This window comes from Orcinus orca, chromosome 1 (genome assembly GCF_937001465.1).
Source record: "Orcinus orca chromosome 1, mOrcOrc1.1, whole genome shotgun sequence".
Classification (NCBI taxonomy): domain Eukaryota; kingdom Metazoa; phylum Chordata; class Mammalia; order Artiodactyla; family Delphinidae; genus Orcinus; species Orcinus orca.
The window spans coordinates 100682925-100934530 of record NC_064559.1 but is presented as its reverse complement, the minus strand read 5'-3'; the positions used below and the strand labels follow the sequence as shown (position 1 = coordinate 100934530).

The 251606-nt window shown below is 46.0% G+C and overlaps 5 protein-coding genes and 1 pseudogene across 24 annotated transcripts; 2 read left to right on the top strand and 4 right to left on the bottom strand.

Annotated features, from left to right (window-relative positions):
* Positions 1 to 32265: 32265 nt before the first annotated feature.
* On the top strand, positions 32266 to 168538 carry IL6R (interleukin 6 receptor). 14 transcript variants are annotated; one of them, XR_007471561.1, is made up of 22 exons: positions 32266 to 32579; positions 51142 to 51390; positions 52531 to 52654; positions 54630 to 54686; positions 55249 to 55421; positions 56056 to 56222; positions 56765 to 56906; positions 68150 to 68196; positions 69336 to 69405; positions 73167 to 73260; positions 116861 to 116940; positions 117892 to 117950; positions 128698 to 128768; positions 129422 to 129575; positions 160175 to 160217; positions 160884 to 160974; positions 161799 to 161946; positions 162196 to 162341; positions 162571 to 162725; positions 165951 to 166021; positions 166217 to 166607; positions 166695 to 168538. XR_007471561.1 is itself a non-coding variant. In XM_049697651.1 (21 exons), exons 1-21 carry the CDS (start codon positions 32495 to 32497, stop codon positions 166247 to 166249), a joined length of 2154 nt encoding a protein of 717 aa, XP_049553608.1. In that variant the 5' UTR covers positions 32266 to 32494; the 3' UTR covers positions 166250 to 168538. The 14 variants fall into 14 exon arrangements, 13 of the variants coding, with proteins under 13 accessions (XP_049553608.1, XP_049553598.1, XP_049553604.1 ...); XM_049697651.1 differs by having other exon boundaries at positions 129527 to 129575; positions 166217 to 168538; XM_049697641.1 differs by having other exon boundaries at positions 166217 to 168538.
* Positions 87202 to 89431, bottom strand: LOC125961206 (tigger transposable element-derived protein 1-like; annotated as a pseudogene).
* Positions 91064 to 112315, bottom strand: SHE (Src homology 2 domain containing E). Its single transcript, XM_004284655.4, has 6 exons — positions 111383 to 112315; positions 108565 to 108691; positions 99577 to 99879; positions 97123 to 97279; positions 96556 to 96675; positions 91064 to 95136 (listed from the first exon to the last, which is right to left on the bottom strand). The coding sequence occupies exons 1-6, from the start codon at positions 111986 to 111988 to the stop codon at positions 94950 to 94952; spliced, it is 1500 nt and encodes a 499-aa protein (XP_004284703.1). The 5' UTR covers positions 111989 to 112315; the 3' UTR covers positions 91064 to 94949.
* UBE2Q1 (ubiquitin conjugating enzyme E2 Q1) lies at positions 168422 to 177070 on the bottom strand. The gene is made up of 13 exons (XM_004284654.4): positions 176605 to 177070; positions 174240 to 174344; positions 173801 to 173905; positions 173134 to 173184; positions 171405 to 171545; positions 171097 to 171181; positions 170771 to 170831; positions 170489 to 170579; positions 170320 to 170378; positions 170190 to 170238; positions 169813 to 169908; positions 169381 to 169447; positions 168422 to 168909 (listed from the first exon to the last, which is right to left on the bottom strand). The coding sequence occupies exons 1-13, from the start codon at positions 176929 to 176931 to the stop codon at positions 168878 to 168880; spliced, it is 1269 nt and encodes a 422-aa protein (XP_004284702.1). The 5' UTR covers positions 176932 to 177070; the 3' UTR covers positions 168422 to 168877.
* An 8469-nt stretch (positions 177071 to 185539) lies between these two features.
* CHRNB2 (cholinergic receptor nicotinic beta 2 subunit) lies at positions 185540 to 201397 on the top strand. The gene is made up of 6 exons (XM_004284653.3): positions 185540 to 186088; positions 187297 to 187442; positions 187618 to 187662; positions 188082 to 188191; positions 188967 to 189942; positions 193267 to 201397. Exons 1-6 carry the CDS (start codon positions 186025 to 186027, stop codon positions 193435 to 193437), a joined length of 1512 nt encoding a protein of 503 aa, XP_004284701.1. The 5' UTR covers positions 185540 to 186024; the 3' UTR covers positions 193438 to 201397.
* ADAR (adenosine deaminase RNA specific) lies at positions 199153 to 239446 on the bottom strand. 7 transcript variants are annotated; one of them, XM_049697628.1, is made up of 16 exons: positions 239249 to 239340; positions 221080 to 221191; positions 215939 to 217368; positions 213902 to 214085; positions 213258 to 213406; positions 212531 to 212675; positions 212210 to 212400; positions 206703 to 206928; positions 206267 to 206438; positions 205872 to 205965; positions 205126 to 205248; positions 204700 to 204833; positions 202983 to 203165; positions 202375 to 202487; positions 201903 to 202030; positions 199153 to 201721 (listed from the first exon to the last, which is right to left on the bottom strand). In XM_049697628.1, the coding sequence occupies exons 2-16, from the start codon at positions 221104 to 221106 to the stop codon at positions 201484 to 201486; spliced, it is 3537 nt and encodes a 1178-aa protein (XP_049553585.1). In that variant the 5' UTR covers positions 221107 to 221191; positions 239249 to 239340; the 3' UTR covers positions 199153 to 201483. The 7 variants fall into 7 exon arrangements, with proteins under 7 accessions (XP_049553585.1, XP_049553591.1, XP_049553584.1 ...); XM_049697634.1 differs by lacking the exons at positions 221080 to 221191; positions 239249 to 239340 and adding an exon at positions 239346 to 239446 and having other exon boundaries at positions 213330 to 213406; XM_049697627.1 differs by lacking the exons at positions 221080 to 221191; positions 239249 to 239340 and adding an exon at positions 239346 to 239445.
* Between the last annotated feature and the right edge of the window lie 12160 nt (positions 239447 to 251606).

The following is a 251606-nucleotide window of genomic DNA, read 5'->3' as shown; positions in this document are numbered from 1 at the left end:
TTATTAGGAGATTCCCTGCACCAGCAGCTGGAGCTCTAGGGCTGAAGGGAGGAGCTGAATTCTCCCTCTTATCTCATTTCTCAGAACAAAGTTGGGAAGACTGCACCCAAGTTTTTACATTGTGTGGGGGAGAGTTTGGGTTTGGAGGGCTACCTCCTAAGGTCAGGGATGGGGGAGGCGATGGTGGCTCTGACTGTGTCCAGTGGAAGACACGGTGTCTGTTCCAGGCTTCAATGCAGACGCTTCTCTGGGGCTTCATCCTCCTATCTTGAAGAACTGTGTCCTGACCCCAGTTAGAGACGCTGACCTCCTCTCTGACTCTCCCAAGACTTCTGGAAGCTTTCCAGTTCTCAGTGAGTTGCTGGGAGCTGTGCTGCAGAGGCAGCAGCTGAGCCAGCCAGGGAGGGTGTAGCCTTCATCTTGCCGAGTTGCAACAGGGAAGTCTTTCCCAAACATTTCCTAGGGCCTAGAATCCACCTTAAATTAAAAAAAAAAAAAGTTATGGGGTGTTTTCCCTTAAGAAACGAGTGTTTCTGGACAAGAGCATGAGATTCCCCCTTGGCTAGGACAGCTTGAGGCTTGAAGTCTGTCTGGGCCGGAGGTTCCGCAGAAATTTTCCATCTGCCCATGATTGCAGGATCCAGAGGCCCCAGCCACCCTGGGAAAGGTCAGTCCTCTGTGCCCCAGGGCCCAGCGGGGACTAGTGTGGGTCCAAGTACCAGGAAGAGGCGGAGAGGGTGCCCAGGTTTACTCAGGGCCTTCAGGAGGTGAGGAGGGGGTGCGGGTGGAAGGAAAAGACCATGTCCTGCCCCACTCCCTGCGCAAGCCACTCTCTTGGCCCTGCTCGCCTCGTGGAGCCAGCCCGGGTGCCTCTCTTCCCTGGTCACCCTTGGATGTGGTGCTTCTGCGGGAAACGCCCGGGTGGAGGGCTGCTGTGACAGGGCTCCAGGTTAGGAACCTGCTCCCATCACGGGGGAGAGATGCTGGAGGCATCTCACAGAGCGTGCCTCTGTTCCTCATAGCGGCCCCAGGCTCCCCTGCCAGCACAGCGGGAGGAAGGCCAGCGGTTGCCCCTGCAGAGAAAGTGGCTTCTCCAACGCCTGGTGACCCTCGGGGCCAGAGCGGGGGAAAACGCGAGAGCTTGGATCTTGGGGTTGGGTCTTTACTGGAGAGGAAGGGACGACTCCTAGAAACCCAGCAAGTCTGATCTGTGGGAGTGTTAATCCAAATTTTAGAAACAGACTGACTGAAATAAACAGGTGTTTATTTGGGGCTTGTTAGGACTGCAGCCAGCCCCAGCGGTGCACCCTGAAGGGAATTCAGGATGGAAAAAAAAACAGGATGCTGGCCCTAGAGAGTTAAGATGCATATCAAAGGAATAATTTCAGTGATCCCAGACTCTTGCACCTTTCCATACACAGAAAAGCACTAAAATCATTAAGTTGAGATGTCTCTTTTTTTGTGATTAGCAATAATCTTTTGACGTTTGACTACTGTTTTTTGTTTGTTTGTTTTTCCCCAGCAAAAACTCCTATATATCCTGGCTCCTCCTTTGCCTCAGAGCTATATGAGAGGCTGTCTCCTGGTCTATAGTTCTCAGTAAAACACAACTCGCAGCTTTTAGGTTGTGCAGTTTTTGTTTTTGTTGTTTTTTCAGTCGATACTCCTTTATAATTTTGATTTGTCATCGGGAGAAACAGAGGATACAGGAAGCATGCAGGAGACCTTCATGGCCACCAGTGATGGCTGTTCTCTAGGTTTGCCCCAAGAAGAGGAAGAGACAGTCCTTGACTCTGTCTCTGGAACTAGCATAGTGGAACAGGCCGACTTGTCCCAGCAGATTTTCTGCAATATCTCGGCCAGTAGTTCTTAATCTTATTGGCTCAGGGTCTGCTTAAAAGTTATGCAAGGGGGCTTCCCTGGTGGCACAGTGGTTGAGAGTCCGCCTGCCGATGCAGGGGACGCGGGTTCGTGCCCCGGTCTGGGAAGATCCCACATGCCGCGGAGCAGCTGGGCCCGTGAGCCATGGCCTCTGAGCCTGCGCGTCCGGAGCCTGTGCTCCACAACAGGAGAGGCCACAACAGTGAGAGGCCTGCATACCGCAAAAAAAAAAAAAAAAAAAAAAAAGTTATGCAAGGGCTTCCCTGGTGGCGCAGTGGTTGAGAGTCCGCCTGCCGATGCAGGGGAAATGGGTTCGTGCCCCGGTCCGGGAGGATCCCACGTGCCGCGGAGCGGCTGGGCCCGTGAGCCATGGCCGCTGAGCGTGCGCGTCCGGAGCCTGTGCTCCGCAGCGGGAGAGGCCACAACAGTGAGAGGCCCGCGTACCGAAAAAAAAAAAAATTTTATTTTTTTTCTTATATAAATTCCTATATTTAGTGTGTGTTGTGGACCAGTAACAAGAAGTTTGCTGACTGGTAGTGGTTAGAGAACCATTTTGAGTAGCCCTGGTCTAGAAGTCAATGTGGGCTCCAAAAAAGCCAGCCCCTAGGGTGGGGAGGCCAGAGGAAGGCCCATGGTGGTGATGAGAGGGTGCTCTAGATGAACCCAGAACAGTAGCCTTTCTTGCCTGAGTCTAAGAGTGGTATAAGGAGAATACCTGCTTTGGGGATATAGACGCTTGAACTGTGTGGAATTCTAGCATAATTTATCCAGAAGTCCAAAACTCCTTATGCTGTATCATGGCGCTAGGCTTCTACTTGGCCAGTGGCCAAGGATAGATGAGAATCAAAGTCAGATTACATATTCATAAATAAGAAAATCTGTTCTATAACAGAAGAGCTTGACTATTAAAAATAGCTCTCCATATAATAAATACTACGAAGGCATGAAGGGCTTGCTGACCTTTTTTTTTTTTGCCTTGTCCTAGCTGGAGTTGCTATGGTGTCACCTGGCAGCCACAGCTGATTACTCATTCTGTATCCATCAATCCATCATTCCTTTTTCTTTCTTTCTTTTCTTTTCTTTTTTTTGTATCCATAATTTCTTGACTCTTTGGTTGTGCAAACATGGGCTCTAATCACTGTGTGCTGGTTTTCTTCATTCTTTCCTCCTAGCATTACTGTCGTCTGTAATACAATTTTTACTTGATCTACTGAAATCATCACACAGTGACATAAGCAGAACCCAGAGAGAAGAGGGGAGGGCAGAAAAGGCTGGTGGGATGAGATGTGAGGTGGAATGAGATGGGATGAGATATGAGGTGGAATGGCCACCATCATGAATGATTGGGACTTTCCTATTGATGGACCAGGGCAATGATTGAGGCTCTGCAGGGCTTCCAGAGGCAGTAAGAGGAATGCTGAAAAGAAGGTTCCTGCAGCTGCAGGTTGGCCTCTGCTCACAGAGTCTGCATTGTCACCAACTGGGTCAACTAGGGAGAAGAGCTGCTGCATGCATTGCAGAGTAAAAAGAGATAAAAATATCCTCACCCTGGGCAGATCAAGAGTCTTCATTTGTAGGTGTGCCCATTGAGAAGAGAAAGGGGATGGAGATAGGCTTGCAGATACAGGGTTATTTTCCTTTGGAACAAACAGCCACTCCTGGATCTTGCAAGCCACATAGTGCGACAAATAAATAAATTAATAAATAAATAAATTAAAAATAATAATTTATTTTTATTTTTTTAAACATCTTTAGTGGAGTATAATTGCTTTACAATGGTGTGTTAGTTTCTGCTTTATAACAAAGTGAATCAGCTATACATATACATATATCCCCGTATCTCCTCCCTCTTGCATCTCCCTGCCATCCTTCCTATCCCACTCCTCTAGGTGGTCACAAAGCACAAAGCTGATCTCCCTGTGCTATGTGGCTGCTTCCCACTAGCTATCTAAAAAATAATAATTTAAATTAATTATTTAAATGTGCTATCCCTTTAAGAAAATTTTAGACATTTGCTGAAGGTAAAACTGAAGGGGAAATTGCTCAGCTTTGAATTAAGTAAATGGCTGGCTGCTAGATTACAAGATAAGAAGAAAAGAATTCAAACTGATGTCAGGTTAGCAAATAAAAAGAGAGAGAGAGAGGACTGAAATAAATAAAATTATAAATGAAAGAAGAGGCATTACAACTGATACCACAGAAATACAAAGGATCATAAGGGGCTACTATGAACAAATACATACCAACAAATAGGACAACTTAGAAGCAATGCATAAATTCCTAGAATTATACAAGCTATCAAGACTGAATCATGAAGAAATGGAAAGTCTGAACAGACTAATCACAAATAAGGAGATTGAATCAGTAATCGAAATTTCCCAACAAGAAATGGCCAGATAGTTTCACTGGTGAATTCTACCAAACATTTAAAGAAGTAATGCCAGTCCTTCTCAAAGTTCCAAAAAATTGAAGAGGAGGAAACACTCCCAAACTCATTTGATGAGGCCAGAATTACCCTGATACCAAAGCCAGATAAGGACATCACAAGAAAAGAAAACTATAGGCAAATATTCCTGATGAATATAGATGCAAAAATTTGCAACCAAATACTAGCAAAATGAATTCAATAGCACACTAAAAGGATCATACACCATGACCAATGCACAGTGTTATAAAAATTTGCATGATTAAAAAGCCCATTAAAAACGCAAGATAGGGACTTCCCTGGCCAGCCAGTGGTTAAGACTACGCTTCGACTGCAGGGGGCGTGGGTTCAATCCCTGGTCAGGGAACTAAGATCTTGCCTGAGTCTAAGATAAATATTTAAAAATAAAGCACAAGATAGACCAATGTTTTGTTTTGTTTTGTTTTGGGGTTTTTTGACCAACGTATTTTAATGTACAAAAAGAACGTGAACATTTTGGGGTTCCCTGGTGGCACAGTGGTTAAGAATCCACCTGCCAATGCAGGGGACACAGGTTCGAGCCCTGGTCTAGGAAGATCCCTCATGCCGCGGAGCAGCTAACCCGCGAGCCACAACTACTGAGCACGTGTGCCACAACTGAAGCTCGCGTGCCTAGAGCCCATGCTCCGAAACAAGACAAGCCACCACAATGAGAAGCCTGCTCACTGCAACCAAGAGCAGCTCCTGCTCGCCACAACTAGAGAAAGCCCGCACCCAGCAATGAAGACCCAACACAGCCAAAAATAAACAAATAAATAAATAAATTTTTTTAAAAAAGAGAATATCCACAATTATCTGGAAAGGCTATTAAAATACTCTATTTTCCAATTCCATACCTGTAAACGCCAAACTTTCTTTTTCACAGGCACACCTTGTTTTATTGTGCTTCACTTTATTGTGCTTCGCAGATATTACATTTTTTTTTGCAAATTGAAGGTTTGTGGCAACGCTGCATTGTCAGATAATGGTTAACACTTCTTTTTTTAGCAATGAAGTTTTTTTTTTTTTTTTTTTTTCGGTACGCGGGCCTCTCACTGCTGCGGCCCCTCCCGCCGCGGAGCACAGGCTCCGGACACGTAGGCTCAGTGGCCATGGCTCACGGGCCCAGCCGCTCCGCGGCATGTGGGATCCTCCCGGACCGGGGCACGAACCCGTGTCCCCCGCATCGGCAGGCGGACTCAACCACTGCGCCACCAGGGAAGCCCCGCAATAAAGTATTTTTAAACTAAGGTATGTATATTTTTTTCAGACAATGCTATTGCACGCTTACTAGACTACAGTATAGTGTAAACACATAACTTTTTATATGTACTGGGAAACCGAAAAATTTTGTGTGACTTGCTTTATTCTGATGTTCACTGTATTGCAGTCTGGACTGAACCCACAATATCTCCGAGGTCTGCCTGTACTTATTAAATCACAATATCCCATTTCCCTCTCCTTCTATCCCCTGGCAACCATCATTCTACTCTCTGTTTCTATGAATTTCACTACTTTAGATACCTCATGTAAATGCAATTTTACAATATTTATCTTTTTTATGACTGACACTTCATTTAGCATAATGTCCTCAAGGTTCATTTGCATTGTGGCTTGTATCAGTATTTCCCTGTTTAAAGGCCAAATAATAGTCCACTGTATGTATATGCCATATTTTGTTTATCTAGTTATCCATTGATGGACATTTGGGTTGTTTCCACCTCTTGTCTATTATAAGTAGTGCTACAGTGAACATGGGTGTGCAAATATCTCTTCAATGTCCTGCTTTCAGTTCTTTTGGGTATATACCCAGAGGCGGAATTGATTTTTCTGAGAAACCTTCATAATGTTTCCCAGAGTGGCTGCACCATTTTACATTCTCACCTACAGTGCACAAGGGCTCCAATTCTCCATATCCTCAACAAAACTTATTTTGTGAGGTTTGGGTTTTGTTTGTTTGTTTTTGGCAGCAGCCATCCAATGGGTGTGCAAATTTTCTTTATATACTTCAACTAAAATATCATGTAACAGATTGGAGACAGAAGCTGACATGAGAATCAAGCTGTCTTTTATAAGACAGAATTGAAATAAAAGTAAAAAATGTAAAACAATGCCACTCTTATTTCTGTTTCTTTTTTTTAAACAAACAAACAACAACAAAAAACCCAAATAAAATATATGTTATTTGTAATGGTCTAATTTGTTATTATTTTAGAATGAGTTAAAGTATACATAATTTTAAATAACCAATTTTAATTTCTAATATGGTAAATATTGTTACATATTATCCACATAAAGAAAAGCTCTTTGAGGTCCTCAATTACTTTGTAAATTGTGGTAAAATAGATTAGCATAAAACTTACTGTTGTAACCACTTAAAAACGTACAATTCAGTGGTGTTAAGTACGTTCATAATGTTGTTCAACCATTACCACTATCTAGTTCCAGAACTTATTCATCACCCCAAATGGAAACTTTGCGCCATTAAGCAGTCGCTCTTATTTCCCCACCTGCCACAGCCCTTGACAGCCACTAATCTGCTTTCTATTTTTGATGAATTTGCATATTCTGTGTATTTCATATAAATGGAAACATATAATACATAGCCTTTTGCGTCTCTGACTTCTTTCACGCAGCATTACGTTTTCAAGTTTCATCCATGTTGTAGCATGTATTATTACTTGATTCCTTTTTTTTGCCAAATAATATGTCATTGTGTGAATATACCACATTTTGTTTATCCATTCATCTGTTGATAAACATTTGGGCTGTTTCCACCTTTTGGCTATTGTGAATAGGGCTGCTGTGAACCTTTGTGTGCAAGTTTTTTGTTTGAACACGAAGAATGGTGTTTTCCATTCTTTTGCATATATACTGAGTGAAACTGCTGGTCATACTGGCAATTCAATGTTTAACTTATCAAGGAACTGCCAAACTATTTTCCACGGTGGCTGTACCATTTTACATTCAGCAGTGTATGAGTGTATACATTTCTTCACATTTTTTCCAATACTTATTTTCCCCTTTAAAATTCTTTCTTATTAAGGCCATTCATTTTGAGGGTATTGTGGCTTTGTTTTGTTTTGCTTTTTTAAATATTTATTTATTTGGCTGCATTGAGTCATATTTGCAGATCTTCGTTGAGGCATGCAGGATCTTTTTTGCAGCATGCGGGATCTTTATTAGCGGTTCATGGGCTTCTCTAGCTGTGTCGCGCAGTCTCATTAGTTACAGCGTGCAGGCTTAATTGCCTCACAGCATATGGGATCTTAGTTCCCCAACCAGGGATTGAACCCATATCCCCTGCATTGAAAGGCAGATTACTAACCACTGGACCACCAGGGAAGTCCCTCATTGTGATTTTGATTTGCATTTTCCTACTGACTAATGACATTGAGCACCTTTTCATGTGCTTCTTGGCTATTTGTATAGCTCTTCTGGGGAACTATCTATTCAAATCTTTGCCTTTTTTTTTTGCTTTGTTTTGTTTTGTGTTTTTGAGTTTTAAGAGTTCTTTATGTATTCTGGACCCTTATCACATATATGATTTACAAATATTTTCTCCCATTCTGTGGATTATTTTTTCACTCTTTTGATAGTATCCTTTGAAACATAAAAGCTTTTAATTAAGTTTTTTTCATTAATTAATTTATTTTTGGCTGCGTTGGGTCTTTGTTGCTGCGTGTGGGCTTTCTCTAGTTGCGATGAGTGGGGGCTACTCTTCATTGTGGTGCGCGGGCTTCTCATTGCAGTGGCTTCTCTTGTTGTGGAGCACGGGCTCTAGGCATGCGGGCTTCAGTAGCTGTGGCTCACGGGCTCAGTATTTGTGGCTTGTGGGCTCTAGAGGGCAGGCTCTGTAGTTGTGGCACACGGGCTTAGTTACTACGTGGCATGTGGGATCTTCCTGGACCACGGCTCGAACCCATGTCCCCTGCATTGGTAGGCAGATTCTTAACCACTGCGCCACCAGGGAAGCCCAAAGCTTTTAATTTTGATGAAGTCCAGCTTGCCTATTTTTTCTTTTGTTGCTTGAACTTTTGGTAACATAATTTATAAACCATCACCAAATCCAAGGTCATGAATATTTACCCCTATGCTTTCTCCTAAGAGTTTTTTTAAAAAAAAATTTTATAGTTTTACCTCTTAAATTTAGGTCTGTGATCCATTTTGAGTTATCTTTGCTATGCAGTGTGAGATAAGAGTCCAACTTCATTCTTTTACATGTGGATGTCCAGTTGTGTTCTTAATAATTTTTGAGAGTATAAAGGGATCTTTCAACCAAAAATTTTAAGAATTTCTGGTCTAAGGTATCCAACAAAAATAGTAAAAGAATGTATAACTAAGAATTGAACAGAAGGGAAAATAGAATAATAAAAATAATTAATTCATCCAAAGAAGTCAGAGTGACAGGAAAAGAAAAATAGAAAAGATGAAATTAATATAAAACAAATGATAAGATGGTAAGATTTAAATCCAAATATATCAGTAATTCAATTACTGTAAAGAACAAAATTCCCTAATTAAAAGACAAAGACTGTTGAATTGCATAAAAAAAAAAACTCAACTGTATGCTGCTTACAGGAGACACACGTTAATTATAAGGATACAGAAAGGTTAAAAGTAAAAGGAAGCGGCTTCCCTGGTGGCGCAGTGGTTGAGAGTCCACCTGCCGATGCAGGGGACGCGGGTTTGTGCCCTGGTCCAGGAAGATCTCACATGCGCGGAGCGGCTAGGCCCATGAGCCATCGCCACAGAGCCTGTGCGTCCGGAGCCTGTGCTCCGCAACGGGAGAGGCCACAGCAGTGAGAGGCCCGCGTACCGCAAAACAAAACAAAAAACTATAACATACCAAAATTTGGGGAATGCAGCTATACCCAGTCTCAGAGAGAAATTTATATCTTTAAGTGCATATATTAGAAAAGAGGAAAGGCTGCAAATCAATGATATAATAATCAATTTTCAAGATCAGGAAAAAAACCCCAGCACATTAAACCCAAAGAGAGTAGGAGGAAGGAAATAAATCTAAGAACAGAAATTAATGAAATAGAAAACAAACATATAATAGTATGAATCAACAAAGCGAAAGCTGTTTTTTTGAAAGAACTAATACAATTGATGACCCCCCTGGCAAGACTGATAAACTTTTTTTTTAAAAAAGGCACAAATTGGGACTTCCCTGGTGGCGCAGTGAATAAGACTCTGTGCTCCCAATGCAGGGGGCCTGGGGTCAGGGAACTACATCCCACATGCATGCTGCAAGTAAGAGTTCGCATGCCACAACTAAGGAGCCGGTGAGCCGTAACTAAGGAGCCCACCTGCTGCAACTAAGGTCTTGAGCCCGCTTGCTGCAACTAAGACCCAGCGCAACAAAATTAAAAAAAATAAATTAAAAAAATATATATAAAAGGCAGGGCTTCCCTGGTGGCACAGTGGTTGAGAGTCCACCTGCCGATGCAGGGGACGTGGATTCGTGCCCGCGGTCCGGGAAGATCTCGCATGCCGCGGAACGGCTGGGCCTGTGAGCCATGGCCGCTGAGCCTGCGCGTCCGGAGCCTGTGCTCCAGAGGCCACAACAGTGAGAGGCCCGCGTACCGCAAAAAAAAAAAAAAAAAAAAAAAAAAAAAAATATATATATATATATATATATATATATATATAAAAGGCACAAATTACCACTATCAATAATGAAAAGAGAGGGCTTCCCTGGTGGCGCAGTGGTTGAGAGTCCGCCTGCCGATGCAGGGGACGTGGGTTCGTGCCCCAGTCCGGGAAGATCCCACATGCTGCGGAGCGGCTGGGCCCGTGAGCCATGGCCGCTGAGCCTGTGCGTCTGGAGCCTGTTGCTCTGCAACGGGAGAGGCCACAACAGTGAGAGGCCCACGTACCGAAAAAAAAAAAAAGAAAAGAGAGATATCACAATAGACATTAAAAAGGTAATAAGGGGATAATTCCCTCTAGGTCCAGTGGTTAGGGCTCCGTGCTTTCACTGCCGAGGGCCTGGGTTTGATCCCTGGTAGGGGAACTAGGATCCCACAAACTGTGAGGCCAAAAAAAAAACAAAAAAGATAATAAGAGGATACTGTGAACAATTCTACATAAATAAACATGAAATTTCCAATGAAATAGTCAAATTCCATGAAGAATACTTTTCAAAACAGAAACAAGTAGAAAATCTGAGTCTGAAGATTCTGTATGTGTTAAAGAATTTGTATCTAAAAATTAAAGATCTTTCAACAAAGAGAACTCCAGGTCCAGGTGGTTTCACTGGTGAATTCCAATAAACACCAAAGCAAGAAGTAAAAACATTCTTCCAATTCATTTTGTGAGATCACCATAACCTTGATAACAAAAACTGATAAGAACATTAATAAAAAATATGTAGGCTTGGGGCTTCCCTGGTGGCGCAGTGGTTGAGAGTCCGCCTGCCGATGCAGGGGACGTGTGTTCGTGCCCTGGTCTGGGAGGATCCCGCGTGCCGCGGAGCGGCTGGGCCCGTAAGCCGTGGCCGCTGGGCCTGCACTTCCGGAGCCTGTGCTCCGCAACGGGAGAGGCCACGGCAGTGGGAGGCCCGCGTACCGCAAAAAAAAAAAAAAAAAAAAAAAAAAAAAAAATATATATATATATATATATGTAGGCTAATCTTTCTTATGAATATAAATACAAAAAATCCTAAATAATACATTAGCAAATTGATTCTAACTATATATAAAAAAACTTACTACATCACAAAAAATTTGGACTTATTCTAGGAAAGCAAGACTGGTGTAAGAGTTGACAATTTATCAATGTAATTAATCATATTAACAGAATAAGTGAGAAAAATACATGGCTATCTCAATAGATACAGAAGAAATGCCTGATAAAATTCTATACAATTCATAATAAAACCTCTTAGAAAACTAGACATAGAAGGAAACTTCCTTACTCTGATGAAGAGTATAGTAAAATACCTACATCTTACATCATGACTTGATAGTGAAATATTGAAAGCTTTCCTCCTGAGACTGAGAATGAGACAAAGTTATCCAATATCATCACTTCCAGTCAATGTTGTTCTGAAGTCTCCTGTCAATGTAATAGGCAAGAAAAAGAAATAAAAATGGCAAGTATTGGAAAGAAAGAAAGAAAGAAAGAAAAAAGAAAGAAAGAAATAAAGGAAGAAATCATTGTTGCAGATAACATGATTGTGTACATAGAAAACCCAAAAGAATCTATAGATAAATTATTACCATTAATAAATGAATTAGGAAGATTATGGATACAAGGTCAAATAAAAATTGATTGCATTTCTATATAAATCAACAATAACATGTTCTTTTAAATAAATAGTGCTGGAACAATTGAATGTATATGGAAAAAGTAAATATTGACCCTTACACTCATACACAAAAAAATTAATTCAAAATGAATCATAGGCCAAAGTATAAAAGGTAAGACAATAAAGCTTCTAGAAGAAAACAAAGAAGGCTATTTTTATGACCTTGAAGTAGAGAGAAAGTTAAGACATAAAACATACTAACTTAATCCTTAAATACTAAAGTATTAACTAAAGCTAAATGTATGCCTACTCTGTGACTAGAAAATTCACTCCTAGGTGAGAGAAATATGGGCATATGTTTATCAAAAGACATGTACAAGAATGTCCACAGCAACTTTATTCACAATAGCCAAAAAGTCAAAACAGTCTAAGTGTCTAACAGCAGAATGGGTAAACAAATTGTACATTCATACAATGAGATACTACATGGCAATAGAAAGAATGAACTAGGGATACACACAACAACATGGATTAATCTCAGAGACATTATGTTGAGTAAAATAAGCCAGACACAAAGGATAACATTATATATGACTTCATTTATGCCCAAATCAAGAAGAAGCAGAACCAGCAACAGTCATTCTCACAATAGTGGTTACTCTTGTGGTGCTGGGGTTGGGGAAGAACCTTCTGGGATGCTAGGAATATTCTATATCTTGGTCTGGGTGGAGTTTTCATGAATGTATACATATGCAAAAATTCATTGAACTATGCACTTAAGGTCTACACTTAGTGTACCTCATGGCTATGTATAATGTTTCCATTTGAAAAGTATTTTAAAAAAAGAAAAATGCCATTTATAATAAGCTTCCAAAACAAATATCTAGAAATAACTCTAATAAGTGAACTATCCATATAATCACATCTGAAACCTCCCTGGTGCTCTGCTCCAGACACCTGCCCCCACTTCCCCAAAATAACCTCTATCCTGACCCCCAACACCATAGATCAGTTTTGCCGGTTTTTACACTTTATATAAATTGAATCAGGCAGCCTGATATTTTGTGTCTTTTACATTCATGAGATTCATCCGTCCCGCGCTGTACAAAAACAATCAGTGGGCCTGATGTGACCCAAAGGCTAGGGTTTGCTGACCCTGAGCTGGAGTATAAGAAGGGTCTAAATAGCCATGAATGGGCTTCAGCTCAGCTGTCCTGCCATCCTTTGGGTGATGGTGGTGCCAGGGGGCAATGCTCCAAGGATTGCTCTGGCACTATCTTTTCCCAGGTCTCATATCTGCACTCAGCATGACCCAGAGCAAGAGGGAGGAAGTGTCTCCTTTGCCATCCATCATGTCTGTCCTCAAACTGAACCCGGGGAGTGCTGTGCCGTGTGTGTGTGTGTGTGTGTGTGTGTGTGTGTGTGTGTGTGTGTGTAAAGTGGGGTGTTCTAAGTGTGAGGCCCAGGGCAGGAGCCCCACTTACTCATGTCAAGTCAATGTTCTTGAATGCAAGAGCACTGTTTCTTGAGGCTGTAGCCCAGACAGCAAGGAGAAAGAGGCCAGAGATGAGGCAAGACATAAAAGCAGAGGTGGCTTCTGGAGAACCCTTTCCTTGGCGGAGGTGTTTCAGCCTGATATTGGGAATTAGCCGTAGCCCATGAGGGGTGTAAAGTGGAGGAGAGCCTGCCCCACTCCAACTCAGTTGGAGTGAGGCTTTTTGGGTCCTTCTCACACTGCCCTTTCCTATGGTTCAAAGATAACAATAGGACTAACTTCCAATGTATTCATTTCTCATGTTATTCATTGAATTTAGAGTTCCTCCCCTCTAATCCCCTCCTCTCCATCACCTTGGGAAGGGTGGAGATCCAGGAAAGGGATGGGGTGTGGTGCCTGGAGGCTGAAGTGTACATCTTGATTGTTTAACTTGGGGACCCTGAGGGCAGAGGGCTGGAGGGTGGGGAGGGGAAAGGAAGGCACTGGAAAGTCCCGGGGGCCTGGCAGGTCACAGATCACAAAGCCATCTAGAGGAGAGAGCCTGATTCTAAAAGCAAGGAGGAAACGATTGGCAGTTCCTCACTCGTTTGTCTGTAGCAGCAGAGCTGCAGGCATTTCTGTACATGGGTAGGTGTAGACCTCTTCTTCCAGATGGAGCAGTCATCTCCCCATGCTCCAAATCTACACTGCTGCTTTCTCCCTCCTGCAGATCCCACAGGCCTGTTCTGTTTTTAGCCACATTTTTGTGTGCAGCTCCAAACTCTGACAGCTTTATTTAAAACACCCTTATTTTACCCCCCCCCCATTTGATTTGTATTTTGGCTGGGTATAGAATTCTAGGTTGGAGATACTTTCCCATCACAATTTTGAAAGCACTGCTCCATTGCCTTCTTTCTTCTAGTGTTGCTATGGAGACCAAGCCATTCTGATTCCTGTTTCTATCAGTCTGGATTCAATCAGGAGACAGGAACACACAGTGATTTACACAGGGAAGTTTACTATAAAAAAGTATTAAAGTGGTAATCCCCTGGTGATCCAGTGGTTAGGACTTGGTTTTCACTGCTGAGGGCACGGGTTCAATCCCTAATCTCACAAGCCGTGCAGTGTGGCCAAAAAAAAAGAAAAAAAAAGTGTTAAAGTATGACAAAAGAATGATTATAAGATGTAAGAGAACTCTATGGTATCTGAGGGCTGAGGGAGATATCCAAGGAAGAATACATTTGGAAGGAATCTCTCCCTGAGGCAGGGGTTCAGACCTAACTGGAGAAGGTGTAGTTGCAGCCCAGTGGATAGCAGAGAAGGGTGTTGGTTTGCTGGGCATGCAGGAAGCAACCCTTCAGGGCATAGGTGAGCCACAGCTGGTAGTCCGGCATACAAAGAGTGTGGGAGCACTGGTGCAGAAGGCCTGCAGTGCACAGAGTCCATATGTGAAGGGTCACAGCATTGGGAGGACAGTGGGGCATGTGGCTGGGGCAGAGCAACCCAGGATGTCCTTCCCTCCCACCTCTGACCAGTGGTGCAGCTGCTGGACCCAGCAGGAAAAGCCCCTTCCTCCTGCAATGTCCCTCCAGCACCTTCTACCTAGAAAGCTTAATAGCGAGCAACAGCTTGTTTGCTGTGAAAGAGAGATGCTTAAAAGAATCCCCCCAACGCAGCCATAAATAAATAAATAAATAAATAAATTGATTAATTGATTGAAAAAAAAAGAATCCCATTCATCATCACTGAGAAGGTATTAAAAGGCAGATTTGGAGCTGAGAAACAGTACATTGGTAACTGGCACATTGATTCTTTGTGGTGATTATTTTTTCTCTCTTGCTGAAAGTTTGTAAAAGTCTTGCTTTGTCTTCAGTGTTTCCTTGGTGCGGGTCTAGTTTCATTCCTTGTGTTAGACACTCAGCTGGCTCTTTCAGTCCAAGAACTCATGTCTTTTAGTTCTGAGAAATCTTGAATTATTCAAATTATTTTTTCCTCTCTATTTTCTCTTTTCTCTCTTATTATTCAAATAGTGTACTTCTTGGACTGTTTTTCTCATTTTCTTATCTTTTCCTTTTATACTCTATTGCTTTGGTTTTTTTTGGCTATAGTTTCTAGAACATTTTTTAACATTTTCTTTCAACTCTTCTACTGAGTTTTTAATTTCTGCTGTCATGTTTTTAATTTTCAAAGAGCTCTTTTCTGATCCTTGAGCGTTCTTCCTCTTTTTAAATAACATTTTGTTTTTGTTTCATGAACATAATATCTTTTAGTGTCTCTCTGAGAATATCAGTGATACTTTTTAAAAAGTCTTCTTCCTGCACAGACTCTGTGTCAACAAGTTGCTTTTCATTCTGTTTTTTTGCTTGTTGGTATCTTCTATGCTGAATGTTTTTACTCAGGTATCTGTTAATCCTAGATTATTTCTGAGAGGCAAACTGTATCAGTCAGGTCCCAACAGTAAACATAGTTTCACTCAAACTAGGGTAATTTCAGGAGGGTTTATTTACAAAATGCCTGTTTACAAAGGCAGAGTGGAGAAGCTGCATCTGTGGTGGAGAGACACAGGGAGGCCCAGGTGACATCAGAGAGGAACAGAAGGGTAAACGGCCCAACCTCGCCTTCCTCCCTCCCTCCTGTTTACTTCCTGGCTTCCACGTTGGTCAAACCAACCAGAAGTTGGAGGGTGCGGGAGCCTGCTCATCCTCCATACCTGGGAGCGTCCCCCAGCAGAGGGCAGGGCGGGGGAGCAGATGGAAATATCTGACACAGGAACCGAAATGCTGACCAGGAAGGAGCTCTGTGGGGCGGGTGGGGGGGGGGGTATCTGAGTGGGACTGTTTGCTGGGAAAATTCCCAAATATCTGAATCTTTAGGTCTTTCCTCTCAGGCTCGTCAGATTTCCCGGAAAAGAATCTAGTAGTTGCCTTCCAGGGGGGAACACTGGTCTGGCCCCCTCGTATTCTGGTTGCTGAAAGGAGCAGAGGGCCGTGGGCCTCGGCATGTAGCACTCCACATACACACAGCCAATCCTCTTCTTCTAGAAACCTCGCCTATGCTCTCAAATGTGCCTGGTGTCCCCCAGTTCAGAGGTCCTGTTTTGTCCTGTTTAGAGAATAAACCTGCATATTTCAGTGGGAGTGAAAGGGAGACAGTTACCCCATAATAGAAGGTAGAAGAGGGAGATTGAGAGAGCTGCCTCTTAAATAGCTTTCAACCACCCCTCACTATTCACACACACACACACACACACACACACACACGCACACTCAGTTTCAGAGGTCCTTGGAACTGTCAGCTCATGAGTCTTTTGAGGAGTTAGTGGAATAAATTGTCTTTCCCCGCTGGAAGTTTAGGATTTGGCTTTCTCAAGTTGGCTAAGTCAGTTACCACTGACACACGGGTGACTTTCCGGTTCCTGGCCTCTGTCTGGAAGTCTCAAGTCTTCTTTGGCTGAAACACAGTATATCTGGAGAGGGCTTATGGGAAAGGGGAAGAAAAGGCATCCTGGGGCCAGAGTGTGAAGTGTTTTGAGGAGATTGTACTTTTCTCTAGAGGCTGTGGGTTTGGGGATGGAGCTAACAACTTGGGTCTAGCTATGTGGGCCCTTTGGTAAATTTATCTGGGTCCCAATTTTCTATTGGCTCCTGTGTGATGACTCAGTAGGGTGTGTGGAAGGAAGCAATGAACTATAAAGTGCTTTACCGTGATATATTATTTTTCAAATGCAGACAGAATTTTCCTGTCTTTATGTCTTCGCTAATACTGTTGCTTTTGCTTGGAATTTTCTGTCTTTTCCCTCACCTCTCCATCTCCATTTACAGACATGGTACATTTAAGTCCAGCTCAGTGTCAACTCCACTATGAAATTGATGCCCTCAAACTGAATAGGAACTCCCAAACTCCCAAACCTTTAATGACGGCCACTTTTTTCTCACCTCCATTCCTGTCTGTATTAGCCAGAGAAATGGAACCATTAGGATATATATCCTGTATAAGTGTCTGTATATGGATGGATGCATATATCCTGTGTGTGTGATCTCTCTGTATATCCTATATAAATCTCTTTTAATAAAGAGATTTATTATACAGAATTGGTTCATGTGATTTGAAGGCTAGCAAGTCCCAAGATCTGCAGGGTCAGCTGACAAGCTAGAGCCCCAGGAGAGCTGATGGTGTAGTAGTTCTGCCCAAATCTCACTTCCGCGTTTTGCTCTTCCAGCCCTCCCAATACCTTTGTAACTAATTCCTTATATTTCATTCCATCAATTGAAAAACATGTGGAGGGAATTCCCTGGCTGTCCTGGGGTTAAGACTTCGCCTTCCAATGCAGGGGGTGTGGGTTCAATCCTTGGTCAGGGAGCTAAGATCCCACATGCCTCACGGCCAAAAAACCAAAACATAAACAGAAGCAATATTGTAACAAATTCAATCAAGACTTTAAAAATGATCCACATCAAAAAATCTTAAAAAAAAAAATGTGGAGTGGCTTTTGCTTTCTTGACCATACTCTGATTTATAAAAAGCAGACTTATCTATTTTATGGATATTATGATATCCTTCCTGGAAGTATAGTAAGTTTGAATTGTTCTTTCTCCCTTCCACATATTTTATTATTTTTACTTTTTTAATATAAATTTATTTTATTTATTTATTTTTGGCTGTGATGCGCCTTCTCTAGTTGCAGTGAGCGGGGGCTACTCTTCTTTGTGGTGCGCGGGCTTCTCATTGTGGTGGCTTTTGTTGCGGAGCACGGGCTCTAGGCGCGCGGGCTTCAGTAGTTGCAGCACGCGGGCTCAATAGTTGTGGCTCGCGGGGTCTAGAGCACAGGCTCAGTAGTTGTGGCGCATGGGCTTAGTTGCTCCGTGGCATGTGGGATCTTCCCGGACCAGGGCTTGAACCCATGTCCCCTGCATTGGCAGGCGGATTCTTAACCACTGCGCCACCAAGGAAACCCCTACATATTTTATTATTGTGGTTAAATGTACATAACATAAAATTTACCATTTTCACTATTTTTAAGTTCACAATTTAGTGGCGTTAAGTATATTCACAGTGTTGTGTAAACATTACCACTATCTATTTCTACAACTTTTTCATCATCCCAAACAGAAACCCTTTACCTTTTAAACAATAACTCGGGACTTCCCTGGTGGTCCAATGGTTAAGAATCCGCTTTCCAATGCAGGAGACGGGGGTTCGATCCCTGGTCGGGGAACTAAGATCCCACATGCCCAGGGGCAACTAAGCCCGTGCGTGCGCTCTGGAACCTGTTCACCACAACTAGAAAGAATCCCATGTACCACAACGAAAGATCCCTCACCACAACGAAGATCCTGCATGCCGCAACTAAGACCTGACGCAGCCAAATAAATAAATAAATATTAAAAAAAAAAAGAACTGAAAGCAGGAACTAGAACAGCTATATATACACCAGATATATAATATACACCCATGTTCATAGATGTGTGATCCATGTTCATTGATGTGTGATTCACAAAAGCCAAAAGGTGGAAACAACCCATGTCTATCAACTGATGAATGGACAAACAAAATGTTACAACATAGATGAACCTTGACAACATTATGCTAAGTGAAAAAAGCCATACAGGAAAAGATAAATATTATGATTCCACTTATGTGAAGTACATAAAATAGGCAAATTCATAGAGATAGAAAGTAGAATAGTGGTTACCAGAGTCTAGGGGGCTGGAGGAATGAAGAGTTATTGGTGGTTTTTTTAAAAATATATTTTTATTTATTTATTTATTGGATGTGTCGGATCTTAGTTGCAACACGCAGGATCTTTCGTTGTGGTGTGTGGGCTCATTAGTTGCGGCACACCCTTAGTTGCCCCAGGGCATGGGCGGATCTTAGTTGCCCGATCAGGGATCGCACCAGCGTCCCCTGCATTGCAAGACCAATTCTTAACCACTGGACCACCAAGGAAGTCCCATCCCTGCTTTCAGTTCTTTTGGGTATATAATAGGGGAGTGGAATTGCTAGATCAGTTGGTAATTCTATGTTTAGTTTTTGAAGAACTGCCAAACTTTTCCACAGAGGCTGCATCATTTTATATTCCCACCAGCAACGCTCAACAATTCTAATTTCTCCACATCTTCACCCGCACTTGTTATTTTCTATTTTTTGGTAATAGTTACTTTAATGGATGTGAAGTGGTATCTCATAGTGGTTTTTTTTTCTTTTTTAAATAAATTTATTTATGGCTGCATTGGGTCTTCGTTGCTGCACGCTGGCTTTCTCTAGTTGTGGCATGCAGGGGCCACTCTTCCTTGAGGTGCACGGGCTTCTCATTGTGGTGGCTTCTCTTGTTGCAGAGCATGGGCTCTAGGTGCACAGGCTTCAGTAGTTGTGGCACTTGGGCTCAGCAGTTGTGGCACACAGGCTCAGTAGTTGTGGTGCACAGGCTTATTTGCTCCACAGCATGTGCGATCTTCTCAGACCTCGAACCCGTGTCCCCTGTATTGGCAGGTAGACTCCCAACCACTGCACTGCCAGGGAAGTCCCTCTCATAGCAGTTTTGATTTGGATTCCCCTTATGACCAGTGATCTTGAACGTCTTTTCATGTGCTTGTTGGCCATTTGCATATCTTTTTTGGAGAATGTATATACAAGCCCTTTGCCCATTTTTGAATTGGATTGTTTCATTTTGTTGTTGAGTTGTAGGAGTTTCTTTACATATTCTGAATATTAATCCCTTATCAAGTACATGATTTGCAAATATTTTCTCCCATTCTGTGGGTTATCTTTTCATTCTTTTTTTTTTTTGTGGTACGCGGGCCTCTCACTTTTGTGGCCTCTCCCATTGCAGAGCACAGGCTCCGGACGTGCAGGCTTAGTGGCCATGGCTCACGGGCCCAGATGCTCCGCGGCATGTGGGATCTTCCCGGACCGGGGCACGAACCTGTGTCCCCTGCATCTGCAGGCGGACTCTCAACTACTGCACCACCAGGGAATCCCTCTTTTCATTCTTTTAATAGTGCCCTTTGATGCACAAAAGTTTGTAATTTTGATGAAGTCCAATTTATCTATTTTTTTGTTTTGTTGGCTTTTTTTTTTTTTTTTGGCTGTGTTGGGTCTTTGTTGCTGCGCGCGTGCTTTCTCTAGTAGTGGTGAGCGGGGGCTACTCTTGGTTGCGGTGTGCGGGTTTCTCATTGTGGTGGCTTCTCTTGTTGCAGAGCATGGGCTCTAGGCACGTGGGCTTCAGTAGTTGTGGTACATGGGCTCAGTAGTTGTGGTGCCGGGCTTAGTTGCTCTGCGGCATGTGGGATCTTCCTGGACCAGGGCTCGAACCCGTGTCCCCTGCATTGGTAGGCGGATTCTTAACCACTGCACCACTAGGGAAGTCCCTTGTTGGCTTATTTTTTAAATGTCATATCCAAATACAATATCCTGAAGATTTTTCTATATATTTTTTTGTTTGTTTTTTGGCTGTGCTGTGCAGAATGTGGGATCTTAGTTCCCCAACCAGGGATCAAACCCGTGCCTCCTGCATTGGGAGTGTGGCGTCTTGAACACTGGACTGCCAGGAAGTCCTTTCTGTATGTTTTCTTCATTTTGAGTTAATTTTTGTATATGGTGTTAGGTAAGAACCCGACTTCCTTTTTTTTTTTTTTTGGCCGCACCCGGAGGCTTGTGGGATCTTAGTTTCCCAACCAGGGATTGAACCTGGGCTAAGGCAGTGAAAGTGCTGAGTCCTAACCTCTTGACTGCCAGGGAATTCCCCCTACTTCTTTCTTTTGCAGGTGGATATCCAGTATTCCCAGCACCATTTTTTGAAAAGACTGTCCTTTCCCTGTTGAATGGTCTTGGCACCCTTGTCAGAAAATCAGTTGGCCATATCAATTACAGATTCCTCAATAGCACTGAAAAAAATCAATTAACCATATGTATAAAGATTTATTTGGGAGCTCTCTAGTCTATCTCATTGATCTCTATGTCTGTCCTTATGCCAGTACCACACTGTTTTGTTTTTTAAAAATAAATTTATTTATTTATTTTTGGCCTCGCGAGTTCCTCACTGCTATGCGAGGTCGCGGCGAGCAGGGGCTAGTCTTCGTTGAGGTGCGCAGGCTTCTCTTGTTGTGGAGCACAGGCTCTAGTCGCACTGGTTTCAGTAGTTGTGGCACACGGGCTCAATAGTTGTGGCACTAGGGCTTAGTTGCTCCTTGGTATGTGGGATCTTCCTGGAGCAGGGCTTGAACCCATGTCCCCTGCATTGGCAGGTGGATTCTTAGCCACTGTGCCACCAGGGAAGTCCCACCACAGTGTTGTAATTACTGTAGCTTTGTAGTTAAGTTTTGAAATAAAAAAGTGTAAGTCTTCCAATATTATTCTATTTTTTCAAGACTGTTTTGAGTATTCAGGATCCTTTGAGATTTCATATAAATTTTGGAATAAGTTTTTCTATATCTTCAAAAACTGACATTGGAATTTTGATAAGAATTGCCTCGAAACAGTAGATCACTTTTGATAGTATCATCATCTTAACAGTATTAAGTCTTCCAATCCATGAACACAGGATGTCTTTCCATTTATTTAGGTCTCTTTTAATTTCTTTCAGCAATGTTTTGTAGTTTTCAGCATACAAGTCTTTTGCCTTATTGGTTAAATTTCTTCCTAAATATTTTACTTTGTTGATGCTATTGTAAATAAAATTGTTTTTTAAAATTCCCTTTTCTGATTATTCGTTGCTAGTGTATAGAAATGCAACTGATTTGTGTCTGTTTAGTTTGTACCTTGCAACTTTGCTGAATTCATTTATTAGCTCTAACAAGTTTGTATGTGTGTGTGTGTGTGTGTGATCTTTAGAATTTTCTTAAAAAATAAGATCATGTAGTCTGTGAGCAGAGATAAGTTTACTTACTCCTTTCCAATTTGGATGTCTTTAATTTCTTTTCCTTGCCTAATTGCTCTGGCTAGCACTTATAGTACTATGTTGAAAAGAAGTGGCAAAAGTGAGCACCCTCGTTTTGTCCCTGATCTTAGGGAAAAGCTTTCATTCTTTCACCATTGAGTATGATGTTAGCTGTGGGTTTTTCATATATGGCCTTCATTCCCTCTTCCACTTTGATTAAAACAAAGACTCCTTGAATAAGGTTGTGAACATTCTTTGGTTATTCATGCAATAAATATTTATTAAGTGTCTACTCTGTGCCAGGAACTTGTTTTATGCACTGAGGATAGAGTGATGACCAGACAGACACAGTGCCTACGAGAAGGCAATAAGGGTTCTAAGTGGGACTTCCTTGGTGGCGCAGTGGTTAAAAATCCGCCTGCCAATGCAGGAGACAGGGGTGCGAGTCCTGGTCCGGGAAGATCCCACATGCCGCGGAGGAACTAAGCCCGTGCGCCACAACTACTGAGTCTGTACGCCACAACTACTGAAGCACACGTGCCTAGAGCCCGTGCTCCGCAACAAGAGAAGCCACTGCAATGAGAAGCCCGCGCACCGCAACGAAGAGTAGCCCCCGCTCGCCGCAACTTGAGAAAAGCCCGCGCGCAGTAACGAAGACCCAATGCAGCCAAAAATAAATATAAAATAATAAATAAATTTAAAAAAAGAAGAGTTCTAGGCAAAAAAAGAGAGATATGATAGGTGTGGACTAGTGCAGTGAATATAGAGAGATGCCGATGGACTTGAGATCTGTTCTGGATTGCAGTGCTGTAACGAACTGGATGACAGAGAAAAGGAGAAGGAGGAGTTAAGGATGACTCTTAGGTTTCCGACATGGGCAGAGGGTTGGGCAAGTCCCCGAGGTAGAGAGCACAGGAGGGACATCAAGTCGTGAGAGGAAGAGGATGGCTCAGTTTTGGACACATTGAGTTTGAGCAGCACATAAGACCTCAAAGTGGAGATGTCAGGTATGCAGTTGTATGTGCTGATCACAAGTGCAAACGAAATATTTGGGCTGAAGATAAACATTTGCGAGTCAGTGCAAGTGGATGAAATAGACTAGAGAGAGACTGTTTGGGAGGAGAAGGTGGCCTAGAGAGTAATTTCAACATCAGATTGAAGAGGAAGAGTTTATAAAAGAGACTGAGAGGAGTGGCCAGGGAGGTGGGAGGAAAGTGTGATAGTAAGGAAGACAAATGAGTGAATTAAGAAGGAAGGAATGAAAAAAAAAAAAAAAAAAAAAGAAGGAAGGAATGTAAACCTGTCCAAGTCTGCTCAAAGGTCACATTAGTAACCCTAGAGTATGTTTCTGTATTTCTTAATCTGGATGGCAGTACATGGATGTCTATTGTATGATTCTTTTTACCTTTATATGTAATTAATATAGTATTATATATAAGAGTAATCAATTATAGGTATAATTAACATGAACAATTATTAATATATTAGGTATTAGCTTAAGATAAGAAGGGCATAATCTGTCCTTCTTATCTTTGAATTTGTTGTAGTGTCAAGCTCCAAGTTTGACACATGGCTGACATCCAATAAATATTTGTTAGAAACATAATGCTATTTCCTAGCAACATGCTGAGTTAATACTATGTGCCTGGCACTGTGCTAAGTGATTCATGTGTACTATCTCATGTAATCCTCATGTCCACCCTATGATTTTGGTCCTACTCTTGGTCCTATTTTACTGGTAAGGAAATCAAGACTGGGAAAGATTAAATAACTAATACAAAGATGTCAAACTGAGTCTGTCTGACTCAAAAGCTTCAAAAATTTATTTCATTTTATTTATTTATTCTTTTAAATAGGCTTATTGAAATATAATTAACATGACATATAATTCTCCTACTTAAAGTGTACAATTTGGGGCTTCCCGGGTGGTCCAGTGGTTACGACTCCAAGCTCCCAATGTAGGGGGCCCGGGTTCGATCCCTGGTCTGGGAACTAGATCCCACATGCATTCCGCAACTAAGAATCCGCATGCCACAACTAAAAAGATCCCACATGCCGCAGCGAGTATCCCACACACGGCAACTAAGATCCCACGTACGTCAACTAAGACCCGGCGCAGCCAAATAAAATAAATCACTAAATAAATATTTTAAAAAATGAAGTGTACAATTCAATGTTTTTTTTAGTATATTCATAGATATGTGCAGCCATCACCACAGTCTATTTTAGAACATATTTATCACCTCAAAAAGAAACACAATAACCTTTAGCTATCACTCCTCTATTTCTTCATCCATCCCCTACGCTCCCAGCCCTAAGCAACCACTAATCTACTTTCTGTTTCTATAGATTTCCCTATTCTGGACTTTCATATAAGTGAAATCTTATAATATGTGGATTTTTGTGACTGCCTTCTTTCATTAGCATTGTTTTCAAGGTTCATTCATGCTATAGTATGTATCACTACTTTATTCCTTTTTATAGCTGAATTATATTCCATTGTACGGAGATACTGAATTTTGTTTATCCATTCATCCACTGATAGACATTTGGGTTCTTTCTGCCTTTTAGCTATTATAAATGATGCCTCTTTAATATTTGTGTACAAGCATTTGTGTGGACAAATATTTTTATTTCTCTTGGGTATATACTCGGGAGTGGAATTGCTGGGTCTTATGGTAACTCTATGTTTAATTGTTTGAGGAACTTCCAGAATGTTTTCCAAAGTGACTGTATCATTTTACATTCCCACCGGAAGTAGATGAGGGACTTTCCTGGCAGTCCAGTGGTTAAGACTCTGTGCTTCCACTGCAGGGGGCACGGTTTCGATCCCTGGTCTGGGGAACTAAGATCCCACATGTCGTGTGGCCAAAAAAACCCCCCAAAACCAAAAATCAAACAATGCTGTTCTTCAATTAAAATTGAATCTTAAAAAAAAAACTGTATGAGGTTCTGATTTGCTCACATCCTTGTCAACACTTGTTATTATCTGACTTTTAAATTCTAGCTGACTGAAAAGCTTTTAATCTCTATGCTATATTGCTTGAAATTTAAGAAAATTATGTTCAGCATGATCCAGAAAAGTGTATAATATATTTAGCAAAGAGACTCATGAAAACGGTCGGTATAAATAAGGTTTTTTCCTTAGAGGAAAATTTCAGTTAGCAGAAAAAAAAAAAAAAGATATAAGTAACACCTTCCTTCTCCCATAAGTAACACCCATCTCCACGGGGTGGGCGAGGTTACCACATGTAGATTATTATCATTATCAGGCTAACAGTTCCTGAGCACTTCCTGGGTGCCGGGACTGAGCTAAGTACATCGGATAGTTTTCTCAGTTAATCCTCACAATAGCCCTGTGCAGTAGAAACTCTTACTATTCCCATTTTACAGATAAAGAAAAATGAGGTTGGAGAAATGGGGTTTAGAAATTATCCAAGATCCTCAGCTGGTCAATGGCAGAGCTGGATTTGAATTCGGGCAATTTGGCTCAGAAATCTGCTTACACATGTATGTCTGCACGTATGTATACAGCTACACATCCAGGAATGATTGCTAAAGAGCCAGCTAATGGACACAAATGGAGTAAGCGATCAGCGATGGGAAGGGTAATTATTACTCAACCCTTATTCTGTGAAAATCCAGAGTGTAATGCAGCTTCTGCTGGGAAGTGAAAGAACAAACAGCTCACGTGTACTTGTGAAATCCAAGTTTAGACTATCTTCCAGGAAAGGTAAAATGACAGACAGAGGTAGAAACTGCAGAGGCCCCAGCCCTGAGAAAGAATACTGTTGACGGGCAGAAGCAAACTGGTCTGGAGTGTTAAGTCTGCTGGTAAATTGTTCTCTATTCTAGAACACTTTAACCCATGAAGCTAGAAGGGGTCTAAGAGAGTGTCTAATAACCAAATTCTATTGCAACCTGTTCACTGTATGGGTGATATAATGAGCTATAATTAAAAAACATATTCAGATGGACTCTTCTGTCTTGAAAAAAATGTGCTCTGGGAAAATTTACTTTTACATTTTTGAAACAAACACTCATATAGGACCTACCACGTGTGGGGCATTGTTATAAACATTTTACATATGTAATTAACTTAATTCTCATAAAAATCCTATGCGGCTACTTTTATTTCCCCTATTTTACAGATAGAGACATTGAAACGTAGCGACATTAAGTAATTTGTCTAAGGACACAGAGCTAATAAGCAGCAGAGCTGGAAACTGAGCCCAGGCAATCTGGCTCCAGAGTCTGTGTACATAGAATCATATTGTATACTGCATTTTAAAAAGTCCACACTCTGAAGGAGTTTCAAGTAAATCCTTTAATAACATGGGTCATCTCCCTTCCCCACCTACTCAATAGTGCATCTATTTTATATATCTGAATTTTCAAGCCCCTAGTTTGTTTAATTTTATAATTGTGATGCTTTTTTTAAAATGTGGTAAAATGTACATGATATAAAATTTACCATTTTAATCATAATTAAGTCTGCAGTTCAGTGGCATTAAGTACATTCACATTAGGTACAACCATCACCACCATCCGTCTCCAGAACTCTTTTCATCTTGCAGAACTGAAACTCCATCCCCATTAAACAATAATGCCCAGTTCTGTCTCCCCTCAACCCCTGGCAACCACCATTCTACTTTATGTCTCTATGAGCTTGACTACTCTGTGTTCTTCGTATAAGTGGAATCATACAGTTTTTGTCCTTTTGTGTCTGGCTTATTTTACTTGGCATAATGTCTTCAAGGTTCATTCATGTTGCAGCATGTGTCAGAACTGCCTCTCTTCTTAAGACTGAATAGTATCTCATTGTATAGAGATACCATATTTTGTTTATCCATTCATTCAAAGATGGACACTTGGGTTGCTTCCACCTTTTGCTATTATGAATGATGCTGCTGTGAACATGGGTATACAAATATCTGTGTGAGTCCCTGTTTTCAATTCTTTTGTATATATACCCCAAAATGGCATTGCTAGATCATATTTTAATTGTGCTGCTTTTTAGCAGTTACGTTATAACATTCTATAAACATTACAAAAAGGGGAGATTTTATAAACCTTTTGGAGAATGGTGCTAAAAATCCCTTCTCCAAGATGTGAGATACACACACACACACAATGGATATAGTGGAATACTACTCAGCCATAAAAAGAATGAAATTTTGCCATTTGCAACAACATGGATGGACCTAGACGATATTATGCTTAGTGAATAAGTCAGACAAATACTGTATATTATCACTTATAGGTAGAACCTAAAAAATAAAACAAATGAATATAACAAAACAGAAAGAGACTCACAGATCTAGAGAACAAACTAGTGGGTTACCAGTGGGGCAGGGGAGAGGGGGTAGGGGATTAAGAGGTACAAAATACTATGCATAAAATAAATAAACTACAGGGATATATTGTACAGCACAGGGAATACAGCCAATGTTTTATAACTTTAAATGGAGTATAATATATAAAAATATTGAATCACTATGTTGTACACCTGCAACTAATATAATATTGCAAATCAACTATACTTCAGTTAAAAAAAATCCCTTTTCTGAGGGCCAACTCAGCTGGTGATGTGATGAAAAAGGGAATGGAAAATGTATTAAGCTCTGCTGTAGATGGTGAATGGAGAGAGCCTGAGTGTTTTGTGGAGCTGGGGTTCACCTCCACTGTGAAAGTGGAGAAGTCTTCCCAGGCAGGATGAGGGTGCCGGGCCCTGGCTGCAGCTTGATCTTTGGGGGTGCTGCTGGCCTAAGACACTGAGTTCTGCTGATTAGAGGGGTCCCCATGTTATACCTCAGCTGGCCGCATGCTGTCAACCTCCTCCCAGATGAGGAGAAAGGGAGGGAACGTTGCAGGGAATAATGAGCACCTTCCGGTAATTACTGATTAGTCAGGGCAGGAGGCCAGGGGAGGGGTCTGCAGGTCAGCCCAATCCCACTCCCCAACCCTGCTGCATTTCTTAGGATCATGTTTGCCCCTAAAAGAGAATAGAAAACAAAGGGTATTGTTTTAAACTCTCCCAGGTGAGAATAGCCCTAACACAGCAGCCCAAGCCTGGAGGGCATGGCGGCAGGGAGAGAATTAAAAAAAAAAAAAAAAAAAAGACTCGTTTGAGTCAGTATATCTGGGATCTTGACCAGCGGTCACTGCCTGTTTCATCTTTGGCAAACCAGTCTCCCTCAGGAGGTCTGAGGGCGGAGGAGCAGATGATGAATAATACGTTTTGGATTCAAAACAATTTGTGTATTTATTCTATGGGGCCTCCAACAGACTTCTGTCTGTGGCAGACTTTAAGAGGCTTAATCTCTTCAGGTCAAAGGTGAGAGAGGACTTGCTGGTTAGGAAGGAGTCTGATAAAAGCAGTACCACAAGGACCTACTGTACAGCACAGGGAGCTATACTCAATATTTTGTAATAACCTATAAGGGGAAAGAATCTGAAAAGAAAGTAGATATTTATATGTATAACTGAATCACTTTGCTGTACACCTGAAACTAACAGAACATTTTAAATCAACTGTACTTCAATTTAAAAAAAAAAAAAAGTGGCACCAGCCCAGAGCTTCTTCATCTAGGGGAGACCAGGGTAACTGCAGGGACACACACAGTGGAAGGAGAGTGTCTGGGAGGCCCAAGAAGGGGGTGTCCCAAGTGCCAGGGACCCCCAGCCTACTCTCCCCTCTCAGCCTACCTATCCCTGAGTGCCTGCTGTGATGGGATCGACAGATGTCCTGCAGTGTCCTTGGTCCTGTGCTCACTGCACCATCCCTCAGTGAGAGTTCTGGGTCAAGAGCCAGACTTCACTCCAGAGCTGCCAGGTACCAGCTGTGCGGTCTTGATCAAGTCACCTCACTTCTCTGAGCCTCAGTGTACTCTTCTGAAAACTGGGGACACTATCTTCTAGTTCTCGGGGTTAAGAAATTCAAAGGAGATCAAGTTGTGAAAGCATTTTGTAAGCAGCACAGTTACCCAAGAGGGGTGCCCTGGTTAAAGTCCTAGCTGTCTCTTCTACTGCAGGATCACTGCAGTGAGTCTGACAGTCGGGGTCCCCAGGGTGCTTCAGCCCTGTCTGGTCTTTTTTTTCTTTTTTAAATAAGTTTATTTATTTATTTTTTTAGTATTGGCTGTGTTGAGTCCTTGTTGCTGCGCGCGGGCTTTCTCTAGTTGTGGCGAGTAGGGGCTACTCTTCATTGCGATGCGTGGGCTTCTCATTGCGGTGGCTTCTCTTGTTGCGGTGCATGGGCTCTAGGCACGCAGGCTTCAGTAGTTGTGGCTCGCGAGCTCTAGAGCAGTAGTTGTGGTGCACGGTCTTAGTTGCTTCGCAGCATGTGGGATCTTCCTGGGCCAGGGCTCGAGCCCGTGTCTCCTGCATTGGCAGGTGGATTCTTAACCACTGCGCCACCAGGGAAGTCCTTTGTCTGGTCTTTATTTCTGATTTCTGGTGACCAGATAGCCCCATCCTCACTCTGCAATTCACCCCAGAGCTCTTGCCAAGTCTATATCCCTCACAGGCCTGAGTCTTCTCCTCTTCCTGGGGGCAATAAGCCTGGCCTGAGACACTGGTGACCCCCGTGGGTGCCGGCATCAAGAACCAGGCCTGGGAGAGGGCAGGTCAGGCTGAACTGAATATGTTTGTTTTCTTCTCTTCCTTATCAGTGTTTTTCATAACAAAGCCTGGAATGTTGGCCCATGAATTTTGAACCTTCACTTAGTGCAGAACTCAGGTGGGGCTTGAAGGAGTTCAGAGAGTCTGCTCAGACTGTACCCCAGGGGAGGCCACATCTCCCCGACAAAGGCCCTCCACATGCCAGGCCCTGCTCAGCCGTGTGAATACAATGATGAGCTTTACGGTGTGGCAGAGAAGATGGGGTGGTGAACAAAGTCAGGAGGGGGTTTTGAGGCAGCACAGAGACAGACCACCTAATCCAACCTCGTGGATGATAGGATTCCAGGGAAGCAGTCAACCTTCCTGGAGAAGACATCATGAGTCTTAAGGGTTAGTAGGGTGTAGGACAAAGGAGGGTGTCAACTGAAAAAAAAAAGTTGAGAGTTCTATTTAATTTAGCAGACATTCTTAGGACTTCAAGACAGCATCTCAAATAAATCTGAGAGACTGCTCCGAAGAGGCAAGAAGGAAACCAGGATATACGGGAGTTTTTGCATCAAAAGACCAGGTAGTCAGGACATCAAAAGATTACTGTTAATAAAAGAAAACCAAACATCTGAAGTTAAGGAATTTAGTGCTTTTCTACGTACGGGAAGATGCAAGAGTCTGGGCTCACTGAAATCATTCCTTTGAAATGCACCTCAGCTACCTGGGGCCAGTATCCTGTGTTTCCTCATCCTGAGTTTCCTCAGGGGGCACCATGGGGGTAGCAGGGTGGCGGCTTGATGGCTGCAACATCCTTTGTTTACTAATATGGCAGGCAACAATTTAGTTCTCTAGGGGGATTTCTGGCAGAGGGAATAACTTGAACAAAGGTGTGGAGTTGAGAAGACATAAATAATATTGTAGAAACAGAATTATATTCAAGCTTGGAGATGCAGAAAATGAGGCTGAGAAGATAAAGATAGGCCAGATATTTTCATATGAACCACAATGCCAGTAACTTGCGTATTGTTACTCTCGTCATACAAATCATGAAATAGAGGCTCTGAGACGTTAAGTAGTTTGCCCTAGTCTCACAGCCAGCAAATGGCAGAGCTGAGATGGGAACTCAATCTGTCTGACTCCAGAACACAAGCTCCGGCTGGTGGTTTGGACAGGGCAGTCCACTTCAGTGCAGAAGAAGGGTGCGGTCTGAGACACCTGTTCTTGGGCTTGAACATCCCTCTTTCAGACTCTCCTCTCTGAGCAGAGGGCTTTCTGCAGCCTTCTGGTTTCAGTCCCCCTTTGATCTTTTTCAGGTCTGTATCTGCAACAAATAGAGGGGAAGGGGGCAACCACAGTGGGAACCACCTTCCAGGCCGCCTGCAACCCCATTTAAAATACCAGGAGAGAGGGCCAGGGGCCAAAAGGTCTACCTTTCAACATGCCTTTTTTCCCCCCCTGTCTATGGGTGTGGCCAGAGCAAGCCCACACAAACCAGCCTCCGTCAGGAGGTGGGTCAGGGCATGTGCCTAGTTCTGCCAGGCACCGCCGATGGGTGGTTCCCACAGAGAAAGCCAGATGCACCGGGTCTGAGGGCTGCCTTTCAGAAGCTCTGTTTCTTCAGACCAGGTCCCATCCACTGGGGGCTTCCGTCAGGCCACACCCATTCCTGCTGTCCCAGGAACCTGGATCCTGGTTAGGATCAGTCTGAAGCCCAAAGTGGAAAAGCACATTCTAATTAGCAGTTGCTGGGCCAGAAACTTTTTAGCTAAGACCTTATTTCCGCACTTTGCGCTCCCTCCAAACTCGGCTCTGAGGCCACCCTGTCGGCTTCAGGCTCCTTGGGGAATCTTGGTGAGCCCTTTCAAGAGCTGGTTGTGGTTGCTTCTGAAAGCCAAGCACCAGTTTCTGTCTGTCAGATCAGGAGGGCGGACATGCACGTTTTGACATCGATTGAGCACCTGTGGTCTGGACCCTGTGTCATGTGTATAGAGCTTCACAGCCACGGTATCTTCATAAACATCCCGACCACTATAGACTTTCTTATATCTGACAGATGAGGAAACTCGAGGGATTTCAACAGAAGTCACAGACACAGCAGGTGGAGGTCTGGATGGGAACCCAGGTCTTTATCTGCTTCCAAAGTCCAAACCTTCTCCCTGCCCGTGCTGCAAGGAACAGACAGGCACGGAGAGAGAAGGTACCTTTACAGTAGTGAGTCCCCTGATGCCCAAGCCTCATCCCAGATCCATTAAATCAGAATGTCTGGGGGTGGGACCCAGGCATCGATGGTTTTCAAGGCTCCCAGGTGATTCCAAGGGTCAGAAAGGGCTGCCCAGCACCGCTTTACTGTAACGGTAAAAGGCACATCGCCTCCTCCAGGGCTCGCCAGGTGCTCCTTTCACAGAGTAATCCTGGTCACGAAACCAAAAATCAAAACCGAGCCAGTGGTGTTTGATTCCCCTGCTCTGATCAACAGAAATCGGGAGGAGGGCCGCCGGCTGAGCTCGCCCCCGTCGGGTTCGGGGATCCTGCCCTCGCGGCTCAGGTGCGGCGCTGCGGCAGGAAGCCACCCCTCCGCTCGGCCGGTGCGCGGGGCTGTTGCGCCATCCGCTTCGGCTTTCGTAACAGCACCCTGGAACGGCCGAGAGACAGCTCCAGTGCGAGTTCCTCAAATGTTTTCTTGCTTTGCCAGGACCGTCCGCTGCTCTGAGTCATGTGTAAGTGGGAAGTCGCACTGACACGGAGCCTGGCCAGAGGGAGCCGAGCTGAGAGCGGCGCGGGGATCGGGGACTCGCCGTGCGTGCAGATCGCGGGCCCCCAGGGGATGGGGGCTGCCCTCGGGGCATAAGCCCGCCCGCCGCCCCGCCCCGCCCCGGCCGCCCGCTCCCGACCCGCGCGTCCGCCCGCCCGCCCGCCTCTCTGGGACCATGGGGCATTAGCCGAGGAGGAAGCATGCTGGCCGTCCGCTGCGCGCTGCTGACCGCCCTGCTTGCGACGCCCGGGACGGCGCTGGCCCCGGGGGGCTGCCCCGCGCTGGGTAAGGGCTTCGGGCGCATCTGGAGGGCTGGAGCAGCTGGCGGGTGAGGGAACCGCTGTGGGCGCCGCAGACGCGGGGCGGCGGAGGGAGGCCGGAGCGGTGACGGCTCCCCTTGTCCGAGGCTAGCTTGGGTTCCCGCGGCACGAGGTGAGGCACCGGGCTGACCCAGCTGTCCGGTGGCGGGCGCTCGCTCGCGCGCCCCCTGCTGCGTCCTGCGCCTTTGGCCGGGCGCGCTTTCCCCGTGACTGCCCTGCGGCCGGGTAGCTCCCTGCGGTCTGCGTACAGGACTTGGTGTGTTCTCAGAAACCTGATTCTCTTGTCTCCTTCCCAGTGCCCCAGGAGTCCTTACACAACTGCGGCCCGGCTTGCTTTAAAAGGAGATGCCCTCGCGGGGTGGAGTTCCTGCCCGGGGCGTCCTTTGTACCAGCGCCCCCTTTGCCCCTCAGCTTTGGGGAAGGCATCCCGCCTGGCTCTCCCCTCAGCCCCCTGGGTTTATGTGTGGATGACAGTGCCTTGACTGTGAAGGGAGTGACATCATGGGCGCTGAGTCACGGACCCTCCCGCTGCCCGCTGCCCGCACTCCCTTAGGCAGACACCAGCTCTAGCAAGCTGTGTGCCTCAGCCCTGGGAATTTAAGCCAAGTGGGGAGGTTGGCCAGGGATTGGGACGTCTTGAGGCTGGCACGCACTGGACTCCACTTCCAGACGAGAGAAGGAGGGGTGAGGCAGAGGGCACGGGGCACTTGTTGCTCCTGTGGACTGTAGTGTGCCTTTGGCCGCTAGTCCTTTCTCTGGACTCTGGCGGCATGCCCAGCTGCGCGTCTAGGCTCTCCTCTAGAGGAGCTGGGCAACTGCTTCTCCAGAGGTTTATTTTAGGGTCTGAGGGCTTCTTTGAGGACGCAGTGGAAAACCAAGGGGGCAGCCGGCAGGCTTCTGGGAACAGATGGCTGGGGAGACGGTGGCTCTGGCTTTCACTGCGAGACCGCACGGCGCTCCTACCCTGGGTGAACACCCTCAGCCTGACCCCTCCCTGCTGGAGAGAGCCAGGGGCTGGTGTGCCTGCAGGTCCCTTTGCCTTCTGAATGGTTGTGTTCCTCGTGCTTGGGAGAGGAAAGTAAAGGGATTCTTTTTCTCAGCACGCATTTATAACCCCTGCCAGTAACAGCCATTGTTGATTGAGGCCACCTAGGCTTTACACACGTTTTCTAATTCTCCACTGGATCTAAATAATACTTTGTTCCAAAGAGGAGGCTGAGGTTCAGAGAGGTTGGGATGGGAAGTTGTCAGGCCTAGTTGGTGGAGGCCCACCCCTCCATGGCCCTGTGCTCGGGGGTGGTAGATCCTTAGCCCAGCAGGCAGAGCTGGGGGTGTTTGGGGGCCAAGATGAGAGTCACCCCTGGCTGGCTGAGTGCTGGGCAGAAGAGGCCAAGGGAAGGGAAAGCCTGGGTTTGCCCACTGTTTTATCAGAGGGAGGCAAGGCAGGGGTGAGGCCCGGGTCGCCCAGGAGGGCACAAGGCTTCCCTGCCTGCCTGTGTTGCTATTCACACCACACCCCAGGGCACCTGCCGCAGGGAGGTTACTGCTGTAGCTGCTGCTTTCTTTTGCTCCTAAGTGGCTGCAAGGTACTGCGAGGGCAGCCGGTTGCAGCCAGTTCTCCATTTTCCTGGTGCTCAGGTGGGACGAGCCAAGGGGTCTCAAGGCGTGGACAGGCTGTGAAAGGCAGAACTGAGAGTTTGGGGAGGAAGTGAAAGCCCTCGCAGTTCAGAAGGAAAATGCAGAAAAGTAGAAAATACCCATCTCCCCTCCCACACCCACAGAGACTCAGCCCACAAACTTGAGAGCAAAAATAAAGACATTGTACAGGAAGCATGGAGCAAATGACTGTGAGATGCCTTGCTTTGGAGAAGTAAGGGGCTGAGAGGGGTAGCAGAGGCTGGAGTTAGTTTAGAGGGGAAATCCGCTGGCCCTCCGGGCTGTGGGCCCACTTTCCTTGGGATCAGCCTCTGCCCACACGTCCGAGAGCTGGCAGGGCCACTCAGGTGAATCGCCGTCTAGGGGCCTGGATTAGCTGGGACGTAGGTGTTGGGTGTGGAAGGCCTGGACCTCGGTGACTCAGGTTCCTTCCATGATCTGCAATGCAAGACGGTGTGCAAAACAAACACGTACACCTTTAAATCTCTCAGAGTCCTGTCTCAGCCTCTGAACTTCCCTTTACAGCAACCTCTTTCTGCCCCCAATGTCTACCTGCATTCCTAGTCTCACCCTAAACCAGTATTTCTTAAAAGGGTAGTTCTGGATCTGTTTGAATCAGAATTGGTGTGTGTGTGTGCAGGTGCGCCACATGCACTGGGGGTGGGGGTTGGGTGGTTGACAAAAATGCTGATTCTTGGCCCCCACCCCAGATTTACTGAAGAGAAATGTCTGGAAGTGAGGCTCAGGAAATGTCCTTTTCGACAAGCACCCCTTGTGATTCGCAAGTTTGAGGATGACTGGCTAAGTGGTGTGATTGAGGAACTGAAGGAGGGCCCTCCCCCACTGGGCTTCTAGTTGCCAGAAATCTCTCCCCACTTTAGCTCTGCCTCTTGTTTACTCATTGCAGCAAACATTTATTGAGTCCTGTGAAGCCCTGGGATCAGCCACCCTGAGTCTACCTTAAAAGGAGCTTGAAAATGGTCAAGGTTAAATCCCTAAGAGGGACTGAGAAACCCTCTGACCTGTCCCGCTGGGTACCAGCTACCCAAGGACAAGGTGTCGGAGAAGGGGGCATGGACCAAGACCCTGAGACAGCGGCACGTGGACCCTCACTGCATATCTCATCTCTGACCCTCCGCGTCTCCCTCTGCGGACTGGGTTAACAAATCCTCCCCTTAAAGGGTGTTTGTAAGGATGACACAAAGCCACCCCGGTGCTCACTGCTGTCAATTCCCCTCCGCTTCTCCTGTCCCACCAGGCCTGCGTGCCACCGGCCCACCTGTGAGCCAGAGCGTGCCCGTCACCAAATCTGGGCTTTTCCAGGTCAGTCTTAAAGGCCTAGAGCTGTTCTCTCGAATATGGCAGCCATTTACTAAGTATGGCTATTTGAATTTAAATTAATTAAAATGAAATCAAATTTAAAATGTAGTGCCTTAGTTGCGCTAGTCACACTTGGCTACCGTATTTGACAGCGCAGGTATAGAGCATTTCGCGATCATTGCAGAAAGGTCTACTGGACAGCGCTGGTCTCGAGTGCTAAACAGTTTCTTCCAGAGGTTTTCTGTTGCTTCTTCCTTTATCTCTCTCTGGACCTTCTCTCCACCTGAACACAGCTCATCCCGCACAGGTAATGGTTAAGGTTTTGGAGCCAGACAGATCTCTGCCTGGCCCTGCCTTGGAGAAATAACGTGAGCTTGGGTGAGGGATTTTACTGCTCAGAGACTCACTGTTCTCATCTGGAAAATAGAAATAATTCATATACTACCTTGCAGAGTTGTTATGACGAGGAAATGCCCTAAGTAAGGTACTACAGAGTGTATAGGGAGGTCTCTAGCACAGAGCAAATGCTTAAATGCGCGTAGCTAATAACTTACTCATTTGAAAAAAATATTTTGAGCTCCTCCGATGTTCCAAGCACTATTCTAAGAGCTGAGGATACAGCAGTGAACCAAAGAGCCAAAAATCCCCGGCTCACTGGGGCTTCGTTTTACTGGGGATGTTAATTAAATATATAGTATGATAGTGACTAAGGAGGAAAAATAAAGCAAGGGCGGGAGCTGGGAACTGCGTACATGTTGAGGAGGATGTAGAATTGATCTTTTCGAGGGGAGGCCAGGGAAGTTCTCACCAAGAAGATGATGCTTGCATGAAGGCCTGAAGAAATATAAAAATATTTAGGGATTCCTTATACTCCCATCTTGCGCAGGAAAATTCCTGCCTCCTCTTTAACAATCTGGTCCTACCTGAGGGCCTGTTGGGTTCTGGAGCGGAGGGCTCTGTGGGGACACACGGGTGCCCTCTGCCCTGGTGAAGCTTGGGGTTGTCTCTGGGGAGACCAGGCCTCAGCCATGGGGCCCCTTAGACTCCAGCTGGACAGGGAAATGCTAAATGTCCTGTTGCTAACTGTCATTGAGGTATCAGTCTTTGGAAGAGAGTCCTTGAGGACTGGAGTGGCAAGAGGAAGACGGCAAAAAAGAGGCTTTTAACTCTTAGACTCTGTTTGGTGAAGCCCTGGGGAGTTTCTTTTGGGTCATCTGTGTGCTTTACTCTCTTATGCACTTGAGATCCAAAAAGGTCCAAAGTCTCTGGCATAGTCAGGGGCTTTTCTGGCACGGTCCTGGGTTTGGCCTGACTTCTAGCTGCACCTCACTCCTACCTGCCCCCGCCAGCTCTGCCCTCTGGCTCCGCTCTTAGGAGTGTGCCCCCTGAGGCCCTGCATCCAGGTTGTCTCCCAGCACCTGTGCTCAGTTTCCCTCCACCTCCCAACTTCCTTCCCCGAAAAGCATCCTCTGGTTTTCTCTCTCTACGTGATGGTTACAACGACCGTTACCATACTGAGTGACGACTGTACACAGAACCGTGCTGGGCTCTTTGCATCTGTGACCTCATTTACTCTTCACAGCAGCCGTGTGTGAGAGGAGTCTGAGGGCAGTGCATCGATGCGGTAGACTGTAGGACAGCAGGTCTTGCTGGGGGGAGATCAGGAGGTCAGTTCAGACACGTTGAAACTGAGCTTTCTATTGGACAAGGCGAGAAGATGCTGACGAGCTGGGTACGGAGTCCAGAGTTTGGGAATGAGGACTGAGTTGAGGTATGAATTTGGGAGTCGACTGATGGCAGATATTATTTCAAGCCTTGAGAGTGGCTGAGATCACCGAGGGCGAAAGTGTAGATGGAGAAGAGACGAGGCCCCGGGCTGAGCCCTGGGACACTCCAACCTTCTCAGGCTGGAAAAGGAGGAGGAGACTGAGAAGGTGAGACCAATGAAGCAGGAGGAGAACCAGGAGAGTTGTTGTCCAGAAAATCCAGTGAGGACAGTGCGTCAAGAGGCAGAAGCAGTCAGTGGTGTCAAACGCTGCTGAGAGGCAAGAGGACAACCTAACCAGTGGACTTAGCTACACGCAGGCCACTGGTGACCCTGACTTGATGTGAGGAGTTTCGGCGAAATGGTGAAGGCCTAAGGCTGACAGGAGTGGTTTGCAGAGAGAGCAGGAGGAGGGAAACTGGAGCCGGCTGGTAGAGGCTACTCTTCGGAGGATTTTAGCCGTAAAGGGGAGAAAAGAAATGGACTGTTCGTTGGCTGGAGAAGTGGGGTCATGAAAAGAATTTTTAAAAAAATGACTGAAAGGGCTTCCCTGGTGGCGCAGTGGTTGAGAGTCCGCCTGCCGATGCAGGGGACACGGGTTCGTGCCCCGGTCCGGGAAGATCCCACATGTCGCGGGGCGGCTGGGCCCGTGAGCCATGGCCGCTGAGCCTGCGCATCCGGAGCCTGTGCTCCGCAACGGGAGAGGCCACAACAGTGAGAGGCCTGTGTACCGCAAAAAACAAAAAAAACAAAAAAAACTGAAATCTCAGCATGTTTGCTTGCTGATGGAAATGATCTAGTAGAGATCAAAAATTGACAGAGAGGTGAGAATCGCTGAAGCTGTGTCCTTGAGTAGGTGAGAGGAAACCGAGGCTCAGAGAGATTAAGTAACTTGCTCAACATCGCACAGCAAGGAAGTGACAGACCTTGCTCTGAACCTTGCTCTTTCCACTGTATCACGTGTGTCACCCACAACTCCCACCCTTCCCAAAGCATGGTGACTTCGAGGATGTCGTCTCTGTTCTCAGTGTCCTCAGACTCACCAGCTCCATATGCACTGGTGTGGCAAAGACAGCCCTACTTTTGCCCCAGGAAGTGTCCTTCTTCAGTACTTCTCTTAAGAAGAATAGTTAAGGCCACAGTGTATGTTTAAGCCATTGCACTGTAACCTCCTCCTCCCCCATATCCATTCATATCACTTTGGGTCAGGGGAATGTTTTGCAACCACATGTCACTGTAAGTGATCTTTCTCTGTCTCTTAACAAGGCAGCTGGGACAGCAAAGAGAGAAAACAGCTCAGGGGTCAGACAGTCCAGGCCTGTCTCTTGACTACCCACTTAACAAGCCAGCAGACCTTGGGCCAAGTCACTCCAAGCCCAGGCAGAGCAACACGTCTTGAGGCTGAAACAAACAAAAGCAGGTGCTTGATAGCTGCTATTGATCTGAAGACCCCATTTTGATGGAAGAAGAGGGGGAGGCTATAGCATGAAGACTTTCTCACAGAAAAGGGGAAAGACCCACTACTGCAGTGGGAATAATAATTACAATTGTTCACATTTTTTGAGAGATTAGGTATGTCCTGAAAATAGTGCTAAGTTTTTTTTTTTTTTTTGCGGTACGCGGGCCCCTCACTGTTGTGGCCTCTCCCGTTGCGGAGCACAGGCTCCAGACGCGCAGGCTCAGCGGCCATGGCTCACGGGCCTAGCCGCCCAGCGGCATGTGGGATCTTCCCGGACCGGGGCACGAACCCGTGTCCCCTGCATCGGCAGGCGGACTCTCAACCACTGCGCCACCAGGGAAGCCCAGTGCTAAGTTTTTAGTTTTTTTTTTTTTTAATATATTTAAATCTTTATTTATTTGGCTGCGCGGGATCTTAGTTGCGGCACGTGGGATCTTCCTTGCTGCGTGTGGGATCTTTAGTTGCAGCATGTGGGATCTAGTTCCCTGACCAGGGATCAAGCCCGGGGCTCCTGCATTGGGAGTACGGAGTCTTAGCCACTGGACCACAAGGGAAGTCCCTACACAGTCTCCTTTTGATGGACGTTGGCTTTGGGCTTGTTTCCTGTCTTGCCATTACAGACAGTGCTTTGGGGAGTAACTTTGCATATCCATCATGTTGCCTGAGCTCAAGAACATCCGCAGGATAAATTCCTTGAAGGTGAACCTGTGGGTCGAAGGCCATGTGCATTTGTACTTTTGAGTGAGAGTGGAAGTTGCACCAGTTCATACTCCCCGCAGCAATGAGAGAATGCCTGTGTCCCCACAGTTCTGATGAAAATGTGTTATTAAACTGCTATTTACACAGAGATGGCATCTGTGTGGAATTAATTTGCATTTATCTTATCTGAGTGTGAATATACCGGTTTTCCCATGTTTAAGAGACTATTGCATAACCTGTTTCTATGAAGTGCCTGTTCATATTCATTGCTCATTTTTAAAAACTGGGTTGTTGGGTTTTTTCCTCTTAATATATTAAAGAATTTAGTCCTCTGTGATATGAGTTGTGAAGATTTTTCTCTAGTTTGTCGTTTGTCTTTTTTGGGTGGGGGTTGGTTTTTGTGTATTAAAAAAAATTGTAGTTGGGTTTATCAGTTTCTTTTATGACTTGTACGTTTTGTATCATACTTAATAAGATCTTCCCTATGCCAAGATTGTCTTGAAAGATTCTTTTTGGGAGGGAGTAAAGAAAAGATTTTTTTTTTCCGGTGTCTTTAAGAATTTTTTGTATTTAAATGTTTGATCCATTTTGAATTTATCATGGACTGAGGTATGGCTCTAACTTTTCTTCCCCCAGTTATCACCTGATGTCCTTTTTTATAGTTTATGGAATAATCCATCTTTCCACCACTGATTTTAAAAGCCACCTTTAAAATCTACCAAATTACTGTATATACTTGGGTTTATACTTCTTGTCGGCAGATTTAGTAGTTAAAAAGCACAAATTCTGAGGCCTGATTGCTTGGGTTTGAATCTAGGCTTACCCCTAATTAGCTATGTAACCAGCCTCCTCTTCTGTAAGATAAGCTGTTGGGAAGATCAAGTTAGGTCATCCATGTGCAAGCTTACAATAGCACCTCTATATAGCCAACACTCAAACCAAGCTATTTTAAAATAATTGTAGTAAGATACAAAAGCATAACATTTATCATCTTAGCCATTTTATTTTATTAAAATAAAATTTATTTATTTATTTATTTATGGCTGCATTGGGTCTTCCTTGCTGCGCACGGGCTTTCTCTAGTTGTGGAGAGCGGGGGCTACTCTTTGTGGCGGTGCATGGGCTTCTCACTGTGGTGGCTTCTCTTGTTTCGGAGCACGGGCTCTAGGTGCACAGGCTTCAGTAGTTGTGGCACACGGGCTCAGTAGTTGTGGCTCATGGGCTCTGGAGCGCAGGCTCAGTAGTTGTGGCACACGGGCTTAGTTGCCCCATGGCATGTGGGATCTTCCTGGACCAGGGCTCGAACCCGTGTCTCCTGCATTGGCAGGCAGATTCTTAACCACTGCGCCACCAGGGAGGTCAGTCATCTTAGCCATTTTAAAGGGTACAGTTCAATAGTGCAGACAAAGCTATTTTTGGTTACTATTACTTCTGAACTTTCTAGTCTCCTCCATAGTTTTGTCTGTCTACTCATGTGTCAGTACCACACACTGTTTTAATAACTATAGCTTTATAATATGCTTTAGAGTTTGGTAAGGCTAATCCTCCTCTCAGTTCTCTGCTTTTTCAGAATTTTCCTGGCTATCCTTGCTTGTTTACTTTTCTGTTTGAACTTTAGAATCAGCTTGCCTACTTCCAAGAAAAAAAAGTCCTGTTGGTATATTTATTAGGATCAAGTAAAATTTAGAGATAACTTAGGTAGCACTGACATAGTTATAATGCTGAGTCTCCCTAGCTCAAAACATGGTAGGCCTGGCCTGGCTTATTTATGAGGGGAACAGGCTGGGGGCAGGAAAGCTGGAAACCAGGTTTCACAGTTTCACTGAGGGTAGATATGCCTGCTCTTCCATTCTGAGCTGCTTTCTTCATGGTGACATGAAGCTAGACCAGTGTGTGCGTGTGTGTGTGTCTGCTCATGGTACATGGGAGTAAGGAGAAGAATGTAGGCTTGAACTCAGGCAGGAGGACTTAGGGGCTTTATAAAATGTGTATGGCAGTGTGACATACATACGGGAGAGTGCACTCAGCATAAATTTAACAGCCTGATGAATTTTCACAAACTGAGCATAGCCGTGTAACCACCACTCAGCTACATGACCAGCCCCAGCAGGCTCTCCTGTGTCCCTTCTAGTCACTCCCTACCACACCTCAACTCTGTGACTTCTCAAATCTTTAGCTTTGCTTCCTCATATCTAAAGGGGTGGAGGAGTGGAAGCTGGGGCAGGTGGTGGGAGTGGATATGGTTTGGGATGGGGAAGGGGGAACAGATATCAGGTGTGTGCTGCACCCTGCCCCCCTTTGCTTCCACAAACACAGGAAAGACCCTGATGTGGGTCAGGCTCCTGGTTAGACTCCAAGGCCAAGTTCAGAGACAGGAAGACAGGACCCTTTGTGCTGTGCTCCTGGGAAGGCACTGGGCTGTGGGGCAAGCATGACCCAGAGTCCCAAGGCCCAGGGCTCCAGTCCTGGCTACACCACACACTGGCTGTGAGACTTCTGGGCCTTGGTTCTCCTCATCTATAAAAATGGGCAGGTTGGCTGAATCATCTTGAAGGGCCTTTATAGCCCTAGAAGAGCAACTCTTAGATCAGCACCCACTCCGTGGCTGTAGCCCCAACCTAGCCCCTTTCTGGACCCAAGTCCCATCTGTGTCCACCTGTGGCCATGCGCCCTTCTTACCGGCCTGCTTAGTCTTGCCTTTACTCTTTTTATTTCTCAATCTGCTGCTTGGGGTTTGGTGGGGGTGGGGGAATTGAATTGTTTGCCCTCCTTTGATATCTTTTCCTCTAATTAGTTTATAATCTCTGAGAGGTGACCCAGGCCAGACCTTCCGGCCCGGGACCAGCTGATTATCTGTGATGCTGCCAGGGGAGGATTGAATGTTTTTCTTGTGAGGAGTTGGTCACACGCGCTGGTCTCTGAGTCAGCAGCCAGCGTTACCTTTTTATGGTCCAAAGGAGCCTCCCAGACCCTCCGTCCAAGCAGTAAGTATACAGTCCCTGGTGCGGATGGAGGGGAAGGCCATGCCAAGATAAATACTGACTCCACCAAATACAAGACAAATACGAGCAGGTACAGAAGTACAAACACATTAGACGGAGAGGAGGGCAGGAGTCAGCAACCTGAGGAGCGGGCTGTGGAAGAGGTGGGGCTGGGAGCTGAGTTAGAGAAGGTGGCAGGGGCCACAGAGGCCCAGCCCTAAATGGCAGAGGGGAGGGCGTTCTGGGGATTTTAGGAAAGTGAGTGGACAATCTGGTGAGTGTGTGAGATCGGGAGTCCGACGGGGAGGGGGGCGCTTTTAAACTATAACTCATCACAGGGGTGCTGTCGCTGTAGCGTAGAAGGAGAAGAATAGAGGGTACTTGGCCCCTGGTTTCCTGGGAGAGCCCCTGAGGGGCTAGCTGGCGTGGCAGGGCTGCGTGGGAAAAGGCTCGCTCCCCCTTCACACAGACCCCTCAACCCCAGGACTCCCCTCCCTGAGCCTCTGTGATGGGTAGAAAGGCCTGAGGAGAGCAGGGAGGAAGAGGGGAAATTGGGAGAGAAGGGGAGACGCAGGGTGGTGGGCAGCCCAGAGAAGTGGGGCTGGGCTGGAACACGGGGATGCGCCTGGACCCCCAGAGAGAGGGGGGCTTTGGCCAGACTCACCCGGAGCCGATGCAGACTCCCTCCCTCACTAACTGTGTGAATTCGGGCCAGTTCCTTAACTTCTCTGAACTTCCACGGAAACGGGGACCAGCCTCCCCCATAGCAGGGTTGTTGTAGGAGCGGAGGGCTCTGAGGTAAAGCGCTGACACCTGCTAAATGCTGTAGGTGGTGCTGAGTGTTACGTTTATTATTACTCGGGAAGTCAGGACATTGGTTTCAGTCCTTAGATGGGGATGCAGGGAGAGGGGACAGAGCACACTGGGGACTCGTTCTAGGCCCCATGGGGTCAAATTCTGCATGTGTTTCCCTGTGAACATGAGGTTCCCACGTTCTTCTCCTGGAGACTTCTCAGCAGCTCCCTCCTTCCAGATCAGGGTCTTTACCGCTGACAGGGGCCCCTGCGGTTCCTCTGTGACCCCCTTCTGAGATCCTGTGTCTCTGCAGCCCCAGAGGCTGGAGGCCATCCTGTGCTGCTAGCTGGCCCAGCTGCTAGCCCAGACGACTGTCCCTGCTCAGAAACCGGGGCGGTGGGATTAGCAGGCGTGAGCTAAACCCGTGTTGCGGTGGCACTGGGCAGCTGCTTCACTGCTTACATAAACGGGTCCAGGAAGCTGAACTTGTTTTTGCTGGCAAGAACAACAACAAGCTGCAAGAGAGTTGAGAAATATGTGTCTCCGTGTGCGTGTTTTTCTCTGGTTATTGACATTTGCAAGTTTACTTGAAGAAGGAAAAAAGTAGAAAAACAAGAAAGCTGTCTGGGTTTCTGGCACCCAACCTTAGGTCTGGAAGGGGGAAGAGCCTCACTACCCAGGGCTGTACTGCAAAGTTCCCAGGCTCGAGAGGTGTCGGCCATGGTGGGGGGCCCAGCGGCCCAGGGAGTGGGATTGCGTGAGCATTGGGCCGGGAGGTGTGGATTTGGTTGCCAGAGGTTACTAGGACCTAAACCCTCTTCCCCTTGAGGAGTGAGAGGCGAGGGAGGTTATGGGAATTTCCCTCTCCTGGGGCTCTCTAGGGATAAGGAGATGCGTCTGTCTGAGGGCACTGGGATGCCCTGGCCATCATCCTTCTCCAAAAGTCATTGACTATTAGAATAATAAGTCCATAGATTAATTGTATTTTCAAGCTGGGCTGTTGTCTGAGATAAACAGACACAGACACGCTTCCTGCCCTCTGTGAGCTAGTGATTCAGAGTGATAAGATGCTAGACGGCAGGAACAGGGGCAGCAGGGAGCTTCAGCCTGTAGTCTGACCGCTCACCTCATAGAGAAGGTGAGTGGGGCTCTGTCAGGGGCTGTGAAGTGCCCAAGGCTCATTGCAAGTCAGTGGCAAGACCAGGAATAGAACTCGGGTCTTCTGATAACACAGGGCTGATTCCCCTTTGTCAGGCTGCCTGCCACTCTTAGAGATGTGTTTTATGTTAAAGGACAAATCAAGACAAGAGTGTATCTTGGTGTCAGTCCAGCCCCACCCAGTTAGTTGTCAGTGACTAAACAAGACCAGACAGTTGAGGAGGAGATTTGGGGAGGTTTGTTTTCAGGAGGGGATACTTTGCTGCTCTCAGTCCCAAGTGAGGTGCTTTGGTCCTCTGCACAATCCCTTTTCGTAGGCAGCTGGGATGTAGGGTGCTGCCACCCTGCATCTGACATTGACCTTGGTAAGAACAAAGGAGGCTCAACAGTCCTTTGCTGCCTCCTCCTCTCTGCTGCCTCTGGGATGCTTTGTGATGCACTAGGAGGCCAGGAAGGGCTGGGAGGCGGGGTGGGGGGGGGGCAGGCACTGGTGATTGGAAGATTAACAGAAGGAGGAAGCACTGTTGGCTCCTGTCCTGGAGGCTGGGGTTGGAGGTGAGTGGGCACTGAGCCTGCACGTACCTCTGCCTGCAGAGTCAGGTTTCTGATCCCCTTGGAGGACACCAGATACCTGCCCTCCCCGGGCCCTCACTTCTCAATGCCTTTCCATGCTGTTCCCTCTTTATACAATGCCATTCCCTGTAGTTCCACTTATCAAACTCCTACTCATGTCTCAAGGCTCAACCCAAATATCTCTTCCATTGAATCCCTCCGTTTTTGAATGTTCTACCCCTCCTCTTGGCTCCCTCAACATGTCAGGGACATTTATCTTAGGGCGGCCTGTGTTATAGGTAGCTTTAAGTTTTCCATGGGGTTTTGTGGAGAGGAGTGTCAGTGCATAGTAGGTGTTCACCACTAACTGTCAGTTCTCTCTCCAGGATTAAGGTTTCTGGCCTTTTGCACTTGATGGTACACAAAAAAATTCTTGAGTCTTAAGGAGGGGACAGGCATGGGCTTGCAATGCTGGCCTCAAATGGCTGAGCAATTGCTCAAGGGCAGATGCTAAACTGCATGCTGTGCTGAATGTCAGGGTGTGCAGGGCCAACCCCTCCCTCCCCACCTGGTCCCCTCACCTCCCAGAGTGGGAGTGTGAGAATGGCTGGGGCACATCTCTGGGGAACAGGATGTTCTCAGGAGCTCCCCCCTCGCCTGTTCCCCACTGTGTCTCTTCCCTTTGGCTCTTCCCCATAAGGGAGGCCTTCAGGAGGGCCCTGGCAGACTCCAGGGAGTAGACAAACAGGGCAGATAGGGAGGGACGGTGACCTTGTGTCCACCAGGAGATGAGGCCAGCATGGCTGAGGGCTAAGCGTGCAGCGTGCAGCGAAAGTGACAAAACAGAGAGCTGCAAGGGTTGGAGGGCAGAGCTGCAAGCGTGGGGGGTGAACGTTCTTTGACCTGGAAGGTGCCGTCAGAAGCTGCTTGTCCTGAAAACTCCACTCTCACCCCACCCCCATTTCCTGGTGTCCACTGCATTCTGCCCCACCTCCTCCCTCCCTAGGCATGATAACCTGGACAGATCCAGGCTATGTAGCTTCTTTGTCTTAAATATATATATATACATATGTATGTGTGTCTGTGTGTGTTCATTATAAGAGTAATACAAACAACTTATAGAAAATTGAAAAAAATACAGAAAGATGAAAGGAAGAGAAAGAAATTGCCTCTAGTCCCATCATTTGGAGAGGTGGGTGGAAGTACCAGGAGGGCATTCTGTGAACATCACCTCTTCCTTTTCAAAGAGTTACTCGGGCGGGGGTTCCCTGGTGGCCTAGTGGTTAGGATGCCCGGCTTTCACTGCCTTGGCCCAGGTTCAGTCCCTGGTTGGGGAACTGAGATCCCGCAAGCCGCGAGGTGCAGCCAAAAAAAAAGAGAGAGAGATGCCCAGGGCCTCCTACGCAGCCCCACGGTGTCACGGGCACTGACTCAGAGATTCGGGTCGGGAGGCAGAAGGGTGGGCGGCTGGGTAGGGGCAGCACTGCCCACTCTGACTGTAGCAAGGGTATTTTCTTGTGGTCTTTCCTCTCTGAGTGTTTGACTGTGATCATCCTGCATAGAATGCTTTTAAAAGCATAGTTAACACAGCATTGTTCACAGGTTCTAGAAGAAATGTATTTTGAAGAAGGGCAGGGACAGGCAATACTTGCCAATGGGTGTTTTATAATTAATCATTCCCCATTAAAAAAAAAATAGTGACTCAGTTTTAAAGATTCAGAGAACCATTACTCAAGTTCTTTGGCAGAGGAAGTGGCCATTATGTTGCTCCTGAAGCTCTGCTTTAGTAGAAGAGAAAAAAAGTCTTTTTATTTGTGATTTCTCTGAGCTGCCCAAATCCTCTGGCCATTGTGGGTGAATTCAGGAACAGAACAGCCCCTGCTATTGTTCAAGCTGGTCACTAGCCACGGCAAGAGCTTCCATCTGAACTGGGGGTTAGGGAAGCGACCAGAGAAACATATTTCCTGGAACTGGCAAAGGCAGAAGCAGAAAAGAGAGTCCCTTCTGGCTCCAGGCTTAGAGTCTCTTTCCTCAGCTGTGACAAACTGGCTCTTCTGGTCTCTAGCGTAGGGCTTGCCCACTGCACCACACGAGGGGCACCACGTAGACCGCTGTGTCCTGTGTGACAGGGGCTCCTGGGAGTGTGCACTGTGGAGGCCCTGACCTTGTGGGTACCTCTTAGGCACCCTCCATTAAACATTAATTAAGCACCTACTGAGTTCTCTGAGGAGTGCTAGTGGGAGTTCACAGCCTCATAGTCATGACTGGGGAGGGGGATGTATATATAGTTAAGGATGGTGCCATGTGGAAAGTGCCAAGGAAAGGATGAGCCTGCCATGGTCCTTGACCCCTGCTTGGACTTTCAGGCAACGCTGAGAATCTATTGTGTATTGGTGCCTTGTGAATTCCGACTTCCGCTCGTCAGCTGATGGAGGGATGTTGTAAGCACTGCACAGCGGGGCCACCCACCAGAAGACTGTCCTACTCTGACAGCTTCTCCATCTTTTTTTTTTTTTGGCCTCGCCATGCGGCTTGCGGGATCTTAGTTCACCGACCAGGGATCAAACCCGTGCTCCCTGCACTGGAAGCTCGGAGTCCTAACTACTGGACCACCAGGGAATTCCCGACGGTGTCTCCGTCTTTGCTCCTACAGTGTTGGTAATTTGTGCATGAACTTGACATCCATGTTAGGTTTTGTACTTATAGCTGCTTTATTAAGTGGAAAATGGAAAAGTGAAAGTATCGATATACTGATTCAAAGTGTCGGTGTGTCTTCTAGACCTAACCTGATTCAGGCACAGATGTAATTCAGTATGTGGACTGGACATGGCAAGCCATACCCACTGTCAGGTGCACATAAGACTTAAAAGGTTTGGACAGTGTGTCAATTATGAAGGAAAAGGACATGTGTGACATGCACACACACCAGGACCAGCAATTCTACTCAGGAAAATTCTTGGGCAAATGCGCCAAGAGCCACCTTCGAGAAAGTTAATAGCACACTCTTTGATATAGCAAAACACTGGAAATGACCCAAAACCTCCCTCAGCAAGAGAATGATATAGTTGTCCAATGGAATATTACAAAGCAGTGAAAATGAATAACTATAGCTACATGAATCATGGAAACAATGAATGACAAAAACATGTCACAGAAGACTGTAATCTATTTACATAATTCTCAAATATCACACAAAGTTAAGAAAAATTTAGGGATCCATGAGTAGCGAAACTGAACCCATTTACAACAGAAACTAACACAGTGTTGTGAAGCAATTATACTCCAATAAAGACCTATTAAAAAAAAAAAGTGAGGGAGCGATAAGTCCAAAATGTAACGCTGTGTAAGCAGGGAGGCTGGGGGATGCAGAACACAGAGGGAGCTTCAGAGACAATGATTGTGCTAGTGGTTTGGTTGGTAGGAGTTCGGGCGTGTTTCATGCTTTCATGTACATTACATATATTAATTTGCGTGTGTTCAATATCATATAGTACATTTAAAAATGATACTTGAAATGCTGGAAATACATTACTGAAGATTATGTATGAAAGGTGTCCTGTAGTTAGGGCTTTTCATACCTCTTTTAAGCCCTCTGGGCGTGGAGGTACCCTCAGTGGACTTGGTCTCCTAGGGACTGGGATTTTGCTGGTGTTCAGGGGCGCCCTGTGTCCTCTGTCCCAGTTCTGCAGCAGTGAATGCGTCTTACATGTCTTGTCCTCGAGGGCAGGGTCTCTCTGCCACCTGACTCTGTCCTCTTCACTGGTGCCTGGCTCTGGGGACCTCCTCGAGATGCATGGACTCATGCATCTTGGCCCATGGTGGGGGAGAGTGAGGCAGAGGGGTCTAAGGCACCTGGCCACACTCGCTTCGCTGCAAGGTGAGATTCAGCCATTTTTCTCACCCAAAGTCGAAGGCTCTGATAGTGAAGAGAAAGAAACCCTAGGTGACCGGCTGCTATGCTGCCCTTGCACCTGTCCCTTACCTGCCAACCTCAGGGCAGAGGTTGCCAGGGTGGAGGACTCTGACTCCAAGTGATAAGGTGAGAAGGAAGATTGAAGGGAGTCTGTGTAGCCAGACAGCAGCTGTCGCTGTCCCTTTGATGCTCATGTCCCTGATCTCTGGACTGTGGCTGGCAGTTGATCTGGACAACCAGCCCCGCTGGCTTTGAGTGTTATCCTCCTGGGAGTCACTGAGCCTTATTCTTTCCTCTCCAACAGCTACCTTGGCGGGAGGAGGGACAGTCGGTTAAGCGTGAGATTAAAAACTCCTCCCAAGCAAGAAGGCTTTGCAGGTCGGGAGGACACTAGTGCTGGTCCTCCCAGCCCAGGAGCACAGGTGGGAGGTGAGGTCAGGTGCCCAGGCTGTTGCTGGGCCTTTCGGAAATCTTTGACCAGACTTATCGCTGCTGTTTGCTAATAAATGGCTACACATTTGGTTAGAAGGACCAAGTGTGCTTAACATGAAAACTTGCTGTTTTCCCTGGCTTCAGTTTCCTCAGCTGGCTAGACTGATTTAAATCTTAGATTCTGGGCTTCCCTGGTGGTGCAGTGGTTAAGAATCCATCTGCTGATGCAGGGGACATGGGTTCGTGCCCCGGTCTGGGAAGATCCCATATGCCGCGGAGCAGCTAGGCCCGTGAGCCATGGCCGCTGAGCCTGCACGTCTGGAGCCTGTGCTCTGCAAAGGGAGAGGCCACAACAGTGAGAGGCCCGCGTACCGCAAAAAAAAAAGAAAAAAAAAGAATCCGTCTGCCAATGCAGGCGGCACGGGTTCAAGCCCTGGCCCGGGAAGATCCCACATGGTGCGGAGCAACTAAGCCCGTGCACCACAACTATTGAGCCTGCGCTCTAGAGCCCGCGAGCCACAACTACTGAAGCCCGCGCGCCTAGAGCTCGTGCCCTGCAACAAGAGAAGCCATCGCAATGAGGAACCCGCGCAACGCAATGAAGAGTTAGCTCCCGATCGCCACAACTAGAGAAAGCCCGGGTGCAGCAACGAAGACCCAATGCAGCCAAAGATAAATAAATAAATAAATTTATTAAAAAACCAAAATCTTAGATTCTATGAATCTATTTAACCTATACTAAAAGAAAGTTTACTTGTATCTTTAATATCCTTTCCTTGAGTAGCATAATATTTTTCAGGGCTGGGGACTGCATTTGTTCTCTTTTACTTTCCAATTTGGTCCCTAGAATAAACATAGCATTACCCTAAGTGGTTTAATAGATAGGTGTAGGGTTCTGGAGGGAGCACCGAACAGAGTTGGAAGACCTGGTTCGCCTCTCAGCTGTGTAGCTAAGTTATTGGTGATCTTGGGCAAGTCTCCTGATTCCTCTGTGCCTCAGTTATTACCTGTGAAATGGAGACCCCGGGATTCTGAGACTTCCTGTGTACTCATGCATCTTGTGAGTCCCACTGGGTACCTGGCATTCATTCCTGTGTGTATACGTTCATTTATACATTCATCAAGTGCTCAGTGGGCCACCGCCGTGTGCCAGGCAATGATCTAGGCACTGAAATATGACAGAGAACAAAACAGGGTGCCTACTCTTGTGGCACTTGGGGTCCTGAAGTGAAGATGGATATGGAATTGGTAATTATACGGCAGTGTGTGATGGGTGACATGGTGGGGGAGGTAGAATGGGGGCCTAATGCAGCTGAGGAGATAGGGAAGGCCTCTGGGGAAGGGACATTTAGGCTGAGACCTGCAACAGGAGGAAGTTGTGTGGGGATGGGGTGGGGGGACTGTGCCTCCTCTAAGGCTGATCGGGGAGAGAAGAGGCCTCAGAGGTCAGCAGGGGGCAAGTGGTGGAAAGCCCTGTGGGCCAGGCCTCTGAACTTGGACTTTGTGCTGTGGACAGCGGTAGGCCCTTGAAGGGGTTTCTATTCAAAGGAGTGGGGTGGCCAGAGAGCCGCTTTGGAAGGCTCCCGGGGGCAGCTGGGTGGAGAGGGCCAAGACTGGGGCTGGGAGGCCACAGGGAGGCCATTGCCGTAACCCAGGAAGAGGTGATGTGATGGTGGCCCGGGCCAATGGATGGACTTGAGAGATGTTTAGCACTAGAGCCTTTTGTGGCTTCCCGAATCTGATGAAGTCCCTTTGTCAGGTTGCTGTGGGCTTACCCAGTGTCTTCTCCCCCTGCAGAGGTGGCAACCGATGTGCTGACCAGCCTGCCAGGGGCCAGCGTTACCCTGACCTGCCCAGGTGGGGAAGCGGGGGACAATGCCACCGTTCACTGGGTGCTCAGGAATCAGGTCACAGGTTCACGCCAAGGCAGATGGGCTGGCGTGGGAAGGAGGCTGCTTCTGAGGTCTGTGCTGCTCAGCGACTCTGGAAACTATTCGTGCTACGAGGACGGCCGCCCAGCTGGAAGTGTGCATTTGCTGGTGGATGGTGAGTTGTGTCCTCAGAGCTCCCAGAGACGGCTCCCAGCACTGCTCTGCGCATTCCAGAGAGAGATTCCCTGCTTGACCCTTTGAATTCCTGTTATTTCCCTGGCCCAAGCATTTCGGGGAAAGGCCCAGTGACATTTGCCAGCGAGATTGGTAGAGCTTCCAGCTGGGTGGGGGCATCTGGCTGATGGAGATGCCGTCCAGCTGGCCTTGCTGTGTGGTTAGGGCTTGGGGGGTCGAGGGCAAGGGGCCTGGGTTCGAATCCTCCTCCTTCACGGCTTAACTTCTCTGCCCTTCAGTTCCCTTGTTAGTAAAATAAGGTTGATGTTATTAACTTACTTCAGGGTTGTTGTAAAGATTAAATATGGTGTTAAAAGCTCTGCATAGCACATAGTAAGCTCTCAAATGAACTATTCTTATTGTTAGAGTTAGTAGGTTCCTAACTCCTTTGCATCTCATAAGACATCCTATAGTCAGATGCCCTGTGTGCCAGGCCCTGTGCTGAGGGACGTTCTTCCTTGATGTCTCATACCATCTTCCCAATGTCCCAGTGAGAGGCAGCAGTATTATGGTGACTATTTTATCATCATTTAACTTTATTGTAGAAAACTGAAGAGAGGTTGGGACTTGCCCAAGGCCACACCACCAGGCCTGTGGGACCCCATAGCCCCAACTTTTTTTTTTTTTTTCCGGTACACGGGCCTCTCACTGCTGTGGCCTCTCCCGTTGCGGAGCACAGGCTCCGGACGCGCAGGCCCAGCGGCCATGGCTCACGGGCCCAGCCGCTCCGCGGCATGTGGGATCCTCCCGGACCGGGGCACGAACCCGTGTCCCCTGCATTGGCAGGCGGACTCTCAACCACTGCGCCACCAGGGAAGCCCCATAGCCCCAACTTTTGGTGCCAGTCTTGCTCCCCTTTAGGCAAGTTGGCCCCCAGGCACCTCCCCTCACTTGCCCCACCTCCTAGCCTGACATGAGGACTTTGGCATCCTTTGATTTCCCGAGCACAGTTAGATCTGTGCGTGGCTGTCTGGCTGTGGTACGGGCTGGTGCCAGGGTCGGGGGAGGGCGCTGAGTCAAGGGCTCCCCCGGACGGGCGGTGAGGTGTGCTGCCTCCTCAGCCTCTGTGCTCTCCTTCCAGTTCCCCCCGAGGAGCCCCAGCTTTCCTGCTTCCGGAGGAGCCCCCTCAGCAACGTGGGTTGTGAGTGGAGTCCTCGGAGTCCCCCGTCCCCGACCACAAAGGCCGTGTTATTGGTGAGGAAGTTGTAAGTATCTTGGGCTGGGCTGTGTGTCTGTCTTCTCCATCCTTCCTGACTGAGGCCCTGGGAGTGGTGGCGGCTCTCAGAGGAGCCCAATGGGACTGGCTGGCCAGTGATTCCAAAATGTTATTGGAAAGTAAGTAAGTACTTTGGACCGAGGAGAAGGGAATGAAGGAGGGAGCTGAGACTTCGCCACCAGTGCTCAGTGCTGGTCACTGTGCTACAATATTTGTCCTATTAACCCACACAATAGCGAGGGTGGGGTGGGGGGGTGGGTGTTGTTTTTCTCGTTAACAGATGGAGAAACTGCACCACAGAGATTGGTTGACTTGTTTAAGGTCATCTAGCTAGTAAGTAGCTCTGCCCGGAATCAAACCCCAGCCTGATTTCATTCAAAATACAAAGGTTTTGGGCGTTGCTCTTAAGAAGATGCAGATGTCCTGGGAGGGGAAGGGCAGCTGTGATCAGTGTCCTGATTGTGAGCTTATCAGGCTTTTCCCATTTTAATGGCAGCTGAGAGGAAGTGGTGATAGAGTGGGGAGAGGGAGCTGGGGGCAGTGGGGCAGGAAGTCACACCTGCCTGGGGGTCCCTGTGGCACAAAGTGAGGGGACCTGGGATGAGTTCAGGCACAGATGGAAGGGGGAAGGTTACATCTCTGCAGTTTTCTGTCTCCATCCCAGAGCCAAGGTCTCCGTAGTCCAGATGTTTGTTTACCACTGAGTTTGAGCTGGCAATCATTAGAGTATCAAAAAATCCGAGCAGGGACGGACGTCATCTGGGTGTTTTGGTTTCCACTTGCGTCTGTCTCCAGAGAGTCACCTGGTGGTGATATTTATGCTTTGGTCTCTGCACAGGGACATGTATAGGTTGCCCATCTGCACATGATGCAGATGCCATTAGGACTGATGGTTCACACTCCAAGTAGAGGAAGGTCAGAAATCTCCACAGCCCGAAGCTGAGTTGGGATATAATTCTGTGGCACCAGGAAGGCATTCCTCCGTAAATGGGATGTTCTGTACAGTGGCCGGCAGCTGCCCAGCCCGCCCCCGGGAAGGCTTTATTCAGTTGACACTTGGACTAGAGTAATTTGTGTGTTGACAGTAAGAATGAGAGAGGGCAGGGCATTTAAGCTCACAGCCTCCTCCTGCCAGCAGCTCGGGCGTGTCCATCCTCCTCCTGGGCTGTCTACCCTGAACTGAGGAAGGGGGAATGGGGAGCCACTGTGAGAGCCTTGGGGCCTCCAGAACCCACTCAGGCCCATCCTGGGACTGCGGGGGTGAAACCGGTCCCTGGAAAGAGGTTTTGTATGTTCTGCTCTTTTGCTCGTGTGTGTGCCCGCAGCCACACCCTCGCCCCACTGCGCTTGCTCGCTTGTTCTCTCCCTAAGTGTTTGGCGAGTTCGGCGTCTGCCCTGGGCTGGGTGCTGTACTAGGCTGAGGGAGAGGCACAAGGCAAACAGGACTGGGCCCCTGTCCTCAAGCCCCACGGGGGTACCCACCTGTAAGCAGACGGCCCCACCTTCTCAGTGTTAGGTGGGATGGATGCCTGAGTGACGGTGGAGGGAGGGAGGGAGGCCCTAACTCAGACTGGGAAGGTGGGGGCAGCCTTCCCAGAAGGAAAGTCTGTGCTGGGCCTGGGGTTAAAACTCAAATCAGGGGTTGATGGGTGATTTGTCACTGAGGCGGCAGGGTGAGTGGCTGCCCTGGACTCACATGCCCACACATGTCACAAGTTGGTGAAGTCTCAGGCTTCCAGGCCAGGTGGGACAGTGTCTGACTCACCTCTAATATCTTCATCACCCAGGATTCCTTTCTGGGCTCACTGCCGGAAACGCTGCCACCTCTTTGCAAACCCTTCCAGCACTTCGAGGTTCTGGGATGGCATTCTACTGGCTGTCCTAGTCCTCTGAGGGCAGGTCTTTTCTGTTAGTGTCTTGAGGCCAGGGTGGGGCCTCTTGATTCCTTTCTGCATCCCCTGCAGTGCCAAGAGCCCAGGACCTGTCAGGGAGCCCGAACGCACTACCTCTCTGATGCCACGGTAATTGAGCGCGCCCTCTAGTTCAGCCCCTTAGACTGCCATGCCAGATGCTAAGCTAGATGTTTTACACTCATTTATGAATTAATCCTAAGAAACCCCTGTGAGGTGGGTACTGTTAATATTCCCATTTTCGAATGAGAAAACAGAGGCTTGGAGAGGTTGGATAATTTACTCAGAATCCCCAGTGCTACTCAGTGTGAAGTGGAGATTAAAACCCCCAGGGACGGGACTTCCCTGGTGGCGCAGTGGTTAAGAATCTGCCTGCCAATGCGGGGGACACGGGTTCGAGCCCTGGCCCGGGAAGATCCCACATGCCGCGGAGCGGCTAAGCCCCTGTGCCACAACTATTGAGCAACCCCCGCTCCCCATAACTAGGAGAAGCCCGCACACAGCAATGAGGACCCAATGCAGCCAAAGATAAATAAATAAAAAACAAAACAAAACAAAAAAAACCGGGGTCAGACCGCAGAGCCTGAGCTCCTAACCCCTGCCCTTTCTTCTCTCCTGTCCTGAGTAAGTGCAGCAACTGATAGCGAGCCCCGCCCTTGTTTTGTGTCTGCAGTCCGGTGAAAGACTTCCAGGAGCCGTGCCAGTACTCCCCGGAGTCGCAGCAGTTCTCCTGCCAGTTGGCAGTCCCAGAGGGAGACAACTCTTTGTACGTCGTGTCCCTGTGTGTCTCCAACAGTGCTGGGAGCCAGTCCAGCAGACCCCAAACATTTGAGGGTTATGGAATCCGTAAGTAAGCTCTTCAGGCCTCCATCTCCCCTCCAACTGTTTCCTTTTTTTTGATTTAATGTTCCTCATGGACTTCTTGGAGGGGACGGTGAGGGGTTTGGTGAGCTGGTGCCTTTTGGGCTTTAGTTTTTTTCTTTTTAATAAATTTATTTATTTATTTTTGGCTGTGTTGGGTCTTTGTTGCTGTACACGGGCTTTCTCTAGTTGTGGGGTGAGCAGCGGGTACTCTTCGTTGCGGTGGGCGGGCTTCTCATTGCGGTGGCTTCTCTAGTTGCGGAGTACGGGCTCTAGGTGCGCGGGCTTCAGTAGTTGTGGCACGTGGGCTCAGTAGTTGTGGCACACAGGCTCAGTAGTTGTGGCACTCTGTGGCATGTGGGATCTTCCCGGACCAGGGCTCGAACCCGTATCCCCTGCCTTGGCAGGCAGATTCTTAACCTCTGCGCCACCGGGGAAGCCCTTGGGATACTTGCCAGAGGTCTGATTGTGGCAGGCGAGCGCCCTGTCAGGGTGTGCCTGGGGAAGTGGTCTGGGGCTGGAGGTGGGGTCCTGCCTGCTGGGGACTTGCAGTCTTCATGGGTCTCTCCTTGGCACCAAACTTGTTGCTGCATAGGAGCTGTGCTCCCTTTTCCCACAGTGCAGCCTGACCCACCCGTCAATGTCACGGTCACCGCCGTGGACAGAAACCCCCGCTGGCTCAGCGTCACCTGGCAAGACCCCCCTTCCTGGAACTCATATTTCTACAGGTTACAGTTTGAGCTCCGATACCGGGCTGAACGATCAAAGACATTCACAATGTGGATGGTAAATTTTTCTTTTACTTCTGGACAGAAAAGAGCCCCTAGATACTCAGGAGTAGTAGAAAGGGTACTAGAAAGAAGAAAATGAGTTCTGGGTCCTGGTCAGCCACTCACTACCTGCATGGCCTTGAGTAAGTCTCTGAACCCTTCTGAGCCTTGGCTGCCTCATTTATAAAATGGGAATAATAATGCCAGGCCAGTCTCCTCTTTGCAGGCCAGTTTGTGAGATCGAGTGTGAGCTGGGAAGAGAGATGGGCTGCCTGCAAGTCAAGGGTGTGGCTTGCAAGATTCTGTGTTACATGGGGGCAGGGGCTGTGACTTACAGCTTCTGCACCAGTTGGCCCAGACGGCAACCCCACCTGGCTCCGAGCCTCCAGGGTGGTGTGAGCCTTTGGAGCATCTCTGCCCAGCTGAGTCATCCACCGGACCCAAGAGGGAGCAGCTGAAGGGCTGGGGTTGTCCCAGGACTCCCGTGTCCCTGTGGAGCCGCTTAACCTGGTGCCACCCAGGCCCCACCCCAGAGTCACCTGCGCCTCTCGCCCTCAGGTCAAGGAGCTCCAGTATCACTGCATCATCCACGACGCCTGGAGTGGCATGAAGCATGTGGTGCAGCTTCGGGCCCAGGAGGAGTTTGGGCATGGCTTATGGAGTGAGTGGAGCCAGGAGGTCACGGGCGTCCCTTGGACAGGTATGTGAGAAATGCGGAAGGGATGTTTCAGCTTTGTTACTGTATCAATTATCTGTTGCTATGTAACAAGTCACCCCCAAACTCATGGTAAAAAAGCAACCATTCATCTGCTCAATTCGTTGAAAATCAGTCAGCTGGGCAGCTCTTGTGCAGGTTTTGCCTGAATCATGAAGGCAGCTGCATCAGGTCTGCACTGTCCAAGATGGCCTCACTGCCACATCTGACGGTTGACTCTGGCTGGTGGCTGGAGCTCTCGGTTCTTCTTGAGGTCTGTCATCTGCCAGCAGGCCAGCCCAGACTCAAGGGGGGAAAGTTCCTCCACAGCCTGATGGGAGGAGCCGCAAAGAATTTGTAGCTATATTTAACCTACCACAGTAAACTAATGCTTTTTACTTGAAAAAAAAAGATGTTAAAGGTAGTAATAATCATCTGTGATAATGCGATTAGTGAAAAATTCTAAACAAAAAATATAAAGAATAATTATCACCAGTATTCGTACCACCTAGAGAAAACCAGTGAGAACATTTTATTATACGTCTTTCCTATTCTAAGTATATTTATGTGTGTGTGTATTTATATATAAAATTTTGTGAGCATTCCCATGTAATTCAATATTTTTGAGAAATGTATTGTTTAGCAACTGGGTGACTAATGTTTTTTTTTTAACCCATGGGAATTTATTTTTAACTTAATTTTTATCAAATTAATACATTCTCATGGCAAAGAAGCAAAGAAGGGCTTATAATAATGTGTCCCTTGCCCCACCCCTTCCCATTTCCAGCCCTGCTTTCTAGAGGAAGCTGCTCAGTTTCTGTTTCTAGTTCTGCTGCTGGTGGCCTCCTTCACTCTGAATAACAAACTTATGGCTTTTTTTTTTCTTTTTTTTCTGAGAAAATAATTTGAGACATTATCTTTTGACTCCTTCCTATGAAAAATTAGGATGTAATAGACCTATACCCAGTGCAGGAATCTCCCAGAGAGTGGTTACCCAGCCTCTGCTTGAATGCTTCCAGAGATGGAGAGCTTACTATCCCTTGTAGCAGCCCATCCCATTGTTCCCAGTGTTCTTATTTTAGAATAGCTTCCAGGCTTGCTTCAGGGTCAGATCTTTTTAGTCCAGCAGCATAATTGGACCAAATTAGTTGTTCTTAAATACCAGACAATTAAAAAATAATAAAATACCCATTTATTGAGTGTGTATGGAAAAAAAGCAAAGGATAGAATGATATAAATTGTCCAGGCCCATCCCTACCCCTGCCATTTTCTTCTACCCCTGGCTTCAGGGAGAATTTTTTTTTTTTGGCAGCGTTGGGTCTTCATTGCTGCGCGCAGGCTTTCTCTAGTTGCGGTGAGCGGGGGCTACTCTTCGTTGTGGTGAGCGGGCTTCTCATTGTGGTGGCTTCTCTTGTTGTGGAGCACGGGCTCCAGGCAAGTGGGCTTCAATAGTTGCAGTGCATGGGCTCAGTAGCTGTGGCTCGCGGGCTCTAGAGCGCAGGCTCAGTAGTTGTGGCGCACGGACTTAGTTGCTCTGTGGCATGTGGGATCTTCCCGGACCAGGGCTCCAACCTGTGTCCCCTGCATTGGCAGGCGAATTCTTTACCGCTGTGCCACCAGGGAAGTCCCTTCAGGGAGACTTTTATATGTAGGCTGGCATTCTTCCCCCAGAATGGATGCTGTAATGTGATGGCCTTTTCCCTACCCTGGCTTTGCAGTGTGTGATCCTTGTCTTTCCCGTCCTGGGAGAGCCAGAGGAGTGGGCTTAGGGCTTTAGGGTGTCTTGTTAATTGGATGTAGGCAGTGTCAAGCGCAGGCTCAGAGCTTTTCTTGTGCTGTCCCCCGCTCCTGTCCATCAAGAGCAGGAGGCGACTTTCTATTGAATCCTCTCCTCAAAAGTTCATTTCCTGCTAAGGCCTGGACAAGAAGGGAGGCCTAACTACTATATCTTACTTAGAAAGACCATTTAAATAAATCAGAACATCCTTCAGGCTAGATTGTGTTGCCCTGTCCATGATTGTCTTTGGTCTGTGTACACTTTGAGCCGCTCATTATCTGAAGGCCAAACATTAACATGGCCTTAGGAGCCTTTGCAAGGGGAGCAAATCATTTATCACATTGTGCAGAGGAAATGTTCTGGATACAGGCCGACACCTGTTTACTTTTTATCCCAACCACTTAATTTAGATGGTTACAAACAGCTTTAGGAAATCCTGTTTTGTTAGAAAGTTCTTTCTTGTTTTTTTAAAATTTTAAATTGTGGTAAATTATACATAACTTATAATTTACCACTTTAACCATTTTAAAGCTTATAGTTCGGTGGCGTTAAATTCATTCACATTGTTGTGCAATCATCACCACCATCCATCTCCAGAACTCTTTCCATCTTGCAAAACGGAAACTCTATACCCATTAAATAGTAACTTCCCATTCACCCCTACCTCCAGCCCCTGTGACCACCACTTTACTCTCTGTCTCTATGAGTTTGACTCCTCTAAGTACTCTAAGTACCTCATATAAGTGGAATCATTCAGTATTTGTCTTTTTGTGAGCGATTTATTTTACTTAGGATAACATCCTCAGGATTCATCCATGTTATAACCTGTGCCAGAATTTCCTCCCCTTTTAAACCTGAATAATGTTCCACTGTAGATATATACCATATTTTATCTGTTCATCCGTAGTTGGACACTTGGGTTGCTTCCACTTCTTTTGACTATTGTGAATAATGCTGCTATGAACATGGGTGTATAAATATCTGTTTGGGTCTCTGCTTTCAATTCTTTTGAGTATATACCCAGAAGTGTAGTTGCTACATCGTATGGTAATACTATTTTTGATTTTTTGAAGAACCACTATACTGGTTTCCACGGTGCCTGCACCTTACATTCCTACATTCCTATCAGCAATGTGCAGGGTTCCAATTTCTTCATAGCCTAGCCAACACTTAGTACTTTCTTCCTTCTTTCCTTCCTTCTTCCCTCCCTCTCTCTTTCTTTCTCTCTCTCTCTCTCTCTCTTTTTCTTCCTTCCTTCCTTCCTTTCTCTCTTTCTTTTTCTTTCTCTCCCTCCCTCCCTCCCTTCCTCTCTTTCTTTCTTTCAAATAGCCATCCTTATGGGTGTGGTATTGTGGTTTTGATTTGCATTTCCACAATAAATAGTGATGTTGACCATCTTTTCATGTGCTTACTGGCTCTTTGTATATCTTTTTATGAGAACTGTCTATTCAAGAAGAAAGTTCTTTCTCATGTGAATCCAAATCTGGCCTCAGTGGGCCTTGGTCTCCAGGGTAACATCTGATAAGTCTGCTAGTCTGCTCTCTCTGAATTCTTCTGGAATTCCCAGGGGACTCATATCTGTTTGGGCTTCTGTTCCCAGGCTGTTGTATGGGATGGCTTGTGGATTCCTTACCTGTCTGGTCACCTTCCCTTAAAGCTGGTCTCATTTGTGGACGTTCCTCTTTAAATTGTTGACGTTCTCCTGACAGCGGAAGATGGTGTAGCAGAGACATGAAGTCAGCCTCAGGTCCTGTGCTTCTGTGACTTGCTACAGTGACTGTGTAAGCTCAGACAGAACTCTTGGCCTCTGTTCACATAAGCAGTTGAAGAGTTTGAGCTCCCCATTCTCTACATGTGTGGGTTTTTTTTGGGGGGGGGGTTCTTCAAAACCCCAGTGGTGAATGTCCAAGAGAGATACCAGCTTATCCCCTCTCCACTGAGGGCAGAGCAAGAGGAACTTGGATGATTCTGGTGCAAGAAGAACTTAGGCTGGAAATTGGGGAGCACTTCTGGAAAATGAGAGGGAGGTTAGGTGTGTTTTACTGACGGTAGAGTTATTTGACTGTTTGGGACATGTCAGTGCACTAGATACTGCATCGATGGGCTTTCCAACCCCAAGGACCTGCCTCTAGCCCTCAAAGCTCACACAGATAGGATGCCCCTGCCTAGGTGTGGGGGATATGACACAGGGGTCAAGGGAACTACATTGCACCTGGGAATCATGTTGTATGACCTTAGTAAAGTTAGTTTACCTCTCAAAGCCTCAGTCTTGTCATCTGTAAAATGGAGATGACATGACCTGTCTTGTCCCCTCTGGGAATTTTTATGAATTTAGTGAGAAAACATTCTTTAGAAATAATAACCCGTACTGCAAATGTAGAAGGATTAGCAATTTGCAGTGCCATGTTGATTGGTTCTTGGGATAAAGAGAGTGGGGCTATGGGCATCCTAGAATTGCCCTGGATACAATCCTGGACCCACTGAATTAGAATGTGGAATGGTATTTTCGAAAGCTTTCCCAGTGATTATAGAATGTGCTGTGGGGCTGGGGGAGCATCCCATTGTACTTGATAAGGCTGTGGAGCTGACAATACTTGGGGCAGTTTAGAAAGAGCAGGAAAAGCTTCATGGAGGAGGTGACATTTGAGTTATGTCCTGGAGGATGTATAAGAGTTTCCCAGGTAGAGAATGGGGCTTATAGGCAGCGGGAACAGCAGGTGCAAAGGCACGGACTGTGAACAAGGGCAGGGCCTTTTGGTGGGGCTGGAGCACAGATGTGTGGGTGGGAGGTCCCAGTGGGGCAGGTGGAGGCAGGCTACTCCTGCAGGAAGGCCTGCAGAGAGTGGGGGTGGAGGGGGGGCTGGTAGAGGCCTGGGGGAGGGGATTGAGGAGTCTGGACTTCAGTGAGTGCTGCCCCCTTGAGGCCAAGGCCTGGCCGCACACAGTCTGTGGCCACAGCAAGGTTCCCTGTGTGAACGCCGGGCGCAGAGTCACCCAGTCTGGGGCCCCTGTTCCGGCCAGCAAGTCCAGGTGACTGCTGACAGCACCTGCTGCCGGGACTCATCGAGTCCCTGCATGTCAGGGCTGATGTCACCCTGATGTCAGGGCAGGAAGAAGAGCTTATACATCGACAGGCGGCTGGTCAGCCGCTCTTCCCAGAGTGGGAGTTCTCCCAGATTTGTCCTTTCCGGTAGCACGGGCAGGGCTGGCATCTAGCAAGTCTGTGGACCCTTTGCACAGCGAGCTTGGGGCAAAGTGCTAGGGAAAAGCCCATTAGGCATAAGAGGGTTATTTCTTGCTCCCTTTAACTCCCTCTCACACCCTGCTCACTGACACCTGGAAAATAATTAGAACCTCTTGTGACAGGTAGCGAGTGACATGGACCCATTCTTTGGAATCACACTGTTGAGGAGGTGCCAGAGGTTTGCATCCGCAAGGCCTTTGGGGCGCCCAGAGGCCAGGGCTGTGGACTCTCCGGGCAGATGTGTCTCCCTGGCCCGATCCCTGAAGCCACGTACTGTCACCTTAAACCCTCCGGTCCCATTTTGGGGGCATTCACTGTGTTCCTCTCCTTGGCACCCCCGAGGGGGAAATTGTGCAGGTTAAAGGGCACTTGGGGACACGTTTCTGAAGAGACTGTGCCCCGTTCAACCGTCAGTGTGCATCCCCTGCCTCCACTCTCGTGCTGTTTTCCACGGCGTCTCCATGTGGCCCTTCCACGGGGTGGCCTCTCCACGTCCACTCTGTGCATTGTCCTCGCTGGGCACAGGCGGACTGGGCTCTGGTTGCTGGCCCTACCCCTGCACAGTGCGACCTTAGGGAAGTGCCTGACGGAGCCCAGGTGTGCTTAGTTGTCAAATGGGAATAACAGGCCTGCCTCAAAACCCCGAAAACCAAAAAACCCGCCTCACAGGGTTGTTGTGAGGATGAAACGAGATGGAGAGCTGTTTGCACCCAGCCCTGCACGTGGTAAGTGTTTACCAAATGCCAGCCATTCACACGTGTCTCAGGCCACACCTGTCCCTGGAGCTCTGGATTCTTGTCTCCACTCTGCCCAGAGCTGGGCCCACACCCTCCCTCACAAACCTCCCTGTATTCCTTGTCCAGAGAAGGACACCACCACCCAGCCCTCTCCCTGAGCCGGGACATCCCCAGGACATCAGGCTAGACACCCCCCTTCCTTGGCTCAGGTTCTTGTCCCATCTCGAAAGAATTCTTTAAAAAAATTAAATAAATAAATAAGTTAGTTTATTTTTGGCTGCATTGGGTCTTCGTTGCTGTGTGCAGGCTTTCTCTAGTTGCAGCGAGCGGGAGCTACTCTTTGTTGCGGTGTGAGGGCTTCTCATTGCAGTGGCTTCTCTTGCTGCAGAGCACACGCCCTAGGCGCGTGGGCTTCAGTAGTTGTGGCATGCAGGCTCAGTAGATGTGGCACACGGGCTTAGTTGCTCTGCGGCATGTGGGGTCTTCCTGGACCAGGGCTTGAACCCGTGTCCCCTGCATTGGCAGGCGGATTCTTAACCACTGTGCCACCAGGGAAGCCCTCGACAGAATTCTTATAACGACCCCCGAAACTGATCTCTGTCTCTGGTGTGTGAGCAGCAGGCCGTCCTCCATGCCACTGCTACGGGCATCTTTCTAGATCACAAGCCTGCATATCGCTCCCACACCCTCCCTGATAGCTCAGAGCTTCCTGGGATTTCTGTAAAATTTCAAAAAGAATTTTGGGGACCAAATAAGGTCACCAACTTTTAATTTTGCAAAGTAAGGACATAAAGTTAAATGGTTAAGTAAAACGTTGCTATTGCCATTGACCATCACCATTATTTCATAAAGGAGAGGCTGAAACAAGGGCTTAAGCTCAGAAGGAAGACACTTGGGCGACCATACACCGTGCAAATATCCATGCTGCCTTGTCCGTCTTTTTCTCCTTTGCCCTCAGACCGATAGGTTTCTCCACAGATCATTCTGGGTGGTGTTGGGGCCCAGCTGGAGGTTACTTCTTTCTCCTCAGGAGACTGTCAGCTCCTTGGTGAGGTTTTTTTGTTTTGTTTTGTTTTGTTTTTTTCATGAATGGAGGAGCCGTGATTAACTTGCTGGTTGGTGGTTTACACGTTGTGAGGGAAGGTGTGAAGCTCAGAGTGGAAGGTGCTGCTCAGCTTGTGGGTTCCTGTGTCCCCGCCCCCAACCCCTCTCTGGGAATGTCTGGCTTTGTGGTTTCTCCCTCTTCCCTTGTGTCCTCATCTCTCTGACCCTCTCTGGCTTCCTTTTACTTTCCTTTTCCTCTTCTTATTCTCAGCCCACTCCTATGTTCCCTCTATGTACTCCAACCCTGGAGCCCAGTGGCCCATATCTTAACTGGTTATAATATACAATTTAAAAAGATTGTGTTAGTGGGACTTCCCTGGTGGCGCAGTGGTTAAGAATCCGCCTGTCAATGCAGGGGAACACGGGTTCGAGCCCTGGTCCGGGAAGATCCCACATGCCGCGGAGCAACTAAGCCCGTGCGCCACAACTACTGAGCCTGCACTCTAGAGCCCACGAGCCACAACGACTGAGCCCGCGTGCCACAACTACTGAAGCCCCCGGTGCCTAGAGCCCTTGCTCTGCAGCAAGAGAAGCCACCGCAACGACAAGCAGCTCCTGCTCTCCGCAACTAGAGAAAGCCCACGCGCGGCAACGAAGACCCAATGCAGCCAGAAATATAAATAAATAAATAAATTTATTAAAAAATAATAAATAAAATAAAATGTTATCGCTATACCCAAGGTCATCTAGGTTTAAAAAAAATTATTGTGTTAGAAAATGTTTTATATTCTCTGCTCTGAATTTTGAGAGTTGGGTCAGTTTTTAAACAGATATTATTGTGTGCCGCGTGAGTGCTAGGTCCTTTCAGCCTGTGATCCCAGGTGATCTGTGCAGGAGGAAGTTATCCCTTTGCTTAGAAGTGAAGAAACAAGGCCTAAAAGAGGTTAAGTGTCTTGACCAAGGTTACACATCTGTATGAAGACCTCTGCCATCTTTTATATTGGATTTATCTATTCCAAGACCCAAGCAAGCAAACCCAAATCCGTTCCCAGATTAACAGAAATAAGTCTCTTGTTTTAAAAACTTGTGTGGAAGAAACTCACAGGTGGTCTTTATCAGTCTCACTTATTGGAGTATGGTCATTCATTCACTCACTTTGTTATGAATATAAAAGTACACCTTACAATCTGGAAATATTAATACAAGGGACACACTCAGTGTTGCTGTTAATGTATCGAATAGTCTTTTTTTTCCAAGTGATTTTTTCCATAATTAGTATTTTTCTAACTACAAAGTTTTTCAGCAAGATGCCAGGCCTGTGTTAAGAAGTGAGTTTACAAAGATGAGTAAGATACAGTCCCTGAATTTGAGACATGTTCAATCTAGAGGTGATTCTTTTTTTTTTTTAAAAAAGGGGAAAAAAAGAGTATTCTTGGAGTCAGAAAGCCTTATTTCTTACAAAACTTCAGGCAAGCTATTTAACCTCCCTGTGCCTCATTCTCCCCATATGTAAAGTGGGGATAAAAATGGTACCAATCTCAGAGTACTGTTGTGAGAATTAAATGAGTTAATTCATGTAAAGTAGGTAGAATGGTGCCTGGCACATAGTAAGTGCTCAATAAATATTAGGCATTGTTATTATTGCTGTTTTGTCTAGTTACCACCACCACTATCCTTACCCCTGTAACTTCCTGGCACATGGGGGGCACACGGGGACACAAGGGGACCAGTGAATGATGGTTCCTTCCCCTCTTTCACCCAGCATGCTAGCTGAAGGGAGGCATTGGGAAATATAAAATACTGTAGGAGAAATATGAAATACTTCTGTCCAAACAGAAAAAAAAAATGTGCTCACAGATGTTGCTAATGTTTTATAGCCTTCCTGAGCCTCCATGTCTCTGTAAACCTGAGATAATAGTACCTGCCTCGTATATTGCTGTGAGCCGTCAGCATCACGTAGGCTGAGAACCACTTGGGACTGGAGTAGGGCGAGCTTCCACAAAGGTCGCTGCTGGAAATACTAGTAATATTCTATTAGTATGCAGTTAGTATTATTAACCTAACTTATTTCTTCTGACCCTGATCCCCAGTTTTTTCATCTGTAAAATGGAAATGATTATTAGTAGTAATGATGCAAAAGTTGCTCCATCTCAGGGGACAAATGGTCTGAATCAGGGGTCCCCATCATCATGTAGGGAACTTTTTACAAAAAGTTATTTCTTTCTTTCTTTTAAAATTTTTATTCTGTTTGGCTGTGTTGGGTCTTCGTTGCTGTGTGTGGGCTTTCTCTAGTTGTGGTGAGCGGGGGCTACTCTTCGTTGTGGTGCGTGGGCTTCTCATTGCAGTGGCTTCTCTTGTTGCGGGGCATGGGCTCTAGGTGTGCGGGCTTCAGTAGTTGCAGCATGTGGGCTCCGTAGTTGTGGCTCGCGGGCTTAGTTGCTCCGTGGCATGTGGGATCTTCCCAGACTAGGGATCGAACACATGTCTCCTGCATCGGCAGGTGGATTCTTAACCACCGTGCCACCAGTGAAGTCCCTAGGGAGCTTTTTAAAAAGTCTTGTTATGTAAGACAATCTTACTATGCATTAGAAAAATTTTGTCCATTCTGGTAACATTCCTGGGTTACTTGAGATAAAATTCCTACCTTATCCCTGGAAATCTGAGCCACCAAAGGTTAAACATCCTTTTCTGGACCATGTACCATGTTGGGGGGTCAGAGCTGAGGGTTGAAAGTATACTGGTCTCCCTTTCTTCCTGAAACATCTCTCTGGGCTTGGGGAACCTTTTCAAAACCCTGATGTCTGAATCCCATCCTGGAGATCCTGAGGCCATAGGTCAAGGATGGGACCTAAAAAGCCACCAGTGATGCTGAACATGTCTGGGTTTGGGAACCACTGCACTGAATGACCATCCATGGTCAGCCATATTTCCTATGTAGCGTTGCCCCTGTCTCCCGGTTTTAGCTTTCATTCTAGTATCCCCGCCCCCTCCTTTAATCCTTCAATCACCCCCTGCTATGAGTCTAACTGTTCTCTGCTAGGCTGGTCTGGAATAAGAGGCTGTGTCCCTCCCATTTATCCTAGGTTGATTTGGGGCTAACTTGATGTATGACCTTGGACAAGTTGCTTTTCCTCTCTGGGCCTCTGTTTACTCTCTGTACAATGCGGAGGGTCAACATGCTCTTGTGTCCCTTCCACTGCTGCTAGTGTGTGGTTTTTCTCCCCTCCTGGGAAGTCACACTCCCTCTGGAAATTCTGTCCTGAGCAGAAGTAGGGTCACCCTCTCCTCCAACCCCTTGCTAGCCCTTCTACTCCTGGCTCAGGGAGGCTCGACATCTTTGTGTAAACCGGTTCTGTGGTATTTTTAATTTCTTGATGGAAAAATGATGAACTGAAAAGAAAATATTTTAAACTCCAGAGCATTCCACACATTGCCTGTCAGGGTTCAGCGCCTGGTCCCTCGGGCCCACGTTTGCCGCTGAGCCTGGCCTTGTGTCAGCACTCTCGCTTTGATACTTGGCCTTCTGCAGCCTTGCGGGTTTCTGCAGAAACGTGGTTCCCATGGAGGGAGAGGGGCCTGGGAGGGTGCCCAGTCTACCTCCCTTCTCGGGCAAAGTGTATTAAGCCCACCCAGGCAGGTGAGAATCTGTTTATATTTTTTTAAAAGTATGTATTTATTTGGCTGTGCCGGGTCTTAGTTGCGGCATGCGGGATCTAGCTCCCTGACCAGGGATCAAACCGGGGACGCCTGCATTAGGAGCACGGAGTCTTAACCGCTGGACCACCAGGGAAGTCCCTAGAATCTGTTGTTTAAATAAATATTTTTTATTGCAAAAATGTGCATAAAGGAAATTAAAATTTTAATGGTGTTTATATCTAGTGCTGTGTATCCTTCCAACTTTTTTTTCTCTGTGTGAATATATATATTGCAATATATCATATAACATATAATGAAAAATGATATAAATGTGTTTCTTTAGAAGCTCTGGATCAAACTCTGTGGCCTTTTTCTTGTCTTGAATTTTTCATAAAACATAGCATATTCTTAGCTGTTTTCTAAAATTTTTTTTTTTTTTTTTGCGGTACACGGGCCTCCCACTGTTGTGGCCTCTCCCGTTGCGGAGCACAGGCTCCGGACGCACAGGCTCAGCGGCCATGGCTCACGGGCCCAGCCGCTCTGCGGCATGTGGGATCTTCCCGGACCGGGGCACGAACCCACGTCCCCTGCATCGGGAGGTGGACTCTCAACCACTGCGCCACCAGGGAAGCCCTCTAAAATATTTTTAAAGGCTATTACAATATGTGGCTATATCATAATTTATATAGCTAGTCCTCTAGGTTTGGATATTTGTTTGTTTCCAGCATAAAATTCATTGTGATGAATTTTATTCCATCAGATAGGACTTTCAGCATCCATGAATCATTAATAATGACTCTTCTATCCACAGAATCCAAGAGTTCTCCAGCTGAGACTGAGCTGCCCCCCTTCACACAGGTGAGCTCATGTTCTTGTCAAAGGGTCACGGCGACAGCACCTAGTGTTAAGGGTTGTGGGCTGGCATCAGGCAGAAATTGGTTTAAATCCCAGCTCTGCCACGGGCAACGTGCCTGTCCTTTTCACACCTCTGTAAAGCATGGTAAGAGCAGTTCTCGTCCCGGGGATGTGGGCCATGGAAAGTGTGGAGCAGTGCCGGCCTAGCTCACTGAGCTGCTCTGTGTCTGGTGCCTGCTGTTTCATCTCTGAACCTCTGGGCACCACTAACAGCTTAGCCTGTGACTCAGATTCAGTTTTTCTGAGCTCTTCCCTTGTGGACTCCTGGTGTCATAATTTTCTGGAAAGAGGATTACTTCTGAAGCTGCTCAACAAATCCTCGAGTAATCCAATTTCCCATCCAACTACGACTCCTCTCCTGGTCCTTAATTCCCTAAATGCTAAGCTGGGAGGCTCAGCCACTCCTGGAGCTGGACAGCACAGGGAAGGAGCCTAGGGTCCTGCACCTTGGCTATGTTGGATGCAGGACTGTCTAGGCACCAGTGGAAGCAGCTCCAGGGTGAAGCCCATGCCTGTGGGGCTGGAGCGTGGAGGGAACTGACACTGAGAACTTGCCACGCCGTGCTAGGCTCTGAGCCTGGCGTTTGCTAACTCATTTCATCCTTAGGATAACCAAGATTTGGGTGTCAGGATGGTTGTGCCTAAAAGGGAGGAAAAGTGATGCCCACGTGGGTTAAGAAACTTGCCCAGGGTTACATAGCTAGTAAGTGGTGGATCCAAAGTTCTAGCCTGTGGTTTTCCTAGTAAGTGGTGGTATCCACGCCCTGGGGCCAGACCCGTAATACAACTGCTGCTTCAGGGTATCTATTGATTCTCCTCTGTGGAAGGTGCTGTGCTCTTAAGCTCCTGGTAGAGTGGCAGATGGGAAGAAATCCCCACCTTGAGTAGGCAAGCTGTTAGATATAAATAATAGTGCAAAAGTTGAGATTGACAGGTCAGACATGGAGAGGTCCATGAGATAGAGAAAGGAATGCCTTGGGTGGATCAGGCAGGGGGTTAAGGAGGAGGTGGCACCTGAGCTGGGTCCTGAATGATGGTGGAATCTGCAGAAACAGGCTTACAGTCAGGAATGTCTCTTTTAGGCACCTACTACTAATGAAGATAATGAAAATATTTTCTCCAAAGATTCTGCAAACGCGACAAGCCTCCCAGGTAAGGACTGGATATTTTTGTATTTCTATGGCCTACGGGATGCAAAAGAACTTGTCTCTGCAGAAAGTCCTTTTCTTTTTGGAAATATTGGCAGAGGACCAGTCTGCTTAATGAAAAGGATCAATGGCAGAAATATTCTTTTTTGTTACTTTATACCTCCAAGTTTGATATTGTTAGCTATGATATAGTGAGGAGACCATAAGAAGGGTGGGATAAGTCAGTAAAATACTTCACAATTGGCCCAGAATACAAATGAATGTGCTACCAACAAAATTATTGGAGTCTGAAATGGAATACGCTTTGAGGAATGGAATAAATCTTTGCTTTGGAAACCCTTGATTTCAATGGTTCTGATTCCCTATACCTGTGAGACCAGGAAAACTTAGTAACATTCTCATCAAGAAAGATCCCAGCCAAAAAAAGAAAGAAAAAAGAAAGATCCCAGGTCCTGTGCTTTTTTACTATATGTATGGGACTCATGGGGTCCAGACTCTGGAGGCTCAGTAGCTGAGTAGATCCATCTGATGGCTTTCTGAGGAAGGCCTTGGCCTCCTTACCTTTACCTGGGCAGATTCCTGCCGCACCTGATGCTGGACGCCCATGCTCTGTCATCCCAGTTGCAAAGCCCTACCTAGTGCAGTGCACCTGGGGGGACCTACTAAACACCTGAGGCTAAGCTCTGCCTGCACAGCTGGGGACTCAGAGGGAATTGAACGCATCCCTGCTCTCCAGGAGTCCACCATCCAGGGGGCAGGCTCTGGTAAAGAGTAAAGTAGTAACTAACAGAGAGCAGAGTGTGAGACTGGCCAAAAGAGAGCCATAGATAAAGCAAAGTGGGATTTAGAGACTTGAGAGAACATGTCCATTGGGGGAATCAGAGAAAGTTCATGGAGGAGGTGCCATTTGAAATGAGCCTTAAATGATATGGGTGGAATGGCAGGAGGTTGGGGCAGCAGTTCAGGGGCTGCTGTGGAGGAAGGACCTTGGAGTCTTCTCCATCTGCTCTCACTGATGATCTATCTCATTCAGCCCCATGTCTTTAAAGACCATCTATGGGCTCATGACTCCCACACTTCTAGCCCATCTCTGACCTTTCCACTAAGATCCAGACTCATGTATCCAACTGCCTAGGTGACGTGTCCACCTGGATACCTACTGAAAATCTCAAACTGAATGTGCCTAAAAGAGAATGCTTGATGCCTCCCCGCCTCTTCAACCCAAATCTGTTCTTATCCTTCTTCCTCATCTCAGGAACTGACACCACATCTTCCGGGTTGCTGGGGCCAGGGAATTAGACATGCTTCCTCTTCTATCCCTCATCCCATGTCCAGTCCCTCAGCAGGTCCTGCCAGTTGTATCTCGAGGCATGTCCAGGAGCTGACCACTTCTTACCTCCTCCACTGCCAACACCTGGTCCAGCCACTGCTGTCTTTCCTCCTGTAGGACTTTAGGAGCTGCCTGCTGGTCTGCTGGCTTTTAGTCTTAATCACCAATAGACTCTTTTCCAGCCACCAGCCAGAATGATTCTTTTTTTTTTAAGTTTATTTATTATTTATTTTTGGCTGCGTTGGGTCTTCATTGCTGCACGCGGGCTTTCTCTAGTTGCGGTGAGCGGGGGCTACTCTTCGTTGCGGTGCGTGGGCTTCAGTAGTTGTGGTGCGCAGGCTTAGTTGCTCCGCGGCATGTGGGATCTTCCTGGACCAGAGCTCGAACCCATGTCCCCTGCATTGGCAGGCGGATTCTCAACCACTGCGCCACCAGGGAAGTCCCCAGAATGATTCTTAAAACACAAATCCAAGCTCTCCTTGGCTCAACACCATCTTCTCTCCTGGAGTAAAAGCCAAAGACCTAAGAAAGGCCCTAGTCTCCATGGGGTCAGGCCCCCAATCTTTAGACCTCGCCTCCTCCTTTCTCCCTCTCACTCACTCTTCCACACATGCTCTACCTCGTGGCCTTCGCGTCTGCTGCTTGCTCTGCCTTGGCCAGCCCCTTCATCCAGGCCTCTGCTCAAATGCCCCCTCCTCAGGGAGGCCTTTCCCCACCAGCCAATCTGACAGAACCCCCGGCTGTCACTCTTCCTTTCCTGTGCTTTGTTTTCCATCATTGCCCTTGTCACTGCTGACATCATATTACATACGTATTTGTCTGTCTCGCTTGATTAGAATGTAAGATCCAGGAAGCCAGGAGCCTTTCTGTCATCCAATTCTCTGTATCCCCAAGGCTTAGAACAAAGCCTGGCACACGATAGACACTCAATAAATATTTGTTGAATTAACGAAGGAACAAATACAAAAGGTGATGAAATATTTGTAAACGAGTCAGCCGAGCTTACATGAAATGGCTGTCTCTGCCAAGAGACGTAGGACATACTAGGAGAGACCCGTCCTTGTGGTCAGTGCCCACTACCAGCTGGGGCTCAAGGCAAAGCCTGCATCCACTGGGCACTCGAAGTGGTGACTGGTAGGTGACATCTTCATCAGCACTGGGTACTGTTCGGGGCGGAAGGGCCTGAATCCCAAGTCCATGAGACTGCAAGTATCTGCATTGCCAGCAGGAGAGAATGATGGTAGACAGATGTACTCTCTGTCTAGTCCAGGGTCTCTCTCTGGCAACCATGGGAAGGAGCTTTCTGTGGGAGGACGTGGCTGCTTGTGAAGCTAGTTTTTTTATTCTTTTTTTTTTTTTTGCGGTACGCAGGCCTCTCACTGTTGTGGCCTCTCCCGTTGCGGAGCACAGGCTCCGACGCGCAGGCCCAGCGGCCATGGCTCACGGGCCCAGCCGCCCCGCGGCATGTGGGATCTTCCCAGACCGGGGCACGAACCCGTGTCTCCTGCATCGGCAGGCGGACTCTCAACCACTGCGCCACCAGGACAGCCCGTGAAGCTAGTTTGTTCTTTTATTCATTCAATGAAATATTGGTGAGCCTGCTTTGTTCAAGGCACCACATGAGCCGTTGGGAGCAGTTGGGAAAAAGACACATGTGGTCCCGGCTTTCAGGGAGCTCAGACTGGAGGGGGTGGAGTAACCAGGAAGGGCGCGTAGCCAGCTTGGAGCAGGGTCACTTCTCAAAGGAAATGACATCACCTCACGTGAGACTCAAAGGTCCAGGAGGGACTGGACAGCAAAGAGGTGCAGTGAAGGTGGACGAGCGTTCTGGGGGAGAAGAGGACATGTGGGAAGAGCTCTGGGGGAAGAGGGAACATGGCATGAGGAAGATGGAATGAAGTTCATGTGGCTGCGGCTTGAGTACCAAGTGGGGAGACAGGCAAGAGGTGACACCCCACTGGGGAAAACTGCACCTGAACACTTGATTTAAAGCACCTGAGCCTCCGTGACATTGTCCTCGGTGGTGCTGCCGTCAGTGAGGTCCCCCAAGCCTCTGTTTCTGGCACTCCCTCTGTGCCTTGTGGGGCAGGCTGAATGCCACTAGAAAAGCCACTTTGAAAGTGAGTGGGAGTCTGTGGCTGGCCGCAGGCGCTCAGAAGCTCTGAGCTTGAGGTGTATCTCCTGCCAAGTGGTGGAATCCTGGGGTCTGTCAGGTTGTGCTGGGGGTGACTCCTGTAGAGGTGGCTTTGGCCAGAAAACTGGCAAGCTCGTCAAGTGGCCTGTTGCTTAACGCAGAGCTGTTTCCTCCTACAGGGGTGAGGTTCTGTTGAGGTTTTGACAGCACCTGCTGAGTGGTTTTTTCCCCTTCTTTCCTCTGCTCCTCTCTTCCTCCTCCTCCTCTTCTTTCTCTTCCTTTTTTTTTTTTTTTTTCCTAGTGCAAGATTCTACTTCGGTACCACTGCCCACCTTCCTGGTGGCTGGAGGAAGCCTGGCCTTCGGGACGCTCCTCTGTATTGGCATTGTCCTGAGGTGAGATGGGCCCGGGGGGTGGTCCTGTGGTGTTCTCATGTTTCTGATCTAGCTTTGCCAGAGCTAGGATGCTGGCAATGGGTTGGAGAGCCATGAATGGATTCAAGGTATATTTTAAAGGTAGAATTGACAAGATTTGATGACAGCTCAGAAGAGAAGAATGGAAGAGAGGGAGGAGTCAAGTCTGACCCTCAAGTTTCTGGCTTAAGCAATTGGGCAGATGGTGGGTGTCGTCCATGAAGAATGGAAAACACTGGAGGTAGAACAACTGAGTGAAAAGCGACGATTACATGTTGGCGCCACTGGGGAAACTCCAAGTGAACAAGTTTTGGAGGTAATTCAGATCATTGGCAGCAGGCAGGTGGTAGTTGGGGCCTTGGGAGAGGATGGGGCCAACAACGTAACCTGTGGAATACAATTGAAAAATTGTGTAGAGGGGGCGATGAGAAAGGGGCTGAGAAGGAGTGGCCTGACAGGGAGGAGAAGAAGCAGGAAAACCTGGCTGTGAACACCAGAGGGAGAAGTGTGTGTTAGACACTGAAGAAACCCCTTAGGCTCTGGGACTGCGGTACGAATAGGACCCTCCCTCTCCTCCAAGAACCACGTACTAAAATCAGTAAAATACCACGAGAGAAGCACCACACCAGGGGTATGTGCACAGGTAACTCTGAAGTGCCTGGCTAGACATTCTTGGGAATACTCCGTGTCTCCAAATAAGCAGACCTAGTGGATCACCTTTAAATGCCCTGTCCTAGTGCCCTCGTCCCGTCATGGTGAGGAAACACCACAGGTGAGGGCTCGGTTGGCACCCTGGTCACTGTAACGCCCCTGCCCATTTCATCCGAGTCTCTCTCTCCATTCGGTCATTGGTTTTGTCATTCGTTCCCAAGCTTGCGGAGAGATCACCTAACAGTGCTCCCAATGAATGGGCAATAAAGAAAACTTGCTATGTTCATGATTTTACTGCAGGAACTGGTAATTTTGCATATGCTGAAGCCCTAAAGGAAATCAGGCTGGGCTCTGACTTTGGATGGTGGTTCATTACAATAATATAAGTAGAGGAGAAACTTCACTGTGTTTTTCCTGTCTCTCCCCTTGTGTGTAACTTTCAAGGACTCTACCTGGTGGTTGTGAGAGGTGGTCTTTGAGGGTGCTTGGGAAGGAGGGGTAAGACCTTGGCAGAGAGCTTTTCCACATGTTACAGCTCATTGGATTCTCACAGTGACCCTGAAACAGCTCGCCCACCAAGGTGGTCTGGGTTGGAAGATGACAACTCAAGCTGTGTTCGGGTTGTTTTGCTTTGATTTTCCAATGAAGTAGTGAGCAAGCTGTCCAAAGGGTGTGCAGAAGATAAGGTTCCTCAAGAGTGGAGGTAACTCCTTGGAGGAACCAAGAACTCACTGTCTTTTATACCTTTGGGTCAGAGAGGGGCCATGGCAACTTTCCGAGGTCTTCCTGCTGCCTTCTAAGGGATCCCTTGCCTCACCTCAGACACATACTTCTGTGTTCTCTTTCTATTTCTATATCATTAGGGCTTCAAAAGGCCTTTCTTATAACCTACCACAGACCCTATAGAGTAAATATCGTGATTTCCACTTGACAGATGAGGAAATGAAAGCTGAAAGAGGTGGAGTGATTACAGCTAGTAAGGATAAGGCCAAGATTCAAACCCAAAGCTTGTGCTTTTTGGATACGGCCTTATGGGTCATTTAGTCAAACTCTTTAATTTTACAAATGAGAAAACAGCCCTGAAAGGTAAATGACTTGCCCAAGGACACACAACTTATTAATTAGCAGAGACAGGCCTAGAACTTGTGTCCTGAGAGTCCCCGCCCACTGCACCAGCCTGCTGTCAGCTAAGAGGTGGGCCCAGTTGGTCCTATCAGTCCAGTGTTGGCCAGTGGCCCCGCGAACAAGCAGCGCCATCTTGGTGTGCTGTTAACCCCTAAGAGAGAAGCGTTAGGCTGGGAATTGGCCACAGGGCTCATCACAGACTTAGTTTGCTAATGTGCTGATGGTGCTTGTACACTGGCTGGTTGCTACACAACCAGAGTCCCCGAAGGCACAGTGCCTTGTGCAGAGAACATATCAGTAATTTATTTCCTAGCCTGGTGAGTTTCCATTTTCTCTCATATAAGGCAAATTTATTTGGAAAGAGGCCAGTTATTTCAAGTAATGAAAAACTCCTACTCCCAAAGTCCCCCGTGTCAAGACAAGAGTATAAATGTAGAGATGATGTGGGAGCCTGGGGTGCCAAAATGGTTGGGCCACTGTACAGTTGGGGTGGCCAGATCACAGTGGACAGAATGAGAGGCAGGTGGAGGACGTAAAGCCCGCCCACCTGTGACACCATCTTTTTATTTTTAGTACATTTATTTTGTGTCTCAAGCAAAGCATAGTATTTTCCTAAATATTTTTCCAGCAACATCGGTGACAAGTTTTTAAAATTTAAATGTGCTGTTGAAGAAGGTGTGCCATCTTAAGTGGATGTTATAACTTACAGGGGCCAATTCTCCCCACCCTACTCCCTGTGCCCCACTGCTTCTCTCTCTTTATTTTATGCTCTCTGGCACTGAGAAAATAGGATTCTCATAGCAGAGAATTGCTTTTCTGCACATTTATCTAGAATGGCTAACGCTATTAGGTGAGGACTTCCTATATGTATGCCTATGATTTAAATCATTTTGTATTGAATGTATTGTCTTATTTCAATTTTTATTTTTGGCTGCACCACGGGGCATGCGGGATCTCAGTTCTGTGCCACTGGACCACCAGGGAAGTCCCTCATTTCAATATTTTAAAATCACACTCTCCCACTTCTATGGTTAAGGGATATTATAAGTGTTTTTTTTTTTTTTTTTTTTTTTTTTTTTCGGTACGCGGCCCTCTCACTGTTGTGGCCTCTCCCATTGCGGAGCACAGGCTCCGGACGCGCAGGCTCAGCGGCCATGGCTCACGGGACCAGCCACTCCGCGGCATGTGGGATCTTCCCGGACCTGGGCACGAACCCCTGTCCCCTGCATCGGTAGGCGGACTCCCAACCACTGCGCCACCAGGGAAGCCCTATAAGTGTTTTTTAAAAATTTCTTTTAGCTGCAGAACCTTTTCTTTAAGCAAAACATTACGAAGCCCAAGTATGTAAAATAGGTAAAAGGTGGCGGCTGAGGTGCAAAAGTCTGACAGCTCAGCTCTTTGTTCCTTCTACCTGCCCTGCACCCTCTCCAGCCCCCAGGCCCTGCTCAGACCCCTGCCCAGGGCAGGGCAGTGCCAAGTGTGGATATACCCCAGGCCGTGGGGTTTCAAAGGCCCCTCTGAGCTTAGTGATTTGCCAAAAAATCTCATTCACTCCTCAAAATTTTTCAAAAGAAGGAAGGCTCATCTTTCTCAGTTACCCATCCAATTGCTTTGGAAAAAAACTGAGGACAGAGACTGCTTTCCATATTGGTTAGGTAACATCAATAGAGACTTTAAAAAATTGTGATACATGATTGCTAAAAATTGGTAATTTGCTAAATATTGACAAATAGGAAGAAGGGAGAAAATGACACATTATGCAAAGACAGCCACTGTTAATTTTTAAAATGTAAATGTGATTGAAGTCTAACAAACATATAGGAAAGTGCAGATGTCATAAGTGTACAGTGCCATGAATTTCCACAAAGTGAAGATACCCGTGCAATTGACACCCAGCTCATGAACACTTTATATTTAGATGAATTTCTTCTGAGTCTTTTTCCTCTGCATAGTTTCTTGTTTGTTTTTATGTAGCCATGATTATTCTGTCTCTACAGCTCTGAATCCTGCCTTATAAATTTAGTATCAGTTATATAACATAAGCACTTCTTCCCATTATTACAAATTCTTTGTAAACCTCACTTTCATCACTCCTCCATTACGTGGCTATAATACCCAAGATCACTTAACCAACCTCCTATTATTGGGCATTTGGGTTGTTGTTTTGCTTTTGTAAATAACACTGTGTTGAACATCTTTGTGCATAAAGCTTTTTCCGCAGCTATGCTCTTTCCTGAGGGTATATTCCCAGAAGTGGAATTCTTGGGTCAGAGGATCTGAATATTTTGAAATCCAGAGCATAATGACTCTATCCTCAGTTCTCTCATGAGGGAGAAGGATTCCACCCAGGGACACAGCGTAGCTCCAGTAAGCACCCCTGCTGTGTTCCCTTCCTGTGCAGTGCCTGAATGGCGAAGCCTAAGTCACATTCTGCAGATTGTTTATTCCATTTGGATAACAGGCTAAGAGCCAATGGCAGATTTGGAGCCAACTATCAATTATTTATCATAACAAGGACAGGAGTAGCCTGTCGATATAAAAAGAAACCTAAGGAAAATCCCCAAACATTGTTTTTGACATTGGTTTCCCCTCTTCCCTCCCAGCCCTTCCTGGAGTAGCTGACATTTGGTAGAACTGAGGGAGACCACCTTGCTCCCACTTTGAGGTCAGTGGGCAATAAGTTAATAGGCGACAAAGTGGGAAGCAGGAGGGGGAGATGAGCTGCCCCACCCAACGGAAGGGCCCCTTCAGGGAGGAGACCTGACTGTACCTTTGAAGATTGCTATCACCATCTCATCTTTCTCTGGGCTGTCAAGTGACTTTTCTCAGTTACTGAGCCCTGGCTTTGGGCCCAGAATGGAGCAGGGTGAACGAAGCTATGATCAGAGAGATGTCTATCTCCTTCCTGTTTAACATTGACTTTCCTGTCAGATGAGTCACTTGTGCCCAAGTGGTGCCCACGGCCGAGTCTGTGAGAACGTGCCAGCATGGTGTGAGGGGACCCAGAGGTGTAAGGAGAACTGGGGACGCCGGGAATATTGGAAGCACGAGGAGCAGGAGGGCTGCTGAGGGAGCAGTACAGCCTTTTCCCTGCCATTAAAGGCAGCTGCCAATTCTCTACCTCTAGCCAGTGTTAATTTGACTAAAGGGCCCCTCTGGGTAGCCTCTGGAGCAGGACAAACTAAATTCTCGGTGCTATAAAGGGGCACTCAAAGCCACACTCTCAAAGCCTCAGTTTCCCCATTGGTAAACTGGACCCACAACACATACCTATTCTCTTGGGGTATTTTATTTATTTATTTATTTTTGGCTGCGTTTGTCTTCGTTGCTGTGCGCGGACTTTCTCTAGTTGCGGCGAGCGGGGAGTACTCTTTGATGCGGTGCGCAGGCTTGTCATTGTGGCGGCTTCTCCTGTTGCGGAGCATGGGCTCTAGGCGTGGGACTTCAGTAGTTGTGGCACGTGGGCTCAGTAGTTGTGGCTTGCGGGCTGTAGAGCGCAGGCTCAGTAGTTGTGGCACACAGGCTTAGTTGCTCCACGGTATGTGGTATCTACCTGGACCAGGGCTTGAACCCGTGTCCCCTGCATTGGCAAGCGGATTCTTAACCACTGCACCACCAGGGAAGCCCTCTTGGGATATTTTTGATGACTCTTCAGAGGATTGTGTAACTCCTGGTAACAATAAACAGCCAATGAATAAATAGTTATCACTTCTTGGAGCTGAAACCCAGGAGCGCCGGGCCACCAGGGCCGCCAGCTGTTGGTGTTTTTCTCACGGGTTTATCACAGAGGGAACTCAACATTTGCATGGTTTGTCTTTGTGTGTCTGTGTGAAGGTTCAAGAAGACGGGGAAGCTGCAGGCTCTGAAAGAAGGCAAGACGAGTGTGCACCCACCGTTTTCTTTGGGACAGCTGGTCCCTGAGAGGCCCAAGCCCACCCCAGTGCTTGTGCCCCTCATCTCCCCGCCGGTGTCCCCCAGCAGCCTTGGGTCTGACAACACCTCAAGGACTAGCCGACCAGATGCCAGTGGCCCTCAGAGACCTTATGACGTCAGCAACAGAGACTACTTCTTCCCCAGATAGCTGGCTGGCCGGGTGGCACCTGGCAGCCTGGGGTGTCAGGCCCCCTGGACTGTGTGGATGCAGAAGCACAAACTGGCCTAGCAAAGACGCTCCTCGCTGCCGTGCCAGCTCATCTCGGGTGCTCGCGGCCTCTGGCTTCGCCTCTACAGAAGGGCCTCGCAGAAGGTTCTGTGCTGGGTGAAAAAAAGGTTTGCTGCGTCTGTTCAGAAGGAAGAGGTGGTTGAGTTTTTGAACCACTCTTCCCCCAGTGCCCTGCTTACAGGGCTTAGAGTGAACTCAGGCCCCCGTGAAGAGAGGGGTGTCAAGACTCTACCGGACACTCCGGTGGGCAGAGCCGGGTGGCTGCGCAGGCCTCAGACTCCCCCCTGGGCTTGGTGCGGACAAGTTGCTGGCCGCCCGTGCACCCCGACCTACCTCCAGGAGCTGCACCCTCAGGCGGGTGGGATGAACGTCCAGCCAAAGACTCCCCGAGTCGCTTATCTCTTGGCCCACCGCACAGCTTCATCTTCTAAGCTTCTTGAAGCCCAAGTGCCTTCTCAATTCAGTTTTTCTAGGCCTGAGATCGGCTTTTCTTAAACCACCGTGGCTGGGGGAAAAGTCTCACCTGCTTTTCTTCACTGAACAGCTGAGAGGGGGGTGATTGTATCTCAGGGCCTGATGGTTTGAAATGGAATTATAATCAGTTCCTCATTAGCATTTTTCTAAATGTGAATGATAGTCCAAGCGCTTGCTGAATCCAGAAGCAGTTGCACTGGCTCCATGTCCCTTTTTGGATCCCAGGACTTCAGGAAAGAAGCCGTGGGGAAGGAGGGGAGTGGTGGGGACAGGGTCTCCATGCTTGTCTGTCACAGCATTGCTGAGGGGGACAGCGGCCTCTGCAAACCACCATTCTCCATTCTCCCCCTCCCCTGGCCCTCCAAAATGAGAACTGGCATGAGGGAGGGCTTCTGCCAGTGGTGAAATCAAAGCTGCCTTATTCCAGCTTTGTTTATTTTAGTTTCAGCGGAGCCTGAGTAACCAGGGAAGGTAATATTTATGCAAAAAGACAAAAGAACCCGGCAAGAATGGATTTTAATTTGGTTTTTAAAAAAACTGCTGACTATTTTATCTTCAGAGGGTGGAAGATCCAGTATTAGCTGAGTGTCAGTATAGAAATAATGGGGGAAAAGCACGATAGCTTTAACACAAAACTGAGTCAAGTGGAAAAGAGGGAGAAAAGGAGATTTTGCCCTATTAGAGAAGAGACTCTGGTTTCATTCTAAATTTTGTTTTTGCCTTAAAAAGTGAAAAAAAAAAAGTCTGCCTCTTCTCTAATTTAGCGGAAAAGCAGCTTGTTACTACTCCCCCAGGCGGCTGAGAAGGAAACGGTGTCCAGCTCCGTGTCACGGTGCTGGGAAGCAAGCCTCCCACGATTACCCAGCAGGTCAGCTGAAAATCCCCACCCCTGAAAGCCACGAGCCCTCGGGTATCAGAGGAGGTTCATTAGAAAAAACACAACAGCCCTAAACTTGGTGCCTTCCTCTCTTTAGTTAGTTCCTTGAATGTGATTCAGTTCAGCTAGTATTGAAGCACCGAGTAAATGTCTAGCCGTGACACTGCAGTAACCACTTCAGTTCACTTTTCCGTCTGGGCTTTGAAAATTCAGTGATGTTCGTGGTTACCCAAACAAGCACCCTCAAGTATTCTGGGATGTCCCAGAATGAAGCTGTGATTAAAATCAGTCGTGTAACCACCACTAAAAATTTACCAGACCACAAAACTTTTCTAGTAGTCTCCCCTTTTAGAAAAATAACCACCAGCACCAGATAGGTGGGGAAAGGATGGAAATGACCATGTTTTATTTACCGTTTGCCAGGTTCAAACTGTTAGGATGTTGGACTACGCGGTGATTTTCATTGCTGGCTTTGGCTGTAAATTTCAGACCCTGTTGCTGCTTCTGGCAAGTGATCTTAACTTGACAAAAGTGAGGCAGGTGGTTTTGTTTTGTTTTGTTTTTCTCTAAATTTTCCTTGACTGAGAACAGCAAAAATGCTGTTAAAGGGAAATATAAAAAATGAAAATCTGCACGAGATAGGGTGATTCTGTGCCCACGGTTCTTTAAGTCTTGACAAAGTTTTACCCACGTGTAATTTTACCAGAGCCAGGCAGAGCGGTGCTAGTGGAAGATGTGAAATCCAGATAGCTCATGATTGCTGAGAGCTAGGCAGCTTTGATCTCCAAATTGTTATTGCTTTCATTATTATTGGAACGGAACTGCGTTTTTTTTTAATTGAAGAGGGTTTTTTTCCCTTTTTTTTTTATAAGCTAGTATAGATGAAGGAAAAATATTTGTCTTCTCTGGGTCGTAGGCCTTGCTCAGTGTACACAGGTATACACCCTAAGCTTTCTCTGTCCTTGAATCTGTGGTCAGTGAATGTGTGTTTCAATCCACAGGTCATCCTTACCTGTGTTTCTGCAGCACACGTGCTGCCTTTTATCCTCAACAGTGATGCTACTCACCGAATATCTGTAGCCATCTGCTACACAGCCAGATGTGAAATGTTATTAGCACAGCGACAATTTTTGTTAAAGATGGGCAACTTATCCTGCTGGGTGGGAAAAGTTGAAAATATGCTAGATCAAGGTCTCAATTAAAGTGGTCATTAATTTTTGTAGCATTAATGAAAAAAAAAAGGTCAAGGAGGTATAGCATTGAATGTGTCAACACAGCCCTTGGTGGCTCTGAGAGCTCTTTGCCCTGAGGGAGCCTGGCCCTTGCAGTTTGTTGGCTAGGCTCTTGGCTCACCCCGAGTGTCCGCCATTTCCCAGCTGCCCCCAAGGGAAGGAAACACCGTTACGAGGGGTGGAATCTGATGCTGGAATGGACTGGGAGCCCACCCGGTGGTGGACAGAGCTGAGCAGGGCAGGCTGGGAGTGGTCATGGTTTGTGGGTTTCGTGCAGAATGTTCAGGAATGTCTTGGCTGGCTGCTTTAGTGCTGAGCTGTATCGCTTCATCAAAGGCACTTAAGATTGACCCAGTCGGGGAGGAGTTGGTGAGAAATTTATCTTAATTTGGAGAAGCAGGGGCAACTGGTGGTCCTTGGGAGCGGGAACCTGGATCCCAGCCTTCCATGCAGCAGTTGGCAGTGAGGCTGTTGCTGAAAGGGAGCCCAGCTGGCTCAGCTTCTGTGCCAGACACTCCTGAGCATCCCCAAAAGGTCCTTCCAGCATCGTGTCCTTGGTGTAGCCTGGCCCCAGCGCCAGTGAGTTTCTATGGCAACCTTAATGATTATTAAGGAACATTGTCAGTTGTCTGAACATATGCTCAAATGCAGATCTACTTCAGAAGGAAAGGATTGGAACAGCATGTAGCAAGGCTGTTAATTAATAGAGAAACCATATTTGGCTGGAGATCACACATCCGTTAAATAGAATACCTCAACTTTACATTGTTTTTTTCTGGAGAGAAATAATAGTTTTAAGTTTTTGTTTTTATTTTTTTACTTAATTATCTGAAAGCAAATACCAAAGGCTGATGATGTCTGTATATGGGGCAAAGGGTCAGTATGATGTTTTTCAATGTTTTCTCTTTTTACCAGCTACTTTGCTTTTAAAGTGAAAATTGTAAATGTTTGAAATAAATAAGTTCTAAAATTATGCTTGAGAGGTAATTTATGCTTTGGCACCTGGGTCATTTCAAGGAAAGACTTGAATGATTATGGGGGAAAGGGGTAAGGAAAGATGGGTTTAAAATTAAGGAGGACCCTTTTGGGGTGAGCTTCTCCTTAATGCAGGATTAAATTACCTCTGGGAAAAAAATCAGGTAAGTTTAAGAAATAAGTAGCAATCTCTCAAAGACTTTAATGATGAAAGTATTTCCCCAAATGAGCCCTGGGGTTTCTGGAAGGGGCGTGGTTGCTTCTGCCATGTTTACATCATTAGCAGGTGATGAACCTGTGGGGAAGGAAAAGGAAGGGCCATTATTCATCAGAAGACTGTTTATTGGACAGGGGGGTGTTAACGGAATCACAAAGGCAAACTTGTACTTCTTGATCATCAGATAGGCTGCATCTGTCCCCTATTGAAAAGGGTCCTCAATAGGAAAAACTTGGGACACAGCCATCCCATATCTTCCAAACAGAGGAAAGTCATCGTGTGGTTGCTCTGTGGATAAGAGTTGCTGTGTAAACAGTTCAGGGCTGGGGAGGAGGAAACTGCATGGAAACCTGGAAATTGTGTAACTCAGACCAAAAGCTGAAGTGTGAGGCCCTGCTGTGTGACCCCACCCCACCCCCGGCTGCCTGGGCAATCAGAGGAAAGCCTCACGACCACACCTACAGCGCCCATCGACTCCTTGAGGATGCCACTGTCTCATTTAAGGTTGGTCCCTGTCTTGCAGAAAGTGACACAGGAAACAGATGTCCCTATGGTGGCTTGGCTGTGTGGGCCCCACGGAGGGTGCAGGAGTGGGGGTAAGGGGCAGGAAATGGGAGAGGGTGCCTCCCTCTTCTCCACGGTGTCACTGTTAGGATGACATGCTTACGATGCTCTTTCCAGAAGAATTTGGGGGAGCAGATGGTGAATCTTGTAGAGGATGGCAAGGAACACTCAGTTCCTGGAACAGCCACTAAGGAAAGCGTTTTCCTTATTTATTAATGCATAAGGAGACCGAACCTTTCTCCATGTCTGTGAGAAGCACAGGCCAGCGGCAGGGAACTGTGTGCCTTCCTGCAGTAGCAGAAGTGTGCCGTTGAAGGGCCTTAAACCGGTCCATGCAGCGTTCAAGGGCCGGGCTGGGGGCACAGCAGCCCCTCCGGCAGAGTAGTGACCAGGTGGGCTGCCTGGGTGGCCTGTCGCTTTAAACAGTCCTGAGCGTGAGAGCGAGCCCTGCACTGTGCTTCAAATACTGCCAACCCCGCCTTTCTCTGTGAAAGTTCTGTCTTCTTGCTGATGTGTGTTAGTGAAAAACAACAGAACAACCTCAGCCACGTCTTATTTCATACCAGCAGTTTTCCGTGACCATCCAAGACAGGAATACAATGAAGTTTTTCAGTAAAATCTGGAAACACTCATACTATGGGAATATGCAATATTCAGTTAGGATATTTCTTCTAAGGTAACTTCAAATTGCTGAGTAAAGCTGCCCAATGTCCACAAAGAAAATAGCCTACTATTTTCTTTTTTTTAAATTTATTTTATTGAAGTATAGTTGATTTCCAACGCTGTGTTAATTTCTACTGTAGAGCAAAGTGATTTAGTTATACATATAGACATGCTTTCTCATATTATTTTCCATTATGGGTTATCACAGGGCATTGACTACAGCTCCCCGCGCTATACAGTAGGACCTTGTCGTTTACCCATTCTATATAGTTTGCATCTGGGAATTCCCTGGCGGTCCAGCGGTTAGGACTTGGTGCTTTCACTGCTGTGGGCCCAGGTGCGATCCCTGGTTGGGGAACTAAGATCCGACAAGCCATGCTGCACGGCCAAAAACAAAAATTTGCATCTTCTTATCCCAAACTCCCAATCCTTCCCTCCCCCACCCCTACCCCCTTGGCAACCACAAGTCCATTTTAATATTTCATTACGATGTTTTAAAGAATGAAATTTACTGGGAGGACAGTTGAATTCTATTTTGGTTTTTAAATGCCTGTGCTGCACAATGAGGGTTTTGCAATGATGAATGGTGTAAGTGGGACATTCTGGAGTCTGTGCCCAACCATAGACGAAGAGAGGAGGGAAAGGTAGAGGAGGCCGGCGTGGGCACACCCGCTTGTGTGGGCAGCATGTTTGCCCTGCAGAGCGCAGGTATACACGGGTGTACACTGGAGTCACCACAACCGAGCAGGGATTCCAGATCAGTCTGATGTGGACTGAGATGCTTCTGAGGAAGGTGGTGGTAATGGACCGTGAGGGTGACTGTGGACCGTGATTGTTTCTATGATGAGGTGGGTGTTCTGGGGCCTCGGACTTCAGGCCTTGGCGAACTTCAGTGGATCATGTCCATGGATGGGTCCAGGGATTAGAGGCAGCCCAGGCTCCACCCCCAGGCCCTCTGAATCACAAAAGTGGGTGTCTGTTTACCTGAGTGTAAGGTCCTCAATTTCTCCTGCTGTGCAGCCAGCTCTGAGGGTCTCTGTGCTGGAGACCACAGGGCAGGAGGTGAGATTCTATAGCAACATGTTACTGTGGGTACTAATTGGGTAACAAAATCTGTGGACAGCAAAGAGCTACACCACCGGCCCTACTGGTTACCTAGAAGGCCACCATCCCCTTTTGGTCAAGGTGGTCTATTAAAATTAGCTACTAGGGCTTCCCTGGTGGCGCAGTGGTTGAGAATCTGCCTGCTAATGCAGGGGACACGGGTTCGAGCCCTGGTCTGGGAGGATCCCGGTACTAATTGGGTAACAAAATCTGTGGACAGCAAAAAGCTACTCCACCGACCCCACTGGTTACCTAGAAGGCCACCATCCCCTTTTGGTCAAGGTGGTCTATTAAAATTAGCTAATAGGGCTTCCCTGGTGGCGCAGTGGTTGAGAATCTGCCTGCTAATGCGGGGGACACGGGTTCGAGCCCTAGTCTGGGAGGATCCCACATGCTGTAGAGCAACTAGGCCCGTGAGCCACAACTACTGAGCCTGCGCGTCTGGAGCCTGTGCTCCGCAAGAGAGGCTGCGATGAAGAGTGGCCCCCGCTTGCCACAACTAGAGATAGCCCTCGCACGGAAACGAAGACCCAACACAGCAAAAATAAATAAATTAATTAATAAACTCCTACCCCCAACATCTTAAAAAAAAAATTAGCTCATGATAACGACAACCGTTTATGGACCCTCCACCATGTGCTTGACACACAGGATATTCTTTATCATAATGGCACTGCAAGGAAAGTGTTTTCACCTGTTTACAAGTGAGGTCACAGAGGCTCATATTGGTGAAGATAGTGATCTAGGACACCTGAGTTAAGAGGCTGACCTAGACCCCAAACCTATGTCTGCCTGACTCCAAGGCCAGTGCTCTTTGTGTGGCCCCTCAGCCCCGGGAGACAATGAAGATGGGCCTATCTTTCCAACCCCTTTTCCAGGCCAGGTGCCCTCACCTGTGCTGGGTGGGGCCTGGCCCACTCACCCCTGCGGGGAGATGGACCTGGATTCCTCATTGGGTTTATCACACCTGTCAGTGTGGAAGCTGAGACCCTGGGAGTCTGAGCCACACGCCGGTGCCCTCAGCGTGTCCCTGAGGCCACCAGGCCCCGGCGCTGCTCACATAACAGGCAGCCACAGAGAAGATGGGCCACAAAGGGGAGGGGCAGCAAGCAGCTCCTTATACTTAATGGTCCTTGATCAGAAACCAAACCAAACCACTTCCCCTTCTCTGCATCAGCCCTTTATCTATTCCTCTGAACTCTGTGTTCTGTTGCTTCCTTGGTGTGAACTTTAATGAACTTCCTTGAAATCCCCTAACTGTGCTTTCTTTATGGCGTGGGAATCTTTTTCTGTCCACTGCCTCTGAAAGGGTGAATGATCACCACACTAAGAGGTGGTTCTCTCTGGGCCATGAGATCCATTCAACCACCACGCTGGCTGCAGGGATATAAGAGGAATCAATTCCTCCCCCAAGTGTCACTGAGCCACACAATTAAGGTGCAAACGCTCTCTCTGGGAGCAAGTGACTAATCTGGTCTAGGGAGTTGGGGAAGGAAGGGATACGGAGAGTGAAGATGGAGGAGGAGGGCTTCGGGTGGAGGGGGCGGCCCAGGGAGGCTGCTGGTGCAGGGCCTGGGGCTGGGGGGGAGGCCTGCCTTGGACATGCTCTGTGGTGAGCAATCTTTTGATATCCTAAGAGCATTAGGGAGCTGCTTGAAGACCAGATTTGCACCTTCTTTTTTCTTTTATGCATATTAAAATTTTTTTCATGAGCCTGTATATTTTTACAACTAGAGTAAGCTTTTCACTAACTATGATCCCTCTGTTTTGGGATAGTTCAGCCAGGTTGTACTGCTTATGAAAAATTATTTATTAAAAAGTGCAAGACGGGACTTCCCTGGCGGCAAGGAATCTGGTTAAGAATTCACCTGCTGGGGCTTCCCTGGTAGCTCAGTGGTTAAGAATCCGCCTGCCAATGCAGGGGACACGGGTTTGAGCCCTGGTCCGGGAAGATCTCACATGCTGCAGAGCAACTAAGCCCGTGCGCCACAACTACTGAGCCCACATGCCACAACTACTGAGCCTGTGCTCTAGAGCCCACGAGCCACAACTACTGAGCCTGCGCTCTAGAGCCCGCGAGACGCAACTACTGAGCCCACGTGCCACAACTACTGAGCCTGCGCTCTAGAGCCTGTGAGCCACAACTACTGAGCCCACATGCCACAACTACTGAAGCCTGCGTGCCTAGAGCTCATGCTCCGCAACGAGAGAAGCCACCGCAATGAGAAGGCTGCCCACCGCAGCGAAGAGTAGCCCCTGCTCACCGCAACTAGAAAAAGCCCGCACGCAGCAACAAAGATGCAATGTAGCCAAAAATAAATAAATAAAATAAATAAAAATTTAAAAAATGCTTAAAAAAGTACTATATTGCTAAAAAGTGCTAACCAGTGTCTGAGCCTTCAGTGAGTTGTACATAATCTTTGCTGGTGGAGGGTCTTGGCTCATTGTTGATGGTGCTGACTGATCAGGTGGTGGCTACTGAAGGTCGGGATAGTGGTGGCAATTTCTTAAAATAAGACAACAATGAAGTTTGCTGCATGCATTGACTCTTCCTATCATGAATGATATCTCTGTAGCCTGCAATGCTGTTTGATAGCATTTTACCCACAATAGACCTTCTTTCAAAACTGGAGTCAATCCTCTCAAACCCTGCTGTTGGTTTATCAACTAAGTTTATGTAATAGTCCAAATCCTCTGTTGTCATTTCAACAACTGTCACAGTTTCTTCACCAGGAGTAGAAGAAACATCTACCTCTCTGCTCATCCATAAGAAGCATCTCCTCATCCATTAAAGTTTTTTCATGAGATTATAGCAATTCAGTCATATATTCAGGCTCCACTTCCAATTCTAGTTCTCTTGCTATTTCCACCACACCTGCAGTTACTTCCTCCACTGAAGTCTTGAGCCCTTCCAAGTCATCTGTGAGGGTTCCAATCAACTTCTCCCAAACACCTGTTAATGTTGATATTTTGATCTCTTCCCATGAACCACAAATGTTCTTAATGGCAACCAGAATGGCAAATCCTTTCCAGAAGGTTTTCAATTTCCTTTGCCCAGATCCATCAGAGGAATCACTATCTACAACAGCTAGAGCCTTATGAAATATATTTCTTAAAGACTAAGACTTGAAAGTTGATATTACTCCTTGATCCATGGGCTGCAGAGTGGATGTTGTGCTAGCAGGCATGAAAACAACATTAATCTCGTACATCTCCATCAGAGCTCTTGGGTGACCAGGTTCATCGTCAATGAGCAGTAATATCTTGAAAGGAATCTTTTCTCCTGAGCAGTAGGTCTCAACAGTGGGCTTTGTCAACAGATGTGCTGTCATCCAGGCTTTGTTGGGCCATTGATAGAGCACAGGTGCAGTTGATTTAGCATAATTCTTAAGGGTCCTAGGGTTTTTGGAATGGTAAATGAGCATCAGCTTCAAGTCACCAGGTGCATTAGCCCCTAACAAGAGTCAGCCTGTCCTTTGAAGCTCTGAAGCCAGGCATTGACTTCTCCTCTCTAGCTATGGAAGTCCTAGATGGCATCTTCTTCCAATAGAAGGCTGTTTGGTCTACACTGAAAATCTGTTTAGTGTAGCCACCTTCATTAATGATCTTTGCTGGATCTTCTGGATAACTTGCTGTAGCTTCTACATCAGCACTCGCTGCTTCACCTTGTACTTTGATGTTACAGAGATGGCTTCTTCCCTTAAACCTCATGAAGCAACCTCTGCTAGCTTCAAATTTTTCTTCTGCAACTTCTTCACATCTCTCAGCCTTCATAGAACTGAAGAGAGTTAGGGCCTTGCTCTGGATTAGACTTTGGCTTATGGGAATGTTGTGGCTGGTTTGACCTTCTATCCAGACCACTCAGACTTTCTCCATGTCAGCAATAGGGCTGTTTTACTTTCTTATCATTTGTGTGTTCACTGGAGTAGCACTTTTAATTTCCTTCCAGACCTTTTCCTTTTCATTCACAGCTTGGCTAAATGGCGCAAGAGGTCTAGCTTTCGGCCTGTCTCGGCTTAAGGCGTTGCCTTCCTCACTAAGCTTAATCATTTCTAGCTTTTGACTTAAAGTGAGAGACTCTTCCTTTCACTTGAACACTTAGAGGTCATTGTAGGGTTACCAATAGGCCTAATTTCAATATTGCTGTGTCTCAGGGAATTGGGATGCCCGAGCAGGGGATGGGGGAAATGGCTAGTCAGTGGAGCAGTTAGTACACACACAACATTTATTAAGCCCATCATCTTATATGGGCATGGTTCATGGTGCCCCAAAACAATTACAAGAGTAACATCAAACACTACTGATCACAGACCACCATCACAAATATAATAATAAACAAGTTTGAAATACTATGAGAACTACCAAAATGTGACACAGAGACAGGAGGCGAGAGGATGTTGTTGGAAAAACGACACCAGTAGACTTGCTCGATGCAAGGTTGCCATAAACCTTCAACTTCTAAAAATCGCAGTATCTGTGACGTGCATTAAAGTGCAATAATACGAGGTATGCCTGTCTAGGTACACCAATTAAGAGCCACTCCAGAATCAGACCTGGGCTGCAATCTGGGCTACTACTTACTATGCGATTGACCCAGTGTCTTTACCTGAAAAATGAGGCCACCTGGTTCACTGAGTTGTGGAGGATTAAAGCAAGATAATGTAGCATGAAAAGCATTTGTTTAGGAGCACACCTGGAGTGTAGCCAAGAGTCTATTCTCATTACTTACATCTTGGCCTTTCACAGGGTCAAAATTCCAATACTCAGCAAACCCTGGGCTCTTGTAAATGTGTTCAACCTGAATTCTGAAAGTAATTACTCAATTGCTGTGGTGATGTTGGGGAAGTGAGTATTTCTCAATGCAAACTTCCCTTTCGGTTAACACAGATGGGAAAACACAATAAGCACCCAATGTACCACTGGGTGGCAGTTTATATAAATGTTCAATGGAAATTAAGACTTTGATAGTGAAAGACTCAACACTATAGCCTTCTTCTAGAAACTCAAATGAATCTATTTGTGCATTTCTAAACAGTTGCTTCCAGTGGTGGTTCTCAGCCCTGGCTGGGTATCAAAGTCACCTGGTAGAAGTTTAAAAAACTTAGATTCATCACAGATTGCAGCATCACATCCCATGGATGGGCTGGGGGCATCTGTATAAATAACAAACAAGGGTAAAAACAAAAGCAAAGCCACAACTCTGATGCCTAGTCAGGGACAGGGACAAATGTAACAACCGCCTACTCAGGAAGAAGACGGCCGAGGAAAGGAAGAGGAGAGCTTCAGTGTGGTCCTGTTTTATTTGGGACGGAAAACATAATAGGCGGGCTCTAAAGGTGAACTCAGAAAAAAAATTAAGGTCACGTCTGCTGGTTATGTTCAATTGCGGTTTGTTTATACATTTCATCAACGGTGATTGCAAATGAAACTTTTGACCCTCTCTTGCTATAGCAGAAAAGTTTTTTATGAAGGGAGGTGATTCTCAAAACTAATTGACTCAAGCAGAAACACTGGTTTTCCTGGAATAATGTTTATTTAAAGTTACATTTCAGAGTAAACCAATCTTCAGGCGGGCATGCAGCTTATATTGGCTACTGTAATACATCCAGAAATTTTTATAAAATCTTTCTGATATAATATAAATTACTAAAGCACTACCGATAGGCACCAGTATTACATACAATCTTCAGATATTTTCAGAAGTTAAAACTATGTATTAGTTGATACTTAAAATGTTAAGGCCCCTGACAAAATAACTGAATGGGTAAGAACTTGACAAAATGAGATGCCTGTCTCAATGATCTGTTGCCAGCATATTCATTAAAATTTCAGATTCTAAACGACATGATCCAGCCATAGTCCAGAGGCCTCGTGACGATGGTTGTATTAGGTTGCAAATCACCCTTTCCGCAGGAAAGGGCAGATTTCAAGATGGCAACTGCTGTGTCATCATTTTCTTGCTAAGGACTGTATCAGAAATCCTTCAGAAAACCCTGCCCTAAATGCGCTTTGTTTTCCTACTGCAGGTTTCTTTCTCTCCATTAGATGGCAGTAACACACCACCGTTTTCTTTCTATAGCGTCAGAAATTAAGGAGAATAAATTAAGGTTCACTGAAGGCCAAGTTTCTCTAAGTCCAAATTAATGGGGATACAAAAATTGGAGACAACAATAAAGAAGAGTGATTCTAAAGAGATCATAAGGCCAAAATAGTGCTGGTTACAGAAAATAAGAAAGAGACAACGAATGAATGAGACGTGTGAGAAAGGTATCAAATAAATTCTGCTAAATATTAAAAGGATGAGGAAAGAAGGGAAATGAAATATACCCCTAGACTGAAGGAAAAATGAGCCATTAACCTTTGACTAAAAAGGACATTTTAATAGAATAGAAATGCTACTCTCATTTAAAAAGCAACTTGAAGAATGTCTCAAATGCTCAGTTGTTCTTCTGAATTAAGTATTAAGATTTATTCACTAACAGTGGCCGTTAACAGACTAATGACATAGTCAAATGACCCAATTAATAACTTAGGATTATTTTCCTACCTATCTCAAAATCTTCTGGCTGTCCCTACGGATCATCTGCCCACCTCTCCGTCCTCTGGCAGAGGCCAATAAATGAGTAACAATTCCGCCAAGCATGGAGACTTTTGAACAGATAAGAATAAAGGCTCTTTTTATATATGATTCTTAAGAAAGTACTTTGGATAACTAAAAAGGACACTTCCATCCTCAGAACAGAATAGGCATATCAGCATTTACCTTTCTGTACATATATTACCATTTCTCCATTATTTTATTCCTACTTATTTAAATACACCAACTCCAGTGGTTGAAATCCATCCTGATAGAAACAGCTATGGTAGCAAAATAAATAGAAGTGTCCCTTTACCCTCCGTTCTTATAGGCCTGAAATGAGCCAATGAAATAAACTCATAACCTGGAACAGAGCATTTTTTTAAAAGGAGGTGCGATAAAGGGGAAGGAACAGTTGTAGGAAGCTCCATGGATGCTAAAATTCAAGGCAAATGAGTACAAATTTGCTAGAAGACATTATTCTCTCCAGAAAGAATCAGAAAATATTCTGGGAGACTGAATGAATTCAAAAGAACTACGACTACAGGAAAATACTTGTATCAAGACAAAATGACAAAAAGCACAAGCATTCAGAGCTCAGAGAGGAGACATGTCAAGAGGGCTTCAGCTCAGGTGGCCCTGGAGGCTTAACAAGGAAGCCATTAGGGAAACCCTGCTGGGCCTAATTGTTTTTAGAACATATGGTACTTTGTGCCACCACCCAGCTGTGAATTCCCTGGCTTTTGTCAGCTTGTGTCACAACCTGAAGAAAATAGTAGCTTACCCCCCTTCTACGAATTTACTATATTTCTCCTTATTATAACCTCCTGTACAATTGTGAAGGAACTGGACCATATATAAACTCCACATCTCCACTTTTAATTATATAAAGAAAACAGCATGACTGTCACAGAAAAACAATATAGAGAAAGCACAATACTGAGCCTATGATAGAAGCTCAATAAATACTATGTATCAGGTCTGCTTTCAAAATGTTATTTCATTATTACATTCATCACAGTTGCTGGGTATGGGCCAAAAATCATTTAGTGCACAAAGAAAAAGTTTACAAAGCTTTCAGCATTTATTAAAATTAGGGTGACTGCTGTATTTCCTTTGTAGAATACGTTTAAGTAAAAAATAAGGTTTCATTTCTAGAATGTTAACTGAAAATAAGTTTAACAGAATGAATTATTTGTATATGGAAGATAATAAATATTTGTTTAATGGAATTGGAACTACAAATGCTAAAAATTAAAAAAAAATCTCGTACTAAAGATATAGTACGTAAACCAATACATTAAAAAATTCTATCAGTACTTAAAAAACATAACATTCTTGATTAATAAAATCTTTGACATCCAGTGAGGAAAAGTTCCTTTCAAAGTTTTAAAAACAAAGATCACATGACTCTTTGGCTACAATCTTAACTGAATAAAGAAGCGAATATTTACTAATCTCTAAATCATAATAGTAAAATGATAACTAATAACTAGAAGGATATGTTTTCCTAAAAATTAACCGAATCAACATTTCTTTTGTGTATTTAACATTAGTTACAAAAGTTAACTTTTCATTGATGACAGTCAGCACATTTGCATCTGGACCAGTTTCAAGAACCAAATTACAAACCCCAGAATACAGAAACATCTGCTCAGTTGTAATTATAGAGCCACTCACTGTAGCCTTCTCACAGTATGCCATTCCCACAGTTTTTTTTTTTCACAGTAAGTACATTGGCGATACAAGTTCACAATAAATCATAATGGTACTATGAATATTATTTTAATATCTTTAAGCAGTAGTAGATAGAGAAAATGCCAGTCTTTTAAAATATTTTTATACGGTGCCAACCGGTCTGCTTTGTACAGCATGAGAGAAACTTGGCAGGTTTTAGAGACCCAGTTCACACAATCATATCCTAGAGTTTATGTATATATATATATATATATATATATATATATATATATATGTGTGTGTGTGTGTGTGTGTGTGTGTGCTGCGTGACTTGTGGGATCTTAGTTCCCCAACCAGGGATTGAACCCCGGGCCCTGGGCAGTGAGATGTGGAGTTCTAACCACTGGACCGCCAGGGAACTCCCTATATATATATATTTTTAAGTTACTCTAAAATACAAAGCGAATCCAATTTTAGGGATAAAAATTAAAAATGGCTCCAATAACTAAAATGAGCAAAGGTGAAACAAAATATATCAGAAGTTCTGTATAATTATTCAATAAGAAAAGAGCTGTTGAGCTTTGTAAATTTTCAGATTTGTTAAAAATCAGAAATGAAATCTTCGTTGTGTATTTTATTCTGTAATTCAGAATAATGGTAATGCTGCCAATGCTTAATTATGTTGGTGATTCTTAAACCAGAGGCATCTTCCTTCTTATTTATGCTTATATTACTGATTTGCTGAAAAAGTCCACAGAAATTGAGAAAACACAAACTTTCTTAATAATCCTTTTGCCAGACCCTACAGTTGTGAATTTTTATGGACTCCGGAGCTGAACTAGGACCCTCAAGAGAGAAATATAGCTTTCTCCAAAGTGCCCACTATTTACTTATTTTCCACTGTTCGTGCTTTTCCCCCAAGAAGGGGTCCCGTATTACATGCTCTTTGGGTCCACATGATCATTTTTTGTTGTCTTATGTAGAAGCCAAGTGCATTTTTGTTGGTTTGTTTGGAGACCAGGTATTCCACGGAACAACTAGCACATTTTTGGAGAATCTTAATATTTCTGGACTCCTGACTTACCTTTCCTGAGGGTCACGCCCCAAATAGAGCACCCTACTCCAGGACTGGAGGCAACTGGTAAATTATGGTTTCTCATTGTAGAACTACTTAGCAAGGAGAAAAGGGACAGGTCAGTAACCAAGTGTCATGGAATGGATTCAAGGCCGAAGACTTTTGGACTCCTAAATGAAGCGTCCCGCTTCCTCCAAAATATTATGGTGCAGTCCAGCCTTGTCCCCTGAGATACTGGTTGGGTGCTGATGCCCTCCTAGGTGTGAGAGGCCCCGCTGGGGCTTTTGGTGGCTGAACCTTAGTGCAGCTTGCTGTGCACCGGGTAGAGCAAGGTCATATGTTCTGCCCCCTTGAAAGGCAGCTTCTCGTTGGAGTAATAGTGTACCACTTCCGGGATGCTGTCAAAGACAGCACTCGTCTGATTCAGGGTGTACTTGTTGTCTTTGGTCTGAGCCACTATGATGTGGACACATCCTTGACTAGTCCTGGAACAAAACCAAAATTGAGGAGAAGACATGAATGAGTGAGCAGAGGGATCCCTCCCCACTGAAAACAATCTCAGCCAGGTTCACAGGCAGACAGGTTCCCATCCATTCCTGGAATTGTGATATTCAAACAGAAATGCAGTCAGCACTCCAGTGAAGCTACACATTTAGCTTCACAGCCCTCAGCTAAATGTGTAGCATCCCTTGGGTTGTTTATCCTTCATACACACAAGTCATCAGGCACTGGACCAAAAAGAAAAAAAAACGTCTAGTCCCTCCTGGCCCCCAAATTGCCAAACTAGTGCTTAAACCCGAGTATGAGACCACGAAGGTGAGGTTTAAACTCACCCTCTTTGTCATGGCTAAAAGGACATGTGTAAGGTTTCCTCCCCAAAGAACACATTAAGAATAATAATAATAATAAAACTGTTTCCTTCCTCCCCCCACGGCCAACCCAATCTGGAAAGACTGTTCCTGGTTGTGTATAATGACAGCTGGCACCGAAGGCTCAAAGATCTAATCCACGAGCACCAGTCTCAGGAACACAGCAAAGCTATTCCTGGTATTGTGTATCTGGTGGCCTATCCCGTTTTCTGAGCCATGCTGCTCCCCCCGACAACCTCTTATCCCCTCCAGTCTGATTGTTTCAGCTGCAGGGGCTCAGCTTCCTCAGGAAGGAAATGCTGTTAGGGCTCTTGACAATGATCCTCCAATATAGCACCACTGAACTCGCAAGAGCAAGGAGAATTTCCATGACACCAGCTCCACCAGGCCTACCAGGCCAAAATGAATGTTCTGTGTACAACTGGGCAGGGGAGTCATTGCAAGGCAGTGTTTCCTTTTTCATCAAAAGAAACTAGTACCAAAATTGCAGCTGGCATTTTGACAATCAAGGGATCGGATTTATTAAAGTCCCAAACACTAGGGAATAAAAGAACCACTGAACTATCCTGTTAGAAATTATTTTTTTTATCAAGAATTATTTCTCTGCTGAGAGGACCTACTTTAGATCACGTAATGTAAGGCAGAAAGTGATCAATGTACAACAGTAATAAAATAGGACTCTCTTTATCATAAGAGGTATTGGGACATTTACCCAATACCAATTCGGTATTCTTTTTTTGTTTTTGGCCAAGCCATGCGGCTTGCAGGAACTTAGTTCGTCAACCAGGGATTGAACCTGGGGCTACACGTCAGTGAAAGTGCTGAGTCCTAACCACTGGACTGCCAGGGAATTCCCCCAATTTTGCATTCTAATCAGAGCATGTCTTACTCTGTTGTCCAAGCAAATGCATCTTATTTTCTGACAGTACATACCCCTGTGAACCACCTTCAAAGTATAGCTTTTTTGCCTGGTCATCTACCCATGATAGGAAAGTCTCCTCTCCTGCATCCGGACGGGGAGGCTACGATACTCACTTTAGTGCAATGGAGTACCTACTGGTCCCTGACTCGCTGTTTCGAACCAGGTACCCAGCTTCTTTGCAGGGTTGTAGTCGACTCTCAGCCTCAGCACGGGTGATGGCACCATGATACCAACTGAAAAATGGGGCAGGGGGAGAAACCACGAGCATCAAGATACCAGTCCAGACAGGGCATCATTCCATAAAGCATTATTTGAAATGAACTTCTAGTGAAAGCTCAAGAGCTGGACTAGATCCTGCTTCCCATTCAAAATAGACAAAATGAGATGTGGGTAATCCTGGATCACAAAACCTATCAATCACCTAAGAGGGAGTTAACAGGGCTAGTGTCATTTTAAAAGTTTTCACTCTATGCGGAGGAATGGAATTTGAGATCAGGTTCTGGGGATGCAGTGCATTCTCTACTCTGCACACATGCACTGGGCTTTGAAAATGGGTTTTCACTAATAAGTCCCACCCAGACAAGTATTCAGCACCAAAAAGAATCATGTAAAATGGTCCAGTGTGCCCCGACCAAGTTCCCGGTCATTGTGTGTTACACATATCTGTGGAGGAGACTCACGGCTGCTTCTCCAGTGGCAGGGCTGGGTCCACTCTTTCCCCCTCACTGTGGTCAGAGAGGGTTGGCTTCAAGATCTTCTGGGTCCAACTCTTCTGTCGGTGGTGCTGCCTCACTGTCTCCTCCTTGACGGAAGGTCGCTCAGAGCCTTCAAACTGAACTGGAAGGAAGGCTCCATTTAACATCAGAGGCCACTGAGGTGACCCATGTAAACTTCAAAGAAAAGACCTTGTCTGCCTCATCTTAGGAAAGAAGCTTTTCCCCCTCTTTAATTTGAGCTAAAATACATTGCAAGGGATTTCCCTGGCGATGCAGTGGTTAAGAATCCGCCTGCCGATGCAGGGGACACAGTTTGGAGCCCTGGTCCGGGAAGATCCCATGTGCCGTGGAGCAACTAAGCCCTCATGCCACAACTACTTAGCCTGCACTCTAGAGCCTGCGAGCCACAACTACTGAGCCCTTGTGCCACAACTACTGGAGTCCACACTCCTAGAGCCCGTGCTCTGCAACAAGAGAAGTCATCGCAATGAGAAACCCGCACACTGCCATGAAGAGTAGCCCCAGCTCACCACAACTAGAGGAAGTCCGCGTGCAACAACGGAGACCCAACGCAACCAAAAATAAATAAATAAAATAAATTAATTAAAAAAAATACTGCAAAAGGCCCTGGGATAGCTGAGCTCCTGCTGTCTTTGATATCTGATCATACTGTTAGCATCCACATGCAGCCACTTTTTCTGCAAGATATTTATTAATGTAGAACAGTTTTAGATTATGAGAGGAAACCACTTTAGTATATTTCAGCATGTTCTTTTTTTTTTTAAAGATTTTTTCGATGTGGACCATTTTTAAAGTCTTTATTGAATTTTTTATAATATTGCTTCTGTTTTATGTTTTGTTTCTTCTTGGCCATGAGGCATGTAGGAGCTTAGCTCCCCGACCAGGGATCGAACCCGTACCCCCTGCATTGGAAGGGAAGTCTTAACCTCTGGACCACCAGGGAAGTCCCTTCAGCATGCACTTATAAAAAACTCTTTGTTTTGGTATATTTAGAATAAGAGACTAAACAGAGTTACAGGTAATCACTCCCTGCAAGAGTGCATATCATTCTTTGACACCAAATGAAGTTTTCACTGTGAAATAATAAAGACAAAAATCAACTCAGAAAAAAACTACTAATAGTGCCTTAAAGATGCTATGACATCTAGGTTGGATAGAAGATAAAGAGATAAAATGAGCAGCATCTAGCACTGTAGCAGGTGCCCAGCAGAGATTTGTGGAAAACAATTCTAAAATAAGACAAAAACTGATTTGGGGGTGGGGGAGGGAAGCATTGGGAGTTTGGGATTAGCAGATACAAACTATTATATATAGGATAAACAACAAGGTCTTACTGTATAGCACAGGGAACTATATTCAATATCCTGTGATAAACCATAATGGAAAAGAATATGAAAAAGAATATATATATGTATAACTGAATCACTTTGCTGTACAGCAGAAATTAACACAACATTGTAAATCAACTATACTTCAATAAAATTATATAAAAAAATTAAAGCAAACACAAACAGAAAACCTGACTCAAATGTTTGCTATCGAACAAACTACCTTTTCTATTCACCCTTTACATTGACTATACTTTTTGTTTGTTTGGCTGTGTGGCTTAAGGATCGTACTTAGTTCCCTGACTAGGGATCGAACCCGTGCCCCCTGCAGTGGAAACACAGCATCTTAACCACTGGACCGCCAGGGAATTCCCTACACTGCCTACAGTTTTAATCAAAAACATAGCTTTACTGTTAGAGGGAAAAGATAGCCCTAACTTTTAAAATCAAAGGCAAAAGAAATTCGGTGGCCAGGGAGAAGCAGGAGGGAGAATTACCTTTAATAACTATTGACAATCTACTTATCAACTTCCTCTTAAGTTATTAAAAAAAGTTCATACTTGAAGAATTGATTCCTTCAGGAGGATTTTTGACAGGAAAAAAAAAGCTAGCTTCCTTCAGCTTTCCAACCACCTCTCCTCTAATCCATTTGATCCACTACTGGCATCTTATAAACAGGGATTTTAACAGGTTTGAAGAGTAGCACCAAGTAAGAGTTAGAAAAAGCTGCTCTCAATTTGATAGCTTTGGTGGTGATTAGATAAGGTTTTTCAATAGTGACTTAAGGCATTTCCAAAATAGTCGCGTACTGCCAAGATAAAGGAAAATAAAGATACCCAGAAGGATACAGGATACATGCAACATTAAGGGCTCGTCTTCAGTCCTGGTCTTCCAACCATAGCCAAATTCTCGTTTCCCCATATCATCAGATTTCTTGGGAAAAGAGGCTTGCAGTTGAGGAACATAAAGGAAAGAGCCTTGGCTGCAAAGCCCCGGCTGCGGCTGGCGGGGTTTTCCATCAGGGAAGCAGAAAGCAGGAGGGAGCGGGGGGCGCGGACCCAGCCCTCACCCGACAGCGCCCGCACGATCTGCTCCTTCTTCCACTCCCAGGGCTGCTCGTACTCGGCCGCGGGCCTCTCGTCGTCCTGGGGCAGCCGCGCCTTCCGCTCCGGCCCCTCGGCGCGCGGGCCGCCTTCAGCCGCCGGCTCGTAGGGCGTGTCGTACAGCTGCGGCGGCTTTCCCAGCAGCTCCTTGGAGCTCCGTCTCTTGGCCAGCGCCTCGGGCTTCGTGCCGTTCTCCCCTGGCTCACAGGGGCTGTCGAGCAGCTGAAGAGCCTTCACCAGAGGGTCTTTGGAACCTCGTCGTCTGATTTCTGAAAAACACACACCATTCACAATACTTTTGAAGAAAGGGTGTCACGGAAGCCCGGTGATGAACCCAGTTACCACTGCACCCCCAACCCACAGGTCTGTCTGGTTGAAGGTGGCCTAGAACGCCTGGATTGTTCCTTACTTGGGCTGATGGCTGCCCAGCTGGGGGAAGGGCCCTACGACTTCTTCCCGCCAGTTGCCTGAGCCAGATAATAGGATCAAGCCAGATAATAGGATCGAGTCCAACGATTAGGGGATCACAACTGAAGACAGGCCTGCCTCTGGGGCTGCGCGCCTGCAGTTTGGAGAAGTGGCCTCAAGGCAACCTGCTCCACAACTCCCGGTCCCCCTGTCTCCTCTTGAGTGTGGTTCACCTTCAAAGCGTTTACATCTTGTTAGGAAGCTGTGATCAAAGTATGTTCATAAAAATTGAGTGTTTACTATATTCAAGCACTGGGCCACCACATACACTGAGGTAAGATCTTTATGTGCGTCAGAGTTCTTGACTTCTAGGCGGTTTCGACGTAGTGACATATTCACAAATAATACTTAACGGGCTAACAACGACAGAATAAATAAAAGTAAAAGGAGTTGGGGGAAAAACAACAAAAATAATATCTCAAGAGCTAACATTTAGCCATAGTGTACTATGCATTATGCATTTTTCTAAGTGCACTGTAATTTTCACAACTGCCCTATGAGATAGGTTCTATTAGTTCCCTATATAACAGAAGAGAAAACTGAAGCACAAAGAGTTTAAGGAAATTGCCCAAACCAGTAAGTGCAAAGCCTGGATTCAAAAGCAGGAAGTTGGGCTCTAGAAGCCATACTCTTAGCCACCACACTTGGACTGACTCCAAGTGGAAGAGAAATGGAAGATGCATTGACTTTGATAGAGAAGGTCATTTCCAGTGGAGGAAGCTGCATGAGTGAAGATATGGAGGTGGGAACCAGAAAGGGCTTGTTCCCATCAGGGGGAATCGAGAGAGAAGTTCAAAGGACAGAGGCCAAGAGAGGAGAGGGGTAGCGGGAGAAGAAGCTGGAAAAGTAGGCAGGACAGGCACCAAAGTGCAGAAGTTTTAAAAGCCAGAATTAAAAAGTTTATATTGTGGAGAACCATTGCTAGTTTTTAAATAGGTAATAATAATTATATTTGTGATTTGCTGGAAGATAACTCCAACACAGTGTACAGGATAGAATAAAGGTATGGTCTGAACGGAGGCACAGAAATGGATGCAAAAAACCGGATGCAAATCAACCAACCACCAGCTAACCAGCCGGCCAGCCACAGTGGGAAGGAAGCAGCAGCGTCTGGGGACTGACCAGCTTGGGGCCCAGAGGCCTTGGCAGGTAGAGTCAGCGATGACTAGAGTCTCTGACAACCAGAGCTGGTGATATAGGCCGACAGAAGCATCATGCTGTGGTTCCTCTAAATGCCCATGAGGAAGCCTTCAATCCGTCCACCCGGTCACAATGAAGGAGGACTTTTCTAACACAAACATCTCACCTCATCACTTAACACCCAATAAGTTCTCAAATGTCCACTTACAAAGTGCAAACTGCTCAGCATGGCATGGGACACCTTCTGTGGTCACATCACTGCCTCCCTCTCCAATTTCTTCTCTCAATACCACCCTATCCCTGAACCCCTTAAAATCCAATTCTTTGTTCCAACCAAACGGAACTTCTGAAGTTCCCTGCACATTGCACTGTCTTATACCCACCAGTGTTCTGGTGATCTGCCAATCCTTTGGAGTCTAGCCTAGCATCTCCTCCTCCTTCCTGCCTACCTTCTCCTCCAGTGCCCCATGTCCCCCAGGTGCCACCGCTTTGCCAACCCACTCTCACCTTACATCTCTCTCAGTGTATGGATTTATTTGTTGATGTGTCTGTATTTCCAATTTGGTGGAGACTGCCAGGCCAGGGACCCCCATGTCTTGTTTGACTTTGTAGGAAACAGTTGTGCTAAATAATGGTTGGATGGATGGATGGGAGGAGCGAGGGAGGGGAAGGAGCTCTAGAACTTCTCCAGGCAGGTGACAGATAGTATGGACCTGGAGCTTGGCAGAGAGATGAAGGTCAGAGGTACATGTCTAGGATTTACTCACAATTGGATCATTGTTGGTATTGTGAGAATGAAAGCCATCGCCAGAGAAAAGGAGGCTGATTGAAAAGGAAAGAGGATCAAAGGCAAAATCTGGGACTTCTTCAGTTAAGGGTGGTTGGAAGAAGAGATGCCACCAAAGAAGACTGAGAAGGAATGGTCAGGTAAGGAGGAAGAGGATCAGGAGACTTACAGTGCCATAGAAATGAAGGAAAGTGAGACTTTCTCCAGGCAACTGAAAATGGGCATGGTGACACTCTATAGAGAAGGATCACTGACTCCATACGACTTCTACAACAAGGAAAGGATACACTCTAGGGAAAAGTTATTAAAATCAGGACACTAAAGTCAAAGGGGCAGAATTTATTTGTAGGATGAGGTTCTAATTCTGCTGGATAGGGCCCCTTACTGCAGCTGGCTCCAATCCTATAAAACTGCAGTTCTAGTGCATTAGAATCACCTGGGGGAGCTTTAACAAATACTCATGGCTGGGTCCCATCACCACAGGTCCTGACTGAATTGAGCTGGGGTAGAGCCTGGGAGTCAGAGTTGCAAAAGCTCCCCCAGGTGATTCTAATAAGAAGCTAAGCCCGAGAAGCACTCCCACAAAACCTGGGTCCCCACAGTCCCCATCCCAGTTGCTCCTGCCCTCCAGAGCTAATCTTATCATTGCTAGCCCCAGCCCAAGGAAAAGGGTCCTCCTACTATCAAAAACTTCCACATCCGAATGTGAGAGTTAGAAGGACTATTCCGCATCCCCAGGCCAGGAAGGTGCCTGGGGTTATTTGAGGTCTCCTGCATCTCTGGTTCAAGCCTCTTGACTTTCAATCGACAGTCTTTTTTCTTCATGGCTTATTCTAGATGGAGTTATGGAAAACAAGAAACAAAAAACTCACTCTGCTCTTGGTTCAATTAAGATAAGCCTGGAATTTATGAAAAAGAACTTTTTTACAGAACTAGGAAAGAGGAAAGAGAAAACACAAAGGAGTTCAAAGGACTAATTTAGAATTTTAAAGTTTCTGATCAAAACCTAAGTTTACCCTCAGACTGGCATAGGCTGGGGAAACCTTTCCTAAGGTCCTTGCTTCAATTCTGTCCCAGTCGAACAAAATAGAAAAAGGCTTGACTCCAACCTTAAGACAGAAGGAGTCCTGCTCACAGGAAATTTCAATGAGTTTGTGTTAGAATGATGTACAGTGATTAGAATCTTGAGTTCTTATTACACATGTATTTGGGTTTTTACTTTTGAGATGAGGCAGCACTTGTATTCCTTCTATTTCATTTTATTAATTTTTTTTTTGGCTGCACTGCGTGGCATATGGGATCCTCGCTCCCCAACCAGGGATTGAACCCGTGCCCCCTGCAGTGGAAGTGCAGATTCTTAACCACTGGACCACCAGGGAAGTCCCAAATATATGATTGTTTCTTTTCTTTATTTTTGGCCACACCACGTGTCTTGTGGGATTTTAGGTTCCCGGACCAGGAATCGAACCCAGGCCCTCCGCAGTGAGAGCGTGGAGCCCTAACCACTGGACCGCCAGGGAATTCAGTATTCCTTCTATTTTAGATAGTCACTGCACACTTAGAGCTCTGGGAAAAACACTGGAAAGTCTACAGCTGAGAATGTTCCTTCCCAGGATGATCCTGGGATTGGGCAAAATCTGCAGAGTATGATCATCTTTTTAAACAATGTTTAATTACGGGGAAAAATAGGGCTTGAGCGCAGGGCCTATCTGCCCCTTCAAGGGGAGTAACCTTCCAGTCCCTTCCAGCACCTGGCTGCCCCCAACCTGAGGCGCCATAGAAACAGAAACAATTGCGGGGGCTGCAAGCCGACCCTTCCTGCAGGGAGAATAGCCCCTGACGTGCAGAGCTGGCTCCGAGAGGAAACGAGCCTGAGAAGGAGGAAATGGCTAGAGGAAGCTACGCCCTGGCTCTGCCGATAGAGGCCATTTACCACGGCAGACAACAGAATACAGCCAACGGGCTGCAGATAAACACCCATCTCACCAAGGGCTGAACTGAGGCCTGACCTGCACCAGTTCGTATCTGCAACTGGTTGCTGTGAAACATAATACTGGCCGAAAATTTTCCCTTCTCAATTCCCAGCTCTCACTGTACCTAAGTATGCCATTTATATTTTAAAACATCAGCAGAAGACTAAGACTTTCTCTTGCTAAATTAATTCTAGTTAGCAATTAATATTGCCCTATACTTGTTCAGAATTCTCTTTGAAAATGGAATTCTCTCTCCAGAGTGTCTAAATAATTGTGATATTTTTCACATATGCATGTACCAGGCGTGTTACACCTGCAGCTCAGTGGGGCCTCATCATAATGCAGCAAGAGATGTGTTGGCCCATTTTCACAGGTGAAAAGACTGAGGCTGTGTAGTAGTCAGCAGGGGAGCCATTCACTACTAGCTCCAGAGCCCATGCCTTCTCTATCATATCTTACTTTATGCCTCAAAGATTTCATGTAGAATGCTAGTTACAATTTCTGTAATGTACATTTTCCCTTAATCCATTCCATGTATTCAAAACATCAAACTTAGAGTCTCATAAGGCTCTATGTTTCTCTTAGAATCAGCAATAGGGATCTTTTACCAATGTTTAAATTTTGATTTAAAATTAATATTCTCCTGTCGAATAAATCTAAATATCTGAACAAAAGCAGATATAATTCAGAAGTCCTGAAACTTAAGTTTAACAAGCAAAATATAGACAAAGTAAATAAATCAAAAAGTCTTCTGTTTCTATTTTTTCCATCATGGATAATTTTTTAAATGGAGACTGAAAAAATGAGGTTCTCCTTTAGACTTGACTATCTACACCAACCAATAAAACCATTTGGAGGCAACAATAAAAATTTAAAAACAATCTGTGACTGGAGCTTGGTAACTAAAACCAAAGGGTGTTGGATGACCTGGTATCCCCCCTCTCCAGCTGCATAACTTGGACATGTTATTGAATCTTTCTGAACCTTGGTTTCCTCATCTGTAAAACAGAGCCTTCTAACACCCACTACACAGGCTGGTAGGATTTAGTGGGGTAATGTGGCAACTTGGCACCTAGTAGACGCTCGACTTGTGTGATACCAGCTGCAGAAGGAATTATCATGCTGAATGCTGGCTCATCTTAGGGAACTTCTAAAGATCCTCCCAATGCTAACGTTTTAATCTGGTGGCGAAAACTTATCATGCTAAATTAAGTAGAATGTTTCTGCTAATTATTTAGCTAAAATGTTCCTGCAAATCTAACAGAACAACAACAGGTTTAAACTAATATTGCCTTGTACTGACTATCATATCTTTATTAACAATCCTTTGGAGAAATCTAAGTGAGCATTTATTCATAAATTTATAAATCCTTAGCTTTTAAAAGTTAAGAGCAAAGTTTTGGGCAGGGGGGAATCCAGGGAGCCTGGGTCCCCTAAGCCTTGGCCATAGGAAAGTAATAAATGCCTCAATTTCTGTTCCTTCCTCTGTTCCCTGAGGGAGACGGTGATTCTTATTCTCCTCTTCATGGCTAAGTGCTAAGTGACATATTTTCCGCTCTGTTAGGTCTGTTTGCCCCTTGGGTTGTGAGGTCCATAAGGACATGGGTCCTGTGCATCTTGTTGCCTGGATGCCCAGAGCCCAGCACAGGGCCGGGTGCATGGTAAAGAAATGCCTAGGAAATATCTGATGGTTGTTACAAAATACCATCATGAACAGTGTTCTATACATCCAAGATATTGTTGAAATCAGGCATGTTACTTCCACTTCACAGGTATTAAAAAGGCAGTACTGGGAATTCCCTGGTGGTCCAGTGGTTAGGATGCCATGCTCTCACTGCCGAGGGCCTGGGTTCAATCCCTGGTCGGGGAACTAAGATCCCACAAGCTGCGTGGCATGGCCAAAAAACAAAACAAAACAAAACAACACACCCAAAAAGGCAGTACAGAAGTTGGGTGCTCCACAGTTAAATCATATTCTTCAGAACCCTCTCTATCTCCTGCTGAAATAAACAAAATCCCTAACATTTCTCAAGAAATGTGAGACATTTCTGAGCTTGGACTTGACAACCAAGCCCACAGGGAGCAAACTGGACAGAAAAAAGTAAAAGGTTTAAAAAAAAAAAAAACCCACCCAGCAGCAAATCTTTTATTCCCAGCTTCCGATAAACCCACTTCCTGTTATTCTGTCCAGCTGTGTAACCTATGCGTAGAATAAGAGGTATATTCTCTTATACCTTTGTGATATATATTTTTTATATATATAAAGCACATAAATATATATCACAAAGCACAAAGAAGGTACTTTGTGATATATATTTTAAATGAAGGACTTTTTAAATTCACCAATATAATATTTTTTAAAAGAGCAAAGGAAAAAAAGCTAGTAATTCTTAAATGTTAGTAATTTAAATTTTTAATAAATTTGAATTTATCCTCCAATTGAATACATTAGTTTTGTATTACTAAGTAAATTTATTCAGATAAACTTTAAAACAGAGCCTGGAACTTAATAAATGTTCAAATATTAAATGCTAGCTACTACTATTATTACATTTATTTCGTATTGGACACTTTGACTTTTATTTTTTTAATTTTTAAATTTTATTTATTTATTTTTTGGGGAAAAGCAACAAGTTACATACCAACTTTTGACTTTTAAATACAACTTTCCTTGTGAGTCTGAGTGGAAAGGTGCCTTGCTTATATGTCAAGTTTAAACTTTTTCATACATCATTTCACGGGTCCTGAGGCAGCTTGGTGTAGAAAGCAGACCACTCAGTCTGGAGTGGGAAGATCTGGGTTCCAATTCCTGCTCTGCCTCTTGAAGAGTCTTATGAACATAGGAGAGTCAGAATCTCTTTGATCTTATTTTCTACCCTGTAACAAGGGGGTAGTATGAGGGTCCCCTAGTTTCAGGGTTTTGTGGTGGTTATATGGGGGGAGAAAAAGACATTCACTTTTAAAAAGCAAAGCACTTTCCCTATTATCAGTGTGGCTCCACAAAAACAAAAAACAAAAAACCTGAGATAATATAGATAAACTACTTACTCCAATTAAAGAGAACGAGAGGAATGAAAACCAAAGGACAAAGAAAGGTGAATCAAAACAAAACATTAATTTTTTGCTTTTTTAGAAAATCTTTTCCCTCAGTTTTACGTAAAAGAAAATCTTTCCTCCTATTCCTTTCAAGCCTCTGATATTTTTTAAAATTCTGACTAAGTTCATTTTCACTTCCTTTCATTCACAGATTTCATTAGAGGTCACAGTCCAGTGACCTTCAGGGTCACAGCCTGGTCAGGGTACACCCTTCCCAAATGTGATGCCTTATCTCTGTAAGCAGAGAGCAGGAAACAGAGCAGTGCTTTCCTGCTGCAGCTCAGTCTCACTCTGAAGCCTGTCTTGACCCTTCCAGGGTGCTGCAGTTACCCTCATGCTCAACTCTTCTGAGGCTATGCTTATGGAGCCTGAGCTTACAGCTTTTCCATCTGTTTTTAAACAGAAGAGACAAAGTCTTTAATGTGTGACCAATTATTCCTTTCCCAGGCGTGAAACCCACGATGTTCAAACAAGGCTCCGTTGAGTCAGCACTTAGAAACTGCATTTTTTCATTACAGATTAAAGAATGTTTTAAGGAAAATTAGGTGAATAGATAACTTACTCTAAAATTGCACAAATAAATCTAAATAATTAGTTTTTAAGGTATTGTTTACACAACTTAAGAGAATTATGAATAAAAGGGAAAAGTGTGACACAAAAAATGACAGTGATTGCTCAACTCACAAGTTGGAATTATTCCAACTTGAAAAGTTACAAGAGTAGTCAACTTTGGTTTTAGGAGGTTTGCCTTGAGTGGTTTGGCTCATGTCAGTGATTAATACTCATGCCTTAGTAATTAAATTTTTTTCCTCCAATATCGTAAAGCTTGTTGAGAAATCAATCTTCTACTATAAAACAGAGGATCACATCATGTCTGCAAACTTTTTTTTTTTTTTGCGGTACGCAGGCCTCTCACTGTTGTGGCCTCTCCTGTTGCAGAGCACAGACTCCGGACGTGCAGGCTCAGCGGCCATGGCTCACGGGCCCAGCCGCGGAGGACCGGGGCACAAACCCATGTCCCCTGCATGCATCGGCAGGCGGACTCTCAACCACTGCGCCACCAGGGAAGCCCTCTGCAACTTTTAACAACTTAAAGTACTTTAAGTATGTGTTAGTCCCTTGGTACAGATTTATGACTCCCATTATGGATGTCAAAGCTTTGAAAGTGGCCAAAAAGTGTATTTAAATAATCTTAAAACTGAAGATCACATTCTGAGCAGATCTGCAAATTCACAAGTGTCATTTTGCATAGAATTAGAAAAACTTTAAAGACTCCCACAAATTCTAAAACTGAAGGACAGAAAACCATTAGGGATGTTAACCAGATATTTTGACTTTAGTTTTGAGTCTAATTTCTGTTTCTTCCACTCAGCAGGATCTGGTATAGTCCCTTCTCCCCTCTTCCCAAAATACACACTGGTGATTATTTTTACTACGTTCTGAGTGAGTGTGAGATTTCAGTCTGTATAAAGCAGCTCCTGGTTACAAACCTGTTATCATTTGCTGTGCATCATAGGGTTCCATGTATCCATCATTCTCCCCTACTCTTTCTGCATCCCTTTGGCCTTTCGTCCGTTTAGCATCATAAGGGTCAGCGTAGTCTTCTAAAATGATGACCTGTAAAAGAACCAGACAGGGGAGTTGCTAAGGACTGTCATATACCAGAGTGACAATGGTATCAAAAAGACTGCTAAAAAACCTGCAGACCCAAAAAGAGGTCAAAATTTCCAACCAGTTCTGAAGAGCTTTTGCACTTGATTACACTATTATCCACCCAGTTGGACAAACATCTGGTTTATTTTGGTAGTATAATTGATTGGCAACAATCCATCTAAATTCTCCTGCTTATCCCCAAGGCTCTTTTCACCTCCCTCTCTCTCCCCAAGCAATAAGGCATTTGCTGGTTAAAGTGTAGCAGGGGTGGATGGCGGAAGGTGGAAGATGTCTATGGCTTTAGAGCACAAAAAAATGAACTGGTCTACTACATTTTCCATGATTTTGTTTTTTTTAATGTCAACCAGTTGAGCAATACAGTCATGGTTAAGTCAGCCCATCACCCACTGATACTGAACACCCACCAGCACTGGCTAGGCACTGAGAGGGAATAAAATAAGACCAAGACTTACTTTTTGTCCTCAAGGAATTTGTAACAGCTCTAAAGAGGCAGGCTTCATAATAAGCCTAAGAAATAGGTCAGAGCTGAAGAGTATTGTGGGAGTTCTAGGTTCAATAATTTATAGGCAGACTGATTCTCATAGACTACGATCAGATAGAGTTTTGATCCGTATTTGCTACAGAAAGCATCCATCCTTCCAAAAATAGAAAAGTGCCTGGGAAGGTGGTGTGAGTGCAATAGTTCTGTTCTGCAGCAGCTGGGTGACAATGTGGGCGCTTAGGGAGCCTGAGCTTGACAGGTGCTTCTCACGGAGGAAGAGTTTTATGGGGAAAAAAGATATATTCATTTTTAAAGCACAGCACTTTCCCTATTGTCAACGTGGCTCCACAAATAAACAGCTAGGATAGTATAGATAAACTACTTATTCCAGTTAAAGAGAAAGAGAGGAATAAAAACCAAAGGTGAATCAAAATTAAGGGAGGAAGCCCCAGGCCTTGGTACAATCTCTGATTACATACTCCAAAGAGTTCACGGAGAAGCACCACTGGAGCTGGCAGAAGAATCCAGCTAAACAGGGAGAAGTGAGGAGGAGGGGACAGCCTGGATGAGAGTCCTCTTCCTGGGAGGAGATGGTCTAAGAAACTTTAGACATCTAGAAGCGACGACCAATAACCGGGCAATCACTGCAGAGGACTGTGATTACCATTCACTCCCTCACTCCATTCTTCTTGCCTGAACATGTGTACTGCATCCCCAAGGTACAGCGAGGAACACGAAGCATGATACTCAGTGCTTGGCTGCAAGGTGCTTATGATCCAGTTAAACACATGGAGAGACCACTGACTAATGTCTGGACGAGCTGATCAGCTTTCCATGGATCTCCTGGCAGTGTCTGGCAGGGGGGTAGGTACGCTGTAAATACTTGTGGACAGAATAAGTGGAGGAATGAATAGAAGTGCCAATGCAGACACACGTGGTATGTGCTACCACTCCTGACTCCATCCGGGTGGGCCACATGTTTGAAGACTGGGCAAGAGAAAATTAAAGTTCTCATGACAGGGAAGTGATCGGCTGGGCTGGAGTCTGAAAGCTGGGTGTAAGCTCTTCTCTCTCTCCTTCACACGGAACAGCAGACTTAAAAACAAACGAACGGGGACTCCCCTGGTGGTCCAGGGGTAAAGATTCCACCTTACAATGCAGGGGACAGGGTTTCGATCACTGGTCGGGGAACTAAGATCCCACGTGCAGGGCTACTGAGCTCTCGCGCCTCAAACTACAGAGCCCACGTGCTCTAGAGCCTGCGCACCACAACTAGAGAAGAGAAAACCTCCTGCACGCCACAACTAGAGAGAAGCCTGAGCACTGCAACTAAGACCCGACGCAGCCAAAAAAAATAAGAAACAAACAAAACCCCAACTCATCTCTGTAAGAATGAGTGGGTCTCTTCACATGTTCACACTCCTTTTCTTAACTGTCTCACATTGGACAGCACCCAGAAAACCTCCAGCGTGTAAGAAGCAGGAAACACCTTCTGTCCTGATCTGTAATTTCCCTTCAGGGCATTTCCTTGTCCTATTCTGTAGCCTCCGCAGTCCTTAGAGCCCTGTGCCCCTTATCCTATATGGCTCCTGCACAGTGAATGTTCATGGGATGAATGAAAGAGGGCTGTAATCTTGTGCTGCTAGTGAAGGGCTGAGAAACCCTTTACTGGGTTGAAGTGCAAAGAACGATGGCGCTTCCAAAAAGCAGAGAAGGGGGGCAGCTGAAATCAGTACTTAAAACAGTTTAGAGGTTACCATTCCTTATGCTCAAGAAGGATAAAATTTACACACAAATCTAGCTTTGCAATTCCCCTGGATTTCTAAATTAAAATAAACCACATCTACAAGGGGATCACATTTAACAAAGCACCCAACTGTCTCATTCACTTATTCTTCTAAACTGATAACAAAATTAAATGGGAAGTACATTTCTGCCAAGTTCCCCAACGCCAGAATGAGAATTTTTCAAGATTAAAAAAACCAAAATCTATTTTAAATGGTCACTTAGGAGTCAAATGTTAGAGGGGGTAAATACATCCTCACCTTCTCTGAGGTATAAAGAACCCTAGAGTTTAGCGGGTTCACGATGCTCCCTTCCCACTGTTCCGCTTCAGTAGGGGAGAGGTGGTCCAAGGGAGGTTGTATTCTTACCGTGTCTTGCTGCTTAATAATCTTGCCCTTGTCCAGTTCGGGTCCCAGGGAGGAAGGCGAAGAGGACGCGGAGGAAGAGCTGCTGTTGCTACTGCTGCTGCTACTACTGCTGCTGGGGTAGTTGCTCTTCCCATTCTTCTCCTGAGTATCCACCTTGATGAGCCTGTTGATGTAGGTGCTGCAGCCTGAGCTCTTGGCCGCGCCCCGGTGGGGCTCCTCCTCGGTGGCCCGGGAGTTCTTGCGGCCCTTGCCCGCGGCGGCCTGAATCAGACCCTGCAGGCTGTCTCGGGATAGTCGGCTATCCTTGGGGGGGCCGACCCCGGCCCGGCTGCTCCCCAGCTCGGCCGCCGAGTTCTTTCGGCCCTTGCCCGGGGCGGGCCCCGCGCCGCCCGCCTCCGAGTTCTTGCGCAATTTGCCGCCTCCCCCGCCGCCGGGCTTGGCCCGCTCCGACACTGTCTTCAGGTTCAGGGGGAACTCCTTGAACCACTTGGCCGCCATGAGGGGGGCCCGGCCGGCGCGGCTCAGGAGCGTCGTGGCCGCGGAGCAGGCGAGCGAGGAGGCCCAGCTTAGACACGGAGAAGCGCCAGGGGCCGGGGGCCACTGCATTCCCCGGGGCTGGGGCGCTAGAGGCCGCGGCGAGGCCCCGCGACGGCTGCTCCGCTCGTCCCGGGCCGGCCGTCGCCTACACCCCGCAGGGTGGGGCCCCTATGGCCCGGGGAGGGGTGTTTGGGGCGCCGAGCGGGCGGGCGCGAGCCGCCGCTCCGGACACGGACGGCGACAGGCACGACGCACCGGGGCCCCGCCCGAGCTCGTCTTCAGCGCCTGCACGGCCGGGGGCTCCGCGGGTCTCCGGGGGCGGCGGGCGCCGGGGGCTTCCCCTGCGTTTTCCTCCCTAAGTGGGAGAGGCCGGGCCCACGGAAGCCCGGGGACAGCCCTGCCCACACTCCCGGGGACCAGGGGAGACGAAGCGGAGGCGGCGGGAGTGTCCCCGGCGCCGCGACGGACGGTGGGCCGCCAGCGGGCAGCCCGCCCTCTCCGCGCGCCCCTCCCCTCCGAGGCTGGCGCCTCCCCGCCCGCCACCTCCCGCCCAGATCCGGGGGCGCCGGGGTCAGTGCCTCTGCAGAGGCGGGTCCGGGGTGCATGTTTGGGGGAAGGTAGCAGCAGCTCTACGTGCTGACCGGTTGCGCCCGCGTGGTTAGGGCCCCCCACGTTTTGGGTAAGCAGCTCCCCATCTGCACTGAGCCGGTCTCGGCCAGGCGCTGCCTTCAAACGCAGCCCAAGTGCTCCACGTGCACCTCTCCGACCCAGGATGGGAGGCCCTCCACTCCTAAAAGAGCTACGCGCGCGCCGCTGTCACTCGCTCCACTCTCTCTGCAAGCATATTTTGGGGGTGTGTGTGCGGGGAAGGTGTCTATTAAAAGCGGGAGCAGGGCCCGGGGACGCTTGCTCCCGAGCCGGTGCAGTTACCGTCCTAGCGAGCTCTGCTGGCGCGGCGCAGCTAGCACGCAGGTCTTCCCGCCCGGCCGGGCTGCAGCCGCCCGGGGATTGGCTGCGGAGGGGCGGCCCCGCCCCGTGCCCCGCGGGCGTCGGAGGAGTAGAAGCGCGCAGGAAGGAGCTAAGGCTCAGCGTCTGGGCTGCAGGCTGGATGTACCTGGCAGGGGCAAGGTACAGCTTTTTGGTTCCCGGCCCCGGGCTGTCGGGCGGACGGTGGCGGGGACCTGGGCGTTGGGAGGCATTTGTGGAAACTGCACCTCTCATTTCCCCTCCATGGTGGCGGGGCGCGTGTTACCCCTCGGAGCTTGTCGCTTGCTCTCGCCAGGTGCGTCTGCAGAACTAATTTTTAGTGGGGTTGGTGGGTGGGAGTGGATACCAGACTGAATTTAAAAACTTTAAATTGAAAAACTTTTTAGCTTAAAAAACTAAACGTGCTGTTGAGGCTAACGCAATACGTTCTAAATCCAATACAAGCCGGGGGGGACTGAATGATCCTGGCCACTCATTGGCTTCATTTGTGTGGGCGTTGGTTTGTGAGGTGGAGTGGCAAAAGAAATGCTTGCTTATTCCAGCCATTCTTGAAAATGTGCCTTACCTTTAAAAAAAAAAAACTTTATTGAGATATAATTTGTACACCATAAAATTCACCTGTTTTAGGTGTACAATTAAAAGGTATTTAGTATATTTACAGTGCAGCCATCACCACAATCTAATTTTAGAACATTTCCCTGTTTAGAGCATTTGGGGCGCCAAAAGGAAACCTTGTTAGCAGTCACTCCTCATTCCCCGCCGCCCCCCCCCCCCCCGCCCCCAGACCTAGGCGGCCACCAGTCTACTTTCTGTCTCTACAGATTTGTCTAGTCTGGACTTTTCATATAAGTGGAATCATACAATATGTGGCCCTTTGTGTGTGGTTTCTTACTGTAGCATCATGTTTTTGAGATTCATCCATGTTGTGGCATTTATCAATATTTTAGTCCACGTATATTGCCAGATAATATTCCATTCTTTGGGTATACATTTTATTTATCTGTTCATCTGTCAATTGATGATCATTTGAGTTGTTTCTTGTTTTTTTAAATTTAATTTGTTTTTGGCAGCGTTGGGTCTTCGTTGCTGCATGTGGGCTTTCTTTAGTTTCTTTCTTTAGTTTCTTTTTTTAGTTGCGGCCGGGGCCACTCTTCCTTGCGGTGCGCGGGCTTCTCATTGCAGTGGCTTCTCTTGCTGCGGAGCACGGGCCTTAGGTGTGTGAGCTTCAGTAGTTGCAGCACGCAGGCTCAGTAGTTGTGGCACAAGGACTTAGTTGCTCCGTGGCAGGCATGTGGGATCTTCCCCGACCGGGGATCGAACCCGTGTCCCCTGCATTGGCAGGCAGATTCTTTAACCATTGCGCCACCAGGGAAGTCCCTGAGTTGTTTTTCTTTTGGATATTGTGAACAATGCTGCTGTGAATATTTGTGAACAAGTTTTTGGTGGACATCAATTTTAATTTATCTTGAGTAGATACCCAGGAGTGGAATTGCTGGGTCATATGGAATTCTCTTTAACTTTTTGAGAGACTGCCAAACTGTGTCCCAAACGGCACCACTTTACGTTCCCACCAGCAATATGAGGGTTCCCATTTCTCGACATCTCAACACTTATTGTCTGTCTTTTAAATTATAGCCCTCCTAGTGGATGTGATGTATCATTGTGGCTTTGATTTGCATTTCCTTAATGGCTAAATACGTTGAGAGTCTTTTTCATGTGCTTATTGGACATTTGTTTATCTTTGGCGAAATGTCTATCAGGTGATTTGTCCACTTTTAATTGGTTTATTTGCATTATTATTATTATTATGGCTACGCCGGACTGCATGCAGGATGGTTTCTCTGACCAGGGATCGAACCCAGGCCTCTGCAGTGAAAGCGCTGAATCCTAACCACTAGACCACCAGGGAACTCCCTATTTGCCTTATTATTGAGTTGTAAGAGTTCTTTATATACTCTTTGTCTTTTTTTTTTTTAATAAATGTATTTATTTTTGGCTGCGTTGGGTCTTCATTGCTGCACGTGGGCTTTCTCTAGTTGCAGCAAGCAGGGGCTACTCTTCGTCGTGGTGCAGTCTTCTCATTGCGGTGGCTTCTCTTGTTGTGGAGCACGGGCTCTAGGCGCCAGGGCTTCAGTAGTGGTGGCTCGCAGGCTCTAGAGCGCAGGCTCAGTAGTTGTGGCGCACGGGCTTAGTTGCTCCATGGCATGTGGAATCTTCCTGGACCAGGGCTCGAACCCGTGTCCCCCGCGTTGGCAGGCGGATTCTTAACCACTGCGCCACCAGGGAAGTCCTACTCTTTGTCTTTTTAAAAACACAAATAAGACACTTTTCCAGACCAAGCAATAGAGTGGAAGCTCATGACTTTTGAGTCATATGGTTTGAATTCAAAAAACAGGCTTCTCTATTTATGAGCATAAATTAAGTGATCTTTGACAGACTACCATTATGGTCTCTGAGCCTCCAGGACTTCGTCTGTACAGGGGGGTAATAATGGCAAGTTCTGAGAGTTTCCATGAGGATTAAATGAGACAATGTACATTAGCTGTTTAGTTAGCATAGCACCTGGCAGGCCCTTAAAGGCATCTTTGAAAGATTTATGCTGGGCCCTTGCTTGGGAGGTGTTGGTGCCCTCCCTGTTCCAGAAGCCCATAGGTTTTTCCAGGGATTACCAGGAAATTGGGAGTAACAGCCATAGCCTGATTCTGCCCATAAACCTCTCTATTTTTATTCATCAATACTTAAGCCTTTTAATTATCTTAACCACTGTTAGTTCTATTTAAATTTAGTTGCAACTAAAGCGGTTTCCTCCTGCAGCTGGGAACAATTTAGAGGACAGCGTTACTACTTTCTTTTAAAATTTAATGTTTTAATTTTTGTTTCTCCCAAAGTAAAGAAAAAAATTCCTTTAAAATGACTTTGACAGCCTTCTTACCTGCAGGAAAAGAACCAAGGGCTGATCTGTCATGCCTCTGCAATGAAGCCTCCATGAAAACCCAAAAGTATGGGTTCTGAGAGCTTCCGGGTTGGTGAACACAGTAGAGATTTGGGGACAGTGACGCACCTAGAGAGCATGGAAGCTCTGTGCCCTTTCCCTGTACCTTGCCCCATGCATCTCTCCCATCTGGCTGTTCCTGAGTTATATACTTTTTAAATAAATGGCAATCTAGTAAGGAAAATGTTTCTCTGAGATGTGAGCCACTCTAGCAAAGTGATGGGACCCAAGGAGGGGTCGTGCGAACCTCCAGTCTCTAGGTGGTCAGTCAGAAGCACAGGTGACTGGCGGCTGAAGCGGGGCAGTCCTGTGGGACTGAGCCCTTAACCTGTGGAATCTGATGCTATCTCCTGGGTAGACAGTGTCAGAACTGAGTTGCATTGTAGGACACCCAGCTGGTGTCTGGAGCAGTGCTTGGTGGTGTGGTAAAACTGCTCCCCCCCTACATCGGAATTGGTGACCAGAACCTTTAATAGGTTCTGGGGATTAAGATACGGACCGCTTTGCTGGGGGGCATGATTCTGCCTGCCGCAGTACCTATTCAGTAATGTGATGCTGAATGATCCTGGCATTCCTCTAACTGTGGCTGGTTGGCTTTGCAGGAGATCCTTTTGGAAAGAAACTGCAGCATGTAAGTTGTTTCCTTTTGCTGATAAACAAGCCTCCTTCCACCCCACAGCCTTCTGTTCCTTCTCCTCCTGCCTCCCAATGCCCAGAGCTTAGGAGTCAACCCCAGCATTTCTCGCCTGTTGATTCTGACACTAAATGTGCTGTAACAATTAGCGATTAAAAAGGTCCAGTGGAGGGCTTCGTGCTTGGAACCCGAGTCTGGAGGGAGGAAGGGAAACCCTCTGTCAGGAAGCGGGTATGGAGGCTTCTGCCGGGCCCTGCTTGTTATGCCCAAACTCCTTCTGTTGGAGTTTGCCCTCGGGAGGTGCAATGCTAAGACCTGTGTTTGACAGGTCCTGGAGCAGCAGTGACTTCGGACCCTCTGCTGAAGTATTTGGGAAGAATGGAGTGTTGGAGGAACAGAAATTTCCAAGTGAGTTAGCTTGGGGGTTTGCTTGGTGCTGGGACGCTCAGTCTGTAACCTGGATCCTAATTAATCTACTCAGTTTCTCTTCAAGCATGAAACCTGAGATCCTGCCCTTGCTCCAGTCACCACGTTTCCTTTCACATGAGGGATGCATCCCTCTGCCACACACTGTGCAGACCCTCAGGCGCTGTTGCGCTGGCTGCTCCTAACCCCATACTTCTCTTTAATCCTTATCTCCTCCCATTTCACCCTCCACCATCTCCAAAGTGATCTTTCTGCAACCTAGCCGCGTTGATGTCACCTCTCTGATTAAACCCTTCACCTCCTTCTCACAGCCAGTGGACTCTGCTGAGACTGCTGTGGGCAGCAGTCAGCGATTTCAGCAGTTGGCCTGGCCTGCCTTTCTTCCTTCTGCTCTCGCCACTCACCCACCTGCAGCAGGCGTCTAGCTATTCCTGACTCCAGGCAGCCTCCCAGACGCGCGCCTTTTCGCATCTCCATGCCTTTGCGTGTGCCCTGCCCTCTGCCTGGATTCCCTTCTGCCTCCCTCCTGCATTAACCCCCACTTCCTTCCCTCCTTCAGCTGAATGTTAACTTTGAAATACTACCCACTTTGATCCTGAAACTACATAATACCCCATTGGAAGCGCTGGATTCCTGGTGTGCTGATGACTCGCTGTCCTCCCAACCCCCAGAGAGAGAGTACGCTCCTGCCTTGAAGGCAGTGATATCCAAGGCCAACACTTAACACTGGACCACTCCCATAACCCTGATAAGTGTCTGCTGACCAATTGAGTGCTGTATAACCCTTCACTGATCATGGGGGGAGGAATGTTTGTAGGGGACTGTGTGTGTATGTTTTAACCTTGAGGAAAATGTGTCACTTATCACATGTTCTAACTCCTCTGAATCCTCTAGCCTTACACCTGCCTTCTTTTTGGCTATTTTTCTTCTTAGGATTCAAGAAAAGAGAGACACAGGTGTACGTTGGCAATCTCCCGCTGGATATCTCTGAGGTATGCTTCACTCTCTGTGAACGGTTGCTTCTTATCTTCTTTGGTCTCCCCCATATGACTTAAACCTGCCAGTAACAGTTTTACCAGTTTTAAAAGGTATTTTAGAGCTACGAATGTGCAAGCAGTTGCTGGTTGGTGACTGCGCTGACCAGCTCACAGCCAATTCACGGTTTGCCTTGGACTTCCCACTTTTAGCGTGGAGCATCCTGCATCCAGCCATCCATGTAAACCTGGATGGGTGGTCACCCTCCTTATCACTGTGAATGGAGGGGCAGCGGTGAGGCAGCTTCCCTTTAGGAAGGGAGCCTTGTGAGGGTTCAATTGTCGATCCTTTGGTCATAGGGAGCAGTGGGGTCTCAGCCAAGAAACTACACCCATTTCACTTTGAAATGCACCAGTTCAGTCAGTTGGCTGTGTACTTAGAGAGTAGAATATAAACAACCATATTTGACCCCCGGAATCTTCCTGTCTGTTTGGGGAGGCCAGACCACCAAACCCGAAATAATTATAGAACAACATAAGTACTTAAAATTTGTAATAGGTGCATTTGAAGTATAGATGAAGAGAGAATGGAAGTGTAATCTACCGATTTGAAGCATCCCCTGCCTTTTTAATTTTTTTGGAGCATTTAAAAATTTGCGAGTAACGCAGAATAATGTGCCTGAGGCTCACTCAGCACGCTAAAAGATAACCTGGTCCTTGGGCTCAAGCTCAGTCTTAGATGAAGGATGAGAGAAACTAACTTTTGTGGAGCCCCTGCTGCATGTCAGACATTTTTCAAAAATGTCCTGGTCTCGTGCCCCCTTGCCAATTAGCTAAACTCAATCTTCTCTGCCCAAATTGTGCCGTATTGCTTTTACACCAGTTACTATATTTTAATTATCAGAGATGCTCCGGGAAATAGGCTAAATGCTTCATTAGTGTGGTTTTATTAAATTCTTATAATAACTCTGGGTGGTGGGTGGTATTTCCATCTTGGAGATGAGGCAGCTAAGGCTCTAAGAGGTCCCCCCTACCCAAGTACACAGACCTAGTGAGTGGTCGGCCAAGAGTTGAGTCCATGTCCAGTTGCCCCCAAGTACCAAACCACATAATCCGTAAGACGTGTAAATAACTCACCATAAAAAGAGATGAATCTATTATGTTTTTATCTGACAAAGAGAGAAGAACATGGTATTGGAGCCCAGAGAATAAAGTAATTCATTTTGACCCAGTGAATTAAACCAAGAGTCAAAGGGGTGGGTTGGGGGATTCTTGGCATCTGAGAGAAGAGAGTACTGGGGCTGATTCCCCTTCCCCTTGTTGGCAGGCTGCTACAACCCATTATTTGACAGTGAGATGAGGGCAGGAGCCCTGCAGGCAGTTCTGCAGTGGTCTTGGGGAGGCGAGGCACTGAGAGGCTCTGCCACCTCTCTCCAGAAGACCCTGTTTCGCAGCCCAGCACCTGGGGCTTGCTTGGCTATGCTGACCCACACTGTGGTATAGGGGGCCTTTGATCCTTGCCCCCTTCATGGGAAAGCAGCAGCCTTCCCCACGGTGCTTTCTTCCAACTTAACAAACGCAGACCAGTCTCATAGGAGAGGACAGACATGAGCTGAAGAAGTAGGTTTTTAAAAAGAAGTTTCTTATTTTAACATTAATGCTGGACTTCCCTGGTGGTGCAGTGGTTAAGAATCCGCCTGCCAATGCGGGGGACACGGGTTCGAGCCCTGGTCCGGGAAGATCCCACATGCTGCGGAGCAACTAAGCCCATGCACCACAACTACTGAGCCTGCGCTCTAGAGCCCGTGAGCCACAACTACTGAAGGTCGCGCACCTAGAGCCTGTGCTCCACAAGAGAAGACACCGCAATGAGAAGCCCCCACTCACTGCAGCTAGAGAAAGCCCGCTCAGCAACGAAGATCCAATGCAGCCAAAAATAAATAAATAAATAAATTAAAAAAAAAACCAACAGAACAGAAAAACATTAATGCCTCATGAAGAACCATGAAGTGTCTGCGACTTTACCCTGCTTGCAAACCAACAGATTAGCCTGCGGCAGTTTCATGGCTGTTGGTAGAAGATGAAAGTCTTGGATCAGAGATGAAAGATGATTTATTATTCATAGCAATAACAGTAGCCAGGATTTTTTACTTTATTAACCTTTCTTTTTTTATTCAGATATAAATCACATACTATAAAATTCATTATTTTAAAGCATAAAATTCAGTGGTTTTTAGTATATTCACCAGGTTGTGCAGCCCTCACCACTAATTCCAGAATATTTTCATCACCCCCAAGTAAATCTCATACCCGTTAGCAGTCCCTCCTCCTCTCTTCCTCCAGCCCCTGGCAACCACTAATTTACTTTGTCTCTATGGATTTGCCTATCCTGGCTATTTCATGTAAATGAAGTCATACAACGTGTGGCGTTTTGTGTGTTCTTTCACTTAGTATAATGTTTTCAGGGTTCACATGTTTTATAGCATGTCTCAGTACTTCATTCCTTTTTATGGCTAAAATATTTTTATGGATATACCACAATTTGTTTATCCATTCATCACTGGACATTTGGGTTGTTGCCACTTCTTGGTTTTTATGAATAATGCGCTGCACATTGGTGTACACGTTATGTGTAAACATATGTTCCAGTTGTCTTTGGTATATACCTAGGAGTGAAATTATTGGGTCGCATGATAACTCTGTGCCAAACTGTTTTCCAAAAGAGCTGTAACATTTTCACATTCATACCAGCAATGTATGGGGATTCCAATGTATGGGGATTCCAGTTTCTCCACTTCCTTGCCCAAATCTGTTATTGTCTTTTTTTTTTTTAAATAAATTTATTTTATTTATTTAATTTTGGCTGCATTGGGTCTTCGTTGGCTGCTCACGGGCTTTCTCTAGTTTCGGCGAGTGGGGCTACTCTTTGTTGCGGTGCGCGGGCTTCTCATTGCCGTGGCTTCTCTTGTTGCAGAGCACGGGTTCTAGGTGCACGGGCTTCAGTAGTTGTGGCACGCAGACTCAGTAGTTGTGGTGCGTGGGCTTAGTTGCTCCGCGGCATGTGGGATCTTCCCAGACCAGGGATCGGACCTGTGTCCCCCTGCACTGGCAGGCGGATTCTTAACCACTGCGCCACCAGGGAAGTCCCTGTTTCTTTCTTTTTTTTTTTTTTTTCTGTATGGGGGCCTCTCACTGTTGCGGCCTCTCCCGTTGTGGAGCACAGGCTCCGGACGCGCAGGCTCAGCGGCCATGGCTCACGGGCTCAGCCGCTCCGCGGCATGTGGGATCTTCCCGGACCGGGGCACGAACCCGCGTCCCCTGCATCGGCAGGCGGACTCTCAACCAGTGCGCCACCAGGGAAGCCCTGTCTTTTTATTATTGAGTTGAAAGAGTTCTTTATACATTCTGGATACAGGTCTCTTATAGGATATATGATTTGGAAATATTTTCTCCCATCAGTTGTATTTTTAGTTTCTCTATAGTGTCCTTTGAAACTCAGAAGTTTAATTTTGATGAATTCCAATTTTGTGTTTTTCTTTGGTTGCTTGTGCTTTAGGTGCCATATCTAAGAATCCATTGCCTAATCCAAGATCACAAGGATGTACACTTACGCATTCTTTTAAGAGTTTTATAGTTTTAGCTCTCATATTTAGGTCTATGATCCTTTTTTAAAATTTTTATTTATTTTTGGCTGCATTGGGTCTTCGTTGCTGTGTGCAGTCTTTCTCTAGTTGTGGCGAGCGGGGGCTGCTCTTCATTGTGGAGCACAGGCTCTAGGTGCGCAGGCTTCAGTATTTGTGGCACATGGGCTCAGTAGTTGTGGCTCGTGGGCTCTAGAGCGCAGGCTCAGTAGTTGTAGCACATGGGCTTAGTTGCTTCATGGCATGTGGGAGCTTCCTGGACCAGGGCTCGAACCCGTGTCCCCTGCATTGGCAGGAGGATTCTTAACCACTGTGCCACCAGGGAAGTCCTGTGATCCTTTTTGAATTCATTCTTCTGGGTGGTTTGAGGTAGGGGTCAGTTTCATTCTTTTGCATGTAGATGTCCAGTTGTCCTAGCATCATTTGCTAAAAAGATTATTTTTCCCCAATGAATTATTTTGGCATCCTTGTTGAAAATCAATTGACCATAAATGTAGCAGTTTATTTCTGGAGTCTCATTCTATTCCATTGATCTGTATGCCTTTCCTTATGCCAGTACTGCACTTGCTTACTGTAGCTTTGTAGTAAGTTTTGAAATTGATCACACACTTACTCTTGAACCCATTGGTTTGCTTTCTGCCCTCACCAGTTTTCTCAAACTGGTCTTGCTGAGTATATGAGTAACCTTCATGATGCCAAATGGATTTAAAATCTTCAAATGCTTCTGTTTCCATAATTATGATAGATTGGATAACCTGAAAACCCTCTCACAAGAAAATACTTGGAAATAGAAGCTAAAATATAGGAAATACCACTTTTAAATACATATCTGACTCCTAAGAAAGTAAGGAAAATTAATAGGGCCCCAAATAAGCAATAACTGAAAACCAGGGGAGTCTGGCCATTGCCCTAGGATCTGTGCCTACCTCAAAACCCAAAGAATAGATTGGATTATAACAGCCATGTCAAGACAGGAGATGACACTCTGGGCCTATGTGAGGAGGGGAATGGTAACTGACATCCCCGCAAAAGCAGGATTGTTGAAGGGCTGGACCCTTAGTGAAAGTGTGAACCACAGAAACTTTGCTCATTGGCCCAGGGTGGTGTTGAGGTAGTTAATCTGTCTTGGCCTGGATCTGGGGCTGGTAGGGCTAAGCAGTCTCCCCAAGAACATGTAACAGTAGGCCTGATTTCATGTGACTTGCGGTTTAAATTCATATTACTTACAAGGTCTGGGAACCTTCAAGCTAAAATTTAACCTTTGATAAAGTTAAAGACCCAATTCACAGAAAAACATTTAGACTGAATGGAAGGAAACCTCCAAAATCTGATGAAGAGTATCTACAAAAAATACACAGAAAACATGATCACTTGGGAAACAGAAGTATTTTAAAATCAAGAACAAGACATGAGTGCCTCTATCACTTCTGTTTAACATTTTATGCGATTTAGCTAGAGCAAGTGAGAAAATAAAAAAAATAAGAGGTGTAAGAATTGGAAAGGAAAAAACAAAGCTGTCATTATTTGCAGATGATTGCCTAAGTTGAAGCTTAAAAGACTCTTGGACGTGTTAGAATTATTGAGAGTTAAGTTGGTTGAATATAAGCTAAATATACAAAAGTCAGTTGTATTTCTATACAAGAGGAACAAAAAATACAAAGAGCTAGAATATAATAAAAGTTGTGCAAGACATATACACAGAAAATTATGAGACTTTACTGAAGGTCATTAAAGAAGACCTAAATAAAGAGATGGGTAAGAAGAATCAGTTTTATGATCCTTAAATTGATATATAGGTTCAATGCCATTGTGATCAAAATACCCAAAGGTTTTCCAAAGAACTTGACAAGGTGATTCTAAAATTTACATGGATCAGAACAGTCCCATGAATAACTGCACCCTCCTGAAGAAGAATAAGGGGGACAGAGAGGAGAGCAAATTTTCCACTGTAATAATGATGATCTTGATGTGGGTGCATTGCTAATAGTCAACGTATGGAACAGAGTAGAAAGTCCAGAAATAGACCTACACATATATGAGCAGTCGGTGTGTGTAACCAGGTGGTATTGTAGGTCAGTTGGGAAAGAAGGGACTATGCAGTAAACTGGTTCTGAAACAGTGCATTATCCATACAGGAAAAATGAAGTTGGGCCTTAACCTTATAACATACATGGAATGGATTCTAGATGGATTAAGGACTTAACAATGTACGGCAAATATAATACTTAGGGACACAACTTTGATAGCTTTCCCTTTGAGATCGGGAAAAAGATATGGACACCAGGTATTGCTATTACTGTCAGCATTGTACAGGTGGCCTTGGTCAGTGCAATAGGCAAGGAAAAAGAATAAGAATTGGAAAGGCAGAAATAAGTGTCATCAGTGCAGGCGATATGACTGTGGTAGTAGAAAATCATGACCAGTTATCTGTATTCCCAGCTTGTACCTTGCCCATGAACTCTGAACTTGTATATTCAATTGCCTAAGTCCTTATCTCTACTTGGGCAACTAATAGGCGTTTCACACTTAATGTGTCCAGCCTGCTCCTCCCACAGTCTTCCCTATCTCAGTACATGGCCCAAACCTGGGAAATATTCTCGTTTCATACCTCATGTTTTTCACACTTCACATTCAGTCTGTCAGCAGGTATAAGAATACACCTAGAATCAAACAATCTTTTGCATCAGAAGGGAGGGAGAGAATGGAATATCTCTTTAAATTTGCCAAAATTAACAATGGAAGGATAAAAAGGGAATAAAGACTGGTGACCTCTGGGGAGGGAAGGAAAAAAGGGTAGAAGGGAGAGGGTGGCACAATTTCTGAACTTACCTTGTATTTCTTTTTTAATTTTTATTTTTTGCACTCAAGATAGTTTTATTCATTGAATATTAAATCAGTATTAAAACCTCACCTCTTTTTAAAGGCATTAATAAAAATAAGACTTTAAGTTTTCTGCAAATAAAAAGTCAATGCAAAAAAATTCCCAGGGCTGCAAAGCCCTGCTCTGTTCTCTACTAAAGGGATTTCTAAACCGAGGCTGATTTCAATCTCAGGATTCTCCCTGGAGGCCCAAAGGGAAACAATCAATCAGGAAGGGCTCAGACTTTTCTCCCCATGCAGACATCTTCTCCTGGGACACCCTCTTCTCTGTCCCTACCCACGACGCAAAACCTTGTATTATTGTTTTGACTTTAAAATATGTAAATGTGCCAGAGAAAAGAATTATTCCAAGTGACCTCAGAATATGGTATTTTGACTGTAGATCCTCAGTAGGATATACTACAAGCATAAAAAGAACTGCAAAGAAATCTTAAACTTTACTCAATAATTTTGTTGTCTGTAGTAATCCTGGTATTGTTATTTGAACCTGTTACATATTTAAAATAAGATACAATAAGTATTTAATGTTGTTAGGAATAAAGATTTTCAGCATAAGAGAAAAGATATAAAAATAAAAGAAATTAAATAAAAACTATCTGTAGCTCTTATATATGAGTTAGAATCCATGATTACAATGATTATTTTCCCTTTCAAAGATACATATCTTCTAACTCTGTTCATTGAAAGACCTTGGTACTCTAACAACCCAGTGGCATTAAGCTCCTACCTGCTAGATTTCTCACTTTAAATACCATTCCCCACTGAAAGGAACTAGGCCTTCTTAGGGAAATGCCTGATTCCAGGTCTGGAGCTGTTATGCCAGAAAGCTAGAAAGCTCTCAAAGGCTATTAGGGTTTGGTTGAAGGGATGGGAGAGGTTGTGATTAGAGGTGAAATAACTTGTTTCTTGGAGCTATGTGCTGGAATGTTTGCAGATGTAGTGATGAGGTGTTCGAGATTTGTTTCAGAACAGCCTAGTGGTAGGGAGAGGTGTAGATGAAATCATGTAAATGTCCATGACTTAAGAATTTTTTTTTTTCAGGCAAGGCTTTATTGGGGGTTCGTGCTGTAACACAAAGGAGTGAAAACAAGGAACAGGTGCCCTTGCTCGCTCCTTTTTTTTTTTTTTTTTGAGTTGAGAATTAGTAAGTCTAAGTGATAGGTATATAGGGATTTGTTATACTATTTTCTATGTGTTTGAAAGTTTCCAAATAAACATAAAAAAGCATAAGAACAAGGGAAAAGGAGGTCCTACAGGCCAAAGATGGGACAATTTGTGTTTCAAAAATACTAATGACTACCTCTGATTAAAACTACTGTGATAAAAAGCAATAATTTGTAGTAATACCTAAAGAAGTAATACCTAAAGAAAGCAAAGCTCGCTGGACACGTTGAAGGTAGCAAGACAATAGTTCATTAATATAAAACTTGACAATTAAAGGGAAAGAATAAGTGTTTATTTTGCTTTGCCAACACCAGTGCCATTTTCTCACCCTAGTGGATGAGAAAAAGTTCTTTACAGAGCACCTTTAGCTCATAAATGCCGAAGAAACAATAGAAAATCATCATTCTGCAAACCATAATAAAATACCTGTTTCAGACAGTAGTTATCAGAGCATGGTAAATGCATTCGGTAAAATATATTTTTTAATACATTTATTTATTTATTTTTGGCTGTGTTGGGTCTTTGTTGCTGTGCGTGGGCTTTCTGTAGTTGTGGCGAGCGGGGGCCACTCTTCGTTACAGTGAGTGGGCTTCTCATTGCGGTGGCTTCTTCTGTTGCGGAGCAGGGCTCCAGGCGCACGGGCTTCAGTAGTCGTGGCTTGAGGGCTCCAGAGCGCAGCCTCAGCAATTGTGGCACATGGGTTTAGCTGCTCCGTGGCATGTGGGATCTTCCCAGACCGGGGATCGAACCCGTGTCCCCTGCATTGGCAAGTGGACTCTCAACCACTGTACCACCAGGGAAGCCCAATTAGGTAAAATATTGATGGGCAGTTTTAATCAGGCTGTTACTATCTGAATTTGTTGATTAATTTAGCATCACTAAAAGTAAGACAACCAGATACAAGCCTCCTAAAGTGATATAATTTTATTGAAGAGTATCACACCATCTATAAAGTGTTCTAGCCAAAAATGTAAATAATAGCATGAAAGCAGCCATAGACAATAAGTAAATGAATGTGCATGGCTGCATTCCAGTAAAACTTTACTTACAAAAGGGTGGTAGGTTGGATTTGGCCCAAGGCTGTGGTTTCCTGACATCTGCTATTGAAGGTACAAAAATATGGGAGTTTTCTCCTTTATTTTATTATTTATATATCTATGTATTTTTGGCTGTGCCCCACGGCTTGTGGGATCTTAGTTTCCCGACCAGGGATTGAACCTGCGCCCTCGGCAGTGAAAGCGTGGAGTCCTAACCACTGGACTGCCAGGGAATTCCCTCTTTTATTTTAATTATGGTAAAATTTGACAAGAAGAAAGGTATGGTTTTGCATGATATCATGAAATGAATGTAGGATTTAAAGTTAGAAGCCTTGGGTTCAAACCCTGACTCTAAATTGGCTGTGTAATTTTAGGGCAGTCACTTAACCTTTCTGATCCTTATTTTATGCTTCTGAGAATGAGGACAGTAATAATGTACACTTCACAGGGTGGTTTTAAAGATCAAATGGAATAAGGTATGTGAAAGTGCTTTATAAACTGAAAATGCTAAGCACATATCGCTTGTTCTCACAAATTGCTTGTTGCTCAGCATCTTCTAGATTCATCTGTAATAAACATTAAATATTTAAAAGTAAAAGCAAACTAGAAAATTTGAATTTAAATGTAATATAGATACGAAGACTGAGAGAAATGAGCTATACATTATGCATTTCTCTTTTCAGAAGCCAACAAAGTGACTTTAGATTGGTAAAAGCTGCTTTTAACAGAAGATGGTATAAATATATTTTTCCAAAGTAGAATTTTCTAGGGAAACATTGGTTTTCATCACAGGTGTGGGATGTATAGTGGTAACGTGCTGGCGGGGGAGCTGAGGAAGGAGGAAGTGGAGAAGCGCAGGTAGGTGTTGACAGGGAGGCCTTTGCGGTGGGCAGCAGGAGCGCATCCGTGACCTGCAAGAAAGCATTTTCAGTAGAGCAGGAACATGGCGAAACTGCAGGCAGCCGGGAGGGAGTGGGCGGGGAGGAAACGGAGGCATTAAGCAGACACGGCTCTTTCTACACCTTTGGCAGAAAAGTGAAAAAATAGGGTGTTGCTTAAAAGGGCATCAGGGTTGGGTAGATGCTATCTCAGAAAAGGGAGGGCAGCCAGGGGAAGGAGTGGGACCAGGGTCCACGGGGAAGGGAGGCAGCCTGAGGGCAGGCAGGAGGGAGAGTTGAGAGTGGGATGGAGAAATGTCCAGGGACGGGAGGTGGCCATATACCCGGCCAGTGGAGGCCAGGCTGCAGTGAGCAAAGTGGGGAGGGGAGCCTTGCAGAGAAGGGCGTGGTGGATATGAGAGCTCCCTCAGAGGGTGACCAGCGATGGTGTGTCCTCCCTCAGTGCACTGCCCACTCCGGGCTTTACTTTTACCCTCAGACTTCACTCCGCCCCATCTGTTAGAGATCACGCATTTACAAACTATAAGCTCCTTGAGTGCAAGGCTTATGTCAAATTCAAATCAGTATCTCCTGTAACACTCAGCATACCGCTGTGTGTAACCCATGTTTGCTGAATGTCTGTAGGACGTGTGAGGGAAGAAATGAAGGGAAATTGCCACGAATACAGGACTGAGTCAGCAGGGGCAGTTGGCCTTGCATGGTTGGTTTGGTTAAAGCAAGCCTCCCCACCTAGGTAGCGATGAAAGGGAGATAGCCTACATTCCTAATAAATTAAAAGTCACTTCCTCCTGGGAGCCCACCGTCTCCAAATTTGGGTTAGATACCCATACTGTGTACTCCCGGAGGCATGTGTACTTCCTCATTGTGGCATTTTGCACCCTCTGGTGAAATGGTCTGCTTACTTGATGGACTCGTCTGTACCCCACACGTCTGTTGAGCTTCAATTGAAGGCAGGGCTCATATCTTTCTTGTCTCTGTATTTGCATCACTGAGCACAAAGCCTGGCACGCTCAGCACGTCGTAGGTTCTCATTAAGTATGTGTTCAGTTGATTACAGATTAGCTGATTGGGGATCTGAAACATTGAGAACTGATTGTAAGTATTGTCTCTGGGTCTCTTTCTCTTTTAAACCCTGCCATTGTAGGAGGAAATTCGGTGCCTTCTAAAGGACTTCAACCCTCTCCATGTCCACAAAATCCAGAATGGCTGCAAATGGTAATGACTGTTCTTCCTTTGTTTTCTTTGGGAAGCAACTCCTTTCCTCTTTGTCCATTTTGCTGATGCACTGATGTTACAGACTAGCTCAACAACTCCCAAAGCCACACCCACTGCGACTTGGCAGAGTGACATTTGGGAAACCCCCTTTCCACGTCCAACCCTCTGACTTGGCAGCTAAGGCTGCCTTATCCATACAACCTTGGTTTGGAAGTCCAGAGACCTGGGTTTGCTTTTGGTCATGTCCTTGCTCTGTTTTCTGACTTGAGGCAAGTTACTGTACCTCCCTCAGCCTTGCTTGCCCCTGAAATCTGGACCTACTCATATTTTCCCTTTCTTATTTTCCAGGCAGTAAAAGGGCTTTGAAATTTTGTGGGGAGCGGCGTGAAGGAAGCCCAGAGCCGTGCCCTATGTTATACGGTGATAGGGTCAGCATGTGTCTCCTGATCCCCAGGACAACCAGGATAGGCTGTCCCACTGCCCATCCCAGCCCAAATGTGGATGTCACTGTGGCCTCCTGGTGTGTTAGGGTCAGCCCAGCTCCTCTCCTGTCCCCACAGAGGGGAGAGGAGACTTTCCTAGGCTTGGGCTTGGTGCCCTCCTGTGGCTCTGCTCTGAGCCGGGCTCAGAGCTGCCCTCTCTTTCCTTTGTAGCTTCGCATTTGTAGATGTGGGCTCCATGCAGAAAGTGGCGCTTGCGATCCAGGAGCTGAATGGGAAGCTCTTCCGCAAACGAAAACTGTACGTGAATTCCAACAGGTCTCCCAAGAGGACCCTTGATGTGACTGAGTGGACCCAGGAACTGCTGGTAGGTGTCTGGCCTCTCTGCGCTCTGGTTTGCTCTGTGCTCACTCTTCAGAGCTTGGCCGACTTTGCTTTCTGGACTTTCCTCCTCCTTCCATCCCAGTCATACTGTGGACAGAGCAGGGGCTGGGATGAAATTCGGGAACTTTTATGACCTTTAACGGTTGGAAGCAAGGTTAGTATGGAAAACTTGAAATTTTGAAATGAAAGGAAGCCTGTATTCTTAGCAAGGACAAAAAAAGGGTTATTAGGCAATTCAGTCAGGGCTTTTTCAACGTGGGTTATGGAAATTGAGGCTTTTACTTGTTTAACGTAGCAGACATTAATCGAGTATCTGTTGTTTGCACAGCCTTGTTCTGGGTGCTGGTGTGAGGGTAAGTAAGACAAAAGTGAATAAAATCTGGTCCTTCCTGGCAGGAAGACAAATGTGAGGTATTGCAAGGGGAGAGTTAATGGTGGGTTAGCGCCTGGTGGGGGCTGCCTTTGTGGACAGAGACGAGAAGGCCCATAACTAAGCCCTGGGAGCTTCCCTCCGGTGAGGTGGGCCCGTTCTCGGTAGGTAAAGGTGAACCAGGAGCAAAGCATCCCACTTCAGAGCCTGAACTGTTAGCGATTGAGTTGTTCTGATTTCCTCATATATACAGCCGACAGTGACTTAAACAAGTTAGCTATTTGTTTTTCTTTCCTGTAGAAGAATTCAGGAGGTAAGGAGTCCAAGGTTGGTATGGGCACTCCATGGTGTTATCAGAGTTCCAGGCAGGAAGAAGGGGAGAGGCAGAGGGTGGAGAGGCTGTATCCTCATAAAAGCTGCATTCTCAGAAGCCTGACCACAATTCTACTCCTGTTGTGTTGGAGAGAACTACAACTGGTGACCTTCAGTGCAGAGGAGGCTGGAAAATATAGCTTATTTGAAAATAGGTACATTGTTGCTAAACTTGGGGATCTGTCAGCAAGGGAAGGGAGAATGCCTGTTGGCAGGCAGTTAACAAGGTCAGCCACTGCTGCAGAAGTTGGAGATGGGAGTTGAGAGGTGGATAGGAATCACCACAGTAAGATTGTCAGAGGTGGCTCCCCTTGCTAGTCCAAACTATTCTCTTTCCATTCTCCTTAAACTCTAGCTCTTGGAAGGGCAGGCTGTCAGATTATGCTACGTACTGACCTTCTTGGTTGCAGTCATCTGCCATTCTCGCTGTCATGCTCCCCTGATAACTTCAGCTTCTGACTCACTGTCTTTCTCTCTTACTGACACTCACATTGTGTCCCTGTGAATGATCTAAGAGTCTGGCCCCTTATTTCTAGAGCATTTATCTTTAATGATCTTTTTTTCCACTCAGTCACAGTTTCCCATTCCCTGAGTTATATCTCAGACCTTGTCATTGCTCATAACCGAACATCTCCAAAATATCCATTTCGAGCATCCCACTCTGCCCCTGTCCCCTTCTTTGCAGCTCTCTTACTTTGGAGGAGCAGTTCTCAAACTTGAACAGCGTCAGAATCACTGCTGAGCTTGGTAAACAGCTTGCTGAGCCTCACCTGCAGAGACACTGATTGAGTGCATCTGGGGCACGGCCTGAGACTTTTCACAAGTGCCAGGTGGTCCTGGGACCACATTTTGAGTAGCAAGGCTCTAACGCCCCCAGTCTAATGATTAGACACACTGGGACCCAAAATCCACTGCCTCACCATTTCTTCACTATTCAACACTCTTTGCTCCATCACATCCCTTCTTAGCTTAGATTCCGTAGTTATAACTACCTTAGTTAAAACGACCTGAATTCCCTTAGCTTACTAGGTCATATCTTGCAAAACCCCTCTCTCAGTTGAACCCAGCCCTCAATCTCTTCTGAAGCTGCCCTGTGAGCTGCTGAAGATATTCACACCACCTTCCCAACTGCTCTCAGTATAGGTATGGCCACAGCTTCCCCACTCTTTCCAACTGACCTGTATTGGAAATCTCTAATCGTTTCTGCTGTTATGTCCAATCTGCTATTAAGCCCAGCTAATGCATTTTTCATTTTAGATAGTGTAGTTTTCAACTGCCGTTTGGTTCTTTTTTCCCCATTTCTCAGCTGAACTCTTCTATCTTTTCATCCATTTTGTTTACCTTTTCTTCCATGTTCTTTAACATACTTACTGTAGTTATAAAATCATTTTCTGCCAATTCCAACAGCTGGGTCATTAGTGGCTCTGCTTCTAGTGACATTTACCTCCTTGCTTAAGGGTCAAGACTTCTTACAAATATGGTAATTTTTGATTGTATGTTGGATATTATGGATGTTGTATTGTAGAGACTTTATATTATGTTCTCTAAATAGTGTTGTTTATTTTTTCCTAGCAAAAATGGAACACTAGCTGGCCTTCTGATCTTATTAAAGTTGGTTTTCTTTGTTCGAATTAGTATACTTCAGTTTGAGCCGTAGTTTTTGGGCAAAATCCTTTTCCTAAGGGTGAGGGTCTCAGGGTGCTTACCAAGGTTTCTGCACTCTGGCCGGGTCGGAACTCTGTTGTCTCCCCAGCGCTGTGAGATCTTTGATTCCTGTATTCCTCTCTTAGCTCCCTGTCCTCTACCTTCTACAGCAGCTCTTCTCTCAAAGGCCTCCCAGAACTTGCCCTGCACACGGGCAGCCTAGGATTCAGACAAGGACCTGGGGTCAGCCTCTAGATCTCTGGGGCTTTTCTCTGACTCCTTTCTCTCTGGTACCCTGTCTCACAAATTCCTGGCACCAAAACTCTTATCTGGGTTTCTTCTGCCCAGGAAGACTGCCACTGACTGCCCAAGCTCTGCTTGCCTTTGCTGTGGTTTGGGAAAATGCCCAGAGTAAATGTGGGCTCACCGGCTGTGCTTTCCTTTTCTCAGGCAAACTGCTCTCTGCTACCCACTATCATTAGCCTGTGCCAGAAATGGTTAATTCATATAGTTCGTCCAGTTTTAGGGTTATTTGGGACGGGTGAGTACTGTCATGCCAGAACCAGGTACTAGAAAAGGGTGTTAAGAGGCTCGCCTTCTTCCTTTTGGGATGGCTATCATTTCTCAGGAACATTCCCAGTGCTTTTGCATTAGAAATAAGTAACCAAAAGATGAACACTAATCTCCATACATTTGGAAATCTAAAAACATATTCCTAAGTAAACAACACATGGGTCAAAGAAGAAATCATAAGAGAAATTTAAAAGTACTTAGGAGACTTCCCTGGCCGTCCAGTGGTTAAGACTCCACACTTGCATTGCAGGGGACACGGGTTCAGTCCCTGGTCGGGGAACTAAGATCCTGCATGCTGCATTGCACAGCCCAAAAAAAAAAGTACTTAGAACTGAACGATAAGGAAAATTTTTCTCATCAAAAGTTGTGGGATAGGGCTTCCCTACTTAACTACTGGTGGCACAGTAGTTAAGAATCCACCTGTCAGTGCAGGGCACACGGGTTCGAGCCCTGGTCCAGGAAGATCCCACATGTCTTGGAGCAACTAAGCCCGTGTACCACAACTACTGAGCCTGCAGTCTAGAGCCCGCAAGCCGCAACTACTGAGCCCACATGCCGCAAGTACTGAAGCCTGTGTGCGTAGAGCCCATGCTCTGCAACAGGAGAAGCCCCCGCAATGAGAAGCCCGTGCACCGCAATGAGGGTAGCCCCCACTTGCCGCAACTAGAGAAAGCTGGCGCTCAGCAACAAAGACCCAACGCAGCTAAAAATAAAATAAATAAATTTATATATAAAAAAAAGTTGTGGGATACAGCGAAAGCAATACTTATAGGGAACTGTATAATATTGAATGCTTAAATGAGCAAAGAAGACAGGAAAATAAATGAGCTTAGAGTTGATTGAAGAAGTATATAAAAAGTAAAAATAGACCCAAATAAGGAACAGACAAAATTTTTTTTTTTTTTTTTTGGCGGTACGCGGGCCTCTCACTGTTGTGGCCTCTCCCGTTGCGGAGCACAGGCTCCGGACGTGCAGGCTCAGCGGCCATGGTTCACGGGCCCAGCCGCTCCGCGGCATGTGGGATCTTCCCGGAACGGGGCACGAACCCGTGTCCCCTGCATCGGCAGGTGGACTCTCAACCATTGCACCACCAGGGAAGCCCAGACAAAAGTTTTAAAACAAAGTTTTTTAAAATTTAAAATTTTGTAAACAAAGCCACAATTATATGTCAGTTACATCTCAGTAAAGCCGGGGGGAAAACAAGAAGCATAAAAAAACAAAGCTACAATAGAAGGGATCAGTAAAGTCAAAATTTCATTCTTTAAAGAGATTAATGAAACAGAAAAACATTTGGAATGATTAATCAAGAAAAAAGGAGAAAAGGGCATAGGTAAACATTAGTAATAAAAAGATCATAACTATAGATGTAGCAGATAATAAAATATAAGCTAATACGGTAATAAACTTGAAAACTTAGAAGAAATGGACACATTTCTTAAAGTATATCATTTTCAAAACTAATAAAAAAAACTGCTAGTCCTATATCTGTAAAGCAGTTGAATCAAAGTTTAGAATCTTCTTATAAAGAAAACACCAAGCCCAGATGGTTTTATAGGCAAATTTTACTGAATTTTCAAGGAACAGAAAATTCTAATATTATATAAATTCTTCTAAAGAATAAATGAGATACTTGCTAGTTCATTCTGTGAGGCCAATATAACCCTGATATCAAATCAGACAGGAGAGCATAAGAGAGAAAAATTGCAGGCTGGTTTCACTCACATGAATACACATGCAATGTTTCTAAACAAAATATTGGCAAAATGAAGTCAATTTTGGCTAATGAAGATAGTATTATACATCATGGCAGTTGCATTTTTTTTCTAGAAATGCAGAAGTAGCTTCATATTAGATAAATGATAAATCAGGAGTTCCCTGGTGGCCTAGTGGTTAGGATTCTGGGCTTTCACTACCAAAGCCTGGGTTCAGTTCCTGGTCAGGGAACAGAGATCCCACAAGCCATATGGCGCAGCCAAAAAAAAAAGAAAGAAAGAAAAAAAGAATGAAAAAACGATAAATCTTTCACTACATTAACAGATTAAAGAGTGAACACCATATGATCGTCTTAAATAGGCACAGCAAAAGCATTTGATAAAATTCACTACTAATTTATGATTAAAAAAATAAAGTTTCTTAGCAGCTAGAAATAGAAGGTTATTCTTAACCTGATAAAGGCAATCTCCCAAAACTCTACAGAAAATAATATTTTAATAGAAAAACATTATAAGCATTCTCTTTAAAAATAAGAACAAGACAAGGATATACTGGAAGTCTAGTTTTATCTAGTGAGGAAAGGAAAATAAGTTAAAGGCATAAATATTGGAACAGGGTAAATGAAACTCATTATTTACAGATGATGTTTCTTTACATAGAAAAACTTAAATAATATGTAAATTATTAGAAATAACATTTTAACAAGGTAGCTGGATATATATCAGGTATATAAAAATCAATTTTATTTATATTTCCATGAATAAACAACAAAATAACTTTAAAAATATACCATTTATAAGAGCAGTTTTAGGGCTTCCCTGGTGGCGCAGTGGTTGGGAGTCTGCCTGCCGATGCAGGGGACGCTGGTTCGTGCCCCAGTCCGGGAGGATCCCGCATGCCGCGGAGCCTGCACGTCCAGAGCCTGTGCTCCGCAACGGGAGAGGCCGCGGCAGTGAGAGGCCCGCGTATGGCAAAAATAAAAACCCAAAACAAACAAACAAACAAAAAAACCAAAGAGCAGTTTTAAAAATTAAGGTACCTAGGAATAAATCCAGTGAAAGGTGCTCATGGCCTATCTGGGGGAAATAATTTAGCTTTATTGAAAGTCTTTAAGGAATTCTAAAATAGGAAAAGTTTCATGTTCATGGATAGGAAGATAATAAGAGTTATTTAAGAGTCATTCTCCCAAAATTAATCTTTTGATTCTGTATAATTTCAATAAAAATTCCCACAGGCTGATTCTAAAATTTATATGGACCAAAAGTCTATGAATATTTAAGACATTTCTTCCTGAAAATAAAGATGGGAGGCCTTGCCCTACAAGAAGACGTTGTACTATTGGCCTAGGGTTGGACAGTTTGACCAATAAAATACAATAGAGAGCCCCTAAAGGAGGCTTATGCAAATGCAGAAACTACTGACTATTCTGGTAGAGTTGTACATCTCTGGTGAAAGGATGGACACTTTAGTTATTGAATCTGGACAATTGCTTATTCATGTAGAAAAATACGAAATTATATCCCTGCCTTACCTCATGCACAGAAATAAACTCTAGGGCTTCCATGGTGGTGCAGTGGTTAAGAATCTGCCTGCCAATGCAGGGAACACGGGTTTGGGCCCTGGTCCGGGAAGATCCCACATGCCGCAGAGCAAATAAGCCCGTGTGCCACAACTACTGAGCCTGCTCTCTAGAGCCCGCAAGCCACAACTACTGAAGCCCATGCGCTTAGAGCTGGTGCTCTGCAATAAGAGAAGCCACCGCAATGAGAAACCTGCGCACTGCAACGAAGAGTAGCCCCCGCTCACCGCAACTAGAGAAAAGTCCGTGCGCAGCAACAAAGACCCAACACAGCCAAAAATAAAATAAATAAATAAAATTTTTAAAAAAATAAAAAATAAACTCTAGATGGACTAGAGACTTAATGTGAAAGACAAAACTTTAAAACTTTTAGGAAAAAATGTACAAGAATATCTTTAGGACCTCAGAGTAGAATAAGACTTGTTAAGGCATAAAGAGTTAACTGGAAAAAAAAAAAAGATAGGTGGATGAATTAAAATTATGAATTTATCTTCTTTGAAAGATAATATAAAGGAAGATAAATTCAAGCCAAAAACTGGGAGAAGATATTTGCCATAATATAACTAACCAGGAAAGGGGTCAGCAAACTTTGGCCAGTGGCCCTCTGCCTGCTTTTATGCTGCTAGCATGATAAGAACTTTTTTTTTCTTTCAATTAAACTTTTCTTTTTGAGATAATTGTAGATTCACATGCAGTTACTTGTAAAAAACAATACTGTACCCTTTGTCCAGTTCCCCCAATGGTAACATCTTACAAAACAATTTCACAACCAGGGTATTAACGTTGATACAGTTACGATACAGAGCGTTTCCATCACCACCACAAGTATCCTTCCTGTTGCCTTTTTATAGCCACACCCATTTCCCTCCCATCCCCATCCCCACCTTAGCCCCTGGAGCAATTAATCTGTTCTCTATTTATTTAATTTCAAGAATGTTATATGAATGAAATAATATAGTATATAACCTTTTGGAATTGGCTTTTTTCAAGCAACATAATTTTTGGAGATTCATCCAGGTGTTGTTGCATATACTAATAGTTTATTCCTTTTTCTTTAAGATGTTGGGGGTAGGAGTTTATTAATTAATTTATTTATTTTTGCTGTGTTGGGTCTTCGTTTCTATGCAAGGGCTTTCTCTAGTTGTGGCAAGCGGGGGCCACTCTTCATCATGGTGCGCGGGCCTCTCACTATGGTGGCCTCTCTTGTTGCGGAGCACAGGCTCCAGATGCACAGGCTCAGTAGTTGCGGCTCACGGGCCTAGTTGCTCCGCGGCATGTGGGATCCTTCCAGACCAGGGCTCGAACCCGTGTCCCCTGCATTAGCAGGCAGATTCTCAACCACTGCACCACCAGGGAAGCCCTAGTTTATTCCTTTTTAATGCTGAGTAGTATTACATGGTATGGATGTACTGCAGTTTGCTTAACCATTTACGCATTGAAGGATATCTACATTGTTTCTGGTTTTTGACTGTTACAAATAAAGTTGCTATAAATATACATGTATGGAGTTTGTGTGTTTCTCTGGGATAAATGCCCAAAATTAAAATTGCTGAGTGGTATGGTCATTGCATGTTTACTTTTTTAAGAAACAGCCAAACTGTTTTCAGAGTGGCTGTACCATTTTACATTCCTGCTAGGAATGTATGAGGAGTTCTCTGCATCCCCTCCAGGATTTGGTGTTGTCACTTTTTTTGGCCACACCCCTCGGCATGTGGTATCTTAGTTCCCTGACCAGAGATTGAACTGTGCCCCCTGCATTGGAGGCGTGGGATCTTAACCACTGGATCACCAGAGAAGTCCCTTGGTATTGTCACTTTTTAATTTTAACCACTCTGATAGGTATATAATGATATTATGGTTTTAATTTGCATTTCCCTAATGTTGAACACCTTTTCATGTGCTTATTTACTATTTGTATATCCTCTTTGGTGAAATATCTCTTTCTTTCTTTTGCCCATTTTCTAATTGGATTGTTTTTTTTTTTTGCCATTGAGTTTTGAGAGTTCTTTGTGCATTCTAGATACCAGTCCTTTGTTGGATACATGGTTTGCAAATGTTTTCTCCTACTCTGTAGCTTGTTTTTTTTTCATTTTCTTAACAGGGTTTTTTTCAGAGCAGTGAAGTCCAGTTTATCAGTTTTTCCTTTTATGAATGACGCTTTTGTTGTCAGGTCTAAGAACTTTTTGGCCAGTCCTAGGTCTCAAAGAATTTATCTTGTATTTTAAAAAGTTATATAGCGGGCTTCCTTGGTGGTGCAGTGGTTGAGAATCCGCCTGCCGATGCAGGGGACACGGGTTCGTGCCCCGTGCCGGGAAGATCCCACATGCCGCGGAGCGGCTGGGCCCGTGAGCCATGGCCGCTGAGCCTGTGGGTCCAGAGCCTGTGCTCCGCAGCGGGAGAGGCCACAACACTGAGAGGCCCGCGTACCGCAAAAAAAAAAAAAAAAAAATCAGTTGGACATATTTGTGTGGATTCATTTCTGGGTCCTCAGTTTTGTTTCACTGATTACATGTCTATGCCTCCTGCTATCTCAGTTACTGTAGCTATAAAAAGTATTGAAATTGGGTAGAGTGATTCCTCCAACTTTATTGTTTTTCAATATTGTTTTAGCTGTTCTATTTCTTTTGCCTTTGTATATATAGATTTTAGAATAGTTTTATCTATACCTACCAAAATTTTGACTGGAATTTTGCTAGCAATTGCATTAGACCTATATGTCAGTTTAAGGAGAATTGATATCTTTATTATATGTTGGGTCTTCCAGTCCATGAAGACAGTATAAATTTCCATTGATTTAGACCTTCTTTGATTTCTTTAATCAACATTGTATAGTTTTCAGCATACATTAGGTCCTAATATATTTTATTAGATTTATACTTAAGTATTTCATTTTATTTGAGTGATTATAAGTCACACTGTAGTTTTGGTTTCTGTGTCTCCTTGTTCATTGGTATTGTATAGAAATACGATTGATTTTTGTATATTTATCTTGTATTCTGTTACTTTGCTGAACTTACTAGTGATAGGACTTTGTTTTCTTTTCTTTTTTGTAGATTTCTTAGGATTTTCTGTGTAGACAATAATGTCATTTGTAAATAGGGCCAGTTTTATTTTTTCCTTTCTGATCTATACGTCTTCTGTTTCTTTTTCTCAGTACTGGCTAGGTTTCCAGCACTATGTTGAATTAGAGTAGTGAGTGGACATCCTTGCCTTATCCTTTTAGTGTAGAAAGCATTCAGTCTTTCACAATAAAGTATGATATTATCATAGGTTTTTGGATGGATGTTCTTTATTAAGTTGAGGAAGTTCTCCTCTATTCCTGTTTTTCTGAGAGGTTTTTTTTTTTTATCATGAATCATTGTATTAATTTCTTAGGATTGCTATCACAAAGTACCACAAACTGGGCTGCTTAGAACAACAGAAAATGATCATCTCACAGTTCTGGAGGCTAGAAGTCCAAAATTAAGGCGTCAGCAAGGCAAAGTTCCCTCTGAAACCTGTAGGGGAATTATTCCTTGCCTCTTCCTAGCTTCCAGTGGTTTGCCAACAATCTTTGGTGTTCTTTGGCTTATAGATGTGTCACTCCAATCTTCTGTCTTTGCATAACATTCTCCATGTGTGTCTTCATATTGTCTTCCCTCTGTGTCTGGCTCCGTGTCCAAATTTCCTCTTTTTATAAGGAAACACTCATATTGGATTAGGACCCACCCTAGTGACTGTTTTACCTTGCTTACCTCTATAAAGACCCTGTTTCCAAATAAGGTCGCATTCTGAGGCACTGGGGTTTAGGCATTCAACATACATTTTTTGAAGGGGGGAGATAATTCAACTTATAACAGATATTGAATTTTGTCAAATGCTTTTTTCTGTATTGAATGATATGATCATGTGATGTTTTTTCTTTAGCCTGTTAATATGGATTACCTTGACTGATTTTTCAAATATTGAACCAACCTTGCATTCTTGGAATAAACCCCACTTGGTCATGGTGTATAATTATTTTTATATATTGCTGAATTCTATTTGCTAATACTTTGTTAAGGACTTTTGCATCTATTTTCATGAAAGATATTGATCTGTAGGTTTTTTGTTTTTTGTGGTACTATCTTTGGTTTTAGTATCATGGTAATACTATCCCTATAAAATGAATTGGGGAGTGTTCCCTCCTTTTGGAAAAGACTATATAGAACTGTGTTAAGTTTTCTTAAATGTTTGGTAGAATTCTCCAGTGAAACCATCTGGGCCTGGAGATTTTCTTTCTTGCTTGCTTGCTTTCTTTCCTTTCTTTTCTTTCTTGCTCTCTTCCTCTCTCTCTCTCTCTCTCTCTCTCCCCCCCTCTCTTTCTCTCTTTCCTTCCTTCCTTCCTTCCTTCCTTCCTTCCTTCCTTCCTTCTTTCCTTTCCTTTCCTTTCCTTTCCTTTCCTTTCCTTTCCTTTCTTTCTTTTCTTTCTTTCCTGTGCTGCATGGCTTGTGGGATCTCAGGTCTCAGGTCCCCAACCAGGGATTGAACCTGGGCCCCCGACCGTGACAGCGCCAAGTCCTAACCACTGACCTGACCACCAAGGAATTCCCGAGATTTTTTTAACGGAAGAGTTCAATTTCTTTAACAGTAATGGGGCTCTTCAAATCATCTATTTCAGATTGGGTGAGTTTTGATAGTTTATAGTTTTTGAGGAAGTGGTACATTTTGTCTGAGTTGTCAAACTTCTTGTTTGAAATTTATGTTTGTTATTTATGTGTAGAGTTGTTCTTGGTATTCCCTTGCTATCTTTTTGATATCTGCGAGGTCTGTAGTGATAGCCCATTTTGCTCCTGATACTGGCAATTCCTGTCTTCCCTTTTTCTTTTCATTCTTGCTGGATGTTTATCAATTTTGTTGATCCTTTCAAAGAACCAGCTCTTTGTTTTATTGATTTTCTCTATTTTTTTTTTCAATATCATTGATTTCTGCTCTTAGTTGCTTTCTTTGTTCTGTTTTCTTTGGCTTTTAGCTTTTCTTCTTTTTATTCCCCCCTTAGGATCAAAGCTGAAATCATTCATTTGTAACTATTTTATTTCCTAATATAGGCTTTTAGTGCTATAAATTTCTCTTTAAGTGTACTTGCATTCCACAGATTTTGATATTTTTCAGTTTCATTTTTGTTATGTCTTTATTGAGTTCAAAATATTTTCTAATTTTCCTTTTGATTTCTTCATTGTGTGGAGTTTTCTTGAAGTGTGTTATTTGGTTTCCAAATATTTGGATATTTCCAGATATTTTCAGTTATTGATTTCTAATTTAATTCTTTTGTGGTTAGTGAGCACACTTCATATGATTTGAATCCTTTTACACTTATTGAGACTTATTTCATGGCCCAGGATATAGTCTGTCTTGGTATATGTTGTATGGGCACTTGTAAAGATGTGTATTCTGCTGTTATTGGGTGGGGTGTCCTGTACATGTTGACTGGATCCTGTTGGTCGATGGTATTGTTAAGTTCTATATCCTTGCTGATTTTCTGACTAGTTGTTCTGTCAGTTGTTAAAAGGGGTGTTGACGTCTCCAATTATAATTGTGGATTTGTGTAGTTCTCCTTTCAATTCTATTAGTTTTTGCATTTTACATTTTGCAGCTCTGTTGTTTGGTGCATATACATTTAGGATTACTATGTGTTCTTGGTGGAATGATGCTTCTATAATTACATAATATCCCTTTCTGTAATTTTTCTCTTAGTGATTTTTCTTTGATGTTTATTTTATCTGATAGTAATATAACCATGTCCTTTGATTATGTTTGCATGCCTCTTATCTTTGTACTTTAAACCCAACTATGTCATTATATTTGAAGCGAGCTTTTTGTGGACAGCATATAGTTGGGTCACATTCTTTTTTTTTTTTTGCGGTACGCGGGCCTCTCACTGTTGTGGCCTCTCCCGTTGAGGAGCACAGGCTCCGGACGCGCAGGCTCTGGATGCGCAGGCTCAGCGGCCATGGCTCACGGGCCCAGCCGCTCCGCGGCATGTGGGATCCTCCCGGACCGGGGCATGAACCCGTGTCCCCTGCATCGGCAGGCGGACTCTCAACCACTGTGCCACCAGGGAAGCCCTTGAGTTTATTTTTGTGTATGGTGTTAGGAAGTGTTCTAATTTCATTCTTTTACATGCAGCTGTCCAGTTTTCCCAGCAGCACTTAGAGAAGAGACTGTCTTTTCTCCATTGTGTATCCTTGCCTCCTTTGTCATAGATTAGTTGAACATAGGTGCATGGGTTTATCTCTGGGCTTTCTATCCTGTTCCACTGATCTGTATTTCTGTTTTTGTGCCAGTACCATATTGTCTTGATTACTGTAGCTTTCTAGTATAGTCTAAAGTCAGGGAGCCTGATTCCTCCAGCTCCATTTTTTTCCCTCAAGACTGCTTTGGCTATTTGGGGTCTTTTGTGTCTCCATACAAATTTTAAGATTTTTTGTTCTAGTTCTGTAAAAAAAAAAAAATGCCACTGGTAATTTGACAGGCATTGCATTGAATCTGTAGATTGCTTTGGGTAGTATAGTCATTTTCACAATATTGATTCTTCCCATCCAAGAACACGGTATATCTTTCCATCTGTTTGTGTCATCTTTGATTTCTTTCATCAGTGCCTTACACTTTTCCGAGTACAGGTCTTTTACCTCCTTAGGTAGGTTTATTCCTAGATATTTTATTCTTTTTGTTGCAATGGTGAATGGGATTGTTTCCTTAATTTCTCTTTATGATCTTTCATCGTTAGTGCATAGGAATGCAAGAGATTTCTGTGCATTAATTTTGTATCCTGGAACTTTACCAAATTCATTGATTAGCTCTAGTAGTTTTCTTTTCTTTTTTTTTTTTCAAATATTTATTTATTTATTTTTGGCTGCATCTGGTCTTTGTTGCTGTGCCGGGCTTTCTCTAGTTGCGGCAAGCAGGGGCTACTCTTCGTTGCAGTGCGCAGGCTTCTCATTGCCGTGGCTTCTCTTGTTGCAGAGCACGGGCTCTAGGGCACACAGGCTTCAGTAGTTGTGGCACATGGGCTTAGTTGCTTCTCGGCATGTGGGATCTTCCCAGACCAGGGCTTGAACCCGTGTCTCCTGCATTGGCAGGCAGATTCTTAACCACTGTGCCACCAGGGAAGCCCAGCTCTAGTAGTTTTCTGGTGGCATCTTTAGGATTCTCTATGTACAATATCATGTCATCTGCAAGCAGTGTTAGTTTTACTTCTTTTCCAGTTTGTATTCTTTTATTTCTTTTTCTTCTCTGATTGCCATGGCTAGGACTTGCAAAACTATGTTGAATAATAGTGGCAAGAGTGGCCATCCTTGTCTTTTTCCTGATCTTAGAGGAAATGCTTTCAGTTTTTCACCATTGAGAATGATATTTGCTGTGGATTTGTCGTATATGGCCTTTATTATGTTGAGGTAGTTTCCCTCTATGTCCACTTTCTGGAGGGTTTTTATCATAAATGGGTGTTGAATTTTGTCAGAAGCTTTTTCTGCATCTATTGAGATGATCATATGGTTTTTATTCTTCAATTTGTTAATATGGTGTATCACATTGATTGAATTGTGTATATTGAAGAATCCTTGCATCCCTGGGATAAATCCCACTTGCTCATGGTGTATGATCCTTTTAATGTGTTGTTGGATTCTGTTTGCTAGTATTTTGTTGAGGATTTTTGCATCTATATTCATCAGTGATATTGGTCTGTAATTTTCTTTTTTTGTAGTATATCTGTCTGGTTTTGGTATCAGGGTGATGGTGGCCTCATAGAATGAGTTTGGGAGTGTTCCTTCCTCTGCAATTTTTTGGAAGAGTTTGAGAAGGATGGGTGTTAGCTCTTCTCTAAATGTTTTTTTTTTTTTTCCATTGAACCATTTACTTTATTTATTTTTTGACATCTTTATTGGGGTATAATGGCTTTACAATGGTGTGTTAGTTTCTGCTTTATAACAAAGTGAATCAGTTATACATATACATATGTTCCCATATCTCTTCCCTCTTGCATCTCCCTCCCTCCCACCCTCCCTATCCCACCCCTCTAGGTGGTCACAAAGCACCGAGCTGATCTCCCTGTGCTATGCGGCTGCTTCCCACTAGCTATCTACCTTACATTTGGTAGTGTATTTATGTCCATGCCTCTCTCTCGCCCTGTCACAGCTCACCCTTCCCCCTCCCCATATCCTCAAGTCCGTTCCCCAGTAGGTCTGTGTCATTATTCCTGTCTTACCCCTAGGTTCTTCATGACATTTTTTTTTCTTAAATTCCATATATATGTGTTAGCATACGGTATTTGTCTTTCTCTTTCTGACTTACTTCACTCTGTATGACAGACTCTAGGTCTATCCACCTCATTACAAATAGCTCAATTTCGTTTCTTTTTATGGCTGAGTAATATTCCATTGTATATATGTGCCACATCTTCTTTATCCATTCATCCGATGATGGGCACTTAGGTTGTTTCCATCTCCGGACTATTGTAAATAGAGCTGCAATGAACATTTTGGTACATGACTCTTTTTGAATTATGGTTTTCTCAGGGTATATGCCCAGTACTGGGATTGCTGGGTCGTATGGTAGTTCTATTTGTAGTTTTTTAAGGAACCTCCATACTGTTCTCCATAGTGGCTGTACCAGTTCACATTCCCACCAGCAGTGCAGGAGTGTTCCCTTTTCTTCACACCCTCTCCAGCATTTATTGTTTCTAGATTTTTTGATGATGGCCATTCTGACTGGTGTGAGATGATATCTCATTGTAGTTTTGATTTGAATTTCTCTAATGATTAATGATGTTGAGCATTCTTTCATGTGTTTGTTGGCAGTCTGTATATCTTCTTTGGAGAAATGTCTATTTAGGTCTTCTGCCCATTTTTGGATTGGGTTGTTTGTTTTTTTGTTATTGAGTTGCTTGTAAATTTTGGAGATTAATCCTTTGTCAGTTGTTTCATTTGCAAATAATTTCTCCCATTCTGAGGGTTGTCTTTTGGTCTTGTTTGTGGTTTCCTTTGCTGTGCAAAAGCTTTGAAGTTTCATTAGGTCCCACTTGTTTATTTTTGTTTTTATTTCCATTTCTCTAGGAGGTGGGTCAAAAAGGATCTTGCTGTGATTTATGTCATAGAGTGTTCTGCCTATGTTTTCCTCTAAGAGTTTGATAGTGTCTGGCCTTAACATTTAGGTCTTTAATCCATTTTGAGCTTATTTTTGTGTATGGTGTTAGGGAGTGATCTAATCTCATACTTTTACATGTACCTGTCCAGTTTTCCCAGCACCACTTATTGAAGAGGCTGTCCTTTCTCCACTGTACATTCCTGCCTCCTTTATCAAAGATAAGGTGACCATATGTGCGTGGGTTTATCTCTGGGCTTTCTATCCTGTTCCATTGATCTATCTTTCTGGTTTTGTGTCAGTACCATACTATCTTGATTACTGTAGTTTTGTAGTATAGCCTGAAGTCAGGGAACCTGATTCCTCCAGCTCCGTTTTTCATTCTCAAGATTGTTTTGGCTATTCGGGGTCTTTTGTGTTTCCATACAAATTGTGAAATTTTGTGTTCTAGTTCTGTGAAAAATGCCAGTGGTAGTTTGATAGGGATTGCATTGAATCTGTAGATTGCTTTGGGTAGTAGAGTCATTTTCACAATGTTGATTCTTCCAATCCAAGAACATGGTATGTCTCTCCATCTATTTGTATCATCTTTAATTTCTTTCATCAGCATCTTATAATTTTCTGCATACAGGTCTTTTATCTCCTTAGGTAGGTTTATTCCTAGATATTTTATTCTTTTTGATGCAATGGTAAATGGGAGTGTTTTCTTGATTTCACTTTCAGGGTTTTCATCATTAGTGTATAGGAATGCCAGAGATTTCTGTGCATTAATTTTGTATCCTGCAGCTTTACCAAATTCATTGATTAGCTCTAGTAGTTTTCTGGAAGCATCTTTAGGATTCTTTATGTATAGTATCATGTTATCTGCAAACAGTGACAGTGTTACTTCTTCTTTTCCGATTTGGATTCCTTTTATTTCCTTTTCTTCTCTGATTGCTGCGGCTAAAACTTCCAAAACTATGTTGAATAAGAGCGGTGAGAGTGGCCAACCTTGTCTTGTTCCTGATCTTAGTGGAAATGCTTTCAGTTTTTCACCATTGAGGATGATGTTGGCTGTGGGTTTGTCATATATGGCCTTTATTATGTTGAGGAAAGTTCCCTCTATGCCTACTTTCTGCAGGGTTTTTATCATAAATGGGTGTTGAATTTTGTCAAAAGCTTTCTCTGCATCTATTGAGATGATCATATGGTTTTCCTCCTTCAATTTGTTAATATGGTTTATCACATTGATTGTTTTGCATATATTGAAGAATCCTTGCATTCCTGGAATAAACCCCACTTGGTCATGGTGTATGATCCTTTTAATGTGCTGTTGGATTCTGTTTGCTAGTATTTTGTTGAGGATTTTTGCATCTATGTTCATCAGTGATATTGGTCTGTAGTTTTCTTTCTTTGTGACATCCTTGTCTGGTTTTGGTATCAAGGTGATGGTGGCCTCGTAGAAGGAGTTTGGGAGTGTTCCTCCCTCTGCTATATTTTGGAAGAGTTTGAGAAGGATAGGTGATAGCTCTTCTCTAAATATTTGATAGAATTTGCCTGTGAAGCCATCTGGTCCTGAGCTTTTGTTTGTTGGAAGATTTTTAATCACAGTTTCAATTTCAGTGCTTGTGATTGGTCTGTTCATATTTTCTATTTCTTCCTGATTCAGTCTTGGCAGGTTGTGCATTTCTAAGAATTTGTCCATTTCTTCCAGGTTGTCCATTTTATTGGCATAGAGTTGCTTGTAGTAATCTCTCATGATCTTTTGTATTTCTGCAGTGTCTGTTGTTACTTCTCCGTTTTCATTTCTAATTCTGTTGATTTGAGTCTTCTCCCTTTTTTTCTTGATGAGTCTGGCTAATGGTTTATCTATTTTGTTTATCTTCTCAAAGAACCAGTCTTTTAGTTTTATTGATCTTTGCTATCGTGTCCTTCATTTCTTTTTCATTTATTTCTGATCTGATTTTTATGATTTCTTTTCTTCTGCTAATTTTGGGGGTTTTTGTTCTTCTTTCTCTAATTGCTTTAGGTGCAAGTGTAGGTTGTTTATTCGAGATGTTTCCTGTTTCTTAAGGTGGGCTTGTATTGCTATAAACTTCCCTCTTAGAACTGCTTTTGCTGCATCCCATAGGTTTTGGGTCGTCGTGTCTCCATTGTCATTTGTTTCTAGGTATTTTTTATTTCCTCTTTGATTTCTTCAGTGATCACTTCATTATTAAGTAGTGTGTTGTTTAGTCTCCATGTGTTTGTATTTTTTACAGATCTTTTCCTGTAATTGATATCTAGTCTCATAGCGTTGTGGTCAGAAAAGATACTTGATACAATTTCAGTTTTCTGAAATTTACCAAGACTTGATTTGTGACCCAAGATATGATCTGTCCTGGAGAATGTTCCATAAGCACTTGAGAAAAATGTGTATTCTATTGTTTTTGGATGAAGTGTCCTATAAATATCAATTAAGTCCATCTTGTTTAATGTATCATTTAAAGCTTGTGTTTCCTTATTTATTTTCATTTTGGATGATCTGTCCATTGGTGAAAGTGGGGTGTTAAAGTCCCCTACTATGAATGTGTTACTGTCGATTTCCCCTTTTATGGCTGTTAGTATTTGCCTTATGTATTGAGGTGCTCCTATGTTGGGTGCATAAATATTTACAATTGTTATATCTTCTTCTTGGATTGATCCCTTGATCATTATATAGTGTCCTTCTTTGTCTCTTGTAATAGTCTTTATTTTAAAGTCTATTTTGTCTTATATGAGAATTGATACTCCAGCTTTCTTTTGGTTTCCATTTGCATGGAATATATTTTTCCATCCCCTTACTTTCAGTCTGTATGTGTCTCTAGGTCTGAAGTGGGTCTCTTGTAGACAGCATATATATGGGTCTTGTTTTTGTATCCATTCAGCCAATCTGTGTCTTTTGGTGGGAGCATTTAGTCCATTTACATTTAAGGTAATTATCGATATGTATGTTCCTATTCCCATTTTCTTAATTGTTTTGGGTTCAGTATTGTAGGTCTTTTCCTTCTCTTGTGTTTCTTGCCTAGAGAAGTTCCTTTAGCATTTGTTGTAAAGCTGGTTTGGTGGTGCTGATCGCTCTCAACTTTTGCTTGTCTGTAAAGGTTTTAATTTCTCCATCAAATCTGAATGAGATTCTTGCTGGGTAGAGTAATCTTGGTTGCAGGTTTTTCTCCTTCATCACTTTAAATATGTCCTGCCACTCCCTTCTGGCTTGCAGAGTTTCTGCTGGAAGATCAGCTGTTAACCTTATGGGGATTCCCTTGTGTGTTATTTGTTGTTTTTCCCTTGCTGCTTTTAATATGCTTTCTTTGTATTTAATTTTTGACAGTTTGATTAATATGTGTCTTGGCATATTTCTCCTTGGATTTACCCTGTATGGGACTCTCTGTGCTTTCTGGACTTGATTAACTATTTCCTTTCCCATATTAGGGAAGTTTTCAACTATAATCTCTTCAAGTATTTTCTCAGTCCCTTTCTTTTTCTCTTCTTCTTCTGGAACCCCTATAATTCGAATGTTGGTGAATTTAATGTTGTCCCAGAGGTCTCTGAGACTGTCCTCAGTTCTTTTCATTCTTTTTTCTTTATTCTGCTCTGCAGTAGTTATTTCCACTATTTTATCTTCCAGGTCAGTTATCCGTTCTTCTGTCTCAGTTATTCTGCTATTGATCCCATCTAGAGTATTTTTCATTTCATTTATTGTGTTGTTCATCGTTGTTTGTTTCATCTTAGTTCTTCTAGGTCCTTGTTAAATGTTTCTTGCATTTTGTCTATTCTGTTTCCAAGATTTTGGATCATCTTTACTATCATTATTCTGAATTCTTTTTCAGGTAGACTGCCTATTTCCTCTTCATTTTTTAGGTCTGGTGGGTTTTTATCTTGCTCCTTCATCTGCGGTGTGTTTTTCTGTCTTCTCATTTTGCTTATCTTACTGTGTTTGGGGTCTCCTTTTTGCAGGCTGCAGGTTCGTAGTTCCCGTTGTTTTTGGTGTCTGTCCCCAGTGGCTAAGGTTGGTTCAGTGGGTTGTGTAGGCTTCCTGGTGGAGGGGACTAGTGCCTGTGTTCTGGTGGATGAGGCTGGATCTTGTCTTTCTGGTGGGCAGGTCCACGTCTGGTGGTGTGTTTTGGGGTGTTTGTGGACTTATTATGATTTTAGGCAGCCTCTCTGCTAATGGGTGGGGTTGTTTTCCTGTTTTGCTAGTTGTTTGGCATCGGGTGTCCAGCACTGTAGCTTGCTGGTCGTTGAGTGAAGTTGGGTGCTGGCATTGAGATGGAGATCTCTGGGAGATTTTCACCGTTTGATATTATGTGGAGCTGGGAGGTGTCTTGTTGACCAGTGTCCTGAAGTTGGCTTTCCCACCTCAGAGGTATAGCACTGACTCCTGGCTGCAGCACCAAGAGCCTTTCATCCACATGGCTCAGAATAAAAGGGAGAAAAAGTAGAGAGAAAGAATTAGTAGAAGTAGGAAGAAAGAAAGAAAGAAAGAAGGAAGAAAAGAAGGAAAGGAGGAAAGAAAGGAAAGAAACAGGAAGGAGGGAGGGAGGGAGGGACGGTGGGAGGAAGGAAGGAAGGAGGGAAGGAAGGAAAAAAGAAAGAGAAAGAAGATAAAGTAAAATAAAATAGAGTAAAATGTAATAAAGTTATCAAATTAAAAAATAATTATTAAGAAAAAAATTTAAAAAAAACAGACGGATAGAACCTTAGGACAAATGGTGGAAGCTAAGCTATACAGACAAAATCTCACACAGAAGCATACACATACACACTCACAAAAAGAGGAAAAGGGGGAAAAAATCATAGATCTTGCTCTCAAAGTCCACCTCCTCAATTTGGGATGATTCGTTGTCTATTCATGTATTCCACAGATGCAGGGTACATCAAGTTGATTGTGGAGCTTTAATCCGCTGCTTCTGAGGCTGCTGGGAGAGACTTCCCTTTCTCTTCTTTGTTCTCACAGCTCCCAGATTTGACCCCACCTCTGCGTGTAGGTCGCTGGAGGGCGTCTGTTTTTCGCTCAGACAGGATGGGGTTAAAGGAGCCGCTGATTCGGGGGCTCTGGCTCACTCAGGCCGGGGGGAGGGAGGGGCACGGAGTGCGGGGCGAGCCTGCGGCGGCAGAGGCCGCCGTGACGTTGCACCAGCCTGAGGCTCACCGTGCGTTCTCCCGGGGAAGTTGTCCCTGGATCCCGGGAACCCGGCAGTGGCGGGCTGCACAGGCTCCCCGGAAAGGAGGTGTGGATAGTGACCTGTGCTCGCACAGAGGCTTCTTGGCGGCGGCAGCAGCAGCCTTAGCGTCTCCTGCCCGTCTCTGGGGTCCGCGCTTTTAGCCGCAGCTCACGCGCGTCTCTGGAGCTCCTTTAAGCAGCGCTCTTAATCCCCTCTCCTCGCACACCAGGAAGCAAAGAGGGAAGAAAAAGTCTGTTGCCTCTTCGGCAGCTCCAGACCTTTTCCCGGACTCCCTCCCGGGCCACCCCCCCCCCCCCCCCGCCGTGGTGCACTAACCCGTTCAGGCTGCGTTCACGCCGCCAACCCGTCCTCTCCCTGCGCTCTGACCAAAGCCCGAGCCTTAGCTCGCAGCCCTGCCCGCCCCAGCGGGTGAGCAGACAAGCCTCTCGGGCTGGTGAGTGCCGGTCAGCACCGATACTCTGTGCGGGGAATCTCCCCGCTTTGCCCTCTGCACGCCTGTTGCTGTGCTCTCCTCCGTGGCTCCGAAGCTCCCCCCCTCTGCCACCCGCAGTCTCCGCCCGCGAAGGGGCTTCCTAGCGTGTGGAAACTTCCTCCTTTACAGCTCCCTCCCACTGGTGCAGGTCCCGTCCCTATTCTTTTGTTTCTGTTTTTTCTGTTTTTCTTTTGCCCTACCCAGGTACGTGGTAGGGGGGGTTCTTGCCTTTTGGGAGGTCTGAGGTCTTCTGCCAGCGTTCAGTAGGTGTTCTGTAGGAGTTGTTCCACGTGTAGATGTATTTCTGGTGTATCTGTGGGGAGGAAGGTGATCTCCGCGTCTTACTCTTCCGCCATCTTCCCCTCGTCCCTTCTCTAATTGTTTGATAGAATTCACTTGTGAAGCCATCTGGTCCTGGACTTTTGTTTGTTGGAAGATTTTTAATCAGAGTTTCAATTTCATTACTTGTGATTGGTCTGTTCATATTTTCTATTTCTTCCTGGTTCGGTCTTGGAAGGTTATACCTTTCTAAGAATTTGTCCATTTCTTCCAGATTGTCCATTTTATTGGCATAGAGTTGCTTGTAGTAGTGTCTTATGATGCTTTGTATTTCTGCAGTGTCCGTTGTAACTTCTCCTTTTTCATTTCTAATTTTAATTGATTTGAATCCTCTCCCTCTTTTTCTTGATGAGTCTGGCTAAAGGTTTATCTATTTTGTTTATGTTCTCAAAGAACCAGCTTTTAGTTTTATTGATCTTTGCTATTGTTTTCTTTGTTTCTATTTCATTTATTTCTGCTCTGATCTTTATGATTTCTTTCCTTCTACTAACTTTGGGTTTGTGTTTTTTTCAATTGAAATTTTTTTTAATAATTTATTTTACTGAAGTATAGTTGATTTACAATGTGTTAATTTCTACTGTGCAGCAAAATGAGTCACTTATACATATATGTACATTCTTTTTCATATTATTTTCCATTATGGTTTATCACAGGATACTGGATGTAGTTCCCTGTTCTATACAGTAGGACCTTGTTATCTATCCATTCTACATATAAAAGTTTGCATCTTCTAATCCTGAACTCCCAACCCATTAACTTTGGGTTTTGTTTGTTCTTCTTTCTCTAGTTCCTTTAAGTGTCAGTTTACATTGTTTATTTGAGATTTTTCTTGTTTCTTGAAGTAGGCTTGTATTGCTATAAACTTCCCTCTTAGAACTGCTTTTGCTGCATCTCATAGGTTTTGGATCATCATGTTTTCATTGTAATTTGTCTCTAGGTATTTTTTGATTTCCTCTTTGATTTCTTCAGTGATCTCTTGGTTATTTAGTAACGTACTGTTTAGCCTCTATGTGTTTGTGTTTTTTACGTTTTTTTCCCCTGTAATTGATTTCTAATCTCTTAGTGTTGTGGTCGGAAAAGATGCTTGATATGATTTCAACTTCCTTAAATTTACTGAGGCTTGATTTGTGACCCGAGTTGTGATCAGTCCTGGAGAATGTTCCTTGTGTACTTGAGAAGAAAGTGTAATCTGCTAATTTTGGATGGAATGTCCTATAAACATCAATTAAATCTATCTGATCTGTTGTGTCATTTAAAGCTTTTGTTTCCTTATTAATTTTCTGTCTGGATGATTTGTCCACTGGTGAAAGTGGGGTGTTTAAGTCCCCCACTATTATTGTGTTACTGTCGATTTCCTCTTTTATAGCTGTTAGCATTTGCCTTATGTATTGAGGTGCTCCTGTGTTGGGTGCATATATATTTATAATTGTTATATCTTCTTCTTGGATTGATCCCTTGATCATTACATAGTGTCCTTCCTTGTCTCTTGTAACATTCTTTATTTTAAAGTCTATTTTATCTGCTATGAGTATTGCTACTCCAGCTTTCTTTTGATTTCCATTTGCATGGAATATCTTTTTCCATCCCCTCACTTTCAGTCTGTATGTGTCCCTAGGTCTGAAGTGGGTCTCTTGTAGACAGCATATATATGTGTCTTGTCTTTGTATCCATTCAGTGAGCCTGTGTCTTTTGGTTGGAGCATTTAATCCATTCACGTTTAAGGTAATTATCGATACGTATGTTCCTATTCCCATTTTCTTAATTCTTATGGGTTTGTTTTTGTAGGTCCTTTTCTTCTCTTGTGTTTCTCACTTAGAGAAGTTTCTTTAGCATTTGTTGTAGGGCTGGTTTGGTGGTACTGAATTCTCTTAGCTTTTGCTTGTCTGTAAAGCTTGTGATTTCTCCGTCGAATCTGAATGAGATCCTTGCCAGGTAGAGTAATCTTGGTTGTACGTTCTCGCTTTCATCACTTTAAATATATGGTGCCACTCCCTTCTGGCTTGTAGAGTTTCTGCTGAGCAATCAGCTGTTAACCTTATGGGAGTTCCCCTGTATGTTATTTGTCGTTTTCCCTTGTTGCTTTCAATAATTTTTCTTTGTTTTTAATTTTTGTCAATTTGATTACTATGTGTCTTGGCATGTTTCTCCTTGGGTTTATCCTGCCTGGGACTCTGTGCGCTTCCTGGACTTGGGTGCCTATTTCCTTTACCATGTTAGGGAAGTTTTCAACTATAATCTCTTCAGATATTTTCTTGGGTCCTTTCTCTCTCTCTTCTCCTTCTGGGACCCCTGTAATGCGAATGTTGTTGCATTTAATGTTGTCCCAGAGGTCTCTTAGGCTGTCTTCATTTCTTTTCATTCTTTTTTCTTTAGTGTGTTCTGTGGCAGTGAATTTCACCATTCTGTCTTCCAGGTCACTTATCCATTCTTCTGCCTCAGTTATTCTGCTATTGATTCCTTCTAGTGTACTTTTCATTTCAGTTGTTGTATTGTTCATCCCTTTTGTTTGTTCTTTAATTCTTCTAGGTCTTTGTTAAACATTTCTTGCATCTTCTCGATCTTTGCCTCCATTCTTTTTCCGAGGTTCTGGATCATCTTCACTATCATTATTCTGAATTCTTTTTCTGGAAGGTTGCCTATCTCCATTTCATTTAGTTGTTTTTCTGGGGTTTTATCTTGTTCCTTCATCTGTACAAAGTCCTCTGCCTTTTCATTTTGTCTTTTTGTGAAAGTAGTTTTCCTTCCACAGGCTGCAGAATTGTAGTTCTTCTTGCTTCTGCTGTAGTGTTTTTTAAGTGTATCTCTTTGTATACCTTTTTAAGTGGTTGCTCTACATGTTATATATACATAACATAGTCTATGCCTGTTGACTTTACTGGTTTGAGTTAAGTATAGAAACCCTATTTCTCTTTACCCTCCCCTGTTTATAATGTAATTTTTAAAAATATGTCCTCTGTGTTCATTTAGAACCATATTGGACAGTTACAATTTTTATTTCAACTGTCAAACATAATTTAGAAAACTCATGAGAAGAAAACCTATTGTACTTACCCATATTTTTTCTTACCATGTTCTTTCTTACTTTCTGATGTTTCAAGGTTCCAGTAAAGTCAGCCACCTCTGAAGCTACCGGTTTTCACAGCTTTGCCTACTGTGGTAGAACTATCAGCCAAAGGACCAGAGAGTGGGAGAAGCTCCAGACTGACACACCTTAGTCTCATATTCTTATCCAAGGGCCTGTCGTTTTCTGTTGTTGTTGTTTTTTAACAGATACCCTGTTTTTTGTATGCTTCTGTTCAATGTCCAGAATACTGAAATGGTTGTTTTTGACAATTTTGTCAATTTTTATAATAGCTTTTGGGGGAGAGGATTTATCAATCGAAATATTTTGTAGTAGAATTGTTTTAGAGAAGAGTAAAGGTCAAATGAGAGGATCAGTGGTGCAACATAAACATGCAGGAAGAGTTCAGGTCAACGTGGGAGAGAAAATATCAAATGATATAACAAAGTCTCCCAGGAGTGAAGGATATGTTTTTAGTTTGAAAGCAACCATTGAGTACCTAGGATAATGACTGGGAAAATAAAAACCTACACCAAGACACATTATAGAAATATTTTAGAGTATTGGATAAAGCTTCAGAAAGAGAATCCACATTGAAGGGTATAGGATTGGAATGTGTCATTAAATTTTGTAGGAAGATAATGTCTAACCCCCAATCTGTTCTTAATTAAATTACTCTAGAATGAAGGTAGAATAAGGACTTGTTCACAAATGTAGGGTCTCAAAAAATGTATGTCCCATGTAGCTGCTCTCAGAAAGCTATGGAGGGATATGCACCAATACAATGAAGCAATAAGGCAAAAAAGTAAATGGAGGGGAAAAAAGGAGCAGTTAATTCCTGGAGAAGTTTGTATAAGGATAAAAGTAATCATAATACATACCTTTTTTAATATTAAAATTAAAAATAATTATTTATTTATTTTAATTAATTATTTGGGCTGTGCCAGGTCTCAGTTTGTGGCACGTATGATCTTTGTTGCGGCGTGCACGTGGGATCTAGTTCCCCGGCCGGGGATTGAATCCGGGCCCCCTGCATTAGGAGCAAGGAGTCCTGCTCACTGGACCACCAGGGAAGTCCCATTAATGTTAAAATTAAAAAAAATTTTCATAGTATGTAACTTGATTCAGCAGCAATTGGTATTTATATAGTCACATAATAATGAGAACACTGGACAGTTTGAGCAGGGAGCGACATAACCAGATTTCACGAAGGTACACTAAAAAATCAACTATTGAAGTATTACGTAAAATAAACCCCTTTTAGGTGTACAGTTTGATGAATTTTGACAAGTGTATGCAGCCATGTAACCACCATCACAATCAAATATAGACCGTTTCAGTCACCCAAAAGGTTCTCTTGTGCCCTATCCCAGCTTTGTGCCCCGCAGGCAGTGACTGACCTGTTTTCTATCACTTTAAATGAGATTTATCCTTTTTAGAGTTTGGTGTAAATGGAATCATGCCATATGTGCTTCTTTGTGTCTCGTTTCTTTCACTCAGCAGAATGTTATTGAGATTCATCCATGCGGTCGCACCATCAGCAATTCTTTTTTTAATGCTAAGTGGTGTTCTCTTGTATGGATGTGCCACCATTAGTTCATCTATTCGCCGAGATTTAGGTTTTAAAGGGACCCTGTGGAATAGACTCCAGGGGCCAGAGTGGAAGCAGAAGACCTGTCTCAGGTGGTCCAGGTAAGAGATGCAAGTGTCTGTTCCTCCAGCCCCAGTGCCATTCCCCAAACACACCAAGCACATCCCCACCTTAGGGCCTCAGGTGTTCCCAGCCGGAAGGCTCGTCTCCCAGGCGTCTGTGGGTTTGCCTTCTCACTTCATTTAGGCGTCTGTTCAGCCATCACTCCCTCCACCACCCCTGCCCGCTTGTCCCCTCTCCTTGACTTGCGTTTCTTCTTTGCCCTTATGGTCATTGACCTTATACCTCTTTGTATACTTCTTGTCTGCTGCCCGCACCAAGAGTGTGAGCTTCATGGTGGCCATGTCTAGAATGTACGCATTTTATAAATATGTGTGGAGTGACTCAGTATGGCTCCCTGAGAGCAAGGTCTGTGCCTGTCACCTGTGAAGTACAAGGTGTGGTACTGGGTGGCAGTCGAGGGTTAAAGCTGTAAGTATTAAATTTCCATGTGGATGTGCCTTTCAGGTGACTCCAGGTGCAGTTCCCCGGGTAGAGACAGGGCCTTAAAAGTGATGGCCAGGGTGACCACAGTGGGCCAGGGGTGTGGCAGTGAGCAGTCTCAGGGAGGCCACCACTTTTCTGAGTGTCATGAGAAGGCCTGTGACCCCCACCCTTAAAAGTGATGGCCAGGGTGACCACAGTGGGCCAGGGGTGTGGCAGTGAGCAGTCTCAGGGAGGCCACCACTTTTCTGAGTGTCATGAGAAGGCCTGTGATCCCCACCCCCCAGTACTGGTTGGAGAGCTTCTCCCTGGTGTGCCGGGGAACCGGATCGGACCCTCCCCCAACCCCACCCCCAAAAGCCTTCTGGCCACTGACCTTTGTGTACCCTGTGTGTTCTCTCCCACTGCTGGGACTCACCAGCATGATTCTGGACCAGGCCACCTCTTGGAACGCTTGACCAGCTGGTAGTAATGTCCCAGAACAAAGTAACGAGAGCATTAACAGCTGTGGATGGATTGGGCGTAGAGTAACTGCTTACAGCAACAATAGAACCTAATCACAGTCTGCTGGTGTGGCAGCTGCTGAGGTGCCGCCTTGATCTCTGTAGCTTCCAGGTGGCCACTTCCGTGCTGCAGACATCCTGAAATGTGAGGTTCTGCTGTGGTGGTGGAATGATAATTGTGTAGATTTTCCTCTGAAACTTAATTTCACAAACTGGCAAAACAGGCTTGTTATATTTATCTCTTAAATCATTAGGGAATCATAATTAGACCCCAAATGGTTTTAAATGTTTCTGTATTAATAATACTTTTTAGCCTGAAACCACCGCTAATAATTGGTTCTTGGGATTGGTATTTGGAACTGTCTTAGGAGATTCTAAATAAAAAGGCACCTTCTGTGCTTGGCTAGAGGACAGTTTTTTTTTTTTTTTTGCGGTACGTGGGCTTCTCACTGTTGTGGCCTCTCCCGTTTTGGAGCACAGGCTCCGGACGCGCAGGCTCAGCGGCCATGGCTCACGGGCCCAGCCGCTCCGCGGCATGTGGGATCCTCCCGGACCGGGGCACGAACCCGTGTCCCCTGCATCGGCAGGCGGACTCTCAACCACTGCGCCACCAGGGAAGCCCTAGAGGACAGTTTTTAACAGTCACTTTGCTTTGTTGTAGGTAAACAGCAGGGGCAGAATGGTTTAGCGTGGAGATTTGATTTGGGCCCCATTGGTGGACAGTGGTAGTTCACTCACGGAGGGCTCACTCTGCGGGCTGTGTTCTGATCGCTTTGCTGTGTGAACCTGTTTAAATACAGCAGTAGGTCCTGCTACTCTCCCATCCTGCAGGTGGGGGCACCAAGTAACCAGGCCAAAGTTAAGGAGCCAGTCAGTTCTGGAACCAGGATTGGAGCCCAGTCTGACCCCAGAACCTGTACTTTTAACCTCTCTTATACTGCTTCCATTTATTGAGCACCTATTTCATGTCAGTGTCCTGAACAGATACTGGTCCAACTAAATCCTCACATCAGGTGTGATTCGTGGTATTGAAGAGGAAGCCAAGGCTTAGATTAAGAATTTGCCCCGGTTCATTTCTCCTCTCTCCCTCCTTTCTTCTCTTTTTCTTCTCTCTGTCACATATATTTACTAAGAGCTTAATATGTATCAGACACTGTTCTGGGCTCTGGGGTCACCTCAGCAATGAAGGTAATTGTCAAAAGACAGATGTGATTCACATTCTCATAATGTTTAAATTCCAGTGGAAAGACACATATAATGAACCAATAAATAAGTGAATACATAAGAAAATACCCCCCCAAAAAAAAGAGAGAGAGAAAAAAAGAAAATGTCAAATAGCGTTACCAACCAGGGTTCTTGGCATCGTTAATCAATAGAAATTGATAATGGGCCAGACTAGAAGTTCTCGCAAGGCGTTATTGGGGCCCCTTCTGCAGCAACGGGGGGGAGTGAAAACAAGCAACAGGTTCCCTTGCCGGTTCCCCGAGGCAGGGAGAGCTGGTTCGTGTATGGGGTGAGGGGAGGGGTGTGTCCAGCGCTCGGGCCAGAGGGGTGCTTAGGAGGTCTGCCCACCCCTTCGGTGGTGGTGTGTGCGGGGGGCTTGCGCAGTACCCTGCTTTTGCTCCCGGCTCTTCAGAAATGGCAGTTGGGTTTTGGGTTTTCCGTGTTTTTTGTATCTTTGCCCCGACTGCACGTGCACGCAGGTATTTTTACTCCCTAATAGTTTCCTTGTATTTCATGGCTTGAGGAGACATGTGTCCAGGTACAAGCACAGCAGCAAAGGGTCCCAGGGCCCAGCCTGTCTCAGTAGCAAGTACCAGACAGAGAACTGAAATAAGGTGATGTGATAGAGAGGAGAGGGGTCACTTAGATGGTTCTTAGGGAGTCCTCTTTGTGAGGAAGTGACCTCTCAGCTGAGCTCTGGATGACAAGTCAGCCTACCATGGGTAAGACCAGGGAAAGAACATTCCAGACAGAGGGGCCACCTACAAATGCCTCAGAGTGTGACATGGAGGGAAAAGGGGTAAGTGGGCAGAGAAGAGGGCAGTGGGAAGGAGGGTAGATCATGGCGGCCTTGGTGAGCCCACCTGGAGACTTGGAGTTTTATTTGTAAGCACAATGGGAAGGTGTTGGAAGGTTTTAATCAGGTGACTGATGCGATCTGATTTTGGTGTGTAAGAGGTTGTGTTGTCTTCTGGGTGGGGACTGGATTGCAGGAGGCTGTGTGGCAGCGTCTTTGGACGTGGTTGTTACGGTCCTGGTAAGAGATGGTGATGGCTAGTATTGGGGTGGTGGAGATGGAGAGAGAGGAGTATGTGGGTTTGGGTGTGTTTTGGAGGAAGAGACGGCTTAACTTGCTGGTGAATTTGATGCTAGATGAATTTGATGAATTTGATGATAGAAAGAGAGTTGAATGTGGCCTGAGCCGCTAGGCTTACTAAAATTGAGAAAGCCGAGGTGAAGCAGCTTGCGGAGGGTCCGTTTTAGACATGCTGAGTTTGTGTACCTCTTGGTTGGCCTGTCAGGGAGGCGTCTCTATGAGGCCTGACTGGAAGGAGACAGGACTCTGGACACCCCTTTCAGTGAAGGGAGCAGAGAAAGGTGGTCGCCAGAGGGGCTGGGGGGCGAGGCAGGGTCTTTGCAAACATGGATAATGGAGCATGTTTGTTTCCTGGTGGGAGGTGTCCACGGGGAGAGAGACGGCAGTAGAGGAGAAGGGGCGTGGCTGCAGGGGTGTTGCCCTCCAGAAGGTGAGACAGTGCCAGCCCCAGCGCCAGACCCTTCTGAGAAGGTAACTGAGGGATGGCAGGGAGGGCGGGGCTGGGGGGCGGTGGTTTGGGTGGTGAGAGGATGAGGGGCCTCCCATCCAGTTGCTTCCAGTTTTCTCCTGATGAAGAGGCAGGTTCATAGGGTGGGCAGAGGGTGGGAGTATGGAGGGTTTGAAGAGAGGAAGGGGTGAGGTGTTGTCTCACCAGGGGCTTACCATGGGATTGTGGCATGTCCATTTGAGAACAGGGGCCGCATGTGTTCTCAGGTAGCGGTCAGCGGGGAGTGGGGTAAGCAGCGAAGCGGCAGGCGTGCAGATCCGTGGGTGTAACCAGGGCGGGGGATTTTCCAGGTGTGGACGGTGGAGCAAGGGAAGCCAGCGTGGGTTGAGGGCTGCAGGATTGTAGTCTTTCTGTCTCCACCCAGTCCTGCTGCCCGAGTAACCATTTCCACCTCTTTCTCCCCTAAGAAGTGCCCGCAGGGGCCTCCCGGGCTAAGCAGTGCTGGGCTTCTGCGCCTCTAGGTACCGACCAGCACCCCCGGCAGCACCTCCCTCCCTCCCCCCTTCCTGTTCCCTGAACCTCTTGTCTTTGGTTGACTCAGGACCTCCCCGAGAGAAAGGAGAAAGTGGAGGAAGCCCCAAAAGTCAGCTGAAGCCTGTGTCTGCACAGGGGCTGTTGCTGCGCTGTCTCCAGATCTGCTTGGAGAGACGCAACATGTAAACCAGTGAAACGAATACTACTGTGCCTGAGTGGTACCTTTTCTTTTCCTCCCTAGGGTTTGGAGAAGACCTCTGGTCAAGGATTTGCTAGAACCACTGGTGAGATCCTGAGCTGCCATCTGTTCCCAGGACATGTCTTTGCAGCTCCTGATTCACTTCTCCCAGCCTCCCTTCCAGCTTTGTCCCACACTGACCCCTCAGTGTAGGAAATATCCCTTTTTATTCCTCTAGGATGCTTTCTTTTAATTAATTAACTTATTTATTAATTTTTATTTCTTGGGGGGCTGCATTGGGTCTTCATAGCTGCACGAGGGCTTTCTCTAGTTGCAGTGCACGGGCTTCTCATTGCGGTGGCTTCTGTTGCTGAGGAGCACGGGCTCTAGGCACATGGGCTTCAATAGTTGTGGCTCGCGGGCTCTAGAGCTCAGGTTCAGTAGTTGTGGCGCACAGGCTTAGTTGCTCCGCGGCATGTGGGATCTTCCCGGACCAGGGGTTGAACCCGTGTTCCCTTCATTGGCAGGCGGGTTCTTAACCACTGCGCCACCAGGGAAGCCTCCTTAGGATGCTTTCTTGATTAAAGAATGTCATCCAGCAAACCCTCCCCATCCAGCTGAGGATGTGGAGGCCGAGACCCAGAAGGATGTTGCTTCACTTCCCATCTCATCCTGCCCCTGAGGGTGGGGCCAGGGCCTTCTGGGGGGCAGGTGGGGTACGGTCCTCTGAGACAGCCCTGGTGCCTTCAGAACACAACCTTCTGCTTTCCAGCTTGTACACAGCTCGTTCCTAAAGCTTCCGTTGACCCCTGTAAGACAGAGAAACCGAGGACAAGCATCTTTGCAGTTCCCATGGAAATGAGGTGAGCGGAGGTGTAGAGAGGCCGCTGGCAAAGGACAACTGTAAACGTCTGCTCAGTCCCTAGAGGGTGGCGGCAAGGATGGTACTGGGGAGGGGGATAAAGTTTTCAGGAACTCCTGCGTCAGACCCAGGCTCTAAGGCTGTGACCCACAGTGACTTACACAGTCTGTCTCCATTTCTGTACAGTGATGGCCTGTGACTCTCCCCTACCCTGGATGCCATGAGATCGGCATGTCCACCACATCTTCCGCTTTAACGGCAGACACCATTCTTAGTGTCAGTGATGCCAGACTATTCTGTTTGACTTGAAATGCTATAGGACGTATGTTTTTTGTTTCGTTTTTCTAAATGGCAGGTCTGCCTTTCTAACCATGTGTGACTTAGGCGATAGAGTTAGTGGAGTGGTGGGATGAGGTGTGGCATGTGCTTAAACACAGGGAGGAGTGGTTTGGGCGTTGCAGACGTGTCCTGCATTGTGGACGGTCCAAACTTGCATCACTTGAGGTTCATGAATCACTCAGGCAGGCCCAGGGTGAGCCCAGTGAGGGCTTTTGCCCATCTCTCTCTGTGGAGTTCCCTGGTGTGTTTTTATTTCCCTCTGCCTCTCCCCTTCCCCAAAGTCTCCAACCCCTGTGTCCCCTGGTGTGGTGCTTCCTTTGCTCTGCATTATGATTACCTGGGCACTTGTCTTGTTGCCACCCTGGGCGGGGGGGTGCACAGCCCTCTTGTCAGGGTGACTCTCCTGCCCAGCATCCTCCAGGACAGGTGTTGGTTGAATCACTCCTGTGTTCACTCCCTTCCCTTTGTTCCCTGTTCTTCCTGCAGAGGGTCCTTCTTAGCGCTGCTCTTGAGGGAATGCTTCCGAGACCTGGGCTGGCTGGCCACCATCCACAGCGTCGGCGGGGACGTGGGGCTGTTGGTGACCAGTATTGTCCCTCAGACCCCCTTCTTCTGGGCCATGCATGTCACGGAGGTACAGGCTTGCTGGGGGTCCTCTTGGGCTTCGGTGCCACCTCAAGGGGCCCTGCTGGGGTCAGCGAGCTGATGGGGGCCCATCAGCGGTGGACATCCAGAGTGGCTGCACTCTGATCCCTGGTCCCACGTCATACCTTCAGTTCCCTTGGGGTGGATCAGCGGTGCTGATGTAACAGGTGACACCTGCAGAGACAGACGTGCCATGTGGGGCAGGCAGCGAGGCCCGTGGCGTTTGTACCGTCCACAGACGCTGCACCAGAACATGCAGGCGCTGTTCAGAGCCCTGGCCGAGGCAGAGGAGCAGCAGCCCTACCTGCACGACTCGGCTGTGCGGCACGGGACCCGCTGTCTGGCCGAGTACCAGCTGGGTGATTACGGATGGGCCTGGAACAGGTGTGTACCAGGCAGGGCTGGAGGTTCGCTTCTCCATTCTCTGGACTCTTGTTTCTTTGCTGCTGCTTCCTCTCTCAAGATACCTCTCCTCTGATCCCCTCTCCATCCAAGGTGGGGAACAGCGTAGGAAACTCCCATCCCTCTCAGCCCAGACCTTCAAGCCCTCTCCGTGAGGACTGCTGTGCGTGCCACCAGGTGAGATGAGCCTCCTCTCCCTCCCTCTGGCCAGGTGCTGGGTGCTGGACCGAGTGGACTCCTGGGCTGTTGTCACGTTCATCGATTTCGGCCAGTCGGCCACCATCCCAGTGCAATCCCTGCGCAGCCTGGATAGTGACGATTTCTGGACCATCCCCCCCCTGGCTCAGCCATTCATGCTGGAGAAAGGTAAGGTGCCCTCCACCCTTCTGAGCACTCGGAGACAGGAGGTGCTGTGCGCGCCTCTGGGACCTCGGCGGGAATGGCGTCCGGGGCAGCTGAGGCCCTCAGGATGCCTGCCCTTCAGCCTCTATTCTTTTGACCTCACCCCGGTTTTCGGCATCTGCCCCTTGCAAAGCTGCTTCTTGAGAACTGTTTTTCACACTTGGTCTCTCTGAGCAACAAGATCTGGAAAGGAACCTCAGGTGCTGCCCAAAGGCTGAGTTCTCTGGGTGGAGTGAGGGGAGGGCAAGCCTCCCGGTCTCGCTTCTGCCAGAGTGGCTCAGCTTCCATCTGTTTCACGTACATTGAGTTTTGCTTAAGATTTCTTTAGAGAAGCATTCTGTGTAGAAGAAAACTGGAATTTGGAGACCAACGATAGGGGTTAGAGCATTTGGACTCAGCATCTCCCCCAATGTGCTGTTTGTTACTTTATTTTTTTCTTTTCTTTTTTAAATTGAAGTATAGTTGATTTACAATATTGTGTTAGTTTCAGGTCTACAGCAAAATGATTCAGTTATACATATATATATATTTTTCAGATTCTTTTCTATTAGAGGTTATTACAAGATGTTGACTATAGTTCCCTGTGCTATACAGTAAATCTTTATTGTTTATCTATTTTATGTATAATGGTGTGTATCTATTAATCCCATACTCCTAATTTATCCCTCCCCTTCCCACTTCCCCGTTGGTAACCATAAGTTTGTTTTCTATGTCTGTGAGTCTGTTTCTGTTTTGTAAATAAGTTCATTTGTATTATTTTTAAGATTTCACATATAAGTGATATATTTGTCTTTCTCTGTCTGACTTACTTCACTTGGTATGATAATCTCTAGGTCCATCCATGTTGCTGCAAATGGCATTATTTCATTCTTTTTTGTGGCTTCTTTATCGATTCATCTGTTGATGGACATTTAGGTTACTTCCATGTCTTGGCTTTTGTAAATAGTGGTGCTATGAACATTGGGGTGCATGTATCTTTTTGAATCGGAGTTTTTGTCTTTTCCGGATATATGCCCAGGAGTGGGGTTGCAGGATCATATGGTAACTCTATTTTTAGTTTTTTAAGGAACCTCCATACTGTTTTCCATAGTGGCTGTACCAATTTACATTCCCACCAACAGTGTAGGAGGGTTTCCTTTTCTCCACACCCTCTCCAGCATTTATTATTTGTAAACTTGGTGAAGATGGCCATTCTGACTGGTGTGAGGTGATAACTCATTGTGGTTTTGATTTTCATTTCTCTAATAATTGTCGATGTTGAGCATCTTTTCATGTGCCTGTTGGCCATCTGTATCTTTTTTTTTTTAAATTTATTATTTTAGCTGCGTTGGGTCTTTGTTGCTGCGCATGGGCTTTGTCTAGTTGTGGCGAGCAGGGGCTACTCTTCGTTGTGGTGTGCGGGCTTCTCATTGCGGTGGCTTCTCTTGTTGCAGAGCACGGGCTCTAGGCACACTGGCTTCAGTAGTTGTGGTGCACCGGCTCAGTAGTTGTGGCTCACGGGTTCTAGTGCACAAGCTCAGTAGTTGTGGCACACGGGCTTAGTTGCTCCGCGGCATGTGGGATCTTCCCAGACCAGGGATTGAACTCGTGTGCCCTGCGCTGGCAGGCAGATTCTTAACCACTGTGCCACCAGGGAAGTCCTGTATGTCTTCTTTGGAGAAATGTCTATTTAGGTCTTCTGCCCATTTTTGATAGGGTTGTTGTTTTTTTGATATTGAGCTGTATGAGCTGTTTGTATATTTTGGAAATTAACCCCTTGTTGGTCGCATCATTTGTAAATATTTTCTGCCAGTCCATCGGTTGTCTTTTCGTTCTGTGTATGGTTTCCTTTGCTGTGCAGAAGCTTTTAAAGTTTCATTAGGTTCCATTTGTTTATTTTTGCTTTTATTTTTCTTGCCTTGGGAGACTGATCTAAGAAAATATTGCTACGATTTATGACAATGTTTTGCCCGTGTTCTCTTCTAGGAGTTTTATGGTGTCATGCCTTATGTTCAAGTCTTTAAACCATTTTGAGTTTATTTTTGTATATAGTGTGAGGTGTTTGTTACTGTAGATCCAGGCACCTGTGGAGCCTCAGTTTCTACACCCTTGAAACGGAGAGGCCCCTTCTTTGCTCTGCCCCTTCTCGAGACTGGGGTTTAGGTGAGATGTGAAAGAGTGAAAGAATGCTTTGGGGGCTGAGGAGGAGAAGTGGATGTGAAGAAATACACATACAACACAAAATAAGATGGAAAAGCACCTCCCCAAAGTGCAGGGCCAAGCCTCCCTGCTAGGCTGATGGGCGCCACCCAGAGGTCACCTTGGGTCATTGCATGGAGAGGGCCCCTGCCTCTCGGCCTGGGGAGTAATGCCAGCAGACAGGACCTGGGAGCTTCTGGTGGGCTGAACCTGACTGCTTGGCTGTTGGAGGGTGGCCCAGAGTAAGGAGCCCCTGCCCCCAAAGAGCAGCTCCCAGCCTGTCAGAGGGGCCAGAGTGTGCAGCCCAGATATGTGGGTTCTCAGCTCTTGTGTGGACTTTGAGATGACCCCGAGGCCAGGTGGGCAGGTGTACAATTTTTCTCCCTTTATGCATGAGGAAAGGAAGCCTCAGGAAAATGAAAGGGACTTCTTCACGTTTCATAGCAAGAAAATGGCATAGCTGGGGGTGGAACTGAGGTCTGACCCTTGATATGAGCCAGTTTCATGCATACAAACAGTCCCAGTTTGGCGGGGTGGCGGGAGCTGAGTAAGGGCAGACGTCCTGGAGAAAGGTGAGTGTCTGACCAGTGCTCTGCCCTGCCTTGTCCCAGCAGGTAGGAATGTGCACTCGTCATGGTAAAAAGGCTCTCTGCCTTTTAACCTCCATCCCTCCAGCCAAAACTCTCAGAGCAGAGTTGAATGAACAGTTTTCTGTCTCCAGAATTTCCATTAGGGAATGTAAAATCCCAGATCCCTGTAATTATTTTAACAACAATAATGCCTCCTTTTACTTGCTCTTACTTTGCCCTCCGCTTCTCCTCCCTCTGCAGTGCTTATTATCTCACGATATCCTGGCAGCAGGGAATGAGTACTAACTAGCAGAGACTTGTCTGCAAGACCTGGTCTGCAGCCAGAACACTTCCCTGCAGCCCCGGCTTCTCACTTCCCTCCCTTGCTCCTTCTGCCTGACTAAGTGCCACCAAGGTTTTGTTGTTGTGTTTTGTTTTACAGATATTTGGAGTTCATGTCAGGTTATCCATCGCATCCTCAAAGGGAAAATCACTGGTGCTTTGAACTTGGAGGTAACTGCTGGGTATCTACTGTTCCCCTCCCCTACCTCCCAAGGTCTCAGCTGCAGGCCCTGGCCTCGGCCTGGATGCTGCGGGTTTACCTGTCATTCCCTTAGAGGAAACAAACTGAAGTTGTCCAGGGGGTGTTGGGTGGACCACCTGGGGGCAGTCCTGCCTTCCCGATCAGATTTTCTCTTTCTCTTCCAGTTGCACATCCTGAAGTTTGAAGAGTTTAAATAACATGGCTACAATCGGCACGTTTCTTCTCTTGTCTAGATTCAGCCTGCTCTGCCCTTTCACTCTTGAGGCCTTGGGGGTGAAAAAGGCCACAGCGGTGCCCAGGATTGATTGGATTCCCCTTTGCCTTTCCCCCAGCTCACTTCTCAATTTGTCATGTGCCTTCCGTCCCCCAGCTCAGTGTGAACATTTGAACCAAACATGGGAAGCTTCCATGAGGTTGAAAGTCTGATGTAGCCATTGTATTCTTTCCTGTGTCTCTTCTTTGTACCCTCAGAGCATGATATAAGTTGCCCTGACAGATTCTGGAGAATGGAGGGGCCCACGCTTTAATTTTCCTGGCATTCTGTCATAGAATCAGGTAGGGAGCACTTAAACATTGATGCATCGCCTTGGTGAATAAATGTTGGCATGCTTCACGTTTGGGGTGATTGATTCCTCTGTCTAGCCACCCCTCCCCAGTGCTGCCCTCTAAAACCGAAGCAGCGAGACTGGGAAGCTGTCGTGTGCCGGCCGTGCGGACACTGCCTGGGATATAGATGCACACTTGCATACGGTATAAGTTTTGTGTCCTTTCTCTTTGCCTTCTTAGAACATTGGTTCAGGGTGAGGTGGCCTTGATTTTATTTATTTATTTTTCTAATGCTGTGTAACTTCATTAGCAGCCTAATGTAAGGTTATGAAAGGGACTGTTAGGCTTGACAAGAAAAGTGGAAGACTTTCTTTAGAGTTGGTGTTTATATAGCTATAGCGCACAGGAGCTGGTGCTTCCCTTTACATCAGGTGAATGTGGATCCCATTATTTCCTTAAATAATTTGATTAGAGCCAAGCTATTTAAATAATTTTATTTGTTTCATCCTTTGGTAGATGAGAAAAATACATTACAAAATACATTATACTGAGGACAGATCACAGTACACATTACTAAAAACACAATCTACTTTCCAGCCAGGGCTGGTGATAAGTTCAGAAGAAAGCCTCGGAGGCCTTGAAACCAGATTTCAGCTTCATGAAATGAGTTTCCCCCTTGGGTCCCCTCTTTATCTCCACCTCAGCATAAATTAGCACCCTGTATCAGGTGGGTGTGGTGGGGTAGGAGCAGCATTGAGTGGGACTGGTGAACTCTCCGTCCACCTGAAGCAGCAAAACATTAAAATCCCTTAAAAGGGGGAGAAACGACCAATGTTAAAATTGCTGTGTCAAACAAAGCATTACAGAACTCTGGCATCTTACAGGTTCCCAGATGGCTGTCCTAAGTCTGGGCTTTCTGAGATGAGTGTCTTCACTTAGCCATCCCTGGCCTCTGGCGTTTGTCACCATCCAGTCTGTAGGCAGAGTAGGTCCAAAGAGGCTGCCTCTGCCTCAAGGCAAGCTCACTGACCAGGAGAGGCAGGCAGCGCATACCACATGCAAACAGTACGCCTGTACTTTTAAATAAGCAGGAACAGACATGGCACCTACGGTTCAGCTCAGCAGACTCCCCTCCCCAGCAGTTCTCAGAGCCTGAGGTAAGGACACAGGTATACAGACCAACCCCCTCAAAGCTGACTCTTTGCAGTAGGACCCACCTTATGAGTGCCTTAAAAGAATCCAGTCTCCAAGCCACATGGCTCCTCTTTGATAAGACCAGATGAAGCAAGAGACGGGAGGGGGAAACAAGGGAACTACCATCACCCTTCAGTGCCACTTGCTGGGAGGGAGGGGAACCAGTGAACACTGGAGTGTTAGCTACATAGCAAGTTGCTGAGACCAGAAAGGTCACATACATGCTTGAGACTCTGCCCCCAACCCTACTCAGTTCATTTTAAAGTAGTTCTGTGAAGCAGCCTCTTAGGCCTCCTTGTTATTTTTTTCTTAGAAACTTGAAAACATCTGTGACTAGAAAAGTAGTCCTAAGAATTAAGGTCATCATTTCAGCCTACTACTTTGTGGTTCAGCAGGCCAGGCTCTGCATTCCCAGGGGTACAAGTGCTGGTCACTCCAGAGGCCTTCAGGGGCGAGCCAGGTGCGTGCTTCAGCTCCACCTTTCTCTTGCTTTAGCAGCGAAGCACAGCCCCTCATAGCTACCAAAGCCATGGAGGACTTGGTGCCCCTCCCCCACTGCTCAAGTAGTTCAGGAGTGGGGGTGGGGTGGGACGTGGGGATAAAAATAAAGATGAGTCAAGACCAGCATCTTCAAATTAACAAACTGTAATTGTTTTCCCAAAGATACATTTTTTTTCATACACATCCATCATACACTGTAACCAAAAAAAGCAGTGTACATGAAATAAGAGAAAATAAATTAAAAATCCATAGCATAGGTAAGGAGGCTCTAGTCTGGAGCACAGCTGAGTTTCCAGCAATATAAGGAGGCTCGAGAGTTTCTTTTATAAGAATGCCTGCTAGCAAGGGTTCCAGCCAGGTGGTTGGTTGGTCTGTAAGTCAGTCTTGAGTACTTGAAACAGTTCTGTGTTTTTTTTTTCCTTAGCGTTTAGAATAGCCATCATTGTCCTGCAATAGGCAGAGCTATCACGTCCAGGAAAAATGAGGGGGGGAACCACAGAGGCAGCGTGAGATCCAAATACAGCATTCAAAGGTAATTGGTCCAGTGGTGCCTGGGGAAGGAAGAAGGGGATGGCACTCCCGGGTTAGCCATCTTCCTTCGGGGGTGTGTACCAGCCTGCAAAGAAACCGAAGAAAACAGTGAGGTGGAGGCTGATGTCCACCCTCCCGGCCCCAGTCACTGAAGACATCTCCAGGGTCAAAGGTGGAAAGAGTCTAGAAAGGGCTCCCCAGTGCAGGGAGAAGGTGTACGGGAAGGTAAGAAACTGCCTACCTGGAGATTATAAGGAAAGGGAGAATGATGCGCCCAACCTGAGATGACAGCAGAGTGAGATGAGCTTTCTCACAGGGTGGTGGGGAAGAGGGGCAGCACTGAGTCTACCGGCGCTATGGACCGCTGGTGCTTTACTGGAGAAGAGGTGGCGGACGTTAGCCTCTACCTCACTGAGTTCTTTGGAGAACAGGGGCAGGTGCTGTGTTAATGGGTGGTAAACGCTCGGAAACCAAAAGGGGTTCTTGCTGTTTGGCTGGAAGTGGAAACCTCAGGCTTGGCAAAAGTCCGAATCTCGAGTTGTGGCGCCAGCCTCACCGTTTTTTTCGTGGATCTGCACCAAGGACTTGTAGGACTGCTGTGCTCTTGTCAGGCTGTATTGAGACTGGGGAGAGGAAGACACTAAATCAGGCCACCAAGCTGTGGCCCTGTTGCCACCCAGGAGTCCCAGCTCCCAGCGCCATGCTCTGCTGACACACCAAATACCTTCCACCTGGGAGGTCCCCTCAGGGCACAGTCCCCTAGCTTTCCCTTTCCAGACCTGCACCCTCCCCAAAGTCCTAGGCTGCCCCTCAGACCAAGGCCCTGCTCCTGTTCCCACTGTGGGCATCCTAGGACCACTCATCCGATGCTGCCAGCCCACAGATTTTATCCTCTCAGTCCCTAAAGGAAGGCCGCCTTGGCCTCCTCGTGGCCTAAAGCGCGTATGTCTCCAGCCAGTCCCACCAGGCCCAGGTCCAGGCTCCTTACTTTGTTGGCTCCAAACTGCACTCGTGCTTTTCCCTTCACCAGTGTGGCACTGATCTGCATGATCACTGACTCTATTGAGTAGGCACTGCTCCAGCCCTAAGTAACAACAGGGACAAAGCAAACAAGTCAGGGGAGTTTCCAGAGAAACCTTATGCTTGTTCTCCAGAGAGCAGCTGCACCTATAGAAGGGCCCCTGCCCTTCACTCCCAGAATGGCCATCACCTGTTTGCCCAGGTCAGTGGGTACAGGCCCTGCGAGGCAGAATGAAAGGGCCACGTTGTGCCCATCGCCCAACCCGGGGTTGGGGGGGGAGGGTGGTTAAAGCTCAGCCTAGCCCTGCCCAGGCCAGCCAGGCCAAGAATGAGAGGCAGGCTCACCTGCTTGGTGAGAAGTTCCATGCAGATGGCACCTCCGCCCAGAACATACCTGTAGAAGAAAGGTTAGTCAGCTGTGACTGGCAAAAGCTCCCTACCCTTCCTCACCCTCTGCGCTTACTGAGCTACTCACCCTCCGGACAGGACTGGAGACACAACCCTGACAAATGGCGGGTCAAAGGGAAAGTTATCCTAAGAGAGACAGAGGCAACGATCAGGGAGGGGAGGCCAGTGCCCTCTGCAACACTGTAAGATGGAGAAGGAAGCCTAGGCCAGGGACGGACTTGAAAGGAAGACCTTACTTTAAAAGAAAAGTTTAGTAGGATGAAGTCAGCTCCTTCCTTCTCTTTGAGGATCTGGAGATCGTTGTGCAAAGCGCTGTCCTGGTCAACTCTAGGAAGCAACGAGTTCAGGCTCAGCTCCAGGTCCAGCTCAGGAGCCTCAAGGCTCCCACCAACCCTGGGCGAGCAGCAGAGGGCCAAGCCACTGCCCACACCCGCTCCCTGGGACGGCCCCGGAGACTCCCACCACAGTGGCTCCACTCACTACTCAACTTCTTTTCTAATCCCACAGTCCCCACTCACTTGAGGAGTTTGACGTTCCAATCATACAGACTGTCATTCACGAGTTCGACTGCATAGTTTCCTGGAAGGAGGGAAGAAGATGGGTGTCATTAGATGATGGTCCAAGTGGCAAGTGGTCCCTGATGCAGATCCCTCTCCCATGCTGAGAGAAAAAAAGGTCAAAGGCTCCAGGTTCACCCCAGACAGACATGCATCCAATCTAAGCCACTGGAGTGGGGGTGTTCCATCCTTGGCCTGAAAACTTCATAAGCATCTGTGCATCTGCTGCCACAATCATGTCCTTCTTTATGAGCTCATGTTCAGACCCCTCTCTGAGGCAAACTCACCGCCTTTGAAACTCTGTGATCGGTATATATCCCTGAGCTCCTTCATCAGCCGGTCAGTAGCCTGCACCGAGCCAGACACCGCACCCTACAAGGGAGGGATGGAGGAGAGAACATCTCACGGCCATGTGCTTAGCAACACCGTACTAGACCTCAGGAGCAGTCTGGCAGCCAGGATTTAGGCAAGGATGAGGCACACCCATAACCCACCCAAAGTGGATTCTGTTCCCCAGACTGATACTCAATGCCTACCACCTCCCAGCCAGCACCAGCCGACCCCTTGGCCCAGCTTCTCCCTAGAGGGCACGTACATTTAAGTAATCTTGCCTCTGGTTCTTTTTAATTTTCTCTAGTATGGCCAAGTTTTCTTTTCCGATGCCGTCATCTTCAGATTTCTTACCCTCAGCTGGCTCTTCTTCTTTCATTTCATAGTGATCTAGGTCTTCTGTGTCCTGGGGGAGGTGTGGGGTGGGAGTGGGATAGAGGAGGAAAGAAACCAACACACGTTGTGGAGAGGGGCCATCGCCTTCCCAGTCCCACTTGACCTAGAGCTGCAGGTCAAGGAACAGTAGTCTATCTGGCAGGCTAATGAGTAAAATACCCTTTCCACTGCTGCAAGACTCCCAGTCCCATTCCCTCGACACTCTAAAGGCTGTGGCAAATCTCTCCTCCTATTCAATTCTCAAGCTGCAGAGCTGCGTAAGGGCCTAGGGAAACCGAGCAGGCTCAGCTCTCTTGTTCCCCAGACCTACCCTGCTCCAACCATCCCTAAAGCTCTCCCTTGGCAGCAGAAACTCTTCCTTAATTCCTAGAATGACTTTGGCCTGATGCTGTGACTCAAAGCTCATGTTTCATCAGGTGACTTTTGTACCCAGGAGTTCCCAGGACTCCAGGTCTAAAGGAGAAAGCTGGATCAGAAATCTCCTGCCTTCCCAAGTGCTGGGCCTGATGAGGTATGCAGAGGTACCCAGTGCCAAGGTGGAAATAAGGAAGGAGGTCCAGAAAGGCAGATGGTAGAGGTCAAGAACAGAATTAGTCCCTATTTGCCCTGCTCTAAGTGAGGAAGTAGCTCACTGTACATGGGGGAGGAGCCTATAGCCAGGATTCAGCCCCTCTCAGTCAGACTTGGGAGGGCTGTCTGCTGTCTGAGAGGAGAATGTTTCAGGTATCCCCAGCCCTTTGTGAGGCTTAAGACCCTGACAGAGTTACAGAAGTTGCAGAACCTGGGATGTTAATTCAGTGCAGAGAAACAAAGTGATCAGTGACCTCACTCTAGCAAGATATGTTAATACTAACCTCCTAATTACTACATTAATTGTTGATATCTACTGAATGTTTAATTATATGTCAGGTACCATACTAGATGCTATACACACTAGCTCATTTAATTCTTATAACCACCATACCATTATTCTATCATTACCCCGATTTTACAGATGAGGAAGCTGAGATCTAGGTGAGGTTGTTATTATGCCCAAAGTCATACACCTCTTAATAGAGCTAAGATGTGAATCAAATTCTGTCTGACTCTGAAGTTCAAGTTCTTAACCATTATGCTATATTCTGCAAAATTATGTTTTTAGAAAATAGATAAATTATTTAGCATTTATCATGTACTGAATGGAGCATTTTACATGCAATCCCTTATTTAATCTTAAAGACAACCCTATGTAGTAGCTGTTATAATCACATTTTATAAATAAGGAAAACTGCAGCTTAGTGAGAGTAGGTACAATTCCCCAATTAAGAGAGTTAGGAGATACAGGATGCCAGCTCAGGTCTGACTACAAAGCCATCTGCGATTAACTTCTTGACTGTTCAGTGTAAACAGATTTGCACTTAACTGTCTTCAGTGGTTGGATATGGGTGCCCTGTCTCTTCCTCTACTATACTGCTGTTCCTCCAGGTCAGTAAATCTGTCTTTATTTCCTTTGGTATTTTTCTCTCCCCAGGTCTAGACTGGAGCTCTGTACACAGCGGGGACTCAATGCTGCTGACAGAAAGAGCTTCCTACCAGTGCCGCCTTGGGTGGAAGCCTACCTCAGGCATCTCTTCATCTTCATCTTCCGAAGATACATCTTCCTGTGTACACTGCAGTGGGGAGGGAAAAGAGGGAGATCAGACCCCGGTGGTTTCCTAGAATGCAGCCTCTGACCTACTCCCCTGAGCCTCTGGGTCTGGAAGCTGTGCGCCTGGCCATAATGCTACCAGCCTCTCCATCAGCCAGAACTGAGTGGAAGCAACAGCCTAGGGAATGACTTCACTACCGGCCCATTATTCCTCTACCACCATATGCCAAAGAATAAAAGAGAAGCACAATAGCTGTTTCTGTCACCTAACTCACAAATCCCAGTTTTACCTCAAGAACCCCTCCTCTACTAAATCATCTCTAGACTGATACTGCATTCTTGGATCTTAACAAGGGACCTTGGTCCCCAATGGCTACCTACTGCTAATGATAAAAATCCCCCCATGAGGGATGATCCTACCCAGAAGAGTGAGTTTTGATCAGAGAGGTGAAGCTACTAGTGCCCCATTTAGCTAGATTCCCATCTGGAGAAGAGGCCAAGAGTCACGATATGTGTACGTGTTTGGAGTAGGGCTGGAGAGAAACTACTGCAGGTTCATCTGAAGTAACATGCATTTTTTGAGTGCTATCTGTGGGGCAACTCTGCATAACAGGGTCCAAAGCCCCTCCGTTGCTCACCTGCTCTGCTGGCAAGGGCTGATCCAGCATCTCCACATCTGGATGCTGAGGGAGGTTATAGAGTTTACACAGGTCGGAGATGATCCTCTTCAGATGCTGCAATAGCTGGGGGCAGGGGACCACAGTGGCATCAAACACTCCTTCCCCACCCCAGTCTGGACAGGTACATGGGTGAGCTCTTGTCTCAGCCCCCAAACTGGTACCTAGTTCTCTAAAACTCAGACCATACGGCCAGGGGGAGGAGCTTAGGGGACGAACCCTGGGACTGGTGCAAGGCTCTCCCTCTGGCTTTAGGAAGCAACTCCCCTAAGACGCCTGCCTCAAATGTACAGGCCACTGCACCACCCACTTTCCAGAGGCATCTTTCACAGGATGTTTTCATGGCATGGGTGTCACAGGAGGAAAATGCACTCCCACCTCAACACCCTGGCCCCCTCACCAAAGTATTCCCTTTCTTTATGTCCACCAGCCTCTCCAAGACAGCAGCCAAGTTAGGGTCATCGGACTCCACTGACCAGATGGGGGGCACAGCAGGGTATGACTCCTAAGGGGAAAAGAGCAGGGAGAGCAGTCAAGATGGGAGACTGGGGAAAGCTAGATTTTGCCTGCCTTCCACGCACCAAGACTTCTAGTCCCTTTGCTCTCCACCGTCCCCCCGCCCCTCTCCCCGCAAACACACACATACAAGCCCAGCGCAGCAGGTCATTATCTAACCAAGCAGCTTCCCAACAAATCCCAGACCAGGAGAAAAAGTCCCTAGGAGGACCCTTTCCAAGAAGCCGGGTCCCTTTCTTTATTTTCTCAAGAGTAAACATCAGAGAAAGCAGCAGAGCCAAACCCTGCTAACAGTGAGGGAGACTTCCTATCTCCTGTGCTGTCTCTACAAGTTCCAGACCTGAAGTTCTCCCACACTCAACAGAGGCCCCTGACCCTCCTTAACCAGTTGAGGAAGGGATCACCTCATCACAATCACACTGACAGAAAAAAAGCAAAGAGCACAGATTACTTTCATTTTAGCTGGGGAAGGAGGGATTAGAAACTAGATGTCTCCAGAACCTAAACGTAAAAGGGTAGCAGGAAGAATCTTCCCACCTCACTCCCAACAGAATCCCTCAAAGGCCACTTCTCCCCACCTCTCCCTTGGGAAACTGCCACCCTCTCAGTCCAGGCGTAGGCTGTAGGGCTCCACATGGCAGGCTGGGAGAAAGAAACCTACGCTACTAACATTCCCAGCATTCCTGAGCCACCGGTGCCAAATGCAGCCTGACCAGACTCCCCCTCCGCCCAAACCAAGGGGGCCAGTTCAGGCCAAGTCTTCTTTATAGGGGCCACCGAGAGTCTGACTGAAAATCTTCTAACTAACCTCCTTCCAGGGACAAAGACAGTAGATGGCCTCTGGCAACTGGGAAGGCAGCTAGAAGGGGGCAAACCTACCCTTAAGGAATTGGAAGCATAATTCAGGTACCAAATCGACCCCTGAAGTTTCCACACATGCCGAGGAAACCTTATCCTCTTCTACCCGGGGTCTTAACTCTGCCATGGCTCTAATCCTCAATGCTGGAGGAAAACAAATTATCAAAGATGCTCAACTCTTCAGCTCACGGAACTACACCGAGTCCTTCAATCTCAACTTTTTAGTACGAAAAAAGACGGGAGAGGAAAATGGAACACACGAGTTTTGGGGGCAGGGGGGACCATCCAACCCAAGCTGAAGCTTGCCTCATCAAACCTTGACCTGGTTTGATGGAAGAAAGGGATAGAAAACAAGAACCATGTAAATTGAATTCAGGCCCCAAAGTGCCACACAGTTCACAAGTCTGTCTTTCCCCAGACTACTCCCATTTGCAGTGTGCCTGCCTGGATTAAGTACTGTCTCCTGGCTTGCTATCCACTGCTCCCAGCAGGGCGAGAACACTATCACACCAGGTGGTATCAATCACTGTAAGTGGTATACCATGCGGTATCAGGCATTCCCAGATTATCAGAGGCCAACCCTCTTCACAGGATGTTTGAGGGCAGCCTAGGCAGGAGAGGTAAGGTGTCTCCTAGTCCTGCATGCCTAGGATGGAATGATGTTCACTGAGAGAAAAGGAACTGTTACCCCCCAGAATAAATGGGATAGCCCTTGCACATCACCATCATTAGCAGGAAAGGCAACAACCCAGGGCAACTGGAGATATCCATAGAGAACAGGAGGAGAGTGGCAGCTACCAGCTGGGGCAAAAGGAGGAGAGTTAGAGGTTACACCAGAATAAAAGGGAATCCAAAGGAGAGGAAAAAGAGGAGTCACTAAACTGCACACCATCACTTGGTAAAATTCAGAGAGCAAAGAGGAGTGGAATGAGAGATGCCTGCGCAGGGATCTCACAGGTGGCAACGTCCTAAATCAAAGGTACTACTGAGAAAGGGGCATCACTGAAACCTGCAGAGTTCCAAGCCAGGTCCTTCCAGCTAAGGTCAATGCAGAGACCTGGAATCTGAAGATGACAGTGGTGGGGAGAGGAGCATTACCAGGGGTCAAGATTAAGTCGTGAAGTAGCCAAAATGAGCCAAAATCATGAACCTTGGGATGTGGGTGGGTTAGTGAAAAGGGGTAGTCGAGGCGCCATATGTCGGGGTGTCCCTGACCATGAAGAGTAGAGATTCTGGGTGCACAGCAGAAACAAATGTAACCTGGAGAAAAGGAGCCGAGCCCCGAGAGGGGATTCGACCTCCCAGGTCTTTCGAGAGCAAAAAGCTGTGTGGGGTGATCCTGAGTCCCAGACAAGAGCCCCCCTGAGACGCGCACGCGAGGGTATCCTCACCGTGATGTTGCAGTGGATGCGGACGGGATCTCCAGGCACCGACCCCCGTGGGGGGAGATGCGGTCCGGGCGCGGCCCCCGCCCCGGCCCCTCCGGCCCCAGCCAGCAGGAACTCGCAGCTCAGCTCGTCCAGGCAGGCGCTGGCAATGCGGAAGCGCTCGTGGCCGCGGTGGAAGATGGACTCGAGCAGCTTCAGCTCCCGCCTCAGGCAGGGCCCCGGCCCCGGGCCCCCTCCCGGGCCGCCCCCGGCCCCCGGCGCCGCCCCCTGGCCCCCCAGCTGCTGCCCCGGCCCCGGCTGCTGCTGCCCCTGCGGCTGCGGCTGCTGCATCCTCCGCTCCGCTCCGCTCCGGGGCCGGCGGGCCGGGAGCCTCCGGCCTCCGCTCCGGGCTCCGCCGCCGCCGCCGCCGCCGCCGCCGCGGTCCGCACTTCCTGATCCCCCCTTCGCCAAGATGGCGCCGCCGCCACCTCCGGGACAGGGCCCCCCCCCTCCGCTCTCCGGCCCCCCCAGCCGCCGGAAGCCGCGCGCCCCTCCTCCTCCTCCTCGGCGGCCCCGCCTCCGTCCCCCCTCACGTGACCTCGCTGCTCTGACCTCCCTCACGTGACACCTCTCTCCTTCCCGCCCCCTTGTTCTCCCCTGCCACCCTCCACATGTGACCGGGGGCTTCGGGCTCGCAGCTTTCAGCGCCTCAGTGCGTGTTTACGTACGGCGTACGTGCGTGCGAGCCACGGGTCTCGCCGCCTCTCCCCTCTCACGTGACCCGGCGCCGCGTGCTCCCAGGGGCTACCTGCGCGGGACCCTGTTTCCTGCTTTGGGCCCCTCTTCCCTCGCCCTGAGCCGCAGTGAAGGTGCCGGGCGCTAGGTGGGCAGAAAAGAAAGTGGGAGAGCTGCGGACGACGCTGTACCGTATTTATCCTGCGCTCACACGCCTGTCCTCGGCGCAGGGTCCCTGATGCTTTGCCCCCTTGGGGACACACTGAAATGAGGGGCGTGTGATTGGGGAAGGAACCAGGGACCCAGTTACAGGAGGCTTGGGTTATCGGACGTTCCGTGACCGTGGATTAACCACCTTCCCTCAGTTTCCTCATCTGTACGATGACTTTGATGAGGATAATAATGCTTGCCTCGCCTGCTCCCAAGGATTGGATGCGAGGAGATCACGAAGGGATCGGTGGTCAATTAATGTACGACGGGTAGGCGATAGCTCACTCTTCGCGCTTATCAGATTCCTTGGGTCTGGACGAGGTGGGTGGGGAGGGACGACATGGGCTTCCTCTGCCGGGTCTTGAAAGGAGAGCAGCACTAGTCTAAACCATTAACCAGGCAATAAGATGAAAGGAGACCACAATCCCAGTCCCAAGTCTCACCGGCTAACACCTTGTCGCAGTGGTCCTGGCATTGCCGGGAGTGCGCGGCAGTGCCTCCGGGGCCTCGCTAGGTGGCACTATCACAAAGGACAAAGCTGGCTGAGGTTCCTCTGCCAAGGGCTGGTGTTAGCCCGTGGTAGGGCCTGATGGATTCTACCGAGCCAACTCGGCGCTTGAGAAGCTGGCCGGATTGCCACCTTCTCCTTTCACTTGGACTGAAATGAGTTAGCCTTTGTCGGAAGCTGACTGTGCACCTCGGTTCTTTGTGCTGGGCTATTCATTTATATTGTCAGTGGCGGTTGATAAAGGCCTTTGACTAAGCTGGGCTCTGGGTATTCAAAGATGATTGAGATGTGTTCCTGGTCCTCCTGGGGCTATTTATCTCCTTTGGGGAGGCTGAACAGTTAGCTACATGTCACCTCTGTGTCTCACTGTGCAAGTTGGGGGCATAAAAGGCTGTGGTAAGAATTCCCGTTAATTGAACTATATTCAGTATCTTGTAATAACCTATAATAGAAAATAATCTGAAAAAGATATATATTGATATATATCTGAATCACTTTGCTGTATACCCAAAACTAATACAGTATTGTAAATCAATTAACATCAATTTAAAAAGAATTCCCGTTTACTGAGCACTTCCTGAGTCAGGGTATCCTGCAAATATTTCTAACCCACCCACCCCACCCCCCAGCCAGCAACATTGCAAGGGAAGCATTTTTATCCCTGTTTTACAAGAGGGGAAAAGGAGTGACTGCCCAAGGATTTACAGCTAGTAAGGAGAGTTCCTGGGCATGTCTCCAAAGTCCATGCCTTACCCATCTCTGCCTTCCTCTGATGCCTTCTCAAGAAGTTTTCACATGTCCACTGACTCTAGCCCTTACCCAAGAAAACCACATATGCAGCCATTTGGAAGATCCTGAATTCCATATTTTATAAAGAGTTTTAATTACAAGAAAACAACATGATGAGACAGTCTCACAATGTTGCACAGACTCTAAGGCCCCCAGGGAGGAAACTCAAGTCGTGGTCACTGGGATGAGCTCAGTCGCTTCCTCTGCTGGTGTGTTCAGCATTTCAGCTCTCTGGCTGGGAGAGTCCTCTGGCATCTAGAAGCCTAGTGGGGAGTCATACCTGGTGTTCTGCTGAGATGTGTAGGGCAGGGGCATTAGAAATGGAAATGAAGTTATGGATATATTAATTTAATGAACACTTGTGTGCTAGGGGAACAGGAGTGAATAAAACAAAAAAATCCCTGCCCTCGAAGCTTACATTCTATTGGGGGAAACAGACATGATAACGGTGGAGTTGACAAAGCAAACTCATTAAAGAAGAACAAATAATGTACTGAGCATCTGTGACACGTGACACACTGGGAATGCAGCACTGAGCGAGACAGACCCAGTCTTCACCTTTTCCATGTATTCAGGCTGGGAGAAAGTCAGATACTTCATGAGTTGTTTGTTACACACCCATCCACTTAATTGCAGTTATGGTAAGTGCCTCAAAGAACAAGACTAGAGATCTGGGAAGGCCTCCCTGAACAAGTGATATGCTAAATTCTGAAGGGTAAGTAGAATTCCCTAAGGGAGGAGAGGCTGGACACTGTCTGAGGCAGAAGGGGTGGCATGTGCAAAGGTACTGAGGTAGGACTGGAGCAAGATGGAGGAACGGAAAGTAGGTCTGTGTCTAGGGTGAGGAAGAGAGTGATGCAGGTAAGCTAGGCAGGGGTTAAGTCTTGGCAGATATTCAAACCCATGTTTAGGAACTTGGGCTTTATTTTAAGATGCAGGAAGATCAAAAAGTCACTAGAATTTTGAGAGGCTCTGGATGCCTGGGTAACTAATGGTAGTAGTGCTAACAGAGGGTAAGACTTCTCAAAGGAGAGCTAAACTTTGTGGGAAAGGTGGAGAGTTATAAACACATTGAGTGTGTGGAGGGAGGGCGACGTGGACAATCTCCCGGACATGCAGTGGGGTGTGGGTTCTGAGTTTGGGAGAGAGACAGAGCCATAGGTGTTAACGAGAGAGTCAGCTACAGCTCTCCTTTGAATTAGACCATAAAGGGGGCAGCACAGCTGAGTGGAAAGAGCATAGACTGGGGAGTCAGACAGAACTGGGTTTAGATTTGAACTTCTCTGCTTTGGTAGCTCTGTGACCCTGGGCAAGTTATTTAATTTCTGTGAAACGCAGTTTCCTTATCTGTAAAATGGGTATGACACTCTGACTTGCAGCGTGGGTCATTGTGCCAGTGTAGATGAAATGGGATATGTAAGATGATTAACACATCTTACAGTGCTGGGTACATAGTACATTGCTCAGCAAATGCTAAACCCTGCAACTGCTATGGTTACTGTTACTGCCACAAAGTCAAGAGGTACTCACCATTCAATAAACATTTATGGAGCTTTGTCATGTGTCAGACACTGGTCAAGGTATGAATATACAGCAGTAGACAAACAGTATCCCAGCTCCCATGGCACTTACATTCTAAGTGCAAAGAGTTATGAATAAAATAACCAGAGGAATATCAGACTGGCAAGTAGAGGCAAGGAATTAAAGTAGGGTCATGTGGGAGAGAATGACTGGGGGTTACTTTAAGTCCAGCAGTCAGGGGAGTTCTCCCTAGGGACGTGGGGTTTGAGCTGAGATCTGATTAAGAGAAGGCAGGCCTGGGAGGAACTGGCAAAGAGCATTCCATCAGGGAGAGCCAACCTCCAAGACACTGAGTGAGAACAAAGGTGGCGTGGTCTAGAAGCAGGAAGCTCATGATATACCAGCTGAGAGCATGGGCTTTGAACCCCAGCTCTGCCAGCTGCTAGTGGTGTGACCCTGGGCAAGTTCCTTAGCCTGTCATGCTTCACTTTCAGCATCTCTAACATGGAAACCACCCTACCTCATAAGGTTGTTGGGAGGATTACGTGAGATAACACATGAAAAGTGCTCAGTCCAGTGCACACAGTAAGAGCTCATTTTTAAAAAAATATAGGATCAGCATAGCTTGAGTCTCATGAAAGAAGAGAAAGAGGGGTAGGAGATGAGGCCAGTGAAGAATAGAGACCACAGTAAGTTGTTGGGTTTTATTCAAAGTACAGCGGGAAACCACTGAAAGATTTTAAGCAGGGAGTGGCATGATCTGATTTAAAATATTAAAAGATCACTCTGGAGAATTCCCTGGTGGTCCAGTGATTGGGACTTGGTGCTTTCACTGACGTGGGCCCAGGTTCGATCCCCGGCGGGGGAACTAAGATCCCACAAGGCAAAAAAAAAAAAAAAAAAAAATCACTCTGGCTGCTCTATGGAAAATGAATTACAGAGATTTTTTTGGCTGCTCTATGGAAAATGAATTACAGAGATTTTTTTTTTCTTTTCCAAAAGGTCATGTCTTATCAGAGTGAATAGATGCACTTGTTTTGGGCAGAGTGAGCAGCCTTCTCCTTTGAGTTGCTCCCAGAAGTACAGCATTCTGTCACTGACTCAACAAACGCATCCTGAGCACTTGCTCTTTGCCAGGAACTGTAATAAACACTGGGAGTGCAGAGACAAGTAAGCTCAGTCCCTGTGGGGAGAGCCTGGCTTGATTCCTGGCTCCGCACATGACAGCTGCTACTCATGTTATCATTTTTGTTGTATTTCTTACCCCTGCTCTTAGGAGCAGGTGGTAATGGATGAAGTGGAGCCAGATGTAATCAACTGTAATACAATGTGACAAATGCAATAACAGGGATGAAGGAGGGTGAGGGCCTTGAAGGGTGCTAGTAGTCAGGATTAACTCCCAAGAAAGAATGTGAAAGTAGAAGTTACTTAGATGGAAATGGGGGGATGTTTTTAAAGAACTGGCCCTAAAGTACAAGGAGGTTGGGCAGAAATGCCTAAGACAAAGGAGGAATGACTTAGGAGAAGAGGGGAAGAGGACAAGGAAGGGGCTCAGCACAGGCAAGATCGTAGAGGTGTTGGTCATGGGTGCTTTAGCCTGGGGCCCCAGGGTAACCCTAATAGTATCAATCCTTCTGGAGGTCAATTTAGCAATAAATGATTAAATAATCAAAAAAATAAAAAAACCTTTGACTCAGCAATTTCACTTGGAAACTATTAAAGGTATGTGCAAACATTTACCTACAATGGAATACTATGCAGCTGTTAAAAATAGTTATCAAAGGGCTTCCCTGGTGGCGCAGTGGCTGGGAGTCCGCCTGCCGATGCAGGGGACGTGGGTTCGTGCCCCGGTCCGGGAGGATCCCACATGCCGCAGAGCAGCTGGGCCCGTGAGCCATGGGCGCTGGGCCTGCGCGTCCGGAGCCTGTGCTCCGCAACGGGAGAGGCCACAGCAGTGAGAGGCCCGTGTACCGCAAAAAGAAAAAAAGTTATCAAAGAATAATTATTGGTATAGAGAGATGTTTCAGAAAGAGTAAATGAAAAAGGAAGGTTACAGAGTTATTTTACAGTGTGCTCCTTTTTAAAAAGTAAATGAAAATACATATATTTGTACACCCAAAACATGAACAAGAATGTTCATAGCGGTATTATTTTTAATAGTCCGAAAGAGAAAACAACCCAAATTTCTATCTGGCGGAATGGATAAACAATGGTATATTTATACAGTGGAATAGTCTACAGCAGTGAAGATGAATGAACTACAACTACATTCAACAATGCCCTTGATTCTTACTAACATAATGTTGGGGAAAAAAAAGAAAACCCACAAAAGATTATGATTCCATTTATATAAAATTCATCAGGCAAAGTTGATCTATGCTATTAGAAGTCAGAATAGTGTTTACTTTTTTTTGGTCATTTTTTTTTAATTGTGAGAAAATACATAACATAAAATTTATCATTTCAACCTTTTTAAAGTGTGCAATTCCGTGGCATGCAATACGTTCACAAAGTTGGGTAACCATTACCTCTCTCTAGTTCCAGAACTTCAAGCAGTACCTCTTAGGCAGTCACTCCCCATTCCTCCATCCCCCCCATGACGTTATTTTCCAAGAGGAGGGAATAATGCCTGGAGGGAACAGAGTGGGGGGGTTCTGGATATTGGTAATGTTCCCTTTTTAAAAAAATCTAGGTGGGAGTTACACGGCTGTGTTCATGTTGTGAAAATTTATCTAGCTGTACACTCATAATTTATATACTTTTTGCATGTATATTATATCTAAGTACACATAGATAAATGTGGAGATACACTGTATAGATATGAAATGTTAACAGCGATTTTTTTGCTAGGAGGTAAGATTATGAATCTAGTTTGTGTTTTGCTAACTTGTGTTTTCCAATTGCTCTTTATGGATATGTATTACTCTGGTAGTTAAGTTTTTAAATTTAAAATATCTTAAAGGAAAATAACATTGTAATGCCTTTCAAGAGAAAATGTTCCTTACCATCAAAAGCACTGGGATTGTCCCACCAAAACCTTGCCTGGTCACTATTTTGCCTGAGGGCTGATACTCCTTTATGTATCCATCGCCCTGCATGGTTCTGGACCTGTCCTATCTCCCTGGTGGATATGGAAGGGGTGTGTGTGAGAGACCTGAGGGAGTGAGGAATGGTGTTCCAGTTCTCCTTGGCCACTGAGTGGTTGTGCTCAGAGGACTCACTCCCTGCCAGGCTGGAATTAAACTTGAAATAAAAGCTGGGGAATTTGAAAAGAAAAGGTAGAGGTCAAGGTGAACAGGCTGCCCTGACTGACCTGAGAGGAGCATCAGGGAGTGACCAAGGGCTTCAAGCAAGCACATGACTCTCCAGTCTATCAATACAGAGACAAGCAACCACTCCAGAGAGATTTTCATAACAGAAGACTTTCACAGCCTTCTTCAATCACCCAGCTTCCACCAAAAGATGAAAGTACTAAGTACTATCTACATGTAAAGCTCCCTGTCTCTCTCTTTCAGGAGTTTGAATGCCTTTTATCCACCTTTGTCTTACTGGCTTTCTCATCTTTCCAATCTCAATTTTCATCTCCATCCCCTCCAGGCTCTCAGGCACTATGAACCCCTTTCTCCTCTGTGCTTCCAATGCACCTTGTTTATACTCTACTAGCGCAGCCACCGCATGGTGTAACAAGTCTTTGCCACCAGACTGTGATCTCCTTAATAGCTGGGACTAGGTCTTTTTGATCACTGCTTCAATACCCATACAGTAGATACCCAACAAATGTTGATCTGAATTACTGAAGGGGGTGTCTTCTTCCCATCTTTGACCCTTTTCCAAAGTGGAGTGACTATACACATTCCTTCCCTTTTCCTTAAGGCTTTTATTCTCTACATCTTTTGTTGGTTCCAAGATTTCTTGAATTCTTAAGAGATGATTACATGTTTACACATGCACATGCCCTGGAGCTTGTGGTGCAGGTTTATGGCCACTTCCATGTGCATTATGGGGCCTGTAGTCATCCCACATCCTCTCCAGCCCTTTGCTGATACTTGTCTTGCTTTTCCTCCTCAATTCCAGGAACTAAGTACATGTAAATAAATTGCTTTTGGCTGAGCTTTTAGAGAGGAATTTTCCTCTACATGTTAAAAGATTTCAGTCCTATACCAGCCCTTTTCCTTATCTGTTGAGCCCTCACAATATGCCAGACACTGTGCTGGTTCATGATCTAGCAGGATAGCCACCACCTTCGATTGATTTATTTACTCATTGATCATCCTCTGGAAACAGCTGGCAGGGCACCTGACCTAATCTTTGGTCAGGCATAGCTTCCTTGAGGAACTGACGTTTCTGCCACGTGTACAAAGTAAAGTAGAAAGTGGTTGAGGGGAAATGGGTGATAAAAGAATCAAGGAAACTACATGTTTAAAAGGCCCTGACGTGTGGAGGCTGGGAGGATCTTAAAGACATTGCCAAGAGGAGTGTGGGGCTGGGGGTAGTGGCCCAGAGGAGGTTGAAGAAGTGGGCAGAGCTGGAATAAGACAGTGCCTTGATGTATGCATAATAAGGCTGCTTTAGTCAGGAATCTTTTGGTTGAAAATGACAAAAATCCCCCTAAGAAGTTCAGGGCTTTCAAGATCAAAGATGTCATTGAGTTTTGACATCTCTCTCTGTCTCTGTCTCATCTTTGCTTTCCTTTGTGTTAGCTTCATTCTTGGGCTGGCCTCTGTGAAATCATCCTCTGATCCTCCCTTGTCTCACAGAAGCCAAAGACTGGAGAGGAAGGGAATGTGGGTGAGAAAGACTAATTGATAAGGGCCATTTACCCTTCCACTCTTGAAGGTCACCTTCTTTCAGGAGATGTCCACATGTCCCCACCTTAGATTCCCTGGGGGAGGGCAGGAAGCTTGGCCTTCTACGATGGTAGAGAAGGAAACAGGTGAGGGGATCCTGTTTCCAGACTCCAAAACGGTTTGCTTTCTTAAAATAGCAAACCTACAGCCCCCTGTCTCTTTCTCTAAGGGCCTAAAATGCACTTTTTTGGCTGCATCCTCAGCCTTCCCTGGAAGCAGGATCATTTGGGCTTGGTAAGAGGAAAGAAAGAAGGTGGGAACTCCAGAAACTCCTTCCGACTCCCACCCCCTCATTCTGGCCCTCGTAGCGGGTCCTGACCTATTTGTCTTACTCGCGCTTTCTTCCGGAGCCTTTTCAGACCCCTCCAGGGTCCTGTTCCAACTCAGGGGCTTCAGAACTCCTCCACTGTCCGGTGAGCCGCCCTTCTTCCGCCTCACGCACACCCTAACTAAGCAGGACCAGCAGAAGAATACACAACACAGGGACCCCTTTTATTCTGAGCTCTGGCGCTTCCGCCTCCGGGGCGGAGACTCCTCCCCCTCACCGTCCCAATTGTATTCCCTGGAAGAGCAGCCGGAAAAGCCTCCTCCTGCTCAGACCGGGATAAACGAGACGCTGGTTCCTTCTCGCAACCAGCTCTCTGAGCCCTGGGAACCGCCGTGGCGGTCGGCACTGCAGCACCAAAGGCTGCGAGCACAACCTGGGCTCAGCTCCAGCTGGGCGCGGGCGGTGCGGGAGCGGCTTCAGCACCACGGACAGCACCCCGCCCGCGGCCCTCCGGCCTGCGGCGCGCTTCGGCAGCTTTAGGCGAGCCGGCGAGCTATGCCAGAGGCATGGCCTGGCGCTCGGGCCCCATGGCGCTGCTCCTCAGCTTTGGCCTCCTCGGGCTGTGCTCAGGTAAGGACAAGTCGCCGCGCTCTGTCTCACTCAGTCTCGAAGGTGTACGGGAGGGATCCCTAAGGCGGGGAGTCTGTTAGGGGTTAGGGAAGAGACCCCTGGACGGCAGGGAGTACCTGGGAGACTGAACTGGGAGGAGGACATACCCGAAGTGATGCTGGGAAGAGAGGGCAACCTGGGCAGGGGTGGTGGAGAGGGTGTGGGCACAGAGAGGAAGGAGGGAGGGGATCTCCCCAGGCTATCTGGGGTGGAAGGAAGGGGAGAGTCTGATTGCAGCTGAGATGCCATTTGACTTCTTGTGAAACATTATCTCAAGAAAATCTACCTGGTTCCGCACCCTCCCTTGGCTCTCCATCATTTTCTGCCCCTCATATTGGACTCCAAAGGGGCAAGGCAGGAGGGGGAAAGAAGCAACTTCTCAACTCTCTTGTAGGGTGGGCAGGAGACTCGGAAGGGAAGAAGCTCTGCCAGGCGGAGGGCAGGGAGGAATCTCTGAGGGGGTGGGGTGCATTCGTGCAGGGTTGCAGAAGGAGATAGAGTGTGTGGTGGGGCAGGTACAAAGGGAATATACAACTAAATGAGCTTTCCATACCTGCCTGCAACCTCATGAGAGGTGGGCTCCCATAGGTGCGCAACTTGGGACTAAATATATGCCCTGACCCAGAGCTCAGGCAGCCCAACTATTCTACTCCAACCCAGTACCTATGGGGGGAGGGGGTCACAGCCAGTCACATGTAGAGGCACACAGTGTTACTTGCACACATAGATGGGCACAGATTGAGGAGAAAGGCTGAATGGTGGAACATGAATAACTGTTCCCCTCTCACCACCCTCCAGAACCTTCCTTGAATTGTAGGTATCTTCTAGGGGAAGTCATGGAGACAGAAATGTCAATTCTTTTGAAACCACCCTCTGAGACCTTGCAGGAAGAGCAGGGTCTCCACTAAACCTTGCAGAATGGGTTCTTAGTGGGGGACTGTGGGGGGCTGTCTGGGCTCCTTGGTCAGTGATCTCAGAGAGGGACTTCTCTATGAGGGGCCTCCGTGGGGTAACCTAAGCATTTTGCTATAACCTTAAGGGTGGGGCTGTGGGAAGCTACAGCCTCCTGTTTGGGCCTACGTTGTACCACCTGCCTAGGGAGAGTGGGATCCTGGGTGGGACCTCCTTGCCTATGTACTTACCTCTTGCCCTCCACCCACACTACCCAGGAGTCTGTGGTACAGACACAGAGGAGCGGCTGGTGGAGCATCTCCTGGATCCTTCCCGCTACAATAAGCTTATCCGCCCAGCCACCAATGGCTCTGAGCTGGTGACGGTACAGCTCATGGTATCACTGGCCCAGCTCATCAGTGTGGTGAGTGAAGGTCCCAAACTCTCTGCCCAGCTACTGAAGTCAGTGTTTGTGCTTATTCTTCTGGCGTTCTCAAGGCTTGGGGAGGTGGGGGAAGGAGCCTGGGTGGTGTAGTGGGACCACAGGCTTGAGGGGTGGGGGTGGGGCACTTCTCAGCAGCTTCTCTTCTTCCCTGCAGCATGAGCGGGAGCAGATCATGACCACCAATGTCTGGCTGACCCAGGTTAGCACTCTTCCTGTCCACACCCCTGGGCTTCTCTTTCCTCCTTGTTTTTGTGTGGGGGGGGAGGGGCATGTGCTTTTCCCTCTTTTCATGTCCTCAAGAGAGGCAGAAATTTAGACTTTGGAGCCCTAAATAACTGGATTTGAATTTCGGTTCTTCTACTCACAGCTCTGTAACTTTGAATATGTTAAACTCGGCAAGATCCATTTTCTCATTTGTAAAACGTAACTTCTAATATCTTGGCTTGGCTGTGCAAATTAAATGAGAAGACACTTCTGCTGGGCAGAGAAGTCACTGTGGGGATGCAATGACTTTTCAAAACTTCCTCAAGCCAGATAGGCCTCCTCTTGTCCCTGTCCTTGACCTTGAGCCCCTCCCAGGGCGGAGGTTGGTGCTGCCTCCCTCTCTCCCTTTCCCAGGAGTGGGAGGATTATCGCCTCACCTGGAAGCCTGAGGAATTTGACAACATGAAGAAAGTTCGGCTCCCTTCCAAACACATCTGGCTCCCAGATGTGGTCCTATACAACAAGTAGGTGACCCTGGAGGGATGGGAAGGGTGGAGGAGACCATGGGAGTACTCAGGTCTTGGGGAAAGGAAGTTAGCTCATGCTGGGGGACAGAGGGACTTTTCATTGGCAACGACAAGTCACTACCCAGACAGACCCAAACCAGTGAGGTATAATGTGGACAGCCAAGGTAACTTGGGCCATGGCCAGCTCCCTCTCAGCCAGTTAGGACTCCCAGTGTTTGGAGCTGCAGTGGCATAAAAACGAGGATTGACAGACTCCAGTGCCTGAACTGATTCAAGAATAGGCCTTCCAGGAGGATTGGGGAGGGTCAAAGAACTTGGAGATCCCAGTTTCTCCTCCAGGTTCCAGCCCCTCTCCTGAAATAATCCCTCTTATCTCGAAGACCCAAAACCACTAGTCCATAGCCACTAGGGACCATCTCCTCCTCCCACCTGCCCCTGTCCCTCTCCATTAGTTGGGGCTCCTCACTCTGGCCTCCCTGGCTCCCCTAACTTCTCCACCTTCATGTGGAGCAACCAGCTTACAGAATGCATGACAAGTAGCAGATGTGCCTCCCCTCTTCATCACCCTCTTCTGTCTCTGAGGCCTCTTCTCCTCACCAACCCACCCAGATCCCCTTCTTGCTCAATTCCTGCCCCTCCTCCCTAGGCCCCTGGATGGCTACCCTCTTCCCATATATCCCTTTGGCTTTCCTCTCTTCCCACTCAGGGCTGGGTTGATGGGTGGGGTGGAGGAATGCTTAGGCCAGGGCTGACTGTGCTCATCCCTTGGCAGTGCTGACGGCATGTACGAGGTGTCCTTCTATTCCAATGCCGTGGTCTCCTATGATGGCAGCATCTTCTGGCTGCCGCCTGCCATCTACAAGAGCGCATGCAAGATCGAAGTAAAGCACTTCCCGTTTGACCAGCAGAACTGCACCATGAAGTTCCGCTCGTGGACCTACGACCGCACCGAGATCGACCTGGTGCTCAAGAGTGACGTGGCCAGCCTGGACGACTTCACGCCCAGTGGCGAGTGGGACATCGTCGCGCTGCCGGGCCGGCGCAACGAGAACCCGGACGACTCCACTTATGTGGACATCACGTACGACTTCATCATCCGCCGCAAGCCACTCTTCTACACCATCAATCTCATCATCCCCTGCGTGCTTATCACCTCACTAGCCATCCTCGTCTTCTACCTGCCCTCCGACTGCGGCGAGAAGATGACGCTGTGCATCTCCGTGCTGCTGGCGCTCACCGTCTTCCTGCTGCTCATCTCCAAGATCGTGCCGCCCACCTCCCTCGACGTGCCGCTTGTAGGCAAGTACCTCATGTTCACCATGGTGCTTGTCACCTTCTCCATCGTCACCAGCGTGTGCGTGCTCAACGTGCACCACCGCTCACCCACCACGCACACCATGGCTCCCTGGGTCAAGGTCATCTTCCTGGAGAAGCTGCCCAAGCTGCTCTTCATGCAGCAGCCGCGCCGCCACCGCTGCGCCCGCCAACGCCTGCGCCTGCGGCGGCGCCAGCGCGGGCGCGAGGGAACCGGCGCCGTCTTCTACCGCGAAGCCCTGGGGGCAGACTCCTGCACGTGCTTCGTCAATCGCGCGTCTGTGCAGGGCTTGGCTGGGGCCTTCGGTTCGGAGCCGGCGCCGGCAGCCGGCCCCGGGCGCTCCGGGGGGCCGTGTGGCTGCGGCCTCCGGGAGGCGGTGGACGGCGTGCGCTTCATCGCGGACCACATGCGGAGTGAGGACGACGACCAGAGCGTGAGTGAGGCGCGGGGACTCGGGCGTGGGATGCGGGCTGCAGGGCCCTCGGTGCCTGCGCAGACAGACACCGAGGAGCTAACGGGAGTGCAGGATGTGGGCAGTGAGAGTCCGGCCGGGGCCTGTGGGCCTGGGCGCTGGCGTGGCCTCTTCTCTGACTTCCGGGAAGCGGCGCCGCCTAAGTGGCGGTTGGTACAGGATGAACTTGCGGCTTCCTGAGGACTAGTATCCAGGGCGAAATGCCTCAGCTGGGGCATCGTGAGTGTCGTTAGTGTTGGGAGGGTGGCCAGGAAGTGGAGGAGGCCCTTCTGGGTTTGCAGCTGGCCCGTGGCTCTGACCCCAGACACCCTCTCTGCCGCTTGTACTCCCAAGCCCATGTTGTTAACCTGCAGCTCTTAGCACAAATGGAGATGAGTCCTTTGTGTGCCCCGCGTCGGGGGTCAAAATTGAGGGCAGTAGAAAGTGTGTATGGGGGTGGGGGTGGCGGTGGTTAAGAGGTTCCACCGGCTGCTGGGAAGAGCACAGAGTCCTGAATCAATATCCTTTTCCTGCTCTTCTGGGTCCTCAGGGGATGCCCTTGTGAAATATTTACGGAGGTGGGGGCAGGTGGAGGCGAGGGTTTTTAAGACCCACTCTGAGCTTTCTGCACACTGGTATCTTTCTGCAGTGACTCCCAGAAGGGGAGCACTGAGCCAGGGGATGGGGGGGAAGATGATGGGTTGACTTCCCCCCACTTCGGGCTGTGGCTGGCCCCATCCAGCAATCAGTCTTTGGGTACCTGGCTGGTTCCAGGCTGTGGCTCAGCTGTTGCTCTGGTGATTGGCCATGTTTCCACTGGATTGCAGCCATTCCGGCTTGGGGGATGAGGAAGGGTGGGCTCCTGCACTACCGGTTTTTTTTGTTGGGGGGGGATGCTTCAGAGCCTGGTGTCTCTATTCCCTGGGAGGGCAGGAGCTGAGGCTTGAGCTAAGGAGCAAGTTATGGTCCTGAAGGAAGAAGAGAGGGACCAAGTCATGAGGAAATGGGGCGGGAGCCTCAGGTGGCTGAGGCCAAGTGGGAGATGCCGGTGGTGCACGGGGTTGACCGGCTGCGTCACTGCCTCCGCCTCCCCCACTGCAGTCCACTCATGTAATGTGCATTTACTGAGTTAGGTGATGAGGATGCAATGACCTACCTTCACAGGCATCTCAAACTTAACACGTCCCAAACTGAGTGCTTAATCTACATCCCCACCACCAACTTGCTCCTCCTCCAATCTCCCCATCTTTTAGTAAATGACATCACCATCCACCCAATGGTTTAGACCAAAAACCTGGAGTCATCCTTGACTCCTCTCTTTCTTACGTCCCCCACCATCCAAATCATCAGAAGTCCTGTCCTGTGGAACCAACCTCCAAAGAGATTTTCAGCTTCCTTCTTTATTCACCATCTCCATGCTGCCTCCCTAGCTGTAGGCCTCCATCAGCTGTTGCCTGGACCAGGGCAGAGACTCCTAATGGTCTCCCTGGTTCAGTTCTCGTGCTTCTCCACCCAAACACACAGTGTCTCCTGCGCACTTTGTGCCATCTCTCCCCTGCTCAGGTCACTGGCTTATCTGCTCAACTGTTCTAAGCCAGCTAAGCTCTTTCCTGACTCAGGACCTTTGCACAGATTGGTCCCTCTGTTTGGAATGCCCTTCTTTTTTTCCTTTTAAAAATTATTATTAATTTTTGCACTACTGTTTAAGAGTAAGTTGTGGGCATAGTGATCCTTTATCCCAAATACCTCAGCTTTTCTCTCCTGAGAACAGAGATATTGTCTTGCATAACCCAGGCTCAGTGATGCAATTCAGGAAATTTAGCATCAACACAATAACTTTATCTGATATAAAGTCCATACTAACATTTTTTCAGTTGTCTCCGTAATGTCCTTTGTAGCATCTCCCCCACCTCAATCCAGGAGCTTGAATTCCACTTTGTTGTTCTGTCTCTTTAGTTTCCTTCAATCTAGAATGGTCTTTCATGGCATAAACATTTTTGAAGGGTACAGGCCAATCGAAGGTCCCTCGGTTTGGGTTTGTCTGATTGTTTCTGATTGTCTCAGCTGGCTCCGTCTCACTTATCAGATCTTAGCTTAAGGTGTCACCTCCTCAAAGAGGCCTCCCCAGATCACACCCTGAATTATATCTCCCCCTCCATTTCTTCGTCCTTTGTTTCCATATAGGCACCCACCAATGTGTAATTATTTTATTTTTACTAATTTTGTGTCCATCTCCCTCAGGAGACTGTAAACTGCAGGATGTGTTTGTCTTGCTCTCAGTCACATCCCCAGTGCCTAGCATGGTGCCAGGTACATAGGAGGCACAAGTGTGACATGAATGAGTCATTATTCAGCTGCTGACTGAAGGAAGGTGCACAGTGCCTCATCCCATCCCCCCGGCTGGCTGGGCTACAGATGAACACGTGTACAAAGGTCCAGACTCAGGCCGGAGTGGAGCAGCTCTGAGTGGAGGCCAGGCCTCCTGCAGACCCTGTGACTGGCTCCCAAACCCACAGAGGTTATTTTCTTCTGGACGGGTTTGTTTACACCTGAGATTTAGTCCTCACCCTCTGGGGCTGTTGGATGGGGCTCCCCAGGCAGTCATATAAGGAGTGAGGGCTGCAGAGGCAGCCATTCATTCACTAATTCAATACCCGTTTACCGGAACCCTGTGTTTGAGATGCTGGGATTACAAAGATGAATCAGATCGGGTCCCTGTAGTTTAGGAGCTCATAGCTTAAGTGGCGGGAGGCGGGCAGAGAGGAAGGAGGGGCCAGGCATACAAATTGAAATGACAATACAGTGCAGTAAAAATACCGTGATAGAGACCTGTACATAGTGCTGAGGGAACCCAGAGGAAACAGTGGTTCATTCTCATTAGGGGGATCAGGGAAGCCTTCTTAGAAGAGGTGACATTTGATTTAGGCTTTGAAGGATGTGTAGGAGTTCACAGGTAGAGATAGGGAGGACTGGAGTTCTAGACCAAAAGGAAACCCAAAGGCACAGAGACCTGAGAAGACAGACTGGAGTTTGGTAAGGCTGGGTCGGAGGGCGGAAGATAGGTGGTTGGCTTATATTTGTCCTGGGTGGGTCTTGATTTTAGACTTGGGAGTTTGGGTGGCTGCTGAAGGCAGTGGGGCCACTGGAGGCTTTTAAGCAGGCAAGACTGGGGCCATGCTTTGGAAAGGTCACTCTGGGGTCGTGGAGTGAGAGGAGTGATGTGTGGTGGAAGCTGCTTCTACCTGCTCCCCTCCCCTCCTGGATCATGTGATTGATACCTGGGTCTCCTTCCTCTCCTCTGTCCAGGTGAGTGAGGACTGGAAGTATGTCGCCATGGTGATCGACCGTCTGTTCCTTTGGATCTTTGTCTTCGTCTGTGTCTTTGGCACCATCGGCATGTTCCTGCAGCCTCTCTTCCAGAACTACACCACTGCCACCTTCCTCCACGCAGACCACTCAGCTCCCAGCTCCAAGTGAGGCCCTCCCCAGCTCCATGCTCCTTCACCCCTCTGTTGAACAGTAGTTTTGGGTCGAGGAGGGATGAGTGAGCTACCAGAAAGAGGGGCGCTGCCCCCACAGACCCATCTTTTCACTTCACCTGGAGCCCGCCCCCCCGCCAGCGCCAACCTGGAGCCTGGACCAGCTGCGTCGTGTTCTGGCTGCTCTCCTCCTCTTGTACCAACCCAGGCAATAGTGCTGCTGGTTGAGCATGAAGGCTGAGAAGTGGAGGATGGGGTGGTTGGAGCCTTCCACCCTGAGGAAAGTGTGACGGGGAAGGGGCCAAGAAGGGGACAGAATCAACAGCTGCCTCCAAGTCATGGAAAAAGGGAGGCGCATGGGGGCAAGACAGGGGCTCCGACTCTGTGCTGGGCTGGCCTGACACAATGGCAGATCAGAAGGGAGGAGCAAGGGGAGAGAGGCCTGGGTGCGACCTGATGTCTGTCCCTGCTTAACTGCACAGCAGCTAGCTGGGTGGGCCTCACGGCAGCCAGGGGTTCCTGCCCAGAGGTTAGCCTGGAGCTGAGGTTGGAGTCCTGAGCGAGGCTTCCAGCCCAGTCCCACAGCCCCTTGCTTCCAAGGGCCCCAGAGTTCAGCCCCAGGTCCCCTTCTCCCAGTGAAGATTCTTCCTAGACTTCCTTTCTTGCTCAGGCCAGGGTGTGGGGGGCAAGGCTGGGTGTTAGGGGAGCCCCGGAGTTCTGAATCTTTGGGTGACCTGCTTGGAGCTTAAGGGCCAAATTCTTGAACTGTGCGAGTTCAAGTTCACAGGATGTTCCTCGCCGCAATTTGAACCGACTGGTCAGGGGAACGAGTAAACTAAGGACATTAGCTGTAAGCAGACCCAGCCCTCTCGCCCGCAGCAGAGCAGGCCGGGCAGGAGAGGGCTGCCTGTGGAGGCCAGCCCAGCAGGGTGTGAGTGCCCAGAACTCTGCCACGTCAGCATGGCTCCTGCCCCCCTACTTCTGTTCCTGGCTCCATCCTTCCTGCTCTGGCTCCTCCTCTTGCCCCGCCCAAGCAAACCTGAGCAGGGTTGAAGCAGAGCTTCGGACGACAGGTCTGCTACTGCCGGTCTGCACAGCGGACTGTACACAGAGCCCAGCTTTCGGCTTCCTGTCCTGTGGGTCCCTGGAGGGTGTATCCCGACGCTGCTCCCAGGGGCCAGCTGGAGGCCACCTTGCCTGTTAGCCCAGGAAACAGACCTCTTCAGGGATCACCTGCCTTGGTCCCCGCCATGTGACTGGCTCTGATCTGTGGTCCCAGCCTGGGCTCAGTGCTGGGCCAGCGGGGTCACAGAGGGGTCCGTCTGCCAAGCGCACCTGAGGGGCCTGCCCGCCACACCGTGCTATTCTCTGGAGCCTGGCTGGACGCCTGCTTCTGCAGGCACCTCGGAGGTGGGGAGACAGCACAGGCACAGAGCGCTGGACAGGGAGCAGAGTCTGAATTCCGGTCCCCGCTCTGCCACTTACTCTCAGCCATCCTGAGCAATTCTGGCTAGGCCTCAGCTTCCTCATCTATAAATCGGGGATAGTAAGGCCCTCTTCGTGGGGTTGTTGTGAGGCAGGAGTGATGTTTGTGAAAAAGCCCAGGGCTGTACCTGGCGTAGAGTAGATGCTTCGTGAATGTCAAGTCAGACGTGGTCAGAGTTGACGGGTATGGGCTTACCTGCCTTGTCATGTCACTTTTCCTTCCAGACCCACCCATACCCTGGAGCAGATAGCCCCCGGAAACAGGGATGGGGTCTGGGGGAGCTGGAGCCGGAGAGGAGCAACACAGGGAATGTTGGGGTGAGCCTAACAGGTAGGCTGCCCTCTGGAGCCTCTTCAGCAAAGGTTCGTTCCGTTCCCGGGCTAGGCTCAGGCTCCGGCCTCCCTTCTGGATCGGCTCCTCCTGACACAGGTGTGTGCCCAGGCCCCCGGGTGATCTAGTCCCGTACTGGCTGTGGAGGAACGCCACTGGGACACGAAGCCAGCAGCTGTGAGAGATGTGCTTCAGCGCATTTCCCCACCTGCCGGAATGGGCTGGCAGACATCTCTTCTGGGGGTGAGTGTCTCGGCACCATGGAGACTCCCTTCTTCTAGAACAGCAAATGGAGAGTTGCCTCTATTATGGCTGGACCCACCTCGGACTCACAGCCCTGAGGAAACATCCCGGAACCCGAAACAGCTAATGAAAAGGAACCCTCCCTCTGAAGGGTAGGTGCTGGCCTGAGGCCCTCCTGCCCAGCTCTCCCGGGTTCCTTGCCAGGGTCTAGGCTGCTAGGGAGGCCCCATCAGCTGTTGCTGTGGCTGGACTTGCTTTCAGTACTTCCTGCAATTAGCTGTCGTCCGAGTAAGTCACCAGACAGTGCCAGAGGGGCTGCTGGAGAGCAGCTTGTCCAACTCCTCGCCATGGCCCCCCCGACACACAGGGAAGTGGAGGCCCAGAGGTTGTTTGCTGGCTGACCTTGTACAAGCACTTAACTCTGAACTTGCTCATCCTCATCAGTGACGTGGGGATGACAGCTGGCTGAGGGCTACAGCAAAGATGGGAGGGACTGATGGAAGGGGTTAGCCGGGCAGGGTCCCTGGGGCAGTACCATTCCCTCCATCTCTGGGTGCAGCCCCTAGGGGACCACGCCAGTGGGGAGGAGGGGAGGACGGGTGGAGGAAAGAGGGCTCAGGCAAGGTGTTACCATGTGTCAGTACAGCCTTGGAACCCTCAAGGGTGTTGGGAAGCTTTGGAGAACCAGTCTCTTCTACTCTTGGGTCCTCCGTCCTCTTCTCTTGGTGTTGTCAGGGAAGCCTCTTGGCCCCTTCCATGGGGTGGGGCAGGGCATCTCTGGAGAGAATGGGGTACCCAGCTGCGCTCCAGGCCAGGACTGAAGGCCCCAGATCTGAAGAGGGAGGGAGAGATACTGGATTGGCACCCAAGCAAGGTGGGCTTGGGAGAGGGCAGTGAGGAAACAGTTGGGATCATCTCCATCAGAGATGAGAAGGCCACAGGCCATCTGAGAACCACTTCTTGTTTGAAAAAGAGGGTATGAGAGACTGCTTTTGACGGCTGGAACTGCGGCAGGAGGAAGGCAGTCTCCTGGCAGCGAGGTGTCTAATACTGGAACAGCTGGTACCAAGTTATTGCAGATTTAAAAGCAAATAAGACACGGGCAGCCCCCAGCTGGCATTTCTGTGGAGGAAGGCTATCTGTGCAGAAAGGGCAAGGCCATTTCCCTCTAAGGAAACAGGGAGGGTGTGGGGCTTTGACTCCTGTTCTGCTTCTCCCAATCCCAGTGTTAGCTGCTGTGCACAGTGGCCTGCTCTGGGCCAGTTGCTTCGGATACACTGTCTTTACCCCTCACTGTCCTGCAGGGAAGGGGCCCCTGTTGACAGAAGAAAAGTGAGGCACAGAGAGACCAAGAGATAGCTGGTGAGTAGTGCTGGACTTGAAACCCAACACTGATCCCAGGGTCCACGCTCTCTGTGGCCTTTGAGGCAGGGAGGAGGAGAGCTCCTTGGGAGGGAAGTGAGGGGCATTCAGCGTCTTCTCTGAATTCTCTCCCCACTCAGTTCCAGCCGTCACCCTCTGCTTGTAGGCAGAGTTGGGCTGGCGTCACAGCATCCCTCACAAGCCAACTGGTGCTGGCCAGTCGCCCACCCAGACTAGACAGAGAATAACAGCCACCCTTCAGTATTCATCCCAACAGGTCTCAGAGGTCAGTGTGACAGTCACATGGTTCCTAAGGGACTGTCGGTCTAGGAATCATTAGAACACCTCACTCACCCACCCGCAGTGCCCCCATCTCTCCCACACTGGCCTCGGCTGCCCCCGTCTGTGCTCCTGGAATATTTGCACTGACCTAGCCCACTCCAGGCCAGACTCATTAGGAACTCAAGATTCTCATAAAGAAAGTTGTTTCCAAAGGTGTCTTATCTCTCTGTTACATCTGGGGGGCAGAGGTGGGGACGGGGGCTGGGGGGTGGGGACGTCCTCTCGGGCCAGGGTTGAATAAGGGAAGGGAGAATATTGGGGAAACTGGACTCGTGAGAGGTTAAACACATCGCACGAATCTAAAGAAAAGATCAGTGGTAACATCAGTGATTGTGATTTGTAGCCTGACAAGTCCATTCATCAGATGGAAAAGATAGGGCCCAATGGCTGCGCCTAGAGTAGACAGAGCCCAGAAATAGCTCCTGGGGAGGCCCTTTGTAAAGAAGGGGCCCTGGAGGACAGGGCAGACATGAGGCCCGGTCTCCTGGAGGGATGGCTGGGGACTCCTCGCACAGCCCCTGCACTCTGCGAAGTCAGGGCTGTCTGTGTGGAAGGCACTCCTGCTCCTGGAACATGGGTTTGACCCGGGCCCACATCCTGGAAGCAATATTAAATGGTGGGCCCCCGAGATGAAATGTAGGGTGAACAGCAACTGAAGTGCTGAGCTGAAGAAAACCCCTCTTGTGCTCCCGTGGGGTAGCCTTGCTTCCCAGCCCACCCAGAGCTGGGTGGCGGGGGGACAGTCTTACGTCATGCACTCACTGTAGGTATGGAAGAAACGGTCCATTTTCTACAAAGCCTGGATACTACATTTCCCTCCAGGTGGGACCAGATGCCTGGGAACAGAGAGGACAGAGATGCTCGAGGCTCCAGGTACCTCACGGTAGGCGGAGACACTGTCCTTCACTGTCTGTCAAAACTGTCCAGCTCACCAGGTACTGTATTTCAACAGACTGTGACCGACACCCATGCAGAGTTCTGGTCCTTATTTAATGTGCCCCCCAAACATGTCGCTGGCCCTCCTGGCCTCAGTTGTTCCATCTGTATTGTGGATGAAGAGGGAGGTTTCACTGCGACTTAGGAAGCCTCACTGTCAAATAGTTCGTGTCCTCTGGTATGGTATTTTTACAAGGTCAAGGAAGAGTCTTGTAGAAATCCTGGACTAAATAATCTGCAATCTGGAAAGTGGTGCATATTCTCTTTGAAATCAAGACCGAGAAATATTCTGGATGCCATCTATGAAGTAAAAAGCAAATGGCCTGTCTCCTAAGACTGCAGCCAAGCCAGTTCTGGTCCAGGCTGCAACTTGCACCTCCCCGCAGGCACAACAGCTGGGAGCGGAAGGCTCTAGAAACCCCTCAAGGGGAGCCGGAGTTGCGGATGTGATTTGTGGTGTGGCCTCAAGGGACGCTTTCCTACTCTGGGCCTTGAAATCTTGCACAGCAAGTCTCTGGGGACAAGATATTTGATGGTGGGATCTGATGGGGAAGGGGGCCTGTGGACCTGGGGAAGTAATTAAAGGTTGTCTGATATACTCCAACACACCGGACACAAGCTCACCTCCTAGGTAGCCCCTTTGAAATGGCTCCTCTCTGTTGGCTGAGGGAGACCCTCTCCTCAGGTTCTGTGTCAGATGCAGCTGGTGCTCTTGCCAGAAATCCCAGGACCACGGCTCCCTCTGTCCCCACTTTCTCACCCCCCAAGAAACCAAGACTTGAGGTTTTCTAACAATTCAGATTCTTCTTTTTTTTTATTTACGAGGAATGTATATTGTTAGTCACTTTTACCAAGGGACACATAAAAGTGGAATCATAAAACTGACTGCACCCATCGTGGCACCCAAGTCTACGCTTGGGCTCTTCCCCACTCTGCTCTTGGAGTTACTACCAAGACCCCCAAAACCAGCAAAATCCCTTCAACATGAGTAAAGGAAATAGCTTGAAGCAGTGACAGTTTTTACAAGTGATTATTCAAAAAATGCACAATAGCCACAGTTCAGACAAATCAACTACAAAGATCATTAAAAAAAAGAGAAAAAGGTCTTGCTTACTAAAAACAAAGATTGGACGAAAAAGTGAAGAGAACACTCTAGGTGGGAGTTCTGCCCTGTCCCATGTGACTCAGAGGGGCAGGGGTGGGCACGGCCGCGCAGGGCCTGACACAGGCTTGTTTCCAGCAGATGCATGGGTACAGGGAAGCCTTGCTCTCTCCTTACAACAGAAGCTGAATACTGTAAGTTCGCTAGACAAGATCTTGGGGCAAGCAGGGGCTCTGACCTTTTGAGAGTGCCCGTGCTCCCGGTTAAAGAAGAGGCAGCCGAGTCTGAGCTCTGCAGGAGATTCCAATGCCCAAGACAGTCCACAGGGGCCGAACATGCCGAGGAATCAGTAGGTGATACGCTCTAGCCTGAAGAACTAGGGAGATGAGCTGCCTCCTGGGGCAGGACTGATTTTGTGTGCCATCAGGAGATTCACAGGACTGGGGGGCAGGCCCCTTCCCCCCGAGAAGACAGGCACGGTTTCCCTCCTAGTTCCTTGGGACACTTTGGTGTTCCGCAAAGATATCCTTAGTGTATTTAAAGACTTACGTTTTCTCACTTTGGTCAAAAGTACAGAGAGAACGGTAGCCACAAGAATAAATGTGTGGATGCGGATGTATCCACCGCTGAAGAGGTGGGACAGACGGGGGGTTAACTAGTCAGGAGCTTGCGGGGTGTGGGGGAGGATGGAAAATCGTCTGAGGGCACTGGCTCGGCATGTTCACAGATACGATAGAGGAATCATCCAGAGGAAAGAGGCAGGCTCAGGCCTGGAGGGGGCAGGGCCTCTGTACTTTTCTTGAGCATGTCTGGCTGGCTTAGGCCCAGAGCCAGACCCCACAGAGAGTCGAAGGCTCTGACAAGAGTCCACAGTACCTTGAGGTGGAGACCAAGGGTCCCATCTCACAGAGTTTTAGAACGACCTGCCCTTTCACCTAGAACTACTGTTGAATGTCAACCCTAAAAAGATTCCCTAGCAGGCAGGGAGACCTCAGGTCTGTGACCCGCCCACAAACAACCTTCTGAAGCTATCAGGCGAAACAAAAGCACTTGGTTAATCAATGGCAAATGACATCTGACTTTTAAATCTGTGCAATTACAGGTTATCTGTAGCTGTTAGGAATCAACATTTACAGCATTCTTTTTAAAACTCCCAATTTACCCATGACTTAATCACCTTCCCTTGGTGTCACTGTCATAAGAAACATGCTGGGTGGAACAGTGATCTGACCCAACATGATTTTTTGCCCTTATTCCTGCTAGGTCCTGATTATCTGAGCAGAGATGATTTACCCTCTAGGATTTATCCTGGGTTTTTTCCTACCAGTTGGTTGGGGTCTGTGGCGCTACTTCCCCCATTGGTAGGACAAATTCCTAGCAATGCTTTAGGAGGGACAGCTGGGAGCTTGGCAACATTCCAAGACATGTCTGCTTCCCCAGGAAGTGGTCTGTGTCACCCCTGCAGGGCAGACTTCCCCTATTGCTCGGGCAGTTCCTTTAGCCCCGTCTGGCTGGTCCCAGCCTTCCCTGCCACCTGCGGAAGGGATGCACGTCCCAGGCAGCAGCCTGCCCTGCCTCTGGGCCCCTCCCAAGCCGGCTAAAGTGCACGATCCGAAGGTGACTGAGCATTATCTGCAGATTCTGATCACGCTTGGCACTGGTAACAAGCTGACTGCGGTTTTAAACTCCTGCCCTTATCAATGTTTCACCAAATTCTTTAAGTTCACCTCTTTACCCTCTTGGAGGAAAAGGTAGAACTTAATGATCATGAAGAAGGAATCTCAGAAGGGGAGGAGGGGAAGCAGAGGGGCCTCAGAAGCCACAAATGAAAAATCATCAGTCCCTGGCATGATTCACACTGTTGACTGGAACCTAATCGAGACCACAAGAGGTCAGTGTAGCAAACACAAAGGGGACGGAAACAGGAAAAAATGAAGAAGGAAGAGGAAGTGGGCGCAAAGAAGGAACAACCCCTTCCCTCTGCCCTTAGGTTTCTACCCCTCTGCTTGGGAAAAGAGAAGGGGGATGGCTAGACCTGGCCTAGTAATCCCAAAGAAAGCAGGAAAAACAGGAACCCAAAGTTCTCAGTGTTATCAATTGTGGTTCCATTTAAAAACAAAAACAAAACAAAACAAAAAGGAAACCAAAAACCAAAAACCCTTGACCAATGTGATGAGGAATGCTACGACCTCTCTCTCTCACCCCAGTGTGAAACACCCTGACCCATCAGTCACCAGATCACACTACACTGGGCAGAGGTAAAAATTCTTTTCCTCCTGGGGTTTGCTTATCCAGTTCCCGTAGCCCATGTCCTTCAGACTTTTTTTGAAGTAGTTCTTGGCTATCTCGTAGTCACGGGCAGCTTTCTTGGCTTCACCATAGGAGAGTCTAAGTAGATCCCTGCGGTACCGGAAGGAGCAGAGCTTCTTGAATAGAAGGAAAATGTTCTTTTTGGAGACCCGGGATAATTCATTCCGTGGCCTGGAGAAACGAAAGCACTCACTGTTCACCTGGGATGGAATAGGTGGAGACACTGATGGGGAGGGGGGGCATGGGTGCGTGTGGCAGCTTTTAAGCTCCGGTGTTTGGCAACATGACACCCCCTTGGGGCTCAGGCCAGGACGCCTGGCTCTGCTTTTGCTGTGCTCTCCCAGCTCCTTACCCATCCACGGTGCCTCTGGTCCCATCTAGGATCTCTAGGTCATAGCCGTCAGCCAAACACCAGTTGACGCTTGTCTCCTTGGTCTTCCCGGATTGCCTCTTGGAATCGTATACACTGACTCGGCCAACCTAGAAATTCCAGGAGCAATGGGAGAAAGATGGAAACCTTTCAAGAAAAAGCTTCTGAAGCAGGGACTCAAGACTCATAGGAAAGAGGGAGTTGTGGAGTCATGATCTTTCCCCCTTATCTAGGATTCTGTTTGGCTAAGACTCAGACCGTACTAACTCGGCCTCAATTCGAATGAATTCCAGACTAAAAGAAGGAAAGCCCTTGGCATTCAAGAGGAGGAAAGGGTAAGTTCTGGGGAAACGAACTAAGGCTGCCCTTGCCCACACTGTACGTTTTTGCTCTGCTGATAGGATTACTTGAAAAGGAGAAAACGTCAAGGGAAAAATGGATGGGGTTATAGCACCTTGGGGTGGTTGACAATGAAGGGATGTCGGAGTCCATCCTCAAACGCACTCCCATCTCTTGTCACACGACAGCAAATGGCACGGGTCAGATGCCCTTGGCTGAAAAGGTAACCTGGGTACGAAAAAGAAACGCACACACCTGTGTTTGCACCAAATGCTGTGAAGTGGCAGAGGCATGTGGGGAGTGTGAGGGTACAGACAGAGTTGTCGAGACAGAGAATCAACTCCCTACTTAGGAAGCACCTTCTAACTGTGGCTGCCCAGGATATACAGGGATCATCAAACATTTAAGCACAATGCATAAGGTTCCAGGTAAGGCCAAGGGCTGAGGAGAGCAACGAACTCAGACACTGCAGTTTTAAGCTGCTGTGTTTCTTTAACTCATCTTGAAAAGACTTGGCTGGCATGTCGTTACCTAGGCTCACTGCCTAAACCAATCTTCCCATCACAGCAGACCAGACACTCAGAATCAATCACTAACCACTGCATCGAGCACACTTTGAAAAGGGGAGACATCATGTTAGCACCTGGCAACGAAGCATGCGGTTTGCTGGGATTTGGGCACCAAAATGACAGTCCAGTTTCAGCTCTCAAGACAGGTCCTTACCCAGTGTGACGGATTTGAGATACACAGGCTGCAGGAAGTGGGTCAACAGTGCCCCCTGCAGGCCGAGCACGTTCCAACGCAGGATCTTGTCACTACAGGACATGGTTCGGAGTCTCTCCCCCAGCCGAATGCCATCCCACGTGGGCACAATGTCACTGGACTCCACTGGGATTGTGCCTTCTCCTGGATGAGAGACTTGGGTCAGACCCGAAGAGGCCCTTGGACCGAGCCCCTCCCTGGCGTGGTGTTTCTGCTTCTTAGACTCGGGCCAGAGGCTACTCACTCATTCGTTCTTCATATTATTTCATAGCACCTACTATGTGCTGGGCACTAAGCTTGGTGCTGGGAAACAATGGTGAGCAAAACCAAATAAGATCCTTACCTTCCTAGAACGTTTATGGGGGTGAGGGGATAGAAAGGGAACGGAGCAGACACTAAACACGTAAGTCAACACACATAAGAATTCTAGATGGTTCTGAGGGAGCTATGATGGAGGACAGCCAGGGGAACCTCCTGGGATAGGACTGTCAGGCGGGCTGAGACACGAAGGAGGAGAAGGAACAGCTGAGAAAGAGTGTTTCAGACACAGAGAAGAGCAAAAGCAAAGGCCCTGAGGCAGCAGGGGGTTTAGTTGTTGAGAGAGCTGACAAAGAGCCGATGTGGCTGAAGCACAGGTGAATGGCACGTTTTGCTTTTATGTGAAGTGTGGTGGGAAACCACTATGGGATGGTGGGCTTTTTGTGTTTAGTGAGCTTTACTGAGATATAATTCACCCATTTAAAGCACAGACTTCAATAATTTTTAGTATATTCACGGAGTTGTGCAACCATCACCACAATCAATTTTAGAACATGTCACCACCCCCAAAAGAAACCTCCTATCCGTTAGAAGTCAGTACTTCATTCCTTCTTATGGACAAATAACATCCCATTGGATGGACAGAACTCATTTTGTTTATCCATTCATCAGCTGATGGACCCTGGGGTTGTCTCCACTTTGGGGCTATTACGAACAATGTTCCTATGAACGTTCCTGCATTAGTTTTTGTGTGGATGTATGTTTTCATTTCTCTTGGGGGTGTTCCTAGGAGTGAGTTGCTGGGTCATATGGTAGCTCTGTGTTTACACTTTAGGGTTCTGAGCAGGGAAGTGACATGATCTGTGTTTGAGGGTCACTCTGACAACTGTAGAAGGATGGCCTGAAGGGAAGAGGAGTGGATGTGAGGAGACAGTAGGAGACATTAGAGGACAGTGGAGGAGCGGGAGCTGGCAGACATGGTGGAGAACCAGCAGCCAACTAGTCAGGAGGGGAGCCGGGCACTTGGCGTCCTCCAGTCAACACCTCAGGTTTGGTTCTGCATCATTTTCTTTCCATTTTCTCCAACCTTCCCTGAGGTGATCCCATCCATTTCCATGGCTATAAAGATCAACCATAGGAGGACTCCCAAATTCTTATTTCCAGCCATTGCTCTCCTCTGAGCTCTAAGTGGGTACTTCTGCCTCCTATTTGATTTGGAGATCTCCCCAGCTACCTAATTCAAAATGGAATCTTGATCTTCCTACAGATCTTCTCTGACCTACATCTTGCCTCTCCCTGGAAACAAGACCCTGGTACCTCAGCAACTAATGGCAAAAACTTGGCAGCCGTGCCCTGGCTCTGGGACGGGCCTGGGGCTTCGCAGAGCCTTCTGGTGGGAGAGGGAGGACGTGTCACTCACCGTTCTCTACCTTGGTGCGGAGCTTGCCTTGTTTGGGATTCTCAAAAACAGGGTAGTGGCGGGAGTCTGTGCTCTCCACAGCACGGTCGCTACAGGACTTGTCAAAGAGGGCACCATCGCCACATGGGGCCGTGCTGCAATACAGGGGCATCTGTTAAAACCCACCCGTGCAGATGTATCTCTCCAGTTTCCTGGGGCTCAAGAACAGCTTGATGTGGGAGAAAGTAGGCTTCTGAAGCCTACTACGGGCTGCCGGAGTGGGTAGAAGCACATGTGAGTCACTCCACACTGAGGTGTGGACCTCAAACACAGAGCCAAGTGTGGCCCATCGAACAAGCTCTGATTTACGGACCAGGAGAGCATTCAGACACCCAGCTCTGGAAGCCTGGCAGGGCTGGCTCTAGTGCCAACAGAGACTGTACAGACCTGATATAGAGATGGAACGACACGGTCTTTTTTATTTGGAGCTTTTCTCCTCCCTTAGCAGGCTCAAATATACTATCCTTCGCAGTCTGGGGGTTGTACTTCATTAACTCGCTGTAGAGAAACCTACAAGAAGAAAGTCTGGTTAAGAAGACGGATTCTGGAAACAGCAGTTGCTTCTATAATCTGATCCCAAGCAAGGACAAGGCTTAACAGTGCAGACCTTTCAGGGTTTCTCAGGTTGAAAGAGTTGGCGGGAAATTCTCCATGGGAGACCTCAGCATTTCTTAAAGCTAAGTTAGCCTTTCAGGTCAGTTCCATTTCTGCCAAGAGCTTCTCGCTCTGGCAGCTGCAGGGATTCTAGGGCAGAACAAACTGATTCAAGGACTATAGGAGGCTGTTGCTTCTCTCCCTTCATAAATTAAAGAAAAAGTGAACTGGAGGGGAAAGCTGGCAGGGCAATGGGTTTGTTTGTAGGTCCTCAAATGGAGATGGAAGGCTTCCTCATCCCTACAGCACTGAAGATCAAGAAGTCATCGTGTGCTTTTAAAAAAGGGCTTGAAGCAGAGTTGGCAGAAAAAGAGCTCTTCAACAGTAGGCTGAGTAGGGGCATGCAGCCGGGTCACAGAAGGGACTGATTCCGTAAGACAGGTTCAAATGGACAGGTGAGGCAAAGGCTGACACTGCAGGGTCGAGGACCTGCCCGCCAGGTGGGTGTCAGAGCCGCCACGCCCTGCGATCTCACTCACCTGATGAAGCCTCTCCGGGAGATGATCTCTGCGTGGCAGTCATTGACGGTTTCTCCCTTTAGGCTTAGAGAATCTCCTTTCACACAGCGATTCCCTGGGAAGGCAGTTAAAGCAAATGTGAAATTTCCAAAGGAAAACGATAATGGATAGGGTAGATAGAGGCTGTTTGTTCTTAAAGCTTGAAGGCAGAAACAACCTCAATTGATCAGATCCTGACTCCTGTATTCTTTTCACTAGGAAATGAGAATTCATTCCCTGCTCTGAATTAACTGTAGCTAAAATGAAATACAAGAAGCGTCTTCTCTCTGCCTTAAATTCACCCACACAGGACCCCAGGAGAGAATGAGGTCACTGCGGGGGGTGGAGAGTTGGGACACATTTCAGAGCCCACTTACCTGTCCCCAAGCTGACCACGACACCCAGGTCTTCAGAGTCTTTCTTCATGATGATGGCAGCCAGGATCTTGCGGCCAAGCAAGGAGGGCTGGAAACTGTTGGTGAGAGCATTGAAGCACCGGTGGCTCAGCATGGCTATCTGGTCGTGGAAGGTGCTGCCTGTGAGAGGAAGCTGTAGGGACAGGAGGCCATGTCAGGGCCACCGAGCCTCGTCTATGTCCACCATGTTTCAGAGTGGGCACGGAGGTCGAGTTCTACTGGGCTGGTGGGTCATCTTTCCCCCTCTCACATCTAGTGTCCCAGGTTCTAGGTTCTACTGAGGCTAATATTAAAGCCGAGGAATAGTTCACATGATGGCAAGTTAAGAGCTGACTCCACCCAGACAGGAGTTAGCAGGACCCCCAAAAAGGATAGCACCAAAAGTAGACGTCTTAACTGTCTTTGGCTGTGCTTCTGGGGACCTTGAGAGGAGGAGCATAGTTCTTCTGAGACTGGCCCCTGTCACTGGGGTTACCTCTGTGAAACCCATGCGCTCTGCCTTCTCGTCCTCCCCAATCAAGACGCGGAGGGCCGCATCTGCTGCTTCCTGCTTGCCTTGCTTCTTGCTGTGTGCGCAGACGGCTGGGAACCAGCGACCCCCAACTTTTGCTTGGTAAACGAACCTTGGGGATGAGAAGCAGGGAATCAAGACAAGCACCTTACCCCGACAGCTGCTCCAGAAAAGGGCTGGTTTCGCTCAAGATGCGGCCAGTCTTGCCAACACGTGGCCCCATCACTCTTGACAGCTCTGTTCCTAAGGCAGCATTTCCCAGACTTCGGATATTCATGAATCACAGTGTGATTTCCGCTAGATCCAGATATCACCTGGAGTATTACTTACTTAATATTTTTCTCTAAGTTGACTCTTTTAAAATGTAAACACGTTTTAAAAGGACACTTCATATCACTGCTGTAAATGGAAAATGAGTATCACTTGCCATAAACTGAAGGTGGCTGTAAAACTATGATAAAAATCATGTTTTAAATTCTGACAAGACTCTATTGCTTGTAAAGGCTCTAGGCCTGTCTTTTATCATAGTTTATTAAGTATTAGGGAGGGTTTAAAGAAATACTAACACCACGTGTGGACTTTCTTCTTAACTAAAGCAAAAATGAGAAGGGAATAACTTTCTCCATGCTTGCATCACTTTTTTAATGCTCTGTCTGATTTTTTAAGTACCTGACTCCATTTCTTCATTCATTTCCTGATTAGCTCAAGAGGACTTAACCTGGAGAAGTCAGAGAGTCAAGGTCAGCCTTAGCTCAGGGAACCACACCTTTATGAGGAGTTATTTTTCAATTCCTGGAGGCCTTGCGATGGCTAAGGGGAGTGGAGTGTACCCTGGGCTCTGGTGGAGCAGGGAGGCAGGCAGTGCTGCTGAGGGGCCCTGCAGTTCCCCTCCCTTCCTGGCTGGGGATCTCCACAAACACATCAGAACATGATGGAGCAAAACAGCCTGGGCAGCTACCAGACAAGGTTTCAAGAATACTAGCTTTTAACTAGATCCTAATCTGCTTTGGGGAACCCAGCTTTGGATAATCCAACTGCATACAACAAAGGTTTCAGTATCAAGATTTATCCATCAGCTCAGGCAGTGAAAGGAATCAATCTTTATGTTCAGCCATACTGAGCTTCTCACTATCCCTTGCTTATCCTAAGTAGCTGAATGCCTTTGCCTCTTTCTTTGATGGTGCTGACTGGTTTGTGCAGGCCAGTGGGTTAACGTTCAGCGAAGCAAAAGGACAGCGACATGAAAAGATGTTGAAGAGAGGGGATGGGGGACAAACCACGTAGGATCTTGACCTGAAGGATCCAGGAGAATTTCATGAGTGTTCTATGTGTTTGAAAAGAGTATGAACTCTTATGCACAAAGATATACACATATATCCATATATCCATACATATACATACAAATATATATACATATGTATATATATAAAATAAAGTTTGTTAATTGTGCAACTAGAATCCATTAGAGCTGCACGGTCCAATGTGATAGCCACTGGCCACACGAGGCTTTTAACTTTAATTAAAATTCAATACAACTAATAATTCAGTTCCTCAGTCACACAGCCGCATTTCAAGTGCTCAGTAACCACATATGGCAAGTGGTTAGCCTTTTTAGTGGAATGCTGGGGACAAGAGCCCAATTGGAATGAATTAAGGAAGTGAAGACAATGAAGACATTGACTACAAACAATTCTTTTGAGAGGTTTGGCTGTGAGGGGAACAGAGAGATGAGGTGGTACCTGGAGGGAGATGTGGGGTCAATGGAAGGTTTTTAGAAGATGGGCAGGGGCATGTTTGTAGGCTGATGGGAATGATCCAACAGAGGGAGCAACTGATGATGAGAGAGGGAGATAACTGAAGGAGAGGATGAGAGGGAAGGGATCCAAGGCACAGGAATGGGAGGAAGGATGCTTCCTGCATACTGGTACAGATGTAATGTACAGATGAAGTAGGAAGGTGGATTTGGTGATGGGAAGGTAAGGTGTTTGTCATTTGGTTATTGCTAATTTCTCAATTAAGTGTGAAGTAAGGTCATCAGAGTGAGAAAGAGGGGTTTTGTGGAAATTTGAAGAAAGAGGCAAAGGTCTGAAATGATTTTCTTAGAGTAGAAGAGAAAATGTAGTACAAAAAAATAGTAGGAAAAATGCCGGGGGCTTCCCTGGGGCTCCAGTGGTTAAGACTCTGAGCTCCCAATGCAGGGGCCACAGGTTTGATCCCTGGTTGGGGAACTAAGATCCCACATGCCGCATGGCACGGCCAAAAAAAAAAAAAAATGCCAGGAAGAGGACAAAAGTGGGGGTGGGGGGCAAGTGACACTCCCTTACTTAAAACCCTTCAATGGCTCTCCAGTGCTTGTGTGGCTGGAGCATAACATGGCCCACCCACAAGGTCGACCCTCCAGTCTCATCTAGCATCAGGCCTCCACTGTGCTCTCTGCTCCATCCATACTGGCCTTCCTGCAGCTCTTTACCAGCTCTGTGGACTTGGGGGTACTATCTCCTTTGCCTAGAACCCTCCCTCTCTCTTGATCGTCCCTAAGATCTCAGCTTAGGCTCCACTTCTCAGGGAAGCCCTCTCCCCTCTTCTTACTGAGTCAAGTCATGCTATGTAGATTCTCACCGCATCATGCAACTCAAGCTCCTTACAATACATATCAAGTATGAGATCTTAAATTTCTTACATGATTATTGATTGATGTCTGACTCCTGTTCTAACAAATACAATGTCCTCTATAAATATCTGTTGAATGAATAAAGTAGGGAGACCAGGAGACTACTGCCTGGTTTAGGTGAGAGAAGACAGTGGCTTACCTGAGAGTGCTGACACTGGAGGCGGAAATAGGAGGAGGGGATCTGGGACAGAAATTGTAGGTTCAATAAGCAGAACTTAAGGATGGTTTGGCTGAAGGGGGTGAAGGGGACAGGGGAGATGGTCCCCAGGTTTCTGGCATTTTACTTAATGTGGAGCCTACATATTCCCTATTAGGAATGTGCCTGGGTCACTTATCTTTTTAGTTGATGTTGCAAATAGGGTATTCTCTACTACGTTTTCTAACTGCTTATTACTGTATACAGACAAGTTCTTGACTCTTATACATCACTTTGTAGTCCCCTGCTCTCCTAAATTCTCCTTTGTCTCTAACATTTCTTCAGTTTTCTCATGAATATTCCAGGTATACTATCATATCATCTGCAAATAATGATAACTTTACCTCCCCTTTCCTCTCTTTACACTTACTTCTTTCTCTAAACTGACTGCATTAGCTGGTAATTCCAGAATGATATTAAATGACGATGACAGTGGCATCCACATCTTCCTCCTGACTTGAATGGGAACAGTAATAAGTAAGCTGCTGACTTTGGACTTCAGACTTGTACTTTTATCATGTGAAGGATGTATTCAATAATTTCTATTTTCTTAACAGCTTGGTTTCTTAATCTGAATGGATGCTGAATTTTACTACACACATTTTTGGAATCTCTGGAGATGATCATGTGGTGTTTCTCCTTTGACCTATTAATGTGGTAAATAATAAATATCTTAATGTAGACTAGTCTTTGCACTACATTGAGATACTATTTTTCGCATTTTAGAATGCTCATGGTGTAGAGGAAGAGATTATACATCGTTGGTGGAGGCAGAAACTGGTATAATTTCACTGGAAGAAAGTTTGGCAAAATTTACCAAATTTTTAAATGCACATATACATATTATTCATTGCAGCCTTATTTATAATACCAAAAGTTTGGAAACAATTCAATTATTCATCAGTAGGGACTGGTTAAATAAATCATGATAAACGCCGTACACTGGAACACTAGTGTACTAGTTTCTATATAACTAGAAACTAGTGTACTAGTTTCTATATAACTTTGTAGTTATATAGAAAGAATATAAAGTTACATGAAAAATTTTCTAAGATAATACTTTTACGTGTAAAAAGCAAGCTAGAAATCAATGCATATATGTATTTCTGTGTAACAAAAGGGAATATAATTGCTTGTATTTATATAAAGATACTCTGGAAGGATGTATAATAATGTAGTTACTACATGGTGGGTGGGTGGGTGGGTGGGTGTGTGTGTGGGTGTGTGTGTAAGAGCTGGGTCAAAGTGAGAATGAGCTTTTTATATTTTTATTTTTGAATAATATTTTTTATTTTGCATAATCTATTACCTATTTAAAAAACCCCTTAAAAACCAATGTACACGACTCATGGCCCAGAAATTCCACTCCTGAAAATTTATACTATAGACAAGTTTGTACATGTAAGCAAAGACATACAGTACAAGGATATTCACTGCAGGAGTGATTCTAAGAGTAAGACCAAAACCAACCTGAATGTCACCGGAAGTTAGTTAAATAATTACACAGGGTGGGGCTTCAAACAGAAATAACAACACTTTCCTTCTTAAACTAGGTGGTAAGTAGCTGGGTGTCCATTTTAAGAAGACCTTTTACATCTCTTGTTTGATAAAGCAATTTAAAAATTGTAAGTATCTATTCAATAAAGCATTATGTGGTAGATATATACATGCTTATTTGTAATGACCTCTAAGACACACTGGTAAGTAAAGGAGTCAAGGGGTAGAACAGAAGATTATGATATATACTTACTTTAAAAAACAAAGAGAGGGCTTCCCTGGTGGCGCAGTGGTTAAGAATCCGCCTGCCAATGCAGGGGACATGGGTTCAAGCCCTGGTCCAGGAAGATCCCACATGCTGCGGAGCAACTAAGCCCATGAGCCACAACTACAGAGCCTGTGCTCTAGAGCCTACGAGCCACAACTACTGAGCCCATGTGCCACAACTACTGAAACCTGTGGGCCTAGAGCCTGTGCTCCGCAACAAGAGAAGCCACGACAATGAGAAGCCCACGCACCACAATGAAGAGTAGCCCCCGCTCACCACAACTAGAGAAAGTCCATGCACAGCAATGAAGACCCAACACAGCCAAAAATAAGTAAATAAATTTATAAAATAAATAAATAAATAAAAATAAAAAAGAAAGGAAAACGTGCTAATATGTGCATGGAAATTTCTAGAAGGACTCAAGAGACTGGTAATAGTGTATGAATCTGGTGAGGGAAACTAGAAGTCTGAGATAGAAATGAGACTTTTTGTTGCACATTTTTTCAATCAGCTTGAATGATTTCCTATGTACATATAAAAATTAAAATTAGTTTAAAAAAATTTAAAAGGCTCATGCTCACTGGAAGAGTGGCTGTCTTCTCAAGATGGCTGATCTAGTGTCTTCTCGGTGGCCCTGGGGACAGGGCTCCCTGAACATGCCCCTCCTGTCATTCACAGCTAATGCACATCCTTTCTTTCCCTGGGTTATAAGCTGTCCCCACTCTGTGACACACGGCTGTAGCCAGGACAGGAACACTCACTTGGGCTCATGAGGAGGTCCGGACTGGTCGACCAACTTGAACTCAGCAGCAAAGCCATGGGAGCGGGCGTACTCCAACAGGCCACCCACGGGGTTGGTGTTCAGGTACCTGACGAGCTCGCTAATCCTCCTGACCTTGCTGGGCATCACCGATTCCAAGTTATCAAATGATTCCGTGTTCATACTTCCGGGCTGAAGGAGAATCAGCCAGACAAAGAGGAATCATAAACACTTAATGGAAACTCTGAGGGACTCATGGGCAATCCTAAGCCGCTCAGTTGCTAAAAATGACCTGTATCTTCTGAGTAGAAAATGGCCCCACCTGGTCATCAGAAGATGTTGAGCCTGTCGCCTCCCCTTGCAGGGCCTTCATGGCTTCCTCTGCAGCCATCTGCTTTGCCGCCTTCTTGCTGGGGGCACTGGCAGTGGGGAAAGTATGGGTTCCCATTGCGACGCAGTACTGGAACCTGACAGGAGATGAAAGGAGAGGATTAAACTGGTTTTGATGGAAGAGCTTTACCTAGCCTTTGTCAGGTTGTCATCCTTCACGACTTGTAATTGCCTTGCACACATCGCCTCTGTGCCTTGGCTCACGCAGTCACTTCTGCCTTGAAGAGCCGGTGCCTTTCACCCTCCTCCTGCCCCCAGTCTCTCTTAGCCTGGCTCACCCCTATTCAACATTTTTAAGCATCAACCTAATTTCACCTCCTCCAGGAACCCTTCTCTTGAACATGTAAGTCTGCAGAGCCTCAGAGCAGAGAGCTTCTCAGGTATGCCCAGGTCTTGCACCTTTTAGTCCCACCACCAGTAACCTCCAAGCCGTGTATCTCCCTTGTGCTTGGTCCCTGCTTTGCCCTTTGAACACCTAATCCCAGATTCTCTGCTCCACAAGCAGCAACCATGCTCTCAAGGCCCCCCATTTTCCATATTGAAAACAGGAGTGATTGCTCAGTGAAATAATCTGCCATCTCTGAGGAGGCAAAGAAGAAAATGTATCTCTCTCTTTTTTGAGAAAACCTCAGCAGAGATACATGATACAAGAGATGTACTTGGGGTCATGGGCAGGGCCTTCTCTGGATAGGAGGCGGAATTCACAGGAGCTCCCCAACTTGTGCACACACTCAAGCAATGTAGTGACGGGGTTCTTCCCAGAAAGGAAGGATGTTGCTGAAGGAGTGGTAGTCTGGGACTCTGCAGTCTGGAGAAAATGAGAGACGAGACAAACAAAAACAAAAACAAAAACAAACTGAGAAAACACTGGCTATTCCATCACAGCAGAGGGAATGGGGATGGGAGAATTTCTTTTGGTCAACTGCATGTTTGGGGCTGGCTTTCTAAAGGAAGAGGGTTGTGGGGATTTTCTAGGCCTTGCAGGAAACAGTAGTTATTTAAATGTTCTTCGTCTCATTTCTTATCTGCCAAGAGAGGAGATTGGATTCAATAATTTTTAACGTCTCTTTCAACCCTGAAAATCTGCAATTCCAGTTAGGTTGGGAGGGGGCACTAGAAGGGGAGCTGGGTATGAGAAGAGGAAAGGTGGGCTGGTCAGGCAGGGTAGAGGACAGAGTGGGAAGCTGACTCTGAGACAGTGGGTTGGGTAGGCTGAGATTGTTTCAAGAGGGTCACATGAAGTTCTGATACTTCACAGACTTGGAGAGTGAACTGACGTCCTCCCAGAGGGCAGGACACCTACCTTCTCTGATTCTTTCTCCGAGGAACAGTAGTATGATTCTTCTGATCTTCCACTGTCTTTGGCTTTAGCTTCCTCAAGCAGGATTGTCATGGCTTTCATAGCTGCATCCTGCTTGGCCACTTTCTTGCTGCCAGCTTCAGCTGGGGGAAACTCTCGGCCACTGATGACAACTTGGAATTTAAATCTTGATGGAAAGTGATTAGATGTGTGAACACTAGTCTAGGCCATCCCTTCTGCCCTCTCCAAAGAGATCTTCACCCTGGAATTTCCTGCTACACTAAGGGGCTTGTTGACTTGTGAAGGAGATGGAGGATAGGCCAAGGGACTCCTGTCCCTTTGGAGGCTCAGCCTGTTCCTATTTTTTTGGAAACAAAGCAGCCAGTGACTCTCTCTCCAAGCTCATTAGAGCAAACATAGCCACAGGTGATAGGAAACTAGCTCAAGGGAAACCCACTATCTTTTAGCAATGAATTAAGATCAAGTCTGTACAAAAAATGATGAGCTATAAAATCACCACTACAGTCTTGTTAGCAACCAAAGAGCCTTTACCCTAAAGCAATGGTGGTAGACTTGGCCACCTCAAGGGCAGCTCCTAAGGAAAGCGAAGGCTTCTTACAGTGCAGTCTCACACTCCCCAGACAGCTACAGGGATCAGATACCTGCCCCTTTTGGGGGCCTATTTTCATCCCCAACCTACCCTCAGAGATACACCACTCTCATGGTTTCTTTTGAGTCATCCTATAGCTCTATTTGTCTGATGCCTGAGATGAAAGGAATTTCCCCTTGTTATGCAGAGAACCAAAAAGCATTTGTTCTAGGCCCCTGGACTTAGCTTAGACAGCCTCTGTTCAAGCTTTCATATTTGTTCAGCTCTTTGCTCAATCTGGGATTTCATTTAGAAAAGTAGGTCAAATTTCTTATTTCCTGGGTCTTCTGAAATATTTGAGCATGGCATCAATGTTTCTTATAGCTGGAGTCCAAAGAAAGGTTAACCACAAAACCCACTGCTGTTCCCCAACTCTGGGAAGGGGGATGGTGGGAGAAGAAAGAAAATGACAGCCATCCAGTCTCTACCCCAGACAGAAGCACACCAGTCCTGGCCCTGTCAGCTTCTGAACAGATGCACCCCCTCTTCTTAACAGCTCTCCTGCAATGCCATCTCAGTGTCATGAAGACAGAATAAGGAGGAAGGGTCACCGCCGGGAAACCTTTACCCTCAGACACCAGGCTACGGTTAATGTAAAGGTTAGTGGGATTCTCTGCTGGCCTCACTGGCAAGCAGTCACTCAGCTGCAGTGGTTTCAGCTCTCCGCTAGGCCCTGCAGCAGCTCCTGGGCCCACCTGTCTTCCTCAATCTGCTGGCTTGGAAGAGCCTATGGTGCAGGGCCGGGCCAGCTGTCTGAGTGAGGTAATTTCTGATTTCACAGCTTAGGAGCAGTAGCAAGTGCTAGCCCACCCATCTGTGCAGAGGCGGTGTGTAAAATTAGAACCACCACCTTCAACAGGCAGGCAGCCGTGCACTCTACAGCATCCTCTCCCTACGGGAGCTGAGCAGGAGGGGGTGGGGATGTGCGGTTTGGACCCGCTGCTACTTAGCAGCACAACCCACCCTTACTCTCTGTGTGCAGACTGCCACTACCCACCTGTTCCTGCACCCCCTGGGGGACTCAGCTCGGGGGGAGGGAGGACGGCACATGGAAGGGAGCGGGAAGGGCGTCAAGTCTTCATTACCTCTGGCCTTAGGAGGCAGGCATAACCTTGATGCATGGCAGCTAATCATCTCCAAAGAAGCTTCATTTTAGCCAAGGCTGCCAACCTCCCCCTTGCTCAGCCAAGATTTTGGCTGGGCCGAGGTCTACATTCCCTGCTCAAGATGTGGAGGAAGGGCCAGACAAGGGTGATTCAGCCCACAGGCAGGAAAAAAGAGGGAAAAGACAGGGGCCACCAACTGGCACTGCTCACGAGTCAGCAGAGACTCCTTCAGGAGCAAGAGTGCCTGACCCCAACCTTAGGCACAAATCCTGGGTGGTCTCTTACCGAGGTTCATGGGGTGGTCCACTCTGCTCTATCAGGTTGAACTCACAGGTCTGACTAGCGAACTGAGCATATTCTAACAGGCCGCTGATGGGGTTCTTCAGCTGGCACTCTGTCAGTTTCTTGTAGGGTGAACACCGTGGTAAGCCATGACTGTAGAAGGAGGGCATCTCCATGATGGCTCGAAACTCACCTGGTGCCGCGTGGATACTATTCAAGTCATCTGGGATGTCATCTGTGGCCCACTGGCCATTTTCAAAGTCAACATACCCTGTTTTGGAGGGGCCATTGTCATGAACAGGTGGTTTCAGTTTTATTGGTTCTGGTGTGACCTCTTGCCTAGTTTCTAACTTTATGATGGGTTCCTGCCCATTCTCCACTTTTTCTGTGGTGTCCATGCTGTTTGAGGCATCTGACGCAGGTAAGTTGCAGGTGGGGAGCTCTGCGATTTTTCTGGTCTCCTGGATAGCAGCTTGAGTGGTTTCTGGAACGTTGTTCGTGTTTCTCTTGATCTGTATCCTCTCCCGCTTCTTATCGGTCAAATGCCATATGGGAGGGGTCGTCCCTTGCCTGTAGACGTCCCCCTGCCTTTCCAAGTCAATCAGCACGGCAGTCACATCTCGGGCCCTGGTGAAGCCAATGTTTTTAGCCAAATTCAGGGCAGAGGAGTTGCACACATTGAACAGGTAATCGCAGATCTTTTCCTTGATCTCAGCCATGTCGAGAGGCTCAGGAGGATCTTCCAAGCCAGATGTGAGGCTTCTGTCTTCAGTTTCCAAACTGAAGTCTGAGCTTGGAGCTCCCTGGCTATGACTGTCTGCTCTCGCTACTTGGCTGGGCTGGTTCCGAGCCTGAACCGGAACTGAAAGTCTCCACAAAGGGGGCGTTCCTGCCTCCCGATGCAGCTTACCCTTCTTTGCCAGAGAGTATAAAACTTGATTGATTTCCTTCTTTTGGGCTTGGAGTTTCCTGGCCAGATCAAGCGCTGTGGTGGCCTTCCCTTCCCCAAGCTCCTTCAAGAGCTCTAAGATCCTTTGCTCCTGATTCTGGCTGATAGTCAGTTCCTGGAAACGTGAGGAGAGCCTATCAACACCTCTCCATGGCTGAACCCAGCCACGTGGGGTAGGATGCTGGAACCCTCCTGGGAGCACCTGACTTCTGAGAGGCACGCCCCTGGGGACACCCAGGATCTGAAGGTACCCGCCTCTGGCAGGTGGTCCTGGAAACCTTGGCCCGAGTCCAGGAAGGAACAGTGGCAGTGATGGTGCCTGCTTTCCAATTAGGGGTGCTTCTGGGAGTTGCCCCTTGAGAAACTCTATTTGCTGGAGCTGGAAACTATTAGGATAAGATCCCAGCCCCGGCTGCTGGTGTCTGAGCTTGCTGTGCTCATAGCCTTGAACGGGATGGGTTTGGTATCTGTTGAGGGAACACCCCTGCAGAACAAGAAGATGGAAAAGAAAGTGAATTGGGACTGCAGTGGCGAGCCTGTCCCTCCCCGCTGCCTGGGGTGGGTGTGAGGGCTGCACCTGATTCCTAATAAGCTGAGAAGGCAAGTGAGACGTGGGCTTGTGACCTAGCTAGGGTGGCCCGCCCACCTCGTAAGTACTACCTGTGGACCTGACAGCGGGAAGAGATGGAAGAGCAGGAAGCAAGACGTGTAGAGTCACGGTGCTCGCCGTTCTGGTAAACGGGCGGCGGTCTGAGAGAAGATGGCGTAGCTTGTGACCTACAGAACCGGGTTCTAAAGACACGCTGTGGAAGCGGCTATTGGGAAGTAGCTAAAGGGGTGTGGGAGGCTAGGGCCGAGGTATCCAGGAATAGACGCTGCCAACTCTGCACAGCCAGGGGAGCCAGGTGGTTTGGGTAGAAGTGCCCAGTGTCCCTTCCAAGCCTGGGCACCACACTGAAGGACGAGAACCATGTGTCTTTTTTCTAAGGACAAAAGGGACCCTGGGGGTGTCAGTAAATACCCTGCTGCCCGTCCCCAGGGCTTGCATATCTAGGAACAATGATTCCTCTTGCTCACATTCCCCTTGTCTGATTCTCCTGAAGGCTACAGGGACCTGCAGGCAGCTGCGTCCCTTTCTTCAATAACTTCAGCCTTCTACTCCTCAACCCCTGCGCCCTGTCACAATGAGGGGATTTTAGCGCTCTTGCTGGTCAAGCTCACAGCACGCTTGCTGCACATCTCCTTAGTGCGGCTCCAATGATGGCCACCTTCACCTTTCAGCCACACAAGTGGCTTGTGCGGCTCCTCATTCAATCTCACTGTTACTTGAGCCGGGCCACTATCAAACCTCAAACCCTGAAACTTTTCCAGGGTCAGTGAACTTTTTCTGTAAAGGGCCGGAGGGGCATTCAACTGTAGCACAAAAGCAGCTACAGGCAAAATGTAAAACTTCCTTTTACAAAACCAAGGGGAAGGCTGCACTTGGCCCGCAGGCCGCCGTTTGCAGACTCTTGCTCTTCTCAGCCAACAACTTCTCTGTGTTTCTACCTCCACCCCTGTAGCTGCAGGTCAGCCACTCCTGGTTTGTCTCCATTCTGGCTTCACACACCTCCTCTTTCAGCCTGGATCTCACGGTCAGTTCCCTTCACCACCCAAGGCCTGCTGTCCCCTTTTTCTGTTCCAAAGGTTCCAAATGGTGCTGGAGGAGGATACCGCCTCACCACGCTAAATTCCTGCTCTTGAACTTCTGTTAGGTTTTCACACATGTTTGGTGGTCAATTCAGTACAACAAACATGTGCTGACTCAATGTGGATTGAGCTCTCTTCTTTAAAAATTCTCCTCCAATGGCTTGGCTACCACCTGTGCTGAAGCTTAAGACCTGAATTTTCAAATGCCTAGACGATCTGTCTGTCCCCTTAGATATCCTGCCATTACCCAAACGCCACACATTCTGAACTAAATTAATCTTTTCCCTCAATCCAGCCCCTTCTCTCACTGTTATTACTGTTAATGGCAGCATTCTCCTGAGTTATTAAGGCTGGAAACCTGATCATCTTTTCTGCCTGCCTGCCTGCCTTCCTCCCTCCCTCCCTCATCTCTCACACCTCATCAGGTGGGTGCCAAGTCCTATCTTGTCTACCACCTCTATCTTTTCTCTTAAACATGTCTTTTTCCAGTTCTAGACCCTCATTACCTCTCACATGGGCTACCACAAGTGCCTCTCATCTTTCCATCCCTCTACACTCCAGTGCAATGTGCCTGCTTTTCCCCTTACTGCCACCTATGACAACTCACTACAGATCTCTCTAACTGCCACCTTCTTCAGGAGACTTCCGACTCCCCCCCACCCTCCGCCGCCCCCATGAGAGTTTCCTCTCCTTGAACTCCCATCCAGTACCTGTTACACCACTTACTTTACCTTTTATCATAGCTACTGATTTTTTTTAATGGCACATATAGATTGTAGTGTGTCTGAAAGGTGATTAACAATATTAGGTACCCTAGAAATTATTCTCAGCTCTCCACTATTAATATTCCCCATGCAGTATTGATGGGGGGCTGCAGTCAACTTGACAGTAAGCCCCTGGGGGACAAGGACTACACTTCAGCTATCTTTGCATCCCTAGCACCTAAGGCAGCACCTGGAACAAAGCTGATCCTGAACCAATGTCTGCACAAACAAGACATTGCTAGACACGTATTCCATCTCTTTTCTTCTCCTCTTGCTGCACACAACCCCCCTACCCCCACTTGGGGCTGAGGTATATGTGAGTACAGACAGTGGGTGCCTGGTTCACAGGACTCAAAAGGATACACCAATTTGTTAACAATAGTTATTTTAGGGAAAAATTAGAGGGAGATTATTAATTTTTTTCTTTATACACCCTAAAATCTCCTAAAAGCGAAACCAAGCCAAACCACCACTTGAGAACAGCCATTTGGAGGAGAGCCACTGAATGGCAGGTGAGAGCCAAGAAAGTGAGAAACCAACCTCCATGGTGATCATTCCTAAATCCCTCAACATCTCCACTCACCCAACTTCATGCCTACGTACTATACAAGCTATGTAACAAGCCACGTAACATTCACTGCTCTGCAAAATTTCACTTTAATCTATTCTCATATATTTAGGATTAAGAGACAAGCGCCCCACCTCTACCACATGGGCTCCAAAGGGTAATATATTGGTTTCCATAAAGAAATGCTTTTCCTGTAAGTCAGGTGTCCCTAATCCTTTTAAAGAAAGGAAAATTATATATACACATGCACACACATATGTATGTATACATACCACACACATATATATGTACTTATGTACATATACTTTATATATATTTAAAATCGAGGTATATTTACATATAGTAAAATGTATTCTGTTTAGTGTATAATTCTATGAGTTTTGACCATATAGAGTCAAAGCACACACAGCCTTATAACTACCACTCAGATCAAGATGTAGAACATTCCCATTTCCCAAAAACGTTTTCTCATGCACTTTGCAATCAATTCCTTTCCCCACACACAGCCCCTGTCAACCACTGATCTGTCTTCTGTCTCTCTAGCTTTGCTTTTTCCAGAATGTCATCTAAATGGATTCATACAGTATGCAGTCTTTTGAGTCCAGCTTCTTTTGCTTAGCATCATGAATCTGAAATTTGTCCATGTTGATGCATATAGCAATAGTTCCTGCCCTTTTTTGCCGAGCAGTTTTCCATTATATTGATATACCAGTTTTTGGAGATAATGAATAAAGCCACTATAAACTTTCTCCTACAGGTTAAGAAGGAGCAGAGACGCTAAAAGTAAAGCATGTTGTCCAAGTGGGGCTAAAGGAGGCGTGGGCAGCCGTGGGGTCCTAGCAGAAAAGCAGAGGGGAACTGTCTTGACCTGGGCTCAGGCCTTGTTCCTCAGAAGGGGGGAGGGGAGTGCAATTTCCCCAACAAACCCTCTTCCACGCCTCGCTCGACACAATTAATTAGCAAGATACAAATTCCTAAATTCCTAGAACATAAATTTTGTTTGGCAAGAAAACACATACACACACACACTCTCTCTCTCTCTCACTCTCTCTCACACACACACAACGCGCATATGTCATGCATGAAAACAGGAGCGTAGGGAGGTATACGATGAGCCAGGGTGAGCAAGTTGCAGGTGGCCCGCTCTGGGCTCCGACCCCAGCGGCTTACCTGCCTCGGGTCCATGGCGCGCCCGAGGCATGTCCAGGTGTCCGCTCGCCGTGACCCTCCCCGAGGGGGACCCTTCCCAACGCGGGTCGTCGGCCTCCAAGTCACAAGAGGCGCCTCTGGAATTAGGACAAGCCCAGGCAGGCGGGGAGCAGGGTTGTGAAATGGCTCCGGTTCAATTTCACTTTCGTTTCTTCAGAAGGACCTCCCTCTTTGGAAAGTTTGGCCGAGGGGCGGGGCTTGGGCAAAGCTAGCGTACGCCATCTGGTTTCACGCGGGTAACAAGTTTAATCCCTTCCTTGCATGAGAACTGGGCAAGATACTCTTTTTTAGGAAAACAGCTATAAAAACTGAGCTCTTTATTCCCCTCATGGCCTTCTCAGGAATACATGGGATAAAGCAAACGGAGAACAAAGCCACCCTGCGAAGCCTAGCGCTGGAGAAACAGCCTGAGGTTCTGTCCTCTTACTCCCAGGTCCACACTAACGTGACCTCGTATCTCTAATGTGGCAGTGCGGGGTGGGGGGGGAGGGGTGGCGAACTCTTCAGATGACTAACGTCCTCACTGTGGACTTTACTCATACTCTAGCATATTAACTGACGCGACCACTTAACAGCCAGTATATAGTAGCAAGATAATGATACCAGCAACTGAACAGTAAAGGATCTACATCATAAAAGCATCCCACCTTTCAGCATCCACCATCCAGGCAAGGGTCAAATCCTTTACAGGCCTGATCTCTCTCTCTTTTTTTTGTGGACGCGCCAGTGCGCCCTGCAGTGCAAGTGCGGAGTCAACCGCTGGACCGCCAGGGAAGACCCACCTTATCTCCTTAATCTTCACAACACCTCTGCCAGGTAGGCATTATTCCCAAATTACAGATGTGGAAATGGAGGCTCCACTGGGACCATGCTGCTGCTAAATCCAGGTCTGACTGCGGAGTCACTCTACACTTGCTCAGGTTACACCATGGCTTTCCAAAAGATAACTTTTGTTATCAATGGACTTCATGATCAGGCTTATATATCTGCTCTGTTTTGTCCAAGATGTCTAGGAAAAGATTCTGTAGATCAATTCTATTGCTCAACAGCTCCCCTCCCCCCATCTGTGAGAAATTTCTTTTTCTGTATTTAATTTCAATTTTATCCCCACTGTGTGAATGAAAAATATTGCCTGCCATATCAGTAAACAAAGGATGTTGCAGCCATCAAGCCATCATATTATAGCCACCACGACGGTGAGCCCTGAGGGACACTCAGGATGAGAAAACACAGGATATATCTGTTTTTCTTTAATTAACAGTAATCTGTTGATGTTGCGACTACCTGGTCTTGGTTGCAAAAACTCCTATATATCCTGGCTCCCTCCCTTGCCTCTTTAGAGCAGTCTCTCAGAGTCATCTGAGATGCTGCGTCCTGGGCTTAAGTCCTCAGTTTTGTCCACCAAATAAAACATGACTCTCAACTTTTAGGTTGTGCATTTTTTTGTCGACAACTGCTTATGAGACATACAAGGCAGTCCCTTCACAGCACTGTCTCCAGCCGATGCCCTCTCTCACTGTCCTCTCACTCCATTCACTCTAAGTGTTAGCCCCCCTCCCCAACTTCTCATTTCTAGTGTGGCATGTACTTTCCCTCTCCATGCCTTTGCACATTCTATTCCTTTGCCTTGAATGTACTTCCTCCATTGCTTCTGGTGAAAGTCTTTCAAGATCTGCTTCAAATATTACCTCCTAGGGAAGTTTGCCCCACTCTGGGTGGGGGAGTGGGTGCAATTCGTGGTTCCTTATTTTGTGCTTCTCTCTTATTCAACACTTAACCCTACTAGAGCACTTTCACCATCCTCCAAAAATTCCCCATTCATTCATTTAACAGAGACTTTACTAAGCACCTAATGTGTGCCAGATACTGTGTAAAGCACTGAGGACATGACACAAATAAAAGTCCTGTCCCTTCAGCTAACAGACAGCCTAGTGGAGAAGACTGATGCGTCAACGATTATCACAATGTTATGAACTACTTGTTTATGTATCTGCCTTTAGATCTGTAAAGTCTACTCCTTGGGTCAGGGAACATCCCCACATCCCCTGCATAGTGACCTTCAGAGTTATAGTTAGTTGATTGAATAACCGACTGCTCGGTAGAAAAAACAACGGGCAAAACAGTGACACGGGAATGTCACAAGAAGAAATTAAAAATATCAGCACACGTAAGAAACAGTGCTCAATCGCATCATGTTAGGGAAATGCACAGCAAAGCCTCAGTGAGTTACTGTCCATCCGTCAAACAGGCACATTAACCATCTGATCAGAGCAGGGGGGAAAGCAGAGCAGCTCCTAGTCACCACAGGAAACCTGGGAAAGGTGTGAATGTACACACCCTGCAATTCAGCAATTCCACTCCTAGACCAGGATACACATACAAGAAATTGGTAGTTGCATTATTCATAATAGCTCCCAACCTGAAACAACCCAAATGTTCATCAAAAGGAAAATGGATAAATGGTGGCATTTGCCTATGATAGAATATTATACAGCAGCAAAAATGAAAGAACTATAACCACATGTACCAAAGTGGCTAATTATCTAAACATGACACTGAGTGAAAGAAGCCATATACATAGTTCCACTTACATAAAGTCCCAAACCAGGCAAAACAACTATAGTATACACTGCATAAAAGACAGGATGGTGGTTATCTCTAGGGAGGGAGGAGGGGTTTTGCCTGGGAAGGAATGCTCTGGGTGCTGGTGATGTTCTAGTTCTTGACTTGGCCACACATATGGCTCTCCAATAATTCATTAAGTTATACACTGACGCTTTATGTACCTTTCTGTAGGTATGTGCTGTACTTCACAATTTTAAAAGGTTGAAAACAACAGCAAACTCTCCCTGTACCAATTCCAGCTTACCTCCCCATGTTCTACTTTTCATTTAAGTATAATGAAATGAGTTACGTCTTACCTCTGCTTTCTTGCCTTCAAGCTAAACAATCCCAAAGCCTTTAACCCTTCTACAGGAATGATCCAGGGACTTCCCTGGTGGTCCAGTGGTTAAGAATCTGCCTTCCAATGCAGGGGACGCGGGGTCGATCCCTGGTCTGGGAATTAAGATCCCACATGCCGCAGGGCAACTAAGCCCGCGTGCCACAACTAACTGAGCCTACGCGCTCTAGAGCCTGCACGCCACAACTAGAGAGAAGCCCGTGTGCCACAATGAAAGATCCCGCATGCCGCAACCAAGACTGGACACAGCCAAATAAATAAATAAATAAATAAAAATTAGAAAAAAAAAGAAGATCCAGAGAAGCAGTAATCACAGCTACTGTGCAGAGGAAGCTGCACCGCTGCTGCCTCCATGTCTTTGAATCGAACCTAGGATGCAGTGGTGAAGCAGGGAGGGGAAATATGTTTCCTAAACAGAGGTTCGGTTCATGCCTTGAAAGAACAACAACCGCTCTTGTCATTTAATCTCAGCAGCTTGAGTAACTGCAGACAGAGTTATTCATAAACATTTCATCTCCTCCCCATCAGGGATTGTTTCAGCTCCCACAGGGTTGTGAGGTGGTGACATCAGTCTTTGTGCTGTTCTATTGTAGGAGCTTGAGGAGTTGGAGGAAGCTCTTTTAAAAATTAACCAAAAGTAACAGGTTGATTGCAAAAAGTTTCAGAAAATACAGATGAGCAAACACTGTCAAAGTTACCCCTAAATCTCCATTGTTAATTCACTGGTGTCCACCCTGCTGTTTTCCCTGTGCATAAAGCCTCCATGGACACGCAGGCGCAGCTCTCCTAACACTGGGGCTCACCTCCCCAGGAGCCTGTGTCTTCTGCTCAGCTGTGAAGTAACCCCAAATGCAAGACCTCCTGTGAACATACTACCTAGGGCTACTTGCTAACAATCACCTAAGTGATTAAGAGTTACCATCTAAAATTAGGTATTACAGAAAAAGCCCCCCATTCAGTGTTCTCAGAAATCTGGCTGCCACATAACACTGCCAAGCTCTGGCTCCATGTGTGCCTTCAGGGGCCTGGACTTCACCCATTATGGGGAAGGACGCATTATCATTCGGGCTACTGGGTTGGTTTTAGTTTCCAGTCCCTGCTATTCTTGCTTTTAAACTATAAATATAACTTAGTCTTCTTTGTAATGATTAATTTGTCTTGCGGATATTCTGCTTAACCTTACTGTGCGCAGGGGTGCATATTTACAACAACGGTCTTTTTCGTCTGTAATTTCCTATAACCAGACTTTACTGCACATATGGGCTACATCCAATTGGATCATCTATCTCCCTACTGTAAAGCAGATGTCTGCAAACTCCTTCAATATTTGCTCATACAGCAGATACTGCAACAGAAATGTACTGACTGTGAATGTGTGCTACTGAACTTGCAACACATTATCAAAAAAGTAATGAATTACTGAGGTATTTTTAAGTACTAGGGCACTATTTTAGAATAGGATCTGTACAAAAATAAACTCATGTTCTTATCTTAACTCCTAGGAAATACATAACAAGCAATTCGTAGAGTTGCTAGGCATAAATTTATTGCCTTCCTTTTTTTGTTGTTGTTGTTTCTCTTTCAATATATCATTGGGTTTTTTATTCCACTAAACAGCTACTGCCACATGAACATAATTTTCACAATTTACAGGGTCTTCCTATAATAACCCGACCTATAAGGCAGAATAGCGAAGCTGCCCAACTGACTGAGCAGTGCTCCACAGCTGTCTTTATGCTGATTTATATTCTATTGAGGTTAATGACTAGACTGGCTTTTGAAGTTACAAGAAAGCAAGAGATGCCCCAGGTACCCCCAGAAGAAACAGAGGTCTCCAGAAGTGGGTAAGTGCCTCTACCCAAAGTTATCCAGTAAATGAAAGAAGAAAATGGTATTTATCAACCATTTATAGGCATTGTGATAAGTATTACCATATTTTAAAGATATATTAGTAATAATGTCAAAACAATACTACTACTAATGGCTAACACGCCTGTGCTGAATATTTTACATGCAAGTTTAAACAGGGAATGTATGTTTAGTCTCATAACCACCCCACAAGATGACTCTACATAGCTTGTGGTCTCATGCAATAAGTCCTGACACCCTGAAACCACCTCTTCCATGCTAGGTTGGTCTGGCAGGCAGCACCTGACTAACGTCTGGTTTGGCTCTGGCCAGCAAAGAGGTTCAGTTACTGGGCCACACTTGGGTTCCGCTGAGCCAGAGTCCAAAGGGGGGACCTCCCTCTCACTCTTGCCTTCTCTTCCTTCTCACCCCTAGGACCTAGCCTATGAGTGGCTGGGCTCAGTCCCAGCTTCCTGCAAGGGCAATGTCCCCATCTCCATGGCTTGCTGGAAGCAGACGGGACAAGTGCAGTCCTGTTCTAGGCAGGCCCGAGGGCAGCCTCTGCCCCCAAGTTCTGCAGTGTTTCCGGGGGAAGTGGGCCGATTTCAGGAACAGCCAATCGCAGAAAGCTGACTTGCCAAGTGGCCAATTCCCTGAATAACCGATTTACTAAACTACCAATATGCTGACTTCACCTTTTCTTTAAGCTCTCTAGTCTCAATTGACCAGTTTTTATCCTTCCTTCACAACAGTATTAGAGGAAATGTACTCTGCCCATCTCCCTGAAGCTGAAGAGCTGGAGATTGAGGAGGAGACCAGGGGACAGTGGGAGGTGGCAAGGTTGAGGGGCTTTTGTGGAAATGAATTTCAGCGTATTGATTTTCTGAGAATTGACCTAGAGCTATTTCCAGGTGACCACAATCTTCTTCCCAAAGGGAATGAATAAGGCTTTGCTATTCCTAACATATGACTTTAAAAGCATTTCTTTCAGCATCGACAAGTTCAGAAAAATTTCCATCTACGCACACAGAGGAGAAGGTGCGTGAAGACAGTGAAGACGTAGAAGAGAGAGATTTGAAGACACTGGCCTTGAAGGCTGGAGTGATAAGCCACAAGTCAAGCAATGCAGGCAGCCACCAGAAGCTGGCAGGGGCAAGGACCGATTCTCCCGGAGAGGCTCTGGAGGGAGCACAGCCCTGCAACACCTCGACTTCCTCCCAGTGAACTGACTTCAGATTTCTAGCCTCCAGAACTGTGAGAGAATAAATTTCTATGGTTTTAAGCCACCAAATCTGTGGTAATTTGTTATTGCAGCTGTAGGAAACTAATACACCATCCTCGAAAGGCTGTGTACATCAGGGAGCTCCGGGTACAGGACTAGCACAGACCTTGCTGTGCAGCCAGGGATTTCTGTATTTGGGGCTATCAAGGAAAAAGGCAGCAACAGACCAGCAGACCAGCTGGCACAGACGATGTGCACAGCCACAATTTCCACTTTTTTGTTAAACCAAACAGTACAGCCTTCTCATTACTGTCCAGCAGAACTAGAGCTTTTTGTTTTATTTGAAGAAAAGGGTATTTCTGTAATATAACAAAGACTACCTATCATAAACTGAGAGCCAATATCATATTTAAAATGGAATAGTTAGGCATTCCCACTAAAATAAGAAATAAAATAAGGAGGGCCATCATTACCACTGTTATCTCCTCAATTCTGAGACATACTCCAAACTTTTCTGATATTGGGATGTGAATTACATGCATTTATATTATGTATCGGTATATTTTGACTAGTAGCCCCTAAAAGCTATTATTAAATTGATAGCATGTTCTTATGCTCAATGGTCTTAGAATCAGAGATATGGTATTTAACATTATTTTGAAGATCCTAGCATATTCTATAACACAAAACAGAAATAAGAGAAAACTATTAAAAAAGGAAAGAAAAACATTATTTGCAGATGATAATATCATAACCCTTGTTGATCCAAGAAGATTAAATGAAAACTCTTGGACCACCATCAGTTAAGTAATATGGCTGGATATAAGAGAAATATACAAAACACAACCCTTCCTTATATGAAAAATACTATATTCTTTTTTTTTTTTTTTTTTTTTTTTTTTTGCAGTACACGGGCCTCTCACTGTTGTGGCCTCTCCCTTTGTGGAGCACAGGCTCCGGACACGCACGCTCAGCGGCCATGGCTCACGGGCCCAGCCACTCCGCGGCATGTGGGATCCTCCTGGACCGGGGCACGAACCCGTGTCCCCTGCATCGGCAGGCGGACTCTCAACCACTGCGCCACCAGGGAAGCCCCAAAATACTATATTCTTAACAGCAAATAAAGCATTAAAAAAGAAAAGGGAAACATCTGGGAATAATCCTAAGAAATGTGAAGAGCCTACACGTGGAAAAGTACAAAACTCTATTGAGGAATACCTGTTTTAAGTAGAAGGATACACCAGCTCCAAATGTGATGGCGGAATAGTTTATGAACGCCAATTAGTGCCAAATTAAATAACAGTTTATTGCAAATTCTAGTGAGCTTAGGGGCAGTAAGGAGTGGATACCTGACAAAATGATTAAAGTTCAAGTGCAAGAACAAACAGGCAAGAATAGCCAAAATATTTTTTAAAAGAGGACAGCCATACTGATTAAATCAAAGCAGTACTGGTATAATACAGGAATGGAGCTACAGCCTAATAGAGCAGAACCACTTTTCCCCCAATAGACCCAAGTGTGTGTACAGATCCAATGCATGATAGGAGCCAAAAGCAGCAGTGAGGGGAAGAAGGATTAGTCTATAGATGGAACTTGGCTAATTGATAGACTTTTTGGAAAGAAAGATCTATTCAGAGTCTTGCCTTATATTAATAAACCAAAATAAATTACAAATGGATTAAAGGATTATTTGTGAAGTATTTTAAATAAAAACACTAAAAACCATAGTCTTTGTGTATGACTTGACCTGTTTCACAGCAATGGAAGACATCACAAAGGAGAAGACTGACATCTGTTCACTGCAGATATATTTTTGTACTTCAGAATAGTGACATGATGTTTGAAAATGTTCACAGAAAAAAGTTTTTAAAAAGAGACAATAAAAAAATTAAAATGGACAGGGAATCACAGTTACAACACATCACACACAGGACAGAGTTAATATGTATATGTGTATATATAAAGCCCACATACCTAGATATGACAGCATGTACATATGGAGTGCTCATATGGGCCAGCACTGTAGTTTATCTTTTATTTATTTATTGTTTGTTTGTTTATTTATTTATTTTTGGCTGTGTTGGGTCTCTGTTTCCGTGCGAGGGCTTTCCCCAGTTGGGCAAGTGGGGGCCACTTTTCATCGCAGTGCGCGGGCCTCTCACTGTTGCGGCCTCTCCCGCTGCGGAGCACAGGCTCCAGACACGCAGGCTCAGCGGCCACGGCTCACGGGCCCAGCTGCTCCGCAGCATGTGGGATCTTCCCAGACCGGGACACGAACCCGCGTCCCCTGCATCGGCTGGTGGACTCTCAACCACTGCGCCACCAGGGAAGCCCTATTTTTTGTTTATTTATTTTTCTGGTTGCACCGGCTCACGGGCTCCTTAGTTGAGGCATGTGAACTCTTAGTTGCGGCATGCATGTGGGATCTAGTTCCCTGACCAGGGATCAAACCCAGGTCCTCTGCATTGGGAGCATGGAGTCTTAGCCACTGGACCACCAGGGAAGTCTCTGTACTTTATCTTTTAATTTTCACAACCACCTTATGAGAGAGGTACACTGTTGCTGTCCCCATGTTACAGCATGAAAGGCTGAGGTAGACCAAAGTTGTTCGAGATAACACAGCCAGTAACAGGCTGAGCCAGGATTCAGACTCATGCATTTTGGCTCCAGAGCGGGTGCTCTTGGCCATTACACTGCCCCCACTAACTCTGCAGTAGATAAAAAGCCAATTTCCAAAAAAGGAAGTGCAAATGCCTGTCAAATGCTTGGGGAAATATTCAGTTACACTTGTAATACGTTTTACGTTTTCATTCATAAAATTAGCAATTAAAAAAAATGACCCAGTGCCAGGTGGGGAGATTCCATGGCTACCTTCACAATCTAATCTTTGACTCTAGGAATCCCCTCTGACCCCCTCCAAAATGTTCTCAAAGATGGTTAGGTCACCATCAGCTCCCTTCTTTAACCCTTTATTGGCTACATGTTACTCTTGGGATAAAGGCCCAAGTCCATAACAAGGTCGGCTGTGCACTCCCACTCTCCAGCCAAGCCTATCCTCCCATACTTCACAAAAGGCACCTTCCATCCTGTTTGCCCAATAGCCACAGAGCACTCTTGCAGCCTCAAAAAAGCCAAGTCGTAGACTGTTTTCTCCTCCAGTCCTGTCCCTATGCCAGACGGCATATAGAGTTTATAGTATCCATAACACTAGGAAGCTTCCTTCATAATCCTTATCAGTAGCTGTAGTTACACAATTGCATGATCTTTGTCTGTCTGTCCTGAGCAGTACTAGCCTTGTACCCCCCATGACTCAGCACAGTGCTTTGGCTATAAAAGGTATTCAACATATCTGTCAAAGGAATATACATTAATGATTGAATGAAAGAAAGAGGAGGGAGAAAAGTAAAAAAATAAGGAAAGGAGGAGAAATAGGCATTCTACCCTATGACAGTAAGACTAAGATGCTTTTTTTTTACAAAGCAATTGGACAATGTGCGTCAGAAGTCTTAAATATGTTAATAACCTCATTTAATAATCAGCAATCATTATTAATATGTAATCATATCGCTACATAATTATTAATGAGTGTAATTAATGGTCCAATCATAAAAATCTACCTTGAGGAAGATAATTTGAAATCTAGTACAGAAATTTAAGCTCCCTACAGAACTGTTTACAATAGCAAAAAATTGGAAATAGATTTAATGTCCAAAACTAGAGACACAGTCAAGTAGATTCTGGTACAGTAGTAAATTATACAATACATAAAAGTGACATTTACAAAGAGTTAATGCCATGGAAGATGTTTAGTTCATAATAAGTGGAAAGACATAAAATTTAAATAGAGAACAATTTCGGCTTTGAAAAACAATATGCCCAGGTGGCAGACAGTGCTGAGTGCCTACCCTAGAAGTCTGCCTTCCCTTCTGAAAGAACCCTGATTCTGTCCACATTCATCTGAGAAGGCCAGGCTCCCTCCCCAGACCCAGAGGGAGGACTGTGATTAGTCTAATCTAACTTGGTTTTGGCAATTCCATTCCTCTTGCCAGTGATACATGTGATACAACTCTGGCCAACAAAACACAAAGGAAGCCTGTCAGGGGCTTTCTGTCACAAAGGTTCCTTGATATGAATAAATGATGCCCTGAGGATGGCAGAGTAGAGGGCTGGGACAACTCTGAGTTGCTGAATCAATCTACCCTGGAACTGCCCTATCTCTGGGCTAACCAACACAACACTGCACAAAAGACACCAAAATGTTAATGATGATATCTGGGAAGTAGGGTTACCAGGGATATTCATTTTAATAGTTTCTTCAATTTTCAAGTCTTCTATAATAAAGCATCTATCACACTCTAAATAAAGGGGAAAAGTTAATAAGAAAAAGATAACTATGTATTGCATGAACCTTGCCCTTAAGAAGCTCAGTCTAATAATGGAAATAGCCATGTAAATAAATGATTAAGATATGCTGTGATAAAACCACAATGAGACGCCACTTCATAGCTATTAGAATGGCTAAAATAAAACTAAAAAAACCCCTCATAATATCTAATGGTGAGGATACGGAGCAAGTAGAACTCTCATACACTCTCATGGTGGGAATATAAAATGGTACAACCACTTTGGAAAACTGGCAATTTCTTCTAAGGCTAAATATGTAAACACCCTATGTATGACTCAGCCGCTATACTTCTGGGTACTTGCCCAAGGAAAATGAAAAGAGATAGCTACAAAAAGACTTATACAAGAATGTTTATGGAACCAGGGGTAGGGAGAAGGGGAAAGGGGGAGTTGTTTAATGGGTGCAGAGTTTCAGATTTGCAAAATGAAAGTGTTCTGGAGATCTGAACTTTTCACCATGTGAATATACATACTACTACTGAACTGTACACTTAAAAATGGTTAATTTGGTAAATTTTATGTGTTTTTCACCACAATTAAAAAAAAGAAGAAAAGAATGTTCCTAGAGCTCTATTCCTGATAGCCGCAAACTGGAAACAACCTCAAAGCACATCAACTGATGAATGAATAAATGACTAATGTATATACATACAGTGGATACTGCAACATGGCTGAAGCTCACTAAAAGAAGCCACACATAAAGTACATATTATATAGTTCTATTGATATGATGTTTTAGAACAGGCAAAACTGATCTATGGTGATAGACATCAGAAGAGTGGTGGCCTTTGGGGATAGTGGTGACTAGAAAGGTGCACGAGGGAACTTTCTGGGGTGATGGAAATCCTTTATTTTCTTGATTTGGATGGTGATTAAATGGGTATATGTATTTGTCAAATTTTACTGAATGGTATTCAATGAATACCATAGCATATTCATTAAATATTTTTACTGTATATAATCACATCTCAGCAACAGTGAGAGGCCCGCGTACCGCAAAAAAAAAAAAAAAAAAAAAAGAAACTTAGGGAAATGGTGAGACAGGTGAACGGGAAGAGGCTAAATTCATCATCTTGGCTATATACCTAGATGTTGCTAACAGAATAAGAGTGCTTCTTTAAACCAGATCAACAGCAACAGATAAACATCTCATGTAGCAATTTATTGAAACGCTTAAGAACATTAAAATGATGAGAATTATACATATATTCGAACTCAGTTTTGTGGAGCAAGCTTTGGTATTCTGCTAAATTTAAAAAAGGAAAAATAAATGATACATACGCACTAATGTAAGTATCTTTAAAACAAAACATAGGACTTCCCTGGTGGCACAGTGGTTAAGAATCTGTCTGTCAATGCAGGGGACACAGATTCAAGCCCTGGTCCGGGAAGATCCCACATGCCACGGAGCAACTAAACCCGTGTGCTACAACTACTGAGACTGCACTCTAGAGCTCACAAGCCACAACTACTGAGCCCGCGTGCCACAATTACTGAAGTCTGCGCGCCTAGAGACCACGCTCCGCAACAAGGGAAGCCACCGCAATAAGAAGCCCGCACACTGCAATGAAAAGTAGCCCCACTCGCCACAACTAGAGAAAGCCCGTGCGCAGCAACGAAGACCCAACACAGCCAAAAATAAATATACAAATAAATTTACAAAAAACAAAACATAGACCTTTATCTAAGTAAAACTACTTTTATGGGCTTCCCTAGTGGCGTAGTGGTTGAGAGTCCGCCTGCGGATGCAGAGAACACGGGTTCGTGCCCCGGTCCGGGAAGATCCCACATGCTGTGGGGCGGCTGGGCTCGTGAGCCATGGCCGCTGAGCCTGTGCGTCCAGAGCCTGTGCTCTGCAACGGGAGAGGCCACAACAGTGAGAGGCCCACGTACCGCAAAAAAAAACAAAAAACAAAAAACTGCTTTTATTTAAAATATTGTACAATATTTTCATCAAATATCTTGTTTAAATCTGAAATAAAACTGAATATTAGCTTTTCGAAGTCATATGTCAAAAAGCAAACCTTTAGAACACAAAATGAAGAAAAAATATTTTTAAGCTTACAAGCAAAGGAAGAAATCAAAAAGGACAAAATCTGTCTGCAGAAGAATGAAAAACAGGTTTTGTATGTTTAATGATAAAGCCAAAATTAGATGGCAAACAACCAACTGGAAGAATATTTACAGCAAATAAGAGTTTTTTGTTTGTTTTTTACAATGAGCATATACTCATATTTTTAGAGTATTTGCATACTCTAAAAAATATTTGATTCAAACTTAATCATAACAAAAAAATGCAAGTTAAAATGAGACACCATTTTTCAATCTAGCTAAGATTTTCCTCTTTCCATTAAAATACCCAGTCCTGGAGAAGGCAGGGTGAGACAGAGGCACAGCGAATGGTCAGGCATTGCTGTATAAACTCATATTCACTTTTTAGGAAGCAAATGAGGACTAAGCACTACAAGAAGGTATTGCAGCTGGGTAGAAGCGGGGGCCCAGATGTTTGGGGGTGAGTGTGGGGTTAAACAATAGCCCTTTCACCTCAAGCCTCTAATTGTATGAGAACTACTTTTTGTGTGTTAAAACAAGAAACAAAAGGGTATCCTCCCTCCGCTATTTTTGTTGGGGGGGTGGGTGTGGCATGGGTAGGTTAAAATAAGATAAGATAAGGCACAACAGTACCCAGGAAGATGGATGCGGATTTGGGCCCTCCCTGGGAGAGGGCGGAAGACCAACACCCAAGCAGCCCCTGTCCTGAAGGACAGACTGCACTCTGGGCTGCAAGTCCCCCATCCGGCTATGCCACTCACCCCGAGGCAGGGTGCTCTCCCTGGGGAGTAGTGGTAGGTGCAGCAGAAGCACATTGAAGACAGCTATGGAAAAGGAAAGGTGCAGATCAGCATGTAGAACATGGCTGCATCTGGGTGAAAATCAAACAATGACAACAAGATGGAGTGTATTTTATTTAATAGCTTTGACTATAAAAGCCTAAGAAAAGGTAAGGGAGGAGACACACACCAAGCTATTAGTAGTAGCTCTACCTCTGGAGGGTGAGAGGAGCTGGATGGAGAGGGGTCTCATTTCTTTTATAGTTTTCTAGTTTGGATTTTTTTTAGCCTCTTTTGAGTGTTTTTGTATTTAATAAGAAAAAAAAAGTTTTAAAGTTCACAACCTTGATCCCCAAACTCCAGTCAAAGAATAAGTTGTTAAGGGACTTAAAACCATGTCTGGCACATCGTAAGTGCTCAAGGGAATGTTTTAAAGATAAATACTCCGGGACTTCCCTTGTGCGCAATTGTTAAGAATCCGCCTGCCAATGCAGGGGACACGGGTTCGAGCCCTGGTCCGGGAAGATTCCCACATGCCGCGGAGCAACTAAGTCCACCAGCCACAACTACTGAAGCCCGTGTGCTCTAGGACCCGCGTGCTGCAACTACTGAAGCCCGCACTCCTAGAGGCCATGCTCCTCAAAGGGAGAGGCCACCGCAATGAGAAGCCCGCGCACCCCAACTAGAGAGAGCCCGCGTGCAGCAATGAGGACCCAGCACAGTCAAAAATAAATAAAATTAGAAAAAAAAAGAGATAAATACTCTAAGGAAAAAAAAGACTCAGACTACAAAAAAAAAAAAAAGCCTTAATATACAATCTATCATAGTTCAGAAGAGCTTGAGGGGGGTGAAATATCTCACAGGGTGGAATTTCCAGGTGGCTGCTCCTTGGGGCCTAACCCCTCACCTCTGTAGGTTCAGATGCACATGGGGAGAGAGATTCTGCCTTTCTGGGATGGCACCCATAGTACTTGCATTTACAGACATTTACAGTGAGAACTGTATCTATCATGCAGATTGAATCCTCATCAACACCATGGCAGCATTTTCTCCCTGTGGGCAGATTTTCATTCATTCATTTAATAAACATTTATTAAGCACATACTATGTGCCAGGCACATCCTAGGCCCTAGAGATACAGCAGTAAACAAAATAAAAATTCCTTTCCTCATTATTTTCATGAAGCTGATGTTTTAGTGAGAAGACAGGCAATGAACAAATATACAGTGTCAACTGGTTTTAAGTGCTAAGAATAAAAATAATGCAGCTAAGAAGGAGGTAAGGAATACAAAGCAAAGAGCACCTCTGTCTTCAAGGGGCTCTCAGTCTAGTGGAGAACTGACTAGAAAATAGACAGTTATCAAACAGAAATCAAATCCACAGTAGGGTTGTGCTCAGGGGATGTGACTTCCTCGTTGATGGAGGTCAAGGAAGGCTTCTGAGAAGAGAAGCATGACCTGAATCCAAAAGGAAGTCAGTCAGACAAAACAGTGTGTGTGTGTGTGTGTGTGTGTGTGTGTGTGTACACACGTGGACGCACAAACAGCAGGTGCAAAGGAGCGGAAGGGATGAAAAGAACATGATCAATGCCACAACAAAATAACAACGTGTGATGGACAAACAAAACCACGTGGATCCATTCCAGTTGGAAGGCTCTGGAAAGGCCACAAAGAAGGGGGATATAAGCACACATGTCAGCACATATGTCTATGTATACACACACACTTACAGTAATCATCTGTTGTTTTCACCTGCCTAGTACCTCTGCACTTCCCCATCCCATGTGGTTATGGAAGGATATTTTACTCCTTCATCTCAAAAGTGGGCCTGTGACACAGATCTGTCTAAACGTGGCATCCCTAGCTCCTTGTCCACATGATTAGTTTACAATGCTAGAAGAGAGCTGTAAGATCATAGGCTTGGGGCTGCCAAGAGTCACCTTTTTCACTATGTACGGAGAAAACAGCAGGAAAGAATGAGGGCAATAAACAAAAAGAAGCAGAGAAAGGCAGGGCGAAGAGAGTCCTCATGACATCATTTCAGCCTCATGATCCAGCCATGCCTGAAGCTCACATTTGGACCTCCTAGTTAAATGATCAACACTTTTTTGCTTATGTTAGTTTACATTAGGTTTCTGCCATTTGCAACTAGATTAATATACCCCCTTCTGGGGAAAGAACTTCACTCTGTGTGTGGTGGTGGTGGGGTACAGAGGGAAAGGGAGGATAAATTATGTTAAAGGGTCTCTCCCATTAAGTTTGATAAACATGATGAAATAGGTGGCTTCAAGGCATCTGGGAGGGTATAGAAGCAGCAACGAAAGCTCCTTGGGGGGAGGAACTGAGAGTTTACTTGTCACAATCTATATGGATGGGTTATATAAACCTTTCTGTATTCCTAATAATTCACCAGACAGCCCTAAGTCATCTTCAGACTGAGAACCAACACAGAATGACTGATCAAAAACACCAAGAATATCATCTGTTTAAAACCCGTTTACCATTACCACATTAATGCACATCCGTCACAGATCTTTCTCAAATGCTTAATTTTGTGACAAACTTAATATTTTGAACTCTTTATCCCTGATACCAAACCATCATCCAGTGTTCTCCAGGAAACTTAACTCAAGCAGCTGTATCCACTATGGTCCAAGTCTAACAGATGTTATAGCAAAATAAACTGCTGTATCTCAAGAGATCACTACAGAAGCCCAAAAGGGGCTCAGACCCTGTTGTTCACACAAACTCAAATCAGTTGGTCACAGATAATAATACCAGTCTTGGTCTGAAACACAGCTTCAAATCTTTAAATCCATGAATCAGAAAGATGCTCATATTACACTGTGTAACAGTATAAAAATAGCTAGCTTAAAGGAAACTGTGTGTGTTAGCAATGGGTCTCCTTCTGGCAGACGTAACAATACCTCAAGATTTTTTCTTCTTTCCACAGACATTTACCAAATACCTACTGTTTGCCCACTATCCCAGCACTGTGCGCCCATATCTACTTTGCCCACTTTTCTCTGGGTGAAAAGGTTAAATCTTGCTTCGCATCTGGACAATGCTGGGTAAAATGTAAAATAAAAGGTAATTTATCACTGGACAATTTGAGATGTTATTCTTACAGCAAATACCGGCCCTCTAAACTCTGCTTATGCCTCCCTTCCCCCACTACACCTCACACTGCCAGGATTCTAGTCACTGAGAAATAACAAGACCCAAACCCTACATAGTCTGAGGGCCTGGGTTCAAGTTTCAGTTCTGCCATTAAATAGTGTCAGGAACTTGGTTGGCTAAGCTCACCTTCTGCATCTGTAAAATGGGGATAATACTTATAGCACTGGGCTGCCGGAGGGATTAAAGAAATTAGTGTATGTTGAGAGCTCAGTACAGGGTCACACACATAGCATGTGCTCAATAAAGAGAAGCTATAATTAAGAGAGTAAAGTGAGGCTTTTTCCAGTTTTAAAATGTTATGGTCTATTGTAGAGAGATTATGGGTTTTGAGTCTCCCCCGCCACCGCAAGTCTGCTTTATCATATCTGGCAGAATAGCAAGCACAAAGAATAGCAAAACATTCCCCTGCTTTTCAAGCAGCTGTACCAATGGGAAACCTTCAGCAAGGGAGCAAGTTCAAGTCATGGGTGCTGGGCCCTTACTAATAATAGCTAGACACTTCAAATTCTGACAACAACCCTGTAAGGTAGATATAATTATCCTCATTTTGTAGATAAGACCAAGTAGGAGTAGAAAGGTTAAATAACTCACTCACTGTCACACAGCTGGCAAACGCAGACCAGACTCCCAAAAGTCATGCCCCCTTTCCACTCTGTTCCCTGCCTCCCATACAGCAAGCACACCCAGCTGTCTGTGAAATAATGAAATAACGGGAAAGATATCTCAAAATCTGCAACGACGGGAACCGTCCTTCTTTAGTTAAGAAACTGGCATCATCACTCGCATTTGCTCGACAATTTGTTGCTCCGACGTTCTCGGCTCCCAGTGACCTGTTCTAGCAATCCGGCCTCCCTCTCCAACAGCAGTCACTGTGTAGGCCTCTGTGTGCAAATCTTCTCCCTTAGCAGCTTAGGCTCTGTTCCCTCCCCAACCGCAGGCTGGGACTCCCCGACACTGCGTTTAAAATCCAATGACAGGTGCATATGCCTCTTTGAAAGGCAAGTTTCCCAAACTCTGACACCAACACGGCACACCTGAGGCAGGCTTACCCTCTAGCGGGACCCAAGAATCAAGCCAAGCAGATGAAGGAAGGGGAGGTGACGCAACTAGGCCTCCTGCACCAAGGCCACACCGAGGCAGAACGCAGTGGCCGTGACCCCGCAGTGGGCTCTCCACCACGGACGCCTACGCCTTCCCTGTATAAGGCACGCCAAGGGCTGCGGATATTATCCCAGGGATGAGGCGCGGGCCTATGCAGTCAAGGGAGAAGGCGCAGGAAGACGCGGACCTGAACGAGTCCCAGGCGCCTAGCTCTCCAGTCACTCTCCCCCAGGGGAGGGAGTTGGCGAGAGGGAGACAAGGGCCTTTGGTACCCAGCTGTTCGGTTCCGGCTGGCACGAGCGCCAGAGCATCCGTGCGCAGCCTCTGCCGCCCACACCCGCGCACACCCGGGAGCACAAACACCCGCACACAAGCACTTGGCCCCCGGCGCCCGCCTCCCCGCAAGGCTGCTGAGCCCCGCCGCTGCCCCCGACCCCCGCCTCCCCACCTGGCCCTGCGGCCACACTCAGAGCCCAACCGGGCGCCCCTGCGCTCCCCCTTCCAGTAGCGCCGGACACTGGAGCGGCGGCGCGAGCCGGGCGTTCAGGCCACAGAAGGTGATAGCGGGGAAGGGAAAAGCCTCTTACCGGGTCTTGTAATTCTCTGGGACACAGCGCGACACCAGAGACTGCCAGTGGCGCTGGGACCCTTCCCCGCCCTCCCCCACCACGTAGCCCTCTCTACCTTCAGTCGGGAATCAATGGCCCGGTCGCGGATTGGTGACATCATTGGCGCGCCGGGCGTGGGAGGGAGCACCACGTGATTCCTCTCTCTTTTGTTTGCGTCCTAGTTAAGCTAGGATTTTGTTGCTGCCTTCCTTGGGTTTTTACTGATCTGTTAATGGCGTTGTCGTAGGCACGGTGGGGAGTAGGTACTTGGGTTTGGGATGTTATATTTTTGCTCATGGCCTTGATTAAACTCCTCAGTCGTTTATAACGTAGTTGGGCCGGAAGGCCTGAGACGGTATGTGGGTACTATCTTTTTTTTTTTTTTAAATGGATATCAAGTACACAGAATTACTTAGTAATACACTATAATCAGTATTCCTTGTATGGCACGTTCAAATTAAATATTTTTTAAATGTTATAATGAACATCACCTTTAACTCCCCAGTTTGCCACCCCAACCAAGAACTAAAATATTATCAATAATTTTAATGTACTTGTAAGTGGTCGCCATCCTTTACCTCTGCCTTCCCCTCAGAAGTAACCTCCATCCTGACTTGTGTTTACACAACTTTTATATTGCTTTCTTTTCACAGTTATATACATTATTAAACACTTTTTTTTTTATTAGTTTTGTGTGTGTGTGTGTGTTTGAAATTTCATCTAATGTTCTGGACTTCTATTTTAACAAACACGTTCCTAAGTTACTTAGTCCATTCAGGCTGCTGTAACAAATAACAGATTTTTCAACAGAAATTTATTTCTCACAGTTCTAGAGGCTGGAAGTCAGGGTGCCAGCATGTTATAGCAAGGGCCCTTTTCCTATTGGCAGAGTTCTCCTTGTATGGCAGAAGGAGTTAGGGATCTCTGTGTGGTCTCTTTTATAAGAACTCCAATCCCATTCATGAGGGCTCCACCCTCATGACTTAAGCCCCTCCCAAAGGCCCCACCTCCTAATACCATCCATTGGGCCTTAGGATTTCAACATATGAATTTGGGGGAGAACAAAAATGTTGACCATAGCACTAAGATTCATTCTTCTTGTTGAGTGAAGTTGCATTTCATTCATTTTCACTGCTCTATAACAAATCATTTTGTGAATGTACCATTGTTTATCCATTCTCTGGCTGCTGAATATTTATGCAATTTCCAGTTGTTGGTGTTTTTTTGTTTTTGTTTTGCTTTTTCCAACTGTGCTGCTATGAGCATTGCCTTTTGGTTCTTCTATACAAACTTTTCTCTTGGGTATATTTACCTAGGAGTGGAATTGATGGGTTTTGGGTATGTCAGTGTTCAACTCTGTGTGATAGTGCCAAATCTTTATTCAAAGTGGTTATACCAGTTTACAATCCTAGCAATTACTAGCATCCACATCTTCCCTAATACTTGAGACTTCTTGATTTTTGCCAATGAAATGGGAGTTAAATGGTGTCTCATCCTGGCTTTATTGGCATATCCCTGAAGTTAAGCGTCTCTTACATATTTTATCCGTAGTTCTTTTTCTATGAAATGTCAGTGTAGGGCATTCAGGGTTTTCAAGGCAGATCAAGGAAAAAGGCATGACTGTGACGTGGCAGTAGCACAGGCAAGCTTTATTTGGACAAGTTTTGACAGGTTTGCAGGCAGGGGAAGTCCTGCACAAAACCTGATAATTCAGAGACTACTTAGGGGCAGGGAGGGGAGGCATCTGGAAGGAGAGGACAAGGAAATTCCCAGACGAGAGGGGACCTACATGTTTATGTGATGTGCTCAGCTGCCTAACAGAGAGCCTCTGGGTCAGAAAACTCCAAAGGGCAGCAGCAGCTTGGGGTCTATAACCACAGGGTTTATCTTATCTATGACTAGCAGATGTTGGGTGCACTTTGGTGAAGTATGCATGGTAGGCAGGCAGCTCTAAATGGCTAAAAATCTGCTTATTTGAGCTATGCTTAAAACAACTAGATATGTAAAAATTTGACTTTAGTGCAGGCAGGCTTTTGAGCTAATTGGTCCTAGCCTGCTGTGAAGAAATAAACAACTTGGGGGGGCTATATACAGAGCCCAACATTGGCTCATTTTTTTTCCGGTACGCGGGCCCCTCACTGTTGTGGCCTCTCCCGCTGTGGAGCACAGGCTGCGGACGCACAGGCTCAGCGGCCATGGCTCACGGGCCCAGCCGCTCCGCGGCATGTGGGATCTTCCCGGACCGGGGCGCGAACCCATGTCCCCTCCATCGGCAGGTGGACTCTCAACCACTGCGCCACCAGGGAAGCCCTTCACTTTTTTTTTTGATACATGGATGTACTTAACTTTGAACTTATAAATACTTATACTGTTTTTTCCTACCCTAATATATATTAACTTACTGTTACTTCTAAAAATATGTAGTTTTGCTTTTGACATTTTAATCCTTATTCTTTCTGGAATTTACTTTTGTTTATGGTGTGAGGTAGGGAATCCAATTTTACTTTTTACGTACAACTGAGATTTTTTTCCAGCTTTCTTTGTTGACCAGCCCCACCTTTCTCAACTGATCTGTCATGCCAGCTTTGTCATGTGTCTGTGTCAACATCCCATTTATGTATATGGGTCTGTTTCTGAGCTGTCTATTCAGTTCCACTGGACAATTTATCTTGGTGCCAACACCACTCTACTTAATTACCAAAGTTTTATAAAAAGTCTTGATTATTTAGTAAGGCAAATTTTCCTTATTTTTCTTCTTTATGTTTTGTCTTGGCTATTCTTAGTCCTTTGTTTTTCCATACATATTTTAGAACAAGCTTCTCAAGTTGCACACACACACACACACACACACACACACACACACACACACACCTGTTGGGATTTTAACTGGCATTGTGTTGAATATGTAGATCAATCTGGAGAGAATTGACATCTTTATGATTTTGAGTCTTCCAATTCATGAGCAAGGAATAGATATCTTTTTATTAGGTCTTCATTAATGTCTTTTATTAGAGGTTTTTTATTTTATGTGTCCAGATCTTGCACATCTTTTGTTGGGTTTATTCGTAGATACATTGTTTTTGTTGCTATTGTAAATGATATCCTATAAAAATTATGCTTTGTAATTGTTTGTTGCTAGCATAGAAATAAATTGGACTTTTGTATATTGATATTGTGTCCAGTCACTTTGCTGGAAACAATAATTTGTCTTTGATTCTAATAATTTTTCTATTATTCTTTCTAATAATTTTTCTATCGATTCTTCCAATAATTCATTTCTAGATTCTTTTGGATTTTTCTATGTAAACAATTATTATCTGAAATCTATGTCCATTTTGCCTCCTATCCAGCCCTTATTGCCTTTTATTCCTATTAAAGTATTACACTGGTTAGGACCTCCAGTCCAATGTTAATAGAAATGGTGATATTTTCTTGACATTCTTACTTGGGCACTCTTGACTTGATCCTGATTTTTGAAAAGGAAATTTAGAATTATTTTTGTAGAATATTTTTGGTAAATAAATTTAGAGTAATATTTTGAAGGCTTTTTGTAAATCCCCTTTGTCAGATTAAAGAAGGTTCCTTTTTAACCATTTTTTAGACTGAAGTATAGTTAATTTACAATATTGTGTTAGTTTCACATGTACAGCAAAGTGATTCAGTTATATGTGTATATATTATATATATATTCAGATTCTTTCCATTATAGGTTATTACAAGATATTGAATATAGTTCCCTGTGCTATACAGTAGGTCCTTGTTGTTTATTTATTTTATATATAGTAGGGTGTATATGTTACTCCAAAACTCCTAATTTATCCCCCCCCTCAATTTGGTAACCATAAGTTTGTTTTCTATGTCTGTGGGTCTATGTCTGTTTTGTAAATAAGTTCATTTGTATCATTTTTTTAGATTCCACATATAAGTGATATCATATGATATTTGTCTTTCACTGTCTGACTTCACTTAGTCTGATAATCTCTAGGTCCATCCATGTTGCTGCAAATGGCATTATTTCATTCTTTTTTGTGGCTTCTTTATCCATTTATCTGTTGATGTACAGACAGTTGCTCAAGTATTTGCTCTCCTTCTTGTAAGAGAACTACACATTTCCACCTATTGCCATGTTATTTGAACTGCCCCTTTTGGGAATATGCATATCCACCCAACTGACAATGGGTTTGGTCACAATGACTTCACATCTGACCGGAATCTTTAAAAAATATTCTGTGTGTTTCCAGTAGCTCTCTTGCTCATTTCCTTCTTCAATGAGAATGGCATGTCCTCCACTGGGGATCTGAGAATACAGAAGATAAGTGGCATACACAGCAAGCGAAAAATAAACACGGAGATTTGGGATTTTGTTAGTTACCACAGCATATTATAGTGAAAACTGACTGATAAATTATTTGTCTGTGTCTTCTCTTCTTTTTATCTTAGATAAATCATTGCAGAGGTTTGTTTATTTTGTTGGTCTTTTCAAAGAACCAACTTTTGGCCTTGTTGATTCTCTCTATTGTAACTTGGTTTCCTATTTCATTTTTTTAGTTCCTACTTCTGCTCTTATAATTATCATATTCCTTCCACTTTCTTTGAGTCTATTGTGTTGTTTGTTTTCTACTTCTTAAGTTATGGATTTAGTTCATTAATTTTCAGCCTTTTCCCCCTTCTATAAAAAAGCCTTTAAGGCAATAAATTTCCCTTGACGCACACTTTTCATATCCTACAAGTTTTTTTTTTTTTTTAACATCTTTATTGGAGTATAATTGCTTTACAATGGTATGTTAGTTTCAGCTTCACAACAAAATGAATCAGTTATATATACACATATATTCCCATATCTCTTCCCGCTTGCGTCTCCCTCCCTCCCACCCTCCCTATCCCACCCCTCCAGGCGGTCACAAAGCACCTAGCTGATCTCCCTGTGCTATGCGGCTGCTTCCCACTAGCTATCTACCTTACGTTTGGTAGTGTATATATGTCCATGCCTCTTTATCGCTTTGTCACCGTTTACACTTCCCCCTCCCCATAGCCTCAAGTCCATTCTCTAGTAAGTCTGTGTCTTTATTCCTGTTTCACCCCTAGGTTTTTCATGACATTTTTTTTTTTAAATTCCATATATATGTGTTAGCATACGGTATTTGTCTCTCTCTTTCTGACTTACTTCACTCTGTATGACAGACTCTAGGTCTATCCACCTCATTACAAATAGCTCAATTTCGTCTCTTTTTATGGCTGAGTAATATTCCATTGTATATATGTGCCACATCTTCTTTATCCATTCATCCGATGATGGACACTTAGGTTGTTTCCATCTCTGGGCTATTGTAAATAGAGCTGCAATGAACATTTTGGTACATGACTCTTTTTGAATTATGGTTTTCTCAGGGTATATGCCCAGTAGTGGGATTGCTGGGTCATATGGTAGTTCTATTTGTAGCTTTTTAAGGAACCTCCATACTGTTCTCCACAGTGGCTGTATCAATTTACATTCCCACCAACAGTGTAAGAGGGTTCCCTTTTCTCCACACCCTCTCCAGCATTTATTGTTTCTAGATTTTTTGATGATAGCCATTCTGACTGGTGTGAGATGATATCTCATTGTAGTTTTGATTTGCATTTCTCTAATGATTAATGATGTTGAGCATTCTTTCATGTGTTTGTTGGCACTCTGTATATCTTCTTTGGAGAAATGTCTATTTAGGTCTTCTGCCCATTTTTGGATTGGGTTGTTTGTTTTTTTGTTATTAAGCTGCATGAGCTGCTTATAAATTTTGGAGATCAATCCTTTGTCAGTTGCTTCATTTGCAAATATTTTCTCCCATTCTGAGGGTTGTCTTTTGGTCTTCTTTATGGTTTCCTTTGCTGCGCAAAAGCTTTTAAGTTTCATTAGGTCCCATTTGTTTACTCTTGTTTTTATTTCCATTACTCCAAGAGGTGGGTCAGAAAGAATCTTGCTGTGATTTATGTCATAGAGTGTTCTGCCTATGTTTTCCTCTAAGAGTTTGATAGTTTCTGGCCTTACATTTAGGTCTTTAATCCATTTTGAGCTTATTTTTGTGTATGGTGTTAGGGAGTGATCTAACTTCATACTTTTACATGTAGCTGTCCAGTTTTCCCAGCACCACTTATTGAATAGGCTGTCCTTTCTCCACGGTACATTTCTGCCTCCTTTGTCAAAGATAAGGTGACCATATGTGCGTGGGTTTATCTCTGGGCTTTCTATCCTGTTCCATTGATCTATCTTTCTGTTTTTGTGCCAGTACCATACCGTTTTGATAACTGTAGCTTTGTAGTATAGTCTGAAATCTGGGAGCCTGATTCCTCCAGTTCCTTCTTTCGTTCTCAAGATTGCTTTGGCTATTCGGGGTCTTTTGTGTTTCCATACAAATTGCAAAATTTTTTGTTCTAGTTCTGTAAAAAATGCCAGTGGTAGTTTGATAGGGATTGCATTGAATCTATAGATTGCTTTCGGTAGTAGAGTCATTTTCACAATGTTGATTCTTCCAATCCAAGAACATGGTATATCTCTCCATCTATTTGTATCGTCTTTAATTTCTTTCATCAGTGTCTTATAATTTTCTGCATACAGATCTTTTGTCTCCTTAGGTAGGTTTATTCCTAGATATTTTATTCTTTTTGTTGCAATGGTAAATGGGAGTGTTTTCTTGATTTCACTTTCAGATTTTTCATCATTAGTATATAGGAATGCCAGAGATTTCTGTGCATTAATTTTGTATCCTGCCACTTTACCAAATTCATTGATTAGCTCTAGTAGTTTTCTGGTAGCATCTTTAGGGTTCTCTATGTATAGGATCATGTCATCTGCAAACAGTGACAGCTTTACTTCTTCTTTTCCGATTTGGATTCCTTTTATTTCCTTTTCTTCTCTGATTGCTGTGGCTAAAACTTCCAAAACTATGTTGAATAAGAGTGGTGAGAGTGGGCAACCTTGTCTTGTTCCTGATCTTAGTGGAAATGCTTTCAGTTTTTCACCATTGAGGATGATGTTTGCTGTGGGCTTGTCATATATGGCCTTTATTATGTTGAGGAAAGTTCCCTCTATGCCTACTTTCTGCAGGGTTTTTATCATAAATGGGTGTTGAATTTTGTCAAAAGCTTTCTCTGCATCTATTGAGATGATCATATGGTTTTTCTCCTTCAGTTTGTTAATATGGTTTATCACATTGATAGATTTGCGTATATTGAAGAATCCTTGCATTCCTGGAATAAACCCCACTTGATCATGGTGTATGATCCTTTTAATGTGCTGTTGGATTCTGTTTGCTAGTATTTTGTTGAGGATTTTTGCATCTATGTTCATCAGTGATATTGGCCTGTAGTTTTCTTTCTTTGTGACATCCTTGTCTGGTTTTGGTATCAAGGTGATGGTGGCCTCGTAGAAGGAGTTTGGGAGTGTTCCTCCCTCTGCTATATTTTGGAAGAGTTTGAGAAGGATAGGTGTTAGCTCTTCTCTAAATGTTTGATAGAATTCGCCTGTGAAGCCATCTGGTCCTGGGCTTTTCTTTGTTGGAAGATTTTTAATCACAGTTTCAATTTCAGTGCTTGTGATTGGTCTGTTCATATTTTCTATTTCTTCCTGATTCAGTCTTGGCAGGTTGTGCATTTCTAAGAATTTGTCCATTTCTTCCAGATTATCCATTTTATTGGCATAGAGTTGCTTGTAGTAATCTCTCATGATCTCTTTTATTTCTGCAGTGTCAGTTGTTACCTCTCCTTTTTCATTTCTAATTCTATTGATTTGAGTCCTCTCCCTTTTTTTCTTGATGAGTCTGGCTAGTGGTTTATCTATTTTGTTTATCTTCTCAAAGAACCAGCTTTTAGTTTTATTGATCTTTGCTATTGTTTCCTTCATTTCTTTTTCATTTATTTCTGATCTGATTTTTATGATTTCTTTCCTTCTGCTAGCTTTGGGGTTTTTTTGTTCTTCTTTCTCTAATTGCTTGAGGTGCAAGGTTAGGTTGTTTATTCGAGATGTTTCCTGCTTCTTAAGGTGGGCTTGTATTGCTATAAACTTCCCCCTTAGAACTGCTTTTGCTGCATCCCACAGGTTTTGGGTCGTTGTGTCTCCATTGTCATTTGTTTCTAGGTATTTTTTGATTTCCTCTTTGATTTCTTCAGTGATCACTTCATTATTAAGTAGTGTATTGTTTAGCCTCCATGTGTTTGTAGTTTTTACAGATCTTTTCCTGTAATTGATATCTAGTCTCATGGCATTGTGGTCAGAAAAGATACTTGATACAATTTCAATTTTCTTAAATTTACCAAGGCTTGATTTGTGACCCAAGATATAATCTATCCTGGAGAATGTTCCATGAGCACTTGAGAAAAATGTGTATTCTGTTGTTTTTGGATGGAATGTCCTATAAATATCAATTAACTCCATCTCGTTTAATGTATCATTTAAAGCTTGTGTTTCCTTATTTATTTTCATTTTGGATGATCTGTCCATTGGTGAAAGTGGGGTGTTAAAGTCCCCTACTATGAATGTGTTACTGTCGATTTCCCCTTTTATGGTTGTCAGTATTTGCCTTATGTATTGAGGTGGACCTATGTTGGGTGCATAAATATTTACAATTGTTATATCTTCCTCTTGGATCGATCCCTTGATCATTATGTAGTGTCCTTCTTTGTCTCTTCTAATAGTCTTTGTTTTAAAGTCTATTTTGTCTGATATGAGAATTGCTACTCCAGCTTTCTTTTGGTTTCCATTTGCATGAAATACCTTTTTCCATCCCCTTACTTTCAGTCTGTATGTGTCTCTAGGTCTGAAGTGGGTCTCTTGTAGACAGCAAATATATGGGTCTTGTTTTTGTATCCATTCAGCCAATCTGTGTCTTTTGGTGGGAGCATTTAGTCCATTTACATTTAAGGTAATTATCGATATGTGTGTTCCTATTCCCATTTTCTTAATTGTTTTGGGTTCGTTATTGTAGGTCCTTTCCTTCTCTTGTGTTTCCTGCCTAGAGAAGTTCCTTTAGCAGTTGTAGAGCTGGTTTGGTGGTGCTGAACTCTCTCAGCTTTTGCTTGTCTGTAAAGGTTTTAATTTCTCCATCAAATCTGAATGAGATCCTTGCTGGGTAGAGTAATCTTGGTTGCAGGTTTTTCTCCTTCAACACTTTCAATATGTCCTGCCACTCCCTTCTGGCTTGCAGAGTTTCTGCTGAAAGATCAGCTGTTAACCTTATGGGGATTCCCTTGTGTGTTATTTGTTGTTTTTCCCTTGCTGCTTTTAATATGTTTTCTTTGTATTTAATTTTTGACAATTTGATTAATATGTGTCTTGGCGTATTTCTCCTTGGATTTATCCTGTATGGGACTCTCTGTGCTTCCTGGACTTGATTAACGATTTCTTTTCCCATATTAGGGAAGTTTTCAACTATAATCTCTTCAAATATTTTCTCAGTCCCTTTCTTTTTCTCTTCTTCTTCTGGAACCCCTATAATTCGAATGTTGGTGCGTTTAATGTTGTCCCAGAGGTCTCTGAGACTGTCCTCAGTTCTTTTCATTCTTTTTTCTTTATTCTGCTCTGCAGTAGTTATTTCCACTATTTTATCTTCCAGGTCACTTATCCGTTCTTCTGCCTCAGTTATTCTGCTATTGATCCCATCTAGAGTACTTTTAATTTCATTTATTGTGTTGTTCATCGTTGCTTGCTTCATCTTTAGTTCTTCTAGGTCCTTGTTAACCGATTCTTGCAATTTGTCCATTCTATTGTCCATTCTATCTCCAAGATTTCGGATCAAGCTTACTATCATTATTCTGAATTCTTTTTCAGGTAGACTGCCTATTTCCTCTTCATTTGTTAGGTCTGGTGGGTTTTTATCTTGCTCCTTCATCTGCTGTGTGTTTTTCTGTCTTTTCATTTTGCTTATCTTACTGTGTTTGGGGTCTCCTTTTTTGCAGGCTGAAGGTTCGTAGTTCCTGTTGTTTTTTGTGTCTGTCCCCAGTGGCTAAGGTTGGTTCAGTGGGTTGTGTCGGCTTCCTGGTGGAGGGTACTAGTGCCTGTGTTCTGGTGGATGAGGCTGGATCTTGTCTTTCTGGTGGGCAGGTCCACGTCTGGTGGTGTGTTTTGGGGTGTCTGTAGACTTACTATGATTTTGGGTAGCCTCTCTGCTAATGGGTGGGGTTGTGTTCCTGTCTTGCTAGTTGTTTGGCATCGGGTGTCCAGCACTGTAGCTTGCTGGTCGTTGAGTGAAGTTGGGTGCTGGCGTTGAGATGGAGATCTCTCGGAGATTTTTGCTGTTTGATATTATGTGCAGCTGGGAGGCCTCTTGTGGACCAGTGTCCTGAAGTTGGCTCTCCCACCTCAGAGGCACAGCACTGAGTCCTGGCTGCAGCACCAAGAGCCTTTCATCCACAGGGCTCCTTAATTTGGGATGATTCGTTGTCTATTCAGGTATTCCACAGATGCAGGGTATATCAAGTTGATTGTGGAGCTTTAATCCGCTGCTTCTGAGGCTGCTGGGAGAGATTTCCCTTTCTCTTCTTTGTTCTGACAGTTCCCAGGGGCTCAGCCCTGGACTTGGCCCCGCCTGTGCGCGCAGGTCGCCGGAGGGCGCCCGTTCCTCGCTCAGACAGGACGAGGCCAAAGGAGCCGCTGATTCGGAGGCTCTGGCTCACCCAGGCCGGGGGGTAGGGAGGGTCACGGAGTGCGGGGCGGGCCTGCAGCGGCAGAGGCCGGCGTGACGCTGCAGCCTGAGGCGCGCCGTGCGCTCTCCCGGGGAGCCGTCCCTGGATCCCGGGACCCCGGCAGTGGCGGGCCGCACAGGCTCCCCGGAAGGGCGCGTGGCCAGTGACCCGTGTTCGCACACAGGCCTCCCGGCGGCGGCAGCAGCGGCCCTAGCGTCCCACGTCCGCCTCTGGGCTCCGCACTCTCAGCCTTGGCTCGCGCCCGTCCCCGGAGCTCTCCCAAGCAGCGCTCCTAATCCCCTCCCCTCGTGCACCAGGAAACAAAGAGGGACGTAAAAGTCTCTTGCCTCTTCGGCAGGTCCAGACCCCCCCCCGCCCCGGACTCTCTCCCGGCCAGCCGCGGCGCACCAACGCCCTGCAGGCTGTGTTCACGCCGCCAACCTCAGTCCTCTCCCGGCGCTCCGACAGAAGCCGGAGCCTCAGCTCCCAGTCCCTACAAGTTTTAATATATACTGTTTTCATTATCACTAAGTTGTAAAATGTATTTATAATTGTATTATGGTTTCTTCTTTGACTCATGAGTTATTTAAAAAGCATGCTTTTCAATTTCAAAATCTACGGAGATTTTAAATTAACTTCTAAAATATTTGCATTGTGAACAGAACATAGTTTTGTGATACTTTTCTTTGAAATTTGTTGATATTTGCTTTGTAGCTAATTCATGATCTAATTTTGTAAATGTTCCATATGTGCTTGAGAAGAATTTGTATTCTCTCACTGTTGGGTGCAAAATTGATATATGTCCATTACTACAAGCTTGTTAATTTTGTTGTTCAAATATCCTACATCTTTGCTGATACTTTTTTGGGGGGGTGGGGGGGGGTGTCTGCTTGAATTATCAGACACAGATAAAGACATATTGAAAAATCTCCTGCAGTGATGGTATATTTGTCCATTTATCCCTGAAGTTTTTATCAAGTTATACTCTATATATCTTGAGCATATTTTATTAGATGCTTATATTTTTAGAACTGTGTTATTTATGGTGATTAAATATTAAATCATTACATGGTTATCCCTTTCTATCCCTATATTGCTCATTATCTTCAAGTCTATTTTGTCTGATATTAACATGGCCAAACTGACTTTCTTTTGGTGTTTGCTTGGAATGTCATTTTCAATCCTTTTACTTTTATTCTATACAAGTTCGTTTGCTTTTTTAAAAATCCAGCGGGATTTAAAAAAAAATTCTGATAATCTCTGTCTTGTAACTGTCAATTTTTGTCCACATATATTTATTGTAATTTTTGATATATTTGGACTTTGATTCTATCTTACTTTATGATTTCTATTTGTTCCATGTTTTCTATGTTTCTGGCTTTTATCTTTTTTGCTTTATTTCTTTCTTTATTTTTGGATTAACTGAGTTATTTTTGAACTTTTTTCCTATTCCATATTTTTCTTTCTAAAGATTTGGAATCATGCATACATTTTTTAGTGGTCACCCTTAAAATTTATCATGCATTCTAATTTAATAAGGTCTAAAGTTTAAACACAGCGTTGACATTCTCTTCTACACAGTACAAGAGCTTTTGAATACTTTAGCACTTTTCTTACCCCTTCTGACTAATACAGCACTGTTGTCTAATTTTTGGTTCTGTCTTTTCTTTTTAACTCCACAAAT

Bases quoted from the DNA above. Each gene is read 5' to 3' on its own strand.
- IL6R (XM_049697641.1), top strand. From the start codon at position 32,495: ATGCTGGCCGTCCGCTGCGCGCTGCTGACCGCCCTGCTTGCGACGCCC. The intron at 116,941-117,891 runs GTGAGTTAGCTT...TTTTCTTCTTAG, and splicing joins GGAGGAACAGAAATTTCCAA to GATTCAAGAAAAGAGAGACA. The intron at 160,218-160,883 runs GTGAGATCCTGA...TCTGCTTTCCAG, and splicing joins AGGATTTGCTAGAACCACTG to CTTGTACACAGCTCGTTCCT.
- SHE (XM_004284655.4), bottom strand. From the start codon at position 111,988: ATGCAGTGGCCCCCGGCCCCTGGCGCTTCTCCGTGTCTAAGCTGGGCC. The intron at 99,880-108,564 runs GTTTGTAACCAG...TGTGTTTTTCAG, and splicing joins TGCACAGCAAATGATAACAG to AAATCAGACGACGAGGTTCC. The intron at 95,137-96,555 runs GTGAGTATCGTA...GTTTTGTTCCAG, and splicing joins AGGTACTCCATTGCACTAAA to GACTAGTCAAGGATGTGTCC.
- UBE2Q1 (XM_004284654.4), bottom strand. From the start codon at position 176,931: ATGCAGCAGCCGCAGCCGCAGGGGCAGCAGCAGCCGGGGCCGGGGCAG. The intron at 171,182-171,404 runs GTACGTGCCCTC...CCTCCCTTGTAG, and splicing joins AGAGGCAAGATTACTTAAAT to GGTGCGGTGTCTGGCTCGGT. The intron at 169,448-169,812 runs GTAAGGAGCCTG...TCCTCTCCCCAG, and splicing joins TGCAGTTTGGAGCCAACAAA to TCTCAATACAGCCTGACAAG.
- CHRNB2 (XM_004284653.3), top strand. From the start codon at position 186,025: ATGGCCTGGCGCTCGGGCCCCATGGCGCTGCTCCTCAGCTTTGGCCTC. The intron at 186,089-187,296 runs GTAAGGACAAGT...CACACTACCCAG, and splicing joins CCTCCTCGGGCTGTGCTCAG to GAGTCTGTGGTACAGACACA. The intron at 189,943-193,266 runs GTGAGTGAGGCG...TCCTCTGTCCAG, and splicing joins GTGAGGACGACGACCAGAGC to GTGAGTGAGGACTGGAAGTA.
- ADAR (XM_049697627.1), bottom strand. From the start codon at position 239,390: ATGATGTCACCAATCCGCGACCGGGCCATTGATTCCCGACTGAAG. The intron at 214,086-215,938 runs GTAAGAGACCAC...CTTTCCATCAAG, and splicing joins GGACCACCCCATGAACCTCG to ATTTAAATTCCAAGTTGTCA. The intron at 206,439-206,702 runs GTTAAGACGTCT...CTGTCCCTACAG, and splicing joins CAGAAGCACAGCCAAAGACA to CTTCCTCTCACAGGCAGCAC.